Source organism: Oncorhynchus masou, chromosome 1, assembly GCF_036934945.1.
Source record: "Oncorhynchus masou masou isolate Uvic2021 chromosome 1, UVic_Omas_1.1, whole genome shotgun sequence".
Lineage (NCBI taxonomy): Eukaryota > Metazoa > Chordata > Actinopteri > Salmoniformes > Salmonidae > Oncorhynchus > Oncorhynchus masou.
This window is the reverse complement of record NC_088212.1, coordinates 32,805,332-33,093,689: the sequence shown is the minus strand read 5'-3', so window position 1 is coordinate 33,093,689 and position 288,358 is coordinate 32,805,332. Positions and strand designations below refer to the sequence as shown.

The window sequence follows — 288,358 nt, the reverse complement described above, 5'->3', positions numbered from 1 at the left end:
AAAGATAACAAGCAAACTATAATCTTAGACTGTTCAAGCAAGAATCAGAACTTCATTGTGAGCGCATGAGACCCCAAGAAGTGATTTTGTTTCGAGGTAATAATGTAAATCTAGGCTATGTTGAATGGGCACAGATGGCTTTCTTTCTGCAACCAAGAGTCGTGCGTGATGTAAGTGTGTCGTGTTCTGGAAAGGGGTTTCATTTTCTTAATAGTAACTTGATTTTTTTTCAACTCTTCTACATTTTCAACAGAAAGAAGCCCCTGTCAGCCCAGAGGCAGTTCAGCTTTAATGACAGGACTCTAAATGACCCAGTCTTAAAAGATTCACAGTTCATCCTCAAATATGTCATTTATCGTCTTTCCTCAGGGTGGGACAAAACAGTACCGTAGAATGCTGTAGCAGCTATCATCCACATTTTTTGTTCATTGTGCCTGTTGGCCTTCTCCTACGTCCTCAGTGGCGGGATGACACGTGTTTGATCCGATGAAGTAAGAGGATCATATTACTTAAGGGGTGTTAGGGTATTTTCAGAGGAAAGCATCCAAACTGGGGTCAGATATTTGATACAAGCAGGATGAGGAAGAGATGACGTCTGAGACATGGACACAATATGAATGCGAACATGAGAGGACAGGGTGGGAAGTGTTACAGTGCCTTTGGAAGCTAGGGTACACAACATGGACAGCAAAGGCCATCCAGACAAGCTTTTGCTTTCAGCTTTGCCCTTTTGTAGCAGCAAGGTGGTTTTCCAGTGAAAATGTCTATTTTGCATACAGTGAATAAACATTTGCATTTCAGATTTCGTTACAGGGAGAACAATGTTAGTGTCTGTACCACTGGGATGATTGTCAGCTCTCCCTGAGTTGAGGGTTAGGAAACCTCACATAGGCTGGCTGGCTCTCTCATTTATCATAGTGTTGTGTACAACACAAACTGAACCAAAGGCCTCTGGGGACGGAACCTCCCTGTTCTGCTCACCTCCATATAAGGGTCCTTGAAGAGCTCAGACCACTTGGGTCAGACACTCGTTGAACCCAACGGGGGTGGGGGGGGGGGGCACTTTGGTCTGGAATGTCCCTCTGTAACCCCATTAGGTATTATTACATTGTCATTAGTGTTCAGTAGTCTGGTTGAACCAGACATACGCCCACCCACATAAACATTAGAGGGCGACCGATTATGATTTTTCAACGCCGATACCGATTATTGGAGGACCAAAAAAAGCAGTTTATTTTATTTTTTAGAATAATAAAATAAATTAATAATGACAATTACAACAATACTGAATGAACACTTATTTTAATACATCAATAAAATCAATTTAGCCTCAAATAAATAATGAAACATGTTCAATTTGGTTTAAATAATGCAAAAACAAAGTGTTGGAGAAAAGTAAAAGTGCAATATGTGCCATGTAAGAAAGCTAACGTTTCAGTTCCTTGCTCAGAACATGAACATATGAAAGCTGGTGGTTCCTTTTAACTTGAGTCTTCAATATTCCCAGGTAAGAAGTTTTAGGTTGTAGTTATTATAGGAATTATAGGACTATTTCTCTCTACCATTTGAATTTCATTAACCTTTGACTATTTGATGTTCTTAAAGGCACTTTAGTATTGCCAGTGTAACAGTATAGCTTCCATCCCTCTCCTCGCTCCTACCTGGGCTCGAACCAGGAACACAACAACGACAGCCACCATCGAAGCAGCTTTACCCATCGCTCCACAACCACTGCAAGTCTGAGCGAGTGACGTTTGAAACACTTAGCGCGCACCCCGCTAACTAGCTAGCCATTTCACATCGGTTACACTAGCCTAATCTCGGGAGTTGATAGGTTTGAAGTCAAACAGTGCTGTGCTTGTGAAGAGCTGCTGGCAGAACACACGAAAATGCTGTTTGAATGAATGCTTACGAGCATGCTGCTGCCTACCATTGCTCAGTCAGACTGCTCTATCAAACCATAGACTTAATTATAACATAACACTCAGAAATACGAACCTTGGGTCATTAATATGGTAGAATCCTATCATCTCAAACAAGACGTTTATTCTTTCAGTGAAATACGGAACCGTTCCATATTTTGTCTAACGGGTGGCATCCATAAGTCTAAATATTCCTGTTACATTGCACAACCTTCAATGTTATGTCATAATTATGTAGAAGTCTGGCAAATTAGGCAGCCCAAACTGTTGCACTCCACTTATTTTAGCTAAATATGCAGGTTTAAAAATATATACTTCTGTGTATTGATTTTAAGAAAGGCATTGATGTTTATGGTTAGGTACACATTGGAGCAATGATACGCACCGCATCGATTAAATGCAACGCAGGACACACTAGGTTAATTAGTAATATCATCAACCATGTGTAGTTAACTAGTGATTATGATTGATTTAGTTTTTTATAAGAAGTTTAATGCTAGCTAGCAACTTACTTTGGCTTTTTCTGCATTCGCTTAACAGGCAGTCTCCGCGTGGAGTGCAATGAGGCAGGTGGTTAGAGCGTTGGACTGTTCTGCCTTATTATTATTCGACCATGCTGGTCATTTATGAACATTTGAACGTCTTGGCCATGTTCTGGCCACCCCACATAGCCTGGTTCCTCTCTAGGTTTCTTCCTAGGTTTTGGCCTTTCTAGGGAGTTTTTCCTAACCACCGTGCTTCTACACCTGCATTGCTTGCTGTTTGGGGTTTTAGGCTGGGTTTCTGTACAGCACTTTGAGATATCAGCTGATGTACGAAGGGCTATATAAATAAATTTGATTGATTGACTAGTGAACTGTAAGGTTACAAGATTAAATCCCCCGAGCTGACAGGGTGAAAATGTGTCGTTCTGCCCCTGAACGAGGCAGTTAACCAACCGTTCCTAGGCCACCATTGAAAATAAGAATGTGTTCTTAACTGACTTGCCTAGAAAATAAAGATTAAAGAAAGGTGTAAAAAAAATGTTTTTTATAAATTGGCCAAATCGGTGTCCATAAATACAGATTTCTGATTGTTATGAGAACTTGAAATCGGACCTAATTAATCGGCCATTCCGATTAATCGGTTGACCTCTAATAAACATATGCGCACACCCACATAAACATGCGCACAAACACACTGCTTGGTGGTGTTACTTTTTTTCTGGTTCAACAGTGCCCCAGTGTCAGCCAGCCAGGGCTTGATATACCCTGTGTGACATACAGTAAGTGATTTTTTTTTTTTTTTTTTTGTGTCTGTCTGATGTTGACAGGTTAAGGGCAGTGGGCCTTGTCATCTGACTCTGGCTTTGACACAGCTTTACAATCCAGTTTCCGCCTGCCTGTCCCACTCCCAGGTCCCAGATCAGCTTCTGATTCTCTGACTTCTGACAGATGATTCTGCTGTGGGTTTGTCTCTGACTTTGTACAGTAAGGGTGTGTTGGCAGAACATAGTCTGCTTTGACTGGTGGATTAAAAGTGGACAGAGAGCGTGATGGCTTTATGCGCAGATTAAAGGGTAATTTCCTCAGGCTATGGGTAAAAAGAACTCGTTTTCAGATCTGCCTAGATACTGGCTGGCAGTGTAACTGGTGTGAAATGACTAGCTGGTTAGTGGTGCGTGCTAGTATCATTTTAATTGGTGACATCACTCGCTCTTAGACCTTGAAGTAGTTGTTTCCCTTTTGTGCAGCGATAGGTAACGATGCTTCGTGGGAGGCAGTTTGATGTGTTGAGGGTCCCTGGTTCGAGCCCAGGTTTATGTGTGTGTGTATATGTGTGTATTATATAGTTTATATTATAGTGTGTGTGTGTATATATATATATATATACACACACACACACACGTGTATGTGTATATATATGTATATATATATACACACACACACACACACACATGTATGTATATATGTGTGTGTGTTATATATATATGTGTGTGTGTACATACACACACACACACACACACACACACACACACACACACACACACACACAAAATTCAGATTTTGTCTGCCTGTTGTGACTGCGTTTGAGCCTGTGGATTACTGAAGAAAACTGAGGTTTTTGGCTATAAAGACACTTCATCAAACAAAAGGAACATTTATTGAGTAAATGTATGTTTTCTGAGTGCAACCATATGAAGATCATCAAAGGTAGGTGATTAATTGTATCTCTATTTCTGACTTGTGTAACTCTTCTACTTGGCTGGTTACAGTTTGTAATGATTTGTCTGCTGGGCGATGTTCTCAAATAATCTTAAGGTATGCTTTCGCGGTAAAGCATTTTTGAAATCTGACACCACGGTTGGATTCATAAGAAGTTTATCTTTAAACCTATGTAAAATACTTTTATGTTTTCTGAATTTTTATAATGAGTAATTTTTATGAGTATTTCTTACCTTAGTGAGGCTAAGAACAAATTCTTATTTCCAGTGACGGCCTAGGAACAGTGGGTTAACTGCTTTGTTCAGGGGCAGAACGGCAGATTTTCACCTTGTCAGCTCGGGGATTCGATCTTCCAACCTCTCGGTTACTATTCAAACGCCCCAGTTGGGGCGAGGAGAGGGATGTAAGTAACACTGTTACAGCTGCATGGACTAATCTCCTTGGAATCTTGTGGGAGATTTTCTTTTAATGTCCTATCAACAGGCCATGCGCTGAAACTCTAAGTAAGAAGAGTTAAAATTGTTTCAAATTGCCATTTCGTGTTTTTAAATATTTGGCTTGTGGCTTTTGTTTCCACAACATTTCAAAATGAAACAGGACGGGTCCATCTGGCTGCTTTCTCTAAAAGATTACTGTCCCATCTCCATATAAGCTTAGAACACGCATCTCTATGGCAGTGTGGAAAATGTTACTCTGCCAACAGAGAAGTTAGACTGCATTAATATAAACACTGCAGTTTCAGGGTTGTGAATGGCTTTTTGACTGGGACAACCCCTACACACCATGATGTTCAGAGGTAGCCTGTAACTTCTCAGCCTGATAGCAGGGTTCAGATCAATTTGTCTACGTATATCTGTCCGACACACACTTCCTTCTCTGCTCTTTTGTTGGGTCACACACACGTACTCACACTATTGCCCATGTGACAGTGCATCTGGCTGGCTGGCCCATCTGCCCATGCTGTGCTGTTCCCAGTCTGTGTGGGCAGCCAGCTGCTCTGGGCCTTTGTCCCAGGCCTACTCCCAGCCAGGCCCATTTGGCCGGGGGCGGGGGGATCCAACCCCCAGAGTATGACCCTTCTGAAATGCACTTTGTGGCTCTTCATATGTTCTACCTCCCACATCCAGTATTGTTGGTGGTAAGTCAGAAGAACCACAGCAACCCTCCAAATAACTTTAGGTTTGAGCTTTGACTAATGGGCTTTTAGATTCACACCCAGTACTTTCCTGGCACTTTGCCTATTGTCCTAAGTGTGAGTGTGCTCGGACACGTTGGCTTGAGCTTGTGGAGCGATGCTGTGTGTGAGGCCAGACGGTGATGGGGTTTGGCCTGTGACTTGGGCTGGGGCCTGTGCTATTGGTCATTCTAGCGCAGGGATGGGCTGGGTCTGCCGTCTGTGTTTCTGTCTTGTGGTTCTGTGTGTAGGAGGGGGATCCTGTGTCAGGCCAGGTTGACTTAGCACCTCCTTGTTGCTGCATTGTCAGGACAGATGGGGGACGTGTCTGACTGAACGCATGTGGTCTTCAACCCTCATGCTTTCAATCTCCTCCTTTCTGCCTCTGTGCCTGACGCTCTGTCATTTATTCCCTCATTTCCATGTGTAGGAAGCAGTGGGTGACTGAATGCTGTAGGGACTGTGCAGCGAGACATTCCTGCTTATTCCTCTGTCTGCGGGCCCTACTCTGGAGGAGAGGGGATATATCTCAATGAACCACAAGTTCTGATTTATATTCCCAAGCCTTGGAATCCCTCATTTTGATTCAGTCAAGCAGGAACTTGTTGAATTATTTTTGGTGACTGACTATTTTCTAAGTACAGTGTACTTGTGTTAAAAGACAGCTATTCAGACGTATTGAGGCAATAGGTTTAATCTGTCCATTCTGGTGATCTTTTGGGCTAAAACTACAATATGGGCTCATGTTCTAAACCAGTGGTTCAAACACTCATATTTGACCATGTTCTGTTTGGACCAATCCTCAATATTTTAGCATCAGAAATCCCTGGGTGTGTGGACTGTGCTTACACAAATAAGTACTTTTTTACACACACACACACACACACAAAGGGTGGTATTATAAGGGTCTGCTGCTCAATCTTTATTCCAGGATCCGTATTCTGCTGTCGCTGTCCTGCTGACTGCAGATTTAACCATATATGGCCATTCACTGCTCCCCGCCTGACGGCCTTCCAGGACCATTTCCTCCCTGCCTTTCAATTGGCTGCTAGCATTGCCAGTTCTCTGTGATTTCAGGGATAGTCTGGAGTGGTAAGGCGGGGCCTAGATGAGATTCTTGAATCAAGTGGTGTCTCATTGCCATGTTCTGTTGGTTATCAGGGACACTATAAGCGTCATTGGTTTTCTAATCAAAGGTTTAGGACCATGCTTGCTTGTTGCAAATTTTTATTATTTGTAAGAGTTTCTGAATTGGATGACAGTTAAAAACATATATATTTTTTGAACTCTCAGTTTTTAACGCACTGAAATGGGAAGTCGGAGATTTCAGAGTTCCCAGTTGTTTTGAATATGGCATTAGTCTCAGCGGAGAGAGGGTGAGAGCAGCAGAAGGCTCTGTCTCATGGTCCATGCTCTCTCCTTTCCTCCGGTGAGACAGACCAGAGCGAGGGGACACAGTCTTCCACCTGATGGTGGAACTCAAGTAGCATCTGCCTCGGACACAATTTCACATTGTTCCTTTGACCAGATACTTTGACCAAATACTCCTCGATCTTAAAATAGGCAGAACAAGCTGCTAATATTAAAAACACAGGGCTATCGATACACTTGGCTACTCATTTATTGCAAGTAGAGAAGCGTGTTATATTTTGTAGTAGTGTTGACTAAAGTGACCATGCTGAATATAACATGGACATGAACTCACTCGTAAAAACAGTGACCATGCTGAATATAACATGAACTCACTCGTAAAAACAGTGACCATGCTGAATATAACATGAACTCACTCGTAAAAACAGTGACCATGCTGAATATAACATGAACTCACTCGTAAAAACAGTGACCATGCTGAATATAACATGAACTCACTCGTAAAAACAGTGACCATGCTGAATATAACATGAACTCACTCATAAAAACAACTCTTAGACTCAAAAAAATACAGCTTTCTCTGGTCATGGGTTTAAAAATTAAGAAATCTCACTGAGGCCAGTATCAAAATTTGCAGTGGCCAGGGTCGTGGAAACTGTAGGTAGGCTCGGTGATTTGAGCTATCCAATTGGCCAGTGCAGTAGGCGCTCTCGATTTAGCCACATCTCCCGGTCCACCGTGTAGGCAGAGTTGGTCTTTTCAGACAAATTTAATTTCTCAAGGCTGAGATCCCACAGGATCGATATGACAACAGCCAGTGAAAGTGCAGGGCGCCAAATTCAAACAAATCTCATATTTAAAATTCCTCAAACATACAAGTATTATACACCATAAATAAACTTTTTGTTAATCCCACCACAGTGTCCGATTTTTCAAAAAGGCTTTACGACGAAAGCATATGATTATGTTAGGTCAGTACCTAGTCACAGAAAAACACAGCCATTTTTCCAGCCAAAGAGAGGAGTCACAAAAAGCAGAAATCGAGATTGAATTAATCACTAACCTTTGATCTTCATCAGATGACACTCATAGGACTTCATGTTACACTACATGTATGTTTTGTTCAATAAAGTTAATATTTATATCCAAAAATCTCAGTTTACATTGGCGCGTTACGTTCAGTAATGTTTTGCTTCCAAAACATCTGGTGATTTTGCAGAGAGCCACATCAATTTACAGAAATACTCATAATAAACATTCATAAAAGATACAAGTTACGCATGGAACTTTAGATGCAACTGCTGTGTCAGATTTCAAAAAAGCTTTAATGAAAAAGCACACCATGCTATAATCTGAGTACAGCGCTCAGAGACCAAAACAAGCCATACAGATATCCGCCATGTTGTGAAGTCAACAGAAGTCAGAAATATCATTATAAATATTCACTTAACTTTGATCTTCATCAGAATGCACTCCCAGGAATCCCAGTTCCTCAAATGTTTGTTTTGTTCGATAAAGTCCATTTATGTCCAAATACCTCCTTTTTGTTCGCGCCTTTAGTTCACAAATCCAAATTCACGACGTGCAGGCCAGACAAAGTCAAATTCCATTACAGTTCATAGAAACATGTCAAACGATTTATAGAATCAATCTTTAGGATGTTTTTAACAAATCTTCAATAATGTTTCAAAGGAAGATTTTTTTTTGTCTTTTAGAAATGCAAAGAAACGCAGCTACCTCTCTCGGGAGCACTCCTGAATGAGCTCATGGCACTCTACCAGACCTCTTACTCATTCAGCTCTCATTCTCTTCTCCTTCACAATAGAAGCCTCAAACAAGGTTCTGAAGACTGTTGACATCTAGTGGAAGCCTTAGTGTCAATTTGGTCCGATTGCACTTCCTATCTTGGATAGGCAAAGAGTTAACGACAAACCTCAGATTTCCCACTTCCTGGTTGGATTTTGTCTCAGGTTTTTGCCTGCCATATGAGTTCTGTTATACTCATAGACATCATTCAAACAGTTTTAGAAACTTCAGTGTTTTTCTATCCAAATCTACTAATAATATGCATATCTTAGCTTCTGGGCCTGAGTAGCAGGCAGTTTACTCTGGGCACCTTATTGATCCACGCTACTCAATACTGCCCCAAAGCCATAAGAAATATGGTTCAAAATGGGAACAGTTTGTTTCCCTACCCGGTGCACAGGACTTCTGAATCAAGTGCACCTAGCAGCGGTACCGCCAAAAGCGGTAGGTGATCAACTAGGCATGCCTTAAAGATCCGGTCGATTGCGACCGGTTCGTGACCACTGCTATAAACATTTTTGTTAGTGGGCTTTGTAAGAACAGTGGGTCCAGGAGTCGTTCCTCTTTTGAGCTCTATGACAAAAACTTACCATGGGCAATAGAATTTCAGTTTCTTTCTCTTGCGCTCCCTCTGTACCTGCAGGCTCTCTCCCAACCTGACTGGGACTGGGCAACCACATGTTGGTCTTGGCTCCTACCCTGCCGTCACTCATGCCTGGCCAGCTGCCCTCTGCTTTACCCCTCCATTACTGTGTTAAAGCTGGAGTAGACTCCAGCCATTTAGTCAGAGCAGAGAGGGGGCCCAACCGTGGTGTCCAGTCTGACTGTACTGTACCCTCCCCTCTGTGCTGCAGTAAATCATGGAGACCTGACTGGGCTGCAGCTGTCCTTTCAAGGCCATAAACTCACAACGGGAAGTGGAAAAGTAAAAATAACCATGGTGCTCTAAGGGAAGCATGCTCTATAGGAGGGCTTTTACACGCGTCACGTTCTGCTTGTAAGGATGCGCTTGTGCGTGACGCCTCTTTGATTTAGGTATTGAAAGTGTTAGTTCTGTCATTCATTGTCCATAAAAAAAGGTTATCTTGTTATGAGGTTCAAGCACATTTTGTGCAGCTTCACTTGTTGCTATGCAACTGGTCTGCTTGCTTGACACGTTTTCTCACAGGATATTATACAGCACAGAGTCTAGTCCAGGTCCCTGGGCGTTCTGGTCATTAACATCAAAACACGTGTAGACTGTTAGGGACTGAGATTAGTCTTGAATGCTTAATTCAATCTAGCCTAGGCTTTATTTGATGGGTTGCCTCAATTTCGCATCAAGATTGACTGCGCTATTGAGCTCCGTTCAATTCATGTTGGTGTTTTGCTCAACAGGCTGTCAAATATCTCCACTCCCACCTTGTCTACATGAACCACACTCCTTCCCTGTCTCCTGTCTCTCCCACCGGGCTGGTCGCCATGGAGATGATGATCAGCGGTCTTGTCTAACCATTCCTTGCTCTGCGGGTTTGGTCTATTTCGGGAGTAACTCTTTGTGCTCCTTGTGTCGTGGACGTTATGTGATGTCACTTTAACAGGCAGGCATGTAAAGGGGCTGTGCCAAGAAACGATCTGTTCACTGTGTTCCTACATGTAGGGATTCTTACAACTGCCTGGTCTCTAGCTTAGAGCACTATTCTCTCTACTTCTTCAGCGCCTATCCACTCACCTTAACTTCAACTTTGGCAAGTGCTCACCTTGTTCCTTTTTCTCAGGACTGTTTCCAGTTCCACATAGTTCCTGTGGTTACTGGATGACATGGGGGTAAATATTATGACAGTGTAATAAGATTCAGGGCTGGCTGTGTCTTTGATACTGTACCTGCCAAGGAAGGTTGCCACAGGCCAGTCCTCCTACGGCTCCTTATTATCTCAATGATAATGTAGCGTAGTTACCGGTGTTAACCTGAATTTAGCAGTGGTGGAAAAAGTATCCAAATGTCATAGTTGAGTAAAAGTGAGTCACCCAGTAAAATACTGCTTGAGTAAAAGTATTTGGTTTTAAATATTCTTAAGTGTAAATAGTTTCCAAATCCTTATATTAAGGAAACCAGACGGCGCCATTTTTTTGTTGTATTTACGGATAGCCAGGGGCACGCTCTCACCTTCAGACATAATTTTCAGATGAAGCATGTGTTTAGTGAGTCTGCCAGATCAGACACAGTAGGGATGACCAGGGATGTTCTCTTGATATGTTTGTAAATCTGACAATTTTCCCATCCTGCTAAGCAATCAAAATGTAGCGAGTACTTTTGGGTGTCAGAGGAAAATGTATGGAGTGAAAAAGTACAAAGTTGTCAAATATAAAGGGTTAAGTACAGATACCAAAAAAAAAAAAGTACTTGAGTAGTACTTTTAAAAGATTTATTTATTTAATGTAAGCCTGTTTTTCATTATGCGTTGAACAGTCATAGGCTCTTACTCTTTAGACCACGTGTATGTACTGTTATCAAAAAAGGCTGCATGGTGGTGCCTGTACCTGCCTTAGAAATGTTGAAACATTTTTGGCTGTGATCTGTTGATTGCCAGTTCTTTCCTAACCATCCGTGACCTCACCGTACACAGGCGTTCCAGTCTTATGTAGATAATCACAACGCTAATCACAACGCTGTCAAATAATATATATTCAGGCTTGAAGCGAGATCCTCATGTACTTCCCTCGGACTGTGGAATTCCTTATTGTGTATAGCAGACACAAACAAGATTAACACCGCTGGACCCTCTTGCTCTCATTAGTCACAGCCATACCAGAGCTGCCTGTGGCTGAGGTGTGGAATGTCTGGAATGACAGGCTCTCAGGCCCGCTGGACGGCACTGTCGGCAGCCCTGTGAACCCGGGGGAGGGTAACAGGCCTACAAGCAACCCTGTGAACTGTGGTGGTAACAGGCCTACAAGCAACCCTGTGAACTGTGGTGGTAACAGGCCTGCAAGCAACCCTGTGAACTGTGGTGGTAACAGGCCTACTGCAGTCCTAGAGAAAGTTTGGCCAGGCTAACTCGCACTCCAGTACACTCAGACCGAACACACAGGGCTGCCATCACTGCTGCTGGGCTCAATGTCCTCTCTTCACAAGCCAACCATGTAGAGTATGTTGGTTGGGTGAGAGCCTGTACTGTACTGGTGTTTTTTTTTTTTTTTTTTTTTTTTTTTTTTTTTTTTTTTTTTTTTTTGTGAAGAGCAACAAAAGAGTGTTGACAAAAGTGTATACTTTGAACAAGGGTGTGAGATGTCTAACAGCCAGATGTGAATTGTTCTGAGGAATATGAGTCTGGAGTAGAGTGGTGATGTTCTCCCCAGACCCTGTGCACATGGCACCCTATCCCATATCTAGGGCCCAAAGGGCTCTGGTCAAAACAAGTAGTGCACTATAGGGAATAGGGTGCCATTTGGGGCACAACCTTAATCTCTCTGGGGTACAGCCTTAATCTCTCTGGGGTCTGTGGACCAGGCAGGCACCTAGAGGACACAACACAGCTATTTTAAGCAGGAAATACCAGCGAGCCAGGCAGGCAGAACTACAGCACTTATTGGATACTACTGAATAATATAGCAGTGTTTTGTCATTCACAGTCAGCACATATAGGCCAATCTACTGCACACACCCAGGTCATAGTCTGCCATCTCCATACCTTTGTCCCTGTAAATAAACATTCAGGTCTACTGGCAACTGCAGGGCTCCCTTGCAAAAATGAGACCTTGGTCTCAATTGGGGTTCCGTGCTAAAATAAAGGTCAAATAAACTACTTGAAACCTGCAGCTCGACATGAATGACCCACTGTGCTGTTTACTTTCTGCATCTATGTCATATTGTCTACCTGGGCAAGGCCTAAGCAGGAAAGAAGAAATGGATGTACCGAGCAGTGTCCTTGTATAGGCCTATATCCCTCTGTGACTCCTGGTCCTCTGCTGATAGAGGTTATGACGGCCCTTTCCCCCACACCCCCCAGCAGCCTACGTCCCTCCACACGGAGTTCTGGCTTTTGTTGCTGCACATCCTGATGCTTACAGCCCCCACCCCCCAACACTTTCAGGCCACTGCTGCAATATGGGCCACTTTGCTTGGAACCATGCCAACCTTTCTCTGATTCCACAAACGACTCCCTCCCTGCTCTGCTTGTCTTCCTTCCTCTCTGGCTAAGTATTCAGAGAAGCTTATCCCTGACATGCTGACCACACCGCCCGCGTTGCGTGCGTGAGCATTGCACAATAAATGTACACGTTGTTCAATAATTTCATCCAAACTGCCCAACGAGAGTCTGCTTGATACGCTTCGTCCCGCCTCATCTCCTCGTTGGTTTTTAGGCGCGTATACCCACATGGGTGATTTAGAAAGATGAACTGAGGTCCTGAAGTTGGTTGCCAACTGCCATATGAAGTCCAAAGAAGGAGAGATTTGCTAGAAACTAACTCTGTTTACCTTTTTATCTGTTGATTAATTGTCCGAGTAGGGAACACACGGTTTTGTGTCTCAATGGGTCAAAATTCGATGAAGATCCAGAAAAAAATGACACAAATGTTTATCCCAGGACAAATTAGCTAGCATCAGCAGGTTTCATGTTTCGACCAGTCCCCAAATGAATCTAGTTGGTTCAGAGTTAGTTTTGATAGTTCAACCTGCGTGTCCTGTCTGCGTCTGGACGCGCGTTTCACAGTCTAGTCAGCATCTTACTCACAGGCCCAGAACAGGTGCTTAGTATTTCCGGGAGTGTTCTCTGGACAAGGCGAGGCATGGAGTCATGGACGAGGTCTTGTAATTTTTGACGCACGTATAGCAAACTCCCGTAGACTGGACTTTGGTCACTGAGCTTGGAGTTTGAGTATGTGTCATAGCCCAACTCTGTCAGTCAGGTGATGTTGTGAGGGACTCTGAGCTGTTGGGAGGACTGTCCGTCATCTATGGACTAGGTGATTTGTCCCCATTATGTCCATCTCTGGCACTCCCAACATGAAACCCCTTTCTCCAAATTAACTACTGTGACTCACTGACCACTTGTAAAATCAGGTTTTAACCTAATAGGCTCGTATGGTTCCTTTATTTGAGAAACTTTAATAATGCCTGTGACTAACGGAGTTAATATATTTATTTATTTATATAGGCCAGTTTAACAAAACAACTACCCAGTGTCATATCTAGTCCTTGCCAAATCGGACAGTGAGTCAGTCATGTTGCTTAGTAATATCAACAGGACTGTATTGTGACATGTGAGCAGCAGTGTTGAACTGGCCAGCCCTTTTGTTTTCCTCAGTGGCACAGTAGGCAGGGAAAGGATGGTAGTCCTCCGACAACATACTGACTCATATCCTGGTATGGAATGGCTGTCTGAGTCCTAGTGGCCTGTCTACTGCCTACTATTACACAAGCATTTAGACATAGGGCCTAGACTGCCCACTCATTGTTTAACCTCTCTCTGTCTATGTACGCCTCTAGTACATCTCCATGAGGACAGCGCTTCTTCATACTTGAATCTGGTTGTGTTTTGACTTCACACTCTTATTTGAGTGGTCATTCTAAACATTCGTCTTGAGTTTTGACGAAAAACTAAAGGCTCTAGTATATAACTAAAAACAGGGCCTGTAAGGATTATGTCTACAGAGAACTGGAAAGCTCCTCTCGTCCTGTGAATATGTAGCGCTTATATTTAGCCCCTCTGAAATCATTGTTGTCATGGTGCTGGAATGGCTGTGGGCAGTGAGTGATATTCATGAGGCAAATCCATTATACTTTAATTAGGGCTGCCGCCATCATCCCTCTGCCTCAGTGACATCATCTGACTGTCAGGCCCTATGGTGGTCCAGCTGGGGATTCTACAAACGGGTGTGTCAGTCTCCCAAATCCAACCCTAACCTCCACAGCATTTTCAGAGCTCATGTTACTCAGACTTCACACTGTGGAGAGCACCTGATCCTCCAATCACTTGGGGTCAGAGGTCAAGATAGAACCTGCCCTCCCAGGCTTGGCTGATGTAGTCAAAGTCAGCTGGATGGCCAGGAAAGCCTTCCGTTTGTCTGGCTCCTTTTGTTGTGTGTGTGTGTGTTGTATGACAGCTGGTTGTTTCTGGTCATCTGGCCTGTTGTATAAGGGTGTTATGTAAGGGCTCCGATTCAAGGTTATCTCAGGGTTTCATTTTAAAGAGCAGAAACTAAGCATCTGCTGGCATGTCTATGAGGATGTTATTACCAACAACATGCCTTCATTTTAGGGCTGTTCCCAACTAAAAATAAATATTGTTCAACCGAGAGTCGTCCTGTTCTTTAGACCAATCGATTTGTTCTAAAAAATTATTATTTTTTTTTAACAAAATGTTCCATATACAGTGCGGAAAGTATTCAGACCCCTTGACTTTTTCCACATTTTATTATGTTACAACCTAATTCTAAAATGGGATACTTTTTTTAAAGTCCTCACCAATTTACACACTACCCCATAATGACAAAGCAAAAACAGGTTTGTAGAAATCATACCAAATGTATAAAAATAAAAAAACGTATTTATTCAAACCCTTGGCTATGAGACTTGAAAATGAGATCATGTTTATCCTGTTTCCATTGATCATCCTTGATGTTTCTACAACTCAATTGGAGTCTTACCTGTGGTAAATTCAATTGATGGACATGATTTGGAAAGGCACACCTGTCTATATAAGGTCCCACAGTTGACAGTGCAGATTGTCTGTAGTGCTTTGAGACAGGATTGTGTCAGGGCACAGATCTGGGGAAGGGTACTTAAAAATGTATGCAGCATTGAAGGTCCCCAAGAACACAGTGGCCTCCATCCTTAAATGGAAGTATGGAATTACCAAGACTCTTTTCTAGAGCTGGCCGAACTGGGCAATCGGAGAAGGGTCAGGGAGGTGACCAAGAACCCGATGGTCACTCCGATAGAGCTCCAGAGTTCCTTTGTGGAGATGGGAGAAACATCTCAGCAGCACTCCACCAATCGGGCCTTTATGGTAAAGTGCCCAGACGGAAGCCACTCTTCAGTAAAAGGCACATGACAGCCCGCTTGGAGTTTGCCAAAAGGCATCTGAAGACACTCAGACCATGAGAAAAAAGATTCTGTGGTCTGATGAAACCAAAATTGAACTCACTGGCCTGAATGCCAAGCGTCACATCTGAAACCTGGCACCATCCCTACAGTGAAGTGTGGTGGCAGCAGGAGGTTTTTCAGTGGCAGGGACTGGAAGACTAGTCCGTATCGAGGGAAAGATGAACGGAGCAAAGTACAGAGATCCTTGATGAAAACCTGCTCAGGACTTCAGACTTGGGGCTAAGTTTCACTTTCCAACAGGACAACGACACTAAGCACACAGCCAAGACAACGCAGGAGTGGCTTCGCGACAAGTCTCTGAATGTCATTGAGTGGCCTAGCCACAGCCCAGACTTGAACCTGATCGAACATCTCTGGAGAGGCCTGAAAATAGCTGTGCAGCGACGCTTCCCATACAACCTGACAGAGCTTGAGGATCTGCGGAGAAGAATGGAAGAAGCTCCCCAAATATGGGTGTGCCATAATATTGTAGCGTCACACCCTAGAAGAATCAACGCTGTAATCGCTGCAAAGGGTCTTTCAACAAAGTACTGGGTCAAGACTCTGAATACTTGTGATATTTGCAAAAATATCTAAACTGCTTTTGTTTTTTCATTATGGTGTATTGTGTGTAGATTGAGGGGGGGACAATTTAATCTATTTTAGAATAAGACTGTAACGTAACAGTTGAGGTTGTCAAGGGGTCTGAATACTTTCCGAGTGCACTATACACACACACACACTAAGTGTTTCAATAAAATCAACTACATGTACTGAGCCTGTCTGATGATTTTAAGCACACTTGTTTGTTTGTAAATAATATACACACAAATGAACCAAGAATGACCCCGATGGCCACACCGTTTAAAAAAAAAAAAAAAATAGTGCCTTAGTGACTGGTGCATGTTGTCTCACTCTCCTCCCTACTGCAGAAAAAAAGGCACCAGAGAAAAGCAAATGTTTATTGCGCTGTCCGTGCTGAAGCGGCATCATCAATTTGGCGATTTTTGGTTTCTGATTGAAAAGTTTGTTACCGAAATCCCTCATTTGTTTTACGAAAAACATGGCCAATTCCCTCAACCCTTGCTCTCTATGTGAAACATGTAAACATTGCATGCATGTGACCAATAGGCTATAGGTCAGGCCTTATCATAATCACATCAATAAATTGGTTATAACAAACCATGAAAACGGTAATGTTGACAGCAAATGGATGCGGAGGATGTGGGGGGAAAAAACTTGAAACGGGGGAATGTTTACTGGTTGCTCAGGTGGGAAAGTGAAAGTCAGAACTGTGGAAGACAGTTGACTTAGTTGTGCAAAGTACTGGAGATCAATAAAAAGGAGGGTATATGAGCAAGTGTTGTGAGTATTATGTGCCAAACAGTTGCTGTTTGATTACAATATTTTTCAGACCATTTTGAACAATGCAAACATCACTAAATAAATAAATGCACCAGAGTCGTGCCTCAATTTTCAAATACAATTAGGCTAAGGGCTTTTTCCTCGTTTCTTCTGCTGCCTCTGCCACATTGTTCTTAACCTCTCTGGCCCACCCGAGACGCAATCACCCCACCTTGCCAACAATAAATGCTAATAGCACTCGTTAAAACTCAAACGTTCATTAAAACTCACATGCAGAGTACACAATTCAAGCTACACTCGTTGTGAATCTAGCCAACGAGTCAGATTTGTAAAATGCTTTTCGGTGAAAGCATGAGAAGCTATTATCTGATAGCATGCAACACCCCGAAATACCAGAAGGGGACGTAAACAAAGGAATTAGCGTAGCCGGCGCTACACAAAACGCAGAAATAAAATATAAAGCATTCATTACCTTTTAACGAGCTTCTTTGTTGGCACTCCTATATGTCCCATAAACATCACAATTGGGTCTTTTTTTCCGATTAAATCGGTCCTTGTATACCCAAAATGTCCATTTATGAAGACCGTCAGATCCAGGGAAAAACACTGTTTTTAAACGCAACGTTATTTTTTTAAATTAAAAAAGTTGCCTATAAACTTTGACAAAACACTTCAAACTACTTCTGTAATCCAACTTTAGGTATTAGTAAACGTTAATAAACGATCAAATTGATCACGGCGCGATCTGTATTCAATAGCTAGAAGTTTTCAAAACGAAGTCCATTTCCTCACGGACATTTTTTTCCAGCTGCGCACCTGAAGACAGGATGTGCCATTGACTAATCTGACCAAGGATAAAGTGCCCTGGTAATCACAACACTGGCGACATCGTGTGGAAGCTGTAGGAATTGCAAGCTCAGTCCCATCATTTATGGCAAGCCATAGACAATACCGAGACTGGCGGATGGATTTTTTCTTTGTTGATTTTGTGATCAGGTTTCCTTGCGATTTTGACCACGGAACTCGTTCTGTTATAGTCAGACACCATTGAACCAGTTCTAGAAACTTCCGAGTGTTTTCTATGCACACATACTAATCATATGCATATACTATATTCCTGGCATGAGTAGCAGGATGTTGAAATGTTGCGCGATTTTTAACAGAATTTTGAAAAAAGTAGCCCAATCTCTAAGAGGTTTTAATCCCAATACGCTGGTTAATTTTGCTAGTATGCACATAGCGACATAGAGAAAGGTGCTAATTCCGTGGGCAGTGACCGTGAGAATCACTACATTTTGGCACCTAATTATCGTGATTGTATCGTGAGGTCCCTGGCAATGCCCAGCCCTAGTCAAAATGTCTGGTTTGTACCTGATAGAGCTCCTTCTCTTTTGGTTGGAGGGGTATTCCTGTTTTCCTCAACCCAGTCACTGGCCTCCTTCACACAGCAACAGCCACAGGGCTATGCATGGTTTATTCACATCTGCGCCATCTCTCATTCTCCCCCTGTCTTTTGTGGAGGTTGAGAATTCAGTCTCCCATGCCCCCCCCCCCCATCCCCTTAGGCTATGCCACAGGTGTATTTGTCTAACAATGATTCTGCCCAAGGATTGAATGATGGGGAAACTACATTTTCTAAGAGGGAGAATATGAATTCTGTCTCTCTGTATTTCTGTGTGATTGGAGTGCCTATTGGTTTGTACATAGTCTCTGATTGGTCACTCTCACCCTGTGATTTCATGGTTCCAGGTCAGCTGAGGTCAGGTTGGTTCCTCAGATCACCACTGATCATACACCTCAGTGTTTCTGGTGTTTTAATCTCATGCCTCTGTGTGTGTTCTCCACAGTCGGGCCGCATTGACAAGGCCTACCCCACAGTGTGTGGTCACACGGGCCCTGTACTGGACATCGACTGGTGCCCCCACAATGACCAGGTCATCGCCAGCGGCTCGGAGGACTGCACGGTCATGGTAAGGTTTACGGTCACGCCTCGGCAGAGACTGTTCCTCTCGGTGTAGTACAATAATGTTTGTTTACACTTTACCTGCATATGTACAGTGCATACACCCTCTCACCGACTCCAACTGACAGAGGACCGGTTTTGAAAGGCCAGACACTGATAGCGTAGGGATGGGTGCAGAATTAGTTGGTCGAAGGGTATGTGCAGGCAGGGCTTGCACTCTAGTCTGGATTAGATTAGACCCAGAGAGAGACTTGGGGAATGATTTAGCCTTTTTATAGGGCTGAGGTCACTAACTTGTTTGAGGCTGGTGCTATACTGTATGTCCTTATTTGGGCTGTGAATGGCAGTGATCAGAGTGTGTGCTATGTTCTTAGGTATTCTTCTATCACTTCCCCACCTGTAGGCATTGGCTTCCCCATGCAGCTCTGAACGGCAGAAAAAGACCTCTGTCTGTGAATAGATGCAGTGTTCCGTGTATTTACAGAAGTTGAACCGCCAAAGGTTCCTTTCTTCAGAACATTTTAGATTGCGGCTAGAAATGCACTCTGAATAGGTTCTCTAAAAGTAATGTTGACTTTAGATTAAGTGCTGTGATGAACTGTTTTTCTGTTGAGATTTCTGTTTCCATAGTAACCTATTGCAGCTAGATTAGGAGCTCTGATAGTGTAGCGGTGTGACTGTCTCTGTCTACTGCTGTCAGGGTTTGTAGAGAAAGACTTTAAACTTCAGTCTTAATTTCCATAGGTACATTTTCTGATTCTGCAATGTTTACCATATTTGCGTAGGCTACTGGGTGTATTCTCACTAGGAAGTAAGCTACTCACTATATGTACATAAAAGGTAGCCCTCACTTTTGTCATCATGAAGTACTTTGACATGCTAGTTCAGGACCATACCCATCTCTCTCAACATCCAACAAAACAAAGGAACTGATCGTGGACTACAGGCAACAACACAGAGAGGGAGCACACAACCATCCACATCGACGGGGCCACAGTGGAGTGGGTCACAAGCCTCAAGTCTGTCGCAGTGCACATCACTGGACCTGAAATGGTCCCTTCACAGAGACAGTGTGGTGAAGTGCAACAGCACCCCTTCATCCTCAGAAGGCCAAAGAAATTCGTCTTGGCCCCTAAAACCCTCGCGTACTTCAACAGATGTAGCATTGAGAACATCCTATGGGTTGTAATCACCACCTGGTACGGCACTGTCCGCAACCGCAGGGCTCTCCAGAGGGTGGTACGGTCAGCCCAACGCATCATCAGGGGCACACTCCCTGCCCTCCTGGACATCTACAGCACCAGTGTCACAGGAAGGCCAAGAAGATCATTAAGGACCTCAGCCATGGCCTGTTCACCCTGCTACCATTCTAGAATGATGATACACTACATCAAAACTGGGACCAAGAGACCGCTTCTATTTCCAAGCCATCAGACTGTTAGTCACCACTAGCTGGCCTCCGCCCAGTACCCTGCCCTGAACTTAAGCCACTGTTCTCGCTGCCTACCACCCGGTACTCTGCCCTGAACCCTATAGACTACTTCCTTATGTACATCGAGTCGTTGAACACGGGTCACATTTGTTTTACCCACTTTATATGTATGTACTGTGTTGTAGTCATGGCTCATCCTATATAACTACTGCTATACACACCTTTTCTATTCATAGACTGTCTACACACACCATTATATTTATATATTCCATATTCTGGTATTCTTCTTTCTGATATTTTTTTATTTTAACTTTTTAGATTTGTGTGTGTGCTCGGTATTATTACTGCACTGTTGGCGATTGAAACACAAGCATTTCGCTGCACCTGCAATAACATCTGCAAATCTGTGTACATGACCAATAAACTTTGATTTGAAAATGTCAGTATGATGAGTAACCTTGGGTCTCTGTTTCCCCCTTCAGTCTCTTGGTTGTAAATGTGATCTACTGATTTCATGTCACAGTGATGCCAATCTAAAAGACAAGTTGGTTCATGTGAATGTACTGCTTTCTGTGTTCCAGCAGTTTAGATCTTCCTGACACAGGCTAACAGCAGGAAAACTGCAGACATCAGTATAATGATCCTATGATGACCCTAGCTATGTCCTGACCTTTGACCCGTGTCTGTCTGCAGGTGTGGCAGATCCCTGAGAACGGGCTGGTTACCGGCTTGTCTGAGCCTGTGGTGGTCCTGGAGGGACACTCCAAAAGGGTTGGCATCATCACATGGCACCCCACGGCACGCAATGTCCTGCTCAGTGCTGGTGAGTGGTGTCCTCCTGTCCATTTTAAAACCCTTCTTTTAACATTTCGTGGATGGCTTGTGAGAGGTGGACATCTTACATGTTATCATTTATAGTTCTGGTTCAGCCTCTGTGCTCTCTGCCCCTCCTTATCTTCTCCTCGCTCTGAGAGAAGTGGCAACCTGCTGTGAGCTTGCGTCATTTCCCCTAAACACTGAAATGCCTGATCAACGCACATCTGTCATTGACTTTAAAATGACCGTTTACCCTGTTTTTATCCTCCATGTCGAAACAAAACCAGAATGAGCTACGACTTGTCGATGGTATTATCTTATCAAATCAGTGCTATTTGGTGTTGTCCTTTTTCTATTGTGTAGTATGTGTATATTAATGTGTGTATATTGAATGTGTGTGTTCCTCTCTTCTCAGGCTGTGACAACCTGGTCATCATCTGGAACGTGGGGACGGGCGAGGCCATGATCCAGTTGGAGGACATGCACCCTGACGTCATCTTCAGCGCCTGCTGGAACCGCAACGGCAGCCTCATCTGCACCGCCTGCAAGGACAAGACCATCCGCGTCATCGACCCCCGCAAGGAAGAGATTGTAGGGGTGAGCACCACTGACTAGGTTTGAGTATTTTCCCAAAAACAATTGTTTGGAGAAAATTGCTACCGTCCTGGTACCGTCTCGGTATTCCGGTTCATAAAGGAAATGCTATTTAAAGGCATATAATACCAGCGAAAATGATTATACCACAGTCAATAGAGAAATATGGACTAGACTCCAAAGGTTTCTTGTTGTAGCCTAGTTTATATGAAGGCCTAAAATATTGAGGTTATTACCCTACAACCTAGTGAAAACTACATTTAGTTTTAGTGTAGCTTTGACTGAAAGATGTCAGCCAGCTTGTTGGCCCTTTTCGCTCCTCTTGCACCTGGCTATCAGGGGAATTTCGGAAGATTGTTGCTGTTTTTACTTTATGATAACCAAATCAACGTTTATTTGTCACGTGTGCTGAATACAACAGCTGTAGGTATACCTTACAGTGAAATGCTTACTTACAGGCTCTAACCAATAGTGCAAAAAAGGTATTAGGTGAACAATGGGTAAGTAAAGAAATAAAACTGTAAAAAGACAGGCTATATACAGTAGCGAGGCTATAAAAGTAGCGAGGCTACATACAGACGGTTAGTCAGGCTGATTTGAGGTAGTATGTAGATATGGTTAAAGTGACTATGCATATATGATGAACAGAGAGTAGCAGTAGCGTAAAAGAGGGGTTTGTGGGTGGCGGGACACAATGCAGATAGCCCGGTTAGCCAATGTGCGGAAGCACTGGTTGGTCGGCCCAACCTGCTTATTGTGGTGACTTTGTCACAGGGAACACATCCGATTCTCAGCTAAACAAACAAGTGAATAGGCCTAGTAGTGTTGATTCAGCACCATGGATAGCGCCACGATTGATCAAATCCCACGAATCTGATTAGTCAAGATTCGTTCACTCGCTTTTATTATTGGGTAAGTACATTTTGAATTCAATCACTTTTTGACAGCATCCCTTTTGATTTAAACAACTTTCCATATATGTTTGCCCACTAAAACATGCAGGAGATAGAGGTGCTCATAGTTGACCCATTTTGCATACCATACCATGAGACATCCATGTCCTCATCGCTGTAAAAGATGAACTGTTTGTCATTTGATAATTTCTTGAAAATATATATTTATATATATATATATATTTTTTTTTTTTACAAAAATAATATAATTGTTTTCCTTTTTTTAACGTCAATTATCTAAAAAACATTTGAATGTTGAAATTTTAATTTTATTCCCATTTTAGTACATTTATCAGCCAAACATGATGCCCACCCTTTATTAAAGAACATGATGTCTCAACTGATGTTGGACACAACACAAAAACCTCAGATGTAAAATAGGTTCTAAGCTACAATATGCCAATATGAAAGTTCACACATTTAGATAATTGACATTTTAAGGCTAAAATAGTTTGACAACCCTTGTTTGTAGGCTTACTAAGGACTTAATTAACATGGTCCATACACATCCGCACAGTCATGAAGAGGTCACGGCAGCGCCTCTTCCCCCTCAGGAGGCTGAAAAGATTTGGCATGGGCCCTCGGATCCTAAAAGTTCTACAGACACTATGCACACTCGCAAGACTATGTATACAGTGGGGCAAAAAAGTATTTAGTCAGCCACCAATTGTGCAAGTTCTCCCACTTAAAAAGATGAAAATCACATTGTAGGATTTTTAATGAATTTATTTGCAAATTATGGTGGAAAATAAGTATTTGGTCACCTACAAACAAGCAAGATTTCTGTCTCTCACAGACCTGTAACTTCTTCTTGAAGAGGCTCCTCTGTCCTCCACTCGTTACCTGTATTAAAAGCACCTGTTTGAACTTGTTATCAGTAGAAAAGACACCTGTCCACAACCTCAAACAGTTGAGGCTCGCAAGACTATGTGTGTGTGTATATGTATTTTTTTATTATTATATATTTTTATCAAAAAAATAAAGGGAACACTAAAATAACACATCCTAGATCTGAATGAATGAAATATTCTTATTAAATACTTTTTTCTTTACATAGTTGAATGTGCTGACAACGAAATCACATTTATCAACCCAGGGAGGTCTGGATTTGGAGTCACACTCAAAATTAAAGTGGAAAACCACACTACAGGCTGATCCAACTTTGATGTAATGTCCTTAAAACGAGTCAAAATGAGGCTCGGTAGTGTGTGGCCTCCACGTGCCTGTATGACCTCCCTACAAAGCCTGGGCATGCTCCTGATGAGGTGGCGGGTTTTCTCCTGGGGGATCTCCTCCCAGACCTGGACTAAAGCATCCGCCAACTCCTGGACAGTCTGTGGTGCAACGTGGAGTTGGTGGATGGAGCGAGACATGATGTCCCAGATGTGCTCAATTGGATTCAGGTCTGGGGAACGAGCGGGCCAGTCCATAGCATCAATGCCTTCCTCTTGCAGGAACTGCTGACACACTCCAGCCACATGAGGTCTAGCATTGGCTTGCAATAGGAGGAACCCAGGGCCAACCGCACCAGCATATGGTCTCAAAAGGGGTCTGAGGATCTCATCTCGGTACCTAATGGCAGTCAGGCTACCTCTGACGAGCACATGGAGGGCTGTGCGGCCCCCCAAAGAAATGCCACCCCACACCATGACTGACCCACCGCCAAACCGGTCATGCTGGAGGATGTTGCAGGCAGCAGAACGTTCTCCACGGCGTGTCCAGACTGTCACGTCTGTCACGTGCTCAGTGTGAACCTGCTTTTATCTGTGAAGAGCACAGGGCGCCAGTGGCGAATTTGCCAATCTTGGTGTTCTCTGGCGAATGCCAAACGTCCTGCACGGTGTTGGGCTGTAAGCACAACCCCCACCTGTGGACATCGGGCCCTCCATAACACCCTCATGGAGTCTGTTATTGACCGTTTGAGTAGACACATGCACATTTATGGCCTGCTGGAGGTCATTTTGCAGGGCTCTGGCAGTGCTCCTCCTTGCACAAAGGCGGAGGTAGCGGTCCTGCTACTGGGTTGTTGCCCTCCTACGGCCTCCTCCACATCTCCTGATGTACTGGCCTGTCTCCTGGTAGCGCCTCCATGCTCTGGACACTACGCTGACAGACACGGCAAACCTTCTTGCCACAGCTCGCATTGATGTGCCATCCTGGATGAGCTGCAATACCTGAGCCACTTGTGTGGGTTGTAGACCCCGTCTCATGCTACCACTAGAGTGAAAGCACCGCCAGCATTCAAAAGTGACCAAAACATCAGCCAGGAAGCATAGGAACTGAGAAGTGGCCTGTGGTCCCCACCTGCAGAATCAGTCCTTTATTGGTGGTGTCTTGCTAATTGCCTATAATTTCCACCTGTTGTCTATTCCATTTGCACAACAGCATGTGAAATGTATTGTCAATCAATGTTGCTTCCTAAGTGGACAGTTTGATTTCACAGAAGTGTGATTGATTTGGAGTTACATTGTGTTGTTTAAGTGTTCCCTTTATTTTTTTGAGCAGTGTGTGTGTGTGTAATATATATTACATACACACACTCGCAAGAATATATATATATATATATATATATATTACAGCCTTGCGAGTGTGTGTATATATCTACATTGCGTGTGGATAAACGAGATGTTTACAGATGCCTACAAGTTTGACACTATTGGAGATAAAAGTGATTGACCCTCGAGCACCTCAAAAATGTATACGAGTATTCACTAACTCATGCAACTTTGAGTATGGGAAAAAAAACTACTTCCAATTTTTACTTGGGTATTCAATCCTCAAAGAAACTACGTTTCTTTGAGGCTTGAATACCCATCTACAAACTATATTAAACAGAAATGGGAGGAGGAACTTAACATTGAAATAACTGATGAAACATGGTTGAACATATTAGAGACTCAACAAAGCTCCACCAACTCAAGGTCATGTAGAGAATTCTGTTGGATGAATGTTATACGTTTCTTCATAACACCTAAGCTGACATCACAAACAGACAGTCTCCCTACAACCTTGTTGGAGAGAAGGCAGGCTGTCACGGCTGAACGTATGATGTGCGCTGTAACTGCCAGATCTTTTTTGGGTTCTTTTACTTTATTTGTTCTTTCTTTGTTTTCCTCAAAAACAGTGTGTTTGTGCGTGTTTTTATTTTATTTTTACTACCACTAATAATATGCAGCTGCTAATGTGTTCTATATTTGACTCTTATGTATCCTGATACCTAGCCACTATACCCTGCCTTCATGTACATACAGTATCTACCTCAGATACTTTGTTCCCCTGCACATTGATCTGGTACTCCCTGTAGATAGCTCCATTCTTGTTTTATTCCTTGTTACTATTTTTCATTTTTAATATACATGTTTTACTCTGCATTGTTGGCAAGGGCTCGGAAGCAAGCATTTCACGGTGAAGTCTAAACCCGTTGTATTTGGAGCAGGTGACAAATAACCTTTTTGATTTGAATTTAAATGTTATCTCAACTGTTGATATTTTTCAGTGACGTCCCATGGTCTGGTGGGGAAATCGGGTCCAAAAAGTCATTTCCCCAAGCACTTCTTCAATAATGGGCAAATATGTATGGAAGGTTTAGTTCGAATCAAAAGGGGTGCTAGAGTTGTGATGACTGTTCTGATGGATGACGCCAGAGATTTGATATGTCCGGTTCATGCAGTTATTCGCAAGCGCAAGTTTTGTATTTTTGCATTAGTGCGGCATAAACATTTTAGAATATTGGTCCACGGGACTGCGATCATTTTTCTAGGGAAACTGGAAGGAGTTGGTCGGGAAGTCCCGGGATACCGCTTACCCGTATTCAACTCTACCACTGACAGGACTTTTCATGAACAAACCTGCTGCTCTATAGGGTGGTCAAATTCCAGCTTTTCCTGAAATCCCGGTAGGAGTATTCCTGGAATCAGGACGGAATAAGTAGGAAATCCGGGAATCCTCATCCTGGGAATTCTGATAAACCTGGACATTTTGGGAAAATTACTGGAATTTTGCAACCTTACTAATGTTTCCCCTCATCTCAACAACTTGTTACCATTTGCCTAGTTTAGTAAACCCAGCCCTAGGCAACAGCAGTGACTAGGGTCTGGTAGATATGGTGGACTCTTTTGGTAACTTTGAGAGAGAAACAATTTTGGGTTGAGTCCTGCCAGAATGTCGTGATTCGAAACTAAAGTTTGCAGGCAAAACCTTTTGCAGTGGTGTTACTGAAGGTAGTTGATGCGAACTCGACACTTTCAAAATGCACTCATTAAAAATAACCTCCATCTTGCTAGCTACTATTTTGTGTTGGGATGTGGGTAAGAAGTGGGTACAGTGACGTCGTTCCTCTATGCCAAACTGACGTTTTATTCCAGTATGTGCTGACGTGTATGCTGGAACATTGGAAACATTGTGGGAGGCGACCCACCTGCCTAGGGAGACTACTCTTTTCCCAATTTGAAAGGGATCTCTTTGAGGAGATGATTTAGGATGTACCCCCAGTATGTTGACTGTTGACCCTCTGTGTCACAGGAGAAGGAGAAGGCACACGAGGGGGCGCGGCCCATGAGGGCCATCTTCCTGTCGGACGGGAACGTGTTCACCACAGGCTTCAGCCGTATGAGTGAGAGACAGCTAGCCCTGTGGAACCCGGTGGGTCACCTCGTCCTCCTCACCATCACTACTCTTGGGCTTTGTCCCAAATGACACTGTATTCCCTTTATAGTGGATTACTTTTGACCAGGGCTTATAGGGGCACTATATTGGGAATAGGGTGGCATTTGTGACGCAGCCCTGATTTTAAAGATTTTATTGCACTGCTCAGTAACTGACTGTCGATGTTTCATTTACAGCAAGCCATGGATGAGGCGATCTCAGTGCATGAGATGGATACCAGCAATGGAGTCCTCTTGCCCTTCTATGACCCAGATACCTCTGTGGTTTATCTGTGTGGTAAGGTGAGTGGAGTTTTTTCCGGCAAATGTTACATACACATCCAGTTGATCTGCTGTGCATGTAACTTACAACAGGTCTCTGATCCATGAAGTTAGGCATGATGAATTGTTAGCTGTAAAGGCATTACTAAAACGTAGTGTTCCAAACACTAAAGTTACCTTGTTTCTGTGGTTTGTAGGGTGACAGCAGCATTCGCTACTTTGAGATCACGGATGAAGCCCCATTTGTCCACTACCTCAGCACCTTCACCACCAAGGAGCCCCAGAGGGGAATGGGATACATGCCCAAGAGAGGCCTGGACGTCAACAAGTGTGAGATCGCCAGGTACGGCTCGCTGGATAAGGAAACGGATCAGCCATTTTAGGGCTGCTCATCTGGTTATTATGCTTTGATGGGCACACCGCTGATTCATTTCAGCAATGTCTAGTTGAACCAGGTGTTTTGGTGCTTGGCTGGGTCTATGATGAGGGTCTAAGAGGAAGACATGACTTGTGATGTGAAGCTATTGGCCAGCTATGTCCACCAGGAGGCAGCACAGAACCAGATGTTGAAGGGGAGCTCTCTCGTCTGTGTTTACCTCAGGCCCTGCCAATCAGAATCATGTACCATGCCTTTATACAGCTCCATGTTTACTGAAGCTGCCCTGAGAGTATTGCCAGTGTCATGGAAGTAGAAGTGCATTCGGCTGGGCTGCGGTGTGTGAAAGGATATTAGACAGTAGGTATGTGATGTTGTGGATAATATGCTGCTTTGACCTATGTTGACAGGTTTTATAAATTGCACGAAAGGAAGTGTGAACCGATCATCATGACTGTGCCAAGAAAGGTGAGCTTCTACATTCTGATCTAGAGACACTCAATATACGAATGATTTCAACAATCAATGCCACATTTAACTCCAACTCTGTTTTGAGGCCAGACTCTATTATATGCATTTGGTCCAGTGTCCTCTAACAGCTGTCTCTATACCCTTCTTTCTCTCTCCCTGCAGTCTGACCTGTTCCAGGACGACCTGTACCCAGACACGGCAGGACCAGACTGTGCCATTGAGGCGGAGGATTGGTTCGAGGGGAGGAACGGCGAGCCCATCCTCATTTCCTTGAAGAACGGTTACGTCCCTGGCAAGAACCGCGACCTCAAGGTGGTCAAGAAGAACATCCTGGACAACAAGCTGAGCAAGAATGCGGAGAACACGGGCACAGTCAACAAGTCTGCCTCATCCACTCCATCCATAGTGAGTACTGCTGTCTCTCTTTCTCTCTTGGGAGGACTCTGCCTGGGTTGTATGCTAGAGACTGTTACATTCTTGTGTGCATACAATTCAGTGAACAAAGTACTACTCACAGAAGAATATCCTGGTATGTGCAATGTGCCATTTGAGTGAAAGTTGACACCAGACTGGATCAGTATACCAACACTACAGTAAGTATGATTACAGTGCTTTCTCAGGACTAGTCTGATGATCACCATGCCTACCCCGTCCTTCACCACTGAAACGTAGTCATTAACGGCCTTTAGTTCAGCCCTGGCCTTGGCACATTTCAGCTAGGAAAATGGAAGGCTCTATTCTAACAAACCTAATGCAAGTGGTAGGAAAAATATCCAATTGTCATACTTGAGCAAAAGTAAAAATACCTTAATAGGAAATGACTCTAGTGAAAGTAAATGAGAACTTGTTCTCAACTAGCCTACCTGGTTAAATAAAGGTGAAATAATACAAATAAAAGTGAAAGTCACCCCAGTAAAAACTACTTGAGTAAAAGTATTTGGTTATAAATATACTTAAGTATCAAGGGTAAATGGAATTGTAAAAATGTACTTTAATATCAAAAGTATAAATCATTTCAAATTCCTTATTAAGCAAACCAGATGGCACAATAGTTTATTTGTGGATAGCCAGGGGCACACTCCATCCCTCAGATCATTCTGAATCTAAGCATTTGTGTTCAGTGAGTTCGCCGGTAGTAGAGGTGACAGGGATGTTCTCTCGGTAAGTGTGTGAATTGGACCTTTTCTGTCCTGCTAAGCATTCAAAATGTAACGAGTACTTTTGGGTGTCAGGAAAAATGCATGGAGTAAAAAGTACCTACTTTTTAAGGATGTAGCGAAGTAAAAGTAATGTACAGATACTAGCGTAAGTACTTTACACCACTGACTAATGCAATGGTCAATCTAAGCGCTGGGCAGTAGCACTATAGGTCCAGGGGTGTTAGCTGAAATATTTGAGCTATTTCCACAAGCACAATTATCGTCTCTGGTGCGAAAGGGCTGGGTTTAATGAATAAACAAGTTATAGGTGTGTCGACGCTTGGCCCCTCACTGGCAAATCAGAACGTGCTCCATGGCTAAATAGTGTGGTTGCTTCAAGTTGTGTATTTGTTTTTTTGTTTGTTATGTATTGCCTTAGAATCAACTCAAATTACAATGTTAGTCCATTTACAGTTTGCTGAACAGCTTACAGAAACAAAATAACAATGTAGACCTATCCCTATCCCCAAATATGTTAAATTAAACCTGTTTGCAGTCCACATTGAAGCTACGCAATTACTTAGAACAATGTGGAAATAAATGCATAGAATAGTGTCAATTGCATTATGGCTGAGCATGGATGTGCCAAATGTTGTCAATAAGCAAGATTAAAATCACTAAAAAGAGCAAATCATTTGAATCACATTTTAAACAAAATGTAAAATCTTGTTTTTAAATAGGTTGTCTAAATACACTAACAGGCACCATAATGGCTTTCCATGGTCATATAATAATAAAACAAAGCAGACTCTGGAGGGTTTTACACACACCCAAACTTTCCAGGAAGGTGAATCATTTATTTCCAAGCGGTCTCAGGAGCCAAACCCTTTATCGACAGTCTTGACTTTTTTGCGATTGCATTGGGCAGACAAAGAAATAGCCTTCATTGAGAGGGGAGGCTGTTCTTGGTTTATAATCAAATAAAACAAAATGGTGGTAAACAGTAAACAGGCACCAAAAGCACAGTAAGCTACTCTTGTTCCATGTTCATATGGGCAGTGTGCGTCACAGCTGGATAGGCTGTGTTTCCACGGTCACACTTCATGACATAACCACTGCGTTACTGCTAAAACCAGCTTTTGGTTGGTCCTAAATATCCTTATCAGCGCTGCCTGAAATGAGCATTCTGGATCATTTCTACCCCATCCATCTGAGTGAGCAGGGAGCTGATAGAAGACCGGTGATTTGCTGAACATGGCTTTAGGGCTGGAAAATGCCACTGTGACAGTTTTTACATGACAAAATTGCAAACTAACATACGTTTGACACTAGCACTGCCTAAACGCCAGATGAAAATGAACTCTGTGGGCTCTGTTGGCAGGGTGCGATTTAGAAGGGGGCGGCTGCCTGACTTCACAAGGTGGTTACGAGAAGTCGCCCCCCCGCCCAGAGGCAGAGTGCTCTGGGCGTCCTGCCCTACCTCGTCCACAACACAGACGCCCGCGTGGGACCCAGCCCTGGCCTCAGCTTCTATCTGCAGCTCTGGCCTGTAATCATAGTAGACTGGGCAGGCACGCCATGTTAACCTCCAGGGTGCCACAGGGTACTTGAGCCCTGCCTGCAGCATAGCCTGCCTGCAGAGCAGACGGCAGAGAGACTCTGATGTGAGGATTTAATAAGGATCTGGGGAAATTCAGTGGATATAAACAGTGTATGTTGGTTTTTAGATGACAATGTACCAAACCAAACTGGGGGGTGGGGGGACTGGCACAAACCTCTCCAGAAAGGGTATCTTATGTCTTGCTCCTTTCTCTGTATTCCTCAGAAAAACGAAGGCAAGCTGGAAGAGATCTTGAAAGAAATCAAATCCCTCAAGGACCTGGTCAGCAGTCAGGAGAAGCGAATCATCCAACTCGAGGAGCAGATGTCCAAGATTGCCATTTAAGGACCCTCCCCTCGCCCCGCCACAATTCAGGACGATCCGTTGGCTAGGAGGTGGGTGGGACACGTCACTGGCAATCTGGACAAGTGTTCCGCCTGAAACCTGCTTAGTAATGATCCCAAGCAACATTCCGAGATTAACTTTTTTCTTAGCCAGCCCCTAACCCTCAGATAAAACAGATGAAATATGGCAAACCATTCCTTTTAATAAGCGGCAGTTTAGTTTTGTTTGTATGAAAATTCTTACATATTCCTTAAGATTGTGACCAAGAAAATTCCAATGTGAACAGTTCCTATGTTTTTATATGTAGGTATCAGTATTTTGTCTCCCCAATACCCCAACTTATCTTGCCAAATTTTTAAGCAGTTTTGTTTACACACCACCTTGACAGTATCTTTTTTCTTTTGTTTTCACTTTGTTTTCTGGGAAGGTTCAAAATCCAAACTATAAGGGACAATGCAATACGCTGGTAATGCAAGGAGCGGGATTTCAACAATCCATCAAATACTGTAAAAGACATCGATGAGAAACTGACTGACAGCCCACTAAACACGCAGAGAAATTGATCCTGATGTATCATAGAGCTTTTAGATATCAAAGACAACAGAAGTACTGAGGTATACAAGTGGTGACATGATTCATGCTGTAAGTGTTGTGTGAAAGGTTGCCTTTTTTCTTTTTCCTGAAGCTCAACCCTTACCCTCCCCTCTTAGTGGACTACATCGTAACGGGACCACTGTCTACACTTGCTAACATCGCCTGACCAGAGTTAATGCATGCAATAGATATTCTACTCAAGAGAAATTCTCCATCTTTGGTCTCTAGCTTGTCTTACTAAGCAAGCAGCAAACAGTCCTTTCATATCATTTGATACCTTCTATAACGTATGTATGCATCTATCGCAGTAAACAACTTGAACAACGTTTTCATCATCTCCATCTATTTTGTGTCACAGGAACAGAAAGGGTATTAGTGAACTAGATAAAAATGACAGGTTAGATGTCATCTGTACTTCTCGTAGCCTTTAGATTTCACCTTAAACAGGTTTCTTGTTTGGAGTCAACAATGCACATGCCTCAATCCAAAAATCCTTTTCAATCATTTCGGTGTCCACTGATCAACATCGTTAGTTCCAGTCTTATGAAACAGAAATTTGTCATATTTTGTCAGTATGTCCCCCCTCCCTCTGGCCCTGTGACATAGATGGTATGTATGTACTGTAAGCTCTGCACTGTAAGTCACAGTGCTACTGACTCATGACATGCAGTCACCTGGAGTGCTTCTTTTGTACAGGTTCGTGTGGCAATGACCTGTGTGCTGCCCAGAGAAGGACCAATGGAATTGTGGGTTATGTCGCTGGTTAACATTTCCACATGCTTTTAGTAGTATATCAGACTTGTTCTGCCTCTTGAGGTGTTTGTGTGTTGTTTGTGCAGTCATAAACCCCAATGTTGAACCATGCCCTTGTGTTCAGGGTCCGTGTGCTAGGATGCTCACTATTCACCATCTCATTGGCCCATATCCGTACAGCCGACCAGATTGAGTGACAGGTGTGTCTGAAACTAAAACAATTTCATCCTGCTTTGAACCTCTGGTTGACAACGGACGACAAGATGTAACGTGGAGAGGCAAGGCTTTCAGGATGTGCGAATATGTGCCTCGTATTACTTTGGCCTTGTTGGAGTTTTTTTTGTTTCCCCAGATAGGGAATGTGAGAGGGATTTTGGATATTAAATAGATTCACCGTAGGGTGTGACCAAGGTTCTGGCCTATGATAACAGAATTAGATGGTGTGGTGGTGATGATAGTAATTTAAATACTGTATGTTTTCGTCTTGCTTCCTTCTCCGGCTCTCCCATTGCAGATATCCCACTATGTACTTCCTTAGCAGAATTTTAAATAGCTACCCTTAAATACTCTGTCACATCACTAGAGAATCAGAGGAACAAGGAGTCGTTTGGATCATCTGAATATTTGATGGTGTTGCCAACTACGATAATACAGTAGGTTCTGTTGTCATGCTCTTTTTGTTTATTTTCCAGGCGGGGTGGAAGACAGGGTTTGAGAATGGTGCAAGTTATTTAGTAGGATAGGGAGTGAATGGGCTGCCTGAGTGGCTAGAAAGCACTGAGAAATGTACGTTTTCATCAATCCATCTTGGAATCCAAGTATCTAAGATTATAACCATGGATGCAATTGGACACAGATGTGGATTGGCCAGGGCCAGGGGAGGTTGTCTTGGGTCTTGTGTCCTGTATGTATATCAGTGCTTCTCCTGGGCCTCCTTGGACCACTCAAGGCAGTGAGTGCTGTGATGATTGGTATATTAGTGAATAGCGATTCAAAGGGACACTGTAGGTTGGTGAAATATGTAGAGATGTATGTGAAATAAAGGCCTAGAATATGATTGAAAGCTTTGTAAATAACATGACCATGTAATTGTATTTTTCTTTGTACTTTTTCTTATTCATTTGTTTTGCTTTTGAGCTGAAAGAGGGTGTTTGTTTATGGTGGGTTTTAAATGTTTCCTCCTGTCTGCATTCCCTGCCCTTGCCATAATGCATCATGACAGAACAGAATCTCCATTCTGTCATGGTATTATAGATACAAAAAGAGCTAAATGAATTACAGAAGAAAAATGAACAAGAATTCAGCCTCTTGTGGAGGTCTGTTCAACATTTTTGTTAATTTCTCCTGCTTCATGTATCAACAACTCATTGATTATCAGAAAAATTAATAAAGAAATGAAAAGAAGTTTGTCATCTGGTGTCGTTCATGGGTGAGGCAGAGGACTGCAAGAAACAAACGTGACTTGGCCATCTTCAAACAAGAAATATCTGAGATATGCCAAGGTATTTAGTGTTTTCTCTCAGACTTGTTATTCTTTATCAGGAGATTATTGCTTTCATTGTGTGAAACCTATGTATGAAACCATACCCCCATTCCTCATTTGTCAGTTTGACATTTGTCAATGTTTAAAAAAAAAAGTATAGTTACTACAGTCTCCACTTATTGATTTCTTTGGTTTTGTCTGAAATGCTGAGGGAACATTGCAACATCACTGATGGGGTAGATTGACATATGGTTGTATCAGATGATTATTCCAGTCACTGATATTCTTTGTAAAGGAAATGGATGTCTTTCCAGAGGCTCAAGTGATGTAATGTTGATGAGCAACGCATGAGCTTAAATATGAAGCAAATGCATATTGCAAGTACTGGGTAATTGTGCTTGGCAGTGCAGTGTTCTGTATCACAATATATTACAGAATAGCAAGTTTATCACATTCTCATAACATGGTTAGAATTGGGCACATCTATGCCTCTTAAAGTTTGGTGCTTGTGATGAATGTCTGTGTGCAAGGAAACAGTTGTTCAACTCGGTCTCAATATTTGCTGTTGTTGTTTCACTTTACAGATTTCCACTATATTTCCCCCAAGGCCTGGGAGATGTCCAGCTCTTGTTTTACTGCTGCTTCTCTCAAGCAAGGCTGTCTCAATGTCTACAGGGAGGTAGCAACCCATAGACCCCAAACCTGTCTGAGCTACCACATCAAACAACGCCCCTTGTTGCCCTCACCAAAGACCTGCCAGAAAACACAACAGTCTCCGTAACCCAGCAAACAATGAGAACTGAAACCTTTGAGACGGGCCATGAAACTGAGATCGCCCACACCACTTTGAGCGGTAAACAAACCCCCATCTCAACAGCCCTGCATCCAACCCCCTACCCTACCACTGCCATCAACTCCTCCACAGAATGGATGTCAAAATCCTGCAGGACATCCAGTGACTGGTAGGTCTCAGTGCCTGATCACCAATGACGTTGTTCATTGTCAGCACCGTCATCCTGACCAAGCTGAGGGGCAACAGGTACAGACACGGGCCAGCAGCTACAGGGGCAGAACACAGAGATGGTGTGCAATGGTCCCCACCAGTACTACTGATTGAGGCCAGGGGAGATCCAGAAGTCCCAAACGCAGCGTAACCCTGATGTCCAGCAGAGGACGGGGACAACCTCACTTTCAACAGCTCCATCCCAGACCTTGACAGAGGCTTGTAACACTAGTCAAACTCACAATATATACCACACTAGAGCTTTGAGTCTGTCAACTACATAGCAAATGTTTTGTTCTCATACAGAAAAAGCATTAACTTTCAGCATTACTCTTGAGAAATACAAATCTATCACTATGGCCAAGCAAGTGTACACCTGACCTTCCCTGTACTTACTGAACAAAACCTTCAGGAAATAAATCAATAGGGGGAGAAAAAAATATCTGAACTGAGTTGTTCAACCTATGATTTCAAATCATCTTATGGCAAGGCGGGACCACGAGGTGCTCCAAACAGCCGTGGGCAGAACAAAAGCCCTGCAGCGCCAGCAGGGATGTGAGAACTGAGTTATGTGTTTATAGCAGACCATAAAGTTTATATGTTAGATTTGTATGTGTGATATGATGAAAGAAGGGCCCTCTGCCTGTGAGCTGGTCCTGTAGGCCGTGTGGAGACGGGCTGTAATCTGGAGCACGTAATTAGAGGATTCCGTGGGAGGTAGAGAAACCTAGGGACTCGCCCTGTGGAGAACTAAAATACCCACTAACCTACAAAATGTACAAAGAATAAGTGTTATTTTCCATTTTAGAGAATACTGATTCAACTATGAGTGAAGGTAAGGGGGACGTGTTTTATTTTCATCTTTGATAATAAAGTCCCTCACATATTGCACTGCACTAACATCTACAACACCAGAGCAGAATTTTGTATTTGACCTCATTGCTCAACTTTCAGGATTGCCACATGAACCAGTGAATCAGGGATTGTGAATAATTAGAAGTATATATTAGTAGTGGACAAAGATGTCCCAGTCCCCCTCATCAATATCTCCCATCATATGTAATGTTTAGGAGCAGGCAAGGAAAATATATTCAGTATGGCAGCCCGAACTGTCCCCCCTCTCTAGACTGACCAAAGCATCCACCAAAGTATGTGAGCGTCCATGAATGTCCCTCTGCAAGGAGAGGAGGATTTGGGGGAGGTAGCAGGAAAACATGGAAATGTAGAGGGATGGACATCTTTCTGCAATCAGCAGGCTTTTGTTTTTTACAATTGGAGAAGTAACTTTCAGTATACTTCAAGTTATAGGAGAAGGGAGGAAACTTCTCTGCTCTCTCTTTCTCCCTCAATTTCCTTCTCTGCTCTCTCTCTCTCTCTCGCACTCCCTCTCCCCTTTTCTGCTGTTAGAATCCCAGTACCATTCAGTCCAGAGGAGACACCAGCCAGACATACAATCTGTAAGTACTGACCTTTTACATTTTTGTTCAGTTTAATTCATGGTTAGAACATGTATAACAAGAATCAAGTTGTTTTGATTGCTGTAGACTGTACAGTGATGACAAACCTGTCAATTTAAGGTTTAGAGATTGACAGAGAAGGAGACGTTTTCTTTTTGTGGAAATCGCCTTTTTCGTTTGTCATCTACTAACAGTTGTAGACTTCATTTTTTAAGGGAAGACATCAAAAATGTTTTGAGAAAAGTGTAGCGTTAACATAAGCATAAAGTCCCTCATATATATATATATATATATATCTCAAAGTATATATATATCTCAAAGTTCGAGAAGTCAAGACCTGGAGCGAATAGAACCTTTAACGAGATGTTATGGGGCATGTTACAGAGAGCTGGTCTTAATAATTACAGGGGGGAAAGTCACAATCACACAAGTGATTGGTAACCCTAGCGGTCTCCTGGCACAGACCTGCACCGTAGTGACTATTAGCACGCGGAGACAACTGCACCTTAGAGATTATATATACATCCAACCCTTACATACAAGCGCACACAGTCAACTCTGCTGTTCTATTATATACTATGTATTCAACTGCGTGACCAAGATACTGCCCACTTTTGACACAGCACATTCAGTATCTATTATGCTATTGTATCTATACTGTATATCATATTGTTTACATAAAAGGCTATTACTACAACACTACCTCTTCTATTACTTGTTATTTTGTATTTGACTCGTATTATTGATATTGATTATTGTACTGCAATGTTGATGGAACTGGCACAAAAGCATTTAACTCGCTGCACCTTTTATACCTACTGTGTACATGACCAATACAGTTGTTTTATTTGTGGTTCTTGTAGCTTGTAGGTGAAGATGGAGAGAGGAATTCAAGATGATTCTCTTTAGATGGTCTTTCAGTGGAGGGCCTTACAGTGATTATATTCCTGAAGATGTAATTATGGCTGGTTAATACCATGGTCCAGTCAGAGTGCATGTGGCTCTGTAGCCACCCTGACTGCACATGCATGGGTGGGGAGATCAAGATAACCATCCATTTTAGTATGACTGTGGTTTACAGTACATGCATGTTCATGACCACACAGTCACATGGGCACAGCATTTACAGGAAGGAGTAAGGGAGCAGAGGTTGATTGTAACAAGCGGCTGATTAGAAGCCAGTCATCCTCATGAGTGAGTAGTAATTACACTACATGTATTTCCAGACACAGTGAAGGTGCCCGGTTACAGACTTGAGTTCAGCTCCGTTCTATGCCTTTTTAAACACTTCAATCGTTGATTTAAGTCTCTAAATATTCTTATTAGAATTTCACCAGAGCGAAAGAGAGAGGCAGAAAGACTTTACATTTAGAGAGAGCTTGGACTGCGAGGTGATGTTCAGACTGAATTTGAACTGCATTAGATGCTCTAGACACTTTGATTCTTTGTCTGTAGAGCATACTGTAAGTCCACCCGTTCCACAGGCAGGCTGAATGCAGGCTTCCATATGAGCAGAAATAACCCATCAGATCCTTGCCCGTAACCTGTCGTTAGCCTGCTGCAGCCCAGTGTAAATATAGAGGCCACAGTCACAAGTCTCCCACGCCTCCCTGCTCCCTGTGGCATATATAGCTTCCTCCCCTCTTTGGTGTGGTGGATGGGTGGGCCTCCCTTCTCTATGCAAATTAAAACCTCAAACTGTCGGACTCCACCCCAAGTAATGACTACAGACAGTTAAAATAGATGTAATACAAGATGTGAAATGGGAGAAATATTGTGGATGTTCTGTAGTGATTAAACTTAGATTCCGCTTTTGCTGCTGGTGATTCTCTGATCCACCTCTACGCAGACGACACCATTCTGTATACTTCTGGCCCTTCTTTGGACACTGTGTTAACAAACCGCCAGACGAGTTTCAATGCCGTACAACTCTCCTTCCGTGGCCTCCAACTGCTCTTAAACTCAAGTAAAACTAAATGCATGATCCTCAACCGATCGCTGCCCGCACCTGCCTGCCCGTCTAGCATCACTACTCTGGACGGTTCTGACTTAGAGTATGTGGACAACTACCTAGGTGTCTGGTTAGACTGTAAACTCTCCTTCCAGACTCGCATTAGGCATCTAAAATCAGCTAACTATTTCGCAACAAAGCCTCCTTCACTTATGCTGACAAACATACCCTCGTGAAACTGACCATCCATAGCCTCCAACACTCTACTCAGCAAATTGGATGTAGTCTATCACAGTGCCATCCGTTTTGTCAACAAAGCCCCATATACTACCCACCACTGCGACCTGTATGCTCTCGTTGGCTGGCCCTCGCTTCATATTCATCGCCAAACACACTGGCTCCAGGTCAGCTATAAGTCTTTGCTAGGTAAAGCCCCGCCTTATCTCAGCTCACTGGTCACCATAGCAACACCCACCCGTAGCACGCTCTCCAGCAGGTACATTTCATTGGTCAACCCCAAAGCCAAATCCTCCATTGGCTGCCTTTCCTTCCAGTTCTCTGCTGCCAATGTCTGGAATTAACTGCAAAATCACTGAAGCTGGAGACTCATATCTCCCTCACTAGCTTTAAGCATCAGCTGTCAGAGCAGCTTACAGATCATAGCACTTGTACACAGCCCATCTGTAAATAGCCCACCCAACTACCTTATCCCCATATTGTTATTTTTTTGCTCCTTTGCACCCCAGTATCTCTACTTGCACATCATCTTCTGCACATCTCACTCCAGTGTTAATGCTAAATTGTAATTATTTCACCACTATAACCTATTTATTGCCTTACCTCCCTAATCTTACTACACTCGCACACACTGTATATGGATTTTTTTCTATTGTGTTATTGACTGTACGTTTGTTTGTGTAACTCTGTGTTTGTGTCGTACTGCTTTGCTTTATCTTGGCCAGGTCGCAGTTGTAAATGAGAACTTGTTGTAAATGAAAACTTCTCAGCTGGCTGACCTGGATAAATAAAGGTGAAATAAAAAAGATTAATCTGGTCATTGGGAAAATCTGCAACACCAGGGCTGTTTCTACTTTGTTCTTTGTTATGACACAGATTCCCTCATCACACTGTATCAGACCCTTTGATGAATGTTTCTTCATACTAATACTAGAAACCCAACTGCCACTGCATTCTTAGTTGAGAGGAAAGGAGTTGTGTTGTAGGCCTACAGTAGCTGCTGTAATACAGAGGCAGAAAATGAAAGCCTATCTTTAAATCAGCCCAAATATTCATTCATTTGACATCACAACATTTCTAAACCATCTGCAATTTTAATAAATGTTCTTTTGAAAGTCTCCCTCTTGTCTTTACAGGATTCTGAAGGAAAGATGAGGCACCACTTGATTCTTCACCTGTCATGTGTGAGTCTGGTTATGCTCTGGGGCCATGGCTGTGCCAGGCATGTGCCAATGGTCTACAGCATTTCCATGGATGGCAGTGGTGACGTAGGGGAGACGGATCTTATATTCCCAGTTGATAGCCCCCACCACCCTGTGTCCCCCACCGTCGATGTGTCCCCCACCGTCGATGTCTCCCCCACCACTACCCTAGCCCCCACCCTGGTCAGCACCATCACCAACACCATCACCACCACCATGATCCGCCTCAAGGACTTTATGGTCACCCGGGTGGTGGACTTCCTCCAGGATAATATGCTGATCATCATCGTGGTCACCTCCCTCCTCATTGTCATGATCTTCATCATCTGCTGTGCCGCTACCATGAGCCAAAAGCGCAAGTTGGAGGCCTACAAACCTCCGGCCAACTCACCCAGCAAGTATATGGACCACACGGCGGAAGGAGTCAAATCCTCCAGTGAGGTCCAGAGTAGGGTGTGCGGCGGGCCTGACTCAGCCAGGAGGGTCCAGATCCAGGGAACCTCCAAGAATCTGCGCACCCCTTCTGCTGCACTGGTGGGGGAAAAGGTGGGCAAGGAGCCCAAACCGAAGGAGGTCCAGAAAGTGAACGATGTAGAGGAGAAGGAGACGCGGAGAGTGGAGCCTAAGCACAAAGGGCAGAAGGCTGAGGACGTGCAGCAATGCTCCAGCTCCAGCACCAGCCAGCCTATGGTCTGCACCTGCCACCTGAGGAAGGCCAACCACTAAGTATAGGTTGGGGCTCCAACCATGTAAACTAGCAAAAAAAAGGAGAGAGGAACCTTTTTCTTGTGCGGAGGGAACTCCCTGGGTACGTCCGCTGCTGTGTGCCACTTGTATGTGGAATCTGACCTTGTGGATACCTTTTAGCATACAGATACTGTACAATTAGGTCTAAAGAGCATACTATCAGGCCTTAAAAACATAAGGAATTTCAGCCCTGACTGTCCTTTTGATATATCTGATAAATTATTCCTCCTATACTTTCCTTGTTGTAGAAAACAGTCCTTGTGAAATGAGATTTGTTCATCAATTGATAGCTTTCAAAGCGACATGTCAAAACATATACCAAGACAGTGTGTTTAGGATGTTTTCATGTTATTACTGTTGGGAAATTGTACTGCTCAGTTAAGCTTAACTAAAAAGATGCAGATCACACAGAAAAAAAGAAAGTTATCTTCTGTGAACGAGAGAAAGCCAAGCTTATTTCTGTTTGCTAACTCTATGGCGATAACCTGGCCAGTTGATTTCAACACAGTAAATGATGTGAGAAAATGTATTTTCTTTTAGCAATGGACTTCTTTTTTTCTCTTACTTCATTAGAAATGTTACAATTATATACATGTCATATGGGTGCTTTGTGGATTAATATTGAAGAGAATTTTCTCATGCTATATGGATAGATGGTAGAGCTGCTTTTTTTGTATTACATTATCTATTTTTTCCGAACATCAAAATAACTGTGATTTGCAGGTGCGAGTATGTGGTTACAAAGGTCAGTGCAAGTTTTTATTAAAAATGGACTTACATTACTCAAGTAAATTAAAATCCCCAAATTCTCCTGAGTCCCTTTAAGGATTGTTTTACAGTGACGCTCAGTTCTGCTGTACATTATGGTCATTTTGTTTGCGTAATGGATCTTATTTTATTTTTGTCCAGCTTCAATGGAGATTTTGTTGATATATGTTTTTTTGGAAATTGTAAGTGTAAGACAGGCAGTGAGATTTCACCATGTTCATTAAGTGTTTCAAAAACATACACAGAACAAAAATCTAAACGCAACCTCTAAAGTGTTGGTCCCATGTTTCATGAGCTGAAATAAAAAATCCCTGAAATTTTCCATACGCACCAAAAGCTTATTTCTCTCATGTATTGTACACACATTTTTCACATCCCTGTTAGTGAGCGTTTCTCTTTTGCCAAGCTAATCCAACCACCTGACAGGTGTGGCATATCAAGAATCTTTACACAGGTGCACCTTGTGCTGGGAAGAAAATGTGCAGTTTTGTCACAATACAATGCCACAGATGTCTCAAGTTTTGAGGGAGCGTGAAATTGGCATGCTGACTGCAGGAATGTCCACCAGAGCTGTTGCCAGATAATGTTAATTTCTCTACCATAAGCTACCTCCAACCTTGTTTTAGAGAATTTGGCAATACATTCAACTGGCCTCACAACCGCAGACTACATGTAACCACGGCAGCCCAGGAAATCCACATCCAGCTTCTTCACCTGGGAATCATCTGAGGGGAGGTTGAGGGGGAGCTGAGGAGTATTTCTGTCTGAACTGAGAAGTATTTCTGCCCTTTTGTGGGGAAAAACTCATTCTGATTGGCTGGGCCTGGCTCCTCAGTGTGTGCCCTCCAAGGCCCACCCATGGCTGTACCCCTGCCCAGTCATGTGAAATCTGTAGATTAAGGACTAATTTATTTATTTCAATTTACTGATTTTCTATGAATTAAAGTAAAATATTTTGCGTATATATTGTTAATGATAAATTGCCATATGGAGTTTGGCCATCTCAATGGTAGTATTGGCAAGTTTGGTCACAGGGTGTGTAAAAACAGCCTTGGAAGAAAGGGATGAGGCATACTGCATGTACATTAAAAACAACTTTGGAGCTCCTCATTTTCATTTATTTCTACCCAAGAATATGTTGGAAGAAAAGCTGTCTGGTTTATGTCTGTTCTCAAATTTCAAAAAGAAAAAGGACAATGATAGTGACCTGCACATCACTGCATGTACTTTGTCTGCATTGACAGATGTGCCTACAGTTGTATGTTGATATTATATATACTCTAAATATTTCAGCAACAAACTTTGAAATACTCTGTCCACTCACACATTACATGGGAAATGTGTCCATAGTGTCACCTGCATATCCACATTGGTGATTTGCCAGTTCAAGGAGGCTGGCACCACCATGTAATGTCATGCCCAAACACAAAGCCAGTGAAAGGGACCAGAGCCTCGATCTCTTGCCCCCTAGCTTCCTTACAAGATTCAATCAATATTTCAACAGCTGTCAATCCAACAACATATACTTTGCATTGAAATGGAACATGAGTGTATTTGAATACAAGACACTGATTTGTACACACAAGCTCATATCATGTCAAATCACTTCTACTGTATATGATTTTGTGCCAGGGATTCTTAAAGTTAGGCAAATTCTGCCCCCCTGTGAATGTTTTCAGTATTGTAAGCACTGGCTGTTTACATTGCCAGACAGAACATAGTTAAAACATCGATTTCCATCTTTATTTGAACAGAACATAGTTAAAACAGAGAAAGAATCGATTACCATCTTAAACGTTTGTGATTTAATGATCATAAAATATCCTACCACAGAAAGCGGGTGAATGATTGACAAATACCAATTTGTTTTCAAAGTGAAAAATGGAAGTTTGATCCAGTTATTCAGAGCCATTTTACCGAACATCAAAGATGAAGGCAGCCCAAAAGCAAATGCACACCTTGTAGAGCCTGAAATATGAGCCCCGAGGGAGCCTCGCACCAGGGTCAGATTCCTTCTTTTTCAACAAGGTGCTAAATAATTCTGCAATATACTACTCCTGCACTCTCACTCTTTCTACCGGGAGAACGGAAGGCACACAGCCGCGTCTCGGTCTGGCGAGGCTTCATTTAGTGCAGCTTCTCAGAGTGGCAGGACGTTGGAGGATGTCCTATGACCTGGATGTTAGTTGTAAAGGGGACGCTACCTGAGGGAGGTCTGCTCCTGAAAGAGACAATTGCTGTGTTTCTATTTTCATGGTTCTACCTCTCTTATGTTATGAGACTTCAGTGTTGTTTCTCTGCCCTTGAAAATTAATACATTTTGGAGGATGAAGAGGATAACAAAAACAGGTAATAGAGCATCTTAAAGGCATCGTCAAACTTTGATTGGCGGCTGCTTGAAATTCTCAACGACGGTGGTTTCTGGAGAGCCAGTCACACAATGGATCGACCATAGACGTCTTGGCTGGCCAACTTATTGGGAAGAGCGGATGAAACAGAGCCCTGGAAGAATGGTACACAATGGTTTGAGTACGGTAGTAGTTACAGGTTGTGTACAGGTTTGGCCCTGTCCGGGGGTGTTATTGGATGGGGCCACAGTGTCTCCTGACCCCTCCTGTCTCAGCCTCCAGTATTTAGGCTGCAGTAGTTTGTGTTGGGGGGCTAGGGTCAGTTTGTTATATCTGGAGTACTTCTCCTGTCCTATTCGGTGTCCTGTGTGAATTTAAGTATGCTCTCTCTAATTCTCTCTTTCTTTCTCTCTCTCGGAGGACCTGAGCCCTTGGACCATGCCTCAGGACTACCGGGCATGATGACTCCTTGCTTTCCCCAGTCCACCTGGCTGTGCTGCTGGTCCAGTTTTAACTTTCTGCCTGTGATTATTATTATTTGACCATGCTGGTCATTTATGAACATTTGAACATCTTGGCCATGTTCTGTTATAATATCTACCCGGCACAGCCAGAAGAGGACTGGCCACCCCACATAGTTCCTCTCTAGGTTTCTTCCTAGGTTTTGGCCTTTCTAGGGAGGTGTTCCTAGCCACCGTGCTTCTACACCTGCATTGCTTGCTGTTTGGGGTTTTAGGCTGGGTTTCTGTACAGCGCTTTGAGATATCAGCTGATGTATGAAGGGCTATATAAATACATTTGATTTGATTTTGTGTATCTGAATTTAAGACTATTTCTTAGAGATTTACAATGACGATGGTCACACTGACAAATGTGACAATAGCGCATGTTCTTTATTTTGCTTTTGTTTAAATCAGATTCTCTTTTACCATAACCTTATTTTACTTTTACTATATCAACACGGTCTTATCTTTTTTTAAATCCAAGCTTCATATGACTGGAATGTCAGCTCGGAATAATCTGTGACTCCCCTTCCTTATAATTATATCCATCCAAATTATATCTGCCTCTGAAATTGCCTTAGGCTATGTCTCAGTAACACACACAGTTGTCTTTGTTATTAAATGCAGTGCATGCTGCTGTAGTTTTTATCCAAATGATTTAGCCATTAGTATGTAGATTGCAGCTGGTGCTTGTCTCCACGTTGCCTTGTCCTTTTTCCTCCCTCTCCTTCTCTTCCCCCACTCCTCCTATTGAGCCATGCCGTGGCGCCTCTATGGTCTCCTACTGCTGTGTGCGTCTCCCCTGGCCTGCCTTGTGACACCCACCCCTGCCCCGAGGGCTGGTGCTGTCCTCGCCCAGGGCTGATGGTCTTCTTTGATTCCCTGGGCCTGATGTCCCTGCCCATCTCCATCTCTCTCACCACATCTGTCGTCTCTGTGGCCTGGAACCAGCTCTGTATTGTGGACCACCTACGCTGGGCCCTCTCTGGGCTGCAGGAGCTCCGCCTCAACCACAGGATGAGTGTGACATCCTGTACCGGTGGCTACTTAATGGAAGGCTAAAGATGGCCACTGACCTGATGTATGCTGAGCCAGCACATCTCACACATTGCATGCTCCTCACCTTATCTGTCATGTCTATCTGTCCATGGGTCCTGAAGCCTAATGAGAAAGTTTCTCACCTCAGCTTCACCACAAAGCCAGAGACAGAGCTGGATACCTACACAGTGGAAACCACACTGCCCATGTAACAGTATAGCTTCCGTCCCTCTCCTCTCCTCGCCCCGAACCAGGGACCCTCTGCACACATCGACAACAGACGCGGTCCTTGCAGCACAAGGGGAACAACTACTTCAAGATCTCAGAGCGAGTGACGTCATTGATTGAAACGCTATTAGCGCACACCCCGCTAACTAGCTAGCCATTTCACATCGGTTATACCTATACTCATACATCACTCCCTATACTCATACATCAAAACCAGGGATTTTGTAAGTCTCTCTGGTTCATGAAAGCAAGCGTCGAAGGGAATCTTCAATGTAAAGAGCCTCATTCAACCACCATACCTTCACAAAGATGCCCCTCAATCTCGCTTTCTCTCTGACCAATACATATTAGAGGACCTAAGCTATGAAGAGTGCTTTTTTTCTGAATTCAACACCATCTGTAGCCCCACTCAAGGAGCCTTATACCACTTTTTTACCCATTAAGGAGCCCAGGTTGTTACAGGCCAATACTCCCCTGGTAACTCAAGCGCTGTAGAGTCAAAAAGTTTCACAAACCAGGGTGGCTCCTCACCTTCACCTTCACCCACTCCCAGAACCCTCACTCTGCAGGGCTCCTCATCAGTCATAGGCCTGTTGGCTGTGTTGTGTGTGCTGGTGTGTCTCCTCATGCCAGCAGTGCTGCTAGTCCTGAAAAATATACTTGCCCATTACCAAAGCGTGGCCCCACCTCAGCAATCATGAGAGCAAAATATATTAAAAACCTTTTGTTTATCAGATTATTTTAACTGGTACTGTAACACACAACTCAATGGCCTTTAGGTTTCAGTGTCTGTCCTGAGACTGGAAGGTTGGGAGTTCAATTCCCAGCCAAGTCATACCAAAGATTGTAATGGGATTGGTGCATCTCTGCTTGACACTCAGCATTAAGGAGATAGATTTAATGCTAAGGCCCTGCGATAGACTAGCGTCCTGTCCGGGGGGTGTACTTGTACATCAACCTACCTCATAGGCTCCTGCTCCTATGAGCCATTCCGACTCGCACAAGCCGAGGCTCGTGCATCGCTAAATACTTACTGTAAGGGATTTTCAAAATATCAACAGTATAGACAACTTTTCCTCCTGATGGACGAAGAAGAACATACACATACATACACTAACATATACCAGTATTTATATTTGTATTCAATTTGTTCAATGGCACTATTATCTGCAGTGCAATTGCTAAAATGTAACTGTACCTCAGTTGTCTAGTTGTGTGTAACTTCCCACAGGGACCATGATCCTGTCTCTATACAACCAGCGAGCCAACTAAACAAAAAACTTGAATGCCAAAGATACAATTAACATAATGAAATAAATAATTTGATAAATGTCCACTTCTCATCTATTAATTGATTAGATTTAAAATGCCTTTGTTGGCAGTTGAAAAAACAAAATATGAATGATTGATTCCATCTGGTTCAACATTTAGGAGTATCATTCGAGAATCGCTATTCATAGGCCTATTAAACTACCAACAAACACATCAATCTTAAACATCTGCCGCAAAAACATAAAACAGTACAAACTCACCAGCAGTTGTATTTGAGATATACAATGAGTGTACAAAACATTAGGAATACCTTCCTAGTATTGAGTTGCACGCCCTTTGAACAGCCTCATTTCGTCGGGGGAGGGACTGCAATATGTCAGAAGAGTTCCACAGAGATACTGGCCCATGTTGACTCCAATGCTTCCCACAGATGTGTCAAGTTGGCTGGATGTCCTTTGGGTGGTGGACCATTCTTGACAAACACGGGAAACTGTTGAGCAAGAACCCAGCAGCGTTGCAGTTCTTTCCACACTCAAACCGTTGCGCCTTCAGAGCTTTTAGTTTGATGCATGCCACGTCTGAGCAGGTGAATGTGGCCATAATCTTGAAGCCAAGTCAAGAGATGATGGGACACGACCCAGAAGTATGACGTAGGAATGTGTCACTTTCATAGGGTATTATTATTATGGTTTGAAGTAGCCTATTGGGCATATTGCCGCGTTCAAGTCAACTTGGAACTCGGAAACTCAAAAATGTTCGGCTTGGAATCTCAGGCGTGGAAGATCTGGCATGCATCAGCAACACATGGGCAGAGGATCACAACCATGATGTGGTTCTATTTCAATTACTTGTTTGGTCTCTCACTATGGGTAATGCCTGGTAGGGGGTAGAGTCTAGGAAGATCCAATCACACAACGTCTGCCATAGACAGACAGGGGCAATGGCCAAAAGTGGACTACTCCACTTCCCATATAATGGGCCATAGTCCGCTCATATCTTCACTTCTTTCATCTTCCTCACGGATTCGATTAAGATCCTCTACTCTCCTCAGCATCAACTTGGACACCCATTCAAATTAGTGGATTCGGCTCAGTCGTAAAGTGGTCGGCCACACAAGCTCACAGAACGGGAATGCTGAGGTCCATACAAAAATTGTTTGTCGAGATCAGTGTGGAAGAAATTGACTGGCCTGCACATAGCCCTGACCTCAACCCCATAGAAAATCTTTGGGATGAATTGGAATGCCGACTGCGAGCCAAGCCTAAACTAAGCTCTTGTGGCTGAATGGAAGCAAGTCCCCGCAGCAATGTTCCAACACCTAGTGGAAAGCCTTCCCAGAATAGTGGAGGATGTTATAGCAGCTAAGGGCAACTTCATATAAATACCCATGATTTTGGAATGAGATGTTCGACAAGCAGGTGTCCACATGTTGGAGTGGTGCTGGAGATGATAAACATCTTTTTGAATGACCATTTAAGCACACGGTCTTGAGGCTCACCCTCTACAGAGTGGATTTCCCCCCTCCCAGAACATCAAACTCCTAAAACGAGCACGGCAACAAGGGAATCCTGGGGGAGAGGAATACCTCCAGTGTGGAGCACATCCTAGGAGGTACGAGCCAGAGTTTTATCCTACTAAGATCCACTAGGCTCGTATAACCTTCTCAGGCTGGTCACTAGTTCTCCATCCACTTGGTTAAATATCCCGTAGTGTCAATTCCACTCTATCCTACGGTAGAGGGTTTTTGACTGCACTAACAACCCGCAACCGCTAGGGTGTTTTTGCTCCCTTCATCTAACAGATGGACTCTAAGACTGTCAGATGCAGCAGGCACTCTTCACCTGTTACGCTAAGTTTTAGCGAAAGCCACTGTTGGGCCCCATGCTTAGTGGTGTTTCTCACAACCAGCGTCCCTGGTTTGTCTCCTTGTCCTGCCGTCCTCTACATGGATACCAATATGACGTGTTTCGATAGTCCCATAGCCACCATCTTGTGTGTGCTTCCAAGGGTTATGCCGCCGTAACTGATATTCTGCTCTGTTCCTCTGCTACTGTGAGAGAGCCTAACTGTCATCAGCCGGGTAATTTGGGTGCAGGAGCAGTACAACAAGGGTATACTCCGTCTAATAAAATTGCTCTAAGGAGAAATTGTGTTCCACACGCCTATAATTGCAGGTTTATGAATACGCCCTGGCAACTACTGTTACTCAGGGATCTGCTGACCCATGCGAACTGAGAGATTTTTCATCCCTTGTCCGGACATGGTGGTCTTTTGGGGCCGGCCAATGAGAGGATAAATCTTAATGAGACAGGCCTACCGCTGAAAGATGTGGAGACTATTCAGAATGCTAAAGCTCCAGCCACACACTCACTATACAACAATAAGAGGTGTGTATTTGCAACCCGGTGCAATCAGAAACACATAATACCCTTTCTTTGCTTCGTTCCAGAGGTACTTTGCTTTCTGCTGGACCTTTTCGACAAGTGAAAAGCTTTTTTCCACTATATAGGTGCATTTAGCTGCCATCTCTGCCTGCCATATATAGGCTTCAACAATACAGTGGGGAAGTACCCCCTGATCTGCTGTTTTATCAAGGGCACACATCACCTAGGTACAGTGCATTCGGAAAGTATTCGGACCCCTTCACTGTTTCTACATTTTGTTACTTTACAGCCTTATTCTAAAATGGATGTACATTTTTTTTCCCAATCTACACACCATAATGATTAGACATTTTTGGCAAATGTATTAAATATAATAAAACAAATACCTTATTTAAGTATTCAGACCCTTTGCTTTGAGACTGAAAATTGAGCTTAGGTGCATCCTGTTTCCATTGATCATCCTTGAAACGTTTCTACAACTTAATTGGAGTCCACCTGTGGTAAATTCAATTGATTGGACATGATTTGGAAAGGCACACACCTGTCTTTATAAGGTTTATAAGTTAACAGTGCATGTCAGAGCAAAAACCAAGCCATGAGGTCGAAGGAATTATCCGTAGGGCTCTGGGACAAGATTATGTCGAGGCACAGATCTGGGGAATGGTACTAAAAACAATTATGCAGCATTGAAGGGCCCCAAGAACACAGAGACCTCCATCATTCTTAAATGGAAGAGGTTTGGAACCACCGAGACTCTTCCTAGAGCTGGCCGCCCGGCCAAACTGAGCAATTGGGGGAAAGGGCCTTGGTCAGGGAGGTGACCAAGAACCCGAGGGTCACTCTGACATAGCTCCAGAGTTCCTCTGTGGAGATGGGAGAACCATCCAACAGGACAACCATCTCTGCAGCACTCCACCAATCAGGCCTTTATGGTGGAGTGGCCAGACGGAAGCCACTCCTCAGTAAAAGGCATGACAGCCCGCTTGGAGTTTGCCAAAAGGCACCTAAAGACTCTCACACCATAAGAAAAAAAATATTCTGTGGTCTGATGAAACCAAGATTGAACTCTTTGGCCTGAATGCCATGCGTCACGTCTGGAAGAAACCTGGCACCATCCCTACAGGGAAGCATGGTGGTGGCAGCATTATGCTGTGGGGACTGGGAGACGAAAGTTGAACGAAGCAAAGTACAGAGAGATCTGCTCCAGAGCAGTCAGGACCTGAGACAGGGGGTGAAGGTTCACTTTCCAACAGGACGACTAAGCACACAGCCAAGACAACACAGGTGTAGCTTGGGGACAAGTCTCTGAATATCCTTGAGAAGCCCAGGCAGAGCCTGGACTTGAATCCAGTCAAACATCTCTGGAGTAGAGGTCGACCGATTATGATTTTTCAATGCTGATACCGATACCGATTACGGGAGGACCAGAAAAAAGCCGATACCGATTAATCGGACAATTTTTATATATATTTATAATAATGACAATTACAACGATACTGAATGAACAATGAACACTTATTTTAACTTAATATAATACATAAATAAAATCTATTTAGTCTCAAATAAATAATGAAACCTGTTCAATTTGGTTTAAATAATGTAAAAACACAGCGTTGGAGAAGAAAGTAAAAGTGCAATATGTGCCATGTAAAAAAGCTACCGTTTAAGTTCCTTGCTCAGAACACGAGAACATGTGAAAGCTGGTGGTTCAATATTCCCAGTTGTTCAGTATTCCCAGTTAAGAAGTTTTAGGTTGTAGTTATTATAGGAATTATGACACGTCGACTATTTCTTCCTATACCATTTGTATTTCATATACCTTTGACTATTGGATGTTCTTATAGGCACTATAGTATTGCCAGCCTAATCTCAGGGGTTGATGGGCTTGAAGTCCTAAACAGTGCATCAAGCATTAAGAGCTGCTCGCAAACGCAGAACAGTGCTGTTTGAATGAATGCTTACGAGCCTGCTGCTACCTACCATCGCTCAGTCATACTGCTCTATCAAATACCAAATCATAGACTTAATTATAATAAACACACAGAAATATGAGCCATTTGGTCATTAATATGGTCAAATCCGGAAACTATAATTTAGAAAACAAAACGTTTATTCTTTCAGTGAAATACGGAACCATTACGTATTTTGTCGAACGGGTGGCAACCCTAAGTCTAAATATTGCTGTTACATTGCACAACCTTCAATGTTATGTCATAATTATGTAAAATTCTGGCAAATTAATGATGGTCTTTGTTAGGAAGAAACACAGTTCGCAACGAGCCAGGCGGCCCAAACTGTTGCATATACCCTGACATTGCTTGCACTGAAAGCAAGAGAAGTGACACAATTTTCAGAGTTAATATTGCCTGCTAACATGCATTTATTTTAACTAAATATGCAGGTTTAAAAAATATACTTATGTGTATTGATTTTAAGAAAGGCATAGATTTTTATGGTTAGGTACATTTGTGCAACGAATGTACTTTTTTCACGAATGCGCTTTTGTTAAATCCTCACCCGTTTGGCGAAGTGGAATTAGGCTGTGATCCAATGATAAATTAACAGGCACCGCATTGATTATATGCAACGCAGGACAAGCCAGTTAACTACACATGGTTGATGATATTACTAGGTTAACTAGTGATTATGTGAAGATTGATTGTTTTTTATAAGATAAGTTTAATGCTAGCTAGCAATTTACCTTGGCTCATTGCAGCCACAAGGTCCTTTTGACGCTGCACTCGCGTAACAGGTGATCAGCCTGCCATGCAGTTTCCTTATGGACTGCAATGTAATCGGCCATAATCGGGGTCCAAGAAGGCTGATTACCGATTGTTATGAAAACTTGCATTAATCGGTCGACCTCTACTCTGGAAAGACCTAAAAATAGCTGTGCAGAGACGCTGCCCATCCAACCTGACAGAGCTTGAGAGGATCTGCAGAGAATAAATGGGAGAAACTCCCCAAATACAGGTGTGCCAAGCTTGTAGCGTCATACCCAAGAAGACACAAGGCTGAAATCACAGCCAAAGGTTCAGCAAAGTACTGAGTAAAGGGTCTGAATACTAATGTAAATGTGATAGTTTTTTATTTGTAATATATTTGCAAAAATGTCTAAACCTGCTTTTGCTTTGTCATTATAGAGTATTATGTGTAGATTGATGAAGGGAAAAAAACAATTTAATCCATTTTAGAATAAGGCTGTAACGTAATTTTTTTGGGGGAAAAGTCAAAGGATCTGAATACTTTCCGAATGCAGTGTATGTATAGCATTCCTGTAAGACGAAAAAATAAAGGCACAAGCCCTGCACTTCTAAAATGGTTGAGTTCCTATAGAAATTTGAACATGTTTAGAGCGTCACCATTTCGGAATGGTAGTTGGTGACAAATCTCTTATTCCTAAACATTTGTTTTACTTTTCTTTGCCTGCTGTTGCTGACTCTGTAGTAGTCACGTTGCATGCGGCGTAATGCATCAGTGTGAGACTTTCTGTATTTTTAAAGTTATATATCTTAAACTGATTTGCTGACATGCAAAACATTTTGGGACTGTATCAACAGTGGACTAATGAAACAAATACCAAAATGTAGTTTTTGAGTGGAATTTTCTTTAAGTCAGCAATACCTATCCAGGCATTATAAGATCTGATATGCATCAGCAACGCCTGGGCAGAGGAACGCACCCAATAATTTCAGAGCATATATGAACAAATAGATATAAAAATCCCACAATGATGAATTTACTCGCATGATATCGGTGATGAACTGCATAACAGTGCAATAGGCTACTTCTTATGTGCTTCCCATTGCACAGAATGCACAGGGATACATACTATATTTTCCTCAAACCCCAATCTTGGTGAAAGCTCATCATGACATCGGCCATTAAAATTGCTTAATTGCCTACCGTAATCCTGGCTTTATTTAATTGCGGGGAGATTCAGTGTCGGCTCTTTTCAAGAAGAATTTTAGCAAATGCAATAGATAGTGGTTATAGCCATTTTTGTCCAAATAAAATACAATTGTTATTTGGTTGTCGTCTTCTTGCCATGTAGCTCGATACCAGATAGCCTATTTTAGAATCAGAGATTGAAATACTTACACACGCCTCTAACATGCAGGCTCAGCATTTCCGAACAGTCCCATTAAAAGTCAGAATGTTGAACAAACTTAATTTCAATTTACTTGACATTTTGTCCGCCAATTTTGTCCCTATGTCGGATCTAATCTGATACAAAATATCCACAGAGAAGTGTTATCAACCCGACCTTCAGTACACTGGTCTGTATATCGTTTCTATTTACGATTTTTTATTTTCAATACTGATGCAATTCGCACAAATAGTGGACCACTTCCCATAAATGTGCTTCGGTCCACATATTTGGTTATTATTTACATATTGTGCATCACGTGCAATGCATCAAGAGATCTAAAATATAAGAGACAGAACCTACCAGCGCCCTAAAAAGTAGGGTAAACAACACCTTCCTGTGGAAACCCTGTCTCCACATCCTACCACCAAAAGGACCAACAGCATTGTAGGCCTACAACTGGTAAAGTGTAAATATAATTTCATTCAACATTCTGGTTTGTGTCTTCTTAAGGGTGACTTCGGTCATGGTAACAGTCTGATATTTTGGAAAGGTACCAGATTACATGACGTTTTGAATTTTGCATAGAATCTGGGGGTGTGTTCACTTGCCAGGCTCTCCCTTGGACAACAGTGAACAACTGCAGCCCGCAATTCACCGTGTTCGTGCATTCCTGCCTCTGCAGGAACCTCCCCCCCTCGAGCATCCCATTGGTTCCTGCATGAACTTCTGTGGGGTTTATATGCCGTTGGGATTAAACGTTATGGTGCATTACCATCATTGACTGTTTTGGAGCCCTCCTGCCTATGTACTGGAGTCATTACTTCTATTGGTCAATTTTTAAGTTAACTCAGCAAAAAAAGAAACGTTCTCACTGTCAACTGCGCTTATTTTCAGCAAACTTAACATGTGTAAATATGTGTATGAACATAAGATTCAACAACTGAGACGTAAACTGAAAAAGTTCCACAGACATGTGACTAACAGAAATGAATAATGTGTCCCTGAACAAAGGGGGGCCAAAATCAAAAGTAACAGTCAGTATCTGGTGTGGCCACCAGCTGCATTAAGTACTGCAGTGCATCTCCTCCTCATGGACTGCACCAGATTTGCCAGTTCTTGCTGTGAGATGTTACCCCACTCTTCCACCAATGCACCTGCAAGTTCCAGGTCATTTCTGGTGGGGAATGGCCCTAGCCCTCAACCTCCGATCCAACAGGTCCCAGACGTGCTCAATGGAACACTGACATTCCTGTCTTGCAGGAAATAATGCACAGAATGAGCAGTATGGCTGGAGGCATTGTCATGCTGGAGGGTCATGTCAGGATGAGCCTGCTGAAGGGGTACCACATGAAGGAGGAGGATGTCTTTCCTGTAACGCACAGCGTTGAGATTGCCTGCAATGACAACAAACTCAGTCCAATGATGCTGTGACACACCGCCCCAGACCATAATGGACCCTACACCTCCAAATCGGTCCCGCTCCAGAGTGCAGGCCTCGGTGTAACGCTCATTCCTTCGACGATAAACGTGACCATCACCGATGGTGAGACAAAACCGTGACTCCTCAGTGAAGAGCACTTTTGCCAGTCCTGTCTGGTCCAGCAACGGTGGGTTTGTGCCCATAGACGACGTTGTTGCCGGTGATGTCTAGTGAGGACCTGCCTTACAACAGGCCTACAAGCCCTCAATCCAGCCTCTCGCAGTCTATCGGGGACAGTCTGAGCACTGATGGAGGGTTTGTGCGTTCCTGGTGTAACTCGGGCAGTTATTGTTGCCATCCTCTACCTGCCCGCAGGTATAATGTTCGGATGTACCGATCCTGTGCAGGTGTTGTGACACGTGGTCTGCCACTGCGAGGACGATCAGCTTTCTGTCCTGTCTCCCTGTAGCTCTGTCTTAGGCATCTCACAGTACGGACATTGCAATTTATTTCACTGGCCACATCTGCATGCCACCTTGCAGCATGCCTTAGGCACGTTCACGCAGATGAGCAGGGACCCTGGACATCTTTCTTTTGGTGTTCCTCAGAGTCAGTAGAAAGGCCTCTTTAGGTGTCCTACGTTTTCATAACTGTGACCTTAATTGCTTACTGTCTTGTAAGCTGTTTGTGTCTTAATGATCATTCTACAGGTGCATGTTCATTAATTGTTCATGGTTCATTGAACAAGCATGGGAAACCGTGTTTAAACACTTTACAATGAAGATCTGTGAAGATATTTAGATTTTTATGAATTATCTTTGAATGACAGGGTCCTGAAAAATGTACGTTTCTTTTTTTTGCTGAGTTTATAAAGAGGGGTTCCTGCAAGTGCAGGAATGCCCACATGCAGGAACGCCCCTAATTACGGGCTGCAGTTGCACCCTTCTCATTGACTGTTACCAGGCAGACAAAGTTCCAACATGGCAGCAACGGGGGACGCAGATGAGACTCAGTTGCAAGAGATGGAGGAAGAGGCAGTGATGGAAAATGAAATGGATTCAGATGAAGAGGAGGGTTTGGGAATTGAAAATTCCGACGATGAAATAGACAATTCATCAGAAGACGAAAAAGAGAATGAAGCCGAAATTCAGCGTTTGGAGGAGCAGGTACGTTAGCAAATTTAGCTACCTAAGCTAACTTACTCTAGCTTTGTTTGAGAAATTCATGGAAACCTAGCTAGCCATTTATCTAACGTTTGGCAACAACGTTGTCGGTTACCTTGAGATTTGAAAGCAATCCACATCAAATAGCAAGTTGGCTTGTTTGCAGACTTGCACCGCTTACATTGAAAAGAACGAAAGCTAGCTAGCATGCTACTATTAGCCAGCTAGCTTCGTTGGAGTAACGTTGACTACGTAACGTTACTATACTAGCTAATGTTGACTCATATCTTGCTAGCATGTTACCTAGCCACAATATTATAATACTTACGAATTTAATACATGTCAAATACTGATTTCTAGGCAGTTAGTTAGCAAGTTATATTGGCGTTAGCTAGATAGGCAACAAATCCATGCTTCTGCGAAGTTGATTTCCCCAACGACAACGTGCTTGCAGCAGCTGTAAACACGCGCCCTTTTTTGCGAGCTGCAGCTAGTAAGGTAGCTAACTAGACAGTCAGCAACAATTGAACAGTACTTGGTTGATTTCACAATCTTACTACACAATTAAGTGGTGGAGTCCTGTTTATTTAGTTACGTGGTGTGTTTGTTTGCTTACCAAAGACACTTTATAAATGCACCCCAGTGGTTGTTGGTCTGACTCTATACTCTAACTTTCAGCTGTCCATCAATGCTTTTGATTACAACTGTCATGTGGACCTCATAAAACTCCTGAGGCAGGAGGGGGAGCTGCCTCGGCTGCGTAAGGCAAGGCAGAAGATGAGTGAGCTCTTCCCACTCACTGAAGGTTGGTTGGTGTCTGATGGCCTCTGGAGATGTGGTGTTGCAGACAGCTTTGTGCATTACTACTTCTATGATTGAGCTGAAGTGCTACGTGCAGTAGACTGGATTAACGTGCTGACCACATCACCTGCGTCACATGAGCAATTATTGCAAAATAAATGTACACACGTTATTCAATCATTGCGCAAGCATCTGCGTAGCCAGGTGCTGAAATGTAACTTGGTTCTATTTGTGACTGCTTGACACACTGCAAGGCCTGCCCATTCCATTTCCTCATAGGTTTTTAGAAGCATATACTATTGGTTGAAAGATGAGTTGAGGTCCACACTCCAGTCCAGTTGGTGGTAGTAATGCACCTTAAAGTTGGTTGCCAACCGCCATATAAAGTCAGAAGAAGAAACCTGAAAGAAGTTTCTAGTAATCTCTAACTCGATTTACACTTTTGTTTGTGGATTAATTGTCGGAGTAGAGGAACTTGTGCATTTCAGGTAAAATAACAGCTCAATGTTTATATCCCATAACAAATCAGCTAGCAACAGCAAGCTAGCTAAATTGCCATAAATGTTTTTTTTTCAACCTGTCCCCAAATTAATATAGTTGGTTCAGAGTTCTTTTTGATATTTCAACCTACGTGTCCTGATCGCGTATGGAATGGGTGGACTGAAATCAACATGTGCGCGATGACGTACGCCAGGTCTAGTCAGCATTTAAGACTTGTTGAAAATAGTTCTGCTGCTCCTTTTGTTGTGATTTGATTGGCTTTTTATGGATGATGATTTAATCATTTGGAACAAGGTTTACTGTTTCAACACATTCCTGTGGAAAGTTGTGATGGTTTCATTGTTTTGAACATACTTAATGTTGTTGTGAACTGTATGCAAAGCTGACTTGTCCTCCTGCAGAGATTTGGCTGGACTGGCTCAAGGATGAGATCCACCTAACAGAAGAGGAGCCGAACCGAGAGAAAGTCTATGAGCTCTTTGAGACGGCTATAAAAGATTATATCTGTGAGTTCTGCCCCCACTCATTGGCTTGTGTTACGATTCTATATGATGTGATGTTATTGTAAACTAAACATTGCAATTCTTGTGTGGCCTTCAGGCCCTGAAATCTGGCTGGAATATGCCCAATACTCTATCGGGGGCATGGGACTGCCTGGTGGGATAGAGAAGGTGAGGTCCATCTTCGAGAGAGCCCTGACAGCTGTGGGGCTGCACATGACCAAGGGGGCGACAGTGTGGGAGGCCTACAGGGAGTTTGAGAACGCCATACTGGCAACTGTTCAGGTGAGCTCCCCTGAAGAATAATGATCTCAAATAGCTGCAACATGCTACTCATTTCTCTATACCTCCCCATGTCTTTATTTCTTGCTAATTGCTATACATTATTATCACAATACTTATGTGCAGATATGTATTGCGGTTCTCACGATTCTATATGTATTGCAATTCGATACTGTGATTTGATGTTCCAAACATATTGCTGACCATATGTCTGCTGCAGAAGGACAAGAGAGCCATGAGAAAACGAGTTTTGATCAGTCGTGGAAATAAAAGTGCTGAAAAACAAATGGCCTCCCTATTGGAAAAGAAGATGGAGAACACGCTAAGGAGGAGAAATACTTGTGTTTTGGTGCACGTACAGCAAACTAGCGCAATAATTATTGCGATATTGTCAATACGATATGATTTATCGCCTAAAATTATATGCCAATATGTAACTATCGATTTCCCAATCACTAGTGTTTTGTATAAGAACATTTGCTAAATGAATGTTGGTACGTTTTCCTTATATCTGAGTATTAGGTAGAAACAAAAACATATGATTTGAACTCAATCTGATATTACACAAACCAGTCTCTTTGCTGGATTTTGAATCCGTTTTCTCTCCCTGCTTTCTCCTCAGCCGCCCCCTGGCAGCATTCCCACCCGCGAGCAGCAGGAGCTTCTGAACGCTCAGCTCGAGCGCATCCACACTCTGTTCCGCCGCCAGCTGTCCATCCCCTTAATGGGTAAGGCTCTTCCTGCTCGTCTCTGGGGGTGGTGCTGTACAGAGGGGAGGAGATTCGGTTGGATGGAATAGCATGTCCTTAAGAGTCCATCATGGCAGACTTGGGAGGTACCCGTTCCAAAGACCTTTTCAGGACAGATGTGGAGAGCAAGTGCAATGTCAGGAGAGTTGTGGTGTGTTGCTTTCTCTTACTATGTGCCTTTTGAAAGACTAAACAGAAGTTTACAGAGAAAGCACTCATCCACATCAGGCCCAGTAATGTGGTCCCTGACCAACCTTTCATCTAAGTGCAGAACTGGCCAAGAGATAAATGGTCTGGCATTGTCTGCTGCCTGATACGGCTGAACGGCCACCGGAGGCATTTCTGGAACGGCTAAACCCATCTCCCTCTTCTATGACCTGTGCCAACGCTCAGTGTATAATCCTTCCTTATCTATGGCCTGTCATCAGTCAGTGTTTTGTACCCCCACAAGATGATGGCACAAAGAAAAGGAAACCGGTGAAGCATTTACATGGATGTGTGTTATTAGTCAGATGGGGAAGAACTCGAACATTTCAAAATCCAATATCCCAATAAATGAGATTTGGAACTATTGGTGTGTCTCCATTCAAGTCATTGTAATAAACGCACAGTATGTGTTTTATATAATCACCTTCATTCTTAGCCACACTTAGAATGTGGTTGGCTGTTGTATGCATATTCAGGGTTGCGTGTGAAAGGTTTTTCATTATGATAACTGTGCTCTTTTGCAGACATGGATGGAACATATGCAGAGTATGAGGAGTGGTCTGACCAGGGGGTGTCTGATACAGTCTCCCAGAAGTACAAGGGGGCCCTGCAAGAAATGGAGAAGAGCAAGCCTTATGAGGAGACTCTGGTACTTACCTAGATTGTATTCTAGTCTGGACATTTGTACCATACTGTTTGTTTTAGAACAATTTAATGGATTTTAAGCATTCCATTTGATTACACTGCCTAGAAAGTAGCAGTGGATTAGTAGTAAAGTTGTGTATCATTTTAAGTATTATGTGCTTAAGCAAAGGTCTTGCTTTTTTATGCGTGTGAAATCTCTGTGAACTCTGAGTCTTTATTCTAGACATGGTTGTCTGCTCAATGCCCTTAACATGCCAACATTTGTGTTGCAGATGATAGCTGAGCCACCCAAGCTGGCAGAGTATCAGACCTACATTGACTATGAGCAAAAGGAGGGTGACCCAGCACGGATCCAGATCATCTTTGAGCGGGCATTGTCAGAAAACTGCCTGGTACCAGACATGTGGGCAAAGTACACCAAATACCTGGTGAGTACCCCCCCATTTTAATTACTCGCAGCCAGCCGTATCCCTCTCCCCAGCAGCTCCTGAAATGTATTCATGGGCCTTTGAATATCTTTAATGGGATGGTAATTAGATGCTGTGATAGCAAACACAGACAGTAATTCATCAGAGCCTTGGCGTTTCACTAGTTTGAAGGGGGGAAAAAATACTTTTAATCAAATGGTTCCTAACCTGTAATCCATTAGGCTGTCTTTAAGAAGCCCAGTTTTGGCACTTTCTGTGTCTCACATTCTGTGTCTCACAACTATAGAATTTAAGGAAATTAAGAAAGCCATCAAGGTAGCTAAATGCTGTGATTAAATCTAGTCGTCTCCTACATATACTCAGGGAATTGGTTACATTGGAAGTGTGATTTAACTGAATGATATGCTTCCACACATGAATCAAATCATGACACTGCCTAATGGAGTTTGGCAGTATATTATTCCTGGTGCAGTGTTGTGTTGCAGGTGTAGGTCTTTTCACATCTACAGAGGTGTGGAATATCAGTAGCTGCTGTAGTGAAACATTTCTGCTATCCAATGGTTGCACCTATCTAACAAAAACATGTCCTTAATATCATCCAGGTAGAAATTATAGAAGATTTGCTGTCTTTGAGTTCCTTGTCAATAGTGTTGCACGGTGTACAGAAACCTAGGTACTTTTTCGATACTATAGCATGAAAAAACATTTCGGTACTAGAATTTGTTACCTTCGATTCTTCTATCAAATGTGTCTCACTTCATATACTGACTGAGAGGATCAAGTCTAGTCATTTGCCAACGGGGCCAGTAACTTCTCAGTGCATTTGGCGTTCCAGTTCGACATGCCCTGTAAAAGTCCAATAGAAAACTGCTGGTGCACCGCATTGAGATTACACGTGGAAAACTCATGCTTTATTTGAGCAATATAATTCACCGTTCATTCTAGCACCACCATACTTGATGCAAGTCGCATTTTATTGAGCAGTACATGGGTGAGTCGATAAATCAATCATTCAATAATCCCCCCCACAAAAAAAGAACTTGTCCTTTGTAAACTAAGACTCGCACTTTACTTTTGTCCACCTACTAGCACTGACTTTGCTGATGACTACTTTATTTATGAACATTTTACTTACTTGAGATGTGGTTGTCCCACTTAGCTATCTTAACTTCTTGCGTCAAGCAATCCCGGACCCGGGATCCTATTTATAGCCTCAAGCTCATTAGCATAATGCAACGTTAACTATTCATGAAAATCGCAAATGAAATGAAATAAATATATTTGCTCTCAAGCTTAGACTTTTGTTAACAACACTGTCATCTCAGATTTTCAAAATATGCTTTTCAACCATAGCCTAAACAAGCATTTGTGTAAGAGTATTGATAGCTAGCATAGCTATAAGCCTAGAATTCAGCCAGCAACATTTTCACAAAAACAAGAAAAGCATTCAAATAAAATAATTTACCTTTGAAGAACTTCAGATGTTTTCAATGAGGAGACTCAGTTAGATAGCAAATGTTCAGTTTTTCAAAAAATATTATTTGTGTAGGACAAATCGCTCCGTTTTGTTCACGTTTGGCTATGAAAAAAACCTGTATCCAGTTATAGCCTCAAGCTCATTAGCGTAACGTAACGTTAACTATTTATGAAAATCGCAAATGAAATGAAATAAATATGCTGTCTCTCAAGCTTAGCCTTTTCTTAACAACACTGTCATCTCAGATTTTCAAAATATGCTTTTCAACCATAGCAAAACAAGCATTTGTGTAAGAGTATTGATAGCTAGCGTAGCATATAGCGTAGCATTTAGCAGGCAACATTTTCAACAAAAACCAGAAAAGCATTCAAATAAAATCATTTACCTTTGAAGAACTTCGGATGTTTTCAATGAGGAGACTCCCAGTTACATAGCAAATGTTCAGTTTTTCCTGAAAGATTCTTTGTGTAGGAGAAATCGCTCCGTTTTGTACATCACGTTTGGGTACCAAAAAAAAACGAAAATTCAGTCATCAAAACAGCTAACTTTTTTCCAAATTAACTCTATAATATCGACTGAAACACGGCAAACGCTGTTTAGAATCAATCCTCAAGTTGTTTTTCACATATCTCTTCATTGATATATCGTTCGTGGAAGTCTACTTTCTCCTCTGAATCCCATGGGGAAATACTTGCAGCTGAAGATGACGCACCAATTTCGACGGAGGACACCGGGCGGACACCTGGCAAATGTAGTCTCTTATGGTCAATCTTCCAATGATATGCCTACAAATACGTCACAATGCTGCAGACACCTTGGGGACACGGCAGAAATTGTGGGCGCATTCACAGCCATATAAGGAGACATTGGAAAACAGAGCTTCAAAAATTTTGCTCATTTCCTGTTTGAAGTTTCATCTTGGTTTCGCCTGTAGCATCAGTTCTGTGGCACTCACAGATAATATCTTTGCAGTTTTGGAAACGTCAGTGTTTTCTTTCCAAGGCTGTCAATTATATGCATAGTCGCATCTTTTTGTGACAAAATATTGCGCTTAAAACGGGCACGTTTTTTTTTAATCCAATAATGAAATAGCGCCCCATTAGATTCAAGAGGTTAAGGTCAGAGCACTAACTGTAAGTCACTCTGGATAAGAGCGTCAGACTAAATTGTAAAATATAATTCACATGCGGACTGTCCAGACTATCAAAAAAACTGAAACTAATCAATCCACTTGCTGAGCTTATTTATTTTGAGGGAAAGTGATTTACAAATGTTCACTTTCAAAAGTGAACATAGTTGAAAATTAGCAGTAGGCTACTGTTGATAGTATACAGAAAGACAGCTCTACAAAAATTCAACTGGCATTCGTCTTGGCTACTGCAGCCTCTCTTTTGAGAAGCAGTTAAGAATTTTGTCCACACGTATCGACATTTCTATTATAGGTAAATGGTTTAGGATCAGTAAATGCAACAATGTAGTTATTTTGTTAGATACTTCTCCCTATTAGTTGAAATCATATTTTTCCAAAGCCATTTTAGCTGCCTTGCTACACAAATCATTGGAATTTGTTGTGCAGTACAGACATTGGCTCCCCCAGACATGTGTTGCTAGGCAAGCCCCCCCCCCGCTTGCTGGGATAGGCCTTTCCCTTGTGGCTAATGCCAGTGTGTGAAACTTGCTAACAATTGTTTGTGCTATGAATATAAAACTAAATAAATACTGCATTCACAATTTCTTTGCTGCAGTCGTGATAGTGTTAGACAAAGCAAGGAAAGTGAACTTCAAAACGTGATGTAACATTAGTTTTATTGGAATTTGCAGCTGTTTTTGGTAAGTAATGAATCTGACTATTGGGTTATATAGTTGGTAAGTAGTGAGTGTGATTATTGGGTTATATATATATATATATATATATATATATACAGTACCAGTCAAAAGTTTGGACACCACCTCATTCCATGGTTTTTCTTTATTTTTTACTATTTTCTACAATGATAGTGAAGACATCAAACCGATGAAATAACACATGGTTAAACAAATCAAAATATAGTTTATATTTGAGATTCTTCAAAGTAGCCACGCTTGCCTTGATGACAGCTTTGCACACTCTTGGCATTCTCTCAACCAGCTTTATGAGGTAGTCACCTGGAATGCATTTCAATTAACAGGTGTGCCTTCTTAAAAGTTAACTTGTGGAATTTCTTTCCTTAATGCATTTGAGCAAATCAGTTGTGTTGTGACAAGGTAGGGGTGGTATACAGAAGATAGCCCTGTTTGGTAAAAGACCAAGTCCATTATATGGCAAGAACAGCTCAAATAAGCAAAGAGAAACGACAGTCCATCATTACTTCAAGACATGAAGGTCAGTCAATGCAGAACATTTCATGAACTTTGAAAGTTTCTTCAAGTGCTGTCGCAAAAACCATCAAGCGCTATGATGAAACTGGCTCTCATGAGGACCACCACCACTGGAAAGGAAGACCCAGAGTTACCTCTACTGTAGAGGATAAGTTAGAGTTAACTGCACTGCAGATTAAAGCCCAAATAAAGGCTTCACAGAGTTCAAGTAACATCAACTGTTCAGAGGAGACTGTGTGAATCAGGCCTTCATGGTCAAATTGCTGCAAAGAAAGCACTACTAAAGAACACCAATAAAAAGAAGAGACTTGCTTGTGCCAAGAAACACAAGCAATGGACATTAGACCGGTGGAAATCTGTCCTTTGTTCTAATGAGTCCAAATTTTAGATATTTTGTTCCAACCGCCGTGTCTTTGTGAGCCGCAGAAGCATGTAGAGTAGATGTGATGGTGTGGGGGTGCTTTGTTGGTGACACTGTCGGATTTATTTAGAATTCAAGGCACTCTTAACCAGCATGTCTACCACAGCATTCTGCAGTGATACACCATCTGGTTTGGGCTTAGTGGGACTATATTTGTTTTTCAACAGGACAATGACCCAACACACCTCCAGGCAGTGTTAGGGCTATTTGACCAAGAAGGATAGTGATGGAGTGCTGCATCAGATGACCTGGCCTCCACAATCACCTGACCTCAACCCAATTGAGATGGTTTGAGATGAGACTGTTGGTTTGGGATGAGTTGGACCACAGAGTAAAGGAAAAGCAGCCAACAAGTGCTCAGCATATGTGGGAACTTCTTCAAGACTGTTGGAAAAGAATTCCAGGTGAAGCTGGTTGAGAGAATGCCAAGAGTGCAAAACTGTCATCTAGGCAAAGGGTGGCTACTTTGAAGAATCTAAAATATATTTTGATTTGTGTAATACCTTTTTTGGATACTATTCTACTATGTAGAAAATAGTAAATAAAGAAAAACCCTTGAATGAGTGAGTAGGTGTCAACTTTTGACTAGTACTAATATATATCTCTCGATACTTGGAGACAGAATCAATATAATATCATCAAAAATAATATGCGGATTAGAGGTCGACCGATTATGATTTGTCAATGCCAATACCGATTATTGGACCAAGAAAATCCGATATCGATTAATTGGCCGATGTTTTTTTATTTTTTAATTTTTTTTTTATTTTTTTAGATTTAAGAAAAATATATATTTTTTATGTATTTGTAATAATGACAATTACAACAATACTAAATGAACACTTATTTTAACTTAATATAATACATTAATAAAATAAATTTAGCCTCAAATGAAACATGTTCAATTTGGTTTAAATAATGCAAAAGAAAGTGTTGAAGAAGAAAGTAAAAGTGTAATATGTGCCATTGCTCATAAGTTCCTTGCTCAGAACATTAGAACATATGAAAGCTGGTGGTTCCTTTTAACATGATTCTTCAGTATTCCCAGTTAAGAAGTTTTAGGTTGTAGTTATTATAGGAATTCTAGGACTATTTCTCTCTATACCATTTGTATTTCATTAACCTTTGACTATTAGATGTTCTTATAGGCACTTTAGTATTGCCCGTGTAACAGTATAGCTTCCGTCCTTCTCCTCGCTCCTCCCTGGGCTCGAACCAGCAACACAACGACAACAGCCACCATCGAAGCAGCGTTACCCAAGCAGAGCAAGGGGAACAACTACTAGAAAGCTCAGAGCGAGTGACGTTTGAAACGCTATTAGCGCGTGCTAACTAGCTAGCCATTTCACTTCGGTTACACCAGCCTCATCTCGGGAGTTGATAGGCTTGAAGTCATAAACAGCGCAATGCTTGACGCACAACAAAGAGCTGCTGGCAAAACGCACGAAAGTGCTGTTTGAATGAATGTTTACACGCCTGCTTCTGCCTACCACCGCTCAGTCAGATACTTAGATACTTGTATGCTTGTATGCTCAGTCAGATTATATGCAACGCAGGACACGCTAGATAATATCTAGTAATATCATCAAACATGTGTAGTTAACTAGTGATTAGGATTGATTGTTTTTTATAAGATACGTTTAATGCTAGCTAGCAACTTACCTTGGCTTACCGCATTCGCGTAACAGGCAGTCTCCTTGTGGAGTGCAATGAGAGAGAGGCAGGTCGTTATTGCGTTGGACTTGTTAACTGTAAGTTTGCAAGATTGGATCCCCCGAGCTGACGAGGTGAAAATATGTCATTTTGCCCCTGAACAAGGCAGTTAACCCACCGTTCCTAGGCCGTCATTGAAAATAAGAATGTGTTCTTAACTGACTTGCCTAGTTAAATAAAGCTATTTTTAAAAATCGGCAAATCGGCACCCAAAAATACCGATTTCCGATTGTTATGAAAACTTGAAATCGGCCCTAATTAATCGGCCATTCCGATTAATCGGTCGACCTCTAATGCGGATACTCTACTGTATCGAATTGCTGTTGCCTCAGGACCGCCAACTGAAGATCAAAGACCTGGTCCTGTCCTCTCACGACCGTGCGGTCAGGAACTGCCCCTGGACCATGGGCCTGTGGAAGAACTACCTGCTGGCCCTGGAGAGGCATGGGGCTGACCACCACACTATCTCAGGTAACCACTGGACCACAGGAGGGTCATGGTGGCAACACTAATATCTGTCATATGTGGAATGGATGTAAACACAGATTGTAAACAAAGAAGACATTTGTTTTCATTTTCAATGAAAATAGGTGAACTTGGTTACAGGAGTTGTTTTGCCCATGAGACTGTGGAATTATGAAGATCCTCTCCTTCCCTCCACAGATGTTTTTGAAAGGGCCCTGAATGCTGGTTTCATACAAGCCACAGATTACGTGAATATCTGGGAAGCGTACCTTGATTACCTGAGGCGGCGTGTCGATTTCAGTAAAGGTGAAAGCACCTTAACATTGGGTAATGCAAAGTAACATAAGTAATACAATCTTATTAGTGGAGTCAAGTGTATACATGAAAGAAGTCCTCTATTGATAATGGCATTATGCGTTTCCAGAGTCGAGCCGAGAGCTGGAGGAGCTGCGGGCAGCCTTCACCCGGTCCCTGGACTATATGAAACAGGATGTGGAAGAGAGTAAGTGGACCTGCAGCCTGTGTACTGTTCATCTGTCTTATGTGTTTGTGTTGGAGACTCACCACCATGTCTTGCTCCTTTTAAGGGTTTAGTGAAAGTGGAGACCCCTCTTGTACTATCATGCAGGTCTGGGCAAAGATAGAGGTAAGGGTGAAGATTATGACACACTGATCTTGTGTTCACTTGCTTCTATCAGTGCAAAAACAGCATCTATACAAATTAAAATGTGATTTTTAAACCACCTCTTTCCTTTCTTTGGCCAGGCCTTGCATTGTAAGAACATGCAGAAGGCCAGAGAACTGTGGGACAGCATCATGACAAAAGGGAACGCCAAATTCGCCAACATGTGGTTGGAGTACTATAACCTGGAGAGGTCAGTGAGGTCAATCTTTAGTCGTCACCTATAAACTGTTGTTTTCAAGGTTAGAGATATTGATTTATTAGTGACAAATCTGATGCTGATTTTGTGTGTGATGTTTTCTGACTCTGCAGGTCGTACGGAGATGCTCTCCATTGCAGGAAAGCCCTCCACAGGGCCGTCCAGTGTACCTCCGACTACCCAGAGCATGTGTGCGAGGTCCTGCTCACCTTTGAGAGGGTTGAGGGTAAGTCAACGTGATGGAAATGTCATGAATGAGGCGATTCAATTAAGCTGGTCTGGGTTGCACTGGGCAATGGCCCGTCACGTGACCACAAAGCCGGCGAGGGAAGTGCGAATTTGCCGTACTTTGTGCCTCTTGGTCATATTGTAAAATAAGGCAGCATGATGCTTTATTCAGAAACAAACATCTATTTTCCATTAAAATATATTTAAGAATTTTCAAACTGGTTTTCATTGGGAAGGCAGAAAGCGTTTTTATCAAAACAATCACTTTAGAATGTGAAAACACAGAATCCTACTCATTACTCCACGTACTTAACTTGTGTCACTTTTGTCCTGCGCCGACTTCGCCGTCGGCCATAGCGGGGCACCTAGGTCAGGCCCGGGAGGCAACCTGGTTCCAAAATGAATGCAATCATTTTTCACCAGTGCAAACTCTCACCAACCATGAGCTTAACCAAATCCCCTCAATAAGTGGACAGGTATCTGGAGTGTCAGTTGATGGGCTGGATTGGCTGATTTGTTGAAAACAACACTGTATTGGTAAACCTTAGTCTGAGAGTAAGGTGAATGTTTCATTGCAGTTTGTTCTATGTAACCTCCAGGTTCTCTGGAGGACTGGGATGCAGCGGTGCAGAAGACTGAGACACGGCTGAACAGAGTCAATGAGCAGAGGGCCAAGGTAGGACGGCACAGCAACACTCAAAACAACACTGCTGCTAGTCATGCCTGTGGACGTAGTGCCTTCCGGAAGTATTCATACCCCTGGACTTCTTCCACATTTTGTTGGTGCACAGCCTGAATTCTAAATTGATTTCTTTTTTCACTCATCTACACACATAATGACAAAGTGAAATCATGTTTTGTTTTTTGGGGCAAATTTATTGAAAATGAGATATAGAAATATCTAATTTACATAAGTATTCACACCCCTGGGTCAATACTTTGTACAAGCACCTTTGGCAGCGATTACAGATGTGGGTACGTCTGTAAGAGCTTTCCACACCTTGATTGTGAAACATTTGCCCATCATTCTTTAAGCGCTGTCAAATTGGTTGTTGAGCATTGCTAGAAAACTCCCCAGTCCTTAACGATTACAAGCATACCCATAACATGATGCTGCCACCACTATGCTTGAAAATATGGAGAGTAATGTGTTGTATTGGATTTGCCTCAAACATAACACTTTGTATTCAGGACAAAAAGTTAATTGCTTTGCCACATTTTGTTGTGCCTTGTTGCAAACAGGATGCATGTTTTGGAATATTTTTGTGTACAGGCCTCCTTTTCACTCTCAATTAAGTTAGTATTGTGGAGTAACTACAATGTTGTTGTTTTTCCTCTTATCACAGCCATTAAACTCAAACTGTTTTAAAGTAACCATTTGCTAAGGTGAAATCCCTGAGCAGTTTCCTTCCTCTCTGGCAACTGAGTTAGGAAGGACACCTGTATCTTCGTCGTGACTGGGTGTATTGATACATCATCCAAAGTCTAATTTATAACTTTACCATGCTAAAAGGGATATTCAATGCTTTTTAAAATATTTACCCATCTACCAGTAGGTGCCCTTTGCGGGGCATTGGAAAACCTCCCTGGTCTTTGTGGTTGAATCTGTGTTTAAAATTCACTGCTTGACTGAGGGACCTTACAGATAGTTAGCTGGGGCATATGTGTGGGGTACAGAGATGAGGTAGTCATTCAGAAAGCATGTTAAACACTTATTGCACACAACTTATTATGTGACTTGTTAATCAGTTCAGGAGTAAAAATTTGCTTTAGGTTTGCCATAAGAGGTTGCATACTTGACTCTTTTCCATTTTTCTTTGTTGTAAACATTTCAAAAAGCTAAATCCCACTTAATGGGGCATTGTGTGTAGACCAGTGACACAAAACATCTCAATTTATAAATTCAGGCTGTAATACAGGCCTGGGCAACTCCAGTTTTCGGGAGCCTGATTGGTGTCACACTTTCTCCATCCCTAGCAAGCACAGCTGATTAATCCAAATGCATTCTAAACTGAAGATCATGATTAGTTTATTATTGGATTCAGGTGTGTTAGCTGGGGCAAAACTGTGACACCAATCAGGTTCCTGAGGACTGGAACTGTCAGGTTCATAACATCATCCCTGTCCCTCTCAGGTGACAGAGAAAGAGGCCCATGTGGCTCGACAGGTGGGGGAGAAGACTGAACAGCGGCGGAGGGCCAAGGCAGACAAGAAGAACCAGAAGAAGGGCCAGAAAGGCAGCAGGCCTGGAGAGAAGCGGAAGGCAGAGGACAAGGATTACGAGGATGAGTGGGGAGAGGAATCGGGTAAGGAGATGCATGAAGATCATACCTTTATTTAAAATAGGATTGTTATTGCTTGGTCTCCACTTATGCTAATAAAGTGGCATGTATAGAAGTCATCCTGTGTGTTTGCGCAATCTTTGTGTCACCTCTGTGCAACAGAGCAACCTCCAAAGAGGCACCGAAGGGAGGGCGACCAAGGCTTCAGGGGGGGATGTGGTGGTGCTGAGGAGTTCATGGGGACAGAGAGTGGGCTGTTTGGGAGGAGAGCCCCCCCTGGCCGCAGACAGGAACCCCCTGGTACTAAGAGGGGCCAGCAGGTGGCGCCAGCCACCGTATGGAAGACCCAGGAAGACGACCCCGAGCTACGCAAGGACGACTGCAGTGTGTTTATTAGTAACCTGGCCTTCACCATGGAGGATCCAGAGAAGAGGCTGAAGAAGTTGTTTGAGCCCTGTGGTCCTGTCCAGTCAGTGCGCCCCGTCTATGCTGCCAAGGGCTTCAGAGGGTACTGCTACGTACAGTTTGAGGGCAAGGCGTCTGTGGTCGAGGCCCTGAAGATGGACCGGCAAGAGGTGGAAGGCAGGCCCATGTTCGTATCACCCTGTGTGGATAAAAACAAGAACCCTGATTTTAAGGTAAGAGACCCACATCTGTTAGTTTGCATTTAGAGGTGAATGAATGGAATGGTGGTTCATCATGTGGCTAGTAAGTAACTTAATTTCTCTTCCTCTAGGTGTTTAAGTACAACACAAACCTAGAGAAACACAAGATCTTTATCTCAGGCCTGCCCTTTTCCTGCACCAAGGAGCAGCTTGAGGAGCTGTGCAAGGTTCATGGCACCATTAAAGACATCCGCTTGGTCACCAACCGCTCAGGCAAACCCAAGGTGAGGCATAACGCTGGTAGGTAAGGTTATTCCTTTCTCTATCAAGATGTTAAGAATAGTTATTTGCTTGAGTCTTATATTTGTTGTAATGCGAATAAAACATCCAAACTATTTTATTTAACTAGGCAGGTCGGTTTAAGATCAAATTATTATTTACAATGATGGCCTACCCTGGCCAAACCCTAACCTGGATGACGCTTTGCGAATTGTTCACTGCCTTATGGGACTCCCAATCACGGCCAGTTGTGATACAGCCTGAAATCGAACCAGAGTCTGTAGTGACGCCTCTAGCACTGATATGCAGTGCCTTAAGACCGCTGCGCCACTCTGGAACCCCAACTAGGGGTGTGAACATTTTAAATGTTAAAAGGTTTAAATGAAATTGGTGTCCTTAACATTAAGAAAAAGCACTTTTTTTTGTAGATGCATGAAGTGAACAGTATAGTAGGTACATTTCCACAGAGTGTTGAAGCGCAAGGCTCAACTTTTCAGTTGTTTTGGTGTATTGGCTACCACCACCTGGTGAACAGCATGAAGTGAACCCGTGCACAGATACTGTATGACAGCGAAGTGTTGCATCTCGCTAATCTCAATATTCTAACCTGTTCATGGATGATAGGCCCTGTTTTACTGAAGTTGGGAGTCGATGTGCAAGGAGTCAATTATTTTGGAGTTGACTCTCCACCACTACGTCATGAAGTTGGAAAAATGGCAGAGAAAGGCAAGCGACAGCAGCCTCCTCCGAAATTAAATAAAATGTCATGTGAATTGAGGTGCAAATGCTTAACCTTCTGAAAGGGACACACCGTGAGAACCAAACCATTGCTGGCAGAAGCACAGCTGCAATGTAAATTCACGTGGTTTTAAGGGAAAACTGATTTCAACAAATTCCGTTTCAACGTTAAATGTTCTATTTGTCACATTACTAATCCAAACAGATCATTTGAATCACAAATGTGAAAGCTCCATTGACACATTGGTCATTAGATTTTGCTGGTCTAATGTGCTACTGTGGTGTCTGCAGGGTCTGGCGTACGTGGAGTTTGGGGATGAGGCTCAGGCTTCCCAGGCCGTGCTGAAGTTGGATGGCACGGTACTACAGGAACACACACTCTCTGTTGCCATTAGCAACCCGCCTCGCAGAAACACTGTCGACAAGCCTGGCTTCAGCAGACCCGTGGGAGCCATGATGCCCCGGTCTATGGTCTATGGATCGTAAGTTGCCCAACGATCGAGGAATAATGTATTCTTCACACACACTGGCACCTAAAACAATTTAATAGACAAAGATATTTCCCTTAACATGGTACTCATTCCTATCAGCCCATTTGTTTATCTAATTCATAAGACATAAACTGCTTTTTGAAACTGCTATTCTCACCCACTAAAGAATAACAATAACTTGAACTTGAATTTGAGAGGTCTGATTTCCTTTGGATTTGTTTTTCAGGAGGGGAAAAGGGCGCACCCAGCTCTCATTACTCCCTCGTTCACTACATCGGCAGACTGGATCAGAAAGTAAAGCAGAGAATGGGACTGCACCTAAACCCACAGGGGGCGCATCTGGAGATGCTGGGATTGAAGCACAAGCCAAGCCCTTGTCTAATTCAGACTTTGCTAAAATGCTTTTCAAAAAGTGAAAGTAATAAAAACTGCCTTTGTATGGAAACCCATCTTGTGTCCTTGAGGAGAAGAGATGGCAGATATTGTGCTGTACATTTGACTCTCCTTTATTCCACACCAATGGCCCCCATCTTCCTTGTCACTTTCTGTAAGAACGCCTTAATCTCCCTGGCTCAACTGGCCCCAGACCCCATATTACTACATCCTGGTGAACAAGTGTGAGTGCCTATTTTAATTACCAATTTCAGTTTGTTTTTAATTGGGAAAGGTGTTTTATAGAAGATGTATCTTATGTGTGTATGTAAATAATACTTATCATGTGTTCTGTTTTGGAAAGGGATATAAAAAAAAATACAAAACCAGCTTGTGACTCGTGTTTTTAAAGGTATATGCAAGAGCTTGACATTGATGTATGTATAAATATGTATTACAACAATGAAAGATTTTTTTTGTGTTAAGTTTCCTTAAGGTGTCAACATACCACTCATGTTTTTTGTTTGCCCTACATGCAACAATATTTGTTCCCATGCAGTGAATGACTAATGCTTTGCTTTACAGAATATTACCTAAAACTGCAGTTGTACAAATAATTAATTTGCATATGCACTGGCCAGAAATCATTCCTCACCAGTTCTGTGCTCACATTTAGACTAGTTTAAGTCTTTGCCCATAAAAACATCCTTTATTATTCCCTTACTGGGACTTCTTTGGTGGCACTGTAATGTAAGGTTGTCTGACTCATTAAAACCCATCATGTTTATGCTGTTTTACCTGAAAGGTTAGAAGGGAATACTTTTTAAAAATGTATTCTCATTTATTCCTGAGATTGATTCCAATTTACTCACTCCTGTCTAAGGTATTGAAAAGCTATGAGATTGGTAGGGAATGAACTGACAGTTTGGAGAAGCACTGAAAGGCCTTGACTTTTGTCATCTCATTCTAACCAGTCCTGTCTACAAGTGAATCAACCATTGTTGGGAGAAAGAATCTATGCAGTGGTTTTGATTGCAAGAGTCCTCCATGTCCACATATTGTAGGCAGATTTGATAAGTTCAATAAATTACATCGTGGGAATGTAAAGGTTTGAACTAAATTCCTAAATGCCTTTCAAATGAATGTGGTCATTAACAATTCTGTCGACCAGTAATCCTGTTTGGATGAGTGGGGAACATCATCTGTGTTCAGAATTCACACACTCCAAGTGATTGGCCATGGTTTTGTAATACATTTGTATGTTTGAGAATTATTAGCTATATCTAGCGACGTTCTATCACCACAGTGGCCTAATCTAGTTGGAGACTACAAACATTTGAGCTTTCGAAGATGCTTTCTGTTTGTCCAATATATGATGTACATTGTGTAGTAATTTTGAAGTCATTCTCATGGTGTTCACATTTTTCTATTACGAGAACGCAAATGTAAACTAGAAATAGCTTATTTTTTAGTTACAAAATTGTCAGCGCAACCCTATGAGATTGAACTTGTTTTACTTTTGTTCAGTGATTCTTTTATTTACTGCTTGTTCCAAGTTTTACACTTGTGATTTGAGTCTTGTAAAAATGTCATCTTGTGGTTTTGTTGCCATTTCTGACCTTAAGTTGTTTATTAAAGCAATTCAAATAGATGTTGAGTTTTGAAACTAAGCATATCACATTTAGGGCCAAAATGGCATTAATTACATTAAAATAAACAATTAAATACATGAAAGTGCTTCAGTGAAATAGCAGACAGTGTGACCCAGATGAGTTCCTGTATAGTATAGTACTGTATATTACATTGAGGCAAACCATGTTCTCAAAATGACAAGACAGAATAACACGACTGTTGGCCTGCCTATCGCCTGACCACAGAACATTTTACATGTTGAATCGACACACCGCAAGTGATCATCTGTGCACTGTATTAAGGGGGACAATTCAAAGCAGAATCACAAATCAATCATCTCAGACATGTACACATACTGTAACACCTTCAGTTAATGTAACGCATTCACTCATCAAAATAACTCAGATGAATAGAATGCAAATTCAAAATTATAGGCCTAAATGTCCTTCAGAACCGACACTAAAACCAATGAGTAGCTTTGGCAAGAGTATGAAACAGGTCCATTTGTGTCAGTGCACCAACAAGTTCATGACCCTTATGTTTATTCAATGTTAGAAACATGTGACCCTTATTATCCCTTTACGGACAACAATCTGCAGCTAAAAACATGATCTCTATTCACAACACATACGTAATAATTAGTTCAAACGGCTGCACCTCTACCTGGTATGAGGAAACAAACCATGAGATATGGGAATATTAATTTCTGTAAAGATGCATTCTCCCAGTAAAAACTTTCAAGCTCATGCTATCATTGACACAGAGCTGCTCTTTATATCCATAAATCAACTGACATATCTTTACACTTAGAGCAAGATTAACGCCAAACTGGCAAATCTAAATAAAGAGAAATACAAAGCCAAACAGTCATGCGCCACTCACTCCCGTCCCCTCACTGTTGTGGACAGGGGTGGTTTGTTTGCAGTCGGGACAGGCCTGGTGGTGGCTGGAGCCAGGCAGCCCCACACTGTGCTCAGTGGTGGCGATTAGCAGGATATCCAGGGTGATCTCTGTGCATTTGGCTATGAAGCGGACGTCACCCTTGTTGGCTGTGTCCAGAGCAGTGTAGTACAGTGATGTGTGGGTAGCGTGCCTGCATGAGCACCAGGTTCATTAGCAGCCGTGACGTGCACCCGTTTCCGTCCACAAAGGGGTGCACATACACCAGCTTGTAATGGGTGAGCGCTGCGGATTCCACAGGGTGCAGCTGCAGGGCCTCCTCTGGGTTGAGCCACTGCACCAGCTCCTGTGGGTGAGGTGAGATGTGGTGGCCTATAAAAACCTGGCTGGTACGCAGCCGCCCACCCTCTACAGGGTCTGCGTAGCCCAGCACACGCCGGTGGATCTCCAGGATGTCATTGACAGTGAGGGACAGCAGCGTGGTGTTAATGTACTTCATGGCTGCGTCTACACCAATGACCTCATTCTGCTCTTGGAGGCTCTTGCCGGGTACGGCATAACGAGTCTCAATGATGTGGCGGATCTCAGACAGAGGGAGTGTGTTGCCCTCTATAGCCACGGTGTGGTAGATTTGGTAATAGTAGGTTTCCTCCATGACACGTCTAAGGGCAGAGTTACCCTTGGGGATGGACATCATACTGCTTACTTTACTGTAAATAACCCCAAAGTGGCGTTGGTAAATCTCCTCCACCAGGGGGAGTGTGCGGTCACTGCTAACCAGGGCCCTCTCGTTGCATGGTGGGATGGCCAGGGCCTTGGTATATAGGTGGTCTGCTTGGACAACATCCTTCTCCTCCTCCAGAATGGTCCCCAGCTCTGTCAGAGCTTCCACAAAGTCCGGGTTCATGTTGAGCGCATGCACCAGCAGCTTGTGGGCCTTTTCCTTCTTCCCCTGCTTCATGTGACAGCCTGTTGCAGTGCTGCCTTGGCCTCCAGCTGGGTCTCTGCAATCCACACACACACACATATATTACATAACCAGGCTGTGCTGTTAAAGAAGTGTATTAAAGGGATACTTTGGGATTTTGGCAATTAATTTTGGGCCTTTATCTACTTCCCCAGACAGATGAATTCATGCATACCATTTGTATGCCTGCATGCACTATGAAGTAAGTTAAAGTTAGTTAGGAATTGCACTAACGCTAGTTGGCAACTTCCTTCAAACTGCACGCAGAGACATAAAAATGGTAACCACAAAGTTCCAGATATGTGACTAACAGAAATTGAATGTGTCCCTGAACAAAAGGAGGACTAGACACTTGTCTATACAATGAAAACTGTTGACACAGCAGTTGCTGTGTGCTATGTATTATAGATACATTTCAAACAAATCTTAACCTTGTGACCATTCTATGCATCGGTTGTTCGTCATCAAGGTTGAGAGGGGTGCATCTTTGCTATAAAAGATCACAGTAGCCATTGTGTGGTCACTTTCAATGGTTCATTAGAAATGCTGCATCATTGAAAGTCATTGCTATTGCAAAGCTCTTGTTATTAAAGATATAGTTTAAGTATAACTCTGACTCGTGTGTTAAGTTTAACTCTCCTCGTTTGATAATACAGAAATTAACCACCACAATCTCCTCCTCATGGACTGCACCAGATTTGCCAGTTCTTGCGCCAGGATTTGATCTCGTGCCTATGCTGGTGTCTGATCCCAAATCCCCATCCCTACCTGCTGAGCTACCCGTTCAGGTGCTATAAAAAAATCAAATAAAAATTGAGAGATAAAAATCAAACAAAATTTGGAAATAAGTGTCCTGTAGAGGTCAGTGTTTGAAAGAAACTTTGCATTGAAGAACGCACCGGCACCACTGCGAAATCAGTGGGATCTCGCATTTTACAACAAGGTTCGAAAAAGCACATTACCAAAACGAAGCTTCGGACGTCATTGATCACATGGTATTGTTACTTTGAAACTATCCATTAGAGGTCGACCGATTAATCGGAATGGCCGAATAATTAGGGCCGATTTCAAGTGTTCATAACAATCGAAAATCTGTATTTTTTGACACCGATTTTGCCGGTTTCTTTTTTACACCTTTATTTAACTAGGCAAGTCAGTTAAGAACACATTCTTATTTTCATTGACGGCCTAGGTGGGTTAACTGCCTCGTTCAGGGGCAGAACGACAGATTTTCACCTTGTCAGCTCGGGGGATTCAATCTTGCAACCTTACAGTTAACTAGTCCAACACTCTAACCACCTGCCTCTCATTGCTAGCTAGCATTAAACTTATCTTATAAAAAACAATCAATCAACCATAATCACTAGTTAAACTAGTAATATCATCAACCATGTGTAGTTATCTAGCGTGTCCTGCGTTGCATATAATTGATGCGGGCGTATCGTTGCTCCAATGTGTACCTAACCATGAACATCAATGCCTTTCTTAAAATCAATACACAGAAGTATATATTTTTAAACTTGCATATTTAACTAAAAGAAATCCAGGTTTGCAGGCAATATTAACCAGGTGAAATTGTGTCACTTCTCTTGCGTTCATTGCACGCAGAGTCAGTGTATATGCAACAGTTTGGGCCGCCTAATTTGCAAGACTTTTACGTAATTATGACATAACATTGAAGGTTGTGCAATGTAACAGGAATATTTAGACTAATGGATGCCACCCGTTAGATAAAATATGGAACGGTTCCGTATTTCACTGAAAGAATAAACATCTTGTTTTCGAGATGATAGGATTCTACCATATTAATGACGTAAGGCTCGTATTTCTGTGTGTTATTATGTTATAACTAAGTCTATGATTTGATATAGCTGTCTGATTGAGCGATGGTAGGCAGAAGCAGGTTTGTAAGCATTCATTCAAACGGCACTTTCGTGCGTTTTGCCAGCAGCTCTTTCGTTGTGGGTCAAGCATTGAGCTGTTTATGACTTCAAGCCTATCAACTCCCGAGATCAGGCTCGTGTAACCAATGTGAAATGGCTAGCTAGTTAGCAGGGTGCGCGCTAATAGCGTTTCAAAAGTCACTCGCTCTGAGACTTGGAGTGGTTGTTCCCCTTGCTCTGCATGGGTAACACTGTTTGAGGGTGGCTCTTGTCGTTGTGTTCCTGGTTCGAGCCCAGGGAGGAGCGACGAGAGGGACGGAAGCTATAGTGTTACACTGGCAATACTAAAGTGCCTATAAGAACATCCAATAGTCAAAGGTTAATTAAATACAAATGGTATAGAGAGAAATAGTCCTATAATTCGTATAATAACTACAACCTAAAACTTCCTAACTGGGAATATTGAAGAATCATGTTAAAAGGAATCACCAGCTTTCATATGTTCTCATGTTCTGAGCAAGGAACTTAAACGGCACATATTGCACTTTTACTTTCTTCTCAAACACTTTCTTTTTGCATTATTTAAACCAAATTGAACATGTTTCATTATTTAATTATGTACATAGCCCACCTATAATTTAGCCCAAACAACTACCTCTTTCCCTACTGTATTTACTTTATTTATTTATTTATTTGAATTTATTTTATTTATTTATTTTCCATTATTTTTATTTCTACTTTGCATATTCTTCCACTGCAAATCTACCATTCCAGTCTTTTACTTGCTATATTGTATTTACTTTGCCACCATGGCCTTTTTTTTTTGCCTTTACCTCCCTTATCTCACCTCATTTGCTTACATCGTATATAGACTTATTTATACTGTATGTTTGTTTTACTCCATGTGTAACTCTGAGTCGTTGTATGTGTCGGACTGCTTTGCTTTATCTTGGCCAGGTCGCAATTGTAAATGAGAACTTGTTCTCAACTTGCCTACCTGGTAAATAAAGGTGAAAAAAAAACTCAATTCAGAACTATTGCCTTTTTGAGTGAACTTTGGAGATGGCGGCTCTCTAGAAGTCCTTCATCCAAAGTTTGTTGAATGCAAGCACTGAAACAATCAGAAAACATAAAACAAAGACAACATTAAGATAGGCCTACATTTTCTATTTTGGCACCTTAAAAATGACTCAGCAGCTAATGGGCAGGTTTCGCATTTAGCATTTACAAAGTTGCCTTGATGGTGCTATGCTTCTCACTGAAACTTGCATTATATATTTTTTTTCTGAAAGGAAACATTCTGCCTTGTATAAATGCTATATAAACAAATTGCGTAATGTAGCTAGCATTAACTAGGACCTACTAAATCTACCTAAATGTGTGGCCAATTGTTCCTAGAGAGCTTCAGCATAGGAAGTTTTGTTCTAGCCAAGCCTCAACACAATTGTTTTAAACTAATCAACTAATTATGATCTTCAATCTAGATTGGGGATGTCATCATCAAGAGCCAGTTGTCTACTAGTTGTCACTTCTTTCTGACTCCGGTGTGAAAGAAAAGCAAGATTAAAATGAAGTTATGCCTAATATGGCAATTCATTATTTTTCCAAAATGAATTATATTTAAGGCCATACATGCAAGAAGTGTTGACCTGGCGCATGCATATTTCTCTGTCCTCCGTTTGATTGAAGACCTCAATCTGTCTTTTTGCCTGGTAAGCTATTGCTTCTAGAAAGAAATAGAGAAGAAACACCACATGATAGAGATGAGTTAGCTACAAGTTTAAAGCAATGAAAGAGCTAGCTAATTGTTACACAAAGGAATGTATTGGCTACATTTATGACAATAATACATGCATTTTCTTACCTTATCAAGCTTTAAGACGGTACACTAATTTATCACTCAAAAAAGGTGTTATGCGTGACTGCAATCTTTTTTTAGCCATTTGCAAAAGTGAAGTTTACTTTGATGTCAAGTCATATTGTTGCTAACGTTACCTTAGCTTTTGTGCTTACTAAAATGCTAATGAACAGTGACTTTAGCATATTGAAATGCATATTGGTATTGAAAGACACCAATGTCATCACCCAAAAAAATGTGTTTAAAATATCCATAAAATCATTAGTTAGTTTACTAGTGTCGTGTCTTTGGCTATGCCGGATTAAGTGATAGTGAACTCACATTTTTCAACATGTTTTGTACATAAGGATAGATTTGGAGTTATATAAACTTGGATTTTTCGGGAGGAACATAGGCAGGATGCTACCCTTCACAGCATGGTCTTCGCTCCAGATCAAAACAACCTAATTTTAGGTTAATTTTAGGCCAAAATTACCTGGAGAGATTACTGCTACCAAGGATTCATTTTTCCAAGCTATACGGAGGGTGCTCTAGCAAACAAACAGCAGAGACCTGAGGACACCATCCAACCTGGAACTGAGAGAGTAGTGTTTGGTCTGAGGCTATTTTCAAAGCCAAGAAGAAAAATAAAGTTCATTACAATTATGTATTTTACTTTATGAGACTGAATGCTGACTTAAGGCTGCCAGGCTTGCTAGGACAGACCAGATACAACTTCAATTAGCACTGAGGTGTGAGGTGTCGAGGCCTTTGGGCCCAACAAGTGGCTTTTGAAGGCCCCATTGAAGCCCCCTCCCGCTGTTCAAAGACCATCCACTGGCATTTTCTACAAATCTGCCTCCAGAATTAAAAGCTTCTCTCGTTGCCTGCTGCATTGCTGCTTGGATTCCACCTGGCGATCTGTTCACCATCTGCCCTGACCTGTCTACCCTGTCTGGTACAGGTACCCCCACCACACTCCCTCTCCCAAGCTTTCACTCGCCTCCAGCACACATGCACTGTTGGGGCGAGTGACTCTGAACAATGAATAGACCCAAGTCGTTATATATATTTATTTATTTTCGTGTACATTTTGCTATTTTGTTATTTGCCTCATGACACCTGCTTGCTTTGTTGACTATAAACTTTCTTGTTTACCCAACCGTGGGACAGAGTATTTGTTCCCACACTTGGGACTTTGACTCTATTGGTTACACAGACTTTTGGCCTCCCATCCTGTTCTAACCACCTCTTGCCGGCTTTGTATTCATGTTACCTGATGAAATTGCTGTACAATATGATCTTGTTGCCATCTAATGCACATTCAGATGTCATAAATCAGCACTGCAGAGATCTCCCTGTCCTCTGCCGTACCCTGATTGTATTACTGCTGATGATATCTGGAAATGTGCATGTACACCCTGGCCCATTTATTGTTGATAACCCCAATTCTGAAATGTGCACTGATATCTGCTTACCTGATTTATGCTCTCGTAAAAGCCTGGGTTTTCTGCATGTTAACATTAGAAGCTTATTACCTGAAATAGATCAATTAAAAGTGTGGGTTCATAGCTCCAATCCAGATGTGTTGGTCATTACTGAGATGTGGTTAAGGAAGAGTGTTTTGAATACTGATATTAACCTTTCTGGTTATAACCTTTTTCGGCAAGACAGATCTTCCAAAGGTGGGGGAGCGGCAATCTTTACCAAGGATCACCTTCAGTGCTCGGTTGTCTCCACCAAGTCTGTCCCCAAACAATTTGATTTGCTGGTTCTAAGCATTAAACTTTCAAATAGCTCTTTGTTGACTGTTTCTGGGTGCTATTGTCCTCCATCTTTCTCAGATTATTGCCAATCCCACAAGGTATGACTCCAAACACACAGGAAATGCTACTCTCCTCAACGTTATCCTCACAAATAATCCTGATAGGTAATGATCTTAGTTATCATTGTTTTACAGCCTGTGTTTGTAATGGCTGCTCAGTAAAACAACCTGTCCTGATTTGTCATAGACGCTTGATAAAAAACTTTAATGAGCAAGCCTTCCTTCATGAACTGGCCTCTGTAAAATGGTATAGAATCAACTTGATCTCCTCTGTCGAATATTTTCAGTGGTATACCTACTGCAGCCTTCATCCTCCACTTACAACACCAATTCTGCCAGTCACATTCTGTTCAAGCTCCCCAAAGCACACACATCCCTGGGTCGCTTGTCTTTTCAGTACGCTGCAGCCAGCGACTGGAACGAGCTGCAACAAACACTCAAACTGGACAGTTTTATCTCTCCATTCAAAGACTCAATCATGGACACTCTTACTGATAGTTGTGGCTGCTTTGGTGATGTATTGTTGTCTCTACCTTCTTGCCCTTTGTGCTGTTGTCTGTGCCCAATAACGTTTGTACCATGTTTTGTGCTGCTACTATGTTGTGTTGCTACCATGTTGTTGTCATGTTGTGTTGCTACAGTACCATGCTGTGTTGTCATTTGTTGCTGCCTTGCTATGTTGTTTTCTTAGGTCTCTCTTTATGCAGTGTTGTGTTGTCTCTCTTGTCATGATGTGTGTTTTGTCCTATATTTATATACAGTTGAAGTCAGAAGTTTACATACACTTAGGTTGGAGTCATTAAAACTCGTTCTTCAACCACTCCACATTTCTTGTTAATAACAAACTATAGTTTTGGCAAGTCGGTTAGGATATCTACATTGTGCATGACACAATACATTTTCCAACAGTTGTTTACAGACAGATTTCACTTATAATTCACTGTATCACAATACTAGTGGGTCAGAAGTTTACATACACTAAATTGACTGTGCCTTTAAACAGCTCGGAAAATTCCCGAAAATGATGTCATGGCTTTAGAAGTTTCTGATAGGCTAATTGACATCATTTGAGCCAATTGACTCAAATGTCAATTAGCCTATCAGAAACTTGTACCTGTGGATGTATTTCAAGGCCTTCTTTCAAACTCGGTGCCTCTTTGCTAGAAATCAAATCCAAATCAAATCAAATTTATTTGTCACATACATATGATTAGCAGATGTTAATGTGAGTGTAGTGAAATGCTTGTGCTTCTAGTTCCGACAATGCAGTACTAATCAACGAGTAATCTAACCTAACAATTCCAAAACTTCTACCTTATACACACACAAGTGTAAAGGTATAAAGAATATGTACATAAAGATATATGAATGAGTGATGGTACAGAACGGCATAGGCAAGATGCAGTAGATGGTATTGAGTACAGTATATACATATGAGATGAGTAATGTAGGGTATGTAAACAAAGTGGCATAGTTTAAAGTGGCTAGTGATACATGTATTACATAAAGATGCAGTAGATGATATAGAGTACAGTATATACATATACATATGAGATGAGTAATGTAGGGTATGTAAACATTATATTATATTATATATTAAGTATCATTGTTTAAAGGGGTTAGTGATATATTTTACATCAATTTCCATCAATTCCCATTATTAAGGTGGCTGGAGTTGAGTCAGTGTGTTGGCAGCAGCCACTCAATGTTAGTGGTGGCTGTTTAACAGTCTGATGTCCTTGAGATAGAAGCTGTTTTTCAGTCTCTCCGTCCCTGCTGTGATGCACCTGTACTGACCTCGCCTTCTGGATGATAGCGGGGTGAACAGGCAGTGGCTCGGGTGGTTGTTGTCCTTGATGATCTTTATGGCCTTCCTGTGACATCGGGTGGTGTAGGTGTCCTGGAGGGCAGGTAGTTTGCCCCCGGTGATGCGTTGTGCAGACCTCACTACCCTCTGGAGAGCCTTACGGTTGTGGGCAGAGCAGTTGCCGTACCAGGCGGTGATACAGCCCAACAGGATGCTCTCGATTGTGCATCTGTAGAAGTTTGTGAGTGCTTTTGGTGACAAGCCAAATTTCTTCAGCCTCCTGAGGTTGAAGAGGCGCTGCTGTGCCTTCTTCACGACGCTGTCTGTGTGGATGGACCAATTCAGTTTGTCCGTGATGTGTACGCCGAGGAACTTAAAACTTACTATCCTCTCCACTACTGTCCCATCGATCTGGATAGGGGTGTGCTCCCTCTGCTGTTTCCTGAAGTCCACAATCATCTCCTTTGTTTTGTAGACGTTGAGTGTGAGGTTATTATCCTGACACCACACTCCGAGGGCCCTCACCTCCTCCCTGTAGGCCGTCTCGTCGTTGTTGGTAATCAAGCCTACCACTGTTGTGTCATCTGCAATTGAGTTGGAGGCGTGCATGGCCACGCAGTCGTGGGTGAACAGGGAGTACAGGAGAGGGCTCAGAATGCACCCTTGTGGAGCCCCAGTGTTGAGGATCAGCGGGGTGGAGATGTTGTTACCTATCCTCACTACCTGGTTGTGGCACGTCAGGAAGTCCAGTACCCAGTTGCATAGGGTGGGGTCGAGACCCAGGGTCTCGAGCTTGATGACGAGTTTGGAGGGTACTATGGTGTTAAATGCTGAGCTGTAGTCGATGAACAGCATTCTCACATAGGTATTCCTCTTGTTCAGATGGGCTAGGGCAGTGTGCAGTGTGGTTGAGATTGCGTCGTCTGTGGACCTATTTGGGCGGTAAGCAAATTGGAGTGGGTCTAGGGTGTTTTACTCACGTTGGCTGCAGTGAAGGAGAGTCCGCATGTTTTGGTAGCGGGCCGTGTCAGTGGCACTGTATTGTCCTCAAAGCGGGCAAAAAAGTTAGTCTGCCTGGGAGCAAGACATCCTGGTCAGTGGCGGGGCTGGTTTTCTTTTTGTAACCCGTGATTGACTGTAGACCCTGCCACATACCTCTTGTGTCTGAGCCATTGAATTGTGACTCTACTTTGTCTCTATACTGGAGTTTAGCCTGTTTGATTGCCTTGCGGAGGGAATAGCTACACTGTTTGTATTCGGTCATGTTTCCGGTCACCTTGCCCTCATTAAAAGCAGTGGTTCGCGCTTTCAGTTTCACGCGAATACTGCCATAAATTCACGGTTTCTGGTTTGGGAATGTTTTAATCGTTGCTATGGGAACAACATCGTCAATGCTCTTTCTAATGAACTTGCTCACCGAATCAGCATATTCGTCAATTTTGTTGTTGGAAGCAATGCGGAACATATACCAATCCACGTGATCGAAGCAGTCTTGGAGCGTGGAATCAGATTGGTCAGACCAGCGTTGAATAGACCTGAGCGCGGGAGCTTCTTGTTTTAGTTTCTGTCTGTAGGCAGGGAGCAACAAAATGGAGTCGTGGTCAGCTTTTCCGAAAGGAGGACGGGGGAGGGCAACATATGCGTTGCAGAAGTTAAAATAGCAATGATCCAAGGTTTTACCAGCCCTGGTTGCGCAATCGATATGCTGATACAATTTAGGGAGTCTTGTTTTCAGATGAGCCTTGTTAAAATCCCCAGCTACAATGAATGCAGCCTCAGGATATGTGGTTTCCAGTTTGCAAAGAGTCAAATAAAGTTCGTTCAGGGCCATCGATGTGTCTGCTTGGGGGGGAATACATACGGCTGTGATTATAATCGTAGAGAATTCCCTTGGTCAGGTGAACAGTCAGGTGAACAGAAGGACTTCTGTATTTCTGTATGTTGTTGTGATCACACCACGTCTCGTAAATCATAAGGCATACGCCCCCGCCCCTCTTCTTACCAGAAAGATGTTTGTTTCTGTCGGCGCAATGTGTGAAGAAACCAGCTGGCTGCACCGACTACGTTAGCATCTCTCGAGTGAGCCATGTTTCCGTGAAGCAAATAACGTTACAGTCTCTGATGTCTATCTGGAATGCTACCCTTGCTCGGATTCCAGAAGACCGCTTCGTTTGCCTCTTTTACGACGTCGTTGTTTTGGGTCGCAGGCTGGGATCCATTCCGTTGTCTTGGGTGGAAGGCAAAGCACAGGATCCGCTTCGCGAAAGTCATATTCCTGGTCGTACTGATGTTGAGTTGACGTTGCTCTTATATTCAGTAGTTCTTCCCGACTGTATGTAATGAAACCTAAGATTACCTGGGGTACCAATGTAAGAAATAACACGTAAAAAAAACAAAATACGGCATAGTTACCTAGGAACGCGAAGAGAGGCGGCCATCTCTGTCGGCGCCAGAAGTCATGGGAAAATCAAAAGAAATCAGCCAATCAGTCAATTCTTCCTTGGGAGCAATTTCCAAATGCCTGAAGGTACCACGTTCATCTGTACAAACAATATTACGCAAGTATAAACACCATGGGAACACGCAGCCGTCATACCGCTCAGGAAGGTGACGCGTTCTGTCTCCTAGAGATGAACATACTTTGGTGCGAAAAGTGCAAATCAATCCCAGAACAACAGCAAAGGACCTTGTGAAGATGCTGGAGGAAACAGGTACAAAGTATCTACAGTATATCCACAGTAAAAAGTGTCCTATATCGCCATAACCTGAAAGGCCGCTCAGCAAGGAAGAAGCCACTGCGCCAAAACCGCCATAAAGAAGTCCGACTACGGTTTGCAACTGCACATGGGGACAAAGATTGTACTTTTTAGATAAATGTCCTTTGGTCTGATGAAACAAAAATAGAACTGTTTGGCCAAAATGACCATCATTATGTTTGGAGGAAAAAGGGGGAGGCTTGCAAGCCGAAGAATACCATCCCAACCAGGAAGTACGGGGGTGGAAGCATCGTATTGTGGGTGTGTTTTGCTGCAGAAGGGCCTGGTGCATTTCACAAAATAGATGGCATCATGAGGTAGGAAGATTATGTGGATATATTGAAGCAATATCTCAAGACATCAGTCAGGAAGTTAAAGCTTGGTCGCAAATGGGTCTTCCAAATGGGCAAAGTTGTGGCAAAATGGCTTAAGGACAACAAAGTCAAGGTATTGGAGTGGCCATCACAAAGCCCTGACCTCAATCCTATAGAAAATGTGTGGGCAGAACTGATAAAGCAAAATTTGAGTCAGGTTTGGAGGCCTCCAAACCTGACTCAGTTACAGCAGCTCTGTCAGGAGGAATGGGCAAAAATTCACCCAACTTCTGGCGCAGTGGTCTAGGGCACTGCATCGCAGCGCTAGCTGTGCCACCAGAGACTCTGGGTTCATGCCCAGGCTCTGTCGCAGCCGGCCGCGACTGGGAGGTCCATGGGGCGACGCACAATTGGCCTAGCGTCGTCTGGGTTAGGGAGGGTTTGGCCGGTAGGGATATCTTTGTCTCATTGCGCACCAGCGACTCCTGTGGCGGGCCGGGCGCAGTGCACGCTAACTAAGGTCGCCAGGTGCACGGTGTTTCCTCCGACACATTGGTGCGGCTGGCTTCCGGGTTGGATGCGCGCTGTGTTAAGAAGCAGTGCGGCTTGATTGGGTTGTGTTTCGGAGGACGCATGGCTTTCGACATTCGTCTCTCCCGAGCCCGTACGGGAGTTGTAGCGATGAGACAAGATAGTAATTACTAACAATTGGAAACCACGAAAATGGAGTGAAAAATAATAAAACATTTAAAAATCACCCAACTTATTGTGGGAAGCTTGTGGAAGGCTACCTGAAATGTTTGACCCAAGTTAACTTTTTAGGGATAGGGGGCAGTATTCGGAAGTTTTGATGACCAAGGTAAACTGCCTGTTACTCAGGCCCAGAAGCTAGGATATGCATATGAATGGTAATATTGGATCGAAAACACTCTAAAGTTTCTAAAACTTTTAAAATAATGTCTGTGAGTATAACAGAACTGATTTGGCTGGCGAAACCCCGAGGACAATCTATCCAGGATTTTTTTTATAGGTAATTGTACTTTCCAATGCTTTTCTATGGGAAAGCCTAATTATTAGGACCCAAATTGCAGTTCCTATGGCTTCCACTAGATGTCAACAGTCTTTAGAAATTGTTTGATGGTTTTCATATTCTTTCGAAACAGGTGGATTATTGAATGAAGCGCGCCAAATAAACTTACTTTTTTGGGACATAAAGGACTTTATCGAACAAAAGGAATATTTGTTATGTAACAGGGACCCTTGTGATTGCTACCATAAAGATCTTCAAAGGTAAGGGATTTATTTTATCGCTATTTCTGACTTTCGCAAAGCATCTGCTTGGTTGGAAAATGTTTTTAATGCTTTTGTATGCGGGGCGCTGTCCTCAGATAATCTCATGGTATGCTTTTGCAGTAAAGCCTTTTTGAAATCTGACAAATTGGCTGGATTAACAAGAAGTTATGCTTTTTAATTATGTAAAACACTTGTATCTTCATGAATGTTTGATATTACGAATTTAGTATTTTTGAATTTCACGCTCTGCAATTTCACCGGATGTTGTCGAGGTGGGTCGCTAGCGGCACATCAAGCCCACAATTTAAAGGCAATACTACCAAATACTAATTGAATGTATGTAAACTTCTCACCCACTGAGAATGTGATGAAAGAAAATAAAAGCTGGAATAAATCATTCTCTCTACTATTATTCTGAAATTTCACATTCTTAAAATAAAGTGGTGATCCTAACTGACCTGAAACAGGGAATTGTTACCAGGATTAAATGTCAAGAATTGTGAAAAACGGAGTTTAAATGTATTTCGCTAAGGTGTATGTAAACTTCCTTCTTCAACTGTATATATATTTTATCTCAGCCCCCGTCCCCGCAGGATGCCTTTTGGTAGGCCGTCATTTTAAATAAGAATTTGCTCTTAACTGACTTGCCTAGTTAAATAAAGGTTAAATAAAATGTGCTTTTTGGCTGTTCAGACCACTGAGGTATAAAATGAACACGAGACAGCCTTCAAAATGTCCAACCTTTGTTTTCAAGGTAAGTACATTGGTTAGCGCTAATGTAAAATAACGTTGGATGCCAGCCGCCGGTAAACCCCACAGAAGAAATGGCGGGGGCGACAATGATAACTAGTTAGTCGTACATTGGTAGATAGTGTCCTGTGTCCTCGCCTGTCGGCAATTGTCATCCTGCAGTTCTGTTAACAACTGCGAGGGCAAGTGTTCGACAGGAGGGAGCGAAGGACACTGTGTGCTAGCTTAGCCAGCTAGTTCGGGAACAACAGGCAGGAGGCGGGGGTGACACCGTGTGCTAACTAGCCAATTAGCATGCCAGCTAGCACATGGTGTCCATAACTAGCAAGCTAGCTAGTTAGCTAACACATGGTGTCACTCCAGCCTCCAGCCTGCTGTGCTAGCAGACAGTGTTGTCGTGACGTGACTATCATTAATGTGATGACTGTTATTTTTTTTAAATCAATGAACTATGTTCAATGATTACGTGATTAAATTAATCATGTAACAATTAACTCATTAGCAAATCTTGGGGTACCACGGGAAAACTTATTTAACGAGTTTCTGACTTAAACTCAATCTATAAATATCTCTTACATCAATAACAGTCAATTATTATTTATTACATTATCTGTCTCATTCTGAACATTGTTGACTTCGTGAATCTGCACGAACCCTAACCTAAATGATGAATCAGCGATACATAAATTGGCTTAATTATTTACTAACTAAATAATCACACACAGTATAGGTTGAATTGATTACTAATATAATGCAATGAAAAGTCCCTAGTGGACTAACCCAATATGATGACTTGTTACACAATGAAAAGGGTGGGGAAAGAAAGAGCAAGAGAGAGAGAGTGGTGTCACTTAGAAATGTTGTTGTTTTTGAAAGAAAAGCACCTTTTCTGTCCATTAAAATAACATCAAATTGATCAGAAATACATTGTTAATGTTGTAAGTGATTATTGTAGCTGGAAATGGAAGACTTTTTTAAATGTAATATCTACATTGGCGTACAGAGGCCCATTATCAGCAACCATCACTCCTGTGTTCCAATGGAACGTTGTGTTAGCTAATCCAAGTTTATCATTTTAAAAGGCTAATTGATCAGTAGAAAACACTTTTGCAATTATGTTAGCACAGCTGAAAACTGTTGTTCTGATTAAAGAAGAACTAAAATTGGCCTTTAGACTAGTTGAGTATCTGGACATCAGCATTTGTGCGTTCAATTACAGGCTAAAAATGGCCAGAAACAAATAACTTTCTTCTGAAACTCGTCAGTCTATTCTTTGATCCTCACCCAGGAGCGAGTGTCATGACAGTGTCCTTCACCCCCAGCTGTCGGCCATGTGTTTCTCCGGGAATACAGCAGGTGGGGGCAAAACTGTGTTGCTTGCTAACTCGTAAGCTACCACACTGTGTCGTTAGCAAAATAGCTTGTTAGCTAGATAGCACATGGCACCACCCCAACTTGCTGTGCTAGTGGGAGGCGGGGGCAACCGGTAGACAGTGTTAACGACGGTGACGGTGAGGGTAGGTGTTTGTCAGGCGGGAGCCTCCAGGCTAGCAAGGAGGCCTCAGGGAGGAGGGGGCAAAAGAAGTCAGATAAAAAAAATATAATAGTCTCCAGGGACAATTATTTGATTAGTACAATGGATGCTTTGTGCACAAAGGCAATGACAAAAGTGTCTTGTTAGGAATGGTTTAAATCTGACTTCTCTATGTGGCCGTTTATGGAAAATGTCTTTCTGGGAAAAATAACAGATTTCGATTTAAAAAAAATGGATTTGAGTCACTTCAAACTGCAAATGTATACAAGGCTTTAGCGATGCTCTGGCTTCCCTCCCTTTTTCTCCACAGTGCCCCAGCCAAGAGTGCTTAGTACCGCTGTCATCCTCCCTCATAAGATGATGGAGTGGCAAGACATTTCCAAAGAGCTTACACCACATTATTTATTTGTCCCCTGCTATGAGCGCACACACACACACACTTAATACATGCATACCACAGGAGGTTGGTGGCACCTTATTTGGGAAGGACTGGTTCGTAGTAATGGCTCGCACCGGAGAAGTTGTTGTTGACGGCCCCGGAGTAGATGACTGACATTTTACTTGCTCCTAACGATTGTGTTTTTATATTTGTTTTTTGCATTGTTTGTAAATGTTGCTGCTTACTGTCTCTTATGACTGAAAATAACTTCTGGACATCAGAACAGCAGTTACTCACCACGAATTGGCAGAAGCTTTTTTTCCATTAACTTCTTAAGGTATAGGGGGCAGCATTTTCACTTTTAGATAAATAGCGTGCCCAATTTCAACTTCCTGCTACTCATGCCAAGAATATAAGATATGCATATTATTAGTAGATTTGGATAGAAAACACTCTGAAGTTTATAAAACTGTTTGAATCATGTCTGTGAGTAGTCTTGCGCAAAACCCTGAGGACTAACCGTTCAGAATAAAACATTTTTGAGGTCTCTGTTCAGTGAGTTCTCCTTGGCAAACAATATTTCTTAGGAACTTGTTTTCAGTTCCTACCGCTTCCAATGGATGTCACCAGTGTTTGGAATTTGGTTGAGGTTATTCATTTGTGCAATTAAGAAGTACGGCCATCTAGGAACTGCGTAACACTGTTGAGAGTTGCGCAAGACTTGAAAGGTAGCTTAGTTTGTTGTGTTCCTGTATTGAACACAGATAGACCCGTCTTCAATTTGATCGATTATTAACGTTTAAAAATACCTAAAGTTGTATTACAAAAGTAGTTTGAAATATTTTGGCAAAGTGACGTTAGTGACGTTGCACATTTTGGAAGCTGTTTTTTTTTCTGGATCAAACGTGCCAAATATTTTTGGGATATACAGTGGGGAGAACAAGTATTTGATACACTGCCAATTTTGCAGATTTTCCTACTTACAAAGCATGTAGAAGTCTGTAATTTTTCAACTGTGAGAGAGGGATACTGAAACAAAAATACAGAAAATCACATTGTTATGATTTTTAAGTAATTAATTTGCATTTTATTGCATGACATAAGTATTTGATCACCTACCAACCAGTAAGAATTCTGGCTCTCACAGACCTGTTAGTTTTTCTTTAAGAAGCCCTCCTGTTCTCCACTCATTACCTATATTAACTGCACCTGTTTGAACTCGTTACCTGTATAAAAGACACCTGTCCACACACTCAATCAAACAGACTCCAACCTCTCCACAATGGCCAAGACCAGAGAGCTGTGTAAGGACATCAGGGATAAAATTGTAGACCTGCACAAGGCTGGGATGGGCTACAGGACAATAGGCAAGCAGCTTGGTGAGAAGGCAACAACTGTTGGCGCAATTATTAGAAAATAGAAGAAGTTCAAGATGACGGTCAATCACCCTCGGTCTGGGGCTCCATGCAAGATCTCACCTCGTGGGGCATCAATAATCATGAGGAAGGTGAGGGATCAGCCCATAACTACACGGCAGCATCTGGTCAATGACAGGAATAGAGCTGGGACCACAGTCTCAAAGAAAACCATTAGTAACACACTACACCATCATGGATTAAAATCCTGCAGCGCATGCAAGGTCCCCCTGCTCAAGCCAGCGCATGTCCAGGTCCGTCTGAAGTTTGCCAATGACCATCTGGATGATCATCTGGATGAGGAATGGGAGAAGGTCATGTGGTCTGATGAGACAAAAATAGAGCTTTTTGGTCTAAACTCCACTCGCCGTGTTTGGAGGAAGAAGAAGGATGAGTACAACCCCAAGAACACCATCCCAACCGTGAAGCATGGAGGTGGAAACATCATTCTTTGGGGATGCTTTTCTGCAAAGGGGGCAGGACGACTGCATCGTAATGAGGGGAGGATGGATGGGGCCATGTATCGCGAGATCTTGGCCAACAACCTCCTTCCCTCAAGTAAGAGCATTGAAGATGTGTCTTGGCTGTGTCTTCCAGCATGACAACGACCCGAAACACACAGCCAGGGCAACTAAGGAGTGGCTCCGTAAGAAGCATCAAGGTCCTGGAGTGGCCTAGCCAGTCTCCAGACCTGAACCCAATAGAAAATCTTTGGAGGGAGCTGAAAGTCCATATTGCCCAGCGACAGCCCTGAAACCTGAAGGATCTGGAGAAGGTCTGTATGGAGGAGTGGGCCAAAATCCCTGCTGCAGTGTGTGCAAACCTGGTCAAGAACTACAGGAAACATATGATCTCTGTAATTGCAAACAAAGGTTTCTTTACCAAATATTAAGTTCTGCTTTTCTGATGTATCAAATACTTATATCATGCAATAAAATGCAAATGAATTACTTAAAATTCATACAATGTGATTTTCTGGATTTTTGTTTTAGATTCCATCTCTCACAGTTGAAGTTTACCTATGATAAAAATTTCAGACCTCTACATGCTTTGTAAGTAGGAAAACCTGCAAAATCAATACTTGTTTTCCCCACTGTATGTGGACGGAATTAATCGAACAAAATGACCAATTGTGATGTTTATGGGGCATATTGGAGTGCCAACAAAAGAAGCTCGTCAAAGGTAAGGCATGTTTTATATTTTATTTCTGTGTTTTGTGTAGCGCCTGCAGGGTTGAAATATGCTACCCTCTTTGTTTACTGTTGTGCTATCATCAGATAATAGCTTCTAATGCTTTTGCCGAAAAGCCTTTTTAAAATCTGACACGTTGGCTGGATTCACAACGAGTGTAGCTTTAATTGAGTATCTTACATGTGTGATTTAACGAAAGTTAGATTTTTATATCATTTTTAAAAAATGTGCCGCGCTACATTTTCCCTGGATTTTGCCAAAGTGGGACAAAGCGTCCCCTATATAAGAAGTTAATTTACATTTACATTACATTTAAGTCATTTAGCAGACGCTCTTATCCAGAGCGACTTACAAATTGGAGTCCGACAAGCCCGACGTGAATGACATACTGCTTTCCCGGGAACAGGCCCAAATCCCCGTCATTTGCCTGAAGAGACGGCGGAGAAAAAGAGGACACAGAATTCGTAGGCGATTGAATTAACCCCCCCCCCTACCTTCCATTCTACTATCTAACGTGCAATCATTGAAAAAGCAAATCGACGACCTACGATGAAGATTAAACTACCAACGGGACGTTAAAAACTGTAATATCTTATGCTTCACAGAGTCGTGGCTGTACATTATCAACATACAGCTGGCTGGTCATAAGCTGTATTGGCGGGATAGAACAGCTGCGTCTGGTAAGACAAGGGGTGGCGGACTATGCATATATGTAAACAACAGCTGGTGCGCGATAATAAGGAAGTCTTGAGGTTTTGCTCGCCTGAGGTAAAGTATCTCATGGTAAGCGGTAGACCACACTATCTACATAGAGAGTTTTCATCAGTATTTTTCTTAGCTGTCTACATACAACCACAGACAAATGCTGGCACTAAGACCGCACTCAATGAGCTGTATAGGGCCTTAAGCAAACAGGAAAATGCTCATCCAGAGGCGGCGCTCCTAGTGGCCGGGGACCTTAATGCAGGGAAACTTAAATCTGTTTCAAAAAAATTCTATCAGCGTGTTAAATGTGCAACCAGAGAGAAAAAAATTCTAGACCACCTTTACTCTACACACAGAGATCATAATTATATCCTCCTGATTCCTGCTTACAAGCTACAATTAAAGCAAGAAGCACCAGTGACTCAGTTAAAATGCAGCTCTAGCCGCACTGAGCTAACGGCTAGAGCTGTAGCTTTCAAGGAGCGGGACTCTAACCCAGAAGCTTATAAGAAATCCCGCTATGCCCTCCGACAAACGATCAAACAGGCAAAGTGTCAATACAGGACTAAGATTTAATCGTACTACACCGGCTCCGACGCTTGCCGGATGTGGCAGGGCTTGCAAACCATAACTGACTACAAAGGAAGCACAGCCAAGAGCTGCCCAGTGAAACAAGCCTACCAGATTGGCTAAACTACTTCTTAAACTACTTCTATGTCCGCTTCAAAGCAAATAACACTGAAACATGCATGAGAGCACCAGCTGTTCCAGACGACTGTGTGATCACAATCTCCGCAGCCGATGTGAGTAAGACCTTTAAACAGGTCAACATTCACAAGGTCGCAGGGCCAGACGGATTACCAGGATGTGTACTCAGAGCATGTGCTGACCAACTGGCAAGTGTCTTCACTGACATTTTCAATCTCTCCCTGTCCTTGTCTGTAGTCCCAACATGTTTTAAGCAGACCACCATAGTCCCTGTGCCCAAGAACACTACGGTAACTTGCCTAAATTACTAAATGACCCACAGCACTCACGTCTGTAGCCATGAAGTGCTTTGAAAGGCTGGTCATGGCTCACATCAATACCATTATCCCAGAAACGCTAGACCCACTCCAATATGCATCGGACAGCCTAAGAGACAGCCTATAGGAAGTAGGTCAGAGACCGGGCCATGGGGTGCCAGTGTAACAGATGATTGTGGACTACAGGAAAAGGAGGACCGAGCACACACCCATTCTCATCGACGGGGCTGTAGTGGAGCAGGTTGAGAGGTTCAAGTTCCTTGGTGCCCACATCACCAACAAACTAACATGGTCCAAGCACACCAAGACAGTCGTGAAGAGGGCACGACAAAACCTAAACCTAATATTTGGCAATGATCCTTAGATCCTCAAAAGGTTCAACAGATGTACCATCGAGAGCATCCTGACTGGTTGCATCACTGCCTGGTATGGCAACTGCTCGGCCTCCGACCGCAAGGCACTACAGGGGGTAATGCGTACGGCCCAGTACATCACTTGGGCCAAGCTTCCATCCAGGATCTCTATACCAGGCGGTGTCAGAGGAATGCCCTAAAAATTGTCAAAGACTCCAGCCTGCTACCGCACGGCAAGCGGTACCAGAGCGCCAAGTCTAGGCCTCTCTTAAGAGGCCTCTAAACAGCTTCCACACTCAAGCCATAAGACTCCTGTATATCTAATCAAATGGCTTCCCAGACCATTTGCATTGCTCCCCCTCTTTTACGTCGCTACTAATCTCTGTTATTATCAATGCATAGTCACTTTAATAACTCTACCTACATGTACATATCACCTCAATTACCTCGACTAACCGGTGCCCCCGCACAGTGATATAGTCTCACTATTGTTATTTTACTGCTGCTCTTTAACTACTTGTTACTTTTATTTCTTATTCTTATTCTGATTTTTTTAAACTGCATTGTTGGTTAGGTGCTTGTAAGTAAGTATTTCACTGTAAGGTCTATGTTGTATTCGATGCATGTGACTAATACTATCTGATTTAATTTGATTTGGAGCGGAATTACTGGAATGGTATCAAATACATAAAACACATGCTTCCATGTGTTGGATGCCATTCCATTCGCTCCGTTCCAGCCATTATTATGAGCCGTCCTCCCCTCATCAGCCTCCACTGATGCATACATAAGTACACCCACCCGCATACATACACACACTCTTCCCAAAGGGCTGAGGCCTGCGCTAAAGCTGCAGCTGTCTTCTTCCTCTGCGGTGCCCAGGGAAAAGTGTGATTTATAGCATGAGAGAACTCTACTCTGCAACCTTAAGCAGTTCTAGTTGCCAAGTGTATTCCATCCTGCACTTTCAATTGAATGGGGGTGGAGGTGTAGACTACACACAACAGTGGCCTTGGCTGTGGCAGTGTCCAAATAGCCATGCCTGCGTCCTAAATAGTAGGCCATTTGAAATTGCGAAAAATATGACAACAGCTGATCAATTAGATATGGGTATGTGCTACCGAAATCAAGAAATTGTCAAGCATGCTCCCGCTCTGCCTCCCCCTCGCGTTAAAGGGCGCCAGGAACCCCAGCATTATGTACTCATGCCACCATCAGTAGGCACACCTGCCTTCCCCCTGTTACACGCATAAGCGATCATTGAACTCACGTGGACTCAATTACTTGTGTCATTACCTTCTTTATATCTGTCTGTTCCCAAACTCTGTTCCCTGCATCGGGATTAATTGTCTCATGTTTGTGTTACCCGTGTTCTGACGCTGCTCCTGTCTTCTTTCCTTGTCTGTTCCCGAATAAATGTCTGACTCCCTGTACCTGCTTTTCCTCTCCAGCATCACTCCTTACACAAATAGCGGAAAACAACGCAATCTTAGTATGCCTATGCGAAAATAGAATGTTTTGTAGTATGTGAATTTTCGAAAGTCGAGTATGGTTTAAATGCCAGGATGTTTTACTAATTTCGTCTTTTCATCCAGTAGAATTTGATGCACACTTTTCGACAATGCATTGGAAGAGGTGGGTTGCGAGTGATAGGCCCTAGTTCTCTTCAAGTAGCCAAACAACAAAAACTAAACTACTTATACCTAATTTGGGATGACACCGAATAGCGAAATTTATGCTGTGGTGTTCAAATGTAGCCTAAGTAGTTTTGTTCTCCTTAAAATTAACATGAGGTATTGCATCTTACTGTAGGCTACATCTTTGAAAACATGACATTTTTATTACATTTTTTACCCAAAGTGGATTTCTGTTTCTCATTGAACAATGTTTCTTGTTCTCTTGGCCTTTGTCAGAGCTTCTAAAATAAATACTAAACATTTGATTTCTGAGTGTGTCGGTACTGGGGACTTGAGATGTGGCCTGCATTATAGATGTCATGTTAATTAGGCCTTTTGATTTGAGCACATGGATTGTTTGACTTTTGTAGGCTAGACTACCTAATTCATTTATGGATCAAGCCTTAGCAGTCATTCTGATCTCATTCCCAATGATCAATGCTTTAGTTTAGTATGTTGCTCTCCAGCGGTTCCAAATTAGATGATCCTGACTGTCCATGTTTTTCTGTGCAATAGCTTTTCAAAATTGAATACAGTCGAAGCCTTTTGATTTGAACATTTGAAAACATTTGGTGTGTGTACTGGGCTAATTGATTTAATTTATATATGTTACAGCGCTTTGGTTTCACTAATAAATATGTTGAATTGGAACCAAATGATCTGTTTCTGTCTTCAGTTCCTGTTAAATAGGATAGATGGGCTATTTTTATATAATTAATTTTTTACCTTTATTTAACTAGGCAAGTCAGTTAAGAACAAATTCTTATTTACAATGACGTTATACAATGTAGGTTGAATGTGGTAGTCTGCCTATAACCAGCCTGAGTAGACATTTAACGCCATTTCTATTATATTATGAGTTTAGAGAAATTAATTGAATTGGAAACTAGCTATTATCAGGCTGGTTAATGCGATGCATGTCTGTTGAATTTGGAAAATGCATGTCTGTTGAATTTGGAAAACACCACCCGCACTCGGCCCCACCCCACCTACTCAGCCAGTCAGGAGCCGCTACTGCGTTGCGTTGCATACTGCATACTACTAAATGGTACATGCTAAATAGTATGTGACGGTGAGTAGATAGTAGGCAGTACACTAGTATGGGTATTCGGACACGGCCACTGAGTGATTTAGTGAAGGAGATGAGAGAGAGAAATAGAGCGTGTAATCCTTGGGAGAACTTTAATCAAAATGTTGCAAATCATTACATCTCCCGGCTGTAGGAAAATGTAATGCTGTTAAACTGTTAATGAAAAAAATCCCCCCTTTGTACATACTGTACATACAGCCAGGTAAAACCAGCTAGTCCTTCAGTATATACAATTCTCTCTTCACCAGGCCACATATATGATTACAGGTGTACCTTGGAGGAAAAGACCTTCCATAATTCATGAAACATGCCAAGGCCTTATATTGCTGGCCCATGGTTAACATACTGTATATTCGGGAAAGAAAAAAACAAGAACCCCAAAGGCTCATCCTATGATGTGATGATTCAAAGCTTTTATTCCTTCATCTAAAGAAATGTCAGAGGGAAAAGAGTGGTGTTTCTGCACCAGTGGCTGTCGGTGCCGTTTAAGATGAGGGAGGATGTTTATTTATTTTTTTACGAGCATGGCCTTATTTCTGTTGCAGCATATTGGATGACCATCATTCATATTCCATTTATCCAGTTCAATGTAACATAAATAGGTTTAGGCTAGCAATACCCATCATGAGGTTGCTACATCATGAGGTTGCTACAACCTAGCCTATGAATTAAAGTTTACAACGTAGGTGCACACAGTAGGAGAGAAAATTGAGGTGACAGACGGTGACACATTCAATACCGCCTTGCACACTCTTGCCTGCATCTAGCTAATCTAGGATGCAGTTGCAAAAAAACGTTTCTATTGGACAAATTCAGGCATGTTTATCCACGTTTCGTTTCCTTTTGCTTCCATTTAAGAAAGGTTTTTCAACAGAATCGGTGGCATGAATAAACCCCTGATCACACATAAGCACAGTTCACTTTCATAGCAGCCACGTTGTATTCCTTCTCGCATCTATGCGCTCTCCTCCTCTCACCTTTTCTCTTAGTTTGTGGACTTCAATGCATAACACATCAGCTGTATGTGACCAGGTGAAAAAAAAAACGTTTCAATCCAAACCATACCATAACAGTTACACACAGCCTACATTGTCACCATATTAGCTAAAGTAATGTCATAGTCAACATAGCTAATAGAACTAACTCCTTAGTAAACCCGCTACAATCATGCAGTAATGTTACAGTGTACAGTCAGTAAACAGTTTAGCAGTTACACCGGCGGGCCCAGTGGGAATACATTTGTAAAACCAAACACTTACCTTGACTTTGAAGAGTTCCAGTGTTGTGTTGGATAGTCATAGCCAAATCAAAAATCAAATCAAATGTTATTTGTCACATACACATGGTTAGCAGATGTCAATGCGAGTGTAGCAAAATGCTTGTGCTTCTAGTTCCCAAACACTTACCAAACACTTACCTTGACTTTGAAGAGTTCCAGTGTTGTGTTGGATAGTCATAGCCAAATCAAAAATCAAATCAAATGTTATTTGTCACATACACATGGTTAGCAGATGTCAATGCGAGTGTAGCGAAATGCTTGTGCTTCTAGTTCCGACAATGCAGTAATAACCAACAAGTAATCTAACTAACAATTCCAAAACTAATTACTTATACACAGTGTAAGGGGATAAAGAATATGTACATAAAGATATGAATGAGTGATGGTGCAGAGCCGCATAGGCAAGATACAGTAGATGGTATCGAGTACAGTATATACATATGGGATGAGTATGTAAACAAAGTGGCATAGTTAACCTCTTTGAACTCTAGGGGCAGTATTTCATTTTTGGATAAAAAAACTTTCCCATTTTAAACAAGTTATTTTGTCACGAAAAGATGCTTGACTATGCATATAATTGACAGCTTTGGAAAGAAAACACTCTGACGTTTCCAAAACTGCAAAGATATTATCTGTGAGTGCCACAGAACTGATGCTACAGGCAAAACCAAGATGAAACTTCAAACAGGAAATGAGCAAAATCTTTGAAGCGCTGTTTTCCAATGTCTCCTTATATGGCTGTGAATGCGCAAGGAGAGAGCCCACAATTTCTGCCGTTTCCCCAAGGTGACTGCAGCATTGTGACGTATTTGTAGGCATATCATTGGAAGATTGACCATAAGAGACCACATTTACCAGGTGTCCGCCCGGTATCCTGGGTCTAAATTGGTGCGTAAAGCTCAGCTGCAAGTATTTTTCCATTTAATTCAGAGAAGAAAGCAGACTTCCACGAACGATATATCAATGAAGAGATATGTGAAAAACACCTTGAGGATTGATTCTAAACAACGTTTGCCATGTTTCAGTCGATATTATGGAGTTAATTTGGAAAAAGTTTGGCGTTTTGGTGACTGAATTTTCGTTTTTTTTCGTAGCCAAAAGTGATGTACAAAACGGTGCATTTTTCTCCTACAAAAAGAATCTTTCAGGAAAAACTAAACATTTGCTATCTAACTGAGAGTCTCCTCATTGAAAACATCTGAAGTTCTTCAAAGGTAAATGATTTTATTTGAATGCTTTTCTGGTTTTTGTGAAAATGTTGCCCGCTAAATGCTACGCTAGCTATCAATACTCTTACACAAATGCTTGTTTTGAGAGATAGCATATTTATTTCATTTCATTTGCGATTTTCATAAATAGTTAACATTACGTTATGCTAATGAGCTTGAGGCTATAACTGGATACATTTTTTTTCATAGCCAAACGTGAACAAAATGGAGCGATTTGTCCTACACAAATAATATTTTTTGAAAAACATTTACATTTCTTGTTTTTGTGAAAATGTTGCTGGCTGAATTCTAGGCTTATAGCTATGCTAGCTATCAATACTCTTACACAAATGCTTGTTTAGCTATGGTTGAAAAGCATATTTTGAAAATCTGAGATGACAGTGTTGTTAACAAAAGTCTAAGCTTGAGAGCAAATATATTTATTTCATTTCATTTGCGATTTTCATGAATAGTTAACGTTGCGTTATGCTAATGAGCTTGAGGCTATAAATAGGATCCCGGATCCGGGATTGCTCGACGCAAGAAGTTAAAGTGGCTAGTGATACATGTATTACATAAGGATGCAGTAGATGATATAGAGTACAGTATATACGTATACATATGAGATGAATAATGTAGGGTATGTAAACATTATATTAGGTAGCATTGTTTAAAGTGGCTAGTGATATATTTTAGCATCCCTCTGTTTGAGCTGGATGTTTGCGTAGGCTAAAATAACTAGCTAAGTACATTACCGTTCAAAAGTTTGGGGTCACTTAGAAATGACCTTGTTTTTGAAAGAAAAGCACAAAATTACATCAAATTGATCTTACGGGCGCTACCCCACTACATGAAGGGCAATGAGTTTGACAGCGAGTTTATGCGCGCCCCAGACCCTGGAGTGCCTCCTGGAAGCACTGGAGACGCATCAGAACACTCAGGCCCTGCTGAGGAGGAGCCGGGACGAGTCGTCGACCCGTTCGAGGGGACGGAAGGACAGCCCCACCGCTGTATCCCCCGAACCAACAGTCGGCAGGGCCAACGACCCCAGGTAGATGGAGACCAAAGGAGGTGTTTTGAGTGTGTTTTGAGTGTGGCGCCTGGGGTCACATTGCCTGGAATTGCCCAGCTCGAGAGGAGTCGATGCCATCAGCTAGCCCCCGGAGGTGAGGTGGGTCACACCGTGAACTATGTCACCTCCTGTTGGGCGCACCATGAACTGCACCCATAGTCCCGGTGAAGGTTGACGGACACGACACAGAAGCTCTTTTAGACTCTGGAAGTATGGTTATGCTTATAACCATGAGCCTGCTGAACCAGGAGACCAAACAGGGTAGGGAGATGTCAATTTCCTGTGTTCACGGTGACACAAAGCGGTATCCAACCATATGGACCAACATCGTGACGCCGCAAGGGAGCTGCCAGATGATGGTGGGTGCAGTACCAGAGTTGCCGGACCTCTCCTAGTGGGACGGGATTGTCCGCTGTTTGTGGGGTCACGAGTTGAGGAAAAGATACGAGCCAGGTGAAGAGAGCGGGGAAGACCCATCGCCTGTGCAACCCGGAGGCAACCAGTTATCCAACCTGTATCTACGGGTCCGGAGTCGGAGTCTGAGGGCGCGCCGGAACCCGACTCCCCTGGGGAACCCCTGGAGGAGAAGCCCAGCTTCCCCCTCCACTGGGAGCCAACTGAGGGGACAATTCGGGACGGACCAGTGGGAGGATCCGAACTTGAAAGCCGCCACATCCCAAGTGATAGCGGTGGATGGACAGCTACTTCCAGAGGTGAGTGACTGGCGATACCCCATTTCCAAATCAAAAATAACCTTTTGTATCCGGTGTCGCCCCAACAGGGGGAATTTTGAGAGATATTGTTGCTGCCCCGACAGTACGTGGGAACCATTCTTCAGCTGGCCCACACCCACCTGTTGGGGGCGCACCTGGGAATGGAGAAGACCCAGGAACGGATCGCCGCCCGGTTCCACTGGCCTGGGATGAGGAGGGCCGTGGAAGACTACTGTCGCAGCTGCCCAGAGTGTCAACTCACTGCCCCGAAAGCGCACTTCTGAAACCCATTGGTTCCCCTACCGATCATCGGGGTGCCCTTTGAACACATCGCCATGGACATAGTGGGACCCCTGGTAAAAACAGCACGAGGACACCGGTACATCCTAGTGATAGTAGATTATGCTACCTGGTATCCAAGGCCATTCCCCTACGGGCGGCGGTATCCAAGGGAATCGCCTGGGAGCTGTTCCACCTTTTTATCTGGTTGGGCATCCTGAATGAGATCCTGACAGACCAAGGTACTGAGTTTATGTCCTGCCTTATGAAAGAGTTGTGTGCTCTCCTGCAGATCAAGCAGATCCAGACCTCCATCTTTCACCCACAGATGGATGGGCTCGTCGAGCGCTTCAATAAAACGCTCAAACAAATGCTGTGAAAGGTCATCGAGCAGGACGGGAAGAACTACTACCCCACCAAATGTTCTCAATCCGAGAAGGACCAGTTCTCCACTGGGTTTTCCCCTTTCGAACTCCTCTATGGGAGGAGGCCACGCAGCCTACTGGACCTTGCCAAGGAGGTGTGGGAAGCCCAACCAACCCCATTACGCAGCATGGTAGAGCACGTGGAGATGAGGGAGCAGATGACAGCCATATGGCCAGTCGTGAGGGAACATATGGAGAATGCCCAACGCGCCCAAGCCCAGGTTTACAATCGGGAAGCCCAGCCCTGAGAATTCAAGGTTTTTGGTCTGAATCCCCAGGGCCGAAAGTAAGTTCCTGGCGACATGGCACGGGCTATACGAGGTGATCGAGAAGTTGGGACCTGTCAATTAATGTGTACGGCAACCGGGGAGACGAAAACCCCAACAGATCTACCACGTGAACCTGTTGAAGAAGTTGCACGAGAGGACAGCCTTGGCCATGTTATGGTCGGAACCCAGGATGCCAACGGTACCAGTGGTGGTCCCGAGCAATGAGGACCTTGACCCGGCCCAGAAGCAAGAGCTCAGGGAGCTCGTCGATCGGAACACGACGGTGTTATACAAGAAGCCCGGGCCGCACGACCCTCATTGAACACCACATCCGTACCCGGCCTGGGGAAACGGTACGAAAGAGGCCATATCGGATTTCGGACGCCCAAAGGAAGGCCGTGAAACATTGAAGAGTCCCACAGTTCATGGTGCAGCCCCATCGTGTTGGTGCCCAAACCGGATGGTAGCCTCCGCTTCTGTAATGATTTCCGAGGTGTGAACTACATAAGCTTATTTGACGCCTACCCCAAGCCGAGGGTGGACGAGCTCATCGACCGATTGGGAAAGGCCCGGTACTGGCCGATACCGTTGACAGCCTCCTCCCGGGAGAAGACGGCGTTCTCGACACCAGACGGTGTTCTCGACACCAGACGGTTTGTATCAGTACTGGGTGCTCCCTTTCGGTCTCCATGGAGCCCCACCCACCTTCCAGCGACTGATGAACAGAGTGCTTCGACCCCATCAGCAGTACAGAGCGGCCTATCTAGATGATATCATCATCCACAGCCAAGGTTGGGAAGAGCACCTGACACGCCTGTTCCATGTACTGGCAGGATACTATAGCTGGTTTATGCCCAACTTTGCGGCTATAGCTTCCCCCCTCACCGATCTAACCAGGGCCCGCCTCCCGAAAACAGTGAAATGGACGGATGAGATAGAAGCGACATTCAGCCGTCTGAAGGAAGCACTGTGCTCCCATCCTATTCTCATAACGCCCGATTTTCAGGTGCCGATGGTGGTCCAGACGGATGCATGTGATACGGGACTAGGGACCGTTCTGTCCCAGGTACACGATGGGGAGGAACACCCCATCCTGTACATCAGCCGAAAGCTGATAACTAGAGAAAAAAAGTATTGTTGAGAAAGAGTGTCTAGCAGTGAAGTGGGCGCTAGACACTCAAGTATAAATCCTGTTAGGTACCCACTTCACCCTGGTCCCGGACCATGCTCCTTTGTATGGCCAGGGGAAAGGACACAAACAATCGGGTCACTTCCCTTTTTCTGTTGTGCACAGTTCAGGGGCGAAGCATGGAAACGCGGATGCCCTACCGAGAAGGAAGACACTTCGCACTGGAGACAATCCCCTGCCCGACAGACCTAAGTGGGGGGGGGGGGGGGGGGGGTTGTACAGCAGGTCAGCCACCAGGGGGAGACTCGTTGAGGCCTGGTGACAGACGGTGTATACATCACGAGGCGATGGATCCATCTGCTGGACGTGCCAGGTCTCGACAGGTTCTCCGGCCAGGACTAATTGGGGCTGATTGGGAGTTGGTGAGTAATCAAGGGCTAATTGCTCACCAGCTGTGCAAGGCCCATTCATTAGGAATTGTGTTTATGTTGTACCCACAATAACAATCCGGACATACCCCAACCAAAAACCCTTGATGAAAGGAGATATCTGTACCACACAGAGCCTGTACTGCAGCATTCAATGTCAGCAGAATGAACCCTGATGACTCGGTGGTAAAAAGCGTACAAGGCAAGCAGGTACAAGCTCCACAAATCCATTAGGGATGCAAAAAGACAATACAGACTCAAACTTGAATTGATGTTCGACAACTCATACTCGCAACGAATGTGGCAAGGACAACAAACTATCACCGACTACGAAGGCAAATCCAGCTTTGTCGTGCCCACCAACGCCTTCCTCCCAGATGAGCTTAACACATTCTATGCTTGAGGCAGACAATACCGAGCCTTCCAGGAAGACTCTCGCTGCTCCGGAAGACCAGGTGGTTTCGCTTTCCAAGGCTGATGTGAAGAAAACTCTCAAAATAGGGAATACTCACAAAGCCACCGGCCCAGATATCACCCCTGGCCGCGTCCTCAGAGTGTGTGCTGACCAGCTGGAGGGTGTCTTCTCAGAAATCTTCAAATAGTCCATGTGCCAGGCTGTAGTCCCCACCTGCTTCAAGGAGACCACCATTGTCCCAGTGCCCAAGAGAAACAAGAGATGACATGCCCAAATGACTATCGCCCCGTTGCACCCCGGTCAGCATGAAGTACATTGAGAGTCTGGTCATGGCCCACCTCAAGGCCAGCATTCCAGGCACACTGGACCCACTTCAATTTGCCTACCGCTCCACTGAAGATACCGTTTATTCACATGACCCAAACGCATTTGGACAAGAGGAAAGCCCTATGTGAAAATGCTGTTCATTGACTACAGTTCAACATTCAACCCTATTGTTTCCTCCAAGCTTGACACTAACCTCAGAGCCCTGGGTCTGGACACCATCCTCTGCAACTGGATCCTGGACTTCCTGACGGGCAGACCACTGACTTTGAGGATTGGCAACAACACCTCCTCAACACTGGCTCTTAACACAGGGGCCTCCTAGTGGTGTGTCCTCAGCCTTCTGCTGTACTCTCTGTTCACCCACTTCTGTGTGGCTTTGCACAACACCAACTCTATCATCAAGTTTGCTTACGACACCACAGTTGTTAACCAACAATGACGAGTCAGCTTATAGGGAGAAGTTACAGTGGGGCAAAAAAGTATTTAGTCAGCCACCGGCAAGTTCTCCCACTTAAAAATATGAGAGAGGCCTGTAATTTTCATCATAGGTACACTTCAATGTGATTTTCTGGATTTTCTTTTCTCATTTTGTCTGTCATAGTTGTAGACACCTGGTAACCCATGGATATATCTTATGTCAAATTTTAAAGTGCACTTCCTTAAATTTGTATGGTATACAGTATATGTAAGGTCTTAACCATGCATTTCTACAGACAATGTCAGGAATAAGCATGTTCCAGAAAAACTTTCCTCTCGGTGTAAGTTGGTTTTGTGAATGAAGAATTTGTCTTATATATTTATTACAACAAGATTTCTCAAGTAAGCCCACGCCTTCCAATCTGAGTTCTGGATAAACTTTGTGATCATTCCCAAAATTAAGATTACTTTTCATAAGTGTAGTTAGACCACTGGGAACGGCTTTGATCACAGAAATAAACTATCTGAAAGGTATTGGAAACTCTTTCAATGTTATAAATTGTTCATATGTGAGAATATTATCCTTGTTGTCGAAAATATCAAGGACAAAGTCAATATTCCTCTCATGCCAGCCGGGGTAGAACAATGACTTATTCCTTAGAGTTATGTCTGAATTATTCCACAAAAGAGCTTTATGAGGGGAAAAATTGTGCAGGAAACATATTTTCCAGGCCAGTAAAGCTTGTTGGTGAAACCTAGTCAATTTAGCAGGTAATCTTACAGGAATATAATCACATTTCAGTAAAAATTGAAGACCTCCCAAGTTATTAAACACATTATTTGGAATTAAATACCATATTGAATCAGTATTGAGCAAACATTTTTTCAACCAGTTTATCTTGAAAGTGTCATTTATGTCAACAAAGTCCAACACTTCTAGACCGCCTTCAGCTCTTGGTTAGAAAGGAGATATCTTTTTAGTTTGTGAGGCTTATTTTGATGAAGTCAAGAAAGGTCTTATTGATCTTACACAAAACGAGACAGTCCCTCTGCCTTGGACAGAAGTACTCTCCCATGTATTGAAAGATCTCTTTGTAGCCAATTATTAAATATATTTTTAGTTCTCTTAATTTTAGGAGAGAAATTAAAATGTTGTCTGACTAAGTGGTTTTTTGACAGATGTATTCCTAAAATTTAGTTTAACATGCGTGAGAGGAGATGGCATCCAGGAAATGACAAGGATTTTTGAGGCTCTGTTTTCCATTGTCTCCTTATATGGCTGTGAATGCGAGAGGAATGAGCCTGCCCTTTCTGTTGTTTCCCCAAGGTGTCTGCAGCATTGTGACGTATTTGTAGGCAGATCATTGGAAGATTGACCATAAGAGACCACATTTACCAGGTGTCCGCCCGGTGTCCTGCGCCGAAATTTTTGCCAGTATTTTTCCATGCGATACAGAGAGGAAAGCAAGCTTACGAACTGCATATCAATGAAGAGATATGTGAAAAAACACCTTGAGGATTGATTCCAAACAACGTTTGCCACGATATTATGTAGTTAATCCGGAAAAAGTTTTACGTTGTAGGTGACTGAAATCGTTTCGGTTTCGGAACGATTTTCCTACACACAGACGCTTTCAGGAAAAATCATGTAACAGAGTCTCCTCATTGAAAAATAAAGCTCTTCAAAGGTAAATGATTTTATTTATTTGGTTATCTGGTTTTTGTGAAAATTTAGAAACAAAATATCTAGTTTTACACAAAAGTCAATTTCTATGGTTCAAAAGATTTTGAAAATCTGAGATGACAGTGTTGTTAAGAAAAAATGAGAGCAGACGCATTATTTTCATTCTATTTGCGATTTTCAGAAATCGTTAACGTTGCGTTATGCTAATGAGCCTGAGGCTTTAGTCACAAACCCGGATCCGGGATGGGGAGTTTCAAGAAGTTAAGGGCATGTGCGCCCGGTCTTTGTCTCTTAAGAAAAGAGTAGTATCATCAGCCAGTTGGGAAATTTTGATTTCTTTGTTAAAAATGGTTAAGCCATACAAATTTGCATCATTCAAAATATCTAGAGATAGAAGTTCCACAACCAAAATTAATAAAAATGGCAAAATTGGGCATCCCTGTCGTACACTTCTGTTGATACTAAATCTTTTGGAAGTATTAAGGTTTAGTAGCACAGAACTATTTATATCTTTGTAAAACATGCAAATTACTTTAATAAAATGTTCACCAAATCCAAAAGGTTTAAGAGACCTAAAGAGAAATTCATGTTCAATTGTGTCAAAGGCTTTACAGAAGTCCAGAAATAGGACAACCACATCTGAGTCAATTGCATCTGAATAATCTATAAGGTCCAAGACTAAACGAATGTTAGAGCTTATGTGACGGCCCTTCATAAATCCTGTTTGTGTCTCGTTTATAATGGTATCTATTCCTTTCTTTAATATTTTGGCATAAAGCAGAGCAATCAATTTGTAATCAGTATTTAATAAAGTAATTGGTCTCCAATTGTCAATGAGAGAAGGGTCTTTATCAGGCTTCGGAATCAGTGAAATAAGGCCCTGTTTCATAGTGGAGACCATTTCCCCTTTTTTAATGCAATCTTGAAACATATTGAAAATCGGGTCTTCTAGTAACTCCCAAAACTGTCTATAGAATGAAACTGTCAGGCCATCAGGGCCAGGTGATTTCCCTTTTTTCATTAAGAGCCTCTCTAATTTCTCCAATTGACGCAGGGGAATCACAAACTGAGTGGAAATCATCTTCAATTACAGGGACACAATTCTTCCTGAAATTGAGAGTTGTAAAGGTTTTCATAAAAGGAATTGACAAATTATGATATTGTCATGGGATCTTTGCATAAAACATTGTTCATTTTGAGTGCAGTTATAGATTTTCTTTTGTAGTTTTTCTTTTCAAGTGCAATAAAGTAACTAGTGTTTTTTCCCCTCTTCAATCCATTTGGCTCTTGACCTTACAAAGGCGCCCGTTGCCAGATCCGTGTAATTCTGTTCTAATTCTAGTTGTAAAGACCTGAACACAGACTCCTCTTCTTCAGATAGATTATCTTTCTTTAGAAAACTGTCACGCTTGCTCATCATCTCCTTTTCTCTATGGTTCTTTAATTGCATCAGCTCTTTGGCGCGTTTAATGGCTACCACTGACTTTATGTTTGAAAAATTCCCATCGACTTCCATGACCCAAGTCTTTTCTAGCAAAAATATCTTTAGCTAATGATTTGATGTTTTCAATGAGATCAGTATCTTTAAGAAGTGTATTGTTTAATTTCCAATATCCTCGAGTACCATTTGATTTTTTTAGTAGCTTGTAAATTGAGGGAAATCAAGTGATGATCAGAAAAGGGAGCCAACTGATGATCTACATCTATAACAAATTGTAACAAAAAAGGGGAAATTAGGAATAAATCTATTCTAGATTTACGTGACATAGTTTTGTAGGTCCAGGTATAACCCTTAGCATCTGGATTGAAATAACGCCAGGCATCCTCAACACAGAGATCCTTGCATAATGTAATGATAATGTTACTATTTTGAAACTTTTGACTCATTCTAGGAGGAAAACGATCAGCAGATGCATCCCCTGAAATAATTAGAAACGCCTCAGAGTATTTGTTGTTTAAATCCTTACTTTCCTGGTAAATTGGGTAAAAAGGGTCTTATTGGGAGCATGTGAGTTATGTCCATATACATTACAGATGATGAAAATAGCATTGTCAAGTTTAACAGTTACTATGACCCATCTGCTGTCTTGTGAAGATGTGGATTCTAGAATGTCACCTTTAAACTTGTGAATAAGTGTCAAAACACCAGCAGAATGATTTGATCCATGACTGAAATAGGCCATATTGTACTTTCCAAAATTTCAAATCACTTTCACCCAAATTAGTTTCCTGAAGAAGGACAAAATCTGCATTACTGCGTTTACAGTATAAAAATAAAGCTTTCCTTTTTGTAGGATTTCTCAAACCCCTCGCATTCAGACAAATGATATTGAGTGAATTGAAAACAAACTCCTGCATTAAAAAAGAAAGAACACTAATTAGATAACAAGTATTAATGTGAACAATAAGACAAACAGTGAACCTTGAGAAGATTACTCTATGGAAAACTATGCTCAGATGAGGTAGCGGTGGTTAACAGAATAACAAATCTATTTACTTCCTTTTCTTTGGCAAGTGTTCATCAGTTGTAGTTTCTTAACGGTACATGTATAATTGGCAGTACATTAACTGTACTCATGGTAGTACTCACAGTTCCAATTTGCTTAATGTCAACAGAGTTACCCAGTAATCATTCTTCCTTCGATAAACGCGTGTGGGCCCTTGAACCCCGCCTTCTTTCCTTCTTGTCGCGCCTTCTGTATAAGCGGCCACAGTTTCTCTCTGGCAGCCTGATCCTGCGGTATCAGAGCTTCTTTGATGCGGAGTTTCTTCTCGTCCAGAAACTTGTTCCCCTTGGCCATTTTCCATATGATGTCTCTGTAATGGCACATAGTTAAGCGCAAGATGATCTTGCGAGGGGGTCTATCAGATCTTCGTTTCCCAAGTCGATGTACCACATCAATCACGTCTCTTAGCCTGTCTTAGCCTGTCTTTGATGCATGGTGCCACTTTTCCCAGGATATTAATGACTACTTCTCTAATAGCCTCTCCCTCTACCTCTTTTACACCTTGGATTTTCAGATTCCACCTGCGAGAGTACCTTTGAAGTTCAGCTACATTCTCACACAGCTCATTATTTTTGGATTGCATTTTCTTCAGCTCATTCTCTAGGAACGTTATCTTTTCCTTGTTCTCGCTCACAATTTTGCGTAGTTGATTGACAGTTTCTGACAGATTATCAATCTTCTTTGATGTTTCTTCTGTAGCCCACTCTATGATGGACACTTTGGAGAGCGTGGTGTCTTGTTTCGTCGACAGGGACTGGATTGCAGAGAAAGGTTCCGACATGGAAATGTCTTCTTTTACTTTTTTTTACCGGTGGATTTTTACTTGGGGTCTGAGGTAAAGAGGTTGCAAGGATTTCATCCTGGTCAGTTTTGTTCTTTCTCTTGCTTGAGATCACGGCTTCTTGTGTATCCATGCTGCTCTGGTCCTCGTTGTGGCTAGCTAGCATGTCAACCATCTTCTGTGAGACTCGGATATTTCGTCTACTTTTGTCTTTCTGTCATGTTCTTCCCATTCAACTTGACAAAAACTAACTCTAAACTTATCCCATGTCCATAAAAAAGTTAGAGTTAGTTTCTTTCAATATTAATAGCCAATATTTGACTGTTAACCACCTAACCCTCAATATTGCTTTGAAGAGCGGAAAACACAGCGATGCCATCTTAAGTGAACTGGTATTGCGGTACCAAGACAATAACCTTTCCTTCAATGTCAGCAAAACAAGGTAGTTGATTGTTGACTTCAGGAAGCAAAGGAGGGAGCATGCCCCGATCTACATAAATGGGACTGCAGTTTTTAGTTTCTTGTCGTCCACTTCACCGAGGGCTTGACATGGACACTTATCGGTGCTCATCAGCCATTAGACATAAACATTACACAACAAGTTGGAAATTGCAAATTCAACAATGAATGGTTTTGAAGGAATCAGTGGCTAACTGCAAGCATTGCAAAGCAATTCATAATCATGCAGCGCCTTATGTCGCAGATTTTAGATAAACAAGAAATGTCGGTACATATAAGTGTCTTATATCGGCTGAAAGCTTAAATTCTTGTTAATATAACCTCACTGTCCAATTTACAGTAGCTATTACTGTGAAAAAATGCTGTGCTATTGTTTGAGTGATAGGTTTGATAAATTCACCTCTGAAGGTGAAATGTGTACTTACATTCTGAAATCTTGCTCTGATTTATCATCCAAAGGGTCCCAGAAATAACATGAAGGGTCGTTTTGTTAGATAAAATACATTTTCATATCCTAAAAAGGTCCATATATCATGCACCATCGATTTTGTTTTTCACTCGTTCAATTTGCATAGAAAGAAATCTGTGAAAATCTCACCCTAAACGTTGTTTCAACCAGTCAATTTACATTTGTATGTATTCCTCAGAGATCCTACAACGTAACAAGACTTCACTATATCATTAAGGGTGTCAAATATCCTATAGGACACCAAATTTGGTCAGAGAGCGACGCCTTCATGGCACGCGATGACGCGTTCTTCATTTGATCGACTGTATCTTTGTCAAATAAGCACCAATCAGGGTCAAACAAAGCTAGCTAGATAGCCAATGAGCTTGGTTTTACGGGAGTATCTGGAAACCCTGTCTCTGTTGCAAAATGTAGGCGCTAACCTTTTGCGACAGCATGCCTTTTCCTTTTAGACAGAAAGTATTTGAATATTCAGAGTTATGAAGTTATGAAAACTGGTTGTTTTGAAAATGTTGAACTTATAATATGGCTACTAATACTGGAAAAGCTAAATCAAAGTCCAAGTATACAGATTTGACAATATTCTTGCAGAAAAATGTAATATGAATGCCAATGTCTCCTTCATGATTTGCCCAAATGTACCTGAGTGCCTTCACACTGAATGTCATGTAGTTCGCTCATTCTTCAAGTTATTCCTCTGAACACCATCGGAATTACAACCAGAGTGATGGCTTGAACTGGGACCTTTCTCTTGCATTTCAAAGATGGTGGTAGAAAAAAAGGTTGTTTTTTTATTTTATTTTCTTCTATAAGATCTATTGTGTTACATTCTCATACATTCAAATCACATTTCCTCAAACTTCAAAGTGTTTCCTTACATTGGCAATGCTGTCAATTCAGCATGACTTCTGCCGTGTTCAAAACAACTGGAAACTCGGAACTGGGAAATCTCAGACTTCTGTGAATTCAAGACAACTGGGAACTTGGATAAAAATAAGCTCAGACTGGAAAAATAAGTTTTGAGCGACTTTGATGACAAGAAATTTGTCCACCTGTTCAATTGAGCACAGCAAACCGGTGAGTCCAAAAACATCTTGTATTTTTGTTTTGACCTTTATTTAACTAGGCAAGTCAGTTAAGAACAAATTCTTATTTTCAATGATGGCCTAGGAACAGTGGGTTAAGTTTAGGGGCAGAATTGTAACTTGTCAGCTCAGGGATTTGAACTTGCAACCTTCTGGTTACTAGTCCAATGCTCTAACCACTAGGCTACCCTGCCACCCCATGCTGCTGCATAAATGATGTAATATGCCAGGGAGATATGTATACTGTAGCTAAGAAACTAATTGGTGTGTATTGTTGTGAATTGATAGATACTACTGCACTGTTTGAGCTAGGAACATCCGCAATAACATCTGGTAAATATGTGTATGTCACCAATTAAATTTGATTTGATTCAGTTGAAAATAAATAATAATTGAAAGGGAAGTAATGATCAAAGGCTGAGGGAATCATGAAGTTATGAGATGGTTGACCCTCGGGTCATAAAAATGTGGGCTAATTCTGTGTCCATCTGTTATATGCTCATATGAGCTGAAACCTCTTGGCTGCAAGAATAGAGAAAAAACTGTGGGTGAAGTGATGAAATCACTGATGAATGCTAATTCAGAGCACTTAGTGCAGATGCAATTAAATGCTTCATGTCACTTTGGCATCATTATAAAAATAACACAGTCTTACAAAAACAGGTTAGGCATCTGTTATCTGGGACACATTCGTGTTCTGTTATCTTCCAGATCATTGGTACCAACTGATTGCTGCGCGTTATGCATGAACAACAGGCCCACGGTGCGAGACAGGCATTCATTACCTGCGTCATTCAACGAATAGAGTACATTTTGGGTAGTGCGCATTTGTTCCACATTTTTATTTTATTTTACAAAATGTTTACAATCTGTAATAAAGAACAGGTGATCAACTTCATAGAAAAACATGTTTTCCCATCTCTTGGGTAAAAAAAGAAAGAACAAAAATAATATAGTATGTACCAATAAAGTGCCATTAAAGTAAAAGACCGTAACATGGTTGAGGTTTTCATCTTAATTCAGCCAGAAATCCTCTTGTGACAGGGGGGATGAAAGCTTGTTGTGTACAAAAGGGAGGGGCATTTGAAAACAAGCTTTAAAAAAAATGTAATTGTTAAAACATTGCTTGTCTATCTATCTATGGGTAACACTGTTGACGTGTTATACATGACACAATCATTTTCCCTCTACAAAACACCAGCAAATGGCCAAAAAGAGTAGGACCAGCTTACTTGCTTTTACACTATGATTTGACTATTCTATGTACAATGTTTATTTTATATTTTCATTTTTTTAAAGGAATAGTTTCACCATATTAAAACGAGAGTTCAGTTCAATTGCATAACAGGATTAACCTTAAAATGAGGTACAGATGTAAATTAATCACTAATCACATTAAGTACATAATAATCTTCAGAAAGGATTTTGTCAAAGAAAGAACATAACTAGGGCTTTACAATGTTGGTGAGAACTTGAAGAAATGTTGGGGTTAAGTGGGTTGAAATCTTCCTAGAAGTAGGAAAAACAAGGCACATTTCAAAAATCAGATTTTTGGCACTTTAGCAAGTCTTTATTCATAAACAAAGTCTGAATTATTGAATTTTCCATGTGGTCTATATTCAAGGACACTTCATTTAATATAACATTCTTTTAAAATTAAATATTGGTGAACGACTTCAACTTAAAATATCAAAGGAATACAAAAGGGACTCCTTTTGTGGAACGACCCACCTCTCTCATGCCTCATTTTATTTTTATTTTATTTTTTATTTAACCTTTATTTAACTAGGCAAGTCAGTTCAGAACAAATTCTTATTTACAATGACGGCCTACCAAAAGCAAAAGGCCTCCTGCAGGGCCGAAGAGGGTTTTTATAAATAAGCATCAACCAGTGGGTCTTGCGACTGGTATACAGAGATGACCAGTTTACAGAGGAGTATAGAATGCACTGGTGTCCTATAAGGAGCATTGGTAGCAAATATGATGGCCGAATGGTAAAGAACATCCAGCCGCTTGAGAGCACCCTTACATGGGTACTGCCTTGGTGACAGGCAGTGGCTGAGACAGCAGATTTTCTCACTTTGTACACTGCACTCTTTGAGAGAGGTAGTTAGCAAACCAGGTCAAAGACCCCTCAGAGACACCAATACTCCTTAGCCGGCACACAAGAATGGAATGGTCTACTGTATTAAAAGCTTTTAGATATACAGTGGGGCAAAAAAGTATTTAGTCAGCCACCAATTGTGCAAGTTCTCCCACTTAAAAAGATGAGAGAGGCCTGCAATTTTCATCATTGGTAGACTTCAACTAAAATTAGAAAAAAAATCCATAAAATCAAAAAGAAAAACAATTTTTTTAAACGAATTTATTTGCAAATTATGGTGGAAAATAAGTATTTGGTCACCTACAAACAAGCAAGATTTCTGGCTCTCACAGACCTGTAACTTCTTCTTTAATAGGCTCCTCTGGCCTCCACTCGTTACCTGTATTAATGGCACCTGTTTGAACTTGTTATCAGTATAAAAGACACCTGTCCACAACCTCAAACAGTCACACTCCAAACTCCACTATGGCCAAGACCAAAGAGCTGTCAAAGGACACCAGAAACAAAATTGTAGACCTGCACCAGGCTGGGAAGACTGAATCTGCAATAGGTAAGCAGCTTGGTTTGAAGAAATCAACTGTGGGAGCAATTATTAGGAAATGGAAGACATACAAGACCACTGATAATCTCCCTCGATCTGGGGCTCCATGCAAGATCTCACCCCTTGGGGTCAAAATGATCACAAGAACGGTGAGCAAAAATCCCATAACCACACGGGGAGACCTAGTGAATGACCTGCAGAGAGCTGAGACCAAAGTAACAAAGCCTACCATCAGTAACACACTACGCCGCCAGAGACTCAAATCCTGCAGTGCCAGACGTGTCCCCCTGCTTAAGCCAGCTTAAGACATGTCCAGGCCCGTCCAGGCCCGTCTGAAGTTTGCTAGAGAGCATTTGGATGATCCAGAAGAAGATTGGGAGAATGTCATATGGTCAGATGAAACCAAAATATAACTTTTTGGTAAAAACTCAACTTGTTGTGTTTTGAGTACAAAGAATGCTGAGTTGCTTCCAAAGAACACCATACCTACTGTGAAGCGAGATTGGAAACATCATGCTTTGGGGCTGTTTTTCTGCAAAGGGACCAAGACGACTGATCCATGGAAAGGAAAGAATGAATCGGGCCATGTATTGTGAGATTTTGAGTGAAAACCTCCTTCCATCAGCAAGGGCATTGAAGATGAAACATGGTTGGGTCTTTCAGCATGGCAATGATTCCAAACACACCTTCGTAAGAAACACTTCAAGGTCCTGGAGTGGCCTAGCCAATCTCCAGATCTCCTCTTCACATTACACTCCATAAGGTTTGGCTTCAGAGCGAAACACTCCACAGAAACGGCTAACTGCTTTCTTCTGGAAAATGTGAAGTCCAAGATGGACAAAGGGGGTGCTGTTGGGGCTGTGTTTCTGGACCTAAGGAAGGCTTTTGATACTGTTAACCATGAGATTCTCATCACAAAATTGTCCAAGTTCAACTTTTCCCCTGATGCCTTGAGATGGATGAAATCATACCTTGAAGGCAGAAATCAGTGTGTCAGAGTGAGCAATGAGCTGTCGCCCACTCGTAGTTATGATGTGGGCGTGCCCCAAGGGTCAATACTGGGGCCCCTCCTGTTCAGCCTGTACATTAATGATCTGCCTTCTGTCTGTACTGGGTCTGAAGTTCAAATGTATGCAGATGATACAGTGATATATGTGCATGCAAAGAGCAAACAACAAGCTGCACAAGAACTCACTACTGTAATGGTCCAGGTTACAAAGTGGCTCAGTGACTCGTGTTTGCATCTCAATGTGAAAAAAACTGTTTGCATGTTCTTCACAAAGAGGGCAACAGATGCTACTGAGCCAGATGTCTATGTGTCAGGGGAGAAGCTCCAGGTGGTATCCGATTTTAAGTACCTTGGCATCATACTTGATTCCAACCTCTCTTTTAAAAAGCATGTGAAAAAGGTAATTCAAATAACTAAATTCAACCTAGCTAATTTCCGATTTATACGAAATTGTTTGACTACAGAGGTAGCAAAACTGTACTTCAACTCTATGATACTCCCCACTTAACATACTGCTTGACTAGTTGGGCCCAAGCTTGCTGTACAACATTAAAACCTATTCAGTCTGTCTACAAACAGGCTCTCAAAGTGCTTGATAGGAAGCCCAATAGCCATCATCATTGTCACATCCTTAGAAAGCATGAGCTCTTGAGTTGGGAAAATCTTGTGCAATACACTGACGCATGTCTTGTATTCAAGATCCTTAATGGCCTGGCTCCCCCTCCACTCAATATTTTTGTTAAACAGAAAACCCAGACATATGGCAGCAGATCCACAAGGTCTGCCATGAGAGGTGACTGTATAGTTCCCCTAAGGAAAATCACCTTTAGTAAATCTGCATTCTCTGTGAGAGCTTCCCATGTCTGGAATACACTGCCATCAGACACACATAACTGCACCACATATCACTTTCACAAAATGCTTGAAGACATGGCTAAAGGTCAATCAGATTTGTGAACATGGTCCCTAGCTGTGTGTTGCCGCTTTCCATGTTGTCTGTTGTCTGTAGCTTGTGAGGTGTGGAAACACTTTGTTGCTTTTATGAATTTTGTCTTGCTGCTTTTTGTTCTATGTTGCTCTGTCTGTATGCTACGTCTTGCTTGTCCTATGTTGCTCTGTCTGTATGCTATGTCTTGCTTGTCCTATGTTGCTATGTCTTGCTTGTTCTATGTTGCTATTGTTTATATTGTAATTGTTTTTAATAACCCGCCCAGGGACTGCGGTTGAAAATTAGCCGGCTGGCTAAAACCAGCACTTTTACTGAAACGTTGATTAATGTGCACCGTCCCTGTAAAAATAAAAATAAAACTCAAAACTCAAACTCAAACCCTATAGAAAATCTTTGGAGGGAGTTGAAAGTCCGTGTTGCCCAGCAACAGCCCCAAAACATCACTTATCTAGAGGAGATCTGCATGGAGGAATGGGCCAAAATACCAGCAACAGTGTGTGAAAACCTTGTAAAGACTTACAGAAAACGTTTTACCTCTGTCATTGCCAACAAAGGGTATATAACAAAGTATTGAGATAAACTTTTGTTATTGACAAAATACTTATTTTACACCATAATTTGCAAATAAATTAATAAAAAATCCTACAATGTGATTTTCTGGATTTTTTCCCCCTCATTTTGTCTGACATAGTTGAAGTGTCCCTATGATGAAAATTACAGGCCTCTCTCATCTTTTTAAGTGGGAGAACTTGCACAATTGGTGGCTGACTAAATACTTTTTTGCCCCACTGTAGGTACGAGGGTTTGTGTAATCTGCATAGGGATGAATCAGATATGTAATACCTGCAGTTAGTGCTCCATTACAGACAATTAAAAAACACACCTGTCTCAGGGTCACTTTCAGGGTTTATCAAGAGATAAAAATCCATCCAACCAGAAGTTGACTAGAAACGACATATTACAAATAACAGTATGGGTGAAAATATGAAATGCAATTTCCTTTGTTAAACAGCTGTTACTGGATGATTTCCAGCTTCCTGAATACTCATTGCTTGTACTACTATAAGTAGATTCTGATGGGCTTGTTCACCTGCAGTGGGGTAAAACAAAAACTCGGGAAGTGAAGGGACACTAATCTCAAATAGTCTCCCTGTAACATTACAAATTATAATAAGCATTACTGTCATAATGAGTACTGATATGCCATTATATGCACCATGAGATACATCTGCTGCACCCTTATTTCCTGTCCAGTATTTTTCCTCTCCCTATATTGTTCCTGTCCAGTTTTTTTATCTGTCTATGAGTGGTCAGGGAAGTGAATCGAGTTGTCGTATTACATGCATCAGATGTAATGTTTTCCTCAAACATAAAGATTAATGTATATCAAATCATCTGAAGAAACTGCCAGCAGGTGGGGGATTAGGGGGGCTAGGGGCACCAATGGCATCAACATCAGATTAATCATCACAGTCCCATAAGGTGGTTAAGCATGAAGCTCCCATCTGGCAATATGCTCCTTGTAACATCGCTAGTGAGAACTATCAAAACAAACAGCCACTGTCCAGTCCTTCAAGCACCACATCTGCACCACATATGCAAGGCCTGTGTGTAATTAGCACGCTGAAACCCCCAGAACCAGGGTGCCAAATCTTCAGCAGCATATGAAAGTTCTGTCTGCTTCAAAGGAATTTGGCCTTGGCCCAACTGTTCCACAGGCCTGTATGACTTAAAATAAGACAGGGAACAGTTTTTGTTGTTGGGTGTGTGGGTATTGATCTGGACCACTGGTGCTTGATGTCAATCAGAGGACATTGCTGAGTAAGTACACTAAGTGGAAAAAATGATGAAATATAGCTTTCTCTCCATCTCTTTCTATGTCTCTCTTGCATCTCCATTTTTGTAGAAATTAATTGGTTCAAAACTGTTCACATATTGTATGTTTTCAGTACTTGATGCATTCTCTGATCCTTTGATTGGGTGGACAACATGCCAATTCATGCTGCCAGCACTCTGATAGATTGGAGGACATCCCCCAGAAGTTATCATAACTACTGTGTAAGTCCATGGAAGGGGGTGAGAACCATGAGCCTCCTAGATTTTGTATTGAAGTCAATGAACCCAGGGAGGAAGCTAGCTGTCCTCCGGCTACACCATGGTGCTACCCTACAGAGTGCTGTTGAGCCTACTGTAGACTTTCATTGCAAAACAGTGTGTTTTAATCATTTATTTTGTGATGTGAATATATTTATATATTTAGTATGATATTTTAATGGACAAAATGCCTTTCTTTCAAAAACAAGGACATTTCTAGGTGACCCCAAACTTTTGAACAGTAGTGTAAGAGGATTCAATGTGCGTATTATGTACAGATAGGATATGAACTGAATGAATGAACCCACTATGGACTTTAGTTTTGAGAACAATAACTTGAACCCAAAGCACATCATTCAATGTCTCTATTAGAGATGATCTTAAAAATCACGTCTAATGAAAAAAGGGTGATATTCTGCTTTTCTGAACGGCACATTTCCATGTCTCTTCTGAGTGGGTTGTGGAGAATGTGCTGAGACTGTGGAAGGTGTAGAAAACTCTCCTGTGAGGGGCATCTGCTGTGAGGAAGCATCTCGCCTGCTTTAATTCATGAGCTGTTTTCACCCTGGTCACGCAGACTGCTCGTTAGAAGCACAACAATGAATGGAGGATACACATAATTAGAGTAGGGTGAAATAACAGCCGCCACAGTATGCACAGGATACTGTCACACCCTGATCTGTTTCACCTATCTTGTGCTTGTCTCCACCCCCCTCCAGGTGTCCCCCATTTTCCCATTATCCCCTGTGCATTTATACCTGTGTTTTCTGTTTGTCTGTTGCCAGTTCGTCTTGTCTCGTCAAGCCTACCAGCGGTTTTCCTGTACTCCTGTTTCGCTCTTGTCCCTGTTTTCTAGTTTTTCCGATTTGGGCTATTCTGCCTGCCCTGAGCCTGACTTCCGTTCTGTACCTGTCTGGCACTGCCCTGGACTGCTGACCTCTGCCTGCCCTGACCCTGAGCCTGCCGTTCTGTACCTTACTGATACTGCCCTGGATTACCGACCTCTGCCTGCCCTTGACCTATCGTCTGCTTTCCCCTGTTTTGTTAATTAACATCTGTGATTCGAACTGTCTGCATCTGGGTCTTATCCTGAGTTCTGTACTAACTGGCCATGACTGACCCAGCAGACTCAGACCAGCTCTGCAACACCGTCTCCTCCTAAGGAGCCACCATTGGATGGCACGAGGAGTTACTTCGAGGTCTTATGGAAGGATTCCAGACCTTGGCAGGATGCCATGACTGTGTTTTGAATATATTGCTGGAACAATTCCAAGAATGTTCTGTTAGACAGACGGCCACGACAGTAACCTCACAGCCCCTCAGTAACCCCGCTGTCTGCAGAACATCTCTTCAAGCCACTCTGGCTTCCCGAGAACCCTGCTTTCCTCCCCCCGGAACGCTTCGCTGGAGAGTCGGAAACCTGTCGGGCGTCTCTCCCAGTGTTCTCTCATCTTCGAGCTGCAGCCCTTGTCCTTCCCTTCGGACCGCTTGAAGGTAGCGTATCTTATAACGCTGATGTCCGGGAGGGCTCCCGCCTGGGCTCCGGCAATGTGGGAACAACAATCTGCCGTGTGCTTCTGTCTGGAAAAGTTCGTGGCTAAGGTGAAAAAGGTTTTAGATTCTCTGTTGTCTGGGTGAGAGGCTGCTTGGAAGTTACTCCAGCTTTGTCAAGACTCCCACAGTGTGGTGGACTATGCGGTTGATTTCTGCACGTTGGCTGCTGAGAGTTCCTAGAACACGGAATCCCTGTTCGTCACGTTCCTTCATGAATTATTGGAGGAGGTTAATGATGAGTTCGCAGCCCGAGAGCTGCCTACGGATCTCAACTCACTCATTGCCTTGACCATCTGAATCGATGGGCGGCTACGGTAACATAGATGGGAGAGGAGGTCTGATTCCGGTCCCACTCGCTCGTCCAAGGATCCCACCTTGCCTCCGATGTTACCCGAGTCCCCCTGAGAGTCTCCGAGGTCTACCGACTTGCCTCTTCCGGAGCCGATGCAACTCTGCAGAGCTAGGCTTTCTCCAGCCGAACGTTTACGCAGACTTAACACCAAGAGTTGTCTGTATTGCGGGACTTCCGGTCATTACATGTTTACCTGTCCATTAAAAGACCAGGTAATCAGTAGGAATGAGTACTCAAGTGGATCATATGGATAATTTCTCTTCTCCCCTTACTCGCACCCCTCTCCATGCCACCCTGCTGTGGGGTGACCAGTCAAAATCTCTCCTGGTTCTCATTGACTCTGGGGCCGATGAGCGTTCCATGGACGCTACCCTGGTGTCAGAGCTGTTCATCCCCACTCAGCCCTTCTCCATTCCCATGGATGCTAGAGCACTGAATGGGCGCTCTATAGGCAGTCACCCACAATACTACTCCTATCAACCTGCAAGTGTCAGGGAACTCCAGCGGCTCCAGCGGCTGTATTCACTGTCGGGTCTGGAGACCAAGGCTATGGGGACGTACATCGAGGACTCCCTGGCTGCAGGGTGTATCCGTCATTCTACCTCCACGATGGTGCAGGGTTCTTCTTTGTGGAGAAGAGGGACAAAACCCTGCGCCTGTGCATTTACTACCGGGGCCTCAATGACATCTTGGTTAAGGACACCTACCCACTACCACTCATTGCCTTGGCTAGCGAGACACTCCAGGGGGACACTATTTTCTCTAAGTTGGACCTGCGGAATGCCTACCACCTAGTGCGGATATGGGATGGTGATGAGTGGAAGACATGCTTCAACACTGCTAGCGGACATTTGATCTGACCAACGCTCCTGCTGTGTTCCAGGCCCTGGTTAACGATGTTCTCCGTGACATGTTGAACCGGTTTGTGTTTATCTACCTCGACGACATCCTTGTTTTTATCCCGCTTAGTTCAAGAAAACGTTCTCCACGTCTGACTAGTCCTCCCACTTCTCCTGGAGAACCAGCTTTTGTCAAAGCAGAAACATGCAAATTCCATCACTCCACCATCTCATTCCTTGGATACATCATCGCTGCTGGTAATGTGCTCCCGGAAAGGTGAGAGCGGTGGTGGATTGGCCCCAACACACGCCCAGAGTGCAGCTGCAATGCATCTTAGGATTTGCCCATTTCTATCGCCGTGTTATCCGGTTACAGCACCCTGGCTTCCCCCCTTTCAGCACTCACAAGGTCCCATTCACATGGTTCCCAGCTGCTGACCGGGCATTCCAGGACATTAAGCACCGCTTCACCACAGCTCCCACATTAATCCATCCGGACCCGTCCCATCAGTTCGTGGTGGAGGTAGATGCTTCGGATGTCGGAGTGGGGGCCGTCATGTACCAGCATTCTGCCCTGGACCCTTAAGATGCATCCCTGCGCCGCCTTCTCTCATTGTCTTAACGCTATGGAGAGGAATTATGATGTGAGGAATCAATAACTACTTGCAGTGAAGATGGCATTGGAGGAGCAGAGGCACTGGTTAGAGGAGGTGGAACGTCCATTCATTGTGTGGACACATCACAAGAACCTGGAATATCTCCACCACCAAGGATCTAAACTCCAGGTAAGCTCAATGGGCCCTGCAGTTCACCCGGTTCAACTTTACTATCTATTACCTCCAGGGGTCCAAGAATGTTAAGCCAGATTTGCTTTCACACCGCTATAACCCTGCTGCTACACCCTAAAAACCCGAGAACATCCTTCCTACCTTGTGTCTGGCAGCTACACTCATCTGGGGAATAGAGAACCAGGTTTGTGAAGCGCAGTGATCCCAGCTGCGCCTCACTTCCCAGGGGGGCCCAGCTAACTGGATGTTTGTCCCAGACGCTGCCATCTCCTCGGTCCTGGAATGGGCTCATTCCTCCAGGCTTGCCTGGCTCCCTGGCCTTTGTGTGACAATGCTTTTGGTGGCCCACCATGGTCCCTGAGGTCTCCGCGTTCATCGCGGACTGCAGTGTTTGTGCTCAGAATAAGACTCGTTAGCAAGCTCTGGCTGGCCTCCTTCAACCTCTTCCTGTCCCTCACTGTCCATGGTCAAATATATCCCTGGACTTCGTCCCTGGTCTTCCTCCATCTAATGGCAACACCACTATCCTCACAGTGGTGGACAGGTTTCCAATGCCGCCCATTTCATTTCCCTCCCCAAGCAACTCTCTGCCAAGAAGACGCCCAGCTCATGGTGCAGCACGTCTTCCGGATCCATGGACTTCCGTTGGACATGGTCTCCGACCATTCTCGTCCCGGTTCTGGAAGGCATTCTGCACACTCATTGGGTCGTCGGCCAGGCTGTCCTCTGAGTTTCACCACCAGTCTAAAGGCCAGTCGGAGCAAGCCAATCAGGACCTGGAGACGCAACACCCTACCCTGCTCAGCCACTGGTCTCTCGCCTTTTGAGTGTTCGATGGGTTGTCAGTCCCCGCTCTTCCCTGAGAAAGAGGTCAACATACCCTTGGCCCAGATGTTATTCCGCCGTACCTGGAACAGATCCCGGTCCGTCTACGACGACAGGCGGATCGCCACCGGACGCCGGCTCCCTTTTATCATATCGGCAATGTTTATGGCTGTCCTCTTTAAAATATATATATATATATATATATATTATACCCCGTTTTCTCTCCAATTTTGTGGTATCCAATTGGTAGTTACAGTCTTGTCTCATTGCTGCAACATCCTGTACGGACATAGGAGAGGCGAAGGTTAAGAGGTCAACCCGGCCAGCCACAGGAGTCGCTAGTGCGCGATGGGACAAGGACATCCCTGCCGGCCAAACCTTCCCCTAACCGGGACAACGCTGGGGCAATTGTGCACCGCCCCATGGTTCTTCAGGCTATGACAGAGCCTGGACTCAAACCCAAAATCTCTAGTGGCACAGCTAGCACTGCGATGCAGTGCCTTAGACCACTACACCACTCGGGAGGCCCTTTGGCTGTCCACTTGGGAACTGCCCCTCCTGGTGGAGTCCCGCAAACTTTCCCCCTGTTTTATCTGTCCTTTCCCCATCTCTAAGATCCTTAGCACCTCTGCTGTTCGTCTTCTGTTGCCCCGCGCCCTCCGTATACATCCCACTTTTCATGTATCAAGGATTTAACCTCTTGTCTCCTTTTCCCCGTACTCCTGTTTCTCTCTTGCCCCTGTATTTTTAGTTTTTTTACTACTTTGCCAGCCCAGACGCTGTGCCTGCCTGTACTCCTGTCTGTACCTGTCTGACACTGCCCTGGATTACTGACCTCTGCCTGCCCTTGACCTGTTGTCTGCCTGCCCCCTGTTTTGTTAACTAACTAAAAAGGGAACCTAAAACTGTCTTGGTTTGTGTGGAGCCACAGAGCAAATATCATAATGTAAACAGCAAACAATCCCCAGCAGGGTGGGACTACTGGGATAACAGGATCACACTGTGATGACATGCAGAAATCCCCTGAGCCCAGCCAGGTCTGTCTGGACAGCTGTGGCACTAATTGACCTCTTACAGTGTCATCAGATGTTTCTGATGACAATAACAGAATTTATGGCCAAAGCAAATAGAGATGTCCTCAGAACCATAGTGGAAGCTCATTTCATTCAGTGTTTTATTGGTTTAATTTCATTAATCCAAATGCCAGAATGCTTTTCTGTCCGTTTCAACGCAGACTGTCCAACTTGCTTGTTTGAGACGAGATCGAGTGTAGATCAGAGATTGCCTTCTTAATACTCTATGATATTGATAATGGCCAATGTGTGCCTCTTTTGTACCTTATCATTGGGAATTCAGAGAGCAGCATCTGTAATCACCACTTGGATCACTTGAGTGACCCTGTAGCAGGGTCGCTACATCAGACATCCTGCCAGTGTGGTAAGCAAGAGAACGGTGAGACCTGTTATTATGGTAAAGGACTCTTTTTAAAAAAAAAATCTGTTTTTCTATTTGTATTTCATTGCTGAGCAAGGGGCCAAAATGTGCAAACAAAATGTTTACTACCTCAGATTAAAGATTTCGGCTTTACATTCCCAAAATGGAAAGGTGAAATTCTAATCCCTTGCTAAGTGTCCTGTTCCAGACAAATCGGCTATGAAATATTCTACAAACACCTGTAAAATTGTCTCCAGTCTTCTTGCTAATCTGGCCATAATTAGAGTCAATGTTCTTAGCCAATTCCATTTAAGTTCTTTCCAGTCATGTCCCGAGTCTTATTCAATTACCTTCTCACTTCTCTTCTCCCGACTATCCTAACGTCTCCTCTCCTCTGCTCTCTTTACACATCCTATCTCTCTCTGCTCAGTTGGGGATACAGGAACAGTGACCGTGCTGCCAGGTTAAACCAGGCCAGGCCACTGAACCAGACTGCTGAGCCATGCTTAATTTCCAGTCTGACAAGCCCCAGGCATTCCAAAGGCCTCCGTTCCAAGTGACTTCCCCCTGGCTAATGCGTGACCTGCACACCACAGAGTTGGTTCGTACATCACTAAAGTAATTTGGCTGGAGGCCTCTCTGCCTCTCAGCTCTGTCTCAAGCATCACCATCACTCTGTGTCTAATATCTGGGCTTATTATCTCTCAGCAATGTAGAGAGAACACCTTATTTCTAGTGGACAGATATCTGTGAATACATTTTCTCAGCCTGCTCAATGAATTTCAATCAGTGATTTCTATAGCCAATACATATTTTGAGGATCCTCATATTTGGAATAAAAATCAAAGTGGTAGCATAGCAAGGCTTGGGGTTATAGGCAAAAATATTTCATGTGAAAAATACCGTTCATGCAAACAAAACTGTATAGCATAAATAACTATAGACTGTTGATCATTATGAAACAGTAGTTGGGTGAAGATTCGGTCATAGTATAGTGGTCAGATTATGAACTGGAGAATAGGGATTGGAGAGTCCGACTGCTCACACTAGTGTAAGGGGGAAAAAGAGCCATGTTTTTCCTGGCCTTCCTCCCTTCCCTCCCCTGCCTATGTGGATAAAGCCTGTTAATGTAAAGATTTAACACAGAGCCATGCTGGCCCATCTGTGCTTATGACTGCCGGCACACTGCCATCTGTAATCCTCCAGGGTGTTAACCGGGAAGCTGTGCGCATTAGCGTGTGTGTGCGCGCGAGACTATGTGAATACCAAATACACTGAATGTACAAAACATTAAGAACACCATCCAAATATTGAGTTGCATCCCTCTTTTGCCCTCAGAACAGTTGGAAGCATTGGACTCTACAAGGTGTCAAAAGCATTCCACATGGATGCTGGCCCATGTGGACTCCAAAGCTTCCCACAGTTGTGTCAAGTTGTCTGGATGTCCTTTCTGTGGTGGACCAAAACCCAGCAGTGTTGCAGTTCTTTACACAAATCAGTGTACCTGGCACCTACTACCATACCCTGTTCAAATGCACTTAAATCTTTTGTCTTGCCCAAATACCCTCTGAATGGCACACATACACAATTCATGTATCAATTGTCTCAAGGCTTAACATCCTCCTTTAACCTTTATTCTCCCCTTCATCTACACTGATTTTGAAGTGGATGTGATACGTGACATCATTAAGGGATCATAGCTTTCACCTGGATTCACCAGGTCAGCATATGTCATGGAAGGAGCAGTTCCTCATCAAATGTTATTTGTGTAGACCGTAATGTGAAATGCTTACTTATAAGCCCTTAACCAACAATGCAGTTTTAAGAAAAGAGTTCAGAAAAGATTTACTAAATAAAATTGACTGTGCATTTAAACAGCTTGGAAAATACCCGAAAATGATGTCATGGCTTTAGAAGCTTCTAATAGGCTAATTGACGTCATTTGAGTCAATTGGAGGTGTACCTGTGGATATATTTCAAGGCCTTCCTTCAAACGCAGTGCCTCTTTGCTTGACATCATGGGAAATCAAAAGATATTAGCCAAGACCTCAGAAACCTCTCAGGAAGGAGACGCATTCTGTCTCCTAGAATGGAATGTCCTTTGGTGCGAAAAGTGCAAATCAATCCCAGAACAACAGCAAAGGACCTTGTGAAGATGCTGGAGGAAACACGTACAAAAGTATCTATATCCACAGTAAAACTAGTCCTATATCGACATAACTTGAAAGGCCGCTCAGCAAGGAAGAAGCCACTGCTCCAGAACCACCATAAAAAAGCCCGACTACGGTTTGCAACTGCTCATGGGTACAAAGATCGTACTTTTTGGAGAAATGTCCTCTGGTCTGATGAAACAAAAATAGAACTGTTTGACCATAATGACCATTGTTATGTTTGAAGGAAAAATGGGGAGGCTTGCAAGCCGAAGAACACCATCCCAACCGTGAAGCACGGGGGTGGCAGCATCATGTTTTGGGGGTGCTTTGCTGCAGGAGGGACTGGTGCACTTCACAAAATAGATGGCATCATGAGGTAAATGAGGAAAATTATGTGGATATATTGAAGCAACATCTCAAGACATCAATCAGGAAGTTAAAGCTTGGTCGCAAATGAGATGAGATGCGTAATGGTTGTTCTGATATCAAGAAGCTCTTTTCGGTCATAAGGGACTGTAGTAGCAACATTATGCACAAAATAAGTTACAAACAATGTGAAAAAACACAATATATCACAGCTGGTTAGGAGCCCGTAAAATGGCAGCCGTCCCCTCCTGTGCCATTATATTAATATTTTGTACTGTCACGATCGTCGTAAATACATTCGGACCAAGGCACAGTGTGATCTGGGTTCCAAAACAAAAGGGAACAAACAACGAACCATAACATAAGAGGTGCTACATGCACTAACTCAAAACAAGATCCCACAAAAAACCAGTGGGGAAATGGCTGCCTAAATATGATCCTCAATCAGAGACAACAATAAACAGCTGCCTCTGATCAGGAACCATACCAGGCCAACATAGACATAAAACAACCTAGATAACCCACCCTCGTCACACCCTGACCTAACCAACATAGAGAATAAAAGGCTCTCTATGGTCAGGGCGTGACATGTACACAGTGTATATGCATGCGATTCCTCTACATAATCCATATGGTAGTCATATGGTACCATACAAAGACCACGTTAAACTAAGGTAAAAATATACCAGATATTCACCACTCACTTTTCAGACATGTCTGTGCTGTTCACATCTGGTACTCATAGCATGCCCAAGGTAAGATTCCAAATCCCACAAACCCATTTACGGCCAGGCCAAACTGTGTCTCTACTAATTCTCCTCACTCACTGGAAAAATAATTTTGGCAAAGAGCCTATCCCATGAGCCCAGTGAAAACTACCAGCGTTGCGAAGGGTTTGGAGGCTGCTTGCATCGGGGCACACCACCTGGCATCAACACAATGGGGGCAAAAACGACTCTCTCATATCAGAGCTTGAGAGGGCATTTCTATGTGATTCTTCCATTGGAGGTCATATGGTCTGGGCAAGCATCAGTTAGATACATTGCCAAAGCAAAAAAATGTATGTGATAACACTTTCCATGCCAATAAAGCCTTTTGAAGGGAATTGAATCAATAGCACTGGTACACATCATGTGGAAGATGCGGGCCATACAGTTGAAGTCAGAGGCTTACATACACCTTAGCCAAATACATTTAAATTCAGTTTTTCACAATTCCTGACATTCAACCCTAGTAAATATTCCCTGTCTTAGGTCAGTTAGGATCACCACTTTATTTTAAGAATGTGAAATGTCAGAATAATAGTTGAGAATTATTTATTTCAGCTTTTATTTATTTCATCACATTCCCAGTGGGTCAGAAGTTTACATACACTCAATTAGTAATTGGTAGCATTGCCTTTAAATTGTTTAACTTGGGTCAAACGTTTCGGGTAGCCTTCCACAAGCTTCCCACAATAAGTTGGGTGAATTTTGGTCCATTCCTGCTGACAGAGCTGGTGTAACTGAGTCAGGTTTGTAGGCCTCCTTGCTCGCACACGCTTTTTCAATTCTGCCCACAAATGTTCTACAGGATTGAGGTCAGGGCTTTGTGATGGCCACTCCAATAACTTGACTTTGTTGTCCTTAAGCCATTTGCGACCAAGCTTTAACTTCCTGACTGATGTCTTGAGATGTTGCTTCAATATATCCACATAATCTTCCTACCTCATGATGCCATCTATTTTGTGAAATGCACCAGGCCCTTCTGCAGCAAAGCACACCCACAATACGATGCTTCCACCCCCGTACTTCCTGGTTGGGATGGTATTCTTCGGCTCTCAAGCCTCCCCCTTTTTCCTCCAAACATAACGATGGTCATTATGGGCAAACGGTTCTATTTTTGTTTCATCAGACTAGAGGGCATTTCTCTAAAAAGTACGATCTTTGTCCCCATGTGCAGTTGCAAACCGTAGTCTGGCTTTTTTTAATGGAGGTTTTGGAGCAGTGGCTTCTTCCTTGCTGAGCGGCCTTTCAGGTTATGTCAATGTTGGCCTCGTTTTACTGTGGATATGATACTTTTTTACCTGTTTCCTCCAGCATCTTCACAAGGTCCTTTGCTGTTGTTCTGGGATTGATTTGCACTTTTCGTATCAACGTACATTCATCTCTAGGAGACAGAACGCGTCTCCTTCCTGAGCGGTATGACGGCTGCGTGGTCCCATTGTGTTTATACTTGCGTACTATTGTTTGTACAGATAAACGTGGTACCTTCAGGCATTTGGGAATTTCTCCCAAGGATGAACCAGACTTGAGGTCTAACAATTTTTTTTCTGAAGTCTTGGCTGATTTCTTTTCATTTTCCCATGATGTCAAACAAAGAGGCACTGAGTTTGAAGGTAGGCCTTGAAATACATCCACTGGTACAACCCCAATTGACTCAAATGATGTCAATCAATCAGAAGTTTCTAAAGCCGTGACATAATTTTCTGGAATTTTTCACGCTGTTTAAATGCAGTCAACTTAGTGTATGTAAACTTCTGACCCACTGGAATTGTGATACAGTGAAACAATCTGTCTGTAAACAATTGTTGGAAAAATTACTTGTGTCATTCACAAAGTAGATGTCCTAACCGACTTGCCAAAACTATAGTTTGTTAACAAGACATTAGTGGAGTGGTTGAAAACAAGTTATAATGACTCCAACCTAAGTGTATATAAACTTCCGACTTCAACTATACTTTTTCTTGCCACTGTATGACCTAATTTATTAATAAAAGACTAATTCATTTATCTAAAGAATGACTGTGTGGGTGAATAGTGTTATGCACTTGAGTGAAGACCCAAAAGCGGTTTAACAGAAACAGAGTTCTTTTAATGAGAAAACAGGAATGGCATAGATCCTCTTCCGACGTTGTCAATGGCACAATAGACTACCCGCAGAGAGGGCGACAAATGAAACATAAAGTCCCTCTGATGAATAGCTAGAGTCCCCGTCTTAGCAGCAGAGGAGAATAGCTGGGTAGCGGCGACAGGCTGCAGGGCGCTCTGGGTCGGTGCGGGTCACAGAGGAACGGTGGTACCTGATCACACGTAGCATCAGATGAACTGGACACAGTGCAAACGAAAGACAGTTAGAAGTGTACAGGATGCACCTGCCAGGCAGACTGCGACAGGATAGGACTAGGAGGAAGCAAACGAGACGATAGCTTGCTTCTGGCATGAGAAACACAAACGAGAATCTGACACCGAAAGTAGCAGGAACAGAGAGAGAAATAGAGACCTAATCAGAGGGAAAAAAGGGAACAGGTGGGGAAAGGGTGAACGAGGTAGTTAGGGGAGATGAGGAACAGCTGGAGAAGGAGAGAAAGAGAAGGTAACCTAATAAGACCAGCAGAGAGAGACAGAGTGAAGAGAAAGGACAGGAACAGACATAATAAGACATGACAAATAGAGAGAGTTGGAGCAAATGGTGTTTTAAATGCAATGAGGGTGTTATGTGACAATATTATAGTTGGTTAGGGTGATACAATGTTACAACGTTGACATGAGGTTATTTTTTCAAGAGGGTTTAAGTAAAGGACAGCAAAAAAGGACCAGGACAAAAATGTGTATCAGTGTACCTATGCACATTTAGTCTTATCCAGTTGATAAAACGATCTGCTATTTAATCCTACTTTTTAACAGTAATGTTAAGGGACAAATGGTTGTCTTATAAGAATCATGCCATTTTTGTGCCCCAAAGGTTATGACTATACTCTACCACTATTAAGAATTAATATTGAAATTGGACCACAAAAAGACAGCTGATTTCTTTGAATGGTTCTGGTGAGTTGACAATACGAGCACAGATAGTCCTTTCAGATATCATCTCAGCAGATGGCAGTATTTGTTCTAATGCCCCAGTCCAGCGCAGTATAAGGCAACACCATCAACCACCAACTGAGTTTCCAAATTTGAACTGTAGTAAAGCAAAAGTGCATTCAATCATGCTGAGTGACAAATTGTATTTTTTAGATGAATGCAGTTTCTGTGCCCTAAAGGTTACCGCTACACATAATGACCATCTACTTATTACCCCTTATTTCCAATATCCTCTCATGTAATCTGCATTGTTGGGCTGGATTTCAGGCAAACAGATTTCCGCAAGGAAGCATATCGCCTAATGCATTTATCTCTCAATTTAATCTATATAATGGTGCTGTGGCTGTGCACTTTCCAGTATGTTTTTATGCATGGGGAGAGCACTATAACACACAATTTACTATAAAAGACAATCCGAACGGCATGCTACTTGACAGGACCAGAATCTGATGTGGATTTCAGGGCAGAGTAGGAAAGCCAGACGAGGGCAGAGCACACATCAACGCCAGTGGAGAGAAACACGCCCTGATTCTGCTCTGTGATTTAAATGTATGACTCGGCTCTGGCCAGACGATAGACTGCTTGACTGCCTGAAAGGGAGAGCATGTAGGCAGGGTGGTTGACAGGTACTGAGGGGAGAGAAGTGTTAACGCGGGGGAAATGAGGTCACATCCTGGTGAATCGATGGTTCCTCATTTAAACCCTCAGTGTTGTCAGTTTTGATGTTGTGGAGGAAATTCAGTGCAACATTGGCTTCAAAGTAACAACAAATAAAGAAACAAATCATCCAACAGCAAAATGATGGGGCCTATAATAGCCTTTCATTCTCTATACACTCTTAGAAAAATTGTGCTGTCTAGAACCTAAAATGGTTCTTTGGCTGTCCCCATAGAGAACCCTTTTGAAGAACCCTTTTTTCCCAATTAGAAACCTTTTGATTCCAGGTAAAAACTTTTCTGGGTTTCATGTATAACTCTTTCCACAGAGGGTTCGGTAACACTTCACTTGAAGGGGTCCTTATTGTAGTGTAAATGCACTGTAACTGTCACGATCGTCATGGGAAGAAGTGGACCAAAGCGCAGTGTGGTACGTGTTCATTCTATTTATTTTATAATGAACACCAACAACAAAAAAAACAAATACGAACGTGAAGTTCTACAGGGCAAAATAACAACCAATGCAAAAATAAGATCCCACAAATGAAAGAGGGAAGAAGGACTGCCTAAATATGATTCCCAATCAGAGACAATGATAGACAGCTGTCCCTGATTGAGAATCATACCCGGCCAAAACAAATAAATAGAAAGCATAGACTTCCCACATGAGTCACACCCTGACCTAACAAACATAGAGAAAAAAGGATCTCTAAGGTCATGGCTTGACACTAACGAGCATTGTAGTTAATTGTAATGACTCAACAATTACAGTCTGTAATTACAGAGGGGTAACAATGAATACTTGTTACCATGCTTGTTACAAATGGGCAAGTTTTCACTAAATTCACCAATTTAGTATTTTGTTTCTACTCAGCTGCATCTGATCCAGTAATAACTATAGCAAGGATCTAATCTCTTGTGGACAGATGCACTGCGTGTCCTGAGATTACTTAGGCTCTAATTACCTACCTGTGAACGCACATGTCAAAAACTTCCACTCAATGTTGTTGCTAGCACTTGCCCACCAAAACTGTACCATCTGGGTTAACTTGTTTGAGTTTACAAAAACAGATCAGATAAAGGACGATCTCACTGACTAGTGTAATCCTCAAGTGGGAGGATAAACACACAAGTACACCACAGAGTACATGTAAAATCTGCATAAGTACAATGTAATTACGAGGTGTTACACAGGATTTATCACGATATATATATATATATATATATATATATATATATATATATATATATATATATCAGAAATCTTGAATATGCAAAATAGTAGCTGCTATTTTAATTTGTTTCATTGTAATGTTTAGTACTGTGGTATCATGTAGTCAATAAGTACAATAGATTAATTGTTCTAAGCATTAGTGACTGCCAACTTGTTTATACAAGTGTTATAAATCAGGAAGTGGAAGTATTGTTCTGTTTTAGATATCCACCACATTGTTGACACTTTACTTCAGACTCATTGTCAGCAAGTGTGCCACGTTGTTCTTTATGACAAATAGGTCAATGTAAATGTGTTTCCGAGGTGTTTGTTTGTAAGACTGTAATATGCAATTAATGGCTGTACTATAATGAAGCCTTGGTTAAATGCTGCAGTACATTGCATTGTACAACGCAGCTGTGAAAATGAAAATCCTTTAACTGTTCTACATCTCATAGATAAAAGAAAAAATGGATGCTGGTTGTGCCCTATGCCCTATATTGGGCAACATCAGTACCTGTAAGGGAGTGATTAATGTGGCTCTACTCTACCTCACCTTCCTGTACACATAGCAGGGATTCATTACTTGTGTCATTTTATTGATTCCTCCTGGATGCAGCACTACTGAGGTGTTTTTCTCTTTCTCTTTCACTCATTCCCTTTCTGTCTCCCTCACTTGCTCTTTTTTTGTGCATGTGTGTGTGATACTCAAGTAATAGTTATGTTTGTCACAATTCCCCCCTCTGAAGGCTGGCTTCCACAGCTTCATCTCTGTCCTATACCAAGCAGGATATTGCTTGAGGGAAGCAGTGCTCCATAATTTGCTTGATTCACCCTGATAATTTTTTAAGAAACCACATTCCCTGTATGGGTAGACTTTCAGGTCTTCTGTGTCAAATCTAAACCAAGAGACCTGGAGTTGAGAACAAGAGGATTTGGAAGGAGCAAGCACTGAAGCACATTGGCCAATGACAAATCAGCTGACCCAGCTCTACAGTGGGCTCAGCTCACAGGAAGTGTAACAGATTATGGGGAAGTCAAAGTTAAGGATCCACCACACTCAGTGGTAATCTATTTTTATTTATTTTTATTTAACCTTTATTTAACTAGGCAAGTCGGTTAAGAACCAATTCTTATTTACAATGACGGCCTAACAAAAGGCAAAAGACCTCCCGCGGGGACAGGGGCTGGGATTAAAATAAATAACATAAATCTAATACAAAAACACACATCACGACAAGAGAGACAACACAACATTACATAAAGAGAGACCTAAGACAACAACATAGCAAGGCAGCAACACATAACAACACAGCATGGTAGCAACACAACAACATGGTAGCAACACAACATGGTAGCAGCACAACACATGGTACAAACATTATTGGGGACAGACAACAGCACAAAGGTAAAGAAGGTAGAGACAACAATACATCATGCAAAGCAGCCACAACTGTCAGGAAGAGTGTCCATGTTTGAGTCTTTGAATGAAGAGATTGAGATAACTATCCAGTTTGAGTGTTTGTTGCAGCTCGTTCCAGTCGCTCGCTGCAGCAAACTGTAAAGACGAGCGATCTAGGGATGTGTGAGCTTTGGGGACCTTTAACAGAATGTGACTGGCAGAATGGGTGTTGTGGAAATGAGGGCTGCAGTAGAGAAGGTAAGAAGAGGTTTCAGATAATTATTTGACTGACTGCATAGAGGTCTGGGCCTGTATCCACAAAGCGTCTCAGAGTGGAAAATTGGTCAAAAGTGCTGAGAATAGAGATAGTTTACTCCTATTCTTAAGGGTAAAAATAAAAGCTATGCATGATGCCTCTTTCACACCTAGTCGACAGATAATGAATAGTGGAAAATGCTCTGTTATTCAAATAAATAAATGAAGTAATCCAACAATGTGTATGCCACCATCTTGTCTATTTCAAATCTTCTCTCATTGATTGAGAGGTGGATCCACCCCAAAGTGCCGCATGTCATGATGACACTCACCTGTCTTGATTCATGAGAGAATATTTGAAGATGATAAGATGGTGGCGTACACATTATTGGATTACTTCATGGAGCAGCAACATTTATTTATTGCTATAACGGAGAATAATGGAGCATTTTCTAAATTAAAACTCATGATCTGCAACTGGACACAGATATTTTCAAAGATACACATTTGGCCGGATCAAGAGCGGAGATAATATCACCAAGTTAACGTTGGTCGAAAATTCTCTGTGCTACACTGTTTGACTTTGTCATTTCAATAGTAAAACACTGTCGGATGTACAGTAAAATACCATAAATGTGTTTTACAGCATTCATGCTCTAGATTGCACTGTATTTTGGAGATAAAATGCTGAAAAATACTGTTATTAACTGTAATTTGGGAAGCCTGTAAAATGTTTTCTAACTTACTGTATTTCTTTATAGTAATAGCTTATTCCTACTTAGATTTAAATGATCCATTTCAGGCGGCAACCTCATGCTGTCGGGTGAGACTCAGACTATTTTTCGTAAATATCTTCTTGAAGCGGCTGTGGAGTGGAAGAATATTTTTAGCAGCTGCTGGGTAGGTACCTTGCCTTGTTTATAAGTACAGTGCATTCGGAAAGTACTCAGACCCCCTTTTCCTTTGAATGAAGACTGTCACCTCCCTGACCAAGGCCTTTCTCCCCCGATTTCTCATCAATGGAAACAGGATGCACATGAGCTCAATTTCGAGTCTCATAGCAAAGGGTCTGAATACTTATGTAAATAAGGTATTTTTTTTATACATTTGCAAACATTTCTCAACCTGTTTTCACTTTGTCATTGTAGGTTATTGTGCATAGATTGATGTTTTTTTTAAAAGTTTAATCCATATGAGAATAAGGCTGTAACATAAGAATGTTGAAAATGTCATGGGGTCTGAATACTTTCCGAATGCGCTGTATGCTTAAATCATTAGTCATTTTTGTGCACTTTAGAAAACAACACATACTTCATTTTACCCACATTCAATACTAATTTGAAATCAATAAATGTTTTCTGTAAAACAATGAAAGCAGACTATCTGAACTACAGAGCCTGGCCAACAGGGGAGACAATAGCATACAGGTGCAGTTATTATTATTTATTTTACAGACAAACCAGTATTGTTAATGTAAACAGTACATGCGGGAACCCTTTCGTAATTTTAAGGAAACCTGACACCATCAGAAAATACAGTGTCCTGTCTGTCAGGTTGTTTGTAAACCAATTACACGCAGCCTGGTCCAGGCCAATTACGGACAACCTTTGAATTAGTAATGCATGGTCAATAGTGTCAAAGTCCTTTGACAGGTCATTGAAAAGGGCAGCACAATGTTGCCTTTGTCCATACATTTAACTACATAATTTATAACCAGTGATGCAGCAGAGATTGTCTTTAGACCTGGTCATAACACTGACTGATGAACATTCAGAATAAATTTCATAGTCCAGAGAGTTGAAAGTTGATTGATTGCTAGGTTTCCATCCAATTATAATCTTCTAAAATCTGCTTAAAAAAATGTGTGCATTTTCCCACCAGAGATGTGTTTCCATCAAACTGACTTATTGCTGACAAAAAGCTGTGTGTGATGTAGTGCACACAACTTTTGTCATTAAATTTCCCAAAAACACAAGTTAATTGGATTTACATCCAATTACAGCTCAAAGATACAGAGCAGGTAGGCTACCTACATGAGGAGATTATTCTGCCAACTGGCAGCCAAGGATTGATCATCATATCACCAGAATAAGAACCTTGAAATCTATTGTAAAGGAGCATCAAACTCATCACCGTGCACTTTCACCACCCTGTGAAGTTCCTCATAATTTATTGAATTTGTTGCCTAATAAACTGCGTGCTTTCCCGAGTCATAGTGGGAGGACCACACAACATTCACTACATGGCCCAAAGTATGTGGACACACCTTCAAATTAGTGGATTTGGCTCTTTCAACAACACCCGTTGCTGACAGGTTTATAAAATCGCACACACAGCCATGTAATGGGCAATAGTTATTTAGGTCACAAGGGTAAAACAAACTGTTCCCGAGACACCAAGACTACCCCATGTCTATTCTAAATAATACAACGTTCCCATAGCGGAGTCAAATAATGGAACACCCAATACTATCCATGGTAAGGATTGCAATAAAAAAGGGAGAACATTAAAAATACAACAATTGATAAAGAAATCAAATACAAATACACTATTCCATTCAAGATAGGGAATGTTGGAAAATAATCTGTATCCGACTTTCTGTTTATAGTATCTATAAATAGATAAAACACAGAGTTAAAAGAAAGCACAATTATTGAAATAATACATCTTCAAACATAAGGTACTACAACACAAAAGTACTCAAAAGTCTGAAATTATGTAGGAATCAACATGGTAGGGATAAAAACACAGCAAGCAGAGGACATACAAGGTACAGTATGTGGCTATGTGCGGGTATATATGTCGGGGGAGTGTAGTTGTGATGGGGTGGGTGTATTTGTGATTGTAAAAGTGTGGTAAGTGAGTGAAAAAGAAAAATGGTTGCAAATGCCAGAGCCCATGTGTGTCTCTGAGCAGAAGTTGTGACAGACAGAGTTTTCAATTTTGTGCAGACATGGGTTATATATTTTTTTAAATTACTAATATACTTTATTTATTTATCGTCCTATCATGACTTGTTTGAAGGGCCATACAGCAACTAGTTTGTCTACTTGCTGATGAAGTTGTACGGCACCAAAGTTATGGGACTGTTCTCAGAAATCAACATGTATCTGACTCTGACAACTGGCACTGTGTCTTGCTATTTTATAACATTTAGCCAAAGCGATAACGTCAAAGAGCGCAGTCAGCTTTGCTATAGAACTTGGCGCACTAATCACGGCAGAAGAACAGATATTATGACAATTCATTTGTGCATTAGCTAGAACTTCAATACATTAGCTAGCTAGCTACAGGGGGCATTCAACATTGAGTGTGTGAATTGGCGCTGTTAGCATCCATTCCTTTCGTTTCATATGGATTGAAAAAGATTGCCTTTACAATTTATGGTGGAAGTTCATGAAAATTGTATAAAAGTGTCTGTAGAAAAATAAAACAAATGGGTAGATATTTTCACTGAGTGCACAAAACATTAGGAACATCTGTTCATTCCAGGTGAAAGATATGATCCCTTATTGATGTCACCTGTTAAATTAACTTAAATCAGTGAGGGGAGGAGACAGGTTAAAGAAGGATTTTTAAGCCTTGAGACAATTGAGACATGGATTGTGTATGTCTGCTATTCAGAGGGTGAATGGGCAAGACAAAATAATTAAGTTCCTTTGAATGGGGTATGGTAGTAGATGTCAGGCGCATCTGTGTCAAGAACTGAGTGTGCCAAGAACTGCAATGCTGCTGGGTTTTTCACACCCAACAGTTTCCCATGTGTATCAAGAATGGTCCAACATCCAAAGAACCTTCAGCCAACTTGACACAACTATGGGACACATTGGAATCAACATCCTTGTGGAATAATTTTGACACCTTGTAGAGTTCATACCCGACAAATTGAGACGGCTCTGAGGGCAAAAGGGGTTGCAACTGAATATTAGGCAGGTGTTTCTAGTGTTTTGTACACTCAGTGAATGAGGGCATTTTATGTTTATTCTTGTGAATTCAGTCATCCCTGTAGTGGTAGGTAGGCTAAATTAAAGTTAATAGATATTACAACCAAACTAAACCATGTATAATAACCCTGGCACATGTATAATGTATAACGACCCCAAGACAACAGTTTTTCAAGCCCCAGAAGAGAACCATGTGAGACCATTTTTGGGGTGAGGGAAAGAATGCATATTGACATGAAATACAGTATGGCAAGCCCTCGACATGTTTGGCATGTTTCGCAGACTATTTCCTCAAGAACAAGCAGTTCAAGACTAACCAGGAAGTTGAACTTGAATCCCCCACCCCACTTTTCCCTGGGAGAGACCGCATGATGACGTTTCTCTATGAGAAAACCAAGCCATTATTGTGTCTGTATGCACTGTTTCATTATTTATAGCTAGACCTTCATCAGGAAATCTAATCTGCAGGTTATATGAACGGGCCTCCATGTACTCCGAGGTGAAAGTGACTTTTCTGAAGTGCGTCAAAGTGGGTCAGATAGGCTGTTCCATGCGGGGGGCAGTGCTGCTGTACTGAAATATTTACATACTTGGTAAGCACACAGCTACTGCCCCAGGTTTAGGTCAATGAGTTACATGCATTGGAGAGACTGTTCCCATGAAACATCTGTTAAATGTGAAGGTTTTCAAAAGAGAAAGAGAACATTGTATTAATATTACACAATTAGGTATAATTCTTAGGCAGGCATTACATCAATTGCAGATATGGCTTTGACATACGTGTGGTCGACTCTATTACTTAAAAACAGTGTCAACAGGGAAATCTTCTGAAAGACATCTGGGATTTTAGTTAACAGTGTTTTTATTCTGTTCCCAGGCTCTGCAGACCTTCAATAGTCTGGAGAGCAGTAGCTCTCTTGATCTCAATAGATAAACTGCATACAATAAAGGAAGGTTTAGCAACAAAAACATGTAGATAATTGGGTCATATGTACCTTTCAGCTATGCCCAAATGATTTCAGTGTCATTGAGAGGATGTTTTTCATTCCCATAGTATAAAGGGCTGTTATGTCTTTATCCGGGGTTTGAGGATAAAATCATGCATTCACACAATGTACAGTGAATATGTCACGTTCTGACCTTTATTTCCTTTGTTTTGTATTTATTTAGTATGGTCAGGGCGTGAGTTGGGTGGGTAGTCTATGTTTGATTTTCTATGATTTGGGATTTCTATGTTTTCAGCCTAGTATGGTTCTCAATCAGAGGCAGGTGTCATTAGTTGTCTCTGATTGAGAATCATACTTAGGTCGCCTGGGTTGCACTGTTTGTTGGTGGGTGATTGTCTATGTTAGTGGCTTGTGTCAGCACAGGTCTCATTTGTAGCGTCACGGTCGTATTTGGTTGATTGTTTTTTGTTACTCTTTTGTATAGTGTTCTCTTTATTAAAATTCACCTTGAACACATACCACGCCGCATATTGGTCCTCTGATCCTTCTCGCCTCTGCCTTTGTATATTGTGCTCAATCAATTATATAGTATAGTATGATTTCAGTATAGTTGTTATTTAAATACATATTTTCTGTGTATTTGAGTATTTTCAAATACAGAGGCCCGAATCAAAATACACATGCATACATACACACACACATGATAACAAACGCAGTATACACACATGCGCACATGGATTTTGTGTTGTAGATATGCGGTAATAGAGTAGTGGCCTGAGGGCACACACGTAATGTGTTGTGAAATGTTTTATAATGTTTTTCAAATGGCATAATTGTCTTAATTTTGCTGGACCCCAGGGAAAGTAAGGCAGCAGCAAATCCATAATAAATACCAATACAAACAGCTGTTTGATTCTCGATTATAATGATATAGGAATAATAATTAATTTTATTCAGTAAAATGATTTCTTGCATCAAACAAACCAAACATGTTCAGTCACCACCTTGTCTGAAGGAAAGGTGAATGAACAGGTTTATGTCAAGACCTGCATGTCTCATGGAATGTAGGCCTACATTGAACACCACACATTGGCTGCTACTGTAGGCTAAATGATAGAACAGCTATTGCCATGTATAAATGTTATGGAATACATTTTCTCCATTATGTTTGATGGTAGGCCATTCTGGTAAGCCTACATTATGATTAAATAGCCACAGTAGCCTGCTTGACCACTGTCTGAAACTGTAACTAAGAGTGGCTAAAGCCTCAGTGTTCACAGTAAACGAGTGCTGCAAGTTGCGCAAAATTTTAACAACATTCAAGTTTGCTCTCAGCAGACGTGACATTTGCTCAATGCCGAAGAAAATTAGAGGAAACATTGCCCATGACTGCATGGCCACGCAAGTCTCCAACTCAGTCATCAAGTTTGCAGACGACACAACAGTGATAGGACTGATTATCTGGTGAGAACCCTGGCGTAGTGGTGCCAAGAAAATAACCTATCCCTCAGCTAGGATGTCTCCAGCCGAACGCGTATGCAGACTTGAGACCCAGTTGTCTGTATTGCAGTACTGCCGGTCATTATGTGTCTACCTGTCCCTTCAAGAGAACTAGCTTATTTGTCGGAATAAGTACTCTGGTGGGTCTTACGGACAATTTTGCTTCTCCCCCTACTCACCCTCCACTCCATGCCACTCTGCTGTGGGGCGACCAGTCCAAGTCTCTTCAGGTATTCATCGATTCGGGGGCCGATGTAAGTCTCATGGACGTTACCCTGGCGTCCGAGCTGGGCATCCCCACTCAACCCCTCTCCATTCCCATGGGTGTTAGAGCGCTGGACGGGCGCTCTGTTGGCCGGGTCACCCACCAGACCACCCCCGTCAACCTACGAGTGTCGGGAAACCACAGCGAGACTATCTAATTCCTGCTGGTTGAGTCTCTGCAGGTTCTCGTGGTATTAGGATTCTGTTGGCTCCAGCGACACATTCCCTCCATTGACTTGGCTACTGGTGCCATCATAGGCTGGAGCCTGTCCTGCCACATTCATTGTCTGAAGGCAACTCTGCCTGCCCCAGGACATCTTCCTGGGGCCTTGGAAATTGCCCCGGACCTCTCCGCCAGCTCCGCAGAGTACCAAGACTTCCGGGAAGGGTTCAGTAAGGGCCGGGCCACTTCGCTTCCGCAGCACCGACCGGTATCCAAGAAGGTCAAGCCCGAGGCACTGGCACGGCACTATAGTGCCGCAGCTACATCCCTGGAAGCCGAGACCTTTCCCCCCGCTCCAAGATCGTTATGCCCTCTGCTGTTCATCCTCTGTTACCCTGTACCCTTCATATTTTTCCTACCTTCTCTGTGTCTAGAGTCAAAACCATGTCTGACTGCCCCTTGTCTTCTGTTTCTAGGCCCACTCCTCCCCCGTGTCATCGATGGCCAGCCAGCGTACACGGTGAGACGCCTCCTGAGGGTTCGACCACGTGGCAGGGGTTTGCCTTGACCTGTCGTTTGCCTGCCCCAGTTGTTACAATGAACATGGTTACATCACCCAGTCTGCACTTGGGTCTTACCGTGATCCCTGATAGGCACACTTAACCAGCATGGCTACCACTGCATTCTGCAGCAAGACGCCATCCCATCTGGTTTGCGCTTAGTCCCATTTGTTTTTCAACAGGACAATGACCCAAAACACACCTCCAGGTTGTGTAAGGGCTATTTGACCAAGAAGAGAGTGATGGAGTGCTGCATCAGATGGCCTGGCCTCCACAATTTCCAACCTCAACCCAACTTAGATGGTTTGGGATGAGTTGGACCACAGAGTGAAGGAAAAGCAGCCAACAAATGCCCAGCATAAGTTGAACTCCTTTCAAGACTGTTGGCAAAGCATTCCTTAGGAAGCTGGTTGAGAGAATGTCAAGAGTGTGCAAGTTGTCATCAAGGCAAAGGGTGGCTACTTTGAAGAATCTCAAATTAACATATATTTAGATTTGTTTAACACTTTTTTGGTTATTACATGATTCCACATGTGTTATTTCATAGTTTTGATGTCTTCACTATTATTCTATAATGTAGAAAATAGTCAGAAAAAAAGAAAAACCCTTGAATGAGTAAGTGTGTCTAAACTTTTGACTGGTACTGTGTTTGTAAACTTACCATTCAAAAGTACCATGATGATTTAGTGTCCTTATAGCTGTACCATGATAATTGCACTGCTACTGAATAAACCTCTGATTGTTCTCCACTATTCCACTCCCTACTGTGTATACTGTATATACTGTATATATTTAAAATAATATATATATATATATATTTACCCAAAAAGGTATATAAATGGCGGATTGGAAATAATGTAGATAATTACGTTGCTAGAAGTCACAATACATCTCTGAAATATTAAAGCTGATCTACCCTCTAAAGAAAATTGTAGAGAGCTGAGAGCTGCATTAAAAATGGGTCAAACATATCAGCCCCAGTAGCAACTAGCAAGGCATTTAGCACATCACAGGTAGTAACTTGTTGTAATGAAAACACAGATTCACTAGCAGTGCTATATTTCCCTTCAAGAACCACCACTGCTCTCCAATAGGATGGTGAGTTTTGCCAATATATCTTCTGAGGCCTTGTCGGTGTCGCATTTCATGTAATAACCTGACAACTGCAACAACTTTTCCACTTGAGTCAGGGGAAGATATTTATCAGGTTAAATCAAGGTAAGGACGTGGGGGGGGGGGGGTCCAACACCTAACATGTTGTAACATGATAATTCTATCTGAAGTGGATAATAGTTTGTTCTGCATGCACTTGTTTAGACAAAATAAATCTGATATTGGCGCTGCAATTTACGGTTGACTCTAATGATATATCACCACACCATCACCGCTTTTGCTGGTAAAAAGGCAACTGCGAAAAATATAGATGAAAACTCTTGGTAAATAGGGTGGTCTACAGCTTATCATGTGATACTCTACCTCAGGTGAGCAAAACCTTGAGACTTCCTTAATTTTAGATTTTGTGCACCAGCTGTTATTTACAAATTGACACAGACCTCCACTGCTTGTCTTACCAGAGGGAACTGTTTTATCTTGCCGATGGACCGAAAACCCTGTCAGCTGTTTGTTATCCATATCGTCGTTCAGTCACGACTAGGTGAAACATAGGATATTACAGTTTTTAATGTCCCGTTGGTAGGATATCCTTGATCAGAGCTCATCTATTTTGTTATCGAATGAATGCACAATGTATCTGACTCTGACAACTGGCACTGTGTCTTGCTATTTTATAACATTTAGCCAAAGCGATAACGTCAAAGAGCGCAGTCAGCTTTGCTATAGAACTTGGCGCACTAATCACGGCAGAAGAACAGATATTATGACAATTCATTTGTGCATTAGCTAGAACTTCAATACATTAGCTAGCTAGCTACAGGGGTATTCAGCATTGAGTGTGTGAATTGGCGCTGTTAGCATCCATTCCTTTCGTTTCATATGGATTGAAAAAGATTGCCTTTACAATTTATTGTGGAAGTTCATGAAAATTGTATAAAAGTGTCTGTAGAAAAATAAAACAAATGGGTAGATATTTTCACTGAGTGCACAAAACATTAGGAACATCTGTTCATTCCAGGTGAAAGATATGATCCCTTATTGATGTCACCTGTTAAATTAACTTAAATCAGTGAGGGGAGGAGACAGGTTAAAGAAGGATTTTTAAGCCTTGAGACAATTGAGACATGGATTGTGTATGTCTGCTATTCAGAGGGTGAATGGGCAAGACAAAATAATTAAGTTCCTTTGAATGGGGTATGGTAGTAGATGTCAGGCGCATCTGTGTCAAGAACTGAGTGTGCCAAGAACTGCAATGCTGCTGGGTTTTTCACACCCAACAGTTTCCCATGTGTATCAAGAATGGTCCAACATCCAAAGAACCTTCAGCCAACTTGACACAACTATGGGACACATTGGAATCAACATCCTTGTGGAATAATTTTGACACCTTGTAGAGTTCATACCCGACAAATTGAGACGGCTCTGAGGGCAAAAGGGGTTGCAACTGAATATTAGGCAGGTGTTTCTAGTGTTTTGTACACTCAGTGAATGAGGGCATTTTATGTTTATTCTTGTGAATTCAGTCATCCCTGTAGTGGTAGGTAGGCTAAATTAAAGTTAATAGATATTACAACCAAACTAAACCATGTATAATAACCCTGGCACATGTATAATGTATAACGACCCCAAGACAACAGTTTTTCAAGCCCCAGAAGAGAACCATGTGAGACCATTTTTGGGGTGAGGGAAAGAATGCATATTGACATGAAATACAGTATGGCAAGCCCTCGACATGTTTGGCATGTTTCGCAGACTATTTCCTCAAGAACAAGCAGTTCAAGACTAACCAGGAAGTTGAACCTGAATCCCCCACCCCACTTTTCCCTGGGAGAGACCGCATGATGATGTTTCTCTATGAGAAAACCAAGCCATTATTGTGTCTGTATGCACTGTTTCATTATTTATAGCTAGACCTTCATCAGGAAATCTAATCTGCAGGTTATATGAACGGGCCTCCATGTACTCCGAGGTGAAAGTGACTTTGCTGAAGTGCGTCAAAGTGGGTCAGATAGGCTGTTCCATGCGGGGGGCAGTGCTGCTGTACTGAAATATTTACATACTTGGTAAGCACACAGCTACTGCCCCAGGTTTAGGTCAATGAGTTACATGCATTGGAGAGACTGTTCCCATGAAACATCTGTTAAATGTGAAAGTTTTCAAAAGAGAACATTGTATTAATATTACACAATTAGGTATAATTGTTAGGCAGGCATTACATCAATTGCAGATATGGCTTTGACATACGTGTGGTCGACTCTATTACTTAAAAACAGTGTCAACAGGGAAATCTTCTGAAAGACATCTGGGATTTTAGTTAACAGTGTTTTTATTCTGTTCCCAGGCTCTGCAGACCTTCAATAGTCTGGAGAGCAGTAGCTCTCTTGATCTCAATAGATAAACTGCATACAATAAAGGAAGGTTTAGCAACGAAAACATGTAGATAATTGGGTCATATGTACCTTTCAGCTATGCCCAAATGATTTCAGTGTCATTGGGATGATGTTCTATGGGACATGTTGAACATTAGAGCCAGTACCCGCGTTCTGTTGAAACATGTTCATTCTGTACCACAACGTGAGTCAGATTCATGCAAAATTATTCAAATATTTTTCATTCCCATAGTATAAAGGGCTGTTATGTCTTTATCCAGGGTTTGAGGATAAAATCATGCATTCACACAATGTACAGTGAATATGTCACGTTCTGACCTTTATTTCCTTTGTTTTGTATTTATTTAGTATGGTAAAGGCGTGAGTTGGGTGGGCAGTCTATGTTTGATTTTCTATGATTTGGGATTTCTATGTTTCGGCCTAGTATGGTTCTCAATCAGAGGCACGTGTCATTAGTTGTCTCTGATTGAGAATCATACTTAGGTCGCCTGGGTTGCACTGTTTGTAGGTGGGTGATTGTCTATGTTAGTGGCTTGTGTCAGCACAGGTCTCATTTGTAGCGTCACGGTCGTATTTGGTTGATTGTTTTTTGTTACTCTTTTGTATAGTGTTCTCTTTATTAAAATTCACTATGAACACATACCACGCCGCATATTGGTCCTCTGATCCTTCTCGCCTCTCCTCTTCAGATGAAGAGGAGGAAGACCGTGACAGAATATATCCCTATTTCTGAGGTCTGGTCAACCAACCACCTGAAAATGTAACTAGCCTTTGTATATTGTGCTCAATCAATTATATAGTATAGTATGATTTCAGTATAGTTGTTATTTAAATACATATTTTCTGTGTATTTGAGTATTTTCAAATACTGAGGCCCGAATCAAAATACACATGCATACATACACACACACATGATAACAAACGCAGTATACACACATGCGCACATGGATTTTGTGTTGTAGATATGCGGTAATAGAGTAGTGGCCTGAGGGCACACACTTAATGTGTTGTGAAATGTTTTATAATGTTTTTCAAATGGCATAATTGTCTTAATTTTGCTGGACCCCAGGGAAAGTAAGGCAGCAGCAAATCCATAATAAATACCAATACAAACAGCTGTTTGATTCTCGATTATAATGATAGGAATAATAATTAATTTTATTCAGTAAAATGGTTTCTTGCATCAAACAAACCAAACATGTTCAGTCACCACCTTGTCTGAAGGAAAGGTGAATGAACAGGTTTATGTCAAGCCCTGCATGTCTCATGGAATGTAGGCCTACATTGAACACCACACATTGGCTGCTACTGTAGGCTAAATGATAGAACAGCTATTGCCATGTATAAATGTTATGGAATACATTTTCTCCATTATGTTTGATGGTAGGCCATTCTGTTAAGCCTACTGTTATGTACTTGAGTGAAGACCCAAAAGCGGTTTTAACAGAAAACAGAGTTCTTTTAATGAAAAAACAGGAACGGCATAGATCCTCCTCCGACGTTGACAATAGAACAAAAGAACGTAGTAGAGTGCAGGATGCACCTGCCAGGCAGACTCCGACAGGATAGGACAAGGTGGAAGCAAACGAGACGATGGCTTGCTTCTGGCATGAAAAACACAAACAAGAATCTGACACCGAAAGTAGCAGGAACAGAGAGAGAAATAGAGACCTAATCAGAGGTGAAAGAGAGAGCAGGTGGGGAAAGGGTGAATGAGCTAGTTAGAGGAGATGTGGAACAGCTGAAGAAGGAGAGACAGAGAAGGTAACCTAATAAGACCAGCAGAGAGAGACAGAGTGAAGAGAAAGGACAGGAACAGACATAATAAGACATGACACCTACATTATGATTAAATAGCCACAGTAGCCTGCTTGACCACTGTCTGAAACTAACTAAGAGTGGCTAAAGCCTCAGTGTTCACAGTAAACGAGTGCTGCAAGTTGCACAGAATTTTAACAACATTCAAGTTTGCTCTCAGCAGACGTGACATTTGCTCAATGCCGAAGAAAATTAGAGGAAACATTGCCCATGACTGCATGGCCACGCAAGTCTCCAACTCAGTCATCAAGTTTGCAGACGACACAACAGTGATAGGACTGATTACCTGGTGAGAACCCTGGCGTAGTGGTGCCAAGAAAATAACCTATCCCTCAGCTAGGATGTCTCCAGCCGAACATGTACGCAGACTTGAGACCCAGTTGTCTGTATTGCAGTACTGCCGGTCATTATGTGTCTACCTGTCCCTTCAAGAGAACTAGCTTATTTGTCGGAATAAGTACTCTGGTGGGTCTTAAGGACAATTTTGCTTCTCCCCCTACTCACCCTCCTCTCCATACCACTCTGCTGTGGGGCGACCAGTCCAAGTCTCTTCAGGTATTCATCGATTCGGGGGCCGATGTAAGTCTCATGGACGTTACCCTGGCGTCCGAGCTGGGCATCCCCACTCAACCCCTCTCCATTCCCATGGGTGTTAGAGCGCTGGACGGGCGCTCTGTAGGCCGGGTCACCCACCAGACCACGCCAGTCAACCTACGAATGTCGGGAAACCACAGCGAGTGTAACGGTTTTCTATAGGTGAAGGAGAGTCGGACCAAAATGCGGCGTGGCTATTGCGATTCATGTTTAATGAAACAAAGTAAACACGAATCAAATACAAAAACAATAAACGTAACGTGAAAACCGAAACAGCCTAAACTGGTGCAAACTAACACAAGACAGTAACAAGGACAATCACCCACAACACATTCAAAGGATATGGCTGCCTAAATATGGTTCCCAATCAGAGACAACGATAAACACCTGCCTCTGATTGAGAACCACTTCAGACAGCCATAGATTAAGCTAGAAAACCCCACAAAGCTACAATCCCAATACCTGTGAAAAACCCCAAGACAAAAACACACCACATACCAAAACCCATGTCACACCCTGGCCTGACCAAATAAATAAAGAAAACACAAAATGACTCATGGACATTACCCTGGCGTCCGAGCTGGGCATCCTCACTCAACCCCTCTCCATTCCCATGGGTGTTAGAGCGCTGGACGGGCGTTCTGTAGGCCGGGTCACCCACCAGACCACCCCCGTCAACCTACGAGTGTCGGGAAACCACAGCGAGACTATCTAATTCCTGCTGGTTGAGTCTCTGCAGGTTCCCGTGGTATTAGGATTCTGTTGGCTCCAGCGACACAATCCCTCCATTGACTGGGCTACTGGTGCCATCATAGGCTGGAGCCTGTCCTGCCACATTCATTGTTTGAAGTCAACCCTGCCTGCCCCAGGACATCTTTCTGGGGGCTTGGAAATTGCCCCGGACCTCTCCGCCAGCTCTGCAGAGTACCAGGACCTCCGGGAAGGGTTCAGTAAGGGCCGGGCCACTTCGCTTCCGCAGCACTGACCGGTATCCAAGAAGGTCAAACCCGAGGCACTGGCACGGCACTGTAGTGCCACAGCTACACTCCTGGAAGCCGAGACCTTTCGCCCCGCTCCAAGATTGTTATCCCCTCTGCTGTTCATCCTCTGTTACCCTGTACCCTTCGTATTTTTCCTACCTTCTCTGTGTCTAGAGTCAAAACCATGTCTGACTGCCCCTTGTCTTCTGTTTCTAGGCCACTCCTTCCCCGTGTCATCAATGGCCAGCCAGCGTACACGGTGAGACACCTCCTGAGGGTTCGGCCACGTGGCAGGGGTTTGCCTTGACCTGTCGTTTGCCTGTTACAATGAACATGGTTACATCACCCAGTCTGCACTTGGGTCTTACCTTGATCCCTGATATGCACACTTAACCAGCATGGCTACCACTGCATTCTGCAGCGATACGCCATCCCATCTGGTTTGCGCTTAGCCCCATTTGTTTTTCAACAGGACAATGACCCATGACAATGACAATGAAAAAAGAAAAACCCTTGAATGACTAGGTGTGTCTAAACTTTTGACTTGTACTGTGTTTGTAAACTTACCATTCAAAAGTACCATGATGATTTAGTGTCCTTATAGCTGTACCATGATAATACCATGATAATTGCACTGCTACTGAATAAACCTCTGATTGTTCTCCACTATTCCACTCCCTACTGTGTATACTGTATATATTTAAAATAATATATATATTTACCCCAAAAAGTATATAAATGGCGGATTGGAAATAATGTAGCTAATTACGTTGATAGTAGCCACAATACATCTCTCAAGGTTCTAAACTTCATCATAACCGCCATCAATAAGAGGCTACTGTGCAGCCGTATTCATCGACCTGGCTAAGGCTTTCGACTCTGTCAATCACAACATTCTTATCGGCAGACTCGACAGCCTTGGTTTCTCAAATGATTGCCTCGCCTGGCTTACCAACTACTTCTCTGATAGAGTTCAGTGTGTCAAATCGGAGGGCCTGTTGTCTGGACCTCTGACAGTCTCTATGGGTGTGCCACAGGGTTCAATTCTCGGGCCGACTCTCTTTTCTGTAAACATCAATGATGTTGCTCTTGCTGCTGGTGATTCTCTGATCCACCTCTACGCAGACGACACCATTCTGTATACTTCTGGCCCCTCCCTGAACACTGTGTTAACTAAACTCCAGACGAGCTTCAATGCCATACAACTCTCCTTCCGTGGCCTCCAACTGCTCTTAAACGCAAGTAAAACTAAATGCATGCTTTTCAATCGATCGCTGCCCGCACCTGCTCGCCCGTCCAGCATCACTACTCTGGACGGCTCTGACTTAGAATACGTGGACAACTACAAATACCTGGGTGTCTGGTTAGACTGTAAACTCTCCTTCCAGAATCACATTAAGCATCTCCAATCCAAAATTAAATCTAGAATCGTCTTCCTATATCGCAACAAAGCATCCTTCACTCATGCTGCCAAACATACCCTGGTAAAACTGACCATCCTACCGATCCTCGACTTCGGTGATGTCATCATCTATAAAAAACACTCTACTCAACAAACTGGATGCAGTCTATCACAATGCCATCCGTTTTGTCACCAAAGCCCCATACACTACCCACCATTGCGACCTGTACGCTCTCTTTGGTTGGCCCTCGCTTCATACTCGCCGCCAAACCCACTGGCTACAGGTTATCTACAAGTCTCTGCTAGGTACAAACCCGCCTTATCTCAGCTCAATGGTCACCATAGCAGCACCCACTCGCAGCACGTGCTTCAGCAGGTATATCTCACTGGTCACCCCCAAAGCCAATTCCACCTTTGGTCGTCTTTCCTTCCAGTTCTCTGCTGCCCATGACTGGAACGAATTGCAAAAATCTCTGAAGCTGGAGACTCACATCCGTCTCACTAGCTTTAAGCACCAGCTGTCAGAGCATTTTACAGATCACTGCACCTGTACTTAGCCTATCTGTAAACAGCCCATCTATCTACCTACCTCATCCCCATACTGGTATTTATTTATGTATTTATTTTGCTCCTTTGCACCCCTGTATCTCTACCTGCACATTCATCTTCTGCCGATCTACCATTCCAGTGTTTAATTGCTATATTGTTAATTACTTCGCCACCATGGCCTATTTATTTCCTTAACTTACCTCATTTGCACTCACTGTATATAGACTTTTTGTTTTCTTTTGTTCTACTGTATTATTGACTGTATGTTTTGTTTATTCCATGTGTAACTCTGTGTTGTTGTACAGTGGGGCAAAAAAAGTATGTAGTCAGCCACCAATTGTGCAAGTTCTCCCACTTAAAAAGATGAGAGAGGCCTGTAATTTTCATCATAGGAACACTTCAACTATGACAGACAAAATGAGAAAAAGACATCCAGAAAATCACATTGTAGGAATTTTAATGAATTTATTTGTATATTATGGTGGAAAACAAGTATTTGGTCAATAACAATAACAATGGTCAATAAGAAAAGTTTATCTCAATACTTTGTTATATACCCTTTGTTGGCAATGACAGAGGTCAAACATTTTCTGTAAGTCTTCACAAGGTTTTCGCACACTGTTACTGGTATTTTGGCCCATTCCTCCATGCAGATCTCCTCTAGAGCAGTGATGTTTTGGGGCTGTTGCTGGGCAACACGGACTTTCAACTCCCTCCAAAGATTTTCTATGGGGTTGAGATCTGGAGACTGGCTAGGCCACTCCAGGACCTTGAAATGCTTCTTACGAAGCTACTCCTTCGTTGCCCGGGTGGTGTGTTTGGGATCATTGTCATGCTGAAAGACCCAGCCACGTTTCACCTTCAATGCCCTTGCTGATGGAAGGAGGTTTTCACTAAAAATCTCACGATACATGGCCCCATTCATTCTTTCCTTTAGATGGATCAGTCGTCCTGGTCCCTTTGCAGAAAAACAGCCCCAAAGCATGATGTTTCCACCCCCATGCTTCACAGTAGGTATGGTGTTCTTTGGATGCAACTCCAAACACGACGAGTTGAGTTTTTACCAAAAATGTAAATTTTGGTTTCATCTGACCATATGACATTCTCCCAATCTTCTTCTGGATCATCCAGCAAACTTCAGACGGGCCTGGACATGTACTGGCTTAAGCAGGGGGACACGTCTGGCACTGCAGGATTTGAGTCTCTGGCGGCGTAGTGTGTTACTGATGGTAGGCTTTGTTACTTTGGTCCCAGCTCTCTGCAGGTCATTCACTAGGTCCCCCTGTGTGGTTCTGGGATTTTTGCTCACCGTTCTTGTGATCATTTTGTCCCCACGGGGTGAGATCTTGCATGGAGCCCCAGTTGATTTCTTCAAACCAAGCTGCTTACCTATTGCAGATTCAGTCTTCCCAGCCTGGTGCAGGTCTACAATTTTGTTTCTGGTGTCCTTTGACAGTTCTTTGGTCTTGGCCATAGTGGAGTTGGAGTGTGACTGTTTGACGTTGTGGACAGGTGTCTTTTATGTTGATAACAAGTTCAAACAGGTGCCATTAATACAGGTAACGAGTGGAGGACAGAGAAGCCTCTTAAAGAAGAAGTTACAGGTCTGTGAGAGCCAGAGATCTTGCTTGTTTGTAGGTGACCAAATACTTATTTTCCACCATAATTTGCAAATAAATTCATTAAAAATCCTACAATGTGATTTTCTTGATAAGTTTTTTTTCATTTTGTCTCTCATAGTTGAAGTGTACCTATGATGAAAATTACAGGCCTCTCTCATCTTTTTAAGTGGGAGAACTTGCACAATTGGTGGCTGACTAAATAGTTTTATGCCCCACTGTATGTTTCGAATTGCTACGCTTTATCTTGGCAAGGTCGCAGTTGCAAATGAGAACTTGTTCTCAACTAGCCTACCTGGCTAAATAAAGGTGAAATAAAAAATGAATAAAATAAAAATAAATCGACCTCCCATGTCTGCATCTGGGTCTGGCCCTGAGCCCTTATAATTTGAGTATTTCCAAAATCATTCCAATATTTTAACTACTTGTCTTTTCAAATAAAAATTACTAAATACTTACTTCCAGATATCTTTGAAAGGAATTCAAATGCCCTAAATAGTATTTTAAACCCACGGGGACACTGCCCTGTGTAGGGTGCTGTCTTTCGGATGGGATGTTAAACAGGTGTCTTGACTCTCTGTGGTCACTAAAGATCCCATGGCACTTATTGTAAGAGTAGGGGTGTTAACCCTGGTGTCCTGGCTAAATTCCCAATCTGGCCCTCAAACCATCACGGTCACCTAATTATCCCCAGTTTACAATTGGCTCATTCGTCCCTCTTCCCTGTAACTATTCCCCAGGTAGTTGCTGTAAATGAGAATGTGTTCTCAGTCAACCTACATGGAAAAACAAAATATATTCTTATTCCATTCATTTACTTTGTGTGTATTAGGTAGTTAGGAATTGTTAGATAACATGTTAGATATTGCTGCACTGTCAGAACTAGAAGCACAAGCATTTCGCTACACTCGCAATAACATCTGCTAACCATGTGTATGTGACCAATAGAATTTGATTTGATTTGATGAAAAGTCCCCATTCACCATGCTACTGGGTTCTTAACGAGTCCTTCTTTCATTCTTGAAATGTCGACGAGTCTCTTCATGTTTGTTCAAAATTCCTGAAGGAGCTCTAATGATAACAACACATTCCTATGCTATTTGGAAGCTGTTTTATTTATCAACGTAATATTCTAAATCTTTTTCATAAGGTAAGGTTAATTTCCGTGGGAATCTTTGCACCAACAGCATGTGCTTGTTTATGTTCTGTAAAATGCAACCATTTTCTGGTGTGTTCCTTTTAACTCTTAACTTTCTCACAGTCTGAACTGTCAGTCGTTTGCTTCCAGAAATTAGGACCATTGCTATTGCCACTCTTAGGCTACAAACAACTTGTTTAATGGAATGGCTTTTTAGTTAGTATAACATTTTCTTAAACACATTGTTTGGTTCTAGGTTATGAATTTAGTAGGTGACGTTAAATTGATGTACAGTGCCTTCAGAAAGTATTCACACCCCTTGACTTTTCTCAAATGTTGTTGTGTTACAAGGTGGTTTGAAATGGATTTCATTGTAATTTTGGGGGGAAACAATCTTCATAAAATACTCAAAATAATAGTAATGTCAAAGTGGAAGAAAAATTCAAACATTAGTCCCAAAAAATATATACAACTAAAACACGTGGTACTCAGTTCATTTCTTTGACACATTTTTTGCAGTTTTTCTTTAGTGCCTTATTGCAAACAGGATTCATGTTTTGGAATAATTTGATTCTCTACAGACATCCTTCTTTTCACTCTGAGGATGGATCAACAACAACAATGTTCTCCTATCACAGCCATTAAACTCTATAACTGTTTTAAATTCACCATGGTCCTCATGGTGAAATCCCTGAGAAGTGTGCTTCCGCTCCGGCAACTGAGTTAGGAAGGACACCTGTATCTTTCTAGTGACTGGGTGTATTGATGCACCATCCAAAGTGTAATTAATAACTTCACCATGCTCAAAGGGATTTCAATGTCTATTTTTTATTTTTACCCATCTACCATTAGGTGACTTTTATTGCGAGTCACTGGAAAACCTGCCTGGTCTTTGTGGTTGAATATGTGTTTGAAATTCACTGCTCAACTGAGGGACCTTATTTGTATGTGTGGGGTCCAGCACAGGAGATTGGTGGCACCTTAATTGGGGAGGACGGGCTTGTGATAATGGTTGGAGCGGAATAGGTGGAATGGTATCAAATACATCAAACACATGGTTTCCATGTGTTTGATGCCATTCCATTAGCTCCGTTCCAGCCATTATTATGAGCTGTCTTCCCCTCAGCGGCCTCCACTGTGGTACAAATACGAGGTAGTCATGCATTTTTTTAAAATGTTAAACACTATTATTGCACACAGGGTGAGTCCATGCAACTTATTACAGTATGTGACTTGTTAAGCACATTTCTACTCATTAACTTATTTAGGCTTGCCATAACAAAGGGGTTGAATACTTATTGACTCAAGATATTTCAGATTTTCACTTGCAATTCATCTGTAAAAATGTCCATAAAACGTCATTCCACTTTGACATGATGGGGTATTGTGTGTAGGTGACACAAAATCTACATTTATTCCATTTTAAATTCAGGCTGTAACACAACAAAATGTGCCCGACCACCTCGATTCAGTCTTATGTTGCAAAATTTGGAATGGTGTTTTTTTTTACATTGGATAAAAGTATAAACTCAGAACCGCAAAACAACGGGAACGTAATTCTGCTTTGAAAGTGTATAAACTGGTAAACCTACGTTGAGAAAGTGGCCCTTTAATTTTTTGGCACATCTACTGGAGAGCTCTTTGTTGTCTACACCTATTTAGCATCGTTCACAACCCCTTAAGCCTGAGCCGCACTGATCTCTTTAAGGATTCACATGTGAGGCCATGTGCTAAGCAGAGTGAGTAAGGTAGTGTATTTTAAACAACCAAAGAATACTAAAAGGGGTGAAAGTATTCATCTACAATAGGAAAAATTCCAGGTAAAAATACTCTTTAGTCCTTGGTCTGTTTCCTGATCTGACATTGGTGCTGGTCATGTTTTTCTTCACATTACCGTCTCTGGTAAACACACACTATATCAAATCAAAGTGTATTTGTCACATGCACAGGATACAGAAGTTGTAAACGCTACAGTCAAATGGTTACTGGCATATTTGCATAGTAGCAATATCAAAAATACAATGTGTCCAAATAAAATGTTTTATAAATATTTTATAATTATTTGAATATGCTTACCCAAACACACTTGCCTAAATTGATGGGTCATGTGAAAGAAATGCCATAATAAAAACGCATTTTGAAAATATTAATGTTTTCATGCTTCAAATGCCTCTCCTGTGAAGTAGTGACATGCAACATATGTCTAGCTCATACACCTAGCTTCCTGCAACGGGTCGCAAATGTGGAAAAAGTCAAGGGGTGTGAATACTTTTTGAAGGCTCTGTATGTGCTGCAGCATTGAATACATCCAGTCTTAAGAAAAAGTTGTAGTGGTCAAGTACAACTTGAACAAGTTGTAGTATGGGCCTACCTACAGTACAAGATGCATGTTTTTATTTGATTAAATATTATTTACTGAAAAACTGGAAGGACATAGCATGTCATGTTCTTTTAGTTAGCATGCAGATGCAGTCATTACGGACAGAACCTGTTCTGACTGAATCATTGTATTCCTTTTATTTAGGGTAAAAAAAACAACAGAAATCATGGTTGCCTCAAACAACACATCAGTCTATGATGACTACGATGATTCAGTGGTAATACCTTCCCAGTCCCCAGTCATCTATGAGATGTATCAGATGAAGGCTGGCTTTAGATACATGTATGTGTTAGTGTACTCAGCCAACATTCTGCTGGGGCTGCTGCTCAACTCTGCTGTCATCTTCATGACTGGAAAATGCAGGTCCAAGAAAAAACGGAGTCAACAGATGTTAATCCTTGGCTTGGCTGTCACCCACCTCGTCTTCTGCCTCTTCGCCCCCCTTTACCTGATCACTGCCTGGAACTACTTCTCCTGGACATTTGGGAAGGTTGTCTGCAAGCTGGGGTCCTACGTGATGTTTATGAACATGTTTTCTGTCTCACTGATGATCACCTTCTGGAATGTGTGCTGGAGTGTCCCGGGATGCTTTGAACACCGCATGTCCACCAACATGGTCCTGCTGTCCTGGTTCACTGGGGCCATACTGAGTACCCCCTCTCTACTGTTCAGGGAGGTTCAGTACACTGCCGATGGACATGTCTGCCTTGACGACTATGGCTACACTGGAAGCTCCCAGATGTCTAAAGAGGGAAGGGAGAGAATGATGGCAGTGTTGATCTGTCGCTTCATTGTCGGGATGCTGCTCCCTTTGGGTGCGAGGTGTGTCAGCTGTTGCTGCATGAACAGCATGGGAAACAACCAGCTGAGGACACGGGTTATTCGACCTGTGACTATTGCCCATTTCCTATGCTGGACTCCTGTCATTAGTCTCTCTGTGCTGCAAGTCACAAAGGGGACAGGCAGCAGTTTGTTCACATACGCATTGCCCCCGGCCACTGCCCTGTCAGTCTTAAACAGCTGCATCTCTCCTATCATCTGCATATGGCAGGAGAAGAAGGAACAGAGCCTGAGAGGACCCCCTCGGGTGGAGGACAACAGAGATGAGGATGAAGAGATGACATCCCTGACACGCTAACTATAAGGAGGATAATATCCTTAAGCAGTAATGGGAAAACAACATACTGTAAACACCATTTGCAATTTATGAACAGCTTGAAATGCATTTAGAAATAGTGATATCATGCCAAATCTAAAATATATTTTTATGAATTGTAATAAATACTTTATAAATTTGTCTTGTTAACAACTCACTGTATGTATAATTAATTACACATTGTACATAAAGACCTCTTGAGGTCATACATTACTTCTTGTTTTTAACCTGTGTTTATTTTCAATTCAAATGCTTGTCAAGTAAAGATTTGATGAAACACATAACCATTAACATTTCTGAAAATACCTCTTTTCAATTAAATTTGCCAATTTGCCAATTTGCCATAGTAAAAATGTGACACCAACAGTGTGGTATAATGTGACACAATACTTACAACAAGGGGCTACCAAGCCAAAATAGAGTACTGAAAGTAGTGGAGTGGAATGGATATGTTTGGTAAACTGCACAGTCAGCCAGTGCTGTTGTATTGGTCAAAAACGGAGAGGAGTGCTAGGATATCACAAGTGACAATCAATTGAGAAGCACCACTGGACAGTGATATGTCAGCACCATCAATTGGTCTGTAAGGTAGGCTATCATTTCGGAACCATTGTTTCAGATCATCTAATGCTATGTTTGTGCTATAGATTACATATTAAGTTAATTGTTTGGATAATTGTCAAGTGCTGATTTAATGAATATAGGCAACATCTAATACATCTGTAATTGAGGATGTTTTCAACGCTTGCAAAACATATCTTACATTTTCACGTAGGCCTATAGACATCAGTATTTTATTGAGGAGAGAGAGAAATTGATGAAGGCCATTGATGAAAGCCAAAATGTGAGGTTTTTAACTTGACTAAAAATACATTAAATCTTCTTCAGGATCGGTGTCCCGTCCGTGGGACGGTTTAGCTAACTTAGGCTAATGTGATTAGCATGAGGTTGTAAGAAACAAAAAAAATTCCCAGGACATAGACCTACTGTATCTATCTGATATGGGCAGAAAGCTTACATTTTTGTTAATCTAACTGCACTGTCCAATTTATAGTAGCTATTGGAGTGAAAAAATTCCATGCTATTGTTTGAGGAGAGTGCACAATTATGAACTTGAAAATGTATGAATAAACCAGTTAGGCACATTTGGGCAGTCTTGATACAACATTTTAAATAGACATGCAAGATTTCACTGGATCACTCTTACACTTTGCACATACAGTGCTGCCATCTAGTGGCCAGTCTAAATTGCGCCTGGGCTAGAAAAATTAATTTAGCCCTTTCTCTTGCATTTCAAAAATGATGGTACAAAAAATATATATTTGTATTATCTCTTACCAGATCTAATATGTTATATTCTCCTGCAATTCCTTTCATATTTACACAAACTTCAAAGTGTTTTCTTTTAAATGGTATCAATAATATGCATGTCCCTGCTTCAGGGACTGACCTACAGGCAGCTAAGACTTAAGACGTATGTCATTTTAGGCAAACATTTTTTAAAGAAGGGGCGGACCCTTAAGATACATTTTCAATTTTCATTGAAGAGAGGGAGGACACGGTAGTAGGAGAATAGTGAGGAGAGAGTTTGTGACAAACTAGCGATGGCCCTGGAACTCCAACCCACGTGATCACGAGCACATACAAGTCAGGTCCAAAAGTATTGGCACCTTTGATAAAGATAGGCAAAGAAATATGATTACAAAAATAATGCAAATACTGAGCTCTTTTGTATGCTACATTTTTTGTAGAAAATTACATTATTTTACACTTATACATTTGCTCATTTTATGTTTAGATTTGACATTTTAGTCATTTAGTAGACACTCGTAACCAGAGTGACAATTAATGTATTAATCTTAAGATAGCTAGGTGAGACAACAAAATATCACAATCATAGCAAGTAATTTGCCCTCAAAGTATGTATCAGCAAAGTCAGTGGTAGTAGGAAAAGACAAGTCAAAAAATACAAAATAATGACCATGGTCAGATGCCATGAAGATAGAGCTCTTTGGCGTCGAAAAACGGAAGTGTACCAGGACATTTTAGCCCAAAACTTGGTTGCCTCTGCTAGGCCACAAGAAATGGTTAATTAACCACAAAATCAACATTTTGCAATGGCCATCTCAATCTCCGGACTTGAACCCCTTTGAAAACCTTTGGTTTAAATTGAAGAGGGCAGTCCATAAGAGCAGACAAAGGATACCAAAGATCTAAAAATATTCTGTATGGAGGAATGGTCTAAGATCCCTCACAATGTGTTCTCCAATCTCAGTGTAGTTATCTTTACAAGGAAGGGTGCTGGAGTACTGAAACAAGGGTGCCAATCATTTTGTCCCCTTCCATGTTCAGATGTCTTTTGTTACTTCTAAACAAAATCCTTCTTCTCTGAGCAATTGTATTGAGCCCAGTTTTTGTATTATTTATTTTACACAGTCTTTTTTTCATCTTTATCCAGGGTGCCAATCATTTTGGACCTAACGGTCGGTATAACGCTTTACCAAATAGGCCACCTCAGATTTGTTTGAAGTGGACATGTTCAGAAACAGACATGTAAATTACTCATGGCTAGAAGACAGACTCTGAAGTAAAGGGTTGAGAACAAGGGGGTGATCAAAACCATTTCCTAACGACAATATCTTATCTTCACAGGGATTGCAAGCCAAATAACTGCAACACAATGGAGGATTATACATATGAATATGATTTTAGCAATTACACCTATGACAATGTTACTCCTCTCGAGGATGTAGTTTTCAAAACCCACAAGACATGCTTCACAGAGGTTTCATGCGCCTCCCTCCTGGTGGTCAATGTAGTTATCTTCCTGCTGGGGGTTTGTGGGAATGGGGTGGTCATCTGGATCGCTGGTCTCAAGATGAAGAAGACAGTCAACACCACCTGGTACCTCAGCCTGGCCGTCTCCGACTTCATATTCTGTGCCTGTCTCCCCTTCAACATCATCAACACAGTGACAAAAGACTGGATTTTTGGGCTATTCATGTGCAAGTTCACCTCTTTTGTGATGTTCCTCAACATGTTCTGCAGCATCTTCCTCCTGGTCGTCATCAGTGTTGACCGCTGTGTGTCAGTGATGTTTCCAGTGTGGGCTCAGAACCATCGCACCATGGGCAAGGCCTCTGTAGTGGTGGTTCTGGCCTGGGTTGCCTCTGTCGCCCTCAGCATCCCCTCCATAGTGTTCAGAGATGTCAAAACCCATTTAGGGATGAGAAAGTGTTTCAATAACTACAGAGACCAACACAGCCACAAGATGATCGCAGTGAGTCGGTTCATTGGTGGGTTTGTGCTGCCATTCTTTATCATCATCTTTTGTTACTCTGTCATCATCCTGCGACTGAGAACCAACCGAATGATGAGCAAGTCCTCCAAGCCCTTCAAAGTTATGACTGCCCTGATAGCCACATTCTTCATCTGCTGGCTGCCATACCATGTCTTTGTACTGCTTGAGCTGAACCACCAAAGCTACGACCTGGAGGTTATAAGAGCTGGGCTTATGGTGGGCACTACTGTAGCCATAGCTAACAGTTTCCTCAACCCAATGCTGTATGTTTTCATGGGCAATGACTTCCTGCAGAAATTCAAGAGCTCCATACTGTCTAAGATGGCGAATGCCATTGGAGAGGAGGGTCGCACCACCAGCCGCTACCTCTCCAGGTCCAGCTCCATGGAGGGCAGCCGCAGAACCTCTACACACATCTAAATCTCTATGATGATGGTGAGGCCTCAGTGGCTGCAGACGCTTTGTCTTGTAGAAATGTCATGTAAGGTGTATTTTCACTTTATGATCTAATGGACTAGTTATATTTGTCATATATTTGTATAATCACAAGTAGTGCTCTTTGTCTCATGTTAAAACATCTATCTGTTTGATATGATTCTCCCATGAGCTCCAGTATATTTTCCTACCTTAACTTTTTCCAACCAATTTGAATGTCATTATCTCACATACAGAATGCGATGGAGGCCTTGCTGTAGAGTGATCTTTTGTAGTGATGTGACATAACATAGGGTTATAACCTATTTACTAGACATATTGAAATAACAACCTAATAACCTAATAATAATAACCTCTGTATAATGTGTCCCTGTAGATGTTAATCTTACAAGCAGAAGTCCATTTGTTTCAGTGGGTGACCAAAGCTCAAAGTTCAACGACATCAGTGAAAACAGGAAATGCTCCTGTTTGACAGCCATGTCTCTCGAGGGGAATTTGTTTTGTGGGGAAATCATTGTGACCTCTTTGTGGTAATTTGTGTAAATTAAGCTGAAACATATCCCTACCGCTGAAAAAAAAGATACCTTCTAAAAGGAAATGAACATCACCCTGCTTACAGTACGAAGAGCAGAAAGACTATTCACACACTTTGAAGTGTACACTGGGTGTACATAACAATATGAACACCTTCCTAATATTTGACATCAGAACAGCCTCAATTCGTCTGGGCATGGACTCCAGAAGGTGTCGAAAGCATTCCACATGGACGCTGGCCTATGTTGACTCCAATGCTTCCCACAGTTGTGTCAAGTTGGCTGGATGTCTTTCGGGTGGTGGACCATTCTTGATACACATGGGAAACTGTTGAGTGTGAAAAACCCGGCAGCATTGCAGTTCTTGACACAAACCAGTGCACCTGGCACCTACTACCATACCCTGTTCAAATGCGCTTAAATATTTTGACCTGCCCATTCACACTCTGACTGGCACACACACACAATCTGTGTCTTAACTGTCTCAAGGCTTAAAAATATTTATTTAACCTTTTATCTATACTGATTGAAGTGGATTTAACAAGTTAATTTAATAACGGAGCATAGCTTTCAACTGGATTCACCTGGTCAGTCTATGTCATGGAAAGAGCAGGTGTTCATAATGTTTTGTGCACTCAGTGTATATACAGTGCATTTGGAAAGTATTCAGACCCCTTCACTTTTTCCACATGTTGTTACGTTACAGGCTTATTCTAAAATGGATTGAATACATTTTGGGGAGCATGGGAGCATCGCTGCACAACTATTTTCAGGTCTCTCCAGAGATGTTTGATCGGGTTCAAGTCCGGGCTTTGGCTGTGCTACTCAAGGATATTCAGAGACTTGCGCCGAAGTCACTACTGCGTTGTCTTGGCTTTGTGCCTACGGTCGTTGTCCTGTTGGAAGGTTAACCTTCACCCCAGTCTGAGGTCCTGAGCGCTCTGGAGCAGGATTTCATAAAGGATCTATCTGTGCTTTGCTCCGTTCATCTTTCTCTCAATCCTGACTTGTCTCCCAGTCCCTGCCGCTGAAAAACATCCCCACAGCATGATGCTGCCACCACCATGCTTCACCGTAGGGATAGTGCAGGTTTCCTACAGACGTGACGCTTGACATTCAGGCCAAGGAGTTCAATCTTGATTTCATCAGACCAGAGAATCTTGTTTCGCATGGTCTGAGAGTCCTTTAGGTCCCCTTTGGCCAACTCCAAGCGGGCTGTCATGTGCCTTTTACTTAGGGATAACTTCCATCTGGTCACTCTACCATAAAGGCCTGATTGGTGGAGTGCTGCAGAAATGATTGTCCTTCTGGAAGGTTCTCCCATCTCCACAGAGGAACTTGTGACCATCAGGTTCTTGGGCACCTCCATGACCAAGACCCTTCTTCCCCAATTGCTCAGTTGGCCTGGCGGCCAGCTCTAGGAAGAGTCTTGGTGGTTCCAAACTTCTTCCATTTAAGAATGATGGTGGCCACTGTGTTCATTTCAGCAGAAATGTTTTGGTACCCTTCCCCAATCTGTGCCTTGACACAATCCTGTCTCGGAGATGTACGGACAATTCCTTCGACCTCAAGACTTGGTTTTTGCTCTGCCATGCACTGTCAACTGTGGGACCTTATATAGACAAGTGTGTGCCTTTCCAAATCATGTCCAATCAATTGAATTTACCACAGGTGGACTCCAATCAAGTTGTAGAAACATCTCAAGGAAGTTGATCAATGGAAACAGGATGCGCCTGAGCTCAATTTCGAGTCTCATAGCAAAGGGTCTGAATACTTATGTAAATAAGTTTGACATTTTTTAAATACATTTTCAAACAATTCTAAAAAACGGATTTTGCTTTTAAAAATGAATTTAATTAATGTTAGTGTAACGCTGTAACGTAACAAAATGTGGAAAAAGTCAAGGGGCCTGAATACTTTCAGTCAAGGAGTCTGAATACTTCCAGAATGCACTGTATACATCTGCCTCAGTTATTGCAAACATCCATACACAACATAACGTCCAGCCCTATCCAAAACAAATCATTTGTGGTCGTCTGGATCCCTGGATATTGTGTTTTGGAACAAAACTCTTCATTTATATTTCCTGCCATATATCACCCAGCTTGTGGACAGGTTTCTATGCAATCAGATTTGTACCATGACATGTAATTCATCCCACCTCACCAACTGTCAGATCATCTGCTGTGACACTGAAAGTCAAGTGTTATTAAATACCCTAGCTGAGAATCATATTGGAGAGTCCTGTGTTTACGTGTGAACAACACATGGACAACACATTTCACACAACCATTGTGTGACTTGATTAATGTGAACTCATTGGAAGTTGGAATTGTTAATGTATTTGTAAAAACACAACCATTGTTCTGTTCAATCTACCTCTTTAATTTGTTTATCTGATGAATAAGATGAATCGGCTAGGATCTTGTGTTGCAGGGGTAGGCAGCCCAGTTGATCAGGTGTGGTGCCTAGTTGTAACAACATCCTGTTATATGTGTGGCACTCCAGGAACAGGGCTGCCTACCCCTGTTGTTTGTATATTGGACCATGTTTGTAATTACTTATGGTAAACCACAGAAAGAGAAGCTGCTTGTTAAAAGGAACTTAACTGGTAAGCGGAAAGAGCATTGTCACATTCTAACTGAATTGCATTTGTAATTCTGCAGCAGACTGTTTCTGCCTTTTTCTGATTAAATCCAATGTTTTAAGAAATAGAAAGAAATAGAAAGTTAATTGATGTACACTTGTTTTAATGTATTTATTAATTAAAAGTCATGTGACAAACAAACTCCTGTGTCCAACCATCTTTATGTGTATGCCATGAACAGTTTATTGAAAAAGTGCATGTAATTACATTAGTCACCCAGCAGTTACAAAACAGCATGCATCATACAGTGGGGAGGTTTTCCTACTTACAATGCATGTAGAGGTCTGTAATTTTTATCATAGGTACACTTCAACTGTGAGAGACGGAATCTAAACAAAAATCCAGAAAATCACATTGTATGATTTTTAAGTAATTAATTAGCATTTTTATTGCATGACATAAGTATTTGATACATCAGAAAAGCAGAACTTAATATTTGGTACAGAAACCTTTGTTTGCAATTACAGTGATCATATGTTTCCTGTAGTTCTTGACCAGGTTTGCACACACTGCAGCAGGGATTTTGTCCCACTCCTCCATACAGGCCTTCTCTAGATCCTTCAGGTTTCGGGGCTGTCGCTGGGCAAAACGGACTTTCAGCTGGAGTTTAGACCAAAAAGCTCTATTTTTGTCTCATCAGACCACATGACCTTCTCCCATTCCTCCTCTGGATCATCCAGATGGTCATTGGCAAACTTCAGACGGGCCTGGACATGCGCTGGCTTGAACAGGGGGACCTTGCGTGCGTTGCAGGATTTTAATCCATTACCCCGTAGTGTGTTACTAATGGTTTTCTTTGAGACTGTGGTCCCAGCTCTCTTCAGGTCATTGACCAGGTCCTGCCGTGTAGTTCTGGGCTGATCCTTCACCTTTCTCATGATCATTGATGCCCCACGAGGTGGGATCTTGCATGGAGCCCCAGACCGAGGTTGATTGACCGTCATCTTGAACTTCTTCCATATTCTAATAATTGCGCCAACAGTTGTTGCGTTCTCACCAAGCTGCTTGCCTATTGTCCTGTAGCCCATCCCAGCCTTGTGCAGGTCTACAATTTTATCCCTGATGTCCTTACACAGCTCCCTGGTCTTGGCCATTGTGGAGAGGTTGGAGTCTGTTTGATTGAGTGTGTGGACAGGTGTATTTTATACAGGTAATGAGTTCAAACAGGTGCAGTTAATACAGGTAATGGAGAACAGGGGGGCTTCTTAAAGAAAACCTAACAGGTCTGTGAGAGCCGGAATTCTTACTGATTGGTAGGTGATCAAATACTTATGTCATGCAATAAAATGCAAATTAATTATTTAAAAATCATACAATGTGATGTTCTGGATTTTTGTTTCAGATTCCGTCTCTCACAGTTTAAGTGTACCTATGATAAAAATTACAGACCTCTACATGCTTTGTAAGTAGGAAAACATGCAAAATCGTCAGTGTATCAAATACTTGTTCTCCCCGCTGTATATGAGCCTGCTGCCTCTGTAATGTCCAAAGGGTCAAAGTCAATGTTTTGTATTGGATGCTGTGCCTGACCAGGTTTAGGTGTAGCTGTAGGTGTATTTTCTCTTCATTATACATTTCAAATTGAGTGTCAATGTCAGTTCATCAATGTTACTCCTCCCGAGGATGTAGATTTCAAAACCCACAAGACATGCTTCACACAGAGGTTTCATGCGCCTCCCTCCTGGTGGTCAATGTAGTTATCTTCCTGCTGGGGGTTTGTGGGAATGGGGTGGTCATCTGGATCGCTGGTCTCAAGATGAAGAAGACAGTCAACACCACCTGGTACCTCAGCCTGGCCATCTCCGACTTCATATTCTGTGCCTGTCTCCCCTTCAACATCATCAACACGGTGACAAAGGACTGGATCTTTGGGCTGTTCATGTGCATGTTCACCTCTTTCACGATGTTCCTAAACATGTTCAGCAGCATCTTCCTCCTGGTCTTCATGAATGTTGACCGTTATGTAATGGTCATGTATCCAGTTTGGGCCCAAAACCAGTGTACCATGAGGATGGCCTCTGCAGTTTTGGTCCTTGCCTGGGTCATCTCTGTTGCACTCAGCATTGCCTCCATAATGTTTTGTCATGTCACCCCAGACTACACAACAACATGCTTTAACAACTACCTATCCCAAAATATCCATCTAACTGTAGTTGTGAGTCGATTTGTCAGCGACTTTGTGCTCCCACTCCGCATCTTCTGCTACTCTGTCATCACACTGCAACTGAGGACCAACAGGATGACCAGGTCCTCCAAGTCCTTCAGAGTCACGACTGCCCTGTTAGCCATGTTCCTCATCGGCTGGCTGCACTGCCATGTCTTCATTATACTGCAATCCGGAGCCAGGGATAAAGCTTATCTAACTGTTATTCCTGAAGGTCTGAAGATATGATGGACTAAATACATACTAACCAATGTCTGGTGTACTTTTACTACCATACAATATTTTTTCAGATTGCATGTTTATTTGGAATCGCAGTACTTTACTTCCATTCTATTACCTTATTTATAATCACATTACATTCATTCCATACAAAATACATTCAAATGTGACACCCCTTTTGAGATAGTGCTAGCCTGTCAATGAAAGCAAAAAACACTCAAAGTTAAGGTCCTATGTCAAAAATAGAAGAGATAGCTCCCATTTACTTGTTGCATTATAAATATATTTGTAATTTTGTTGCACGTACTATAAAAATATATGTGTATATTTTGGAAGGAATTTTTTCTTTCATTGCACTCTTTCTACATGTGACCAATAGAGACACGCGCACATTATACATCAGTCAACATAAAATGGTGGGTGTACAAAATCAAATGCTTCACTTACAGATTATTTTGATGTATATTAGCTTTCTATTCTCTGTTGCACATTACCTATGGCTGGGACTATTATATACCTGTACATGTAGCTTGTTTTGCGATACCAAAGCAATCGAGAAAATGGGGTGCGTCACTTTCAGCATTACTCACCTTCAACAAAAATGATCAGGGATCGTATATCAAGAAAAAAAGCATTGAGGGGAAAACTCTCATCTTAAATCATCTATAACATGAATAAATGCCTGTTGGGCCTTTGGGGCAGTAAGCGTTCAGCTACAGTACATGCTACAGCTGTATTAACCTTACAGTGAAACACTTTTTAGATCATATTCAAGTTAAATAAATGAAGACAAATATTTAAATACTGAACCTTCATTATCTCTTAGTTATGAAGTCACTTTAACAGAGACACAATATTCATTTTGATTGATTTTGGTGTGTTTGAGTCATTATAGGCAGGCAAATTCGACTGCCCCCCCATAAAAATGTATAATTTGAAGTGTTAAACTATCACGGTATGCTTGATAACTCCACAGTCTTGATCTAGCGTGCCTCAGCCACACAGCGAGGTGGCATACAATTATTGATTGTTAACCCTGCCTCTTCCCAGCCTGTATTGAGTTATGAGCCAAATGGAAATCTCAAACATTCGATCAGTGCATTGCACTGACACAATATTTGCAATAATTGCATAACAACATCCTTGGTATTTTGTTTCATAAGCTAGAACACTCTCGACACTAGTGTGTCTGATGATGCATTAAGAGGACAGTTTAATATCAAATATCATCAATAATGTATTCACATTACCAATAATATTTGATATTGGTAATCATGTTATTTTTCCTACATTTCAACTTAAAGCCAATAGTCAGCTGACAGAAAAGGCACCACATTGTAATTTTGCTTCTAACCACCATTATAAGGAAAGCAACAAGTTCTGCAGAGTGATTTAGCAGGAGTGGTAGTTTCAAAATAGCACTGTTTGCAGAAAACTCCATTCAATAAATCCACAATAAATGTATCATGCGCATTGTGTCTGGCTGACCACATCTGAGGAGACCAAGGACGAACAAGCTGTCGATGAGTCGAGGCTAGTTATTGAAAGGGCTGTCTTGACAAGAGTCAGGGGTGTTCCATAGAGCCTGATGGTCAAAATAAACTATGGAGAGTTAATTATTTAGTGTTCCAGAGCTGTTGCCAGTAACCAAAAGGACAGCTGTAATGCACAGATGTAATGACTCAGTAGGACTGATACAGCACAGTTTTAAGAGAGGCCACTGCTTCAGACAAGTGCTGTATTACCTCTTATTGTTCGAATACTGCTGAAGTATGAGGAGAAGAGTGAAGATCTAGCCTCATGGTCGGTCCACAGGGTTAGACGGAGAGATGAGTGTTCAGTCCCATTCAATACCTCCTTTAGATGGACACAGGGGTTTTCGCCAACCAAATCCAAGTCCAATAGTACGGTTTTGACCACCTCCTAATTTTAAATCTAGTGGCTCCCAAACATACTGTATTCAGCAAGTGGAGGTATAGATTTTTCATCTCTAACAAAACAAAACATTTAGTTGAAAATGACAGATCATTAAAAGGTTTTGTGACATTTCAAACCATTTCAGGAAAGAGTATTTGTTCTCCTAATCAATACGGTTGTGTGCCTGTCAGTCAAACAAATAAAGGAAAGGGATGTGAGAAAGAAGGAGACAGAGAAGTGGTGGGGAACAGAGAAGTATATTAAATAAAAACATATTTCCTACACATAGATTTTCACTTCATGTGACTTTTATATTTGAAGCCATTTGGACATGGATGACATGAATTCATCCTAGAACGAAGGGAAGGGATAGAAGAACAGAGTGAGAAATGGAGAGAGAGAGAGGGAAATGAGAGGAGATATTATCTCGGAGTGGGTCGGTACTCCTTCGGCACCCCGGGCATGTTCCTCTTCTTTAGGGAAGCGTCCACAGTCATGACGAGTTCGTCAATGCTAGTGCGCATCTCAGGTGTGTACGGGTCATAATCCAGTTTACGCAGGCCGGAGCGCTTGAATTTACCGTCCTTCTGTCCCTCTACACAGAGCAGGCGGTCCTCGGCCACCTCCAGGTCCAGAAACAGGACCATGTCCTTGAGCTTAGAGAACAGCTCCCTCTTCAGCTCCTCAAAGTGGACCACATGGACATTCCTCCCATAACGCAGCCAATCCAGTGTGTGGGACGCCCACCAAGGAGCATAGTTCTTCACAAACTCAGGCCACTCTGCAAAACAACACAGAACACCAGAAGCAGATGAAAAATAATCGAGTTGTGTGAGAAGGCCTAAAATCTTAGTTAAGGGTACACAATTGATCTCTAGCATATATCAGTTATATTCAATGTAAATAATTATAATCCAAAATTGGAAGAAAACACCTATAAATGGGGCACTATTGTCTGTATGAGCAGCCCAGCGAACAGCAGGAAAAAATTTAATTTGAATATAATTTTAGAATACAATCTCTGCAGCTCTCTACATCCCCAGGGAACCCAAGGTAGTGGATCCATTCTCCCTGCAGAAGAATCATCAAACACTGATATTATTTCATTTAAGAGGTCTGGTGCAATTCACCAAGTGTAATCACAGCACATAATGCCTTCTCTGAGACCCGGGCTTCCTTGGGGGGATTAAATGAATGACACATAACAGAGCAAGTTTTTGTCCTTTTAACAGATAGACCTGCTGCAGTCTGGGAGGCTCAGGATTTCCCACCAGGGTCAATGGAGAGCTGCAGGGGTGGGACATACTGTAGGGCAGGGGACAGCTAGGATAGGGATCTACTGTTGTGGCACCAGTAGGTCTACCAGCACCCTACAGTATACATTGTCCTTCAGTTGACTGCTGAGACAGTTCAGTGCACCATACCTTTTTGGAATACTTTACTGCAGAAACCTTATAAGCCACAGTCCATAAAGGAGTTGGCAGGCGAAACCAGGGCTGCTTAAGCATGTACCTTTATTAGGAGGAGAGCGATGGTTGTTAAAGTGTAAGTCTGCTGAGTTAGCAGTGCAGGCTTGGGGATTCAGATGATATGAGAGTGGAAGTTATACTGCCATAGTGAACTTCAGAAGAACATTGCACGTTAAAGGGCAGCAGTGAAGCAGAGAAACAGTTCTCTTATCAGATAGCGAAACCAAATCTGGAGAGCCAAAACACCACAGCTATTGAATCCCTCTTGACAAACCTCATGCATTGTATGCCATGAAGCATTGGTAAATACAGTAGGCAGTCCTAATCCGAGTAGGATAGTACAATTCAACTATTTTAATGTAGTATGTGAATGGATAGAGGTTTGTTTGTCTGTCAGTCAGTTGGAGTTCAGTTACAGTGGCCATGGACCAAGGTTGTTGAGCCCCTCTGGACATCAGGAAGTACAGAATGTTAGCCTATAAGGGGGGCAAAAAGTACAGTACAGTACACTGAAGTACAGTACACTGAAAGGAGCTGTGTGAATAACTTAATTATGTAGCTAAAGGACATTTGTTGGTTTAGGGATTGTAAGATAATATTTTTGACAAATTCAATAATTTGACGTCATCATCCAGAGACCACTTCCGAATATGACACATAGCCTACCGATACTTATGCATGTGTAACATTCAAATACTATCGCCAAATCATTTGTTCTGGATTCAAGGTAATTGTGAGGCCGCAGTGCATTAAAAGGCGTCAGCAACTCTAACAGTAACTCTAACGTCATCATAACAACCTACAGTACAGCCCCCCTCTAAGGCCTGGGGCCGGTGATCACACAGCTGGGGCCGGCTCTTACACAATGTCCTGCTGAGTCAGAGGTTCCATCTCGAATGGCACCATGTTCCCTATTTTGTGCAATATACAGTATAGGGAATATGGCAGCGTTCCCCAATAGACAGCGAACGGGCTTTTATGTTTTTAAAAAGACTGTAAAATCACCAGGAAATCAGCTCAAACTCATTTTTATTTAGAAAATATGTTCCCAAACTTACAAGGGATTTCAGATAGGAGCTGGTTGCCATGGTTACTGACACACACTGAAATGTGTGGAGGGAAACATTGATAATATGAGAACATACCAAAAACAATTCTGCCCATTGGAGGAGCTGAAAATCAGAACATCTTACAACATGAGGCCAAAACCCCATTATATCATTCAGATATTGAAAGCCTCTGTGGTTGACCACATTAGTTAATAAAAAAGACATTATAAGGAATAAGGTTTTGAAGTGGTGAAGGTTTCTGTCCTATATCTAAGAGTTCTAAGAAAGCTCAGGAAATATATTTGTTTTGTTTTTACACACATTTAACCCCTTATTTTGGTTGGCACAAAACTACTTCCATTCATTTGTATGGGTTATGTGACACATGTGTCTCCCTTTCTATAGAATGGGCTTATTAGTTTATAGGCCAAACCGTTTGGATGCTACAGACGTTTTTGTGAGAAGGACGATTTTCGGGATGTCTCCTGGTCTGACAAACAGCGCAGTAGCTTTTGCCAATTTCCACTGCAGATGTGCTGAATTCAGACGCAGCCCACACAGAAGAAAACAGATATCTCTAGCTTAATCTGCTGGGTTTTGATGGGGAATTTTTTATTATGTTACTTAGATTAAAGCACTGGTGCATCAGTAAACTCTAGGGGGTTTTAATAAAGAGAGAGCCACTGAAAATGGGCATTCAGTAGCATGATGGGGAAAAGGCATATCCACAGTATGCCAAGCCTGTTCATATCTGTTGATTTCACTTAGTCATGACTCATCAATAATTTACATCACATACCCTTATTACTGTGTAATTATACTAATGTAATTACTGTTACAAGTATTGTAATGACTAATGATTGTACTTACACTGTACTTACAGCAGTAACCCTATTCATCTTAGCTCTAACCCAAAATCTAGCTTCATGTCAACACCTCGGCTCAACCCCAACCCTAACCCTAAGTAAAGTATAAGTACAGTGTATTAAAGAGCACTGTAATATAAAGTGTAACTGACAGTTGATTAGATTAATCATTTTCATTGCAAGACAGTGGAAGGACACAATGCACAAATACAGTAGGTCGAAAAAAGTACAAAAAATAAGCATTGGCATTCGCTGAGGACGAGACACTGAATTGTGGACACAGTGACAACATGTTGTCATCATTGGCTAAAGTCTCACCTTTCCCTCGCCAGTGGGCCTGAGAGGCGAATCCAATATGGCCGCCGTACTTGCGGTTGAACTCAGCCATGAGGGCTTTGTAAGGGTTGCGGATCATGACGATGCTGGCGTCAAAGGCTTCAATCTCCTTCTTGCCACTCTCATGTGTTTTAATGCAGATGGTCCTACCACTCCGCCAATGGTCTCGCTCACCTTTGAAGCCTTAGAAAAAAGTATATATATACAGTACCAGTCAAAAGTTTGGACACACCGACTCATTCAAGGGTTTTTCTTTATTTTTACTATTTTCTACATTGTAGAATAATAGTGAAGACATCAAAACTATGAAATAACACATATGGAATCATGTAGTAACAAAAAAAGTGTTTAAAAAAAATCCAAATATATTTTATAGTTGAGATTCTTCAAAGTAGCCTCCCTTTGCCTTAATGACAGCTTTGCACACTCTTGGCATTCTCTCAACCAGCTTCATTAGGTAGTCACATGGAATTCATTTCAATTAACAGCTGTGCCTTGTTAAAAGTTAAAATAATGTATTTCCTTCTTAATGCGTTTGAGACAATCAGTTGTGTTGTGACAAGGTAGGGGTGGTATAGAGAAGATAGCCCTATTTGGTAAAAGTCCAAGTCCATATTATGGCAAGAACAGCTCAAATAAGCAAAGTGAAACGACAGTCCATCGCTACTTTAGGACATCAAGGTCAGTCAATGCAGAACATTTCAAGAACTTTGAAAGTTTCTTCATGTTCAGTCACAAAAACCATCAAGCACTATGATGAAACTGGCTCTCATGAGGACCGCCATAGGAAAGGAAGATCTAAAGTTACCTCTGTTGCAGAGGATATGTTATTTCATAGTTTTGATGTCTTCACTATTATTCTACAATGTAGAAAATAGTAAAAATAAAGAAAAACCCTTGAATGAGTGGGAGTTCTAAAACTTTGGACTGGTAGTGTATATATATATATGAAAATGCTTAAAGTGTATTTTTTTACTGTGTAAGTGACTGCATGACTTCCCAATGTATGACTGGCCAGTACCCATGTCATCTTTTATGTCTAAGTGAGGCCTACAGTACCTTTGTTGTAGAGGGAGCCATCAAAGTAGTAGCTGCCTGTGTAGAAGCCAGTGGCCAGCTCTATGAGGTGGCGGGCCCAGGTGTTGCCAGCCCCGGGGAAGCTTGCCAGAGCAATCAGCTGCTTGGAACGTGTGGGCAGGAAGCGCCGGTCCATGCAGCGGTTATCTGAGGGAACACAGGACAGAACACAGGTCACACACGTGATACACAATAATGAATGAGAAAATTAAATACACAGACTTATTTGTGTTCCTTACTAAAAAATAGTCTTATTAACCTGCCACAGAATTGAAATTGCTGGACAGTGAGGGAGAAGGTCAAAGGGTCTCGGTACTTTAGCTTGACAGTAGGAATCTCAAATGGCTTCTGTAAGCCCCTGAAGGACTGGTGAACATAGACAGCTCTTTCAGGTTCATACATCCTAGACCTAGAGCAGACATGTGTTTCTACTATAGAGGAAAAAATATGGCAAAGGTCATGTATAATGCCTTTGAAATCCAGTCACTGCTTCAAATGTCCTGCACTGTGAACACAAATCAATAACTTACTTGTAACAGATGACATTCACATTCTGACTATCTCTGAAACTCACTTGGATAATACCTTGGATGATTCAGTGGTAGCAATACATGGTTATAACATCTACCGTAAAGACAGAAATGCCAATGGGGGTGGTGTTGCGGTCTATATTCAAAACAGTTCCTGCATAGCTTAGAGAGGATATCATGTTAAATACTGTTAAAGTATTATGGCTACAGGTTCATCTGCCTCACCTAAAGAACATTCTTGTGGGAAGCTGCTATAGACCACCAAGTGCTAATAGTCAGTATCTGGATAATATGTGTGAAATGCTTGATAATGTATGTGATTTCAACAGAGATTTTCTGGGTGATTTAAATGTTGACTGGCTTTCATCAAGAAAAAAATTCAAAACTGTAACCAGTGCCTGCAACCTGGTTCAGGTTACAGCCAACCGACCAGGGTAGTTACAAACAGCACAGGAATGAAATCCTCAACATGTATTGATCACATCTTTACCAATGCTGCAGAAATGTGCTTTAAAGCAGTATACAAATCCATAGGATGTATAGATAACAATATAGTAGCCATATCTAGGAAAACCAAAGTTCCAAAGGCTGGGCATAATATAGTGTATAAGAGGTCATACAACAAGTGTTGAAATGATTCTTATGTTGATGATGTAATTAATATTTTCTGGTCTGTGGTGTGTAATAAGGAGCTGTAACCAGACGCTGCACTTGACACATTTATGAAATTAATTATTCCAGTTACTAATAAGCATGCACCCATTAAGAAAATGACTGAAAAACAGGTAAATCCTCTTGGATTAATGAGGAATTTAAATGTTTTATGGTTGAGACGGATGAGGTAAAAGATATGGCAAATAAGTCTGGCAGCACAACCGATTGGCAAACATACTGCAAATTGAGAAATCATGTGACTCAGCTAAATAAAAATAAAAATAAACTGTACTATGAAAGAAAATGATATAAAGAATGATGGTAAAAAGCTTTGGAGCAACTTAAATTAAATGTTTGCCAAAAAGGCAAACACGGCTCCATCATTCATTGAATCAAATGGCCCATTCATCACAAAACCCACTGATATTGCCAACTACTTCATTGGCAAGATTAGCAAACTTAGGCATGACATACCAGCAACAAACGCTGACACTGAACATCCAAGTATATCTGACCAAATTATGAAAGACAAACATTGTATTTTTGAATTCTGTAGTGTGGAGTGTGGAAGATGTGAAAAAAGTATGGTTGTCTATCAACAATGACAAGCTACCAGGGTTTTACAATCTGGATAATAATAGTAGACAATATTGCCAAATCTTCAATTTAAGCCTACTAGAAAGTGTGTGCCCTCAGGCCTGGAGGGAAGCAAAAGTAATTCCACTACCCAAGAATAGTAAAGCCTCCTTTACTGGCTCAATTAGCCAACCAATCAGCCTGCTACCAACCCTTAAACTTTTGGGAAAAGTTGTGTTTGACCAGATACAACGCTATTTTACAGTAAACAAATTGACAACAGACTTTCAGCATGCTTATAGGGAAGGACATTCAACAGCACTTACACAAATGACTGGCTGGGAGAAATGGATGATAAAAAGATTGTGGGGGCTGTTTTTTTAAAACTTCAGTGTGTCTTTTGACATTATCGATCAGAGTCTGCTGCTGGAAAAACGTATGTGTTATGGCTTTACACCCCATGCTATATTGTGGATAAAGAGTTACCTGTCTAACAGAACACAGATGGTGTTGTTAAATGGAAGCCTCACCAACATAATCCAGGTAGAATCAGGAATTCCCCAGGGCAGCTGTTTAGGCCACTAACTTTATTCAATCTTTCCTAACGACATGCCACTGGTTTGAGTACAGCCAGTGTGTCTATGTATGGGGATGACTCAACACTATACATGTCAGCTACTACAGTGACTGAAATGACTGCAGTTAGTTTCAGAATGGGTGGCAAGGAATAAGTTAGTCCTAAATATTTCAAAAACTAAAAGCATTGTATTTGGGACAAATCATTCACTAAATGCTAAACCTCAACTAAATCCTGTAATGAATAATGTGAAAATGTAGCAATTTGAGGTGACTAAACTGCTTGGAGTAACCCTGGATTTTAAACTAACATGGTCAAAACATATTGATACAACAGTAGCTAAGATGGGGAGAAGTCTGTCTATAATAAAGCGCTGTTCTGCCTTCTTAACAACAGTATCAACAAGGCAGGTCCTACAGGTCCTAGTTTTGTCGCACCTGGACTACTGTTCAGCCATGTGGTCATTAATAATATGCATGTCAATCTCTCATGGCTCAAAGTAGAGGAGAGATTGACTTCATCACTACTTGCTTTGTTAAGAAGTTTGACACCCATGCATACCCCACAAGTCATGCCAGGTCTCTTCACAATCCCCAAGTCCAGAACAGACTATGGGAGGCACACAGTACTACATAGAGCCATGACTACATGGAGCTCTATTCCACATAAGGTAACTGGTACAAGCAGTAGAATCAGATTTTAAAAACTAGTAAAAGTACACCTTATGGAACAGCGGGGAGCAGGGACTGTGAAGAGACACACACAAAGGTACAGACACATGCATACACACACAAGTGCTAGCACACGCACTCTACACACATACTGTACATTGTACTATTGTTGTATGGTGGTAGTATATATTTTGTATTGTAGATACAGTGCATTCATTATTCAGACCCATCTACACCCAATTCCCCATAATGACAAAGCAAAAACTGTTTTTTATTTTATTTTTGCAAATGTATTACAAATAAAAACTGAAATATGACATTTACATAAGTATTCAGACCCTTTACTCAGTACTCTGTTGAAGCACCTTTGACAGCGATTACAGCCTCGAGTCTTCTTGTTTATGACGTTACTGTCACACCCTGGCCATAGTTTACTTTGTTTGTTTCTATGTTTTGGTTGATCAGGGTGTGATCTGAGTGGGCATTCTATGTTGGATGTCTTGTTTGTCTATTTCTATGTCTGGCCTGATATGGTTCTCAATCAGAGGCAGGTGTTAGTCATTGTCTCTGATTGGGAACCATATTTAGGTAGCCTGGGTTTCACTGTGTGTTTGTGGGTGATTGTTCCTGTCTCTGTGTTTTGCACCAGATAGGGCTGTTTTAGGTTTTCGCACGTTTGTTATTTTGTTAGTTTATCAGTGTATAGTTTCTTTATTAAAATAAAATGAATAACAACCACGCTGCATTTTGGTCCGCTCCTCCTTCTACAGATGAAAGCTGTGACAGTTACAAGCTTGGCACACCTGTATTTGGGGAGTTTCTCCCATTCTTCTCTGCAGATCCTCTCAAGCTCTGTCAGGTTGGATGGGGAGTGTCGCTGCCTAGCTATTTTCAGGTCTCTCCAGAGATGTTCGATCCAGGCTCTGGCTGGGCCACTCAAGGACATTCAGAGACTTGTCCCGAAGCCACTACTGCGTTGTCTTGGCTGTGCTCTTAGGGTCGTTGTCTTGTTGGAAGGTAAACCTTCACCCGAGTATGAGGTCCTGAGTGGTCTGCAGCAGGATTTCATCAAGGATCTCTCTGTACTTTTCTCCATTCATCTTTCACTCGAGCCTGACTAGTCTCCCAGTCCCTGCCGCTGAAAAACTTCCCCACAGCATGATGCTGCCACCACCATGCTTCACTGTAGGGTTGGTGCAAAGTTTCCTCCAGATGTGACGCTTGGCATTCAGGCCAAATAGTTCAATCTTGGTTTCATCAAAACAGAGAATCTTGTTTCACATGGTCTGAAAGTCCTTTAGGTACTGCTTGGCAAGCATGCTGTCATGTGTCATGTGCCAAGCATGCTGTCATGTGCCTTTTACTGAGGAGTGGCTTCCGTCTGGCCACTCTACTATAAAGGCCTGATTGGCGGAGTGCTGCAGAGATGGTTGTCCTTCTGGAAGGTTCTCCCATCCCCACAGAGGAACTCTGGAGCTCTGTCAGAGTGACCATCGGGTCCTTGCTCACCTCCCTGACCAAGGCCCTTCTGCCCCGATTGCTCAGTTTGGCCAGTCGGCCAGCTCTAGGTAGAGTCTTGGTGGTTCCAAACTTCTTCCATTTAAGATTGATGGAGGCCAATGTGTTCTTGGGGACCTTCATTGCTGCAGACATGTTTTGGTACCCTTCCCCAGAGCTGTGCCTCGACACAATCCTGTCTCAGAGCTCTTCGTACAATTTCTTTGACCTCTAGGCTTGGGTTTTGCTCTAACATGCACTGTGAAGGATCTTATATAGACAGATGTCTGTGCCCTTCCACGTCATGTCCAATACATTTAATTAGAAACATCTCAAGGATGATCAATGGAAACAGGATTCACCTGTTTAAAAAAAAAAAAATATATATATATATATATATATATATATATATATATGCAAAGAAAATCTAAAAACCTGTTTTTGCTTTGTTATAATGGGGTATTGTATGTAGATTTAAGAGGGGAAAAAATATTTTATCCACTTCAGAATAAGGGTTGGAACGTAACAATATGTAGAAAAGGTCAAGGGGTCTGAATACTTTCCGAATGCACTGTATGTAGTGGTGTCATAATGTTATATGATGTAATGTTTTATATTTTGTTTTATATGTAATGTAAGTGCCTTAATGTATTTGGACGTCAGGAAGAGTCACTGCTGCTTTGGCTAATGGGGATCCCTAACAAATACAAATACAATGACACTCTTGAACAAGAGATTGCTTCATCTATGTGTAAGCTAAGTCACCCTTGATACAAGTTCCTGCTTAGCAACAGTGTAATGTGATGTACTACAAAGCAAAGGCCTGTGAGTAACATTACTGCGGTGGTGTAAAGTGCTTAAGTAAAAATATATTAAAGTACGAGTTAAGTAGTTTGTTGGACTTTACTATTCATATTTTTTTACTACTTTTACTTTTACTTCACTACATTACTAAAGAAAACAATGTATTTTTTACTCAATTCACACTGTCTGGTTTGCTTAATATAAGGAATTTTACATTAATTATATTTGTACTTTTACTGTTGATACTTAAGTATATTTTAGCAATTACATTTACTTGTAATACTTAAGTATGTTTAAAACCAAATACTTTTAGATTTTACTCAAGTAGTAATTTACTGGATGACTCACTCTTACTTGAGTCATTTTCTATTAAGGTATCTTTACTTTTACTCAAGTATGACATTTGAGTTTTTCCACCACTGTGTGACTGCAGGACTTGGTTGGTGTGAGAGCAGCCCTGTGGTGGTTACGATGTTGCAACTCTGAAGACTGTTTAAGGAAGCAAGAGATGGTACAATACGTCAGTCTGTGTTCTGGGACAGCTGTTGATGCACAGGCTTTCGCCATACTGGAGACGAAAATAAATGTCACATGAAACATGGCCAGTGATTAAGAAACAAATAATTGTACAATTTATATAGCCAATGTAATGACGTTCTTCGTTTGTCGAAAGAGAGTCGGACCGAAATGCAGCGTGTTGGTTACTCATGTTTTTTAATGAAACAAATGACGATTACATGAAAATACTGAGACAAATACAAAACGGAACGTGAAACCTAAGTACAGCCTATCTGGTGAAACTACACAGAGACAGGAACAATCACCCACGAAATACACAGTGAAACCCAAGCTACCTAAATACGGTTCCCTATCAGAGACAACAAGAATCACCTGACTCTGATTGAGAACCGCCTCAGGCAGCCAAACCTAAACTAAACACACCCCTAATCAACCACAATCCCAATGCCTACAAAAACCCCAATACGACAACACAATAACATAAACCCATGTCACACCCTGGCCTGACCAACTAATAAACTAAAACACAAAATACTAAGACCAAGGCGTGACAGCCAATGTGTATACTACAGAATGTTTACGTTTTAAAATGTATTTGACTGTTTTTTTATTGTATCCTTATATAATATGACTGGTCCAGAACAGTATGTTGTTGTACATTGTTTATTAGAGCCTCTATTTCCAGTTCTGAATGTAAGAAGTGCTGTTGCAGCATTAGGGCAGCATTGCTCACAGCCTCTCTGGGCATCCATCCACTGAGGTGAGACAAAACAGCAGCAGCAGCATCCATGGTGATGGTAAAGTGTAGTGTATCGCAGGGCAGCTCTCTAGGCCCTCTTTCGTTTTTTATTTTTACCAAGGACCTGCCATGTGTGTCCATGTATGCTTATGATTTACCCATATGTGCATCAGCAACCACAGCTAATGAGTCACTGAAACCCTTAACAAAGAGTTGCAGTCAGTTTTGGAATGGGTGGATAGTAATAAACTAGCCCTGAAAATATCTAAAACTAAGAGCATTGTATTTGGTACAAATCATTCCTTAAGTTCAAAACCTCAGCTGAATCTGGTGATGAATGGTGTGACTGTTGAACAAGTTGAGGAGATTAAATAACTTAGTGTTACCTTAGATTGTAAACAGTCATGGTCAAAACATATAGATTCAATGATTGTAAAGATGAGGAGATATCTGCCCGTAATAAAGAGTTGCTCTGCTTTTTTGACACCACACTCCACAAAGCAAGTCCTGCAGTCTCTAGTTTTATCTGATCTTGATTATTTTCCAGTCATGTGGTCAAGTGCTGCAAAGAAAGACCTAGTTAAGCTGCAGCTGGCCCAGAACAGAGAAGCACTTCTTGCTCTTCATTGTAATCAGAGGGCTAATATTAATACTATGCATTCTAGTCACTCTTGGCTAAGAGTTGAGGAAATTCCAGATTGTTTGCATAGTTAATTTACACACAGCACTGACACACACACACTTACCCCACCAGACATGCCACCAGGGGTCTTTTCACAGTCCCCAGGTCCAGAACAAATTCAAGGAAATGTACAGTATTATACAGAGCCATGAGTGCATGGAACTCCCTTCCATGTTATATAGCGCAAGTGAACAGCAAACCTGGTTTCAAAAAACAAATAAAGCAACACCTCATGGCACAACGCCTCTCCCCATGTGACCTACTTGTTGTGTGTATGTGCTTATAGATGCACACACACACTACATGTTAATGTTTTTAAATGGAAATGGTAATGTATTTTATCTGCAATGTATTTTCCGTTATTTGTCAGACCCCAGTAAGACTAGCTGTCACCATTGGTGTCGGTGAATGGGAATTGTAATAAATCAAATCAACTGGTGATGGTGTGAAAGCAGTGGGCTAGCTGTTTCACAAGAACACTCTCACCCATGCTCAGAAACACTGTACACAAATGGTTTCCTGAACCACTTCCAGCACTCTGCCATTCTGCCATTCAAGAGCATCAAAACAAATATATGGGAATCCATCCTTTAATATGAATAACATTGGTAATGGTAATTGATGTAGTTATATCCAGTCACTACAACTAGAGAGGGCTTAGAAGGATGAGGTCAGTGGTAGATAGTAGCTTGTTTACCTTGGACCTGTGTCTGGTACACCACAAAGTACTCGTCATTCCCACAGCTCTCAAACTCCTCGCCATGGCAGCGGTGCAGGCACAGGTCCTCATCTTCCATCTCATGGAGGGAGAAGTGGGGGGTGGGGAACCCACAGAGACACCTGTCTCCAGCTAGGACCGCTAGGGACAGCTCCTGGAGGAGAGGGAGCCCAGGGACATCAGAGAGATAAAGATGATGTATAGGCATATGATACACACACTCACACACTGTAAAAATAATCTAGTTGTTTCAACAAATTATTATTAAGTAAATAGTTCTACAGCCTTTTTTGTTTACTCAACTTTTCGGTCCATATGCTACCTGAACTTAAAATGTTTAGCTCTAATTTGAGAAAACTTAGGCAAAAACTCAGTAAATGTAAAATGATGTGTTTGCTCAACTTTTCTCACATGTTCATTCAACTATAAGGCTGTGGAACTGGTTGCACGCACACACACACACACGCATGCACGCGCACACACTCACACACACACACACACACACACACACACACACACACACACACACACACACACACACACACACACACACACACACACACACACACACACACAATGTTTTCAACTTACATATTCGACACACATTGACATCACATTGACGTCTTACATCAGCAGTTACTTAATAATAAATAGTTGAAACAACTAGTTTTTTTTTGTGTTTTTTTACAGTGGAAGCACTTGTAGGCACACATACACATGACATGTACGCACCCTCACATAACACAAATACACCTGCTCTCACTCAAACAGTACCAAGCAAACAGACATCACAATCTCACACATCACAATATGTACATTTCCCTCACCTTCTCCGTACACATGTCCACACACTTCTCCACTGACATGTTCTGGATGACAGCACTGATGGGCAGGGCCAGGGTGACGTTGTCAGGCCTGTGGAAGCACCCCTTAAAGATGGCACTCCCATCTGAACCAAGGACAAACACAATATACTAGATTAGTATCAACACATTTTCATGTGTGTTCTGACTGAACAAAGCTTTCAGTTTGACCCCTATAGTATAAACTGACCCCTCCCTTGGCCTCACTAGGAACCTAACACAAAGCATGAGGCCCTGACCCAGCAGTGGCCTGCCCTGAGCAGTTACCATCACATCAGGGACTGCCTGGCTCTCCTACACTGGCTGTCTCAACACCCTTTAGCCCCAAGCTGTCCCTATGGGCTACCACAGTGCACACACTGTAGAACAGTAAATAACAGGCCCAGCTATACTGTAGAACAGCAAATAACAGGCCCAGCCATACTGTAGAACAGCAAATAACAGGCCCAGCCATACTGTAGAACAGCAAATAACTGGCCCAGCCATACTGTAGAACAGCAAATAACAGGCTCAGTCATACTGTAGAACAGTAAATAACAGGCCCAGCCATACTGTAGAACAGCAAATGACAGGCTCAGTCATACTGTAGAACAGTACATAGCAGTCCCAGCCATACTGTAGAACAGCAAATAACAGGACCAACCATACTGTAGAAAAGCAAATAACAGGCCCAACCATACTGTAGAACAGTAAATAACAGGCCCAACCATACTGTAGAACAGTAAATAACAGGCCCAACCATACTGTAGAACAGTAAATAAAAGGCCCAACCATACTGTAGAACAGTAAATAATAGGACCAACCATACTGTAGAACAGTAAATAACAGGCCCAGCCATACTGTAGAACAGCAAATAACAGGCCCAACCATACTGTAGAACAGTAAATAACAGGCCCAGCCATACTGTAGAACAGTAAATAACAGGCCCAACCATACTGTAGAACAGCAAATAACAGGCCCAACCATACTGTAGAACAGCAAATAACAGGCCCAACCATACTGTAGAACAGCAAATAACAGGACCAATCATACTGTAGAACAGTAAATAACAGGCCCAACCATACTGTAGAACAGCAAATAACAGGACCAACCATACTGTAGAACAATAAATAACATGCCCAGCCATACTGTAGAACAGTAAATAACAGGCCATACTGTAGAACAGTAAATAACAGGACCAGCCATACTGTAGAACAGTAAATAACAGGCCCAGCCATACTGTAGAACAGTAAATAACAGGCCCAGCCATACTGTAGAACAGCAAATAACAGGCACATTGACACTCTCGCTCTCTCTGTCTCTCAGTTCAGCTATTCTCTGTTAAGTCCATCTTCCTCTATCTCCTCCGCCTGCCGTCTCACAAAAGACACCCTTTCCTTATTTGGTAATGAAAGGCTACATTGGCGCTTCCTCGGCTAGCGTGTCACTTAACTATAAATGATCAGCCCAGGGCCCCGAGAACTAGAGCACCTTTCTAACTGTATTAGGTCTGTGTGTCTTACTCATCATGGTAACATATCAGAGATGCAAATATTAAGCTGCATGAGTGCATGTATGTTAGCCTAGATCTAATGTGTGGGGAGACTACACATGATCTTTCTGATTCAGTATTACAAAAAGGTATATATAGAGATAGGGGAAAGGGACATTATAACTGGAAAGGAAAGGGTGAAAGAGAGGTAGGAGTTTTTACTCAGAAAATTGGGTCTTATGTCTCTACAAACGTTCTGCTGCTGATCAGAGGGGAAAATGGGAGGCTGCACTGTTTCCCAGACAACCGGATGATAACAGTCTGCAGTGCAGAGGACAACAGAGGGTAAAACATCCTCCCGTTTCCTCTTTTTTTCCTCTTTTGAAGAATGCAGCAGGGTTCTTGTCACATGATTACTGTGATCAGGGTCAGAGGTGTCAGAGCATGCTCAAACACATTTGAAAAAGAGCAATGCTCAGCCATCTGGAATATGCATGCTTCAGCAAACAGGAAAAAAGGAGAAATAACAACAATTACAGAACAGTGTTGTTATTTTAACCCTGAATATAAACAAGCTTGGAGCCACTTCCAAAATATATACTACCATAGATTGTGGATTGGTGTCTATGTGCTTATCGTTTAAGAGACCTAGGAGATAGTGGAAGTGGGGGAGGAGGAAGGGTTTGAGAGGGAGTAAAAGGAGAGGGAAGAGGTGCACCCTACCCTGTTGCCTCTGAACATCCTATCACACTTAACTACCCGTCCTACCCATAGACATTAATATCAGTACATAGCGATAACGCGGACATCATCCATGTATTCCTGTGGAAAACTCCTGATGGCGTATGAAGCCGGAAGTACTTGAATTTGAATTTTGCCATATTGCTGAATCATCCTGCCTGAGAGAGTCAATCGGATGCCTCCTCGTAGCCTGCCGGCCCGTGATTGGTCTACGTCAGCACGTGGTCCTGTGTCGATAAATGTAGTAGTATTTAATGAAATATCTAGATATGTATTGAACTTTAAAATAATTCACTGTGGGGATCAAACTTGATCATTTTAGAGTCCAACACGGCTGTCTCGATTTTTTTTATTTAGCCCTTTGGTGATCGTAGGCTTTCTAGGGCAGACCAGGGTTTTTGTTCTCACAAAACGAGAGCCGTGTCAAAGTGAAAAACACGGCTCGCTGGGCTAGGTACAGTGCCTTGTGAAAGTATTCGGCCCCCTTGAACTTTGCGACCTTTTGCCACATTTCAGGCTTCAAACATAAAGATATAAAACTGTATTTTTTTTGAAGAATCAACAACAAGTGGGACACAATCATGAAGTGGAACGACATTTATTGCATATTTCAAACTTTTTTAACAAATCAAAAACTGAAAAATTGGGCGTGAAAAATTATTCTGCCCCCTTAAGTTAATACTTTGTAGTGCCACCTTTTGCTGCGATTACAGCTGTAAGTCGCTTGGGGTATGTCTCTATCAGTTTTGCACATCGAGAGACTGACATTTTTTCCCATTCCTCCTTGCAAAACAGCTCGAGCTCAGTGAGGTTGGATGGAGAGCATTTGTGAACAGCAGTTTTCAGTTCTTTCCACAGATTCTCGATTGGATTCAGGTCTGGACTTTGACTTGGCCATTCTAACACCTGGATATGTTTATTTTTGAACCATTCCATTGTAGATTTTGCTTTATGTTTTGGGTCATTGTCTTGTTGGAAGACAAATGGTGTGTTCAAGGTGATGAGCTGTGTTGCTTTTACGCCAAATATAACGTTTTGCATTGTTGCCAAAAAGTTCAATTTTGGTTTCATCTGACCAGAGCACCTTCTTCCACATGTTTGGTGTGTCTCCCAGGTGGCTTGTGGCAAACTTTAAACGACACTTTTTATGGATATCTTTAAGAAATGGCTTTCTTCTTGCCACTCTTCCATAAAGGCCAGATTGGTGCAATATACGACTGATTGTTGTCCTATGGACAGAGTCTCCCACCTCAGCTGTAGATCTCTGCAGTTCATCCAGAGTGATCATGGGCCTCTTGGCTGCAACTTGATCAGTCTTCTCCTTGTATGAGCTGAAAGTTTAGAGGGACGGCCAGATCTTGGTAGATTTGCAGTGGTCTGATACTCCTTCCATTTCAATATTATCGCTTGCACAGTGCTCCTTGGGACGTTTAAAGCTTGGGAAATGTTTTTGTATCCAAATCTGGCTTTAAACTTCTTCACAACAGTATCTCGGACCTGCCTGGTGTGTTCCTTGTTCTTCATGATGCTCTCTGCGCTTTTAACGGACCTCTGAGACTATCACAGTGCAGGTGCATTTATACGGAGACTTGATTACACACAGGTGGATTGTATTTATCATCATTAGTCATTTAGGTCAACATTGGATCATTCAGAGATCCTCACTGAACTTCTGGAGAGAGTTTGCTGCACTGAAAGTAAAAGGGGCTGAATAATTTTGCACGCCCAATTTTTCAGTTTTTGATTTGTTAAAAAAGTTTGAAATATCCAATAAATGTCATTCCACTTCATGATTGTGTCCCACTTGTTGTTGATTCTTCACAAAAAAATACAGTTTTATATCTTTATGTTTGAAGCCTGAAATGTGGCAAAAGGTCGCAAAGTTCAAGGGGGCCGAATACTTTTGCAAGGCACTGTAGCACAGCTCTTTGGGGGAAAAGTAAACAACTAAACCGGGTTGCACCCGACCCCGGAAAAAGTATTCACCGTCAAACCACCAAAAACGAAATATTTTCTTAGCATCATTTATTAGCATTGATTGCAAAACAGTGCCAGGGACTGTGTAGAATCCTTTCAAGTATCTACTTTGCAGTTAGTTAACCTATAATGTTTTTTTTGCATTTTAGCCTATAATATGAGGTAGAAGTCAGTCATGTTGAAAGAGAACAGCACTGTGGTATGATTGCCTGGCTGCTCCTATCAGTACCCCTCTGTTTGTCATTGTGTGGGGTGCACCATGCCCCCTAAGTGGAGTAACCATGCCCAGGTGGAGTGTGGTGATAGGTGGTTAAAGCTCACAGTGGCGCGCTGACTCCTGGCTCAGCTCCAGTCTGTAGATGGACAGGCGATTGGCCCCTCCACACAGGTTGCCCTTGTCGCCCTTACACTGCATGATGCATTCACTCTCAGAGGCGTTGGGGGCCTGGATCTTGTGGCCACAGTAGCACTCCGCCCCAAACTCTAGGCCTGAATACAGGTATCCCCTGGTGAAAGGAAAACAGAGGGGGTTAACATGTTAATATCATCAATAATGGGGGGGGGGATCACGTGACCCTTGATCAAGGTGGCCGCATGAACTGACAGCTCCGCACAAGTAATTTCCAATTCTTATTCTTATGTTAAACCCCATTAGCTTTAGTAAAAAAAGCCATGGTGGTTACAAAAGTCGACATTACATCTGACATTTTTGCGCTGACTCGAGCAATAGCAGCGGAAAAAGCCTCAGAGAAACAACTAGCTTCAGAAAAAGCTAGCGCCATTAGCCAGGAGCATGACGACCATCCCTTCCCGAGGCCCAACAACTGCCAACCTACTCCTCTGTCGAAGACATCCTTTTTGAGCTGAGATCCAAACATACAGAACTCAACATCAAACTCAGCTCAGTGTGATAGGGGACAAAGTGACAACCCTGGAAAATGCCTTGCCTGACATCAACAACAAGATAGCCATCAACGTAGGGTGCCTGGATTAGCCAGATTTGGGAATACAATCATTGGAAAACTCAATGGCAGATGCAGTGAAAACAAGAGCATATGCTGAAAAGGAAACAGAGCATCTGGAAGAGAAAATCAGAGGACCTGGAAAATAGGGGGTGAAGGAATAACTGTTCTAATAACCCTGTCCGAAAAAGAAGAGGGAAACATGTCACTGATCCGCTACCTACAACACAACCCCCCAGAATGGCTCCACCAGTCCACCGACAGGCCCATAGAACTGGAGAGAGCTCACCAAGCACTGAGGCCCCCACCAGCAGCCAGACAACCACCGCGCCCAATCGTCATACGTTTCCTGAGATTTCACTGACAAGGAAAGAGTGCTACAGGTGGTGAAAATCAACACCATTACAGTGTAAAACGCAAAACTCACCTTGCATCAAGACCTGTCCGCTGGAATACGTCGAAAGCGCAGAGAGTTTGACGAGGTGAAGAAACACTTCATTAACCGAGGCATCTTCAGGTGATTCAAATACCCAAACGAGTTCAAGATTTTTCACCAATGAGCCATATCACACTTCAAAACTCCTGAAGAGGCAAATAGGTTTTTGAAGGACAATCCTGGCCACTGAGAAACAGACCAATGACTAAAAGCGATTACTGTTATTACTATTGGAGGTGAGACAACATATCTGCCATCCAATAACCCAGCCACCCGGTGAAATGTAATTTTAGCAGTCTATTTATTATTTTTTGGGGCTGCGTGAGGGATAGGGATAAGTCTGCCGGCCCAGAAGGCATTCCTAGCCTGACCTAGACCCTGGGTCTCGACCCCGCCCTGTGCAACTGGGTCCTGGACTTCCTGACGGGTCGCCCCCAGGTGGTGAGCGTGGGAAACAACATCTCCACCCCGGCTGATCCTCAACACTGGGGCCCCACAAGGGTGTGTTCACAGCCCTCTCCTGTACTCCCTGTCCACATCGATGGGACAGTAGTGGAGAAGGTGGAGAGTTTTAAGTTCCTCGGTGTACACATCACGGACAAACTGAATTAGTCCACCCACACAGACAGCGTGGTGAAGAAGGCGCAACATCACCTCTTCAACCTCAGTAGGCTGAAGAAATTCGGCTTGTCACCAAAAACAAACTTTTACAGATGCACAATCGAGAGCATCCTGTCGGGATGTATCACCGCCTGGTATGGCAACTGTACCACGCACAACCGTAAGGCTCTCCAGAGGGTAGTGAGGTCTGCACAACGCATCACCGGGGGCAAACTACCTGCCCACAGGACACCTACACCACCCGATGTCACAGGAAGGCCAAAAAGATCATCAAGGACAATAACCACCCGAGCCACTGCCTGTTCACCCCGCTATCATCCAGAAGGCGAGGTCAGTACAGGTGCATCAAAGCTGGGACCGAGAGACTGAAAAACAGCTTCTCTCTCAAGGCCATCAGACTGTTAAACAGCCATCCATCATTAACATTGAGTGGTTTCTGCCAACAGACTCAATCTCTAGCCACTTTAATAATTGGATATAATAAATGTATCACTCGTCACTTAAACAATGTCACTTTATATGTTTACATACCCTACATTACTCATCTCATGTGTATTTTCTGTACCCTGTACCATCTACTGCATCTGCCTATGCCGTTCGGCCATTGCTCATCCATATATTTACATGTACATATTCTTAATCATTCATTTACACTACATTTTTAGATTACTTGTTAGATATTACTGTACGGTCGGAACTAGAGGCACAAGCATTTACCTACACTCGCATTAACATCTGCTAACCATGTGTATGCGACCAATAAAACCCATAGCACTTTCGAGTGGCTAGATGTTCTTTACCATTCGGCCATCAGATTTGTCACCAATGCTCCTTATAGGACACATCACTGCACTCTATACTCCTCTGAAAATTGGTCATCTCTGTATACCCATCACAAGAACTACTGGTTTATTTAAATTTATATTTTTTTTTAACCCTCATAGGCCTCACTCCCCCCTATCTGAGATACCTACTGCAGCCCTCGTCCTCCACATACAACATCCGTTCTACCAGTCACATTCTGTTAAAGGTCCCCAAAGCACACATATCCCTGGGTTGCTCCTCTTTTCAGTTCACTGCAGATAGCGACTGGAACGAGCTGCAAAAAAACACTCAAACTGGACCATTTTTATCTCTTCATTCAAAGACTCAATCATGGACACTCTTACTGACTGTGGTGGCTGCTTTGCGTGATGTATTGTTCTCTACCCTCTTGCCCTTTGTGCTGTTGTCTGTGCCCAATAATGTTTGTACCATGTGTCACAGGCCGGATCATGGCCTGTGGCTAAAAGGAGGGGACACGAACAACAGGTATAGGCCATTCAAAAAGGTTCTTTATTATAAACCAAAAACTATTAACTTTAAACAAAGAAAAGTGAATCTGTGTGTGTGAATTTGACTGAGTGAAAACTACGTAAAACTACAAAGGAACAAACAAACCAGGATCATACCTGGAGGAGCAGAGAGAGGGAGACAAGAGTGGTTAGGTGAAGCAGTTTAAATACCCTGAGCCCAGGTGGCTCCAATCACTAACGACCCACCTCTGCTTGCAGGAGGAACCACCCTTACAATACAGAGGAGGGGCAGTGACATGTTTTGTGCTGCTGCCATGTTGTGCTGCTGCCATGTTGTGCTGCTGCCATGTTGTGTTGCTACCATGTTGTTGTCATGTTGTGTTGCTACCATGCTGTGTTTTCATGTGTTGCTGCCATGCTATGTTGTTGTCTAAGGTCTCTCTTTATGTAGTGATGTATGTATGTGTTTTATCCTATATTTTTGTCCTATATGGTTTTATTTTTTCAATCCCTCGTCCCCGCAGGAAGCCTTTTGCCTTCTGGAAGGCCATCATTGTAAATAAAAAGTTTTTCTTAGCTGACTTGCCTAGTTAAATAAAGGTTTGTCCGCCTTCGCTTTGACCTCTGTAAAACATCCCGAGGTCAAAGACCTGGAAATTCAACACCTCCATGTTTATGAAACAAAGCATTCCATTCATTGGTCACTAAATGGATAGACAACTACTGTACTCACAAAGACAAGAAAGACTCTCCTGTTTCTCCGGCCACAATGTGGGATGCTGCCAAAGCCACATTAAGAGGTCATCGAATTGCATATGTTGCCTCCTCGAAAAAGCAATGGAAGCACACATGTTAGATCTTGAGAGGGAGCTGGAACGTTGCGAAAAAGTACATGAACAATCCCCAGACAGCACCTCCTGGAGTCAACCTAAAACAGCCAAAGTCAACCTAACAGTGTTGCTCGTCCTACCGGCCCATAAGCTTGCTGGATTTCGACTACAGCATAATTACCAAATTGCTCGCCAAAGACTAAACACTCTTCTTTCCAAAATAACAAAAACGTACCAAACTAGATTTACTAGAGACAGGTACTCTTCTGATTACTTTCGCCGTCTTTTTGATATTATAGATCAAGTAAACGCACAGAAGAACCTGTCCTGCTGGCTTCACTGGATGCTGAGAAGGCGTTCAACAGGATGGACTGGAGCTTTCTGTTCTCAGTCTTAGAAAGGTTCAATATGGACCCAAACTTTATTAAAGGATGCTCGCTGTCCCCTCTGCTCTACTTATTGGGTGCGGAGCCTTTAGTGGAGTTGATAAGGAGCAATCCAAGTATTATGGATGTTTATGCAGGCGGTCTTCAGCACAAGATTTCACTCCACGTGGAAAATGTCTTGCTCTACATATCCCACATCCTGAGAAATCAAGAGGACAAGTACATTAGAGTGTCTAGTTTGAGAAACAGACGCCTCACAAGTCCTCAACTGGCAGCTTCATTAAATAGTACCTGCAAAACACCATTCTCAACGTCAACAGTGAAGAGGCAACTCCGGGATGCTGGCCTTCTAGGCAGAGTTCCTCTGTCTAGTGTCTGTGTTGTTTTGCCCATCTTAATCTTTTCTTTTTATTGGCCTGTCTGAGATATGGCCTTTTCTTTGCAACAGCATCCCGGAGTCGCCTCTTCACTGTTGACATTGAGACTGGTGTTTTGCAGGTACTATTTAATAAAGCTGACAGTCGAGGACTTGTGAGGCGTCTGTTTCTCAAACTAGACACTCCAGTGTACTTGTCCTCTTGCTCAGTCGTGCACCAGTGCCTCCCACTCCTCTTTCTATTCTGGTTAGAGCCCGTTTGCACTTTTCTGTGAAGGGAGAAGTACACAGCCTTGTACAAGATCTTCAGTTTCCTGGCAATTTCTTGCATGGAATAGCCTTCATTTCTCAGAACAAAAATAGACTGACGAGTTTCAGACAAAAATTTGTTTCTTGCCATTTTGAGCCTGTAATCGAACCCACAAATGCTGACGCTCCAGATACTCAACTAGTCTAAAGATGGCCAGTTTTATTGATTCTTTAATTAACACAACAGTTTTCAGCTGTGCTAACATAATTGCAAATGGGTTTTCTAATGATCAATTAGCCTTTTAAAATGATAAACTTGGATTAACTAACACAACGTGCCATTGGAACACAGGTGTGATGGTTGCTGGTAATGGGCCTCTGACATTTAGGAAGATATTCCATATAACATCTGCCGTTTCCAGCTACAACAGTCATTTACATTTACATTAACAATGTCTACACTGTATTTCTGATCAACTTGTTATGTTATTTTAATGGTTAAAAAACGTGCTTTTCTTGAAAAAAACAAGGCCATTTCGAAGTGATGACAAACCTTTGAACGGTAGTGTAATGTATATGCATGTGTTTTGGAGTTGTAGAGAGTACTGTACTTCTGCACACAAAATATTAGATTACAGTTTGATATGACCCTGTGTCTCTATCTTCAGAATGCTCAGCAGGGATTTGTTCTTGATCCAGACAAAGAAAATGTGTTTATGACTATCACATACTTTGCTAAAAAATGTATTATCTAGTGTGAGCTTCTAATTCCTCCCCTACATTTAAAATGTGGATTTTAAAAGCTCACTTATGACCTCAGCAAGAGACAGCCCAGGTCTAATGGACTCTGGTCTCCACTATTCAACTATATTTTAAACTGGACAGAGTGAATGGGGTGATTAAGGAAATGTGTGTATATAAAGTACATGCTGTGTAAGATGCTGTAAAACTAATTATCTGCTTGTTGTCTCAGCAAAAGCTGGAAATAGCTAACATGATCACAGATAGTGTTGCTGCAAATGTGATGTTTTTTTTAAGTAAAAAAATATTTATGTCTGCTACATATGTTTGTTTGATGATTGAAAAATAAGAAAACTTAATAAAACTATATCATCAATAATAACAGAGAGGCTCTGTCTCACACAATAATATTCTGCATTGGTTGCAACATGATAAGAAATAAAAATGTCCCTACAGCAGCAATACTCTCAGTGCTTCTAGTACTGCCTGACAATCTGTAAGCATCTCGTCTCACCTACTGCAGTCTGCAATGTCTGACCAGAGGTAAGTGGTTTTGTATTTCCGAACTCGATTATGCGTGCAGTAGCAAGACACACATCAGCCTCTCTCTCAGCAGCTCTCTCTGCAGTCAGTCCAGTAATAGGGTGATTGACTCATAGACAGTCAGCTGGGTAACTAGCAGTAACCTCACTCGCCCTCTTCAAGATGAAGAGAGCCCTCTGGGTGTACAAGGGTGGGACCAGAGAGAGATTGCATGCATTAATACTGCACCAAGACACCAGAGCTTTTTAAAGAAATACTTTTTCCAGGGTGATGCTGATTACGAAGTCCATGCAGAGTACAATATTCTGGAAGGCTCTATCCATCAAACGCACATGGCCTGTATACTCCTTGGGGTACAGTAACCTGGCAGTGGCACATGAGAGATGCATACTTGATTCCTCTGAGTTCTTTAGAATGCCAATAGATGGCCAACACTACACAGCCTTTACACAAAAAATGCTGGGTTTGTTAGGATGACCCAACTGCTGGGCTGCAGACATTGGGTCACTTAATTTGGTTGTTTTATTTTAAATCAGCAAAGTTGGGTTGTGGATGCTGGAGTATTGTTACTGAGTTATTGAGATATGGCCCAGCGGGTTAGATCAGAAGACCAGAGGTGTGGCTTAGTAGGGGCATGGCTTTCAGATAGCTATTTTTGGCCACCAGTGAGAGTAAATGTAATTCTGTTGTGTTGTATTGTTATCACATGTTAAGGTTGAACACTGAAACTTTTATAGCTTTAATGAAGCTTACACACGTGTATGAGTTCCTTAAGAGCCTATGCATTTCCCAGTGTTGGGATAGTTACCACTTTGTTACAATATGTTATTACTATGTTATTAAGGTTTTATTGGAATATGTAATGTGAAAAAACATTAAAGGAAAACAAAAATTTGCACTGTACAACTTAACATGATGACATTTACGCTCACTGGTGGCCAAGAAATAACTATATAAAAGCCACGGACCCTGATAGTGCATGACTCCTGAAAATAACCTATGGATTACATTTTTTAAAAAGCTGCTCGGTCAACCCAGCATGAAAATGAATACAAATCCAATTCATGGTTAAATTAATAAACTATTAAAGGCCCAATGCATTAATTTTGTGTGAGGATAAAAAAAAAATGTACTCAATAATACCCTGAACAAAAACATAAATGCAACATGCAAAGTGTTGGTCCCATGTTTAAAAGATCACATAAATTTTCCATATGCACACAAAGCTTATTTATCTCAGATTTTGTTAACAAATTTGGTTACATCCCTGTTGTCATGATGTTGCTCTGTTCTCTCTCTACTCTACAGATTGGATTCTTGGAAAGCCCTTTGTTAACATAGAGAAAGTCTGGTAACATCAAAATGTTGGGAACGGAACCATATTTCAGTAATCCAACCAGATGAAAATATTCATTGGTACTTAAAGAGTATGATGCCAGATCAGTTGTCATCGGAGACATTATTACTGACGATAGGACGACATAAACTGTATCTTGGAAAGTCAGATTCACATGGAATTGTTGTGCAATTTAAATGTTTAAATATGAAACAATTTGTGAAAAGATTCAATGTAATTCTACCTTCCAAATGAGAGAATTGTTTTCAAAAGTGAACTATGCTCACTCAGTGTCCCCGCCCAAGTGAACAGGCATTGGTTGTGAACTATAAAGCACACCCTTCTCTCCCCCACTACAAAAGCCCATTTACGAAAGTCAACCTAGTGTTCCCGATGACATGAGGACTGCTGTCCATACGTTTAAAAGGGCTAATATCAACTACAGAACTAAGCCAACCTCAGCATGAGCTCTGGTTGCGAATGGTTGAACGACTACAACCTAACGAAATTAACATTGTGTTCCAGAGGACGTGAGGACAGCTGTCCATACGTTTAAAAGGGCTAATTTCAACGTGGAGGTGACGATCAACACGCTGGAAGCATGACCTTCGACTATACCAGCCAGAATATAGCATGTGCTTATAGTATGGCAACTTGGTATGAACTTTGAACTCTTATTCACTAAAGAAGTGATATACATCCTAGATGTCAAGTCAGCAGCAGCTGTAAACGTGGGCTATGAAAGGACAAACAATCTCTTCAGAAAGACAGGGTACTACAACGTATACGTTCTACCACGCGACGACGGTACTACAATGTATCCGTTCTACCACAAGACATTTTCTTCAAAGGACAAGGGAGATCTCTGCTGGGCAACCCAGCCTTCCATCTTTGACCAATCTATCGAAGCGCAGATCAGAGTAAATATTTCTTGCATTTTCCATTTCCAAATGGGCGGTTATTTAGAATGCATAAGATTCTGTATTTACGATAGCATAGCTTCATAAGGTCCGATAGAGACCCAATCCAGTCTTCCCACGCTTCATTCAAACCCAACCCCCTTTCTTTGTGTGACCAGCTGTCATATCGGTTCCGTTCGCTAGGGACGTTTTCTTGTAAGACATAATTAGTAATCAATGTATGATCCATCCTGTGTACAGTATATGTAATTCTGAGTGATTATTTAGGTATTTAGTAAATAGTTAAACCAAATTTTGCATTGCTGATTCAACTGGTTAGCCAGGTTTTGTGAAGATAACCAAGACTTTTACGATGTTCAGATGAGACTGAATAAGTTAACGATTGATAATTGACTGCTATTGATATAAAATATTACCAGGTCTTTAAGAGTTTATTCAAAAGACAACAGCTCTATAAACCTCCTTCCGTGGTGCCCCGACTTCCTAGTTAATTACATTTACATGATTAGTTTAATAAGTTAATATTAATTACAGAGAATTGATTTGATAAAATGGCATGTCATATATCACTTAATCCATAGTAAAGACACAACACTGTTAGTGAGCGTTTCTCCTATGTCAAAAATAATCCATCCACCTGACAGGTGTGGCATATCAAGGAGCTGATTAAACAGCATGAACATTACACATGTGCACCTTATGCTGGGGACAATAAAAGGCCACTCTAAAATGTGCAGTTTTGTCACACAAAACCATTTGGAATTTGGCAGTACGTCCAACTGACCTCCCAAACGCAGACCACGTGTAACAATGCCAGCCCCGGACCTCCACATCTGGCATCTTCACCTGTGGGGTCGTCTGAGACCAGCGCAACCAAAGAATTTCTGCATAAACTGTCAGAAACCATCTTAGGGAAGCTCATCTGCGTGCTCGTCGTCCTCACCAGGGTCTTACCCTGACTGCAGTTGGGCGTCGTAACCAACGTCAGTGATTGCAGTCAGTGTGTCGCAGTCAGCGTGTATGGTGTTGTGTGGGCAAGAAGTTTGCTGATGTCAACATTGTGAACAGAGTGCCCCATGGTGAAGGTGGGGTTATGGTATGGGCTGGGCTGGCATAAGCTATGGACAACGAACGCAATTACATTTTATTGATGACAATTTGAATGCACAGAGATACCAAGATGAGATCCTAAGGCCCATTGTTGTGCCATTCATCCACCGCCATCACCTTATGTTTCAGCATAATAATGCACCTCCCCATGTCGCAAGGATCTGTACACAATTCCTGGAACTGAACATGTCCCAGTTCTTCCATGGCCTGCATACTCACCAGACATGTCACCAATTGAGCATGTTTGGGATGCTCTGGATTGTATAACAGCATGTCCCAGTTCCCACCAATAACTATCAACTTCACACAGCCATTGATGAGGAGTGGGACAACATTCCACAGGCCACAATAAAGAGCCTGATCAACTGTATGCGAAGGAGATGTGTCTCACGGCAGGAATGGTGGTCACACCAGATACCGACTGGTTGTCTGACCCACGTCCCTACCTTTGTTTTTAAGGTATCTGTGACCAAAAGATGCATATCTGTATTCCGAGTCATGTGAAATCCATAGGTTAGGGCCTAATGAATTTATTTTAATTGACTGATTTCCTCATAAGAACAGTAACTCAGTAACATCTTTGAAATTGTTACATGTTGTGTTTATATATTTTTTCAGTGTAAATAATATATTTTTTTATTCAGATTTTTCAGGGGGTGCCGCAGCATCCTTAGCACCTCTACTTCCCACAGCTATGAATTTGTCTGCGTATGAGCAGCCTGCTCTGGGAGGGGTTGGAGTACAGAGAAAGAGAGAGGAGCAGAAGAGGAAGATGAAAACATGCTCTCTACTTCTCCTCTCTTTCTTCTCTCGATGTCCTCCTCTCGCTGTCCTCCTCTCTTTCTCTAGTAATGGAATGCATTGGGCTGAGCCATTGGGAGAATGAGAGGGACAGTAGAAGGCAAGGTGGACCGGGAGAAATAGATGACTTGAAGAAGAGATGATAAGAGGAGGCAAAGAGAGAGAGAAATCGAGAGAGAGAGAGAAATCGAGAAAGAGAGAGAAAGAGAGAGAAATAGAGAAAGGGAGAAAGAAAGAGAGAGAGAAAGAGAGGGAGAAATAATGTGGAAAAAAGTATAGAGACTACAGGTATGGAGAGCTAATGTGAAGGAGAAGGAGAGAGGGAGAGGGTGAGAGAGTATGATAGCTGGCACAAGGCCCTATATCCATTAGACAGGACTAATTTCATTCTGCCAGACATGTTAATCTACTACACACTGATCAGGTACACAACCTTTACTCCTCACTCCCACCTTGTGACTGTGTGTGTTTGTATATGTGTGTATGCGTGCCTGCGTGAGTGTGTGTGTTTGTATATGTGTATATGCGTGCCTGCGTGAGTGTGTGTGTTTGTATATGTGTATATGCGTGCCTGCGTGAGTGTGTGTGTTTGTATATGTGTATATGCGTGCCTGCGTGAGTGTGTGTGTTTGTATATGTGTATATGCGTGCCTGCATGAGTGTGTGTGTTTGTATATGTGTATATGCGTGCCTGCGTGAGTGTGTGTGTTTGTATATGTGTATATGCGTGCCTGTCTGAGTGTGTGTGTTTGTATATGTGTATATGCGTGCCTGCATGAGTGTGTGTGTTTGTATATGTGTATATGCGTGCCTGCGTGAGTGTATGTGTTTGTATATGTGTATATGTGTGCCTGCGTGAGTGTGTGTGTTTGTATATGTGTATATGCGTGCCTGCGTGAGTGTGTGTGTGTTTGTATATGTGTATATGCGTGCCTGCGTGAGTGTGTGTGTTTGTATATGTGTATATGCGTGCCGTGAGTGTGTGTGTTTGTATATGTGTATATGCGTGCCTGCGTGAGTGTGTGTTTGTATATGTGTATATGCGTGCCTGCGTGAGTGTGTGTGTTTGTATATGTGTATATGCGTGCTTGCGTGAGTGTGTGTGTTTGTATATGTGTATATGCGTGCCTGCGTGAGTGTGTGTGTTTGTATATGTGTATATGCGTGCCTGCGTGAGTGTGTGTGTTTGTATATGTGTATATGCGTGCCTGCGTGAGTGTGTGTTTGTATATGTGTATATGCGTGCCTGCGTGAGTGTGTGTTTGTATATGTGTATATGCGTGCTTGCGTGAGTGTGTGTTTGAAACATAAGCATTTTTATCCTGTCATTCCTCAGCCAAACAGTTACAGTAGTAACCACCAATGAATTTAGAAGTAGCAAGGACAGTAAGCACACTAGAGGACATTTGATTGCTTGTTATGTCTTTGTACTGAATCGTCGTGTTTGTGAGTTTTTATATTCCCAGGCCTACCTTTCAGCACAGTTGTCCTGGCAACGGAAGACCGTCATTTTCTTGTAGTCGAAAAAGGACACTCCCCTAAGTGCTCTTTTCGCTGTGTCGTCGATATAGCAGCCGATGTACTTCGCTGTAAGAGAGAAAAATATAACATTTCTGATAATAAATCAAATATGCACAATTCAAGCAGACCAATGAATATTATAGGAGACAAGGGAGAGAGGCAATAATACTGTTTGAAATAGCACATGTTTTGTTTAGCATGGAATTCCATAGTTTATGTGAGTAAAACATGCACATTTAGTACATTTCAAAAGGTAATTGCTTATTATTACAGCCATGGTCAATTCTGTAGAGACATTCTATAAATCAGTAAACAACTTTTAAGTAAAATCCCAAATCATCAATTTGATCCATACAGTGAAGACATATTGAAGGGCAATGTTTCTGCTCAAGGAATCAACACCAGACCAGCATGTTGATTTATTTATAAAGACACACAACTCCTTCTAGTGGCCTGCTACTGCAATGGCACTCAGTACACTTCCTCCCTGACTTATTTGAAGTGAGTATTGAGGGAGGGAGGGATGTCCTTCTGCAGTGGGACTGGTTGATCCTTCCACACTTCCTTCCTGCTCTGTCTGTGAGATAGCATGCTGGGTAGACCAATCCAAAACCCTCACCATCTGTCCCCTGGGGGGTTGAACAATACACATCCTAACCCACCACATTACTGTAATTGTAATGGTCTAAAAGGCAGTAGAGCGGCAGCATGTGGTGCTCTGTAGGACCTTGCAGTAATCTTCCTCCCAGACATAGCAGCAGAGTGGACTGATCACTAATCTGCTTTATGACAAAGGGAAGCAGTGATTTAGCTCAACTGAACTGCACTTCAGTGGGGCTGCCCTTCCACCTTCCGTTTTTGTGCTGAGTTTATTAAATTAAATAATCCGATCAGCAGCCACACAAGGAAGCAGATATACTATATCTATCTGCAAGTTGTGATGTAAGCACAGTCATGTGGCAAGAAGATTAACAACAGACACAAATGTGAAGTCTATACTGTACGAACAAATACTGTGTACACAGATGTAAGGCAGGAGTGTAGGGAGTGTAGGGACATAACTCAGCCACCTGTATAGAGTTTTATTCAGGGCTGTGATGATAGTTAAAGTAGGCATCTCTCTAAATCAGAAGATCTGGTGTTGACAGGTGATGGATAGTGGTTCCATTTCAAACAGCTTTGTTTTTTCCTCTCGATTTCCCAAACAAATAACAGACATGTCAGAAACAATCTGCCTCTCTGAGTTTGTCACCATAGTATGAGCTTATTGTCTCCCCTCTTGTATCAGGTTATTATCTTATCATAATCCTATTATAATATTATTGTCACGCCTTGGTCTTAGTATTTTGTGTTTTAGTTTATTAGTTGGTCAGGCCAGGGTGTGACATGGGTTTATTGTTTGTTGTATTCTTAGTGGGGTTTTTTAGTTATTGGGATTGTAGCTGATTAGGGGTGTGTGTTACATAGGTTTGGCTGCCTGAGGTGGTTCTCAATCAGAGTCAGGTGATTCTCGTTGTCTCTGATTGGGAACCGTATTTAGGTAGCCTGGGTTTCGCTTTGTATTTCGTGGGTGATTGTTCCTGTCTCTGTGTAGTGTTCACCAGATAGGCTGTAATAGGTTTCACGTTCCGTTTTGTTGTTTTGTATTTATTAGTTATTTCATGTATAGTTCCGTTGTTTGTTTCACTAATAAACATGAGTAACCAACACGCTGCATTTCGGTCCGACTTTCTTGCGACAAACGAAGAACGTCGTTACAATTATTATAATCTTATATAATAATCTTATTATTATTATATACTATACAGTAATGTTCTCGCCTCATGAGGGATGTCAACAGATAAAATGAATCTGTACTGGATAACAACGATACCCTTGCTGGATTACTCCTTGAAACAGGGTAGATGAGGTGGTTGGATATAGGGGTTGCTGGATTACTCCTTGAAACAGGGTAGATGAGGTGGTTGGATACAGGGGTTGCTGGATTACTCCTTGAAACAGGGTAGATGAGGTGGTTGGATACAGGGGTTGCTGGATTACTCCTTGAAACAGGGTAGATGAGGTGGTTGGATACAGGGGTTGCTGGATTACTCCTTGAAACAGGGTAGATGAGGTGGTTGGATACAGGGGTTGCTGGATTACTCCTTGAAACAGGGTAGATGAGGTGGTTGGATACAGGGGTTGCTGGATTACTCCTTGAAACAGGGTAGATGAGGTGGTTGGATACAGGGGTTGCTGGATTAGAAACAGGGTAGATGAGGTGGTTGGATACAGGGGTTGCTGGATTACTCCTTGAAACAGGGTAGATGAGGTGGTTGGATACAGGGGTTGCTGGATTACTCCTTGAAACAGGGTAGATGAGGTGGTTGGATACAGGGGTTGCTGGATTACTCCTTGAAACAGGGTAGATGAGGTGGTTGGATACAGGGGTTGCTGGATTACTCCTTGAAACAGGGTAGATGAGGTGGTTGGATACAGGGGTTGCTGGATTACTCCTTGAAACAGGGTAGATGAGGTGGTTGGATACAGGGGTTGCTGGATTACTCCTTGAAACAGGGTAGATGAGGTGGTTGGATACAGGGGTTGCTGGATTACTCCTTGAAACAGGGTAGATGAGGTGGTTGGATACAGGGGTTGCTGGATTACTCCTTGAAACAGGGTAGATGAGGTGGTTGGATACAGGGGTTGCTGGATTACTCCTTGAAACAGGGTAGATGAGGTGGTTGGATACAGGGGTTGCTGGATTACTCCTTGAAACAGGGTAGATGAGGTGGTTGGATACAGGGGTTGCTGGATTACTCCTTGAAACAGGGTAGATGAGGTGGTTGGATACAGGGGTTGCTGGATTACTCCTTGAAACAGGGTAGATGAGGTGGTTGGATACAGGGGAAGACAGTATTTGGTTAATGTTTCTTTCAGACAGTGTGTGTGTTTGCGTGCGTATGCTTGCATGTGCACACGGGTGCGTACCCTTGTGTGAATGGTGGGGAGCGGGTTGGGTGTGGCTGCTCTTGACGAGAACATGACAGGGGCCTGGAGTGTGATGAGGTGGCGGTGGGGGTGGTGGAGTACTGTGGCACATAGGAGTTGTGGATGAAGTGGAGCAGTGTCACTTTGAAAGCACTAATTACTCTTTCAGCTCGCGCTCTGCCGTGGTCCTGTGGGGGTTACCACTTCACAGAGAAAGAACAGAGGGAGAAGAAGACAGAAAGAGAGAAAGAGAAGAGAGAAGAGAGAGAGAGAGAGAGAGAGAGAGAGAGAGAGAGAGCAAGGACATCCTAGACAGAGAGGACATACCACATGGAGACAAACTGAGGTCCTCTCGTATGATCTGTTAATCCGTAGCAATAATACATGTACTATATAAAGCCTGTTTGTGTTTCTCTCAATCAGAAAGATGGAAAACAATCATGTACCATATGAATACCACATGAATGTAACAAAAAAAATCCCTGTGCAAATCAATTCCACTCAGGAACTGCTTGTGCTTGTAATACCTATTTCTCTCATTCAAAGGCTAACTACATGTAGGTAATAACCATAGAGATTCTATCTCTATTATTATACTGCTGTCATCTGGTACACATCCTACTATATACTTTAAAGTCCAGTATGGAGAGTGTAAAGATCATTGAAAAGGATCATATGATTAGGGCGGTGCGCTATGCTGTGCACTTCTGGCACGTACAGTCTGCGACCAGCTGCTCACAGCAGCCAGCTTTGTGGAGTCCCAGTCTAAATTAATCTACATCACTTCACAGGAGCTCATTCTAGCTCTTTTTGGGAAAGGTTCATTGCCATGGACATGCTACATATGGCCCATGAAAATGAGCCGTGAAGGATTTTACCCAAGATTGGAGATCTATGCTTATGAGAGTGACACTTTCAGAGATAGAGACAAACCTTCAATTAGCTTATTTTTTACATTATATTTTGTGGTTTGGTTCCAAGTCATTTGTCTGTGGCTTCTCAGTATTTACAATGTCACACCAGATGTTGCTAAGGATAGCTCCATTATGTAGGTAAACATACATAATAAAATATAGGGAAAACCTGCTATCACTGTAAAGCAGTGCGTTCTGAATATCCCCCTCAATGGGTGTTGACTGACTGTGGGCAAGGAGGACCAGGGAGGGTGGCATTACAGAGCTAACTGAGCCCCTGGTTCTAGATCTCCCTGGGAGAGAGGTCTTCATCTCCCTGGAGCTACAAGCTCTCACAGTCTTAATCCTCACATTTTTAAGTTATTACAAACATCACATTATTAAGTGTTTAAGGTTAAGTTTAGGAATTAACTCCACATTTGTACGGTTAGGGTTCAATTTAGACATTAACTCTGAATGTTTAATGTAAGGGTTAAGTTTTGAGATATTAAAAAATAAATATTAAAAACAACTTTCTTTCGCTGGATTCAAACATGCATCCTTTGGAATCCTTTGGAGACAGTTTCCACATCATCTCCCAACGTCTTCAGAAATGCATGAACGTCAAATAGTGGCTTGTTTTACAGGTGACCTGCCTGTCCTGGAGAGGCATCACCTGAAGGGCTAATTACTTGTTAAATATCCAGTCACTTAAATGCTGCAGCAAATGTAAATGGCAGTCGTTTGCCAAGGCCTCCAGCACAATAATACCCACATTAACCTTGAGCAACACTCTGAGGGTGAATGTGTATTTGCCTCTCCACAAATGCCTGTGTGTCTGTACATGTGGAATACTGTGTATTTCATAATGAACAGTGAATACTCAAGGGGCCATTTAAGTTTGATAGTCACTTAAACAGATAATATATTTCTTCAGGCTGTTGCAGTGAAATAATAAATTACTCTATAAACGTGTCATTTTTTATACAACATAAACAACTGGAGCTACAGATGTAGGATCGTAATTTGAGCCAGCAACAGGACATATGAATGATGTGGATGACAATTAATGTACATTTTTTGTAGGGGTTGAAACATTATTCGTAAGGGAAATTCAAGAACCATATCACCTCCACCCTACCTGACACCCTAGACCCACTCCAATTTGCTTACTGCCCAAATAGGTCCACAGACGACGCAATCTCAACCACACTGCACACTGCCCTAACCCATCTGGACAAGAGGAATACCTATGTGAGAATGCTCTTCATCGACTACAGCTCGGCATTTAACACCATAGTACCCTCCAAGCTCGTCATCAAGCTCGAGACCCTGGGTCTCGACCCCGCCCTCTGCAACTGGGTACTGGACTTCCTGACGGGCCACCCCCAGGTGGTGAGGGCAGGCAACAACATCTCCACCCCGCTGATCCTCAACACTGGGGCCCCACAAGGGTGCGTTCTGAGCCCTCTCCTGTACTCCCTGTTCACCCACGACTGCGCGGCAAAGCACGCCTCCAACTCAATCATCAAGTTTGCGGACGACACAACAGTGGTAGGCTTGATTACCAACAACAACGAGACAGCCTACAGGGAGGAGGTGAGGGCCCTCGGAGTGTGGTGTCAGGACAATAACCTCACACTCAACGTCAACAAAACTAAGGAGATGATTGTGGACTTCAGGAAACAGCAGAGGGAACACCCCCCTATCCACATCGATGGAACAGTAGTGGAGAGGGTAGTAAGTTTTAAGTTCCTCGGCATACACATCACAGACAAACTGAATTGTCCACTCACACAGACAGCATCGTGAAGAAGGCGCAGCATCGCCTCTTCAACCTCTGGAGGCTGAAGAAATTTGGCTTGTCACCAAAAGCACTCACAAACTTCTACAGATGCACAATTGAGAGCATCCTGGCGGGCTGTATCACCGCCTGGTACGGCAACTGCTCCGCCCACAACCGTAAGGCTCTCCAGAGGGTAGTGAGGTCTGCACAACGTATCACCGGGGGCAAACTACCTGCCCTCCAGGACACCTACACCACCCGATGTTACAGGAAGGCCACAAAGATCATCAAGGACAACACCCACCCAAGCCACTGCCTGTTCACCCCGCTATCATCCAGAAGGCGAGGTCAGTACAGGTGCATCAAAGCTGGGACCGAGAGACTGAAAAACAGCTTCTATCTCAAGGCCATTAGACTGTTAAACAGCAACCACTAACATTGTGTGGCTGCTGCCAACACACTGACTCAACTCCAGCCACTTCAATAATGGGAATTGATGGGAAAGGATGTAAAATATATCACTAGCCACTTTAAACAATGCTACCTAATATAATGTTTACATACCCTACATTATTCATCTCATATGCATACGTATATACTGTACTCTATCATCTACTGCATCCTTATATTATACATGTATCACTTTAACTATGCCACTATGTTTACATACTCATCTCATATGTATATACTGTACTCGATACCATCTACTGTATCTTGCCTATGCTGCTCTGCACCATCACTCATTCATATCTTTATGTACATATTATTTATCCCCTTACACTGTGTATAAGAAATTAGTTTTGGAATTGTTAGTTAGATTACTTGTTGGTTATTACTGCATTGTCGGAACTGGAAGCACAAGCATTTCGCTACACTCACATTAACATCTGCTAACCATGTGTATGTGACAAATACAATTTGATTTGATTTTGATTTGATTTGAAGTCTGAAAATTCAAAGTGCAAATGTCAAACTTCAGAAGCATTTTAAACCTTGAATACCCTACAGGTTTTACCTTTACTGCATTGCAGGAAAGGTCTCCTGCAACAGGGTGATCAAATTAAGATCATAAATCTGTAAGTCAGAGGTGACTTTATGAGACAATGATTCTTATGTATAAAACCAAGCTGAGGGTGTCTAGTTAAATACACTACAGGACCAAAAGTATGTGGACACCTGCTCGTCGAACATCTAATTTCAAAATCATGGGCATTAATATGGAGTTGGTCCTCCCCTTTCTGCTGTAACAGCCTCCACTCTTCTGGGAAGACTTTCCACTAGATGTTGGAACATTGCTGCGGAGACTTGCTTCCATTCAGAGTATTAGTGATTTGGGCAATTAGGTCTGGCTCGCAGTCGGCGTTCCAATTCATCCCAAAGGTCGCGATGGGGTTGAGGTCAGGGTTCTGTGCAGGCCAGTCAAGTTCTTCCACACCGATCTCGACAAACCATTTCTGTGTGGACCTCGCTTTGTGCATGTGGGCGTTGTCATGTTGCCACAAATTTGGAAGCACAGAATTGTCTAGAATGTCATTATATGCTGTTGTGTTAATATTTCCCCTCACTGGCACTAAGGGGCCTAGCCCGAACCATTAAAAACAGCCCCAGACCATAATTATTCCTCCACCAAACTTTACAGTTGGCACTATGCATTTGGGCAGGTAGTGTTTTCCTGGCATCCGCCAAACTCAGATTAGTCCATCGGACTGCCAAATGGTGAAGCATGATTAATCACTCCAGAGAATCACTCCAGAGAACAGTTTCCACTGTTCCAGAGTCCAATGGGGGCGAGCTTTACACTACTCCAGCCGATGCTTGGCATTGCGCATGGTGATCTGAGGATTGTATGTGGATGCTCGGCCATGGAAACCCATTTCATGAAGCTCCAGGCGAACAGTTCTTGTGCTGACGTTGCTTCCTGAGGCAGTTTGGAACTCGGTAGTGAGTGCTGCAACCGAGGACAGACGATTTTAATGTGCTATGTGCTTCAACACTTGGCGGTCCCATTCTGTTTCCACTTCACAATAACAGCACTTACAGTTGACCGGGGCAGCTCTAGTAGGGCAGAAACTTTAAGAAATGACTTGTTGGAAAGGTGGCATCCTATGATGGTGCCATATTGAAGGTCACTGAGCTCTTCAGTAAGGCCATTCTACTGCCAATGTTTGTGTATGGAGATTGCATGGCTGTGTGCTCAATTTTATACACCTGTTGGCAACGGGTGTGTCTGAAATAGCCAAATCCACATACTTTTGTGTATATAGTGTATACCAAACATGTACTGTAGGTACTGTACAACTAGCAATGTATCAACATAAACTTTTGACTCACCCCGTCCGTCGTCCAGATCTTTGGCGTTGCGTCCCTTGAGGGCGCGGTTCCAGCTGCTGGTGTAGTCTACTCCCCTACCCTCCCAGTCCTTCCCACCAGCCCCTTTCATCCAGGGAGGGCCGTACCTCCGCGGGGTGGGTCTGCGTGTATCTTTCAACACCCTCCCCATCATTCCTACCCCCCGAGCGTCTGAGGAGGCCACCCTGTTCCCTATCCCAGATGCTACCATGGGGTCCCGGACCCCATTTTCCCCCGTGGAGCTGTCCCCTACAAAGCCAGAGTGCAGGAACACCAGGCTCCCAGCTGTCAGGTAGAGGAGTATGAAGGAGAAGAATCGCACAGGTTTCCTGCGAAAGTAGCGTTGGATTTTCAGCAGAGGCCTGGCCATGCTGGCTCCCCCTGCTCAGTCACAACGTCCCAGGGACACCCAACCATAAAGCAGCAGAGCAGGACAACAACCCCCTAAAGCTACTAAGAGGTTCAATCACACAGGACAGAGAGTCCAAATCCAATTCTGGTTGGGGAAAAATAATTGCCTACCAGGTAAAAAAAACACACACAACAAAGGTATCTTGAGCTAAGGAGTGTGTGTGTGTGGGATCTCTGCATGAAGGGGTGTGTGTGTAGTGCTGGAGAGTGTGTCTCCAGTGTGTGTCTCTCTACATTCCCTCTGAGAAAGCATCAGGAGGGCAGAGAGCTGATGGTGGGGCCATGGCAGGCAAGGTGATTTGCTGAGACTGAAAGACGACCACAGCTCCACAGAGGCCCTTTCCACCGCCACGCAGATGGAAGACGCTTGTATTCCCTCCAGCCATTTACCGTGACGGTCTGCGGCAGAGGTTGTGGCTCGCCATCTGAAAGTAAAATAAGCCACATTAAATCAAATCAAAATTGAATTGTATTTGTAACATGCTTCATAAACAACATGTGTAGTCTAACAGTGAAATGCTTCCGGGCCCTTCCAAACAATGCAGAGAAAAAACATTGAAATAGAAGAGAAAAAAAAGAAAAATAATAACACAAAGAATAGAAAAAATTATAACACACGATAACTTGGCTATGTACACAAGGTACCAATATCGAGTCAAGGGGTACAAGGTAGTTGAGGTAGATACTGTATGTACATATAGGTAGGGATAAAGTGACCAGGCAACGGAATAGATAATAAATAGTTACAACAGAGTATTTGATGAGTCAAAAGAGATTAGTGCAAAAGGGATCAATGCAGATATTCCGGGTAGCTATTGGTTAACTATTTAACAAACTATTTTACCAGTCTTATAGCTTTGGGGGTAGTGCCCACCCACACACACCATCTCCCCACCTCCTCAGCTACACTCAACCATCATGCACCAGGTTGCAAAGAAATAAACTAACACAAATAAATAAACAACCTAACCCGAAAAAAGCAGAAGCAGTGGCAAACAGCACATTAGGGTTAGATATGGCCAAAAGATACATCAAAATGAATCTCACAAATAAATACAAGACACTATTATTAAGACAAATGCATCAAACTAAAATACAAAATACTTTTGCAAAGTAGAGTATTTACATAAATACACTTGCAAGTGCACAGCTTCACTACAACAGCATTCTCAGTAGCTCTAACAAAAAGTGTTTTACTTGCTATGGCTGTGAAATGTGGTTGTTTATCTACCTCAGTTGAATGCACTGACTGTAAGTCGCTCTGGATAAGAGTGTCTACTAAATTAGCAAAATAATAAACAATTAGAAGGCACACTGGGTAATATCATTGACCTTGTTTTGGGGCGGAGCTCATTAACACAATACCCAGCATGCTTTAATGTTCATTTTTACATTTTCATTTATGTATTGGTAATTTAGAAGACACTCTTATCACACCATAATGCCATTAGACTTCTGATACCAATGCAAGGTGAAATTAAATAATAATAATTAAATAAAGTTATTAGAAAATATTTTGTATTTTGAAAATACAAATTACAGGTCTCGAAAGTATCTTGTTACAAAATACATTAGATTGTAGCTAAGGCCGGTGAAATACAAATTACAAAATGCTCAAAAGTAATTGAAATACTAATTTCTAATATATCTCTGATTAGAGTGGATGAAAAGCTTTGGGCTGTGGTGGTTGTTGCCTTCAGTCCATACTAAACCCAACTGTGGGTGGTCCTCTCTGTTCCAACTAGCTCTGAGCTCTACAGGCTTCATATCTTCTAAATGAGATTGGAATGGAAACATTGGATGGGGAGGGGAAACATAGGAGTTCCACCCCACAGCAGTCTAGTTAACCTTTTACTGCAGTTGGCTAAATCAGGGTCACACAGAGTGTTTCTTGGTAGTACTAAACAAATCTACTTTGGAACAAAAATATACACCTCACACAGCTTAAAAAAAGAAGACACCTATATACCATGTCAGATATAGAGTTGAAATGTATTCAGTTTAGCGTTTGCATCCCAATATTACACTTTATATATATCATAGAAGACATAGAAACACCGGATTTTCGGCAGGTTTTTAAAAATAATGTTTATTCATTATGAAATTATGAAAAATATGAATAACATTCTACCCATGAGGTCACTATGTCATTTGATTGCAGGAAACGGCTACAATCCTCTCCATCACAGATGATATGAGTTGCTGAATTGAAAAAGAAATAAAAAATCCCGTTCTGTTTCAGTGGTCCCAGATCAGGATCTGGTAACATTCTTTATATTAAGAGCACTACAGATGTAGGATCTTAATTTGAGCCAGTTTGCTACAGCAGGAAAATAATCCTGCAGCAACGGGAAATATGAAATATCATGCGGAATATAATTAATGGACATTTGTCTGGATATCTCAAGTAAGATGGGCGTTCTTCATTCATTAAAAAAAAAATAAAAAAATAAATTACGTTTTTTTTTAAATATATATATGTGCCTAATAGCAAACTATTTGGTGATCTGTAAACATTTTAAATTACGAGCCTAGTTTATTTCTTATGGAGAAAAAAAGGATTCTTCCTGGCTAGCCTTGATTGGCTGAGATAACGGAGGGGCTGGTCATGCTGAGAGATGATTCCTGATTGGTCTACCATGCCACAGGGTACTGTCTATAACATAATGGGGGTTTCCTGATCATTAGTCAACCGCAGATATTTTTTTAAAGATAATGGCAATGAACAACTGCAAACGTGTTGCTACAGCTATCAACGTCATCACTTCCCTGAATTTAACGGCCGCTATTGACAAAGCTCAGTAGGAGAATGTTGTGATGGACTACTCTCTGGAGGATGACAGCCTGACACGCTCTTGACTCTGAAAGTGAATCAGATGACGAAGCAATCCTTGACTTGGGTAAAAACAACATTGTCATTTCTGATGATTTCTGATGACAGTGGTGAGGAAGAAATTAAGATCAACAGTATTGTTGTGGCAGAATAAATGGACCAAGTTTTGAAGCAGAGTATGAGGAGATGAACAAAACTCTGAAGTTCGATTGCAAATAAGGAGAGAGCCGAAAAAATAACTCAGAAGGCTCTTGTTTAAAACAACTCTCACTGCGTTAAATCTTTAAGCAAAGGGCAAACACAGCATCCATGACAGAGACAAACAAAGATGATTCTTGGAATATTGAACACTGTCAATGTGAACTGGAGTGACATGACACAACATAACAAGAATGCTGAGCAGACGAAAAGCAAATGACAGAGAACCTTTTACTTAACCATTAGAAACCCAGACCCGGTTTTCCTTGCATAAAAACATCAGTAGTGATAGGACTGCTCAAGGAGACCCCAATTAACATATTTCTGAAGAAAAAATAAAAATGTTGGTTTACAAAAAATGCATGCAAATGTATGGTTTCCATCACTTAATGCCCTTTGTTACACAACACACTTTCAAGTCCTTAGCCAAAAATGTATATTTTTAGTTGAAAATATACTCAGGCATCTCTGGACATCACATGAAATATGCTGAATGAGCATACAAAACAATGCCTCTTCAGCAAGTGTGTAAAACCTTCTGGAGCTTGTCTATAAGTTGGAATAACAAGTTAGCACATTTCAAATAAGCATTACTTTCCCATGTTTCCCCCATGAGTCTGTACTTTTATAAAACATACAAAATAGCCAATATCGATTTGATGGAATAGGAAAAAACTCTGCCACTCTTTCAGAGTACCACCTCAGCAGGTGGTGAAAAAAGAGTGTCCTTATCTGTCCTCTGAGTCACGCTATGGCCATTATAAGGCTTGTGTTTACACCCGATGCCTTGGGAGATTAAGGTCAGAGCATTCAGAGGGGTGGGGGGGTAACCTTGACTTAGAGGCAGACCTTCATAAAATGTACTATAGTACATATAAAGGTACTCAAAGTACTTCCCCTCATGCGCTCTTCCTCCTTATTTTCACTTTCTAACCATGGCATGCAGACACAGACAATTATATCTGCCTAGCATTCTTTTACATACTGGGATTGGCATGTAGGCCAGGGGCAAAAAACTCCTGGGCATATTTTGGGCATGGTTGGGGAGAAAGATAAAGGGCACACAACTGGTGGCAGATGGCAGAATGTTACAGTATACACACATGCATATGCACACATGCACACACACGCTTGCAATCACCCTATTAATTATTTATAAGCACACAATGGAAAAAATGAAATTGAACTACAAACTCCACCTGAGAAGAGCATTTCTAATTTGCAGGTTCAAATGACCGTAATAAGAGTGGTTGCAGAGGTCACTGACTTCAAACAAGAAATTGAAACACAGACAGGTTTTGTATGTAGGGGGGCAGAGAGTGACAGGTGTCCTTACATTCTCTAATTGCCAATTGGGGTTCTATGACTTGCCATGAGTTTACAATGTTTAAATGAGCTATAAGAGGCCCTTGAAGTGAGAACCTCCTCGAGTATTGTGGTTGGATTGTATTCATATCTGGCTGACCACTTCAGAAGGTGGTCAGGGCAACATTTCTCCTCAGTCTCGATGCAATCAGGCTACCAAAAGCACATTTTTGGGATGACATCATCAGCACTCTGCCACAAGTCTCCAGAAAACTTGTGTTTTGGAAGTGAGGCACCTTTTTTCATTAAATGTTAGAGGAAATATGTTCCTAGTGTGTGAGGAACGTGTTTATTGGCTTAAGAATGGCTAGCCAGCTAGCTTATTTACAAAAAAATAATTTTTGTGTGGCTAGAGTTATGCTAACCTGTTTGCAATCCCTTTAACTTTGCTAGCTAACTTGCTGGCTAGCTACAGAGTTTCACTGGCTAGATAGCTACAGTAAATGGCTCCTGCCATCAAGTTGTTGTTGTGTTCTTATCAGATTTATCCTGTTCCACCGTTTGCAGAATGCATACTGGCATTTCAATACATAAAAAAAGGGAATCCAGACACAACCTGGACATTTAAATGTAGGCGTATACACATGACGTGTTTGAAATTTCATGATCTCCATGATCAGAATACAAAAGCTGCATGAACTGTCAAGTCTAGACACGGTGTGATTGACCATTAATTCACATTCATATTAAATGAGCCAGCAAATATTTAATCCGAGTGGATTCTGGCGGGAGAAATGTCAGAGTTAATCGTTACAGTCGGGCAGCTCAGTGCTGTGGACCATGGCTCTGTCACCTCACTCATACCCTTTACAGAAAGCCTTTACTGTAAAACAAAATCAGGCCATGTTTTTTAGGGCCCAATTCATAGAGTCCCATTTGAACCACATTCTTGCCAGGATAAACCATTTATATCTCCCGTGCACATGCTGGGAAGTGTGGGAGTAGATGTGGATCAATGTGGGTGGACATCTATTTGAATAAATCTATTGAATATACACCATTATAAAGGAATCCGTGATTTTTTTTAGGCAGGTCCTAAGAAACATTTTAAGACAAATTGTTTCTTTTTACGAATAGAATGCCATATTTTTTGTTTAATTATGTTACTGGTCTGTGCAGCCAAAAGTCTGCAGCATGTGCATGAAATCACAACCTGGTCTCAGAGCATTTCATATTATTCTGTATGTAAATTAAATACACTCCATTTAGTATGATACATTACATTTTAAACTGTATTAATTAATTTGTGGATGTCCATCACCGATTTCATATGATTATAAGTACAAATTTGCAAAATGTACAATATGTTACGAATTTGCAAAATGTATAATATGTTGCGAATTTGTAAAACGTATGATATGTTATGAAAACTAGCTAGGTGGCTAATATTAGCTAGCTGAATAATGTTAGCTTGGCTAGGGGTTAGGGTTAAGGTTAGGGTTAAGTTTAGGAGTTAGGTTAAAGGGTTGCGGTTAGGGTTAGGGGAAGAGTTAGCAAACATGCTAAGTAGTTGCAAAGCAGCTAAAAAGTAGTTAGCAGTTGAAAAGTTGCTAATTAGCTAAAATGCTAAAGTTGTCCATGATGAGATTTGAACTAGCAACCTTGCTACACATTTGCGTTATATGCCCACCGATCCACCCCAACCAACCACCCTACTTACATTATTACCAATCAGGCTGTTACGGTAGAGTGATCAGATGGAAGCCACTCCTTATTAAAAGGCACATGACAGTTTTGAGTTTGCCAAAAGGCACTTAAGGACTCTCAGACCATGAGAAACAAGATTCTCTCGTCTGATGAAACCAAGATTGAACCTGGCACTATCCCTATGGTGAAGCATGGTGGTGGCAGCATCATGGTGTGGGGGTGTTTTTCAGCAGCAGGGACTGGGAGATTAGTCAGGATCAAGGCAAAGATTAATGGAGCAAAGTACAGAGAGATCCTTGGTGAAAACCTGCTCCAGAGCGCTCAGGACCTCAGACTGGGGTGAAGGTTCACCTTCCAACAGGACAACTACCCTAAGCACACAGCCAAGACAAAGCAGGAGTGGCTTCAGGACAAGACTTGAACACGATCGAACATCTTTGGGAGACCTGAAAATAGCTGTGCAGCAACGCTCCCCTTCCAACCTGTCAGATCTTGAGTGGATCTGCAGAGAAGAATTGGTGAAGCACCTCAAATACAGGTGTGACAAGCTTGTAATGTCATACCCAAGAAGACTCAAGGCTGTAATTGCTGCCAAAGATGCTTCAGCAAAGTACTGAATAAAGGATCTGAATACTTATGTAAATGTCATATTTCATTTTTCTTTTTATAGAAATGAGCAAACATGTCTCAAAACCTATTTTTACATTATGGGGTGTTGTGTATAGATTGATGAGGGGAAAAAAATATTTAATCAATTTTAGAACAAGACTGTAACCTAACAAAATGTCCAAAAAGTCAAGGTGTCTGAATACTTTCCAAAGGCACTGTCTATCCAGATGATGCTGCATACCATTTTGTGCAATGAAGATGTAGACATGTTTGAGGTGTAAGAGCGTAGTGTGTGCCAATGCATTACGGATACATTTCATACTAAGCTGTAGGCAGAACTTTATGCAATCATGACTAACACCTTGATCACACAGACAGCATCAACGGCAAAATGGTATGCAGAATCATCTGGATATGTGTGCAACAAAAGTTCAACATTCCCTTTCTGCTACCATTTCTGTCAAGCTGTTTACGTATACAGTTTGACGCATATGTTAGATAAATCCAATGTATGCACCATATACTGTAGAATGCACTGCAACTGCCTCTAACGCGATGCTGCAAGGCAAACGTAGCGTTCCATTGGAAATTAATGTACTGGTGTACCAAAATGCAATGATGCTGTCGGTGTGATCGAGGCGTAAGTCGGTTGGCAGAAATAAAAGTATAGGTATTTGTTGCTGGCAATATCTTTTATATATGAAGAAAAGTCGGCAAAAAGTTGGCGGATGCTAAAGTTGGTGGAAAAACGTCTTGGTTTACAAAATGTTTCTATCCGACCTAGCTCAGGGAACAGGTCTACTGAGACCACCTTATGTGACCACCAGCCTTTCTGTCCTACCCTGTCCTACCCAGTCCTGCCTTGCTGGCTCTCTGACAGTTGTCACAGCCTCTGTCACTCAGAGCCTTCTTATATACACTGAGTGAACAAAACATTAAGAACATGACACATCCATGACATAGCTTTCAACTGGATTCACCTGGTCAGTCTATGATCCCTTATTGATGTCACTTGTTACATCCACTTCAATCAGTGTAGATGAAGGGGAGGAGACAGGTTAAGGAAGGATTTTTAAGCCTTGAGACAATTGAGACATGGATTGTGTATGTGTGCCATTCAGAGGGTGAATGGACAAGACAAAATATTTAAGTGCCTTTGAACGGGGTATGGGTTTTTCACGCTCAACAGTTTCCCGTGTGTATCAAGAATGGTCCACCACCCAAAGGACATCCAGCCAACTTGACACAACTATGGGAAGCATTGGAGTCAACATGGGCCAGCATCTTGTAGAGTCCACGCCCCGATGAACCGTTCTGATGGTAAAGGGCATTCAGTGTAGCTTCCCCATATGGCACTCAGTTACCAACTTCATATAGTTTCACTACATTACAGATGCACAATGGATCAGATTGAATGGATGGATTCAGCTTGTTTCCACTGGGTTTTAGAGAAAGTATTCGGTTTGAGAGACAGTTTCCATGAGTGGCAATGTGAACATTATTTGTAGAGGAGTGGAGTGTACAGTATTCGTGGTAAACGCTGTTAAAGGAGGTGAGGGTGAGAGAACGTCAGTAGCAGTCTAAAAAGTGTTTGTCTTTTGGAGGGGTGGCTGAGTTAGTCGTGTTTATATGCCTTGTGTTTGGCCCCCATATGAGGATAATACAGACCACTTTTGTAACATTGAATAGAAAACAGATGATTTGATTAAATATAATTATCTCCTTATCTGTTTTCATTCATTATAGTTTGTGATGTTATTGGATTGTCTTGTATAAACAACTATAGCAGGCTCAAGGGTGTGGGGTTTCCATGTCACCATGTTCAATAACAAACAGGCACCAGTAGCACAATTAGAATGCAAATGGGAGGTTTATTAAGGGTTTTGGTACACTGGGGAAATGCACCAGACAGAACTGTTTTGGTTTCGTTCGTTCATTTTGTTGTTTTTGTTCAGTGTTCCATTGCTTTATTAAAAATATGGACACTTACCACGCTGCACATTGGTCCTCACCTTCTTCCAACAACAACGGCCTTTACAAACCACCTACAGCCTCCCCTCGTTGGTAGAAATGTCATGGTAATTAATGCATTCTGTTGAGAGAGCAAACAGGAGAACTATGTTGTGCAGAACATCAATAAATGAAAACCAATCAGTCCCAGAAAATAATATTTTCCAATGGTCAAATAACTAAGACATAAAACATACGGTTTGTGATTTGGCTTGGCCCTGACATACTGTATGTGTCCAATTTCTGTTATTTTGTATTTTATTTGCCAAATGAACCCTTTTCCACTCCTGAATTATTGGGAAACAGGGCGACAAAGAGCTCTGAAACAGAGTTGACCACAGCTGGTTTAAATTTTATTTTAATCAATCCTCTCCCCTGGTTTGTGTTGGGCTTGGCTGTGACTGGCTTCCTCCCTTATGATATTGCATTCTACAACAGTGATAACAGCATCACAACATGGCTGAACAAGGGCCAGTGTGGGGCGAGAGAGAGAGAGACAGAGAGAGAGAGAGAGAGAGAGAGAGAGAGAGAGAGAGAGAGAGAGAGAGAGAGAGAGAGAAGTGTGTGGGACTGATGAGAGGCCAGTGTGGGGCTGATGAGAGGCCAGTGTGGGGCTGATGAGAGGCCAGTGTGGAGCCGGAGAGAGGAGTGTGTGGTTTTTCTGAAATCCTGGTTGAGGGATTCCGGATTTCCTGCATATTCCCTCCTGGTTCTGGTAAGCTTCCAACCGGGATTTGGGGAAAACCAGGGAATTTATTGAATGTCTCAGGAATTTTGCAACCCTAATCCCAAGGCAATGCTTTAACTCTGTGAATTGAAGCTAAAATCCTCGGAAGATGAAACAGTGCGACTGTTGGCCCTCAGACGCATTTGTAATTTTGTTTTGTTGATGAAAGAAGGAAAGGAGCATCCAGCATCTTGGTCAAATAAGTAGTAGTACAGGCACTACAGTTCTATGCACATGTAATGATGTCTGAGGGGGGAAAAACTGTGTTCGTTGTTTGAAGTAAAGTCTTTGTTGTTGTAATATCGCAAACGGACGTGGCAGTTTCACCGCTACGGATTCCAGCTTTAAGATCTATTCCAGGCGTAGCTCCTAAGTGACACAGCTCTTTATAAGATTAGCACAGATGGTGCCTGTGAGTGTTGCTGGAGCCTTGAAAACGGTTGTGCTCAGGAGGTCCTGGCAATAAGTATTGAGGGGCAGTGGGTAAAGAGCACAGGAGCAGCTCTGTTTGTTCTGTGTCTGGCAGTGTACAGTAGTAGCCAGCCACACAGTGCAGGGGTTTCACATCTTCATGCCAACCATTTTGATTAGACCCATGTTTGATCCTGGAGTGTGCCGGCTGGTATCCGTGATTGGCTCAATTCCCAATTCAATGAATTATTGGTAGCCACTTAGAGGCTGTGGAAGCTCGTCAGTGGGGCTGTGTGGGAAACTTCCCAGATATATCCTGTCTTTCGTTCGATCGTCCTCTGAAGCTAACATAGCACTTTGAAAACAGCTGTCATAGCCCTTCACTGGGTGCCCAAAATAGACTGCTATCACTGGCGAACAGTTTTGGGGAGTACATGTAGTTTAACTTGTAATTTAACTAAATTTTGCAGTAGCTTGGTAATAGTTGACCTAAATTCTAATCTTGGTACTGTTTTCAGAAGTTAATTACTTTTCTGCCATGTAGCGGTGTAGCTAACTACTAGAACTACACACTACTTTATTTGCAATAATAAAATAAAATATGGGAGAAGTCGGTAAGAATTTCCTTTATTTTTCTGCATCAGACCTACCTGATTCTCACTTGAAATTCAGTTGTTGTGTTTAATAGACTAACTTACACATTCTGCAATTCTGTCAATATGACTCTAAAGTTCTTGCAATTTCTTATCTTATCTTCTTGCAATTTCTTATCTATGCCATTTCAGATTTAGTAGTTTGGAAGAAGTTTGGATGTACTGAACAACTTTTTAAGTGTAGATATCATGTATATTAACTTATTTCAGTGTAATTGGTAGCTTGGTAAACTATATTTTCAAAGGTGCTTCCCCAAAACTGCTGTTTAGACAAGGTTTATTACAGTTAGTGACATGATTCTTTGGCACAGAAGTTGTATAGATGCTGTAGTTAGGTAAAGTGTCTCACACGAGCCGTAGTTGGGTACAGTATCTAACACTCGCTGTAGTTTGGTACAGTATCTAACACTAGCTGTAGTAGGGTACAGTATCTAACACTAGCTGAAGTTGGGTACAGTATCTAACACTAGCTGTAGTTGGGTACAGTATCTAACACTAGTTGTAGTTGGGTACAGTACCTAACACTAGCTGTACTTGGGTACAGTATCGAACACCAGCTGTAGTAGGGTACAGTATCTAACACTAGCTGTAGTAGGGTACAGTATCTAACACTAGCTGTACTTGGGTACAGTATCTAACACTAGCTGTACTTGGGTATGGTATCTAACACTAGCTGTAGTAGGGTACAGTATCTAACACTAGCTGAAGTTGGGTACAGTATCTAACACTAGCTGTAGTTGGGTACAGTTTCTAACACTAGCTGTAGTAGGGTACAGTATCTAACACTAGCTGTACTTGGGTATGGTATCTAACACTAGCTGTAGTAGGGTACAGTATCTAACACTAGCTGTACTTGGGTACGGTATCTAACAACAGCTGTAGTTGGGTACAGTTTCTAACACTAGCTGTAGTAGGGTACAGTATCTAACACTAGCTATAGTAGGATACAGTACCTAACACTACCTGTATTTGGGTAGGTTGTCTAACAACAGCTGTAGTTGGGTACCATTTCTAACACTAGCTGTAGTTGGGTACAGTATCTAACACTAGCTGTAGTTGGGTACAGTATCTAACACTAGCTGTAGTAGGGTACAGTATCTAACACTAGCTGTAGTAGGGTACAGTATCTAACACTAGCTGTAGTAGGGTACAGTATCTAACACTAGCTGTAGTTGGGTACAGTATCTAACACTAGCTGTATTTGGGTACGGTGTCTAACACTAGCTGTAGTAGGGTACAGTATCTAACACTAGCTGCATTTGGGTACAGTATCTAACTCTCGCTGTAGTTTGGTACAGTATCTAACAATAGCTGTAGTTGCATCTCGCATACTATCCAAAGACAGCTCTGCAATTACCACAAGATAGTGAACATCAGCCAGACAGTAGATATCTTGAACACCAGTAATAGTTTGAATACCTCCAATCCATAATTGTCAACATCTGTCTTTCGGGGAGAGATACCGTCAAATCAAATCAAATCAAATCAAATTATATTTGTCACATACACATGGTTAGCAGATGTTAATGCGAGTGTAGCGAAATGCTTGTTCTTCTAGTTCCGACAATGCAGTAATAACCAACAAGTAATCTAACTAACAATTCCAAAACTACTGTCTTATACACACAAGTGTAGGGGGATAAAGAATATGTACATAAAGATATATGAATGAGTGATGGTACAGAGCGGCATAGGCAAGATAAAGTAGATGGTATCGAGTACAGTATATACATATGAGATGAATATGTAAACAAAGTGGCATAGTTAGTGGCTAGTGATACATGTATTACATAAAGATGCAGTAGATGATATAGAGTACAGTATATACGTATACATATGAGATGAATAATGTAGGGTATGTAAACATTATATTAGGTAGCATTGTTTAAAGTGGCTAGTGATATATTTTACATAATTCCCCATCAATTCCCATTATTAAAGTGGCTGGAGTTGAGTCAGTGTGTTGGCAGCAGCCACTCAATGTTAGTGGTGGCTGTTTAACAGTCTGATGGCTTTGAGATAGAAGCTGTTTTTCAGTCTCTCGGTCCCAGCTTTGATGCACCTGTACTGACCTCGCCTTCTGGATGATAGCGGGGTGAACAGGCAGAGGCTCGGGTGGTTGTTGTCCTTGATGATCTTTATGGCCTTCCTGTAACATCGGGTGGTGTAGGTGTCCTGGAGGGCAGGTAGTTTGCCCCCGGTGATGCGTTGTGCAGACCTCACTACCGCTGCGCCTTCTTCACGATGCTGTCTGTGTGGGTGGACCAATTCAGTTTGTCTGTGATGTGTATGCCGAGGAACTTAAAACTTACTACCCTCTCCACTACTGTTCCATCGATGTGGATAGGGGGGTGTTCCCTCTGCTGTTTCCTGAAGTCCATAATCATCTCCTTAGTTTTGTCGACGTTGAGTGTGAGGTTATTTTTCGGACACCACACTCCGAGGGCCCTCACCTCCTCCCTGTAGGCCGTCTCGTCGTTGTTGGTAATCAAGCCTACCACTGTTGTGTCGTCCGCAAACTTGATGATTGAGTTGGAGGCGTGCGTGGCCACGCAGTCGTGGGTGAACAGGGAGTACAGGAGAGGGCTCAGAACGCACCCTTGTGTGGCCCCAGTGTTGAAGATCAGCGGGGTGGAGATGTTGTTGCCTACCCTCACCACCTGGGGGGCGGCCCGTCAGGAAGTCCAGTATCCAGTTGCACAGGGCGGGGTCGAGACCCAGGGTCTCGAGCTTGATGACGAGCTTGGAGGGTACTATGGTGTTAAATGCCGAGCTGTAGTCGATGAACAGCATTCTCACATAGGTATTCCTCTTGTCCAGATGGGTTAGGGCAGTGTGCAGTGTGGTTGAGATTGCATCGTCTGTGGACCTATTTGGGCGGTAAGCAAATTGGAGTGGGTCTAGGGTGTCAGGTAGGGTGGAGGTGATATGGTCCTTGACTCGTCTCTCAAAGCACTTCATGATGACGGAAGTGAGTGCTACGGGGCGGTAGTCGTTTAGCTCAGTTACCTTAGCTTTCTTGGGAGCAGGAACAATGGTGGCCCTCTTGAAGCATGTGGGAACAGCAGACTGGGATAGGGATTGATTGAATATGTCCGTAAACACACCAGCCAGCTGGTCTGCGCATGCTCTGAGGGCGCGGCTGGGGATGCCGTCTGGGCCTGCAGCCTTGCGAGGGTTAACACGTTTAAATGTTTTACTCACCTCGGCTGCAGTGAAGGAGAGGCCACATGTTTTGGTTGCAGGCCGTGTCAGTGGCACTGTATTGGCCTCAAAGCGGGCAAAAAAGTTATTTAGTCTGCCTGGGAGCAAGACATCCTGGTCCGTGACGGGGCTGGTTTTCTTTTTGTAATCCGTGATTGACTGTAGACCCTGCCACATACCTCTTGTGTCTGAGCCGTTGAATTGAGATTCTACTTTGTCTCTATACTGACGCTTAGCTTGTTTGATTGCCTTGCGGAGGGAATAGTTACACTGTTTGTATTTGGTCATGATTCCGGTCACCTTGCCCTGATTAAAAGCAGTGGTTCGCGCTTTCAGTTTCACGTGAATGCTGCCATCAATCCACGGCTTCTGGTTTGGGAATGTTTTAATCGTTGCTATGAGAACGACATCTTCAACGCACGTTCTAATGAACTAGCACACTGAATCAGCGTATTCGTCAATGTTGTTGTCTGACGCAATACGGAACATATCCCAGTCCACGTGATGGAAGCAGTCTTGGAGCGTGGAATCAGATTGGTCGGACCAGCATTGAACAGACCTGAGCGTGGGAGCTTCTTGTTTTAGTTTCTGTCTGTAGGCAGGGATCAACAAAATGGAGTCGTGGTCAGCTTTTCCGAAAGGAGGGCGGGGCAGAGCCTTATATGCGTCGCGGAAGTTAGAATAGCAATGATCCAAGGTTTTGCCAGCCCTGGTTGCGCCATCGATATGCTGATACAATTTAGGGAGACTTGTTTTCAGATTAGCCTTGTTAAAATCCCCAGCTACAATGAATGCAGCCTCAGGATATGTGGTTTCCAGTTTGCAAAGAGTCAAATAAAGTTTGTTCAGGGCCATCGATGTGTCTGCTTGGGGGGGGAATATATACGGCTGTGATTATAATCGAAGAGAATTCCCTTGGTAGATGCGGACAACATTTGATTGTGAAGAATTCTAAATCAGGTGAACAGAAGGACTTGAGTTCCTGTATGTTTTTGTGATCACACCACGTCTCGTTAGCCATAAGGCATATGCCCCCGCCCCTCTTCTTACCAGAAAGATGTTTGTTTCTGTCAGCGCGATGCGTGGAGAAACCAGCTGGCTGCACCGACTCCGATAGCATCTCTCCAGTGGGCCATGTTTCCGTGAAGCAAAGAACGTTACAGTCTCTGATGTCCATATGGGAATGCTACCCTTGCTCGGATTTCATCAACCTTGTTGTCAAGAGACTGGACATTGGCGAGAAGTATACTAAGGAGTGGTGCACGATGTGCCCGTCTCCGGAGTCTGACCAGAAGACCGCTTCGTTTACCTCTTTTACGAAGTCATTTTTTTGGGTCGCCGGCTGGGATCCATTCTGTTGTCCTGGGTGAATGGCAGAACACAGGATCCGCTTCGCGAAAGTCATATTCTTGTTCGTACTGATGGTGAGTTGACGCTGCTCTTATATTCAGTAGTTCTTCTCGACTGTATGTAATGAAACCTAAGATGACCTTGGGTACTAATGTAAGAAATAACAAAAACTGCATAGTTTCCTAGGAACGTGAAGCGAGGCGGCCATCTCTGTCGGCGAAGTCTTCCACCCTATAGAGATAGGGTGGAAGATACAGTGCTGTTCTAATTGGGGTAGGGTGGAAGATACAGTGCTGTTCTAATTGGGGTAGGGTGGAAGATACAGTGCTGTTCTAATTGGGGTAGGGTGGAAGATACAGTGCTGTTCTCATTGGGATAGGGTGGAAGATACAGTGCTGTTCTAATTGGGATAGGGAGGAAGATACAGTGCTGTTCTAGTTGGGATAGGGTGGAAGATACAGTGCTGTTCTAATTGGGATAGGGTGGAAGATACCGTGCTGTTCTAATTGGGATATGGTGGAAGATACAGTGCTGTTCTAATTGGGGTAGGGTGGAAGATACAGTGCTGTTCTAATTGGGATAGGGTGGAAGATACAGTGCTGTTCTAATTGGGATAGGGTGGAAGATACAGTGCTGTTCTAATTGGGATAGGGTGGAAGATACAGTGCTGTTCTAATTGGGATAGGGTGGAAGATACAGTGCTGTTCTAATTGGGGTAGGGTGGAAGATACAGTGCTGTTCTAATTGGGATATGGTGGAAGATACAGTGCTGTTCTAATTGGGATAGGGTGGAAGATACAGTGCTATTCTAATTGGGATAGGGTGGAAGATTCAGTGTTGTTCTAATTGGGGTAGGGTGGAAGATACAGTGCTGTTCTAATTGGGGTAGGGTGGAAGATACAGTGCTGTTCTAATTGGGATAGGGTGGAAGATTCAGTGTTGTTCTAATTTAACACCTCGCCTGGTGAGGTAAGCACAGAAATTATATTTAATGCTACCAAGGGAAAGAGTAATGTCTAAGGAGAAACATAAGAAACTGAAGGATGTGAGGAAATGGTAGTACAGTGTTGAGAAAGACATTAAGAGATACTTTATGCAATAGCACATTTCTAATGTTTGTAAACAAGTGAATTCGTACACAGTGGCACGCAATGAAGTGGCAGATGCCAATAATGCCCATGCATTTGGCACAAAAAGGATCCAACAGACCAATCACAGGATGGGGTTTTAGGTGAGCCATTTAAAGCTGAGAAATTAAGCCCATGGGTGGCAGGGAAAAGGCTCATTGTAATCCTTATAATACTCAATGGACCATTAAGCTCACTGGTGTCCTTTTTACAGTGAAAGAGGTAAATAAAAGGCTCTAAAAATAACGTTATCCTATACAGTAGCAACTGGCCCTGTACAGTAGTAGCCTAAGCTGAGTGTGGTGTAATGGAGTAACTACATCGGTGTTGAGAAACATTTTCTGAGCATAATCAAAGGAAAGACTATTGTTTCCACCCATTTGTTTCCATAGCACCATATCGGTGCCTATTGGTGCCATGGAAACTGAATAGTAAAAATAAACGGGTGGTAGTGATAATAGCTTCCTTTGATTATAGAACATGCCCAAAAGCACTGAATTGTGATTAAGCAAATCAAAACTGGACTGTGCAGGTTCCACCTGCCATTTCCACAAAATCCGAGTCAGCTTTCTTTTGTTCCACAGGACACTAGGCTGTGTGAAAACACAATATATTCATGAAGCTTTTCAATTTAGGGAGGTAGGGGGAGGGAGGAAGGAGAGAGATAGAGAAAGAGAGGGAGTGAGTGTGGCTGAGAGAGAATGAATAAAACAGTGCAGCAACCTTTACAGCATCACAGACTCAGAATTAACCAACACAGAGAAGGAGCCATTAAATTCCAAAAGGAGCCATTGATGGGAACAACCGAAGAGGTACTTTCATCCTGTCCTCCTTACCCAGGTGTCACCCTACAGTCTAAAATCTGAGAAAATACCTCAGATTCTTCCACTCGTCTGAGCCTCTGCCCCCCCCACGCTGTCTCTCCACCTAGCCAGCCCAGCACCCTGCCCGTCGGCCCTCGACGGACATTTGAAAATCAACTGAGTGAATTGGCCCTCTGACGGCTCCTGTAAAGAAGTCATTATTTGCAGTGATGCTGAATGGGGAAGCTCTGTCAATGGGAGATCAAATGATGTCTTCCACTCACCAGCCTGAACAAAGCATTTATTCAGGGCCCACAGAATATCTGTATTTTTCCCCCAGAGTGAAGCGTTTCCCCTTGCTTCCAGCTTTCCCACTGGCAGGATTGATTGGCTTTAATTAAGAAATAAATCTCATAGCTATGTTATTCTCTGAAATTCAGTCCACTGTGGTTGAAGGAGAGACATTTTTTAAGACACACTTTCATGTTTTAAACACCCTTTAAAAACAGTCTGAACATCTAATTACATATCGCAATACAAGACGAATTCAGGGTTCCCAACAAATTACTAACTTTACAGTAGTTACTTAATTTACAAGGGGTGGACAGAAACCTAGCTTAAATCAACACAAATCACATGCCGACAAACGCACACACACACACACACACACACACACACACACACACACACACACACACACACACACACACACACACACACACACACACACACACACACACACACACACACACACACACACAACACACACACACACACACACACACACACACACACACACACACACACACACACACACACACACACACACACACACACACACACACACACACACACACACACACACACACACACACACACACACACACACACCACAGTTACTTGGAGTCATTCATTAACTGAAAGGAAGGCTCTTAGTTTTTCCATGTTGACCGAACAGGAAGCCACTTAACTGAGCTTGCTAGAGGGGAGGAAGCAGCTCCTACTCTTTCCCAGCTTCTACGTTACACCTTATCTTACATCAGCCTTCCTGCCCTTTGTCTTAGTAATAGAGCAGCTCAGAATCTTTTCCAGGGATTTTCTTTGTATCTAAGCCACACGTGTATGTCCAAATCCAATATCCTGGTTACTCATTACTCCACACCACTGCTCAGTGGCCTGTGTTCTTAAACACAGCCTGGATTTAATGATCCAACAAACATGGGCAAAGTTATCTGGATGTTGCTGGCATACGCCTTGGCATAGAGAGTAGACACTGAGTGAGAGAAAGAGAGAGAGAAAGAGATGGTGGTGCATTCACAAGCAAACCAATTTTAGTAGTTTGAAAGAGTAAAAGAGCTTGTGTTGTACTTACTGTATATGGTGTTTTTTTCTTCTTAATTTGGCTCTATTGTCTCTTCTGACATATTCTTTTGAATGTAGATTTCAGATTTCAGACAATGACAGAATGCACTTATGAATGAAATTCAAATGTGGAAACTTGAACGTCAAACTAAACTTGACTTCAAAAGCAGCCAATGATCCCCTAAAGCCCAAACTCAGCTAAAGAGCCAAGCAGCCAACTTACCTCACCTGGGCTCACCTGACCTGTCTGCTTACTTGTGGACAGAACTAATCACCAAATCCCCTATCCTGTTCTGTCCATAGACACGCACAAACGCACACACACATGCACACACACACACACACACACACACACACACACACACACACACACACACACACACACACACACACACACACACACACACACACACACACACACACAGTGTAGATAATGTCAAGACGTAGCAGGAGCAGGCATGAGCAGTTGAATCTGGATTGTGTAAAGCATTAACCAGCCTTCCAATCCCATCCGTCAACCCCGCCCCCTATCCCCCTTTGGCAAAGCCATCTCCTCCTTTTAGCATCAACACCTCAGCTACTGTGAGCATAATTAAATTTCACACTAACAAAACAGCCATTCTGAGCTACCGCACCAGCATTATTGTGATTTTTTTTGGTACCCTTCCCCAAATAATGTCCAATCAATTGAATTTACCACAGGTGGACTCCAATAAAGTTGATCAATGGAAACAGGATTCACCTCAGCTCAATTTCGAGTCTCATATCAAAGGGTTTGAATACTTATGTAAATATGGTATTTTTAATACATTTGAAAAAATGTCTAAAATCCTGTTTTCGCTTTGTCATTATGGGTATTGTGTGTAGATTGATGAGAGAAAATTGTATGTAATCAATTTTAGAATAAGGGTGTAAGGTAACAACATTTGGAAAAAGGGGTACTTGGTACTAGGATTGTTTATTATGCTAATTAGATTTCCGTGGGCACTGACATCGACTCTAGGCGGTTTAAACTATGAGGATCACAAGGAACAACCTATTTTAACATCCTGGGAGTCTAATGAAACCAAAAGGCACATCCAAAGATCGCACATATAATGTTTAAAGAAAATGGCCCCTTGGACAAAAAATGGCTTGGCACAATGTGAGCTAAATACAGTAACACTTGAGTATTTCATATAGTACTGTACATAAATCAGCTGCAAGAGCAGATATTTACTGAGCTACATTTCAGCTTTCAAAATTGTCCTTCATTGTAGACTGCTTGAAAGGCACAATGTATAGAAAGCACACATCCTCACAATGTTCATGGACTCTATACTCTGTCTAAAGATCTCCTCAAGGATAACCTGACCAGCCTGATGACTATTTTGAGCAATAGAAATTGAGCAGACTGCAGAGGCCATGGCCTAAACCTTAGCACACAAAAATAGTAAATGATGAGAATGGGAAGCTTGCAAACCTGCCTCTCACTCTGATGAACACTGCTTTATCTCTGCAGTGGATAACATCCAAAGGCTCAGGCTATTTTGGCTTTTAATATGAGCTCTGCAACGGTGAGCAGTCATGTCAGGCAGTGGCCAGGACCCACTGGGCTGGATGCACTTGTTTGGGGGGAGAGAGGGGGATGGGGGGTAGGGTTGGGGTTGAAGGTTATATGAACATGCCTCCTCTTGCGGAACAGTCACTGAACCATGGGCCTCCTCATCAAGCCAATCTTCCTGAAAAGGCAGAGTAGTGCCGGCAGCCAGATATCATCACAGCCACATTAATTAAAGAGGGGCCATCATTAGAGTGAGTCCCTGTTGCTCACTGCTGTTTCTATTTCTGGACAGACTGTTGTTAATGTTATTGTTGTAGCTCTTTTTGCCTCTTCACTCAGACAGGAAGGAAGATGCTAACAGGTTGCTTAATAATGAAGAGGAGCATAGTGACATCTACTATAACCTCAATCTCCACTCCAATACGGGTAGTTAAGAATTAGTATCCAAAAAAAGTGCATTCCTGTTACACACCACAAATTTAGTGTAGGTACTGCCCTTTAGATATTAAATTCCCAGATTCTCAGTAAACTGATTAAACATAAAGAAAATGCACAACTCTGTACTAAGCATTTAAGAATCATTATCATTGCTTTTCAGGTCTCAGAATGCACCACCCATTTCTGTCCATGCAACAAAATATCACATGACATGGGATTGAGAAAAAGGAAGTCAAGAAACTGCAGATTTTGCATTTTACTTATGATACAGTGGTTGTCATATGTATCCACCCCTCTTGGATTTCTTCACATTTTATTGTGTTACAAAGTGGGATTAAAATGGATTTGACATTTTTGTAAACAATCTATACAAAATGTTGCAAATATTATAACAGGTCTTAAAACTGTATGAACAATTTAACACTAACATACTTTGATTGGATAAGTATTCACGCCCCTGAGTCAATACATGTTAGAAACAGCTTTGGCAGCGACTACAGCTGTGAGTCGTCTTGGGTAAGTCTCTAAGAGCTTTTCACACCTGGATTGTACAGTATTTGTCCATTATTTCTTCAAGCTCTCTTAATGTTAAGGTGTGGGGGTCATTGCTAGACAGTAATGTTCAAGTCTTGCCATATATTTTCATGCAGATTAAAGGGTAAGAAGCATGGGTTTTTTCTCACAAAAATAACAACACAGTGTGGTCAAAGATTTAGTAATTTAGTTGTAGTCACAATCTGGTTATCTATAACTACAAACATAGTTATGTTTTTTTTTTTACATATTTACTACTGCCACATGTTTTGCTTTACACTCAGATTGCAATTCAATAACAAACATTTGGCAAAACACAACACACAATTCTCTACCTTTGGCACAACCTTCACAACTAAAATGTCTTATGTGCAAATGAAAAGCAACACTGTTCAACAAGCTAAGCTCAATTACCAATTGATCAATTTCACTCTTCACATGTGCAAACACCAATTGTGTAAATGATCACTTTGCAATCAGACCTTTGGTATGGATAAAAAGGCCACAGGTGAGTACTCCTGTGTTTGGAGAACAATGGAAGCAAACTTGGTAGAGGTGGAGGTGGGGGTAGAGGTGGGGGTAGAGGTAAAGGTGGAGGAAGACCAAGAACAAGGAGAGTAATCTCTGATGAAATTCGGGCGACTGTGGTGGACCATATGGTCAACCATGGTTTGACCTTGAGAGATGCTGTGTAGAGAGTGCAGCCCAATCTGAGCCGCTTCACCGTAGCATCCATCATCCAGACGTTCCAAAATGAGAATAGGTATGCACTGCAGACATTGAACCTATCTACTACTTCTCCTACTTGTCAGTAGTACAACATAAAGCACAGTATGGAGAAACAGAGTAAATGTTTCATGTATTACTGTATGTATACATTTGGGAGCTATACTACTTTGCAACATGTTTATATTGTATACTGTACTACTGTAGTGCTTACTGTACTGTATGCTATTTTGTTTTTGTACAACTGAAAGACGGTAACCACATGGTGGTAGAACGCGTCTATTTACAGACAAACAGGAGACTGCCGTTGTGCAAATTATTGAAAACCCTACCATCTTCCATGATTTTGATTGCTGTGTTTCATTTTGCAAGATATCTGTGGGGTTTGGGGGAATTGGCTAACGGTTTAGTGTTTTGTGTTTAGAGTATAGAGTACCTGAAATGTAGTTTCAGGAAACATGTGTTAACAATTGGGAAAAATGTAACTTATTTATGGATATCTTCGGACCTACCCACAATTAACCTTTTCTCAACATCATATGGAGGATCTTCTCTGTGCTACTGAGTTCGTAGCTAGCTCAAGCTGGCTAACGTTAGCTACACCTCATGCTCTTCACAGACTTTGTGGTCGTGTTATCTAGTGGGAACCCGTTAGCACTGCAGACTCTGGTGCCTTCTTGCCGTGGGCTCAAAACAAAAGAGAAAATTGTGTCCTTTTTGTTCTGTCAACTGCTCAGCATGTTCTTTGTGAAGTAGGCTATGGGAATTTTGCAACTTTTTCCACCTTGGCTTAGCGCGCTAGCTGACTGACATCTGGAATCTATCTATTTTGGATAAGAGCAAATGTTATTTGGATAAATAGCTTACGTTAGCTGGCTGGCTAGCTTGATAAGTTAAATGCATGTAGCTAACATTATTTTATGTTTGGTTAGATGGCGTTATGTACACTACCAGTCAAAAGTTTTAGAACACCTTCTCATTCAATGTTTTTTCTTTATTTTTACTATTTTCTACATTGTAGAATAATAGTGACGACATTAAAACTATGAAATAACACATATGGAATCAAGTAGTAACCAAAAAAGTGTCAAACAAATCCAAATGTATTTTATATTTGTATTTTATATATTTCTTCAAATAGCCACCCTTTGCCTTGATGACAGTTTTGCACACTCTTGGCATTCTCTCAACTAGATTCACCTGGAATGCTTTTCCAACAGTCGTGAAGGAGTTCCCACATATGCTGACCACCTGTTAGCTGCTTTCCTTCACTCTGCGGTCCAACTCGTCCCAAACCATCTAATTTGGTTGAGATTGTGGATGCCAGGTCATCTGATGCAGCACTCCATCACTCTCCTTTTTGGTAAAATAGCCCTTATGTAGACAGTAGGTGTGTTTTAGGTCATTGTCCTGCTGAAAAACAAATGATAGTCCCACTAAACCCAAATCCGGTGGGATGGCGTATCACTGCAGAGTGCTGTGGTAGCCATGCTGGTTAAGTGTGCCTTGAATTCTAAATAAATTACAGACAGTGTCACCAGCAAAGCACCCCAACACCATAACACCTCCTCCTCCATTCTTTGCGGTGGGAAGTACACATGTGGAGATCATCTGTTCACCCACACCGCTTCTCACAAAGACACGGCGGTTGAAACCAAAAAAATCTCCAATTTGGAGTCAGACCAAAGGACAAATTTACTTGTGTTTCTTGGCCCAAACAAGTCTCTTCTTATTATTGGTGTCCTTTAGTAGTGGTTTCTTTGCAGCAATTAGACCACGAAGAACTACAAAAATCTCTGAAACTGAAAACACTTATCTCCCTCACTAGCTTTAAGCACCAGCTGTCAGAGTCGCTCACAGATTACTGCACCTGTACATAGCCCATCTATAATTTAGCCCAAACAACTACCTCTTCCCCTACTGTATTTATTTATTTTGCTCCTTTGCACCCCATTATTTCTATTTATACTTTGCACATTCTTCCACTGCAAATCTACCATTCTAGTGTTTTACTTGCTATATTGTATTTACTTCGCCACCATGGCCTTTTTTTGTCTTTACCTCCCTTATCTCACCTCATTTGCTCACATTGTATATAGACGTATTTTTCTACTGTATTATTGATTGTATGTTTGTTTTGCTCCATGTGTAACTCTGTGTCGTTGTATGTGTCGAACTGCTTTGCTTTATCTTGGCCAGGTTGCAATTGTAAATGACAACTTGTTCTCAACTTGCCTACTTGGTTAAATAAAGGTGAAATTTTAAATTTTAAAACAATTCACACAGTCACCTATGAACAGTTGATGTTGAGATGTGTCTGTTACTTGAACTCTGAAGCATTTATTTGGGCTGCAATTTCTGAGGCTGGTAACTAATAACTTATCCTTATCCAGAGATAACTCTGGATCTTCCATTCCTGTGGCGATCCTCATGAGAGCCAGTTTCATTATAGCGCTTGGTGGTTTTTGTGACTGCACTTGAAGAAACTTTCAAAGTTCTTCAACTTTCCAAATTGACTGACCTTCATGTCTTAAAGTAATGATGGACTGTAGTTTCTATTTGCTTATTTGAGCTGGTCTTCACATAATATGGACTTGGTCTTTTACCAAATATGGCTATCTTCTGTATACCTCCTACCTTCTCACAACAGAACTGATTGGCTCAAACACATTGAGGAGGATAGAAATTCACCTGTTAATTGAAAAACATTCTAAGTGACTAACTCATAAAGCTGGTTGAGAGAATTCTAATTCATGAAAGCAAAGTGTGGCTATTTGGGGCATCTCAAATCTAACATATATTTAGATTTGTTTAACACTTTTTTGGATACTACATGATTCCATATGTGTTATTTCATAGTTTTGATGTAATCACTATTACTCTACAATGTAGAAAATAGTACAAATAAAGAAAAACCCTTGAATGAGTAGGTGTTCTAAAACTTTTGACTGGTAGTGTATGTCCAAAACTTGGTTTATTTTAGGGTAGCTGCAAGCTAGGTGTTGATAGCAACTCGCTGACCAATGTAACGTTAGCAGGCTGGTAGGGCTAGTGTTAGCAGGCTAGTAGGTTAGCAACCCTGCAAGTTGATTTGTAACAAAACATTAATAAAGTATTTGCTTGTAAGTTGGCTGAAAATTTAACTGAAACCAGTAGTCATGAGTGCAAACGATTTGGTTTAATTTGAAATTATGCATTTTAAGTTATTTCTGTTGGAGATTACATTATAAGGACTTTTGTATTCTTCTGAATTCTGATTGGCTACATGGAATAACTCCAAAAATAGAAATGTGAGGTGTAACTTTGTTACATTTGGTTACATTTATGCTAACAACCCTTTAAGTCAAACCTGTAACTTGGCCACTCAGGAACATACACTGTCTTCTTGGTAAGCAACTCCAGTGTATATTTGATGCAACCACCACCATGCTTGAAAATAAGAATGAAATATGGCGCTGGAATGTATAGCAGACATTTTAGGGATTCCTGACCAATTCTGCTATTCTTTTTAATTGTTTTGCTTTTGGACATCATAGCAGGGATAACTAGCCTCGATTTGGATAAAGATTTCTAATTTAATGAGAAGGAGACACAGGACATACTGCTCACCCCGGACCAGGCCCTAATCCCTGACACTCGGAAGAGAAAGAGACAGTGCGGGTACCCTGATGAAGCTACTGCAGATAGTAAATAATCTGCCTCTACCCTTTGTTCTATTGAAGAATGTACAATCACTGGAGAACAAACTGGATGAACTCCGTTTGAGACTATCCTATCAATGGGACCTGAAGAACAATGACATGGATAATATTCTAGCTGGTTTTTATATGCATCGGCAGGACTGAATGGCAGCATTGGGTAAACTCAAGGGGGTGGTGTGTGTCTCTTTGTAAAAAAACAGCTGGTCTGCAATCTCTAATATTAAGGAAGTCTAGATATTCTGCTCTCCTGAGTTAGAATACCTCATGATAAGCTGTAGACCACACTATTTATCAAGAGTTTTCATCTACATTTCTTGTAGCTGTCTATTTACCCCACAAACCGATGGCATTAAGACCATACTCAACAAGCTGTATAGGCCCATAAGAAAACAACAAAATGCTCATCCAGTGGTGGCGCTCCTAACTGCCGATGATTTTAAACTAATTTCTGATGCTCGTCGGATGTGGCAGGGCTTGCAAACTATCACGGATTACAAAGGGAAACCCAGCCGCGAGCTGCACAGTGATGTGAGCCTACCAGACAAATTAAATTCCATCTATGCTCGCTTCGAAGCAAGCAACACTGAACAATGCATGAGCGCACCAACTGTTCTGAATGACTGTGTGATCACACTCTCCGTAGCCGATGTGAGTAAGACCTTTAAAACAGGTTAACATTCAGAATACCAGTTCGCATACCGCCCCAACAAATTCACAGATTACACAATCTCTATTGCATCCCACACTGCCCTTTCCCACTTGGACAAAAGGAACACCTACCTGAGAATGATGTTCATTAACTGCAGATCAGTGTTCAACACCATAGCTTAGCACCAAGCTAAAGACCCTGGGACTGAACACCTCCCTCTGCAGCTGAATCCTGGACTTCCTGAAAGGAAGCCCCCAGGTGGTGAGAATAGGCAACAACACAGCAGACCGTAAGGTGCTACAGAGGGTAGTGCATACAGCACTGAACATCACTGAGGCCAAGCTTCCTGCCATCCAGGACCTATAGTTGAAGTCGGAAGTTTACATACACTTAGGTTGGAGTCATTACAACTCATTCTTCAACCACTCCACACATTTCTTGTAAACAAACTATAGTTTTGGCAAGTCGGTTAGGACATCTACTTTGTGCATGGCACAATTTTTCCAGCAATTGTTTACAGACAGATTATTTCACTTATAATTCACTGTATCACAATTCCAGTGGGTTAGAAGTTTACATACACTAAGTTGACTGTGCCTTTAAACAGCTTGGAAAATTCCAGAAAATTATGTCATGGCTTTAGAAGCTTCTGGTAGGCTAATTGACACAATTTGAGTCAATTAGAGGTGTACATGTGGATGTATTTCAAGGCCTACCTTCAAACTCAGTGTCTCTTTGCTTGACATCATGGTAAAATCAAAAGAAATCAGCCAAGACCTCAGAAAAAAATTGTAGACCTCCACAAGTCTGGTTCAATTTCCAAACGCCTGAAGGTATGTTCATCTCTACAAACAATAGTATGCAAGTCTAAACACCATGGGACCACGCAGCCGTCATACCGCTCAGGAAGGAAGTTCCAAAGTTGTGGCAAAATGGCTTAAGTACAACAAAGTCAAGGTATTGGAGTGGCCATTACAAAGCCCTGACCTCCATCCTATAGAGAATGTGTGGGCAGAACTGAAAAAGCGTGTGCGAGCAAGGATGCCTAGATCTAATCAGCCAAGACCTCAGACAAAAATTGTAGACCTCCACAAGTCTGGTTCAGTATTATGAATACGTACCACGCTGCACTTTGTTCCTCTTCTCCTTCTCCCAACGACAATCGTTACAGAACTACCCACCACCAAAGGACCAAGCAGCATGGTAAGGAGGAGCAGCGCTAAAGGAGGAATGGACATGGGAGGACGGCAAGGGATCCTATACATGGGAGGAGATCCTGGCTGAAGGGATCGGCTCCCATGGGAACAGGTGGAGGCAGCCAGGAGAGTGGAGGCAGCAGGAAAAGGGAGCCAGCGATTTGAGGGAACACTGCTGGCAAGGAAGCCCGAGAGGCAGCCCCAAATATTTATTGGGGTCTCTAGTGCGTCTCCTCGGCCAGGGTTATCCTGCGCCAGCTCTAAGCACTGTATCTCCAGTGCATCTGCACAGCCCAGTGCGTCCTGTGCCTGTTCCCCGCACGTGCTGGGCTAAAATCACCATCCAGCCAGGACGGGTTGTGCAGGCCCTTAGTTCGCCCTTCACTCCGGAGCTGCCAGTCGCCCTTCACTCCGGAGCTGCCAGAGTCGCCCTTCACTCCGGAGCTGCAATATTATTATGAATACGTACCACGCTGCACTTTGGTCCTCTTCTCCTTCTTCCAACGACAGTCGTTACACAGGAAGTTAAAGCTTGTTTGCAAATGGGTCTTCCAAATGGACAAAAACCCCAAGATTACTTCCAAAGTTGTGGCAAAATGGTTTAAGGACAACAATGTCAAGGTATTGGAGTGGCCATCACAAAGCCCTGACCTTTTTTTAGAACTGAAAAAATGTGTGCGAGCAAGGAGGCCTCCAAACATGACTCAGTTACACCAGCTCTGTCAGGAGGAATGGGCCAAAATTCACCCAACTTATTGTGGGAAGCTTGTGAAGGCTCCCAGAAACATTTGACCCAAGTTAAACAATTTATAGGCAATTCTACCAAATACTAATTGAGTGTATGTAAACCTCTGACCCACTGGGAATGTGATGAAAGAAATAAAAGCTTAAATAAATAATTCCCGTGTCACGGCGGTTGAAGGATGAGGACCAAGGTGCAGCGTGGTGAGCGTACATTTTCTTTATTTTAATCAGAATAATGCCAAACAAAACAATAAACACTACAAACACCAACCGTGAAGCTCAAAAGCAAAGTGCTCTAAACAAAGTCAACCTCTCACAAACCCAGGTGGGAATAAGGGTACCTAAGTATGGTTCCCAATCAGAGACAAAAATAGACAGCTGTCCCTGATTGAGAACCATACCCGGCCAAACACAAAGAAATAGAAAACATAGAACACAAAACATAGAATGCCCACTCCAACTCACGCCCTGATCAAACCAAAATAGAGACATAAAAAGCATCTCTAAGGTCAGGGCGTGACATCCCTCTACTATTATTCTGATATTTCACATTCTTAAAATAAAGTGGTGATGCTAACTGACCTGAGACAGGGAATTTTACTAGGATTTACTAGGATTAAATGTCAGGAATTGTGAAAAACAGATTTTAAATGTATTTGGCCTAGCTGTATGTAGACTTCTGACTTCAACTGTATATACTACGCGGTGTCAGAGGAAGGCCCAACAAATTGTCAAAGACAAGCGGTACCGGGCCGACAAGTCTAGGTCCAAAAGGCTCCTTAACAGCTTCTACCCCCAAGCCGTAAGACTGCTGAACAATTAATCAAATGGCTACCCAGACTATTTGCATTGACACCCCCGCCCTTTGTTATTACACTGCTACTACTCACTGTTTATTGTCTATGAATAGTCACTTTACCCCTATCTACACGTACAAATTACCTCGACTAATCTGTACCCCCGCACATTGACTTTAGTTAAAACTGCATTGTTGGTTAAGGGCTTGTAAGTAAGCATTTCACGGTAAGGTCTACACCTTTTGTATTCAGCACGTGACAAATCAAATTTTATTTTGTTTGCCATAGATTTTCTGTTAATTACCAACATTACTGAAAATTACCGGTATCTTTGCAACCCTAATAGCAATATCACACTCCCAGCCCTGGCCTCAGTCTAACCTTGCAGCGAGATCCGTGTGAATGGGTGAATGTTTCCGGGAGGGAATCAGTGAGGCCCTGAATGAGCTGAGTCATCCTCAGAGCACATCTATAAGATACCTGTTACTGACACATGCACAGTTACCACATAGTAGAGTAGACACAGGAACTGATGGGAGCCATCATGGCCTGGGCCCTGGCTGCCACATGGCCGTCCAGGCACTGTGTAATAATGTGACACTCCCACACATCTCACCAGACTTGTGTGACTTCACTGCCAGATGGATAATGAATATAGGCCTTGTGAATGGAACCTGCATGAGCGTGCTTACTGATCCCCACCAGACCGGAAACTAGGCTAATACTTAAGACATGCTTAGAGCCTTATCCTATTTGATGCTTCTAGTGCAGGAGCCAACTCTTTGTATTAGAACAATGTGGAACGGTAGCAAGGCAGGTCTTATTGTAAATAGACAGAGCTTGGCTACGGCATTACATTGCATTACACAATCTTAGTCATGAAGAGCATAAAACATATTGTAAGAACATTTAAGGTTCACCACAACCTTCATGTACTTGTTCCCAACGGTGCATACACATTTAACTACTTATCCCATGATAATTACACAGCAGTAACAGGCCTGCTGTATGTCTTAGCAGGAACAGTGGGATGCACCCCGGGATTTTGCCAGGAGTTTCACTTCACAGCATTCGGACAAAGCTGCATGGAAGCTGTGACAGCCCAATTAGGGCCCAGTGAGCAGAGAGGAGAGGAGATCTGAGGCTGCTGCCTCTCCCTGTACACGCTGAAATACAGATCAACAGAGGATCTCTTCTCCTGTGTGACTCAGTTGGTGGAGCATGGTGCTTGCAATGCCAGTGTTGTGGGTTTGATTCCCAGTACATGAAAAAAAGTATGAAAATGTATGCACTCACTGCTCTGCTCTGGAGCTGCTCTGGATAAGAGCGTCTGCTACATGACTCAAATGTATATCCTTTATCAGACCAACCACTGGTGCTGCATTGGAGGGAGGAGGGGAGTATTATGAGGAAAGGGCTCAGAAATATCTCTTCCTTTTCTTCTTTCAAGTGAAGAACGTCTGATTTTTCACAGAGCTTTCTGAATGTGGGTTTAGCTCTGCTGTGCCAGTCCGTTTCCTACTGTCCAGATATCTATGGGTGGAGTTGCAGATTCACCATGATTCTCTACTTAATTAGTCCTTAAATTGGTAAAATAGATTATTGGGCATATTATTGTGAAGATGAGGTATGTGAAATTAACTACATACCATACTATAGTTGCATTCTTTTAACAGCAAGGGGCAACAGCAACAACATAGCTCAGGCAGTAGGAAGCTCTCTCCTCCATTTATATGCAAATGAAACAATCCCTGGATTTTGTGTTAAATGCTCTACAACAAAGCTTTCTTAGTGTCCAACAAGCTTTCTCTACCCTAAACCTTGTTCTGAACACTTCCAAAAGGTCATGTGGTTTGGTAAGAAGAATGCCCCTCTCCCCACAGGTGTGATTACTATCTCTGAGGGTTTAGAGCTTGAGGTAGTCACCTCATACAAGTACTTGGGAGTATGGCTAAACAGGACACTGTCCTTCTCTCAGTTAAATCTAGGCTTGGTTTCCTCTATCGTAATCGCTCCTCTTTCACCCCAGCTGCCAAACTAACCCTGATTCAGATGACCATCCTATCCATGCTATATTACGGAGACATAATTTATAGCAGGTAAGGGTTCTCTCAAGCTGCTAGATATTCTTTACCATCTCGGCCATCAGATTTGCCACCAATGCTCCTTATAGGACACATCACTGCACTCTATACTCATCTGTAAACTGTCGCAAGGCCCACTGGTTGATGCTTATTTATAAAACGCTCTTAGGCCTCACTCCCCCATCTGAGATATCTACTGCAGCCCTCATCCTCCACATACAACACCCATTCTGCCAGCCACATTCTTTTAAAGGTTTCCAAAGCACACAAATCCCTGAGCCGCTCCTCTTTTCAGTTCGCTGCAGCTAGCGACTGGAGAGAGCTGCAACAAACACTCAAACTGGACAGTTTTATCTCAATCTCTTCATTCAAAGACTCAATCATGGACACTGTTACTGACAGTTGTGGCTGCTTTGCGTGATGTATTGTCTCTCTACCTTCTTGCCCTTTGTGCTGTTGTCTGTGCCCAATAATGTTTGTACCATGTTTTGTGCTGCTACCATGATGTGTTGCTGCCATGTTGTTGTCATGTTGTGTTGCTACCATGCTGTGTTGTCATGTGTTGCTGCCTTGCTATGTTGTTGCCTGCTATGTTGTTGCATTAGGTCTCTCTTTATGTGGTGTTGTGTTGTCCTATATTTACATTTGTTTCATTATTACTTTTTAAAATCCCAGCCCCTGTCCCCGCAGGAGGCCTTTTGCCTTTAGGTATGCCGTCATTGTAAATAATAATGTGTTCTTAACTGACTTGCCTGGTTAAATAAAGGTTAAATAAATAAATAAGATAAAAATATCTGGGTAATATCCGCAACTTGTTACCTAACAGAGCCCGAATTCATTAGGCAGAAACTGTAGCTCAAAACAAAAAGATAAATTGTTTAATAAATGCAGTGTTTATCTTTCCTCCCACATGATCCAGCCTAAGGAAGCATTCATTACTTTAATATGTGAATTAATTTGCAGAATGTACTATAATAGTGTGGAAATCGCCAGGCTTTAGTAGTTGTGTGTTAAATATCAATGGGGCTTTGGCTCAGCATTAGCCCAAGATAAATGGCTCACTGAGTTAAACACTGGCGCCAGTAACTACGATACATTTCCCTTCTCCAAGATGCAATGAAAGTGGACCCATAGAACTAAAAGTCTGTATTTTAGGAGGATGGGTGTTGGCAGGTGGCACCCTCTTGATAAGCCAGGTAGAAAAGCAGGTTCATGTACTTTCACGCAGACTAAGGCTTGTTTGTGTGTCAGCAAGTTCAAGAAGAACAAGAGCGTCTGTTATTGTAGGTCAGCAATTACAATTGGCTGATGTTGTAATCTCTATGACTGGCCACATCTCAAGGTCAGCCATTCATTGACTACATAATGGACTATTCTTTCTCTCTTTTTCCTCACTCTATTTCTCTAGTCTCCCCACTCGTTCTTCTTCTCGGTCTCTCGCTCTGTCACACGCACGCACACATACACGCCTTAATGTCGAACCCTCTAACTCCCCTTGGCAGTTAGTGTTGGTCATTTACAATGATATGAGAGTCAGCCTGAATGACACTTTAGAGGACAGGATGATGGAGGATGGAGGATGCAGCAGAGAGTTGGCGAGACTACAAGGAGACGTCTGGGACCTGATTCCTAATCAACCGTGAAAACTCGGAAACACTTTACTTGACACCTAGCGTCATAACAAGTTATGACACAGTCATAACCATGTCATCATATGTCAACAGTTGACATAACTTGTCACAACCTGTCATAATATGGTCATAACACTACACATATATTTAGACCTCTTGTAAACATATATTGCATTATTTTACGGCTGGTTATGACACCTACATAAGAGTGTCAAAACCCACAAAACCGACCATACAAGGCCAAATATTCTATTAAACCATAGTCTACAGTATGTTTGTTGTATAACATTTTATGAAATTGACCATATTAAATTATCATTGTAATTGCACACAAATTGATGTCAGACACGCACCTACCCCAATGCTCTGTTGCTGATGTATGGGATGAATGCAGGGGCTGATTTCAGAAGCAGGAAAAGACACCATCTTTTTGACTGATGACTGACATAAGGGCATGTACGTGATAGGCCTATCTGGCTTATATGATTATGGTGGTCATAATGCTTTTTGACAGTGTCATAAAGTGGATTTTCTTAGTCCAAGTAAAGTGACACGTGATGGTCATAATGCTTCATGACAGTGTCATAAAGTAGATTTTCTGCAAGTTATTTAAAATGAAAAAATGCCTGTAAACAGAATTCATTACAATAACAACAAACGACTTAAGAAACAAACTTTCAAATGAAAGGAAACTTCTTGGTAGGGAAAAAAATACATTTGAATAAATGTGGGTTTTGACACTCTTATGTAACCAGCCATAACATAACGCAATATATGTCACCACATATGTAAATATGTGTCATGCCAGTGTTATGACCATATTATGACAAGTTATGTCAGCTATTATGACATATTATGACATGGTTATGACTGTGTAAAGTAAAGTTTCACATGACAAGGCTTGAAATAGTGGCTTTGGGAAGGTCCTTCTACATTGATTGACTATCGGACCTAATCAACCATTTTGGGTTAATAAGCATGTGTGTGTCAGGAAAGAGCTTAATAACATATTCATTATCTATTTCAACTCTGCCAACTGAGAAGACCTGGCATTATTAACCTCACATAACCAGTTGATTGATGGATGATGTGAATGCTGGGTATAGATGACTGACAACACAATATGAACAAATTTAAATAATCAAAACATAATACCAATTCAAGTTCAACGATCCAAATAGGAACGGAGAGTATGAGCCTGCTGAACCACATTATAGTATATACTGTAAACAAGCCTGTAAACACCACCGTCCTAATAGAGTGGATTCATTGTATCTCCACACACCGACTAGCAGTGTTAGAGTAACGACATTGGTAAATGACGGAAATGATGACAAATCACCTTCTTGTTTCTGTGACAGTGCATGTTTCCCTGCCCTTTCTACGGCGGTCCGCAGTCATCCATCACCATGGGATGCCTCTAACGCTGCTGATCCATCGTCCTTCCTCCTCGGCCAGGTAGACACCGTTAGAGATGTTAACAAAGTAGAGTGACAGAGTCCCCATCATGCAAGGAAAAACACTTGTGATTCACTGACGTCTATATCCCTGCATACTGGACCCCCAACCACACACCAGCCCCACCCACCACCACAACCCCCTTCCTAAAACCAAACAATAGTCACGGGCAGGTGGGCTAAACAACATCCTCTCCCTCGGTGCCCTGCTGTATCTGTGTCTGCTGGAGGATGCCCAGCGGAGAGACAAGTGTTACTTTGATTGGACAGGCCTGGGTTCACATCCTTCAAAGAGGGGGGAGAGGAACATCTATCCACACACTGGCTCTTGAAACCCCTCATAGAGCATCAACATTAGCATAACCAAAAAATGTAAGCATTTGATGAGGATGAAATGAGTGAAATGTATAAAGGAGAAACATGTAAGTATGCACACACGCACAATGTCATACTTCATTAGGACATTATCTTGTTACCTAAATCTTGTTTTTTTCCCCCACCACCCAGAATGGCCTTTCCTCACTCAAGGTTACCTTATCACCTGTCCAGACAGCTATTACTTGAGTATTATTTACTGAAAAAGCCAACGGTTGCGGATTATCCCTGTCAAGACAAAAAAAATCTGCCAAAATATGTATGCAGCAAGGCTAGCCCTCCTCGGGCCTTCCTGTAACTGATCAAAGAGTCTTGCAGATAATCCCCACTCCAAAATAATCTTGACATTTGAGGAAACATTAGCAGGGAAATGACGAAAGGCTCGGCACACACATACTCAGGCTGACTGGCTATCGTTCAGGCAAATTAGAAATAAGGGCACTCAGGCTATCCAGAAGGCCAAAGTTAGTTACTTTAAGGAGCATTTCTCTCTCTGTGGGTCTAAGCCCAAGAGGTTCTGGAAAACGGTTAAAGTCCTGGAGAATAAATCCTCCTCCTCACAGCTGCCCATGTCCCTGAATGTTGATGATGTGGTTGTTACTGACAAGAAGAACATGGCTAAGCTCTTTAATCACCACTTCATTAAGTTAGGATTCCTATTTGACTCAGCCATGCCTCCTTGTCCATCCAACATTTCCTCATCTCCCACCCCTTCTAATGCAACTATTCATGATGCTACTCCCTCTTTTTCCCCTGCCCAAAGTTTCTCCCATTAGGCAGTCACTGAGTCTGAGATGCGTGCTAAAGGAGCTCTTTAAAATTGACCACAAAAAACATCTAAGTCAGATGGTTTAGACCCTTTCTTCATTAAGGTTGCTGCCCCTATCATCGCCAAGACTATCTCTAACCTTTTTAACCTGTATCTCCTTTCTGGAGAGGTTCCCATTGCTTGGAAGGCAGCCACGATTCATCCTTTATTAAAAGGGGGAGATCAAGCTGATCCTAACTGTTATAGGCCTATTTCTATTTTGCCCTGTTTATCAAAAGTGTTGGAAAAACTTGTCAATAATCAACTGACTGGCTTTCTTGATGTCTATAGTATTCTCTCGGTTATGCAATTTGGTTTCCGCTCAGATTATGGATGTGTCACAGCAACCTTAAAGGTTCTCAATGATGTCACCATTGCTCTTGATTCTAAGCAATATTGTGTGGCTATTTTTATTGACTTGTCCAAGGCTTTTGATACGGTAGATCATTCCATTCTTGTGGGCCGGTTAAGGAGTATTGGTGTCTCTGAGGGGTCTTTGGCCTGGTTTGCTAACTACCTCGCTCAAAGAGTGAAGTGTATAAAGTCAGAAAATCTGCTGTCTCAGCCACTGCCTGTCACCAAGGGAGTACACCAAGGCTCAATCCTAGGTCCCACGCTCTTTTTAATTTACATCAATAACATAGCTCAAGCAGTAGGAAGCTCTCTCAGCCATTTACATGCAGATGATACAGTCTTATAGTCAGCTGGCCCCTCCCAGGATTCTGTGTTAAATGCTCCACAACAAAGCTTTCTTAGTGTCCAACAAGCTTTTGCTACCCTTAACCTTGATGTGAACACCTCCAAAACAAAGTTCATGTGGTTTGGTAAGAAAAATGCCCCTCTTCTCACAGGTGTTATTAAATCCTCTGAAGGTTTAGAGTTTGAGTTCGTCACTTCATACAAATACTTGGGAGTATGGCTAGACGGTACACTGTCCTTCTCTCAACACATATCAAAGCTGGCTAAAGTGAAGGTTAAAGGCTGAAGTGAAATCTAGGTTTCCTCTATCGTAATCACTCCTCTTTCACACCACCTGCCAAACTATCCCTGATTCAGATGACCATCCTACCTATGCTAGATTACGGAGACATAATTTATAGATCGGCAGATAAGGGTGCTCTCGAGCGGCTAGATGTTCTTTACCATTCGGCCATCAGATTTGCCACCAATGCTCCTTATAGAACACATCACTGCACTATATACTCCATCGTAAACTGGTCGAATCTGTATACCCGTCGCAAGACCCACTTGGTTGATGCTTATTTATAAAACCCTCTTAGGCCTCACTCCCCCTATCTGAGATATCTACTGCAGCCCCCATCCTCCACATACAACACCCGTTCTGCCAGTCGCATTCTTTTAAAGGTTTCCAAAGCACACACATCCTTGGGCCGCTCCTCTTTTCAGTTCGCTGCAGCTAGTGACTGGAACGAGCTGCAACAAACACTCAAACTGGACAGTTTTATCTCATTCTATTCATTCAAAGACTCAATCATGTACACTCTTACTGACAGTTGTGGCTGCTTTATGTGATGTATTATTGTCTCTACTTTCTTGCCCTTTGTGCTGTTGTCTGTGCCCAATGATGTTTGTATCATGTTTTGTGCTGCCACCATGACGTGTTGCTGCCATGTTGTTGTCATGTTGTGTTGCTGCCATGCTATGTTGTTGTTTTACGTCTCTCTTTATGTAGTGTTGTCTCTCTTGTTGTGATGTTTGTTTTGTTCTATATTTATATTGCATTTATTTATTTTAATCCCAGGCCCCCGTCCCAGCAGAAGGCCTTTTGCCTTTTGGTAGGCCGTCATTGTAATTAAGAATTTGTTCTTAACTGACTTGCCTAGTTAAATAAAGTTTGAATAAAAATATATAAATAAATAAATACTGGGTGTGCAAGTTTCTGTTCAAGCCCAGCCCTGACATTATTTGTATTAGACACTATTCATTTAACTATTCAATCATCTCTTGTTTTGGAGAAAGATGGATGTCTAAATCTACTAACCATTTATATGGGCATTGAAATAAAGCATTGATTCTTTGAATTAAGTATAGTGTATTTTCTGGGTCATTGAACATTCCCTGTTTGTCTCTTTTATTTGGGTGTCACTCACTCTCATTTTGTCTGATGATATTGCACAGATTTGCAGCTGAAGTTAATGTCCTTGATCATTGGTGTGGGTGTAACAATCCCTTTATGGCTGACCTAGGAGGCAAACCCTGTCCACAACAGCACTTCATACCCACAAAGCAAAGTACATTATCCTTCTAAAACCATGATCTTGGTTGGGCTAGGATATCAGTACTTTAGGTCTCAGGGCTGGTGACATCACCTACTTCCGGCGCCGACAGAGATGGCCGCCTCGCTTCGCGTTCATAGGAAACTATGCAGTTTTTTGTTTTTTTTACGTGTTATTTCTTACATGAGTACCCCAGGTCATCTCAGGTTTCATTACATACAGTCGAGAAGAACTACTAAATATAAGAGCAGCGTCAACTCACCATCAGTACGACCAAGAATATGACTTTCGCGAAGCGGATCCTGTGTTCTGCCTTTCACCCAGGACAACGGAATGGATCCCAACCAGCGACCCAAAAAAACAACTTCGTAAAAGAAGCGGTCTTCTGGTCAGACTCCGGAGATGGGCACATCGTGCACCACTCCATAGTATACTTCTCGCCAATGTCCAGTCTCTTGACAACAAGGTTGATGAAATCCGAGCAAGGGTAGCATTCCAGAGGGACATCAGAGACTGTAATGTTCTTTGCTTCACGGAAACATGGCTCACTGGAGAGACGCTATCGGAGTCGGTGCAGCCAGCAGGTTTCTCCACGCATCGCGCCGACAGAAACAAACATCTTTCTGGTAAGAAGAGGGGCGGGGGCGTATGCCTTATGGCTAACGAGACGTGGTGTGATCACAAAAACATACTGGAACTCAAATCCTTCTGTTCACCTGATTTAGAATTCCTCACAATCAAATTATCTACCAAGGGAATTCTCTTCAATTATAATCACAGCCGTATATATTCCCCCCCAAGCAGACACATCGATGGCTCTGAACGAACTTTATTTGACTCTTTCCAAACTGGAATCCATACATCCTGAGGCTGCATTCATTGTAGCTGGGGATTTTAACAAGGCTAATCTGAAATCAAGACTCCCTAAATTGTATCAGCATATCGATTGCGCAACCAGGGCTGGCAAACCTTGGATCATTGCTATTCTAACTTCCGCGACGCATATAAGGCCCTGCCCCGCCCTCCTTTCGGAAAAGCTGACCACGACTCCATTTTGTTGATCCCTGCCTACAGATAGAAACTAAAACAAGAAGCTCCCACGCTGAGGTCTGTCCAACGCTGGTCCGACCAAGCTGATTCCACACTCCAAGACTGCTTCCATCACGTGGACTGGGATATGTTTCGTATTGCGTCAGACAACAACATTGACGAATACGCTGATTCGGTGTGCGAGTTCATTAGAACGTGCGTTGAAGATGTCGTTCCCATAGCAACGAATACAACATTCCCAAACCAGAAACCGTGGATTGATGGCAGCATTCGCGTGAAACTGAAAGCGCAAACCACTACTTTTAATCAGGGCAAGGTGACCGGAAACATGACCGAATACAAACAGTGTAGCTATTCACTCCGCAAGGCAATCAAACAAGCTAAGCGTCAGTATAGAGACAAAGTAGAATCTCAATTCAACGGCTCAGACACAAGAGGTATGTGGCAGGGTCTACAGTCAATCACGGATTACAAAAAGAAAACCAGCCCCGTCACGGACCAGGATGTTTTGCTCCCAGGCAGACTAAATAACTTTTTGCCCGCTTTGAGGACAATACAGTGCCACTGACACGGCCTGCAACCAAAACATGCGGACTCTCCTTCACTGCAGCCGAGGTGAGTAAAACATTTAAACGTGTTAACCCTCGCAAGGCTGCAGGCCCAGACGGCATCCCCAGCCGCACCCTCAGAGCATGCGCAGACCAGCTGGCTGGTGTGTTTACGGACATATTCAATCAATCCCTATCCCAGTCTGCTGTTCCCACATGCTTCAAGAGGGCCACCATTGTTCCTGTTCCCAAGAAAGCTAAGGTAACTAAGCTAAACGACTACCGCCCCGTAGCACTCACTTCCATCATCATGAAGTGCTTTGAGAGACTAGTCAAGGACCATATCACCTCCACCCTACCTGACACCCTAGACCCACTCCAATTTGCTTACCGCCCAAATAGGTCCACAGACGATGCAATCTCAACCACACTGCCCTAACCCATCTGGAGGAATACCTATGTGAGAATGCTGTTCATCGACTACAGCTCGGCATTTAACACCATAGTACCCTCCAAGCTCGTCATCAAGCTCGAGACCCTGGGTCTCCCGCCCTGTGCAACTGGGTACTGGACTTCCTGACGGGCCGCCCCCAGGTGGTGAGGGTAGACAACAACATCTCCACCCCGCTGATCCTCAACACTAGGGCCCCACAAGGGTGCGTTCTGAGCCCTCTCCTGTACTCCCTGTTCACCCACGACTGCGTGGCCACGCACGCCTCCAACTCAATCATCAAGTTTGCAGACGACACAACAGTGGTAGGCTTGATTACCAACAACGACGAGACGGCCTACAGGGAGGAGGTGAGGGCCCTTGGGTGTGATGTCAGAAAAATAACCTCACACTCAACGTCAACAAAACTAAGGAGATGATTGTGGACTTCAGGAAACAGCAGAGGGAACACCCCCCTATCCACATCGATGGAACAGTAGTGGAGAGGGTAGTAAGTTTTAAGTTCCTCGGCATACACATCACAGACAAACTGAATTGGTCCACCCACACAGACAGCATCGTGAAGAAGGCGCAGCAGCGCCTCTTCAACCTCAGGAGGCTGAAGAAATTTGGCTTGTCACCAAAAGCACTCACAAACTTCTACAGATGCACAATTGAGAGCATCCTGGCGGGCTGTATCACCGCCTGGTACGGCAACTGCTCCGCCCACAACCGTAAGGCTCTCCAGAGGGTAGTGAGGTCTGCACAACGTATCACCGGGGGCAAACTACCTGCCCTCCAGGACACCTACACCACCTGATGTTACAGGAAGGCCATAAAGATCATCAAGGACAACAACCACCCGAGCCACTGCCTGTTCACCCCGCTATCATCCAGAAGGCGAGGTCAGTATAGGTGCATCAAAGCTGGGACCGAGAGTCTGAAAAACAGCTTCTATCTCAAGGCCATCAGACTGTTAAACAGCCACCACTAACATTGAGTGGCTGCTGCCAACACACTGACTCAACTCCAGCCACTTTAGTAATGGGAATTGATGGGAAATGATGTAAAATACATCACTAGCCACTTTAAACAATGCTACCTAATATAATGTTTACATACCCTACATTATTCATCTTATATGTATACGTATATACTGTACTCTATATCATCTACTGCATCTTTATGTAATACATGTATCACTAGCCACTTTAACTATGCCACTTTGTTTACATACTCATCTCATATGTATATAATGTACTCGATACCATCTACTGTATCTTGCCTATGCTGCTCTGTACCATCACTCATTCATATATCTTTATGTACATATTCTTTATCCCCTTACACTTGTGTGTATAAGACAGTAGTTTTAGAATTGTTAGTTAGATTACTTGTTGGTTATTACTGCATTGTCGGAACTAGAAGCACAAGCATTTTGCTACACTCGCATTAACATCTGCTAACCATGTGTATGTGACAAATAAAATTTGATTTGATTTGATTTGATGGCTTCTAGGGCTTTGTCTCACTTTGTTTTTCCTTGATTACTTGCATCCTATTTCCTCACCTGTATTGTATCACAACTTTATTGGAGGAGAAGATACAAGGTCCCTCCCATCTGACCTTCTTCTCCAATGGGTTTTGAGAAGGATGTGAGGAGAGGAATCGAGGAAGGATGATTTGAGAAAGTGCTTAACTCGCATGTTCTACACACTCACCCCTCTGCTGCACTCACTGACCTCCTCCTTCTCCGCATCAACCTCAGCAGCCAGCTGAGCAGACTGTGTGAACTGAGTCAATCTTGCACCCACAGAATACATTTTATGGATATTTAATTCTGCTACATTGACTCAGATCACACAGGCGGCGGATGTGTTATACTGTCGGTTGCATAGGAGAAGGTGAGAGGGGCGTGACTGTAGCAGAGGTGAGCTGCAGGTGAGTTCTAAACTGAACAAAAATGTAAACACAACATGTAAAGTGTGGCTCCATGTTTCATGACCTGAAATTAAATGAAAGATTCCAGACATGTTCCATACGCACAAAAAGCTTAATGCTCAAATTTTGTGCACAAATGTTTACATCCCTGTGAGTGAGCCTTCCATCAACATAACAGGTGTGGTATATCAAGAAGCTAATTAAAAAGCAGGATCATAGAGTGCCTAGAGGTCAAACAGCGAAATGGTTCCAATTGTTTTTCCATCATTCATTTTTCCCAAAGGGGATTTTGGAAACACTTAAAGGGCTGTTTTGTGTAGGTTTACCCTGGCGTGACGTTTTGAGAGCCGTGTAAATCTCTCTAGGACAAGTTGACTATTATTGATATATTTGCCTGTATTTACCCCCCAAAAATGTAATGCTAATTAGCTTCTAATGTGGCTATCATAAAGAACTACAAATGCCATGATGAAATGGACGAGACTGCCATATCGAGGAAAAGGTAAGAATCTCTGGATGAACTATCTAATGTTAGCTAAATGTAGTAATGAATAAATAGGCTACATTGACAATTCTGTGAACTGTCTTGTGCAAGTTAACACTGTTAGCAAAGGTGTCAGCAAGAGATAAGGTTTAAGCGCTTGCAGGGATTTGTAGTTTTGTATGATGTCTACATTGATTCTAATTAGCATTTTCAAATCTGAGAGTAAATAGAACCGAATATATATTGATGAAAGTAACCTTATCCACGAGAGATTTACATGGTTATCAAAACGTCACACCAAGGTAGGCCTGCAAGAAACATATCCCTTATTGTAAGTGTTTCTAAAATCCCCCATGGGAAAAATTAATGGTGGAATAATGTAATGTCCACCAGAGCTGTTACCAGATAATTGAATGTTCATTTTGCTACCATAAGCCACCTCCAACGTCAGAAATGTACAGATATACAGAATTTGGCAGTACATCCAACCAGCCTCACAACTGCAGACCATGTGTAACCACACCAGCCCAGGACCTCCACATCCGGCTTCTTCACCTGCGGGGATCGTCTGAGACCAGCCACCCAGACAGCTGATGAAACTCTGGGTTGCAAAACTGAATAATCATCTGTGTGCTCGTCGTCCTCACCAGGGTCTTGACCTGACTGCAGTTTGACATGATAACTAACTTCAGTGAGCATTCGAAGGCCACTGGCACTCTGGAGAAGTGTTCTATTCACAAATGAATCTCAATTTCAACTGTGGGTTATGGTATGGGCAGGCATAAGATATGGGGGAGGGGTGTTAGTTGTGTTTCTTCTGGGACTGGAATAAAAATGCCTGGAACGTAAAATAAAGTTATTAACCGGTTCCCATGCTTTTAAAATGACGGTAGCCTACACAAACACACACACACACATCCACTGGCAAAGATTTATGGCTTGCAGGCAGACACTGAAAAAGTTTCTGAGTGACAGAGTGAAGGCTTTGCATAGGCGCTTAGTTGTGTTTCTTCTGGGACTCCAAATAATGTCTTGAATTTAAAATAATGTTATTAACCGGTTACCATGCTTTTAAACAGTTTAGATCACTTTAGATTCCGGTTTTGATTCTGTTCCTCAAATTTTGTTGCCATTTTCTGTTTTTCGTTTCTGTTCCCTTTTCCAGGGCCTATTGCAATAATAAGAAATTATAACACATTTCATGCAATTTTATTTATTTTGCCATGGGGCATAGAGAAAACAATTGCAGTTTTACAGCTAATTTCCTGCAATTCAATCCATTTTGTCAAAACTTATGTCATGTTAATGATATCTGAGTGAGAGTAACTAACAAAATCAATGGGGCCCCCTTGGAGTTCAGGGCTCCTGGGCACCTACCCAGCATGCACGGTTGATATTCAGACATGATTAATACAAGTTTAGATACAGTAGCTGGCTAGACTAACTTTATATTTGTATTTATTTTTGTACTTTTACTCCTTTTTCTCCCCAATTTTGTGATATCCAATTGGTAGTTACAGTCTTGTCCCATCACTGCAACTCCCTTTCGGACTCAGGAGAGGTGAGGCTAGACTAACTTAACAATGTAAAAGTTGTTAGCTGACATGGTGATTGTGTGAATGTCAGTGACTGACATAACAAGAGAAAAACTGCTGATGCACAACCAAATTTCAAAATTGTACATTGTGTATTCTACTATTCTAACTCGCAACAGTAAGACTGACTTCCCAAATAAATAAATAATATATATTGTTTTTGGTGGGGGCCCCTTAGTGGCTGGTGGCCCTTAGCGACCACTTATATTGCTTATGCATGGAGCCAGCACTGGTTATATTAGAACCAATCACAAAGATGTCATTGTACATACTGTAGATGTTTCTGTCATGTCCCTCTGACATGACATGACTAAGCCATCACTATATGAGTCCTACATCTCTACTTATAGAGATCATAGATGAGACAATGCCTAATTTACCTGTCAGAATTTGGAGGCATTAAACTGTTTTCATTGAGATGATGGACGTGTCTTATTCACTGTTCTTTCCTTCAACCACCGATTAACCTCTTTATAACTGACAGGCCATAGATCTGCTGTTCTGTCTTTCTATGATTCTTATTCTCAGTGGTGTAAAGTACTTAAGTAAAAATACTTGAAACTATTACTTAAGTAGTTTACTTTACTTTACATTCATATATTTTTGACAACTTTTACTTTTACTTCACTATATTCCTAATGACAATGATGTACTTTTTATTCTATACATTTTCCCTGACATTCTGCACCAAAACAGTATTTGACAACGAGTACAGAGAAAACTATCAACTCCCTCTGTCTAATGTGCCACTTCCCTGAGACACCGCACTGATGAAACCCAGAGAACAGTGAGGAGCGATTGTCCACATGCCGGAGCTTAAGCACTCAACACTGAAGCTCCGTTTTTATAGCCAGGCTACTTCTGTATACACCCTAATGAGAATCTTGGCATCCGTTCATGATAATGAAATATCAATAGAGAGAGAGACAGCACATCATCAAACATACATACAATACAGGACAGTACAGTGCCTTTCCATAACACAGCAGGGTTCAGAAGGTTTCATTGCTATGACCAGCTCAGCCATGGATGTTCTCTTTATGTCAGCTCCTCTGGTTATATTCACAGACCAGAGCCACTTATTCTGATCCATGAGGAGTCACTGAGAGTTCACCAAGAGGTTAAAGAAGGAAGCCATATAAACTCTGAAGGTATTCAAAGCCTTCTTCACTATGCTGCTGTTGCTGCTATCTGGTCATGGCTCTACAGAGAGGTGCATATCTGAGGGGCTTTAAAGTGCTCTATTGGGCTGGGTACTAAGCCTGCTAGAATTTGAAATTCTAAATGAAATACTACCTACATACTAGATTTTTTTTAACTTAAAAAAAAAATATTATTGGAAGGTTGAAAGGAATGAGTACTCACAACTGTTTGAATGTGTCAGCTGGCCTGGTGAGTAATTGGAATGAATGAATATATATAATGGGCAATACTAGAAAATACTGTACCATGCATATGTTATTACCATGGTTAGTTACCATGTAGGGCGACCCAGCCCCACAAAGTGAATATTTACACTGAATGCAATGATTCCTCTGTTTTGTCTTAGGAATTCAATATGCTCTGTGTTGATCTCACCAACCCCCATTGTCACACCTCTTACAAGCAGAGGTTCTGTTGTCTTTAAAGGTCTGTAGGTATTTTATCTGATTGGAGATTAACCAGTAATGCTGTTGGTCAACAACTCAGATTTTGAATCCAAACAACTGAGGCTTAAAGGTCTTAGATTCATTGTCTCGCTCTTCTTTTTGTTCCTGATCTGCGCTGGTGAGACAGTCTCTCCTTCTCTTTCATTCTCTCCCTCTCCCATGAGCTATGGGCTCCCTCTCTGATCATGCTTAAAATAATGCCTTGTAATGCTTGTTAATGCTTTGTAACTTAAGCTGTATGTCTTGTATGGCATAAGGCTCCCGAGTGGCGCAGTGGTCTAAGGCACTGCCTCTCAATGCTAGGCATCACTACAGACCCTGGTTTGATCCCGGGCTGTATTAAAACTGGCTGTGATCGGGAGTCCCATAGAGCGGCGCACAATTGGCCCAGCATCGTCCAGGTTAGGGGAGGGTTTGGCCGTGGTAAGCCGTCATTGTAAAATAAGAATTTGTTCTTAACTGACTTGCCTAGTTAAATAAAGGTAAAACAAATTATTCAGTTTGTTATTTCATTCATTTTACAAAGTAATTAAATACACTTGTATTTAGAATTCCATTTTCAGACATTTATTGATTCCCTATTACTGTAACTCAACTTTAGTCTCTTGCATACTGCTAAATTATCTTTGTGGAGTCAAATAATTAATTTAATGGGCCAATTGCTTAGTCTTACTATGAGTGGCATGTGAGGTATATATAATACGCACATATCAAATATTACTTCACTACAACCATTCCAATAACAGTCATTGAGAGCACCTGAATGACAATTTTTCCTATCTAATTGCAAAGGGGCGAGAGGAACATTATTCAGATATACTGTTGCTGTTTGGCACAGCATCATTCAGAATCCAAACCCCTTTGAGCATTCTTATCTCTAGCCTGTCCCCCACTTTCTCAGCCCCAGGCTAGTAGATGGCTGCAGGGTGGGACAGCTACTGCCAGCTACACTTAAGCTAGATAATGGCTTCATTTGTCAAAATGAGTGACTTGTAATTCATCAAACTCTTTTAAAAGTACAAGGTGTTGACACATATAATATATACACAACTTGTCAGTAATAGTGGGTGCCCGGTTTTACACTTACTTTCTCCAGAGGGTAATTACTATAGCCTACTGTACTGTACTATGGCATGGTCATTTTTAAAGACTTAACATATTGCTATTATATTATTCTGACCCATGAATGTTAGGGTTAGGGTTAAATGTGGGAATGTTTGCTCATTTCTAGTACTGAATAACTGTGCCTCTGGAGAGCACCTGCTGACAGATGATGCTTCATTATGAATACCACCGATTATCAATTCAGTTAATTTCCCCATTACTGAGCTCCCACAAAGAAGAATACATCTAACACATCTCTAACCCTGTCATTAGCCTCAGTAACAGAATAACAGAGGGTTAAGGAAGGGAAGGCAGGAAGTCAGGAAGGCAGAAAGGCAGGCCGGTTTCCTCTGCTATCTGAGGTGGATCTGCAAGTCATTCTGCTAGTTAAACATTAGCAGGAGGGCTCTAATGAAAGTCCAGCTGCCTCACACTTTGGTTAAAGTGAGAGTTTCGATGTGTTGATTCTCACGGCCAAACAATATTTACATAGAGCAAGCCCTCCAGAACAGGCAGGGAAATAATGACATGCAGCCTGGCAGAGCCACTGACTGGGCCTGATTACACACACTGAGATGAGTTGGCTACTGGTGCAGAGGGCACTCTCACATTTCCATTAGCACAACTAACTAATCCAAATAAACCCTGCATGTATCAGGTGTTGTGAGATTCAGGGGAGCTGATCGTTTTACACACACACACACACACACACACACACACACACACACACACACACACACACACACACACACACACACACACACACACACACACACACACACACACACACACACACACACACACACACACACACACACACACACAGAAAATCAAACAACCTCTTCCTGACTTGACTTTGTCTAATTGATTACAGACTAAAGAGAGCTCCACTTGGTTTGTGGGAATATACGCATGGATTGAATTTAAATTTTTTGGCAATGATTTACACAAAATACTCTGTAATGTCAAAGTGGAAGAAAAATCTTAACATTTGTGAAGAAATTATAAAAAATAAACTAACATATCTTGATTTCATAAGTAGTCAACCTTCTAAGTCAATACATGTTACAATCACCTTTGGCAGCGACTAGAGCCCTCCTGCTGTGAATCGTTCTGGGTAAGTCTCTAAGAGATTTGCACACCTGGACTGTACAATATTTGAACATTATTATTTTTCAAATTCTTCAAGTCCTGTGAAGTTGGTTGTTGATCATTGCAAGACAGCCATGATGATGTCTGGTCATAGATTTTCAAGACAATTTAAGTCAAAACTGTAACTCGCCCACTCAGGAACTTTAAATGTTGTCTTGGTAAGCAACTCCAGTATATATTTGGCCTTGTGTTCTAGGTTATTGCCCTGTTGAAAGGTGAATTTGTCTCCCAGTGTCTGTTGGAAAGCAGACTGAACCAGGTTTTCCTCTATGATTTTGCGTGTACTTAGCTCTATTCTGTTTCTTTTAGTCGTAAAAAACTCCCTAACTCTTGCCAATGACAAGCATACTCATAACATGATGCAGCCACCACTATTCTTGAAAATATGAAGAGTGGTACTCAGTGATCTGTTGTGATGGATTTGGCCCAAACACACCACTTTTTTTTCAGGTTCTTGCTTTGGCACATTTTTTGTAGTTTTACTTTATTGCCTTATTGCAAACACAATGCATGTTTTGGAATATTTTTTATTCTGTACAGGCTTTCTTCTTTCCACTCTGTCATTTAGGTTAGTATTTGGTGAGTAACTACAATGTTGTTGATCCATCGTCAGTTTCTCCTATCACCGCCATTAAACTCTGTAACTGTTTTAAAGTCACCATTGGTTTCCTTCCTCTCCGGCAACTGAGTTAAGAAGGATGCCTGTATCTTTATAGTGACTGTGTGTATTGATACACCATCCAAAGTGTAATTAATAACTTCACCATTCCCAAAAAGATATTCTATGTCTGTTTTTTTTTACCCATCACACTTCTTTGTGGGGCATTGGAAAACCTCCCTGGTCTTTGTGGTTGAATCTATGTTTGAAATTCGCTGCTCAACTAAGGGACCATACAGATAATTGTATGTGTGGGGTACAGAGATGAGGTAGTCATTCAAAAATCATGTTAAACACTATTAGTCCAGCAACATATTTGACTTGTCAAGCACATTTTTACTCCTGAACTTATGTAGACTTGCCAAAACAAATGGCCTCTATTCTTACGGACTCAAGATATTTCAGCTTTTCATTTTTAATTAATTTGTAAAGAATTCCAACAACATAATTCCACTTTAGCATTATGGGGTATTGTGTGCAGGCCAGTGACACAAAATCTACATTTATTCCATTGTAGATTCAGGCTCTAACGCAACAAAATGTGGAAAAAGTCAAGGGGTGTGAATACTTTCTGAAGGAACTGTATATGAGAGTCTGTGGTGGTAATGGTAGGTGAATTAATGGGCCCTTAGGGAAATCTTGAAATGTCTGTTGAAATTTTCAGCTCAATGGCAATGACTCTCTCCACCATTATCAATGGTAATGGTCTCTCACCACCACCACCTTCAGTAGATTTGGAAAATAATAAACTATAGGCTACTGTAGGCTACATTCATATATTTGTATGACTTAAATTCATGTTAGTGGCCCAGTGGCCCAGCATACATAAAGATCCGAGGGGAGAGTGGGTTTGCTGGTTTGCTGAAAGTACCCTGCACTGTCTGATCATCAAAACAATTGTGATGGGGGCACTTAACAATGCCTCAGATGCTATACAGTAGAAACAGCTGATAGAAACAGACGTTATCCAGTAGAGATCTGCTGGTAGATGTTAAATCATACAATAGAAATCTCCCCATAGAAAATGCATACAACAGCCTAGTAAAATTCTATATCTTGTAAAACATTTTTTGAATCAATGTTTGACAACTTTCATCGAACTGAATATAATATGATAAGGTCTGTAACCTACCTCAAATAGGAGTCATGAGAGAGACATCCAAAGGTGAGTACAATCCATTACCGCATATTCGGGAAATCTTTGGTTGAACCTAATGCGCGGGTAACAGAAAGCTGCAACTCTGAAATAAGAATGGGTCTGAAAACAGCTCTTATGCACAATCTTGGTCCTCGCTTGGAGAAAATTCCTCACAATGTCAAGAAAATAGATCCAGTGGTAGTCTAAATGTTGAGATAGGGTAACTAATTTATGAATTCGCCATAACGTCCATGCGTGGGTGTTCTGTCACTGAGTTTCTCAATCCGGTTACAAACCAATCTGGGTCCAGTTCTATAAAACATTCATTGGATGCTGCCACACGTTTATTTACAATGAGAGAAGAACGTGGAATATGGTCCTTGAAGCAAACCAAATGAAATTGAACACGGTAGGCGGGAGACTATCCTTTCTGTACACCGCTGTCATATATTTGGGTCAATGTCGGTATGATGCCGCCAGCGTGTCGCGGTGAGACGACCTGTCTATTCTCTTACTGTCCGGACCGCCTGTCAAACAGCCCTGTGGATCGCGCACACCGCAGCGGTAACCGCGCTCTGCGCTCAACACAGACCGATTGCACTGCCTACTGTATTTAAAGAGACACAGCAAAAAATACACGCAACTAAGGGCGCGGTGACTGTGCATTTCACTGTGCATTTTGCAGTAACTACTTTTCTATTGCTTAATATTATAAACCATACAGGCCACCCTACACCACAAAACAAATAATTCCTCCTTGAGTATTCATGTATGATCCATGTCTTGAATTAATTATATGGGTATTTATGTATGATTCTTGTCTTGAATTAATTATATGGGGCAGGTAATGGTCACCTTGACATGATTTATTTTATTTCTGTATTTTTATTTAACATTTATTTAACTAGGTAAGTCAGTTAATAAGAACAAATTCTTCAGATGCAGTGCATTAGACCGCTGAGCCACTCGAGATTTGTTTCTACTGTGTAATGTCACAACAGTGCAATACACCAAAACATCATACATCTAATTCTGTTTTCGTGAAAATATATAACTGTGATAGCTTTCGCCAACATGGAATCTCTACAGTTTACAGCAGTTGGCTTGAGAATCATACTAGCCTAATGAAAGTCAATGGTAGAGCAGCCATCTAAACGTATCCTTACTGCTTTCATGACTGTATGAATCTAAGAGCTGTGACTGAGAAACGTTATGGCTCTGCAGTGGGCAAGGGAAGAGACATGGCTGTGACCCTTTATTCTCCCCAAAAATGTATATTCTTTTTTTCTATTCAATTTAAGGCCTTTATTGGCATGGCAAACATATGTTTACATTTCCAAAGCAAGTGAAATAGATAAACAAAAGTGAAATAAACTTTTTAATATTGCTGCTGTGATTGCACACTGTGATATTTCACCCAATAGATATGGGAGTTTATCAAAATTGGATTTGTTTTCAAATTATTTGTGAGTTTGAGTAATCTGAGAGAAATGTGTGTCTATAATATGGTCATACATTTGGCAGGAGGTTAGGAAGGGCAGCTCAGTTTCCATCTCATTTTGTGGGCAGTGTGCACATAGCCTGTCTTCTCTTGAAAGCTCTTTCTCAATAGCAAGGCTATGCTCACTGACTCTGTACATAGTATCACGTTTTAGTGAAGACCCAGATGCAGACAGCGTCGAGGTAACAAAAGTTTATTGCTAGAACAGGGTCAGACAAACAACAGGTCAAGGGCAGGCAGAGGTCAGTAATCCAGATCAGAGTCAAGAGGTACAGAACAGCAGGCAGTCTCAGGGTCAGGGCAGGCACACAAAGACAGGTGAAACAGATCAGGGTATGACACACAGTCAAAGATTTCCTTAATTTTGAGTCAGTCATGTGGTCAGGTATACTGCCCCTGTGTACTCTCTGTTTAGAGCCAAATAGCATTCGAGTTTGCTCAGTTTTTTGTAAATTCTTTCCAATGTGTCAAGTGAATATGTTTTTAACGGCTCTTTTCTGGATTTTGATAATTAGCGGGTATCGGCCTAATTCTGCTCTGCATGCATTATTTGGTGTTTTACATTGTACACAGAGGAAATTATTGCAGAATTCTGCATGCAGAGTCTCAATTTGTTTTTTGTCCCATTTTGTGAATTCTTGGTTGGTGAGCGGACCCCAGACCTCACAACCATAAAAGGCAATGGGTTCTATAACTGATTAAAGTAATTTAAGCCAGCTCCTAATTGTTATGTCGAATTTTATGTTCCTTTAGATGGCACAGAAGGCCCTTCTTGCCTTGTCTCTCAGATCGTTCACAGCTTTGTGGAAGTTACCTGTGGTGCTGATGTATAGTTTTTTGTGTGCTCTCGAGCAATGGTGTCTAGATGGAATTTGTATTTGTGGTCCTGGAAACTTTACTTTTTTGTCTTACTGAGATTTACTGTCAGGGCCCAGGTCTGACAGAATCTGTGCAGAAGATCTAGGTGCTGCTATAAACATTTGATTCTAGTAAGGTGAGGCCAGGTGCTGCAGACTGTTCTAGTGCCCTCTCCAATTCGTTGATATTTTAATTTTTTACCTTTATTCAACCAGGCAAGTCAGTTAAGAACAAATTCTTATTTTCAATGATGGCCTAGGAACAGTGGGTTAACTGCCTGTCCAGGGGTAGAACGACAGATTTGTACCTTGTCAGCTCGGGGATTTGAACTTGCAACCTTTCAGTTACTAGTCCAACACTCTAACCACTAGGCTACCCTGCCATATACAATGCCTTGCAAAATTATTCATCCCCAATGGTGTTTTTCCTATTTTGTTGCATTACAACATGTCATTTAAATGTATTTTTATTTAGATTTCATGTAATGGACATACACAAAATAGTTCAAAATTCAAAAGAATTAAAACGGAAAAGTGGTGCATGCATATGTATTCATCCCCCTATGAAGCCCCTAAAAAAGATCTGGTGCAACCAATTACCTTCAGAAGTCACATAATTCGTTAAATAAAGTCCACCTGTGTGCAATCTAAGTTCCACATGATTTGTCACATGATCTCAATATATATACACTTGTTCTGAAAGGCCCCAGTGTAAGGCGTCTAGGTGTAGCAGGTAAGGCAGAGTCAGGCACAGGACACAGAGATTAGTAATTCACGTAATTTTACTCAAAACAACAAATATTCCAAGAAGGAAAATAATCAAGCCCACAAACACAGACCAACTTACAATGAACAAACACGCACAAAACCATGGGGGAACCAGAGGGTTAAATAAGGAACATATAATTATGGGAATGGAAACAAAACAAATGGAAAATTAAAAGTGGATCGGTGGCGGCTAGAAAACCAGTGACGTTGCCCGCTGAACGCCGCCCAAACAAGGAGAGGGACCAACTTCAGCGGTAGTCGAGACACCCAGAGTCTGCAACACCACTAAGCAAGGGGCACCACCAAGCAAGCGGCACCATGAAGACCAACAAGCTCTTTAAACAGGTCAGGGACAAAGTTGTGGAGTGGTACAGATCAGGCTTGAGTTATAAAAAAATATCAGAAACCTTGAACATCCCACGGAGCACCATTAAATCCATTATTAAAAAATTGAGAGAATATGGCACCACAACTAACCTGCCAAGAGAGGGCCGCCCACCAAAAGTCACGGACCAGGTCATTAGGGCATTAACCAGAGGCAACAAAGAAACTAAAGACAACCCTGAAGGAGCTGCAAAGCTCCACAGCGGAGATTGGAGTATCTGTCCATAGGACAGCTTTAAGCCATACACTCCACAGAGCTGTGCTTTACGGAACAGTGAACAGAAAAAACGCCTTGCTTAAAACCTCTCTGGGATATGTGGGACAGTAGTGTCCCACCTCGCCCAACAACCAGTGAAAGTGCAGGGCGCCAAATTCAAAACAACACAAATCTCATAATTAAAATTCCTCAAGCATACAAGTATTTTACACCATTTTAAAGATAAAATTCTCATTAATCCAGCCACAGTGTTGGAGTTCAAAAAGGCTTTACAGCGAAAGCACCACAAACGATTATGTTAGGTCACCACCAAGTCACAGAAAAACACAGCCATTTTTCCAGCCAAAGAGATGAGTAACAAAAAGCACAAATAGAGATCAAATGAATCACTAACCTTTGATGATCTTCATCAGATTACACTCATAGGACTTCATGTTACACAATACATGTATGTTTTGTTCACTAAAGTGCATATTTATATTTAAAAAATCTAATTTTGCCGCGTTACGTTCAGTAGTTCTAAAACATGCAGTGATTTTGCAGAGCCACATCAATTCACAGAAATACTCATCAAAAATGTTGATGAAAATACAAGTGTTATACATGGAATTAGAGATATACTTCTCCTTATTAATGCAACCGCTATGTCAGATTTCAAAAACACTTTACAGAAAAAGCAAACCATGCAATAATCTGAGTACAGCGTTCAGACAACAAAGCATCCAAAAAGATATCCGCCATATTCTGTAGTCAACATTAGTTAGAAATATCATAATAAATATTCACTTACCTTGATGATCTTCATAAGAATGCAGTCCCAGGAATCCCAGTTCCATAATAAATGTTTGATTTGTTCGATAAAGTTAATCATTTATGTCCAAATATCTTCTTTTGTTAGGGCGTTTGGTAAACAATTCCAAACGCGTGTTCAGGTCCAGCCGAACGTCGGATGAAAAGTTCAAAAAGTTATATTACACGTCATAGAAACTTGTCAAACTAAGTATAGAATCAGTCTTTAGGATGTTTTTAACATAAGTCTTCAATAATGTTCCAACCGGAGAATTCCATTGTCTGTAGAAAAGCAATAGAACGAGAGCTAACTCTCTTGTAACCGCGCCTCACGAGCCTGTGGCTCTCTGCCAGACGCCTGACCCAATCCCCTCTCATTCGCCCCCACTTCACAGTAGAAGCCTCAAACAAAGTTATAAAGACTGTTGACATCTAGTGAAAGCCTTAGGAAGTGCAATATGACCCCATTTACACTGTATATTGGAATGGCAAAGAGTTGAAAAACTACAAATCTCAGATTTCCCACTTCCTGGTTGGATTTTTCTCAGGTTTTCGCCTGCCATATGAGTTCTGTTATACTCACAGACATCATTCAAACAGTTTTAGAAACTTCAGAGTGTTTTCTATCCAATACTACTAATAATATGCATATATTAGCATCTGGGACAGAGTAGCAGGCAGTTTACTCTGGGCACCTTATTCATCCAAGCTACTGTCACCAAGAAGTTAAAGAACAAAATAAGCAAACATGTTTGGTGTTCACCAAAAGGCATGTGGGAGACTCCCTAAACATATGGAAGAAGGTACTCTGGTTAGATGAGACTAAAATTGAGGAAAACGCTATGTCTGGCGCAAACCCAACACCTCCCATCACTCCGAGAACACCAACCCCACAGTGAAGCATGGTGGTGGCAGCATCATGCTGTGGGCATGTTTTTCATCGCAGGGACTTGGAAACTGGTCAGAATTGAAGGAATGATGGATGGCACTAAATACAGGGAAATTCTTGAGGGAAACCTATTTCAGTCTTTCAGAGATTTGAGACTGGGATGGAGGTTCACCTTCCAGCAGGACAATGACCCTAAGCATACTACTAAAGCAACACTTGAGTGGTTTAGGGGGAAACGTTTAAATGTCTTGGAATGGCCTAGTCAAAGCCTTGACCTCAATCCAATTGAGAATCTGTGGTATGACTTACAGATTGCTGTTCACCAGTGGAACCCATCCAACTTGAAGGAGCTGGACCAGTTTTGCCTTGAAGAACAGGCAAAAATGCCATGGGCTAGATGTGCCAAGCTTATAAAGAAATACCCCGAGAGACTTGCAGCTGTAATTGCTGCAAAAGGTGGCTCAACAAAGTGTTGACTTTGGTGGGTGAATAGTTATGCATGCTTAAGTTTTCAGTTTTCTTGCTATATTTCTTGTTTGTTTCACATTAAAAAATATTTTGCATCTTCAAAGTGGTAGGTATGTTGTGTAAATCAAATGATACAAACCCCCCAAAAATCCATTTTAATTCCAGGTTGTAAGGCAACAAAATAGGAAAAATGCCAAGGGGGGTGAATACTTTCGCAAGCCACTGTATATGTTGAAGAGGGTAAAAAGAGGGTAAAAAGCCAATTTGACATTTGCTCATTACATTGTTTTCACTGAGGAAATGTACAAGTCTGCTGTTAATGATAATGTAGAGGATTTTCCCAAGGTTGCTGTTGACGCATATCCCACGGTAGTTATTGGGGTCAAATTCTTCAACACTTTTATGGATTAGGGTGATCAGTCCTTTGTTCCAAATATTGGGGAATATGCCAGAGCTGAAGATGATATTAAAGAGTTTAAGTATAGCCAATTGGAAATTTTGGTCTGTCTATTTTATCATTTAATTCAGGATACCATAAACCTCGTAGGCCTTGGAGGGTTTGTATTTTGTACTGTAGTTTATTCAATGTAATTAGAGAATCCAGTGGGTTCTGGTAGTATTTAGTAGTTGATTCTAAGAATTGTATTTGATCATGTATATGTTTTTGCTCTTTGTTCTTTGTTATAGAGCCAAACGATTGGAGAAGGGGTTTATCTATACATCTCCAATTTGGTTAGATAACTGTGTTGTTGTTTGTTTATAATAAATATCAAAGACTCAAACCATCTGCCTCCCGTGTCTGCATCTGGGTCTAACCTTGTACCATTATAGTACGAACTGGCCATGACAGACCGAGCAGGGTTTTCTTTCGAAATGTGGCGTTATTTTTGAGCTACAGCCATCTTTGTTCCCTTCGGACCGATCGAAGATAGCGTATATTATTACGCTAATGTCGGAAAGGGCGCTCTCCTGGGCTACGGCAATTTGGGAGCAACAATCCGCCATTTGTCGTCATCTGGAGTATTTCTTGGCAGAGGTGAGGAAGGTGTTCGATTCTCCGGTATCTGGGAGAGAGGCGACCCAAAAACTACTTGAAGACTCTCGTAGTGTGGCAGACTACTCTGTAGACTTTCGCACGTTGGCAGCCGATAGTGCCTGGAATCTGGAGTCCCCTTTCGATACCTTCCCCCATGGTTTATCAGAGGTAATAAAAGATGAGCTAGCTGCTCGGGAATTACCGGTTGACCTCGATTCCCTCATCGCTCTCACAATTAGGATTGATGGACGTCTACGGGAGCGCAGGAGTGAGAGGAGGTCTGGCCTAGGTCACACTCGTTTATCTGATGTATCTTGCTCACCTCCAAAGGAATCCGGAAGTTCCCGAAGACTGTTTTTCTGAGAAGACCCAAAGCTATCCGAGTTCCCACGAGAATCATCGGCGACGGGTGAGTCAGATACACCGGAACAAATGCAACTGGGCAGAGCTAGATTATCGCCTAGGGAGCGTTCACATAGGCTAAACTCCTACAGTTGCTTGTATTGTGGTGCTGCGGGGCATTTCATAGCTACCTGCCCAGTGAAGAGACCTAAATCATTAGTTGACACAAGTACACTGGTGAGCAAGACTGGGAAGCCTCTAATTCCTATTACCTGGACTCCTTTTGTTGTTATCCTGCTGTGGGGAGACCAGTCTGGGATACAGCCAGTTCTGCCATTCACACTGTCTAAAGGCAGCACAGCCTTCCACGGGACGTCTGCCTCCAAGGTTAAATACAGCCTCGGATCTCTCTGCTGTTCCTCCTGGAGGTTTCCAGCAAGGCTCGCGCTACCTCCCTTCCTCCAAATCGTCCTTACGATTGTGCTATTGACCTCCTCCCGGGCAGCACACCGCCTCGAGGCCAGCTATGTTCCCTGTCTGGCCCTGAGACCAAGGCCATGGAAGAGTACATTGAGGATTCTCTGGCTGCTAGCAGCATTCACCCTTCTGCCTCTCATGCCGGCACAGGGTTCTTCTTTGTGGGAAAGAAGGACAAGATCCTGTGTCCATGTACTGATTATCGGGGCCTCAATGACATCACAATCAAGAATCGGTACCTGCTACCACTCCTCTCCTCGACTTTCGAACCTCTCCAGGGGGCTACCATTTTAACTAAACTGGACCTCTGTAATCCATACCACCTTGTTCGGATACGCGAAGGAGACGAGTGGAAGACGACTTTCAACACGGCCAGTGGACACTATGAATACCTGGTCATGCCGTTTGGACTCACCAAAACTCCCGTTGTCTTCCAGGCCCTGGTCAACGATCTGCTCCGGGACATGTTGAATCGTTTTTTTTGTCTACCCCGACGACATCCTTGTTTTCTCCTGTTTTGCCCAAGAGCACATTCTCCATGTTAGACAAGTCCCGCAGCGCCTCCTGGACAATCAGTTATTTGTAAAAGTGGAGAAGTGCAAGTTCCACCACTCCACTATCTGTTTTCTGGGATACATCATCATGGAAGGGAATGTTCAGATGGATCTGGAAAAAGTGAGGGCCGGGGTGGATTGGCCCCAACCCACGTCCAGGGTGCAGCTACAACGGTCTCTGGGGTTTGCACATTTTTACTGCCCTTTAATTTGGGGCTACAGCAACCTGGCGTCTCTCCTCTCTGCGCTCACCTCTCCCATGGTACTGTTCACATGGTCCCCAGCAGCAGACAAGGCTTTTACTTTAGCAGTGATAAATTAATGAACTTCTTTGAGGAAAAAATTATGATTATTAGAAAGCAAATTACAGACTCCTCTTTAAATCTGAGTATTCCTTCAAAGCTCAGTTGTCCTGAGTCTGCACAACTCTGCCTGGACCTAGGATCAAGAGAGGCACTCAAGTGTTTTAGTACTATATCTCTTGACACAATGATGAAAATAATCATGGCCTCTAAACCTTCAAGCTGCATACTGGACCCTATTCCAACTAAACTACTGAAAGAGCTGCTTCCTGTGCTTGGCCCTCCTATGTTGAACATAATAAACGGCTCTCTATCCACCGGATGTGTACCAAACTCACTAAAAGTGGCAGTAATAAAGCCTCTCTTGAAAAAGCCAAACCTTGACCCAGAAAATATAAAAAACTATCGGCCTATATCGAATCTTCCATTCCTCTCAAAAATCTTAGAAAAGGCTGTTGCGCAGCAACTCACTGCCTTCCTGAAGACAAACAATGTATACGAAATGCTTCAGTCTGGGTTTAGACCCCATCATAGCACTGAGACGGCACTTGTGAAGGTGGTAAATTACATTTTAATGGCATCGGACCGAGGCTCTGCATCTGTCCTCGTGCTCCTAGACCTTAGTGCTGCTTTTGATACCATCGATCACCACATTCTTTTGGAGAGATTGGAAACCCAAATTGGTCTACACGGACAAGTTCTGGCCTGGTTTAGATCTTATCTGTCGGAAAGATATCAGTTTGTCTCTGTGAATGGTTTGTCCTCTGACAAATCAACTGTAAATTTCGGTGTTCCTCAAGGTTCCGTTTTAGGACCACTATTGTTTTCACTATATATTTTACCTCTTGGGAATGTAATTCGAAAACACAATGTTAACTTTCACTGCTATGCGGATGACACACAGCTGTACATTTCAATGAAACATGGTGAAGCCCCAAAATTGCCCTTGCTAGAAGCATGTGTTTCAGACATAAGGAAGTGGATGGCTGCAAACTTTCTACTTTTAAACTCGGACAAAACAGAGATGCTTGTTATAGGTCCCAAGAAACAAAGAGATCTTCTGTTGAATCTGACAATTAATCTTAATGGTTGTACAGTCGTCTCAAATAAAACTGTGAAGGACCTCGGCGTTACTCTGGACCCTGATCTCTCTTTTGAAGAACATATCAAGACCATTTCAAGGACAGCTTTTTTCCATCTACGTAACATTGCAAAAATCAGAAACTTTCTGTCCAAAAATGATGCAGAAAAATTAATCCATGCTTTTGTCACTTCTAGGTTTGTAACGGCGTTCTTCGTTTGTCGAAAGAAAGTCGGACCGAAATGCAGCGTGTTGGTTACTCATGTTCTTTAATGGAACAAATGACGATACACGAAATAACTTATAAATACAAAAAAAACAACAAAACGGAACGTGAAACCTATTACAGCCTATCTGGTGAACACTACACAGAGACAGGAACAATCACCCACGAAATACAAAGTGAAACCCTGGCTACCTAAATACGGTTCCCAATCAGAGACAACGAGAATCACCTGACTCTGATTGAGAACCGCCTCAGGCAGCCAAGCCTATACAACACCCCTACTCAGCCGCAATCCCAAATACTACAAAAAACCCCACTATGAAATACAACTACATAAACCCATGTCACACCCTGGCCTGACCAACTAATTAACGAAAACACAAAATACTAAGACCAAGGCGTGACAAGGTTAGACTACTGCAATGCTCTACTTTCCGGCTACCCGGATAAAGCACTAAATAAACTTCAGTTAGTGCTAAATACGGCTGCTAGAATCCTGACTAGAACCAAAAAATTTGATCATATTACTCAGCTTTGTCTCAGGATGGTAAGTTGGTGGTTGAAGATATCCCTCTAGTGGTGTGGGGGCTGTGCTTTGGCAAAGTGGGTGGGGTTATATCCTTCCTGTTTGGCCCTGTCCGGGGGTGTCCTCGGATGGGGCCACAGTGTCTCCTGACCCCTCCTGTCTCAGCCTCCAGTATTTATGCTGCAGTAGTTTATGTGTCGGGGGCTGGGTTAGGTTGGTATATCTGGAGTACTTCTGTCCAATTCGGTGTCCTGTGTGAATCTAAGTGTGCGTTCTCTAATTCTCTCCTTCTCTCTCTCAGAGGACCTGAGCCCTAGGACCATGCCCCAGGACTACCTGACATGATGACTCCTTGCTGTCCCCAGTCCACCTGGCCGTGCTGCTGCTCCAGTTTCAACTGTTCTGCCTTATTATTATTCGACCATGCTGGTCATTTATGAACATTTGAACATCTTGACCATGTTCTGTTATAATCTCTACCCGGCACAGCCAGAAGAGGACTGGCCACCCCACATAGCCTGGTTCCTCTCTAGGTTTCTTCCTAGGTTTTGGCCTTTCTAGGGAGTTTTTCCTAACCACCGTGCTTCTACACCTGCATTGCTTGCTGTTTGGGGTTTTAGGCTGGGTTTCTGTACAGCACTTTGAGATATCAGCTGATGTACGAAGGGCTATATAAATAAATTTGATTTGATTTGATTTTGTAGATCTGAAGCAACGATTCACCACTGCTCCCATCTTCATCCATCCGAAAAAGACCCGTCAGTTTGTGGTGGAGGTTGATGCTTCTGATGTGGGAGTAGGGGCCGTCCTTTCCCAGTGATCCGTCCAGGACCAAAAGCTTCATCCCTGTGCCGTCATGTCCCATCGTCTCAACTCTGTGGAGAGGAACTATGACATTGGCAACCGGAAACTCCTAGCGGTTAAGATGGCTCTGGAGGAGTGGAGGCATTGGCTGGAAGGGGTGGAACATCCATTTTTAGTTTGGACTGAGCATAAGAATTTAGAATACCTCCGCACTGCCAAGCACCTTAACTCAAGGCAAGCCCGTTGGGCCCTGTTATTTACCAGGTACCATCTCCTACCGCCCATGGTCCAAAAATGTGAAGCCGGACACCCTTTCCTGCCTGTACAGTTACGCTGCCACATCCTCGGAATCAGAGACCATCCTCCCTGCTTCATGTTTGGCGGCTTCGGTTGTCTGGGGGGTATTGAGGCTCTGGTCCGTAAGCATAACGTTCCCAGCCGGACCCTGGGGGTGGGGGGGGCTCAATCCTCAAGCCTCAAGTCTCAAGTCAGCCTCAAGTCCTGGAATGGTCTCACTCAGGCTTACCTGTCATCCTGGTGCTCGTTGTACCCTGGCTTTCCTCCGACATGGTGGCCCACCATGGCTCCTGATGTCTCGGCCTTTGTCGCCGCATGCATGGTGTGTGCTCAAAGCAAGACTCCGCTGCAAGCTCCGTCTGGCCTCCTTCAACCACTTCCTGTTCCTCATCGCCTCTAGTCCCATATTTTCCTAGTTTGTCACTGGGCTTCCTCCATCAGATGGCAACTCCAGCATCCTGATGGTGGTTGACAGGTTCTACAAGGCTGCCCATTTCATCCCTCTTCCTAAGTTACCTTCAGCCAAGGAGATGGCCCAGCTCATGGTGCAGCACGTCTTCCTAATCCATAGACTCCCGGTTGACATTGTTTCGGATCAGGGTCCTCAGTTATCGTTCTGATTCCGGAAGGCCCTTATCGGGTCGTCGGCCAGCCTGTCCTCCGGCCAATCCAACGGCCAGTCGGAGCAAGGCAATCAAGACATGGAAACCGCACTCCGGTGTCTCATTGCCAGTAACCTCACCACCTGGAGTCAGCATCTGGTCTGGGTGGAATATGCCAGGAACACTCTCCCCTGCACGGCCACTGGACTCTCATCAGCCTCTGCTCTTCCCAGAACAAGAAGTTGAGGTCAACATACCTTCAGCCCAGATGTTCATCCGCCGCTGTCAGCGTACCTGGAAAAGTGCTTGGGCGGCTCTACTCAAGACCACTTCCAGGTATTGTCGACAAGCGGATCACCACCGGGACTCAGGCTTTCTAGACTCCTTAGTCCCACTGCTGTCCGCCTGCTGTTGCCCTGTACCCTCCGTGTTCACCCTACTTTTCATGTGTCCAGATATAAGCCCCTGTCTCACAGTCCTCTGTCTTCTATTTCTAGGTCCATCCCTCCACCCGTATCATTGATGGCTAGCCAGCATATACGGTGAGACGCCTTCTGAGGGTTCAAACACAGGGCAGTGGTTTCCAGTACCTGGATGACTGGGAGGGTTATGGCCCAGAGGAGAGGTGCTGGGTTCTTGCTTAAGACATCCTGGACCTGGCCCTCATCATAAATTTTCACCGCCGTCTCCCTGGTCAGCCAGGTATGCACCCAGGTAGGATGGCAGGTGGCGTTCCTAGAGGAGGGGGGGGGGTACTGTCACACCCTGATCGGTTTCACCTGAGTTTGTGATTGTACCCACCCCCTCCAGGTGTTGCTTATTTTCCCCAGTGTATTTATCCCTGTGTTTCCTGTCTCTCTGTGCCAGTTTGTCTTGTAGTGTCAAGTCAACCAGTGTGTTCCGTGCTGCTGCTTTTTCCTTTTCTCTGTTTTTACTAGTTCTCCCGGTTTTGAGCCTTGCCTGCCTAGACTCAGAACCCGCCTGCCTGACCATAATGCCTGCCCTGACCTCGAGCCTGCCTGCCACTCAGTACCTTCTGTACTCTGACCTTGTTATGATCTTTGCCTGTCCACGACCATTCTCTTGCCTACTCCTTGGATTATAATAAATATCGGAGACTCTAACCATCTGCCTCACATGTCTGCATCCGGGTCTATATGATACGTAAGAAGTGCCCATCAAGCCAATCCAACTTGTGGGAGTTGCTTCAAGAAGCATGGGATGAAATCTCTTCAGATTACTTCAAGAAATTGACAAAAGAATGCCCAAGGTCTCCAAAGCTGTAATTGCCGCAAATGGAGGACACAATTATTATTTCAATGAAAAATCATTATTTATAACCTTGTCAATGTCTTGACTGTATTTCCTATTCATTTTGCAACTCATTTAATGTATGTTTTCATGGAAAACAAGGACATGTCTAAGCGACTCCAAACTTTTGAACAGTAGTGTACCTCGTAGGTCGCAGGATGGGGCTTGGGCAGCTGTAATAGTGAGAGTTGGGCCTGTTGCTCTGTTCACTGCTTTGGCATATGTCCTGCTGTCATGTTGAGGTCCATGTTGCAGGGGTATGGGGTGGATGGTGCATAGGTCTGATATAGAGGGGCCTATATCGAGTGTGGCCAGGATTTGCTTGGGGTGGTCTTAGCTGGTTGGGGTGTGGCTGGTGATGCTGTGGATTGGGTGTAGGTCCTCTTGGCGTGAGTTCTCTCGGTGCAGGTCCTTCAGGAGGGGGTCTTGCAGGTCTGGCAGTGTTTCTCACTGGTCTGGGCGGGGTGTCCGTTGCTCTGTTGCTCCTGTGTGAGGTGCTGGGGCAACGGTTGAGGGTGACGTCCTTCAGGGTCCTGGCAAAAGTTGGGATTACTACCTTTTAGAGGTGGACCTAGTCATAAAGGCTGTTCAAGTCCAGGTTGGAGTGGTGGGCCAGGTAGACATTAGGTTTTGAGGCACAGTCTTGCGAAATGCTTGCATTCACCCGCTGTATGGTGCCTTTTCATGGTAGTAAGGTGGAGATAGCCACTTGTGCGTTGGGGAAAGTGGAAGAAGCTTTTTCAATCACTCCCTTGAGTACTGTGGCCACCCTTTCCTGCTGGGCACTCAGGTCATTTGTGCCCGTGTAATGTGGCTGGGGGACCCTAGTTTGTCCTCTTACAACAGCTCCAGAGCATGCCTAGTGTTTGGGCACAAGAGCTTAGCCACTTTGTGTTTAGGAAAAAGTTTATCCTCTTGAATGTATTAGCCATTTGAGTCAATGCACAGTCTTTGGCTTTTTTGTGTGTCCTCAGTGGATGTGTGGAGGTTGTCAAGAGAGCTATCAGGGGCGCTGACAGGGGTGCTGTTAGGAGGGGGTGGGGTCTGTTGGGTTGGTGGGTCCTGTGTTGTCTGTCCCATTGTGGTGTTGTGGTCTGGGTTTGAGGTGGGCTGTTCTGCTGGCTTCTCTGGGGGAGTGTCCTTCTCTCTGTCACACCACAGCTTTCTCACTTCTTAATTCAGTGCCATGTGTGCCTCTAAGTTCTCTCACCTCAGTCCAAATAACAGCCAGCTGTCTCAGACAGCTGTCCATCTCCACCATCTGCCCTCTGGGTCTTGTTCGGGGTGTTGTTGTGCTGGTCTGTTTTGTGGGTTTGTTCTGTCTGTATTGTGTGGACAGGCTCTCTGTGCTCCACCATGTCTCTCTCCAGCTCTGTGAATGTATCCCTCTCAGTGATGGAGGAGTAGTGCAGTTGTTGGACTTGGGTGTGTTCAGTGCCGGGGGGGTGACTATCCTCGTCTGCAGGACAGTTTGAAGAGGTATGATCAGACTGACTCAGGATGGGGGAGTCGTCACAAAGAGAGAACTTTTCCTGCTGTGCCCTTGCTTTGATCCCGTAAAAGTCCAGCTTCAACTGCACGAGAATGCCCTGCACCATTACTGTCCCAGACTTGTAGACGTTGACAGAGGTTGTTTAAATGACCCAATACCCTATCTCTTGACAATAGGGGTAGTGTGCTCTTATAGCACTGTGCCATGCCAGGGGTTGGTCTGTGTGGAAAAGGAAGTTGCTTACGTTCCCGTCGTTGTAGCAGTCAGAAAATAGTCTCTCGGGATTGTCCTTGAGGAGCTTTTTTAAAAACGTATTCCGTGTAGTGTTATTTTTAATATCCATGGGGTACTGTGTCATAATAACCTCTGGACAGGGATAAGCAATGGGGGCTTCAAAGGCCTCTATATTTGGGTGGAGGAGGGGCTGTGGAACTCTACTGCCATTGTTAGGCTCAAGAGTTTTCACACCTCTCATTTCACACTTCAGTGCTAATTGATCAGGTCAGTTTCTTTCCTATCCACTTGGTAGCTTAGTAGCCTTATTTATTAAGCTTTATAAAACAAAATTACTTAGAGATTATTGTATTTAATTTTTTGCCTTCAGAAGTAGGTTCAGACTAAACATCACTGACAGTAGTTTTGTGTTGGATGGTATTTCCAGGTTCCGCTGTGTTTCTTCTGAGGCTTTGGTTTGTTAGAACTTTTTGTTGTTGATAGTCCTTGGCACAGTAGTAATAGTCCATTCTGGTAATTTTGTCCAAAATCAAGGCTTTAGGAATTGGTCTCTCTCTATCTCTCTCTCTCTGTACCAGCCTCAGAAATTGCAGCCCAAATAAATGCTTCACAGAGTTCAAGTAACAGACACTTTTCAACATCAACTGTTCAGAGGAGACTGTGTGAGTCAGGCCTTTATGGTCAAATTGCTGCAAAGAAACCACTACCAAACGACACCAATAAGAAGAAGAGACTTGCTTGGACCAAGAAACACGAGCAATTTTGGTTCCAACCACTATGTCTTTGTAAGATGCAGAGTAGGTGACTGGATGATCTCCACATGTGTGGTTCCCACCATGAATAATGGAGGAGGAGGTGTGATGGTGTGGGGGTGCCTTATCTAGAATTCAAGGCACACTTAACCAGTATGGCTACCACAGCATTCTGCAGCGATATGCCATCCCATCTGGTTTGCGCTTAGTGGGATTATCATTTGTTTCAAGACTGGTGGGAAAGCATTCCAGGTGAATCTGGTTGAGAGAATGCCAAGAGTGTGCAAAGCTGCCATCAAGGCAAATGGTGGCTACTTTGAAGAATCTCAAATATAAAACACTTCTTTGGTTACTACATGATTCCGTATGTGTTATTTCATAGTTTTGATGTCTTCACTATTATTCTACAATGTAGAAAAATAGTCAAAAAATAAAGAAAAACTCTAGAATGAGTAGGCGTGTCCAAACCTTTGACTGGTACTGAGAGGCGTGTTGCTGACTTTATATTGTATAGAGCAGAGACCGTCACTGCTGCTCATATCATTTGCAGAAGCCTAGACAGAGCAGCATACAATCCTTGTCTCAGCCTTCTCAAATTCAAGTCCTGCTGTTCAGCTGCTGCATCCTTAACAGGCACTTAACTTAGTGACTAGAACCCTCATAGCTCTGCTTACAGACAAATCTTCCTTGCGTGTAAAACACTCTCTCTGATCTAAGTTTGATCACTCTCGCCCTGCAAATGATGACATTGCAATCAATAGCACAGCAACAGCATTAAGCAGGCCTTTAAATGCCAGCATGCACCCACTCTCTCTCAAATACAATATGTACTCCAGCCAATAAGCAACACTCCATGCAAATGAGTAATCTACAACACATAGATATGAAAAAATATTTTGTGTAAGCCAACCTGTTTGTTAATCAGAGCTAAGCTGAGTAATGCAAAGTATGAAAAGTCTTTGCTCCAAAAAATATATCTCTAAACATTTTTCACTTGGATTAGACATTGACGTCACACTTCTCTAATAGAAATATGATCAGTTGTCCATGTAATAGACACATCGACATTATGCAGTAAAAATGTATCTGTAGTTGAATAGTTGACCCATTGTTGAAATTGAACTTAAGGAGCAACAGTCAACACATTGCATTATTATTCATCCATCTACAAGGGGCAGCCAGTCTGCTGACACTACATAACAGACATGACAGTGCACATTCCAAGCAGCAGCATAATCATCTCAGGGTGAGCAGGGGAGTGATGCTTTCTCCCTGCACAGTGTCCCCTGGCACTGTTACCTCACATTAATAACTTCACTTAGCTCCGTGGTGACCAGAGGGACTGGGGTCAACCTACAAATAGATGCTTGACCTGGCCACTGAGTTCCAGTGAGACTACTCATACTGAAGCAGTCAGGGTCATGCCTCTGTCTCGTCTACTGTATGGCAACCACCTCTGGGACTCGTGAGTAAAAAGACCACACAGCATCTTGCATTTATGTTAATGCTTGTTTGATATGCCAAAAGGTAAGGTTTATTTCTGTAAGCGTTTTAGCCGTCAACAATACAGTAAACCTGGGTTGATCTGCAAAAAGGTTGTGAAATGTCATTCTGTCAGTTTAAGACATATCACCTCCATTTATGTACACATCACATCCATGCCCTTTCAGAAGATGACCCAGGCTTTATCCCAAATTGCACCATAGTCCATATAGAGCACTTACCTATGGGCCCTGGCCAAAGTAGTGCACTTTATAGGGAACAGTGCTATTTGGGATGCAAGCCCACAATGAAATAAGGAGTCTGTGTCTGTTGTCCTCTCCCAGAACCCCTCTTCTATATGGATGTCATATAGAGCCATTGGGAGTGGGCTGTCTGGCCAGATATAAGGAGCCAGGTCAGTTGTCAGAAATCCTTTTCATTATTCAAAAGGATTTGAATCAAGATCAACACATGTGGAATAATACATTTGTATTATACACGACAGGGCACGTACTAGGAACACAATGATATAATCTGTGATTTACAAGAAAACTCATTGAACAGTTCATGGCATTTTCATTGGATCACATTATTTATTTAACCTTTAGTTAACTAGGCAAGTCAGTTAACACATTCTTCTTCACAATGATGATCTACCCGAGCCAAACCCGGATGACGCTGGGCCAATTGTGGGCCGCCCTACGGGACTCCCATTCACGGACAGTTTTGATACAGCCTGGAATCAAACTAGGGTCTGTAATGAGGCCTCTTGCACTGAGATGCAGTGCCTTAGACCCCTGCGCCACTCGGGAATCCCACATGAATATCTAAAGATTGAGCCATACATACTGTTTTTTCTTGGCAATGTTCTGGCAATGTTCTGCTGTTAGAGATGATGTGAAACTAAAGAGAATATATAACTTCATAACTCATTATTTGAAGTATAAAGGATATAATGAATTCAGGATCATATTTTACTTGGAAGACACATTCATACTCTATTTGTATGGCATAATTTTTTCCACATTTTCCACTGCTCAAACACAATACAAATAACAGGCCTTGAAGGCCAATAGAACGAATGTCAAACTCTGCCATGGGAAAATGTGTGATTTTATATCCCATTAGTATTCATTGAGCATTTCCCATCAAGAACCTAACTCTGCTTTTATCCTGTCAACACAGGTCTCAGGGGAAATTTAAGGCTACAGCCATGGTGTTACTCTACATACAGCATGACTCTCTGCTTCGCAATGGGGAAACAGAAAGGGCACTTCATCTGTCATCATATAACTTTAGAACAATAAACACATCTCTTTGGGCACACCACATCATTTCAACATGGATAATTGGGTCATATTTGGTTGAGGCATTGATAAATTAGAGTACAACCTATATTCACCCATTCAAAAATCCAGCCAAAAGATAGTTGAATTTCCAATGTGTTGTCACTATGCTTTTAATTTAACCATATAAAACCACAACCACATTTCAAATGGGAATACAATGCCAAATATTTATTTATTTATACAACAGATGAATGTGTTATCCCTGTGCTTACTCTAAAAGCAGAACCAAATGGCCTGGATTGCAGTTGATTTTTCAAGTACATGGTGCAAGTGACCAATGCCATTCGACATTCTGCACAGAAATTGTGAAGATCTCCACAGACTTGCGGTGACCTATGCATACTATTTTGAACATGCACACTTTATATGATAACATAAGAAGACATTTATAGTTACAGTAAAATCAAAATGTGGCCATGGATGTGTTACTTATTTTAAAGTTTGAATGTTACATTAGTTTGTAAAGTGGCTTTAACTTCAGGCGGTTTACTGTATTACAAAATTAATATTGAATTGTATAAACATTTGAAGAAGATGTAGGAATATCTACTGCTTGGATAGTTCCATCTGAGCTACAGGCTTAATCCCATTCTTTGACTTTTATTTTATATGTTAATTTGTAGACAAATGGGCAAAAACTGGGCAAAAACTGGTTGAATCAACATTGTTTCAATGTAATTTGTCAACGTATCGTGATGTGGAATCTACGTGGAAATTACACTGGATTTGAAAGAAGTCATCAATGTAAATTGTTGTTTTAAGGGTGAAGTATCAACCACAGGAATATGTCATCATGGTACCAACATATTTTATACAAACCTTGTATAAAAGTTTGAATTTGTACCTTTAAAACAATGTCAGAATTTCAACGTTATATCCACTATCAGAAGACCACAAATATATACTGGGTAGCACATCCTACTGGAGAATTTATCTATCTACAGCTACCTCTTGGTCTCCCATCCAATAGCTGTTGATGACTTTACAAATGTTATATACTGTAGGCCTAAATAGCATAATTGATGAAAGGAGCTATAAAGTATGGTCACATTTAATTTGCTCTGTTAAATCTATCCGTTGAAATGACTCCGATAACAACAATGAATCTATTTAGTTTTTAAATGGAGATCTCTTAACAATCAGTCTTGCGATAGCACATTGGTAATAATCACTGAAAATAGGAATAGGAAACCAAAAGGTGCGGTAGCACATTGGTAATAATCACTGAAAATAGGAATAGGAAACCAAAAGGTGCGGTAGCACATTGGTAATAATCACTGAAAATAGGAATAGGAAACCAAAAGGTGCGGTAGCACATGGGTAATAATCACTGAAAATAGGAATAGGAAACCAAAAGGTGCGGTAGCACATTGGTAATAATCACTGAAAATAGGAATAGGAAACCAAAAGGTGCGGTAGCACATGGGTAATAATCACTGAAAATAGGAATAGGAAACCAAAAGGTGCGGTAGCACATTGGTAATAATCACTGAAAATAGGAATAGGAAACCACAAGGTGCGGTAGCACATTGGTAATAATCACTGAAAATAGGAATAGGAAACCAAAAGGTGCGGTAGCACATGGGTAATAATCACTGAAAATAGGAATAGGAAACCAAAAGGTGCGGTAGCACATTGGTAATTATCACTGAAAATAGGAATTGGAAACCAAAAGGTGCGGTAGCACATTGGTAATAATCACTGAAAATAGGAATTGGAAACCAAAAGGTGCATTCTGTTTCCATTGATCATCCTTGAGAAGTTTCTCCAACTTAATTGGAGTCCACCTGTGGTAAATTCAACTAATTGGACATGATTTGGAAAGGGCACACACCTGTCTATATAAGGTCCCACAGTTGACAGTGCATGTCAGAGCAAAACCCATGAGGTCAAAGGAATTGCCCGTAGAGCTCCGAGACAGGATGGCGTCGAGGCACAAATCTAGGGTACCAAAAAATGTCTGCAGCATTGAAGGTCCCCAAGAACACAGTGGCCTCCATCATTCTTAAATAAGAAGAAGTTTGGAACCACCAAAACTCATCCTACAGCTGGCTCCCCGGCCCAAAACTGAGCAATCGGGGGAGAAGGTCCTTGGTCAGGAAGGTGCCCAAGAACCCGATGGTCACTCTGACAGAGCTCTAGAGTTCCTCTGTGGAGATGGGTTAACCTTCCAGTAGGACAACCATCTCTGCAGCCCTCCACCAATCAGGCTTTTATGGTAGAGTGGCCAAACGGAAGCCACTCCTCAGTAAAAGGAACATGACAGTCTGCTTGGAGTTTGCCAAAAGGCACCTAAAGGACTCTCAGACCATGAGAAACTAGATTATCTTGTCTGATGAAGCCAAGATTTAACTATTTGGCCTGAATGTCAAGCGTCACGTCTGGAGGAAACCTGGGACCATCAGTGAAGCATGGTGGTGGTAGTATCATGCTGTGGGGATGTTTTTCAGCTGCAAGGATTGGGAGACTAGTCAGGATCGAAGCAAAGATGAACTGAGCAAAGTACAGAGCGATTCTTAATTAAAACCTGCTCCAGAGCACTCAGGACCTCAGACTGGGGTGAAGGTTCACCTTCCAACAGGACAACAACCCTAAGCACACAGCCAAGACAACGCAGAAGTGGCTTCGGGACAAGTCTCTGAATGTCCTTGAGAAGACCAGCCAGAGCCTGGACTTGAACCTGATCGAACATCTCTGGAGAGACCTGAAAATAGCTGTGCAGCAACGCTACCCATCCAACTTGACAGAGTTTGAGAGGATCTGCAAAGAAGAATGGGAGAAACCCCCCAAATACAGGTGTGCCAAGCTTGTAGCGTCATACCCAAGTAGACTTGAGGCTGTAATCGCTGCCGACGGTGCTTCAACAAAGTACTGAGTAAAGGGTCTGAATACTATTGTATTTTTGTTGTTGTTCTTGTTCTTGCTTTATCATTATGGATTATTGTGTGTAGATTGATGAGGGAAAAAAAGATTTATTCAGTTTTAGAACAAGGCTGTAACGTAACAAAAAGTGGAAAAAGTCAAGGGTACTGAATACTTTCCGAATAGACTGTAATCTTGTTGTTGAAATTTGACCCTCAAAACAACAGTTTACTTTTTAAAATCCAATGTTTTTTCCATGTAGATTCCATATCACAATACGTTGACATATTACGATGAAACAACGTGTATTCAACCAGTTTGTGCCCAGTATGACATTTCACACGACCATATTGCACCAGAACACTGGGCTGCTGTTGGTCATTTCTCATCGTGAGAAATAGTCCTATGGTTTAGATGTCAACATTCAATGCATGGTGCGAGAGACTTGATGCGAACAACCATCCTCTTAATGGTAGCCTCTCCTCTAAATGGTAGCTCTAACAGAATGCGCATTTACCCTATTCTCATTGTAAGCAGTGAAATAGTGTAAGAATTAGTCTCCATTTGTAATTGTACCGTTCAGAAGCACCATTGTCAAGAAGCCATTGTGTCTGTTCTTGATGCATGTTTATGAAGAGTTACACCTGTATAACTCGTCACGTTAGATCCTGTTATGGTAAATGTACTATGGTCCTGGATGGGAACTCCACTGTAGCCTCCAGCGATGTAGTAACAATGGCATCTAAATAACTCTACCTCCTCTTATGAAACATGTATATGATTTGTGTATCTCTCCTTGGACAAGTTACTTAAACATCACATAACTATTACTCCCAGGAGTCTCTATTTAACAAATAGGGTACTTTAAATGAAACAAGTTTGACCTTCCACACACGAGAACGGTTTTACTGACTGTGCCTGGAACAGAGACAGCAACGTGTCCTTGTAATGCTTTGCCAAAACAACACCTTGTCATTGTCATCCGAACACCATATCCTCTGCCCTTTAACATCACTAAGTTCTGTTCTGGAACCCATTCCTAGACATCAGCTAAAATGATTTACTTGTCACAATACATTTCATACAATACAATAAACTGGCCTGAATGCCAAGCGTCACATCTGGAAGAAACCTAGCACCATCCTTATGGTGAAGCATGGTGGTGGCAGCATCATGCTGTGGGGAGGATTTTTAGTGGCAGTGATTGGGAGACTAGTCAGGATCGAGGGAATGATGAACGGAGCAAAGTACAGAGATCCTTGATGAAAACCTGCTCCAGAGCTCTCAGGACCTCAAACTGGGGGGTGAAGGTTCACCTCCCAATAGGACAATGTTGGACAGGACCCTAAACCCACAGCCAAGACAACGCAGGAGTGGCTTCGGGACAAGTCTCTGAATGTCCTTGACTGGCCCAGCCAGAGCCTGGACTTAAACCAGATTGAACATCTCTGGAGAGACCTGAAAATAGCTGTGCAGCAACGCTTCCCATCCAAGCTGACAGAGCTATTAAGGATCTGCAAAGAAGAAGGGGAGAAACTCATTTACATTACATTTAAGTCATTTAGCAGACGCTCTTATCCAGAGCGACTTACAAATTGGTGAATTCACCTTCTGACATCCAGTGGAACAGCCACTTTACAATAGTGCATCTAAATCATTAAGGGGGGGGGTGGTGAGAAGGATTACTTATCCTATCCTAGGTATTCCTTGAAGAGGTGGGGTTTCAGGTGTCTCCGGAAGGTGGTGATTGACTCCGCTGTCCTGGCGTCGTGAGGGAGTTTGTTCCACCATTGGGGGGCCAGAGCAGCGAACAGTTTTGACTGGGCTGAGCGGGAACTGTACTTCCTCAATGGTAGGGAGGCGAGCAGGCCAGAGGTGGATGAACGCAGTGCCCTTGCTTGGGTGTAGGGCCTGATCAGAGCCTGGAGGTACTGCGGTGCCGTTCCCCTCACAGCTCCGTAGGCAAGCACCATGGTCTTGTAGCGGATGCGAGCTTCAACTGGAAGCCAGTGGAGAGAGCGGAGGAGCGGGGTGACGTGAGAGAACTTGGGAAGGTTGAACACCAGACGGGCTGCGGCGTTCTGGATGAGTTGTAGGGGTTTAATGGCACAGGCAGGGAGCCCAGCCAACAGCGAGTTGCAGTAATCCAGACGGGAGATGACAAGTGCCTGGATTAGGACCTGCGCCGCTTCCTGTGTGAGGCAGGGTCGTACTCTGCGGATGTTGTAGAGCATGAACCTACAGGAACGGGCCACCGCCATGATGTTGGTTGAGAACGACAGGGTGTTGTCCAGGATCACGCCAAGGTTCTTAGCGCTCTGGGAGGAGGACACAATGGAGTTGTCAACCGTGATGGCGAGATCATGGAACGGGCAGTCCTTCCCCGGGAGGAAGAGCAGCTCCGTCTTGCCGAGGTTCAGCTTGAGGTGGTGATCCGTCATCCACACTGATATGTCTGCCAGACATGCAGAGATGCGATTCGCCACCTGGTCATCAGAAGGGGGAAAGGAGAAGATTAATTGTGTGTCGTCTGCATAGCAATGATAGGAGAGACCATGTGAGGTTATGACAGAGCCAAGTGACTTGGTGTATAGCGAGAATAGGAGAGGGCCTAGAACAGAGCCCTGGGGGACACCAGTGGTGAGAGCGCGTGGCGAGGAGACAGATTCTCGCCACGCCACCTGGTAGGAGCGACCTGTCAGGTAGGACGCAATCCAAGCGTGGGCCGCGCCGGAGATGCCCAACTCGGAGAGGGTGGAGAGGAGGATCTGATGGTTCACAGTATCGAAGGCAGCCGATAGGTCTAGAAGGATGAGAGCAGAGGAGAGAGAGTTAGCTTTAGCAGTGCGGAGCGCCTCCGTGATGCAGAGAAGAGCAGTCTCAGTTGAATGACTAGTCTTGAAACCTGACTGATTTGGATCAAGAAGGTCATTCTGAGAGAGATAGCGGGAGAGCTGGCCAAGGACGGCACGTTCAAGAGTTTTGGAGAGAAAAGAAAGAAGGGATACTGGTCTGTAGTTGTTGACATCGGAGGGATCGAGTGTAGGTTTTTTCAGAAGGGGTGCAACTCTCGCTCTCTTGAAGACGGAAGGGACGTAGCCAGCGGTCAGGGATGAGTTGATGAGCGAGGTGAGGTAAGGGAGAAGGTCCCCGGAAATGGTCTGGAGAAGAGAGGAGGGGATAGGGTCGAGCGGGCAGGTTGTTGGGCGGCCGGCCGTCACAAGGAGCGAGATTTCATCTGGAGAGAGAGGGGAGAAAGAGGTCAGAGCACAGGGTAGGGCAGTGTGAGCAGAACCAGCGGTGTCGTTTGACTTAGCAAACGAGGATCGGATGTCGTCGACCTTCTTTTCAAAATGGTTGACGAAGTCATCTGCAGTGAGGGAGGAGGGGGGGGGAGGGGGAGGAGGATTCAGGAGGGAGGAGAAGGTGGCAAAGAGCTTCCTAGGGTTAGAGGCAGATGCTCCCCAAATACAGGTGTGCCAAGCTTGTAGCGTCATACCCAAGAAGACTGGAGGCTGTAATTGCTGCCAAAGGTGCTTCAACAAAGTACTGAGTAAAGGGTCTGAATACTTAAGTAAATATGATATTTCAGTTTTTTGTTTTTTATAAATTTGCAACAATTTCTAAAAACCTGTTTTTGTTTTGTCATTATGGGGTATTGTGTTGATGAGGGAAAAATAATCAATCAATTTTAGAACAAGGCTGTAACGTAACAAAATGTGGAAAAGTCAAGGGGTCAAGGGGTCTGAATATGTTCCGAATGCACTGTACATAAACTGATGTCCTGAATTAATCAACCTTTTTTCATTCTCCATGATGATGTTGTTGAAACTGATCATTGGTCTTGTCAGTTCCAGCTGATAATCAATCAAATTCAATCAATAAAAATAGATTTTCTTTACATCGGCAGTTGTCACAAAGTGATTTATGTAAATCATGTGTCATGTGTCATGTTTATTGATTATCTGTATCGCCATGTGTCTGTTGGCCCAATCAGTGTCCCTCACTGGGACTTGCTGTGTACTAGCTAACGTCTAGTAAGGTCTAACAGGATGTGGATGGATAGTGATGTTTATGGTTTTGTCCCAAATGGCATCCTATTTCCTATATATGAAACAAGGTGCCATTTGGCACAGACACTATGAGTTTTAATGAGTCAGAGGAAAGAAGAGAAAGTCTCTAGAGGGGGAAACTGTTTCACCATGTTTTCCCTCCAGCATTGCCTAGAGAGGATGTGGTAACCTTATATAGAATACTGAGATGGGTTGCATTCGTTCAGCGGATATCTTATTACCCCTAGTTCCTTCCTCTTCCAGAATAGCATGCATTGACTCAAAACAAGTAAATTAGCAGTTGTGGAAAAAACTCAATCATCTGGTTGTCAGCTTCAGTGTGATTTGACCTTTGGGGAATGGCATTGCACTGACAACACCATTGTGAAACCGTCAGGACCATAATAGTTTACCTCTATGAAATGCTTTAGATCCTCTGCAATTATTTTGGTGGCACAATTACTAGAGAGCTGTGCTCAGGGCATTCTATTCTGCAGCCTCCACAGCCTTCCTTATTGGAATGCTATAAAATGGATTATATCTGGGATAATCTGTCACTGTTACACAGTGCATATCACTCAGTCGGCTTGTTCATGCGAAGAAGTAGAGATTATTATCAACCTACAGGTATGAAGAAAGAGAACAACACAAATGGAAAGTGAAAAGCCCTAAATGTGTCTTACAAGCATGGCTGTCTGGGATGGCATACATCAGGAAACAATTGTAGACCGCTCAGCTATGTGTTGTGTTCATAAATGCCTGAGGAGACTTTGTAAATCAACTACCCATTGACTCTACGCTTTGATGCACTATAAAGACAATTTCATCATGACACGCAGGTTTGGGCATTGTCCTCATTAAAAGCAGCTCCTCTCCAGGCTACTTCAGTTCACTTTAAACCTCTCAGCTGATGTCACAAGGCTAGCAGCAGCAGCAGTGTGCCTCTCTTTCTCCCCATAGTTCTTCTTTGTTTACATCAGCCATTACTGGTGTGTAGAGTGGGATAGTTCTGTTTGACAGTAATCTGAGGACTGACTCAATGTTCCTCAGACAACATTGTGATGGTGATACATGTCTATGTTGGTTCATTATGTTCTCTCAGTCCGCCCCTCTCTGTACCCCTGCAGGGGGCAGTGTCAAGGTGAAAGTGATGAGAAGCTTTAATATGCAGCCAACAGGGGTAAATTGGCTTTTATATTTTGCACCTTGCCTTGTTAAGATTCAGATGCCCGGTCGACTAAATTATGCTTAATATTCAACAGTGTGTGCGTTCCAAATGGCACCCTATTCCCTATTGGGGCGGCAGGTAGCCTAGTGGTTAGAGCATTGGGCCAGTAACCGAAATTTGCTAGATTGAATCCTTGAGCTGACAAGATAAAAATCTGTCATTCAGCCCCTGAACAAGGCAGTTAACCCACTGTTCCTTGGCCGTTATTGTAAATAAGAATTTGTTCTCCGCTGACTTGCTTGGTTAAATAAAAAATAAAAAATCCCATTATAGTTCACTACTTTTGAAGGAGCCTGTTGTTATGCATGGACTACAGACCTCTCACGCCCAAGAGCTGGAGAATGGAAGGAAGGGTTTCAACTGGGAATATGGTGGTGGCATTATGTCACCAACATTATTCACATGACCACTCTGTGCACACTCTCATGAAACTGTTTTTCTTGGGAGAATATTTACTTTTTACATTTTGAAGTCATTAATATAGTCTGGTAGTAAATGTGCCACCAAAATAATTGCAGAGGATCTACTCTCAAATTTCAAAGTTCATTTGCCACGTGCACAGGATACAACAGGTGTAAAAACAATACAGTGAAATTCTTGTCTTGAGAGCTCTTTCCCAACAATGCAGTAATAGTGATAATTATATAGATAATAATACAAAATATAATGCTTTTTTTAAATAAACACAATAAGCACGAAATAGGTTGATGAAATGAGAATACATGTATATACACTACTGTTCAAAAGTTTGGGGTCACTTAGAAATGTCCTTGTTTTTGAAAGAAAAGCACATTTTTTGTCCATTAATTAAACTTCTTAAGGTATAGGGGGCAGCATTTTCACTTTTGAATAAATAGCATGCCCAATTTCATCTTCCTGCTACTCATGCCAAGAATATAAGATATGCATATTATTAGTATATTTGGATAGAAAACAGTCTGAGGTTTCTAAAACTGTTTGAATCATGTCTGTGAGTATAACAGAACTTATGTAGCAGGCAAAACCCCGAGGACTAACTGTTCAGAATTTCTTTTTTTTTTGAGGTCTCTGTCTCTTCAGTGAGTTTCTCATTGGGAAACAATATTTCTTAGGCACTTGTTTTCAGTTCCTACCGCTTCCACTGGATGTCACCAGTCTTTGGATTTTGGCTGAGGTTATTCCTTTGTGCAATGAAGAAGGACGGCCATCTAGAAACTGGGTAACACTGTTGAGAGTTGCGCAAGACTTGAAAAGTAGCATTGATTTGTTGTCTTCCTGTATTGAACACAGATAGACCCGTCTTCAATTTGATCGATTATCAACGTTTAAAAATACCTAAAGTTGTATTGCAAAAGTAGTTTGAGTGTTTTGGCTAAGTTTATAGGTAACTTTTGAGATATTTTGTAGTCACGTTGCGCAAGTTGGAACCAGGGTTTTTCTGGATCAAACGCTCCAAATAAATTGACATTTTGGATATATATCGACAGAATTAATCGAACAAAAGGACCATTTGTGATGTTTATGGGACATATTGGAGTGCCAACAAAAGAAGATCGTCAATGGTAAGGCATGAATTAAATGTTTATTTCTGCATTTTGTGTCGCGCCTGCAGGGTTGAAATATGGTTTCTCTCTTTGTTTACGGAGGTGCTTTCGTTGTTTGCTTTCGTCGAAAAGCCTGACATGTTGGCTGGATTCACAACAAGTGTAGCTGTAATTTTCTATCTTGCATGTGTGATTTAAAGAATGTTTGATTTTTATAGTAATTTATTTGAATTTGGCGCTTTGCATTTTCCCTGACTTTTGGCCAGGTGGGACGCTTGCGTCCCACATATCCCAGAGAGGTTCTGAGGGTGCCATTAATTGTGAAACCTTGATTTAGAGGACATAGATTTTTTATTAAATCAATAAATGATTTTGGTGGGTTCCATTGAAACATTAATAAAGTACAGTATTTCTCACATGTTGTATTTTGAGTTCATCTCTCAATATTTAGTTTATATTTTTTCAAAGTATTGTTTGTGCATTGCCAGTCAGGAGTGCCAATAATATTGGAGCCCACTTTACAGTGCATGTAAACTCCGCTAAGCTGCTCTTGTCTCCTGAAGCACAAACAAAAGCTCATGTGCTTTGTTGCATTCAATTATTTATCTTAATCGACATCAACTGTTAGAGGCTATGCACGCATGTCACTACTTCAGCAGAAGCTCCTCTCCTTGTTCGGGCGGCGTTCGGCGTCACCGGCTTTCCAGCCATCGGCGCTCCATTTTTCATGTATCCATTTATTTTGTCTTGTTCCCTGCACACCTGGTTTTCATTCATTCATCAATTCATATGAGTAGAGGAACACGTCCAGGAACACGCGGCTATGATACATCATCTCTTTGCCATGATGGATCACATTGTCCAGACCATGGACCGCTGGGAGAGACAGGAAGTCTCGACCAGCTTACCCGGATGTATCACTACCCGTCCCATCCGGATCCAGCTCCAGTGGAATACGTCTCTCGCTTCCCAGGCAGTATGATGGAACGGTCGCACAGTGCCAGGGGTTACTTTTTCAACTGGACCTATACCTGGCCACTGTTCGCCCAGCTCCCTCAAGAAGGGAGAGAGTATCCTCCCTCGTCTCATGCCTCTCGGGGAGTGCTCTGCAGTGGGCAAACGCCGTGTGGGGAGAGGAAGACGCAGCGTTGGACCACTTTGAGGAGTTCACCCGCCGTTTCCTGGCCGTCTTTGACCATCCGCACGAAGGTAGAGAGGCGGGTCAACGACTCTTCCATTTGAGGCAGGGGATGAGGAGTGCACAGGATTTCGCTCTAGAGTTCCTGACTTTGGCCGCCGGAGCAGGATGGAACGACAGGGCCTTCATCGACCACTATCGATGCAGCTTACGTGAGGACGTAACCTGGTCGGTGCCGGGTTGGTCCCTCTGGGAGTCAAGGCAGCAGGCAGGGCATTCTGTCATCACCCCAGGTGAGTATGCGCCACTCTCATCCAGAGTCCTCTGTTGTCCACCTGTTTGTACCTGTTTGTTTCCCTGAGTTCTCCCCGCATTCCCAGCATAAGGCACTCGTCGATTTTATCGACAGATCGTTAGCACTTAGTTTGGGGATCCCCATTATTCCTGTGGATAGACCTTTTCCGGTTCACGCTCTGGATAGTCAACCATTAGGGTCCGGGCTAATCAGGGAGGCCACCATCTCCCTGGCCATGGAGACGCAGGGGGGTCACGATAAGAGAATCAGTCTCTTTCTTATTGACTCTCCTGCGTTTCCTGTGGTACTAGGCCTTCCCTGGTTGGCTCGTCATAACCCAACCATTTCCTGGCAACAGAGGGCTCTCATGGGGTGGTCGCGAGAGTGTGTAGGGGTTACCGTTGGTGCTACCACGGTGGAAAGTCTAGACCAGTTCTTCACCATGCGCATTCCCCCAGAATATTCAGATTTGGCTTTCGCCTTCTGTAAGAAGAAGGCGACCCTATCGACGGGGGGATTGTGCAATAAATCTCCTGGTAGACGATGCACTTCCCAGGAGTCACATGTATCCCCTGTCGCAAGCGGAGACGGTGGCTATAGAGACATATGTCTCCGAATCCATGCGTCAGGGGTACATTCGGTCCTCCACTTCACTCGCCTCCTCGAGTTTATTTTTTGTGAAGATGAAGGATGGAGGTCTGCACCTGTGCATTGATTATAGAGGTCTCAATCAAATCACGATGAGGTACAGTTACCCGCTACCTCTTATCACCACGGCGATTGAGTCAATGCACGGGGCGCGCTTCTTCACTAAACTGGATCTCAGGCGTGCGTACAATCTGGTGTGTATCCGAGAGGGAGACGAGTGGAAGATGGCGTTTTATACCACCTCAGGGCATTATGAGTACCTTGTCATGCCGTATGGGTTGATGAATGCTCCATCAGTCTTCCAATCCTTCGTAGACGAGATTTACAGGGACCTGCACGGGCAGGGTGTAGGGGTGTATATCGATGACATTCTGATATACTCCGCTACACGCCCCGAGCATGTGTCCTTGGTGCGCAAGGTACATGGACGACTGTTGGAGCATGACCTGTACGTCAAGGCTGAGAAATGCCTGTTCTTTCAACAGGCCGTCTCCTTCCTAGGGTATCGCATTTCCACATCAGTCACGACTTGTCCTGATGTTGTCCTCTCCTTGTTCGGGCGGCGTTCGGCGGTCGATGTCACCGGCTTTCTAGCCGATATCAAAATTGATTTGTTAACACAGTCCTTAATGGCAGGTGACAGCAACATAAAAGTGTTAATGAAATGACAGTCAATCAAGCAACCTGTTATTGCTAAACTGAATCTAGAAGCAAACTACAATACACTTAAAAAATCCCCTATGACCAGGTTATGAATTAGCAGTTAAGCGGCATACACATCACAGACAAACTGAAATGGTCCACCCACACAGACAGCATGGTGAAGAAGGCGCAGTAGCGCCTCTTCAACCTCAGGAGGCTGAAGAAATTTGGCTTGTCACCAAAAACACTCATTAACTTTTACAGATGCACAATCGAGAGCATCCTGTTGGGCTGTATCACCGTCTGGTACGGCAACTGCTCCGCCCAAGGCTCTCCAGAGGGTAGTGAGGTCTGCACAACGCATCACCGGGGGCAAACTACCTGCCCTCCAGGACACCTACACCACCCGATGTCACAGGAAGGCCAAAAAGATCATCAAGGACAACAACCACCCGAGCCATTGCCTGTTCACCCCGCTATCATCCAGAAGGCGAGGTCAGTACAGGTGCATCAAAGCTGGGACCGAGAGACTGAAAAACAGCTTCTATCTCAAGGCCATCAGACTGTTAAACAGCAACCACTAACATTGAGTGGCTGCTGCTAACACACTGACTCAACTCCAGCCACTTTAATAATGGGAATTGATGGGAAATGATGTAAAATATATAACTAGCCACAATGCTACCTAATGTAATGTTTACATACCCTACATTATTAATCTCATATGTATACGTATATACTGTACTCTATATCATCTACTGCATCCTTATGTAATACATGTATCACTAGCACTTTAATTATGCCACTTTGTTTACATACTCATCTCAAATGTATATACTGTACTCGATACCATCTACTGTATCTTGCCTATGCTGCTCTGTACCATCACTCATTCATATATCTTTATGTACATATTCTTTATCCCCTTACA

The 288,358-nt window shown here is 42.4% G+C and overlaps 6 protein-coding genes and 2 pseudogenes across 14 annotated transcripts in view; 6 read left to right on the top strand and 2 right to left on the bottom strand.

The window, feature by feature from the left end:
• Positions 1 to 34,276, top strand: part of LOC135542336 (coronin-1C-A) — a 67,173-nt gene extending 32,897 nt beyond the window's left edge. For all 4 annotated transcript variants that reach the window (XM_064969235.1, XM_064969227.1, XM_064969245.1 and 1 more), the window contains 9 exons: positions 18,759 to 18,881; positions 21,000 to 21,129; positions 21,538 to 21,719; positions 27,191 to 27,310; positions 27,511 to 27,615; positions 27,792 to 27,937; positions 28,381 to 28,438; positions 28,604 to 28,846; positions 31,406 to 34,276. In XM_064969235.1, coding sequence (XP_064825307.1) covers positions 18,759 to 18,881; positions 21,000 to 21,129; positions 21,538 to 21,719; positions 27,191 to 27,310; positions 27,511 to 27,615; positions 27,792 to 27,937; positions 28,381 to 28,438; positions 28,604 to 28,846; positions 31,406 to 31,525 — 1,227 coding nt within the window. In that variant the 3' untranslated portion in view covers positions 31,526 to 34,276. The remainder of the gene's footprint in view (positions 1 to 18,758; positions 18,882 to 20,999; positions 21,130 to 21,537; positions 21,720 to 27,190; positions 27,311 to 27,510; positions 27,616 to 27,791; positions 27,938 to 28,380; positions 28,439 to 28,603; positions 28,847 to 31,405) is intronic.
• Positions 34,277 to 36,439: 2,163 nt separating this feature from the next.
• LOC135551745 (transmembrane protein 119-like) lies at positions 36,440 to 42,042 on the top strand. The gene is made up of 2 exons (XM_064982988.1): positions 36,440 to 36,815; positions 40,140 to 42,042. The coding sequence occupies exon 2, from the start codon at positions 40,155 to 40,157 to the stop codon at positions 40,929 to 40,931; it is 777 nt and encodes a 258-aa protein (XP_064839060.1). The 5' UTR covers positions 36,440 to 36,815; positions 40,140 to 40,154; the 3' UTR covers positions 40,932 to 42,042.
• A 13,930-nt stretch (positions 42,043 to 55,972) lies between these two features.
• Positions 55,973 to 74,243, top strand: LOC135542312 (squamous cell carcinoma antigen recognized by T-cells 3-like). Of its 4 annotated transcripts, none has more exons than XR_010456048.1 (19): positions 55,973 to 56,172; positions 56,848 to 56,974; positions 57,873 to 57,977; positions 58,072 to 58,256; positions 58,876 to 58,981; positions 59,734 to 59,858; positions 60,127 to 60,282; positions 66,584 to 66,722; positions 66,915 to 67,043; positions 67,141 to 67,218; positions 67,304 to 67,362; positions 67,482 to 67,591; positions 67,711 to 67,823; positions 68,425 to 68,501; positions 69,960 to 70,131; positions 70,270 to 70,745; positions 70,844 to 70,996; positions 71,616 to 71,717; positions 72,021 to 72,109. XR_010456048.1 is itself a non-coding variant. In XM_064969201.1 (19 exons), the coding sequence occupies exons 1-19, from the start codon at positions 55,987 to 55,989 to the stop codon at positions 72,634 to 72,636; spliced, it is 2,856 nt and encodes a 951-aa protein (XP_064825273.1). In that variant the 5' UTR covers positions 55,973 to 55,986; the 3' UTR covers positions 72,637 to 74,243. The 4 variants fall into 4 exon arrangements, 3 of the variants coding, with proteins under 3 accessions (XP_064825273.1, XP_064825267.1, XP_064825282.1); XM_064969201.1 differs by lacking the exon at positions 71,616 to 71,717 and adding an exon at positions 72,447 to 74,243 and having other exon boundaries at positions 66,915 to 67,022; positions 72,021 to 72,211; XM_064969195.1 differs by lacking the exon at positions 71,616 to 71,717 and adding an exon at positions 72,447 to 74,243 and having other exon boundaries at positions 72,021 to 72,211.
• An 848-nt stretch (positions 74,244 to 75,091) lies between these two features.
• On the bottom strand, positions 75,092 to 90,646 carry LOC135513499 (protein adenylyltransferase FICD-like; annotated as a pseudogene).
• Positions 90,647 to 154,035: 63,389 nt separating this feature from the next.
• Positions 154,036 to 158,057, top strand: LOC135551660 (chemerin-like receptor 1). Its single transcript, XM_064982872.1, has 2 exons — positions 154,036 to 154,239; positions 156,752 to 158,057. The coding sequence occupies exon 2, from the start codon at positions 156,774 to 156,776 to the stop codon at positions 157,743 to 157,745; it is 972 nt and encodes a 323-aa protein (XP_064838944.1). The 5' UTR covers positions 154,036 to 154,239; positions 156,752 to 156,773; the 3' UTR covers positions 157,746 to 158,057.
• A 152-nt stretch (positions 158,058 to 158,209) lies between these two features.
• Positions 158,210 to 164,820, top strand: LOC135542303 (chemerin-like receptor 1). Its single transcript, XM_064969184.1, has 2 exons — positions 158,210 to 158,351; positions 160,416 to 164,820. Exon 2 carries the CDS (start codon positions 160,444 to 160,446, stop codon positions 161,482 to 161,484), a length of 1,041 nt encoding a protein of 346 aa, XP_064825256.1. The 5' UTR covers positions 158,210 to 158,351; positions 160,416 to 160,443; the 3' UTR covers positions 161,485 to 164,820.
• On the top strand, positions 164,441 to 167,075 carry LOC135512792 (C3a anaphylatoxin chemotactic receptor-like; annotated as a pseudogene).
• Positions 167,075 to 256,867, bottom strand: LOC135542289 (sialate:O-sulfotransferase 2-like). 3 transcript variants are annotated; one of them, XM_064969154.1, is made up of 10 exons: positions 256,294 to 256,867; positions 215,974 to 216,075; positions 206,903 to 207,756; positions 198,874 to 198,988; positions 187,117 to 187,301; positions 182,571 to 182,692; positions 181,723 to 181,897; positions 173,759 to 173,923; positions 172,682 to 172,882; positions 167,075 to 169,760 (listed from the first exon to the last, which is right to left on the bottom strand). In XM_064969154.1, exons 3-10 carry the CDS (start codon positions 207,288 to 207,290, stop codon positions 169,402 to 169,404), a joined length of 1,710 nt encoding a protein of 569 aa, XP_064825226.1. In that variant the 5' UTR covers positions 207,291 to 207,756; positions 215,974 to 216,075; positions 256,294 to 256,867; the 3' UTR covers positions 167,075 to 169,401. The 3 variants fall into 3 exon arrangements, with proteins under 3 accessions (XP_064825226.1, XP_064825236.1, XP_064825245.1); XM_064969164.1 differs by lacking the exon at positions 215,974 to 216,075; XM_064969173.1 differs by lacking the exons at positions 206,903 to 207,756; positions 215,974 to 216,075; positions 256,294 to 256,867 and adding an exon at positions 201,893 to 202,086.
• Between the last annotated feature and the right edge of the window lie 31,491 nt (positions 256,868 to 288,358).

Coding starts and splice junctions, on each gene's coding strand:
- LOC135542303 (XM_064969184.1), top strand. CDS start 160,444: ATGGAGGATTATACATATGAATATGATTTTAGCAATTACACCTATGAC.
- LOC135551745 (XM_064982988.1), top strand. CDS start 40,155: ATGAGGCACCACTTGATTCTTCACCTGTCATGTGTGAGTCTGGTTATG.
- LOC135542289 (XM_064969154.1), bottom strand. CDS start 207,290: ATGGCCAGGCCTCTGCTGAAAATCCAACGCTACTTTCGCAGGAAACCT. Junction 187,302..198,873: donor CAGGACAACTGTGCTGAAAG/GTAGGCCTGGGA, acceptor TCCTTTCACCAG/GGGATACCTGTATTCAGGCC. Junction 172,883..173,758: donor TGGCTCCCTCTACAACAAAG/GTACTGTAGGCC, acceptor CTTTTTTCTAAG/GCTTCAAAGGTGAGCGAGAC.
- LOC135551660 (XM_064982872.1), top strand. CDS start 156,774: ATGGTTGCCTCAAACAACACATCAGTCTATGATGACTACGATGATTCA.
- LOC135542312 (XM_064969195.1), top strand. CDS start 55,987: ATGGCAGCAACGGGGGACGCAGATGAGACTCAGTTGCAAGAGATGGAG. Junction 57,978..58,071: donor GGCTATAAAAGATTATATCT/GTGAGTTCTGCC, acceptor TGTGGCCTTCAG/GCCCTGAAATCTGGCTGGAA. Junction 68,502..69,959: donor TCAATGAGCAGAGGGCCAAG/GTAGGACGGCAC, acceptor TGTCCCTCTCAG/GTGACAGAGAAAGAGGCCCA.